The sequence below is a fragment of the Rhinoraja longicauda genome, chromosome 1 (assembly GCF_053455715.1).
Source record: "Rhinoraja longicauda isolate Sanriku21f chromosome 1, sRhiLon1.1, whole genome shotgun sequence".
Classification (NCBI taxonomy): Eukaryota; Metazoa; Chordata; class Chondrichthyes; order Rajiformes; family Arhynchobatidae; genus Rhinoraja; species Rhinoraja longicauda.
In genome coordinates this window covers 52,101,840-52,390,197 of record NC_135953.1, presented here as the reverse complement: position 1 = coordinate 52,390,197, position 288,358 = coordinate 52,101,840, and the positions used below count along the sequence as shown (strand labels likewise).

At 41.5% G+C, this 288,358-nt stretch overlaps 1 protein-coding gene across 1 annotated transcript; it reads right to left on the bottom strand.

Annotated features, from left to right (window-relative positions):
* Positions 1–62,942: 62,942 nt before the first annotated feature.
* Positions 62,943–240,597, bottom strand: LOC144592619 (zinc finger SWIM domain-containing protein 6). The gene is made up of 14 exons (XM_078397303.1): positions 240,214–240,597; positions 123,022–123,378; positions 119,702–119,850; positions 115,269–115,419; positions 101,368–101,547; positions 97,354–97,530; positions 96,131–96,277; positions 93,842–93,970; positions 85,402–85,662; positions 83,270–83,405; positions 71,910–72,067; positions 70,291–70,454; positions 69,065–69,146; positions 62,943–65,301 (listed from the first exon to the last, which is right to left on the bottom strand). The coding sequence occupies exons 1-14, from the start codon at positions 240,581–240,583 to the stop codon at positions 64,439–64,441; spliced, it is 3,324 nt and encodes a 1,107-aa protein (XP_078253429.1). The 5' UTR covers positions 240,584–240,597; the 3' UTR covers positions 62,943–64,438.
* Positions 240,598–288,358: the final 47,761 nt, after the last annotated feature.

The following is a 288,358-nucleotide window of genomic DNA, read 5'->3' as shown; positions in this document are numbered from 1 at the left end:
CTGGGCAGAGAGCCGTAGGGCATATCGTCCTGCAAACCTTGACTGCAAATCTGTAGAAGACAGCCTACGGTTCCTAAGTGCTGACAGGGTGAGGAAACGGTCTTCTTCGGGTGTCGTCTTCTTGGGACGCCCACTTCGCGGCCTGTCTCTGACATTCCCCCATAATATGGAATTTGGCCTTCACTTTGGAGATGGTACTAGGGCTCACTCCAAATAATGCCGCAACTTGGTTTTGCGGAACACCAGCTTGAAGTTGTCCTATCGCACGGGCCCTATCCAGATCAGTCAAACGCGGCATGCCGATTCTTGGAGCAGACACCTACTGACCACTGTAGCAGGGCCCATGCTCACAGATGCTGCCAATCAGGTGCCAATCAGGCACCTGATTGTCAGCACCTGGGGGTACCAGAAGCTCAAAACAAGAGTCAATAGCAACAGCAGAATAAGCTGTTTGGCATTGGCAGAGATTTGGCAAATTTTTCATGGGCGCAACCCATATACTCAGCTCTGCTGCTCATCCCACAAATGCATGTTCCTTACAAATGTGGCACCATTTAAAAGGGAAATAAACAGGCTTTCCAACGGTATAAGATTTATTGCCAAGAAGCATCGTTACAACAAAGAAATAATCTACCAAACACAAATTTCCTTACTTTTTGTGCTATGTTTATATTCTGCAAATATAAGAGTGAATTATCCCCTTTCAGATTTTACCAACATGATTATTCTATTCTTGCAGAAGTAGTCTCAGTCACTGAATGCTTAGTAGACATGCTACTCAGACTTACTTAAGATAAAATAACCACAATGTAATTCCTCGCAAAGAAGAACAATCTTTTATTCAGTACTTTAATTGAACCTAGAAATTAGTATTCTTACAGTGCAAAGGCTACTTTGCCACGATTTAGACAAATTCCAGGATTTATTTGCACCATCTTTTTCACTTTGTGCCACAACATTATTCCTTCATCATAATATATTTTAAAAGATCAAAGTGACTAATTAATAACGTCTGAATGGTTTTCTTGGAGGAAGGAACTGCAGATGCTGGTTTAAAGCGAAGATAGGCACAAAATGCTGGAGTAACTCAGTGCGACAAGCAGCATCACTGGATAGGAATGGGTGACGTTTTGGGTCAAGACCCTTCTTAAGACTGGGTCAGGGGAGAGGGAGATACAGAGATAAGGAAGTGTATGGTGTGAAAATGAGACTAAGGGGATGGAGATCAAGGAAAATGTAGAATAGATCATTGTTAACTAGGAGGATGTAACAACAAAGCAAATAGAGATAAAATGTAAGTGAGGACAGTCAGATTTATCGGAGAACTGGGAAGTGGGGAGGGATGGAGAGAGAGGGAAAGCAAGGATTACTTGAAGTTAGGGAAGTCAATATTCATACCACTGGGGTATAAGCTGCCCAAACGAAATATGAGGTGTTGTTTCTCTGATTTGTTTTCTTTGTATCCTCCATGCAAACCAATAGCTTCTGCCATGTTGGATGTTTTCAACATTTTATGATTATAGGCAGCAACACACAGAATGTAGGGCGAGGAACAACATCTAAATCTAAGTACAATTTACTTGCAGCTGTTTTTTTTTACAATGTCCCATTATAGAGAGAAACACTGCAGTATCAAGATTTCTCTGGGTATTGGAGAATATTGATGCATTTATAATCTCTCTAGACAGTAACCGTTTACATAATACGCTCCAGAGAAAGATCCATGGCCACAAATGTACTGTTGTGACATTAAAACATACACTATACAAACATAAACCATTTTTGGAGTAATGCATCTCTCCCCCAAACGGAAACTATAATTGCAAGAATCAAACTGCAAGTTTGTCTGTCTAATTATGTCATTTGGAACTGCCTTTCAATTAGAAACAAAGGGGATAACGTAGTAGCATTTGCCGCTTCAAGTTGACAGCCTTTCCTATTGTTAATTCCTTTCCTATCCATATCTGCAAACTCATACAGGGGTTAAAAAAAAATCACTGACTATTTTCAAAGAGGAACTAGTGGATATTAGGGGTAATGGCAGTCCAACCTGGACTGGTCCTTATGTCATGTTCTGATAAATATCCTCATTGATGCCAAATCATTTACTTGTTTGCAGCTTCGAGTACCAGAAGCAATGCATGAGAACACCGGAAGCAATGGATGAGAGCACCGGAAGCAATGCATGAGAGCACCAGAAGCAATGCATGAGAGCACCGGAGGCAATGCATTAGAGCACCAGAAGCAATGCATGAGAGCACCGGAGGCAATGCATTAGAGCACCAGAAGCAATGCATTAGAGTATGGCGAGTCTGGAGGCTCGTTCTTTGTTGAAGAAGTTTATTGCAACAGCAAGATTCGATCACAAAGTTTACTTAACGAGATTACAGACGACCATTAAAACTAACTGTTCACTTCGAAGAACTGACTCTTTTGGGCGCCAACACGGCACGTGACAACGCTGTCCAAACAGCGGTCTCACTCCCTGAACCAATCCCTACGGTCGCACCCACACGTGACCTTGCTGGCCAATCTGTGGGTTCGACACCCAGGACCACTCTCTATGGTCGCTACAAGAGCACCAGAAGCAATGCTCAGCAACCACAACATCTCGACCACTCCAGGCCTTTATCTTCAGGGAAGACTGCAGGGCAATTCTTGACAACCTCCTGTGAATCCTGCTGACTGACCCTAATTCCTCACCAGCAATGCAAATTTATAAACTTCACTGCTATCGCAATGTGAATTCACAAAATCAGCCCAATTTTTGTTGTTGTTATAGCCAGTTCTGCTTTATGCGATAATTGCCTTTCTAAGAGGTCGTGTTATCGAAAATTGTGTCATCAAAACAATTGTATTGATGGAAAGAGAGGGTTTCTGGCTTGCAATAACAAAGTAATTTTTCCTGCAGGATTTTGAAAAATAAAAACGTTTTTATTAGTAGTAGTATATTTTGTTACTGCAAGCTCAAAATGCTAAAGGCCATATGTTACATTTTATCAGATTATTGTTGCACAAGTATCAATAGAAATTATTTCTCTTGTCCATTTCCAAATGGAATTCTTTTCAATGACCACCTGCGTTAAAACTGGCAGCCTGTGTTCTTAAGAGACAATGGTGTCTGCAGGGAGGTTACATGGAAGCAGAACAACAAACAGTCTGCTGAAAGAACTCAGCAGGTCCAGCAGCATCTGTTGGGGGAATGGAATTGTCAATGTGTTTGGTTAAAATACTGCATCAGGACAGCTTTTTTTGTCAAGTTTTTTTTTCTCCAAAACCACATTTTTTCAGCTAGTCAATTTTCAAAAGCCTCCCGCAATGAAAGTGGTAGACAGTGTTCTTAAGAGATAATGGTGCCTGATTAATCTGGAACTAGATCCCCATCCAAATCACGTCACAGTTAACCTTCACTATCAGCACTTCAACTCCCCCTCACACTCCCAGTCTGACCTTTCTGTCATGGGCCTCCTCCATTATCATAGTGAGGCCCAGCACAAATTGGAGGAACAGCATCTCATATTTCGCTTGGGCAGTTTACACCCCAGCGGTATGAACATTGACTTCTCTAACTTCAGATAGTTCCTCTGTCCCTCTCTTTTCCCTCCCCCTTCCCAATTCTCCCACTGTCTTCCTGTCTCCTACTATATCCTATCTTTGTCCCGCCTCCTCCCCTGACATCAGTCTGAAGAAGGGTCTTGACCCGAAACGCCACCCATTCCTTCTCTCCTGAGATGCTGCCTGACCCGCTGAGTTACTCAGCATTTTTTGTCTACCAAGTAATAGAATATCATTGCAGAAATTAGTAGAAACAAAGAATTACAGCATCTCTGGAGAACATAGATAGGTGATGTTTTGGGTCGAGACCCTTCTTCAGACTTTCGATCAGGAACTGGGGCTGAAATCCAGGTGTGTTGATGGCCCTGACCTGCTGGCGGTCGGGGAGAGCTTGGATCAGTAGAGCCCTTGGTCGTGGTCAGTGGGTAGCCAGAGTGCAGTTAAGGGTGGATGGTGGTGGCAGCAGGCGCAGCCTTGAAGTTCATGAGGAAGTAGCGTGGACTGGTGGTGGTGGCAGTAGGTCCGGCCTGGAAGCAGCTGGGGAGGCAGCGCAGGCTGGCATCAGCAGCCTGGCCTGGCAGTGAAGGTTGGTCACACTGGTCTGGATGTGACCGGGGTGTGGTGCAGGCCAAGGGTGACATCAACAGCCCAGCCTGCAAACAACCAGGCATGCTGGGTGGGCCGGGGGTGGTGTTGGCAGTCTGGTCTGGTGGTGAAGGTCGGTAGGTCCGTCCACTATAACCAAAATCCATTATAAAGTGGTCCGTAATAATGAGGGTTTACTGTATTAACCAATTCAATCTACGTAATACAAACAGTGTTCCCTATTCATCAATCGCGTTATATCCGATTTGCATTATGGAAAAACACATTATAGCAAAATACATAATATTAGGCCTTCAGCTCAATTTATATTAATCAGATCTCCCTTGTCTATAGGCCCCAAATGTTAATTTTGGAAGGCGCTTTTGATGTGACAGTGGGGAAGGCGTGTTGCAGTGCTGGCTGGTGAGATGAAATGGAGGTTGGAGGCCTTTTCTCTTCCTGCATACAGCTTGAAAGAACTTACCATTTAGAGTTCACTATGGACATAAAGCATGGAAACAGGCACTTCAGCCCACCGAATCCACCCCGGACTATTGATCACCCATTGATTCTTGTTCTATGTATAGGAAAGAACTGCAGGTGCTGGTTTAAACAGAAGAGAGATAAGTGGATGGGTGACTGGTGGTCGGCGCAGACTTGGCGGGCCGCAGCGCCTCTTTCCGCTCAGTAACTCTAAACTAAACAACTCCAGCTAATGGAATTGATAAGATTTGGTGCTTGAGAGGTTCCATGGTTTGGGAAGTTCAGAATCCATGCCTGACGCAGACAGTGAGTGAAGCAGGAGGGGCAGCGTACATCCTTGCCCTGGACACATCCTCAAAGTTGCCTGCATCTCCTATCTTGCCCAGCTTCCTCCACTCCCTCACCATGCAGTTTTTCCGGGTTAAAGTAAATGGGCATGCCTTAGGCATATACACCCTCTCATAAAATATCATCATTGGAAGTCATGGGAAAATCCAAATTACACCCAGGAGATTCGCTACTGCATGTTTAGTTTAGTTTAGAGATACAGCGCGGAAACAGGACCTTCAGCTCACCGAGTCCGCACCGACAATTTTACCAAGCCAATTAACCAACAAGCCTGTACGTCTTTGGAGTGCGGGAGGAAACCGGAGCACCCAGAGAAAACCCACGCGGTCACATGGCGAGTGTACAAACTCCGTACAAACAGCACCCGTAGTCAGGATCGAACCTGGGTCTCTGGTGCGGGTAAGGCAGCAACTCTACAGCTGCACCACTGGGCTACCCCTGTATTCTTACCATCATAATGCACAGCTTTTGTTGTATCTCCTGATTCTCCTCCCTTGCAGCTCATCGATGACTACAACTCTCCTCCACTCCGTTCTACCTTCAGGTTAGACCACACTAGATTGCACAAATTTATGAATGAAGATACATCCCCTGGGCACAATATCAGAACATAGATTTGTGATGCAGCGGGTTCCAGACCTTGATAATGCAGCAATGGAACAGAGGCAGCAAGTGCAGAGCTACTTCCTCTGACCCACACATGGAAAAGTCAGACCAAAGAGCTGGTCTGGGATATTTTATACTGTATAATAATAATAATAATAATAATGCATTACATTTATATAGCGCTTTTCTAAACACTCAAAGACGCTGTACAGGGTTTACTAAAACATAGAGAAGAAAATAAATAGATAAATAAGTAAACGAACAGAAAAGGAAAAAGAAGGTGAGGTGACGGTCAGTGGTTGAAGGCAGTGCTGAACAGGTGAGACTTCAGTGATGTTTTGAATGTGGTGAGTGAGGAGGAGTCTCTGATGGTTTGGGGTAGTGAGTTCCAGAGGGTGGGAGCAGCGATGGAGAAAGCCCTGTCTCCCCAGGATCTGAGTTTGGTCCGGATGGGGGGGGGACAGGAGGTTAGCAGCAGCAGAGCGGAGGGTGCAGGTGGGAGTGTGTCTGTGGAGGAGGTCAGTCAGGTATCATATCATATATCATATATATACAGCCGGAAACAGGCCTTTTCGGCCCACCAAGTCCGTGCCGCCCAGCGATCCACTATCCTACACACACTAGGGGCAATTTTTACATTTACCCAGCCAATTAACCTACATACTTGTACGTCTTTGGAGTGTGGGAGGAAACCGAAGATCTTGGAGAAAACCCACGCAGGTCACGGGGAGAACGTACAAACTCCATACAGTGCAGCACCCGTAGTCAGGATCGAACCTGAGTCTCCGGCGCTGCATTTGCTGTAAAGCAGCAACTCTACCGCTGCGCTACCGTGCTGCCCTTAGGTAGGATGGGGCCAGGTTATGGAGGGCTTTGTAGGTCATGAGGAGGATTTTGTACTGGATTCTCTGGGGGATGGGGAGCCAGTGGAGCTTGTAAAGGACGGGGGTGATATGGTCACGGATCGGGGAGTGGGTGAGTAGACGGGCAGCGGAGTTTTGGATGTGTTGGAGTTTATTGATGATTTTTGAGGGTGAACCATAGAGGAGGCTGTTGCAGTAGTCCAGACGGGAGGTGATGAAGGCGTGGATGAGGGTTTCTGCAGCTGTGGAGGAGAGGGATGGACGGAGACGGGCGATGTTTTTGAGGTGGAAGAAGGCTGTCTTGGTGATGTGTTTGATGTGTTTGTCGAAGGAGAGGGTTTGATCAAAGATGATTCCAAGATTCCGGATGTGAGGGGAGGTGGATACTGGGAGACCATCAATATTGAGGGTGAAGTTGTGGGTGGATTTGGTGAGGGTTTTTGGACCAATGATGATGATTTCAGATTTGTCGCAGTTGAGTTTGAGGAAATTGGATTGAAGCCAAGATTTTATTTCAGTGATGCAGTTTGTCAGGGTAGAGTGTGTGGTGGTGGAGATTGACTTGGTGGAGATGAGGAGCTGGATATCATCGGCGAAGCAGTGGAAGTTGAGACCATGACGGCGGATTAATTGACCAAGGGGGAACAGGTACAGGATGAAGAGGAGGGGGCCGAGAACTGAACCTTGGGGGACACCTTGGGGGAGGGGAGCGGTGGGGGATTTGCAGTTATTAATGGAGATGAACTGGTGCCTGTCGGAGGGGTATGATTTGATCCAGGATAGGGCTGTGCCGGTGATGTTAAAGGAGGTTTCAAGTCGGGTGAGGAGGATGGAGTAATTTATGGTGTCAAAGGCGGCACTGAGGTCGAGTAGGATGAGAATGTTGAGGTTGCCAGCGTCAGAGGAGAGGAAAAGGTCGTTGGTGATTTTGAGGAGTGCAGTTTCAGTACTGTGGTTGGAGCGGAATCTGGATTGGATTGTTTCATACAGGTTATTGGTAGAGAGGTGGTATTTGAGTTGGGAAGCTACAGCGCGTTCCAAAACTTTGGACAGAAAGGGTAGATTGGAGATTGGTCTGAAGTTGTTTGGGGTGTCAGGGTTGAGTCCAGGTTTTTTCAGAATAGGGGTGACAGCAGCGATTTTGAGGGATGGCGGGACGATGCCAGTGGACAGGGAGGAGTTTATTGTTGCAGTGATAAGTGGAGAGAGAGCAGGAAGGCAGGCCTTGACAAAGCTGGAGGGGATGGGGTCCAGAGCAGGTGGCAGTTTTCATTCCTGTGAAGAGGTCAGAGAGGTCGGTGGTGGAGACTGGGGAGAACTGAGGCAGGGGTTGACAGGATAAGGGGGAGCAGGTGGTTTGAGGGGGAGCAGGTGCGTTGGTGGTTAAGGTGCTGTAGATGCTGTCTATTTTGCTTTGGAAGAATGAAAGGAAAGAGGTGCATTTGTCGACTGTGAATGACTGGGAGATGGTGTCCAGGGGGCTGAGGAGTTTGTTTATTGTAGAGAAGAGTGCTTTTGGGTTTCCGGAGCCAGAGTGAATTATTTGAGATTAGTAGGTGGAGTGGGCGCGGGAGAGGGCATCTTTGTAGTGCTACAGGTGGTCTTTGTAGGCTTGGGAGTGAATTGCGAGACCTGTTTTGTTGCGGAGTCTTTCAAGTTGGCGGGCATGGGTTTTCATCATGCGGAGTTCGGCTGTAAGAAAGCCCTGCAGGTAAAAGAGCTTAAAAATAATTAGCTGCCATATCATTGAAAAATGGGGGAAATTCAAATCAATGAAATTTGTAAAACGAAACACCAAGTCACAAAACAAAATAGAAGGTCTCAAAATTTCTTGTGACAATCACATCTTTTTAGCGAGCGCAGTTGCATTTTTCCAGGAACGGGGCGATCTGGTTACCCATGAAGCATGATCCTACAGAGTATGACCCCAGAGTTGAAGAAATGAGAGAGGGAGCTCAAATAAGCTTTTATTTTAAAAGCAATCATGTTGCTTTTAGAATATTCACATATTAACACAATATCCTAGACACTAGGGATAATTTAAACATACACCAAGCCAATTAACCTGCAAACCTATAAGTCTTGGAGTGTTGGAGGAAACCGAAGATCTTGGAGAAAACTCATGCGGTCACGGGGAGAACGTACAAATTCTGTACAGACAGCACCTGTGGTCGGGATCGAACCCGGGTCTCTGGCGCTGCAACCTCTGTAAGGCAGCAACTCTACTGCCAGACCAAATGTCCTTTGGTCTGGCAGGCATCTATTTTCTAATAAAACACTAAAAGAAATACACAGTCTGCCATGATATCTTCTAAATATCAGAGAACGCTCTATAATTGAGACTGTTTCAGAAATAATGCACTTTTGACACCAACATCAGTAGCCGGATGAATTGTTCCCATTCACCGTGGGTATTCTGTGCTAATATTGCTAATTGAATGATAGAAACTCATTAATCATTTACAGTATAACAGTTCTGCCCTTTCTCTTGGTGAAGTGTTGATGTTCAACAGTCTTAAAGCTATCTAGAAAAGGATGCTTGCAGTAAAATTGGAAACCTCATGAAACAATGGATTAGTTTAGCTTAGAGATACAGCGCAGGAACAGGCCGTCCGGCCCACCGAGTCCACGCCAACCAGCATTCCCTGTGCACTGGCACTATCCTACACACTAGGGACAATTAACAAACTCCGTACAGACAGCACCGATCGTCAGTGTTATGTATGCAATGTTTGTATTTGTCAACAACATGTAAATGCGAGTGCCCTCTGGAGGCCAGGCTTTTCATTAAATAGACGGGCTACTCGCCGATCTCATCGGTGTCGAACGACTTTTTATTGTGCTAGTCACAACTGAGTTACACACGGACATTACAGTCAGGATCGAACCCGGGTCTCTGGCACTGTAAGGCAGCAACCTTGCCGCTGCCCCACCATGCTGCCGGATATTTGAGTTCAGGACAGAGTTATATTGTGAGCATTATGTCCCCCTGGAATTCACCACCAAAGAATATTTCACTTTTGCAGCATTCTGGTGGTTCCTGCAGTAAGCAATGAGGTGGGTAGCGACTTGCCAGAGAGCTGATTAGGCACTTGCAAGTGGGTTCAACACTCATGTTCCTCTCAACTCAATATTCATAATTGTGTTTGTCTTTTGGTTTGAAGCTGAAGTGGATGTCCATTGGTGCAATTGGATCTTCATGCTGGTATAAGCAACCACCACCAACTCATCAAGTCCACACATGCAATGGGACAAAAAAACCTGAAGTGAGGACACTGACATTCGTGAAACAAATCATTTTTTAAGGACAATCTGACACGGGTGATGAGGATTCAATAGGGAACGGGTCATTCCTGTTAGCAAAGAAGATTTGACTTACCTTACATTGGCAGGCATTAGAATTACCACAGCATGCACTCTTCTTCATAAAGCATCATGGTCGCAAAATCAGAACAGGGAGATGTATGATCCATCTAAGAAAGGTTTCCAATGCAAAACTTGTCTGTCCATTCCCTCAACAGATGGTACCTGACCCGCTGAGTTCCTCCAGCATTTTCTGTTTTACTCGAGATTCTGGCATCTGGAGTTTCTTGCATCTCCGTGTTGCTTGGCAAACTTGGTGTGCATTTTGTTTACGTCTTAGTTGGACAAAATGCACAGCGCAAACCAATTTACGCCCTTATGCCTTCTATTGTGTTGTGGTTACTTCTCTTGACCTATTTCAGATTTGCTGTGGGCACTGCCTGTGGTACAAGCTGGAATTGTTTACCAGGTTCAAATATTACTTGGTCGCTAGATTACATTTTAGCTGTTGTCCTCTAGCCTCCAGTTATTGGTATAATATGTTCTAAGGCTTAGTAGGGCGACTGATAGTATCCTACATGCCTACATTTGGTTCTTGTATCACAATAACTAGCCTCAAGTCAGCTGCACCCTAATGGGAAAAGGTCACAATCAAGACAAAAATCTGATTGTTTTCGACTATTTTTCGAGACACCAGCCCACAGCTGTGAAATTCAGTGTGTGGATCTCTTGTATAACTGCCCCTAAGAATATTGCCCCTAAAACAGTAGTTTGACTGGTTTTTGACCCTTCTATTTCTTCCATGCACAAAAGTCTAATTCACAGTGCAGAGCCCTGTTGAAACTCACTATTGATTGGTGTTTATTTAGGATAACAGAAGGAGCCTTATTCAGTGTTCTTCATGCCTAGCAGTGGTAAACTGAACTGTGCGTCAGTAACAGCTACAAATAAACTCTTTGAGTAATGGTAAAATACTAATAATGCTAAGCTGCAGTTTTCACCTACTTTTTTTTGTAGTTACAATTGAAAACTCCAAAGAGAAAAAGTCAAAATTTCAGGATGGTGCAGAGCTGTGCAAATGAGAAGGGAAACAAAATGGTGTAAACCTTGGAACTTTGGAATGTGCAGGATCTAAAAGGGTCATCATGATCTAATCCCAATAGAAAGTAAACATGACATTATCTGGAATTCCGACACTGCCAAATTTTTCCATGATTATTCTATTTACTCCTGCATTTTTGAACTGTATGATTCCAAATGTCTCCATTTCAGTCTCGTCCACATATGCCTCAAAAGCACATAATTTTAAATTATTTTCCATCCCTTGTGGAATTTGTAATTATGTTATAAAAATATTTCTTTATCTTGTCAGTTCCCTTTGGGATATTAAACCTTTTTCCATTTCACTGATGGGATAGCCATTCCTTAACATGATGACCAGAGCTATATACTGCACAATGCTCAAGTACTCTTTTCCAAGATTACTAAGTCCAGCTTTATATTTGTTCACTTTACTACAGTTAAACACTGTGCTGATATCTGGCAATACCTTCAAATCTCTGTACCATATTGCTTCCTTTAGAATAATATCCGGTTTATTGCTCCCTTTCCCCAATTTCAGACTTTTACATTTGTTTACATAAAAGGACGATGGCCTGCTAACTTAATCTAAACAATTGCTTTGTATTTGATCAGGCTTTTCCAGTTGCATGCAGTTACATTTGAGTTTATTTGTAATTTCCAGAAGTATGCTGCCATTATAAACAATTTGCATTCATACAGCATCATTCATATTTAGTTTAGTTTAGTTTTGTTTTGTTTAGAGACGCAGCGTGTAAACAAGCCCTTCAGTCCCCCGAGTCCATGCCGACCAACGATCACTCGTACACTAGCTCTATGTTACTCCAGTTTCACATCCTACACACTCGGGGCAATTTACAGAAGCTGATTAACCTGCATGTCTTTGGAATGTGAGAAAAAGCCAGGTGGTCACAGGGAGAATACGCAAGCTCCATTCAGACAGCACTTGTAGTCAGGATCGAACCAGGGTCTCTAGCGATGTGCCACTGTGCCGCCAAATATAGCCAAGCACTTGCCAAAATTGCTGAGCTGAGCTAAAGGACGACATCTTGGTGGTATCTTGGTCAAATTGGAGTTTTGGATTTAGAGGAGAAAGAGCAAGTTTGAAAAACTGGGGCAGGATTAGGAAGGGAATTCAAAAACATTGAGCCTAGGTGCCTGAAGTGCTATTATAATTGTATTGCAAATGAAGAGACATGCAAAACTAACTTTTATAAGGTCATAAGGAATTAGGCCATTTGGCCCATCGTCTACTCTGCCATTCAATCATGGCTGATCTATCTCTCCCTCCTATCCCCATTCTCCTGCCTTCTCCCCATAACCTTTGACACACTTACTAATCAATAATCTATCTATCTCCACAGAAACATTTATACAGGAACATGGATGGGATAGGTTGAGAGGGATATGGGCCAAACACAGGTAGGTGGGCTAGTGTAAATGGGGCATGTTGTTCGGTGTGGACTATTTGAGCTGAAGGGCCTGTTTTCACGCTCTGTGACTCTATGAGCAGGTCAGTAATGAGGATAGGTGTAAAATGCTGACACCTAAACAATATAATTAACATCTACTGTAGGTATTCGCCATTCTAAGTCTCGGATATCTTGCTGTTGTAACGCCGTTTGTGTGGGGGCGAAATACGGACCCGTTTTTTAGCACACTCCATAACAGTGGTATTTATTTCCCCAGTGGAAAACAACATTTGTGAATGCCAGGGATTCTCTCACTGAGTGCACCGGCACAGATTTCCTTATGAAGCCGATGTGAGCTGTAATCAAGAGAGAATTCAACGAGGAGAAAAGGAAATCGAGTGGAGGATTAAATTGCATTGGAGCAAATAATGGTTCTTTCCAAACTTCAGTCTCCAGCTTGCTTTTAAACGATCAACATTCCTTGCATTTAGCAACCAAGCAATGGTTAAATTGAAATATCAGTGTGTAGGTATCTTGTTTCTTTAAATAACGGCCTCCCCTTTAAATGCATGATAACGATGGTTTGGGATCGTTGTGATCCTCGTCAATTTTATTTGACATCTGCCGTGTATTCTTTGGAGTAATCTGCTTTGAGATAGATTTGAGAGAAGTAAAAGGTACATGTTGTTCACAACTCCACACAGTATATTGTCTGAGGAGCATTCCAGCTGGATGCCTGACTGATAAATGGAAACTTATTGACCCCAGTTAGTCGGGTTAAGACAGTGCAGGAACGTGACCTGTTAACCTATGCACTCAAACGCCTGAGGCAAAATTCATTCATCCTAACCAACCTTCCCTCCCTGCGCCCATCCCCCCCCCCCCCACTCATTCCCCTCTTGACAGCAACCAAAAGCACAGCATACATAAGTGGTGAAGAAATTGCCATAAAACAAAAAGACGTCAGATGTTGGAAATCTGAACGAGAAGCATAAAGTGCGAGAAGCACTCAGCAACTCGACCAAAATATTTGTGGAAGACGATACGATATTGATGGAGGTGCATTCCATCAACTGTTCTCCTATGGTTAAAACTTCAGCAAAACGGATTAAAATGTTCAATTACCTACCCCGTGATAGTCTGTAAGGTTGTTTTTCCATCACGCATAGATTGTGCTGTTATTAGTTAGGCCAACCTGGTAATTGCCCATTTCTAAACACGTTTGAGAAGGTGTCAGTGAGTCATGGCAGCCGTTGCAGTGAAGGTATCGCCATGGTGCTGATAACCAAGGATAGGTCAAATGTTACCGACTCCGTAGGTCCTGTGACTTGAAGGGAAGTTACAACTGGTGATATTCCAATGCATCTGCTGATCTTGTTGTTTTCATTGGTAGTGATTATGGGGTTTGGAGGCACCTTGGTGTACAGATCCAGGGGTTCTTGAAGTTTAGTTTAGTTTGGAGATACAGCGTGGGAAAAGGCCCTTCGGCCCACCGAGTCCATACCGACCAGTAATCCCCGCACACTAACACTATCCTGCACACAGAAAGGACAATTTACAATCAAACCAAGCTATTCACCTACAAATTTGTACGTCTTTGGAGTGTGGAAGGAAACCAAAGACCTCGGCGAAAACCCACGTGGTCATGGGGTGAACATACAAACTCTGTGGAGACAGCACCCATTCACGGGATCGAACCTGGGACTCTGGAGCTGTAAGCGCTGTAAGGAAGCAACTCTACCGCTGCACCACTGTGAAGGTGGCAGCATAGATAGATAAGACAGTGAAGAAAGCATAAGGTACATTTGCCTTTAGCAAGATGTTTCTGAAACATTTGGTAAGCCGCAGCTGGTGTATTGTATGTGGATCATGTGCCACACTTTAGGAAGATGATGATCTGGAAAAGGTGCATGAGATTTTCTCCAGGATGTTGCCTGGGGTGGAGCTTAGTTTAGAGATACAGCAGGAAACAGGCCCATCATACAAACACACGTCAGCCTGTTGTTTATAGACTACAGCTCAGTGTTCAATACCATCATCCCCTCTAAGCTGGTTACAATCCGTCTGGGCCCAGAGCTGGCCCAAGTAATCAACCCTGACCAGTCTTACACGGTCCCGGGCCGGTCTATCCAGGACAATATCCATCTGGTCCAGGACCTGGCCTACTTGGCTCAGGAGACCGGTGTACCCACTGCCTTTCTCTCCATTGACCAGGAGAAGGCTTTCGACAGGGTGGATCACGAGTATCTGCTCACCACTGCTGACCAGGAGCACTCCACAAGCCTTGCCATTTCAGAGAGGCTCTGACTCAGTCGTCTGGCCATAATAATTTGGCCCTTGTCAAAGTAACTCAGGTCTTTACACCTGCATCCAACACATCAACTTCAAGAACTGACTGTTCACTTGCTGCCGAATATATCTCACCCCTTGACAGGTGCTCACCATTCTTCTCCTCGAATGCCTGCCCACTTCACCCGCTAATTACTCCAGCATTCATGCTGTTTAATCCTTCGCTCATTTAAACCACATCTGCATTTTTGTTTTCCTAAATAGAAACATCACCCATTCCTTCTCTCTCGAGATGCTGCCTGACCCGCTAATTACTCCAGCATTTTGTGTTTACCTTCGATTTAAACCAGCATCTGCAGTTTTTTTTCCTACACATCAATGTTATTCACTTTGCCTGTCAGTGGCCATAATGTTTTGGCTGATCGATGTGTATATATATATATGTGTGTGTGTGTGTGTGTGTGTGTGTGTGTGTGTGTGTGTGTGTGTGTGTGTGTGTGTGTGTGTGTGTGTGTGTGTGTGTGTGTGTGTGTGTGTGTGTGTGTGTGTGTGTGTGTGTGTGTGTGTGTGTGTGTGTGTGTGTGTGTGTGTGTGTGTGTGTGTGTGTGTGTGTGTGTGTGTGTGTGTGTGTGTGTGTGTGTGTGTGTGTGTGCGCGCGTGCGTGTACGTACTTGGAGTATATATAATTACACCGAACTTTTCTCTCGTTTATCATATTGTTTACAGTGTACTATGTTTACATATTGTGTTGTGCTGCAGCAAATATGGATTTCATTATTCTTTCTGGGACACATGACAATAAAACACGTTTGACTCTTGACTAAGTTCACGCGGACCATAAATCACCCATTCACGCTAGTTCTATGTTATCACACTTTCCCATCCACTTCCTACACACTAGGGAAAATTTACAGAGGCCAATTATCCTATAAATCTGCACATCATTGGAATCTGGGAAGAAACCAGAGAGCTCGAAGGAAGTGAAAATGTGAAAGTGCTAACTCCACACAGACAGCAGCCAACGTGAGGATTGAAACCGGGCCTCTGGTGCCATGAGGCAGCTGCTCTACCAACTGCACCACTTTGCTTTCAGTTATGAGGAGTCTGGATAGGCTAGGTTCTTTTTACCCGGACAGTGGATGGAATCTGGAATTCAATACCTGCATGGGTGCTGGAGGCAAGTTCCCCACAGCACTTAAGGAGCCTCGAGGAGATTAGTTGAAATGCCAAGGCAGAGCAGGCTATGAACTAAATACTAGTAAATGGATACGCAGGGAACACATGGATATGCAGAGAATCGAGGCAAACAGAGCACATGCAGGGAAAGGAGATAAGTTGAACTTGACGTCATGTTCAATATGGACATTGTGGGCCAAAGGGCCTGTACCAGTGTTGTGCTGGTCTATGTTCTATGTGATAGATGGAAATGGTACATAAGATTGTTAGAAAAGAGGAGCAGGAGCAGGAGCAGGCAACCTGGCCTCTCCAGCTTGCACCAGCATTCAATCTGATTGTGGATAATCTGTCTCAGGCCTCATTGTTTCTTCAATGATGAAGTTGCCTATACTTCTCAATTATTTGCTTCCTCGTTAAATATCACCAATGATCCGGCCTCCACGATCTTCCAGAGTAGAGAATTCCAGACACTCACCATTCTCTGCAAGAAGACATTCCTATGCCCCTCAGTTTTAAATGACAGCCCATAGTTGTAACTATGGCCCTTTGTATGAGATTTCCCCTCCACTCAGGTCTACTTTACTTTGGCAGCTCAGCCTGGAATAGACTAATTTATTCAATGGGTACATGGATAGAGATGGTTACTTGCCGGTTGATCAATGCATGACAGTCGAAGAGGCGGTTTTTGTGTTTTATGATTCTATGACTCAATGATTGTGAATATTCATTCCCTCTATCACCCGTGCAAAATGTCTACAGTGTGTACCATCTGCAAAATATGCATATTTACTTCCTCGTCTACTGTGACAGCACCTCCCAAACTTTGATCTAGAAGTGAAAGCACATAGGCTGCCTGGAAACACCCCCTCTCTCATGCTGCCCTCCAAGTCACACACCATCTCGACGAATTCATCGCTGGGGCCCAAATCCTGGAAGAACTGAGGGAGTTTAAGAAAGCAGCTCACTGCCATCATCTCAAACACAACTAGGGTCTTGGCCACGTTGGTTTCTTAGCAACTGGAGTAAATTAAGAAATGGAATTAGTAGAACTGACAGAATGACCGATGCTCCATGGTGTATCATAAACTTCAATATAACTGAATTCTATTTTCATGATCATGTTGGTGAAGAGCTACAGCACTCTGCAGTAAATAGTATTGATTTCTAAACTTAAACCCCAAGATTTGTAAATAAAGTTCTAAAATGCTTCCTCTGATATCATAGTACCATTAATTTAATTGTAATTTTTTTGTAAACTTATAAAAAAATGTGATTTCTTACCTTGTAAGAGAAAGCCTTCAATATATGTAATGAGAGCCTCAGAGCGATTCAGATCACTTTATGTTCAATGCAGTGTGGTGACTGCCAGAGTACACGACAGCAGGTTTCTCAAAGGCAAGACTAAAACGTTGCTCACTTGTGCGGTCTGCCATTTCAAGTGTAAGTTTGTGTAACAGTCTGATCTGGGTCATGGAGAAGAGGTCTGTGGTAGGTATAGGGAGGGGTAAGGTGAACTATTGGGACCTCATGGGTTAGTTTAGGTCATCTGAGATTGAATGAGTGGGTTTCTGTTCTTCAAAATACAGCCACAAGATTTCTCACGTACATAGAGTCATACAGCGTGGAAACAGGCTCTTCTTGCCCATGCTGACCAACAAGCCCCATTTACACTAGTCCCACATGCCCATGCTGGGCCCTTAACCCCTCTAAACCTAACCTATCCATGTACCTGTCCAAATGTCTCTTAAATGATGCTTATTCTATTTTATTAGAATAAATAAGAAGTTAAATTTGCAAATTAATTGCTATTAATTAAACTACATTCATATATGTTTTACTATTTTAATTTGCCGATGGAGATAGCTGTATAGCTTTTCCCTAATTTAACTCCCTCCTCCGGCAGCTCGTTGCTGATACTCACCACCCTTTGTGTAAAAATGGTACCCCTCAGGTGCCTATTAAATCTTTCCCCCCTCACCTTAATCTAAGAGAACAGATGGCTTAATATTTCACATCCACATTCAACAGAGCAACACTCTCGGTAATTTATGAGTGGGATACTCAAATCTGTGGTCAATTTTGGACTGGAATCCACAATTTTCTGATTTACAAGAACCCCATAGCCAGATATAACATTGGATGATGACATGAAGAGTGAATGGCACCAGCAGAGTTCAGATAGTGTGAACAATTTGTACCTTGCAAAGATTCCCCAACAATCCTTCATCGGTCATTGCTAAACCTCAGTTGCCATACAGCAAAAACATGCAGGACCTTCAGATCACGAACAAAAGAAAACATGTTTATTTTTTCACCCAATTTACCTAATTTTGATAGCAATGATTTAAATGTTGCTTGTATCCTGCTGGTGTTTAATTCAATGATTCCTAGCAGATAGTTAAATTAGGGAAAAGCTATACAGCTATCTCCATCGGCAAATTAAAATAGTAAAGCATATAAGAATGTAGTTTAATTAATAGCAATTAATTTGCAAATTTAACTTCTTATTTATTCTAATAAAATAGAATAAGCATCATTTATTGACAACAGCAATTAGATAAATAGAAATGGAATATAAGATACATTGCTTATGGAATTTAAACAGCACCAAATTTAAAATGTATCGTAACAAAGACGTTGAAAGTCAGTAATTAGGATCCCCCGATGAACTGATGATTGAGACAGAGAGCAGCTGAGCCCAGGGAAGTTAGCAGGATTTCCATCTGCTCTTTGCTGAGTTGCTGTTTTCATCCTGAGTGACTGAAAAGATAAGTCACAATAATCATGGATCGGGAGCATCAGCTGGTTCGACATTTAAATGAATCACTAGTGATGAAGTGGGAGACTCGGAGAAATGTCCTTCTACCGAGCTTCGATGGAGGTAAAACAAAAGCATCTATCTATCTATCTATCTATCTATCTATCTATCTATCTATCTATCTATCTATCTATCTATCTATCTATCTATCTATCTGTCTGTCTGTCTGTCTGTCTGTCTGTCTGTCTGTCTGTCTGTCTGTCTGTCTGTCTGTCTGTCTGTCTGTCTGTCTGTCTGTCTGTCTGTCTGTCTGTCTGTCTGTCAAAGCTCAGATCTTGTACATATATATATATATGTATGTATGTATGTACATATTTCACAAAATGCTGGAGTAACAGCAGGTCAGGCAGCATCTCAGGAGAGAAGGAATGGGTAATGTTTCGGGTCGAGACCCTTCTTCAGACTGATGTCAGGGGGGCCGGACAAAGGAAGGATATAGGTGGAGACAGGAAGATAGAGGGAGAACTGGGAAGGGGGAGGGGAAGAGAGGAATAGAGGAACTATCTAAAGTTGGAGGTCAATGTTCATACTGCTGGGCTACAAGCTGCCCAAGCGAAATATGAGGTGCTGTTCCTCCAATTTCTGGTGGGCCTCACTATGGCACTGGAGGAGGCCCATGACAGAAAGGTCAGACTGGGAGTGGGAGGGGGAGTTGAAGTGCTCAGCCACTGGGAGATCAGGTTGGTTAAGGCGGACTGAGAGAAGGTGTTGAGCGAAACGATCGCCGAGCCTGCGTTTGGTTTCGCCGATGTAAAGAAGTTCTTTACATCGGCGAAACCAAACGCAGGCTCGGCGATCGTTTCATTCAATACCTTTGCTCAGTCCGCCTTAACCAAGAATCATCCCAGGAATGAGTGGGTTAACATTTGATGAGTGATAGAAGGTACTGGGCATGTACTCACTGGTGTTTAGAAGGATGAGGGAGGACAGCATTGAACCTTACCGAATAGTGAAAGGCCTGGGTAGAGTGAATGTGGAGAGGATGTTTCTACTAGTGGGAGAGTCTAGGACCAGAGGACATAGCCTCAGAATAAAGGACATACCTTTAGAAAGGAGTTGAGGAGGAATTTCTTTAGTCAGAGGGTGTTGAATCTGTAGAATTCATTACCACAGAAGGCTGTGGAGGCCATCAATCGATATTTTTCAGGTAGATATTGACAGATTCTTGATTAGTAGGTGTCAGGGGTTATGCGGAGGAGGCAGGAGAATTGAGTTGAGAGGGAAAGATAGACCAGCCATGATTGAATGGCGGGGTAGACTTGATGGGCTGAATGGCCTAATTCTGCTTCTAGAACTTATTAACATGAACTCATGAACAGGCCCTTTGACCAAAATGTCTGTGCCAAACATAATGCCAAGACCAACACATAATCCATACTGCACCATTCCCTGCATATCCTTATGCCTACCCAAGCTCTCTGAAACCCCACTGTCGTTTCTGCAAATGCCACTGTCGTATAATTTTTCCATTGGTCTAAACTTACCAAGACGTATCTTGTAAGGTCATGGCATTTCTTTTCGCATTGCCCGACGGTGCAGAAAGACTACTGTTGTCACCTCCTGCAACGCGCTTCAAATGTTAGTCTTTTGGGTCTCCTGGTCTTCTGGCTCACAGATCTGCCCTTCAACCTTTATCTCACTCTCTGTACAAATGTTTCTAACAAATTCCTGGCCGGTGTCTCTATTTCTTTGCAGAGATCCTGATTGGGTATTAGTTCTAAATACTGCGGATGTTTAGCGCACCAGATTTCTCACCAAAACCTCCTCACAATAAATGTGAAGTTATCCACTTTGGCAGCAAATACAACGAGGCAGATTATTATCTCAATGGTGTTGGATTAGGTAAAGGGGAAGTGCAATGAGACCTTGGTGTCCTTGTATACCAGTCACTGAAAGTAAGCATGCAGGTACAGCAGGCAGTGAAGAAAGCTAATGGCATGTTGGCCTTCATAACGAGAGGATTTGAGTACAGGAGCAAAGAGGACCTTCTGCAGTTGTAAAGGCCCCTGGTTTGACCACATCTGGAGTATTGTGTACAGTTTTGGTCTCCTAATTTGAGGAAGGATGTCCTTGCTATTGAGGCAATGCAGTGTAGGTTCACAAGGTTAATCCCTGGGATGGAGGGACTCGTATGAGGAATGATTGGAAAGTCTGGGCTTGTATTCACTGGAGTTTAGAAGGGTGAGACGGGATATTATAAAGACATATAAAATTATAAACGGACTGGACAAGCTAGATGCAGAAAATATGGTCCCAATGTTGGGGGAGTCCAGAACCAGGGGCCTCAGTCTAAGAATAAAGGGGAGGCCATTTAAAACTGAGGTGAGAAGAAACTCTTTCACCCAGAGAGTTGGAAATTGGTGGAATTCTCTGCCACAGAAGGCAGTGGAGGCCAATTCACTGGATGAATTTAAAAGAGAATTAGATAAAGCTCTAAGGGTTAGTGGAATCAAGGGATCTGGGGAGAAGGCAGGCACCGGTTACTGATAGTGGATGATCAGCCATGACCACAATGAAAGGCAGTGCTTGACCGAAGGGCCAAATAGCCTCCTCCTGCAACTATTTTCTATGTTTCTATGTAATCTCTGTAGCAACACGTCTTAGCATGTCATGGATTCATGTAAAGCAGTCTGTTGATAAAAATAATGCAGAGGAAGCTTTAAAATGCAATTATAGGCTCTCAGCAACTGTTCTTCTTTCTACTGGTTCCAGTAATGAACATCCCAGCAAGTTTACACTCCCTAAGGTATGCTTCAGCTATTTAAAGTACTCACTTATATTGCGTCAGCCCTCTAACCAGCATAGCACAAACTGAAGTATTTATTACTGTTAGTCAATTGGTGGACATGTTAGATCGAAATCGAAAGTTCCAGCTCAGCACTATCATCCATGCACTTGAACTCCGATGTCGCAGTTAACAGAAACTTTCAAATGTATTTCCAGCAATAACATCAACCCATTAAAGTAAATGCTTGATCTGACTTCAATGACATTCACACAACGTATTAAATATAAAGCAGTAGAAATCACCAGGCATTTAAAAATACATCTAATTTTCCCTATTAGTTAATGGGTAGAAGGAAGTAAACTTTTATTGAGAAAAACAACCTTACTTAACTATCTTGCTCAAGATTATTTTGCCATTCAAAAGGAGTGTTGGCAGAATGCAATAATTCTGCCAGTGATTTCTTGGTGAGATATATTGCCTTTGCAATCACTGAAGTTAGGTGATATTAATATGTCCATCCTTTATCTTTGGTAGGACTCCTCTCACACCTGCTTTTTGCTATGATTTCAGCTAAATATAAAAAGTGAACTTATCTACTTTGGTGGTAGAAAGATGGAAATAGAAGAGCATTTGAATGGTGTATGATTAGGAAAGGGCAAGACTAGGTATTCTTATCTGCCAGTCAATGATAATAGCCACACGGAGGTGTATAGGCTAAGTCAGTAAGTGTAGATAGCACCCGTAGTCAGGATTGAACCTGGGTCTCTGGCACTGGATCCACTCCAGAGCCAGTACATCCTTCCTCAGATACGGTGCCAAATATTGTTCCCAATATTCCAAATGCGGCCTGACCTGCGCCTTATAGAGCCTCAGCATTACATCCCTGTTTTTGTATTCTAGCCCTCTTGAAATAAATAAAGTTGTTGAAATTATATTTTAATTGTTTTTTTAATGTAATATGTCACCTCTTGTTGGCTGGGATAACATGCATGGGACATATATCAAAGGGAAAAACCTGTGAGAAGTTACAGAAATCTGGGATAATTCGAGGCTGGGCAAAATGTCTTCAGGTCCTAACAGCTCAATGCAAATCTGAAAAAAAACATTATGCTGCAAATCAAATCATGACCAGTTAGCCTTGGGTGAGTTCACAAAATACTTTCTAATTTTGCATTCATGGGGAAAATATTTTACGTGGAAACATCGAACAGACCGTTTTCAGAGATCGCAGTGGAGGGGTCAAGTACATTGTCTATAAGGTAGGAGTCTGAGAGGACAGTTGTCTGCAGTACAGTTTGCCCAAAAGTAGACCAGTCTACAGATATTTGTCTGTTTTGAAATCTATTTGCCAAAGCTTACCCGTTTTGCTTAATATGTAAATATCAATTTGCAATTTAAAACTTCTTTCTATATCGGTTGCCATGACAACTAAATTTGTATCATGGGAAATCTTCCACATGTGGTTTATTATTCCATCATCTTATTTGTTTATAAATGTAGTGAATATTTGATGATCCTGGCTGGGCACCACTGGTCCCATTCTGCCACTTTAGGGACTGGGGGGAGGAGGGGGGGGGGGGGGGGAGGAGGGGGGGGGGGGGGGGGGGTTGTTTTTGTCCTGGTGCTGTATTGTTTGATTTTATATACCAAACTTTCTTTTGTGGTTTACTACGGTCTACCGAGTACTACCGAGTACTATGTTTACATATCTGTTGTGCTGCAGCAAGTAAGAAATCCATTGTTCTGTTTTGGGGCATATGATAATAAAACACTTTTGACTCTGGATTCGACTCTTGCCTATTTTCCCATTTCTCCGTCTCCTGCCAATCAGGCAGTTTCCTGACCAGATCAATAATTGGTTTTCAAATCTGTGAGCTTTCACCTTTAACTAATAATCTCGTATGAATAACATAATTTCATATTCAATGATATTCTCACCTCTTCCAAACAGTTCAATCTATTCTGTTAAGCATGACCTCTCCTTTACAAATCTATGCAGTTTCTCTGTTTAGTTGAATATTTTCATCATGTTCCATCATGAAATGTTTTATGTTGGGCTGGCCGATTGATAATTTCTTTATTACTCTCTCTTAACTTTATTATATAGGCTTTGTGTAATTATCCAGTCCAAAAGGCTGCCTTTGAATCTGGAAAATGTAGAGTTTTGTGCATCTGCAATATTCTCACCCACATTTGGGCTTGGAGATTTATTACGTTTACTTTCTTCATTACTGACAGACGGATCAAGCAGTTTGCACCTGTTAATTTTGGTGAGTCAACAACTCTGTTACAATAATAGTTTCCCATATGCTCCCCACCTCCTTGATTGTTAACATTGCAGTAAATGTCTGTTAATTCCTTAAGTTATCAATTTGCAAAGTGCCCACTTTAATCCTTAATATCTACTGGCCATACCAGCACCTCCCACATTTTGTAAACAATTAGAAAAAGTTGAGTCTTTTCCTTCACTCCTTTTCAAAACATATTTTTCCAGTGTTCACATACGAGTCTTCTCTACAATTTTGTGCTTTAAAATCCTTAGATCAGTAACTGAGCATAATCTGGAATTAATGGTGAAAGCACAGAGCTTGTGGCTGGTGGTCTTGATCCAATCAATGTTTAACTGGATAAGACTTTACCTCATGTTAGCCTCATGAGCAACAAACAGGCAGGGTGGCATTGAAGCGATGATAGAGAGAACCGTGCAATGAAGAGTTTGTGGAATTTTTCAAATAGATTCAAGAGAACTGTTTAACTGCAAAGGGATTTGGAAGTGCTGGTGCAGGACTCCCAAAAAGATAATTTGCAAGTCGAATTGGTAGTAAGGAAGGCAAATTCAATGCTAGCATTTATATCAAGATGACTGAAATACAAAAAAAAAGATGTGTAATGCTGAGGTTCTATAAAGTGCTGGTCTGGCAGCATTTGGAGTATTGTGAGCAAATTTGGGCCCCATATCCGAGGAAGGATGTGCTGGCTCTGGAGAGGGTCCAGAGGAGGTTTACAAGAATGATTCCAGGAATGAATGAGTTAGCAGATGATGAGTGTTTGACAGCACTGGGCTGTGTAAGTCATGGATCTCATTGAAACTTACAGAATAATGAAAGGCATAGAGTGGATGTGGAAAGGTTGTTTCCACTGGTGGGAGAGTCTATGACCAGAGGTCATAACCTCAGAATTAAAGGGCGCTCTTTTAGAAAGGCGAGGAGGAACTTATTTTGTCAGAGGGTAGTTAATCTGTGGAACTCATTGCCACAGAGGGCTGTGGAGGCCAAACCAGTGGCTATTTTTAAGGCCGAGTTAAACAAATCCTTGATTAGAACAGGTGTCAAGGGTTATGGGGAGAAGGCAGGAAAATGGGATTAGGAGTCAGAGATCAGCCATGATTGAATGGCAGACTAGATGGGCCGAATAGCCTAATTCTACTCCCATAACTTGTGAATTAGTGTAACACAAGACAGAAAGAAGGGTAGAAAGGAACTGCAGATACTGGTTTATATCAAAGATACACACAAAGTGCTGGAGTAACTCAGCAGGTCAGCAGCATCCCTGGAGAAAAAATATGGGTGATGTTTCATAGAAACATGGAAACATAAAAAACAGGTGCAGGAGGAGGCCATTTGGCCCTTCAAGCCAGCACCTCCATTCATTGTGATCATGGCTGATCATCCACAATCAGAAACCTGTGCCTGCCTTCTCCCCATATCCCTTGATTCCATTAGCCCCTAGAGCTCTATCTAACTCTCTATTAAATTCATCCAGTGAATTTGACCTCTATTGCCTTCTGTGGCAGAGAATTCCATAAATTCACAACTCTCTTGGTGAAAAAGTTCTTTCTCATCTCAGTTTTAAATGATCCTCCCTTTATTCTTAGACTGTGACCCCTGGTTCTGGACTCCCCCCAACATTGGGAAACTTTTTCCTGCATTTAGCTTGTTCAGTCCTTTTATAATTTTATACGTCTCTATAAGATCCCCTCTCATCCTAAATTCCAGTGATTACAAGGCCAGTCTTTCCAATCTTTCCTCATATGACAGTCCTGCCATCCTGGGGATTAACCTCGTGAACCTACGCTGCACTGCCTCAATAGCAAGGATGTCCTTCCTCAAATTAGGAGATCAAAACTGCACACAATACTCTAGATGTGGTCTCACCAAGGCCCTGTACAACTGCAGAAGGACCTCTTTACTCCTATATTCAAATCCTCTCGTTATGAAGGCCAATATGCCATTAGCTTTCTTCACTGCACGCTGTACCTACATGTTTAATTTCAGTGACTGGTATACAAGGTCACCCAGGTCTCGTTGCACTTCCCTTTTTCCTAATCTGACACCATTGCGATAATAATCTGCCTCCTTGTTCTTGCCACCAAAGTGGATAACCTCACCTTTATCTTCATTATACTGGATTTGCCATGCATCTGCCCATTCACTCAACCTGTCCAAGTCACCCTGCAACCTCCTAGTATCCTCTTCGCAGTTCACACTGCCACCCAGCTTTGTGTCATCTTCATTTATGTATTGTCATTCAGACATCAAATGAGGCACAATCTGAAATAGTGTCACAATTGTAAACATAAGAGTCAACATGCAAATAGCAATCAGTGTGAATCAGTTAATCGCTGTTACAAACAATTACTAAAGTGAGAAACAACCATCACCACCTCCTTACCCAACCCTCCCCCCTCCAAAACACCCCCCCTCCTAACCACCACCCCTCCCAACCCACCCCCCTCCCAACTGCCCCCCACCAGGGCTAATTCAAATCAACGCCATGGAGGATTCCATGTTCTCTTGAGCAAAAGTGAATGGTATCTCAGCTTGATGTCTCACCCAAACTCGTGCAAAGCAGCACTTCGCCAGAGCTGAACGGAATGTAGGCCTGGATGTCAAATGAGGTCCTAAACATACAACTTAAGAGATAAATCTGCTATAAAGGAGCACAGCTATGAAGATCCAGAATGTAACAGAAAATGTACTTGATTTTCTGAAGATCCGGAGGTAAGCCTAGGTCACAGTAGAGGGCACGTGTGCAATAAGCCAATCTGCAGTTTGCTCTAATATAAAACAGAGAAGAATTGCTGATTGAATGTCTCCTTTCCTTCTCTCCCAGCAGAAAAGAGAGAGATGCACGACGTTTGCAATTGTTGTCTTTCCAAGAGTCCTCTGGGCCAACAGTGCTGGCTTGAAGGGCCAACAGTGCTGGCTTGAAGGGCCAACAGTGCTGGCTTGAAGGGCCAAATGGCCTCCTCCTGCACCTATTTTCTATGTTTCTAACAAGACTCCTTGTATCAATCCCAGTTGTTGGAAGAGCAGGAAGATATGCCATGACATTGATTTGTAGGCCTTTTCAGTCCACATTAATGTGATTCTGTACTTTAATGCGCATTGTTGGAAGCCAGAATTCATTTATCATGCTGTAGTTCAATATTTCAATGGTCCCGAGTGGAAAAAAGCAGATGGTTTGGTTGGAGATGAGTCCTACCTTCTTCAGCCAAAGCAGACGACCTTAATTAAACCCCCCACAGGTGCACTCACCACAGAAACAACAACACCCAACCACCGCCAAGTTACTAAACACACCAGAGGGATACTGCAGTAAAACCTTTGTTGCTTAGGCTGTGTAGTTGAGATGAACTGATCATCTATCCAGCTATTTTGCGTAATTATCACTCACTGCTGCATGATGTTGCCATCCAAAGCAGAGTATGTGTGGTGTGTGCTGAGGAGCAGGATTGTTTGTTTCAGTCTAGTTGACTGTGGAAATATTGGACTTGTACTGAGACAGCTGCTGTAAATTACAGCTATTAGTTTGATAAGACATCTTTCAGTTGACCTCCTAAAATTGACGCTCTGCACATTGCCAAGCGCCATTACAGAATCATAGCACTATTATATAGCATGGAAACAGGCTCTTCAGCACACATTGTCCATGTTGACCAAGTTGACATACTGGGCTAGTCCCATTTACTGGCATTTGGCCCGTAAACCCTCTAAGCCATTACTATCCATATATCTGTCCGCAAGTCTTTCAAAAGTCATATTTGTTATTCTGTAGCTTCTTCTAGTAGCTCGTTCCAGATACAGGCTTCCCTCTGAGTGCAAATGTTCCCCTGTGGTCCTTTTTAACTATCTTTCTACACCCAAAGGCAATGCCCACTAGTTTTAAAATCCTATATCCAGGGAAATAAACTATGAGTGTTCGCTTTATCCATGCCCCTCGTGATCTTGTTCATCTCAATAAAGTCATCACTCGGCATCCTAGCCACCAGAGGAAAAACATTACAGCCTCTTACCTACAAACAGAGCCTCGCATTTGATCTCCGCAAGTTCCTACATAATGCCTCCAAAATTTGACCTTGTCCCAATTTAGGATATTAATAATAATAATAATAATAATATATTTATTTTATATAGCGCCTTAACACATGCACAAAGCGCTTTACAAATACAATTAACATAGAAACAAACAGACAAACAGACAAACTATCCTGACGGAAAAGCGGCGAATAATCAACGCCAGCGTCCTCTCACGTCAGGGTCCGGCAGTAGACATTAAAGAACACAAGACACACAGATACAATTTTTTACACAAAACAGCCATCACAGTGATTGCTCTAGGCATACCCTCACTGTGATGGAAGGCAAAGTCTTATCTCCTCCTCGTTCTTCTCCCGTGGCGCCATGAGGTGATCGAGGCTCCCAACCCCTTGAAGCCCCCACCGGGCGATGGAAAGTGTGAGATAATGTGTGAGATAATCCTATCCTTCTCCGTGATTGCTTTAAAACATAGGATTAGGGTCACTGGTCCCAAAGTCTTCCCCCACTTACTTTATTCTCCCCATCACCTCTGCAGGCTCCCTGACCACTTTCCACAAGCCTTTAGTCTTTAGACTTGATTATGTCGGTTTTTCTGCTGTCCAATGCAACATTGTCCATTAGCACTTGTCTTGAGCTTCACTGCGCACATCTCAACTCGAGCAGTCCTATTTTCCACTTGTGTCCATTCCCTGTACATAAAGTCCAAGTCCTGGTCTTTACTTGTAAATCCCTCTGTGGTCTCATCCATTCCAATTACTGTTACCTCCAGGAATTACATTGAGATTACAAGAATGGAAACAGGCTGTTTGGCCTGATCGTCTGCTTTGGGTAATTATCCACCACATTTACAGCAATCCTGCTCTCAAGTGACTTTCTCTAAACCCATCTGTTTGACTAAAGTCACAGAGAGTCTCTTAAATTCTCTATTTCTTACATGTATCATGAGATCTTTTTGTGTTGGATTCATCACATAATTACAGATTAATATTGTTGCTCCTTTGGCACTTGTACAGGTCTGAGGAAATCTCTTGCATATTTGTCCCGTTATGAAGGACATAGGCGAATTCAGTCCAAAAAGTATTTTTGTGACTTTTCCAATCTATTAAACCACTTTGGTGTCCAATCTACTTTCTTGATCCGGGACAACTTCTGGCAGTGATTCGGTCTAGTATAGTCAGCACAGCTGTCGTTTGGTGAACTGACCTTGCAGACTCAAAGTTACTTGTCTGATTCTTCTTCTTGACTCCAAGAATTCCCAGCCTGACATGATGTTGAGTTCTTCCACCGCTGAATTCACCTCTGCATCCCTTTCTTTGTCCATGAGTCTTCACCTCAAACTGTAGATTCTTTACTCCGTCTCACCTCCCCACCATTGAAGGGATCTACAAGAAGCACTGCCTCAATGTCATTTTAATGTCACCAAAGACCCACCCTACCCTGGTCACGTACCCATCTCGCTGCTACCATTGGGGAGACGGTAGAGGACCCTGAGAACCGTCACCTCTAGCTTCTTCCCATCAACGATTCTGCTCTTGAAACCACACTGCACAACCCAACTTAAGCAATGAACTACTGTGCATTTTGTGCTACTACGTTTGCTCTCTGTACTTTGGCTTGCAGTTTCATGGTCTCGTTTACTAAAACACTAATAACCTATTGTATATTTATCTGTTGTATTGTTGTGTTTTATGCACCTGCAAAGCTGCAGCAGGTAGAATTCTGATCCTGGTGCATACATCAATTAAACACTCTTGATGACTCCTACTCTTCCACATTCTCTCTCTCCCCCCCCCCCCCCCCCTTCAACCTTTGGTATCATATCTCCCTTGTATCTATTTTTCGTTACCCGATAGTGTGGTCTTGACCATATCAATTGTTCAACTATTCTTATTCACCTTAACCTATTCACCTCTGAACCCACAACACTCTGTTCACCATGGACTGTGGATGCAGAGGAACTGAGCATTAGATTTACATGAGGCATTTGATAAGGTACCATTAGATACGAAACAGAGGGTAGACATAAATCTTTTTTTTTGTAGTTGCCAAGATGTAATGAATGGCTGCTGCAGGGTTAGGTGCTGGATCCTCAACTTTAAAATATATATATATCTAAGTGACATGATTAGAAGCACTAAATGTATTTTCATTAAATTTAATGACAAAATGATAAGTAGGAGAGTAACTTTCAAAGACACTTGGAGGTTACAAAGGGATATTGATAGGTTGCATGAGTGGGCAAAGATCTGACAAATGGGGTCTAGATTAAAAAAAGTAAAGTTGTCCATTTTGTCAAAAAAATAATTTCAAAGACATGTATGAGGGATATGCGGCAAGCGCAGGAAAGAAGGATCAGAGTAGATGGGGCAATGTGGTCTGTATGGGCAAGTTGGGCCGAAGGCACCTGTTTCCTGTATGGCTCAATTTAATAAGAAAGCATTTACTCTGGATGGTGACATGTTGCAGAGCTCTGCGATGCAAAGGGATCTCGGGGAGCTAGTGCAAGAGGTTATGCATGATACACAGGTAATTTGGAAAGCTGAACTGGGCGGCACGGTGGCACAATAGTAGAGTTGCTGTCATACAGCGCCAGAGACCAGGGTTCGATCCTAACTACGGGGAGTGCTGTCTCTATGGACTTTGCACATTCTCCCTGTTACCTGCATGGGTTTTCTCTGGGAATCTCCGGTTTCCTCCACACTCCAAAGACGTACAGGTTTGTAGGCTAATTATAATATAATAATAATAATAATAAGCATTTATTTTATATAGCGCTTTACCAGGTGCTCAAAGCGCTTTACAAAAACAGTCATAACATAAAAACAAACAGACAAACTATCCTGACGGAGAAGCGGCGAACAAACAGCGCCAGCGTCCTCTCACGTCAGGGTCCGGCAGTAGACAACAAAAAGCACAGGACACACAGATACAATTTTAACAAACAGCCATCACAGTGATTGCTCCAGGCACACCCTCACTGTGATGGAAGGCAAAGAAAAGTCATTATCTCCTCCTCATTCTTCTCCCGTGGCGCCACGAGGCGATCGAGGCAATAATTGACAGTTATAAATTGTCGAATAGTGTTAGTGTGCAGGCATCGCTGGTCAGCCCAGACTCGATGGGCTGAAGGGCTAGTTGCCCACTGTATCTCTAAACTAAACAAAAAAACGCTATTGTTTATTGAAATAGAAAATAGAGAGGACTCATAGGGAGATTATACTTCAGTTATTCAGAACATAGATGAGACCACACCTACAGATCTGTATAAAATAGTGTTTGTCTTTCAATTTAAGGAAGGATATCAATGTGTTGGAAACAGGGATGGGTAGTTGTTCTATAATGGAAGGATTACAGAACCTACTTGTATTATACAACCTAGGCTTGTATTTACACAAGTTTCGAGGAGTGAAAGAATGGACAAACTGGGTCCTTGGAGCAGATGAAGCAGAGGTAGCTGAGGGGCATCTGAATGAGGTACAGAACATTATGTGGCCATAGATAGGGTGAAATCGTTTCCCATGTCAATGAGAACTATTTCCCCATAAAGGGAAGTCCACAGGACATCAATTTTTCCATAATAAGAAAGTCCAGAGGACATTGATTTAAGGAGAAATACTGCAGATGCTTTGTTGTTGTTTTTCCCCTGTTCCCACCCTCCTTTTTTCACGCTCTCTGGAAGGTATGCCAAGCCTGACCAGCTGGGCTAGTCTTCCTGCTCTGCATTTCACAACTCCCACACACACATTTTTCCTACGTTCTCACTCTCTGACTCCCCCCATTCATTCATTGAACAGATAAGCTTGTTTGCAGCTTATTGCCGTGATCACCCTGGTTTTACCCCATCAGAGACACACCCCCTCGCCCGCCCTCCCTGCATCTGTACAAGCTTCTTCTGCCTCCTTCCCACATCTGACAAACAGTCTTTGACCTGAAATGTTGACTCTGTTTTTTTTCCCAGAGACATTGCCTGACCTGCCGAATATTTCCAGCATTTTGTGTTTATTTAGCTTTGTTTTAAGATAAAGCAATGAAAGGTTCAAACACCATCTGAGGAAAGATTGGTTTCCCAAAGGTAGTTGGAATCTGGAGTGAACTGTTGGAGAGGGCAGTGGAGCCAAAAACTCTCCTAACATCCCGTTCGCATTTTAACCACAAACTCCAGCCTCTTACACAGTTTCAAGAAAGCTTGACGTAAGCTCGAAGAACAACATTGCTTCTTTCATCTTGGCACAAAACACCCATCAGGTTTCAATATTGATTTCAACAGTTTCAGATAACCCTACTGGTATCTATTGGAACTGATCAGTTTCAGGGAAAAGTCAGCAACCTGCAATTTTAACAGTGTTTCTCTCTCCAAAGATGTTGCCTGATTTGTTGAGATTCCAACCCCCCCAAGTATTTTCTTTTATTTCAAATTTCCAGCATTTGTGGTGCTCTCCATTTTAATCCCCTCCCCTCCTTGCCCTCGTTTATCTAGTTAATGTCCTAAAGACAGAATAGCTGCCCTCTCTCACCCAACATCAACATCGTCTACATCATTCAGTATTCACCACAGAGGCACTGCATTGTCTATCATATCCACTCATCCTCTCCTCTGCAACTTAAAAAATGTATTTTATTTCTATTTCTTCATTGTTCTGATGACAGATCAACCACTTTAAAAAACAACTCTTGTTCTCTGCCTGTGCAGCTGAGTATTTTCAGAAGTTTCTGTCTTTATTCTTCCCAGATCTAGAAATCTGCAATTTGTTTTACTGTTTTACCTTGCATTGAGTCCAATTGAGAAGATAGAATCGGGAGCTTTAAAAAAAATCAGATCCGCAACACCCTACTGGTTCACCAATGTGTTTGGAGATTATTTTTTCCACTGGACTGAATACACAGATGGTGCTATTGAATGGTCTTGAATGTTTTGTTTTCTATCATCTCCCGTCCATCTTTCTTGCTTAAATCACTGTATCGGCTTTTTCACAGAACAATACATTCTTAAAGCATCAAACAACAACTCCTGAGATTGAGGGCATTATTGCTGACTACCCTCTTTGACCCTTTCACAATTTTCAACATTCACTTCATCTTCCAGCACTCTAATATGTCCTCAAGTTCCATACAATTCTTGCATGTCCACTTCTGAATGGACGATTCATTTCCAGCAATATTCACTGTTCCCTTTGTTGTGGATTGTCACCTTGGGAGTTGCTCAAATATTCAACCCTTTGTAGTCACCATTACTTCTTTTGTCTGTTGCTACCTGACAACATAAAGTCCAAATACTTCAACAGGCACGCAGTTCAACCGTTATAATTTCTTGCAACCATTCAACGTATCCATTATAGGACATGACATTGTTATGCCTGCACAATCATTCCTTGGAATCAATCTTAGCGTGGAAAAATTAATGTACAAAACACCAGTTTGAAATTTAAAAGCTCAAGAGACTACAGATGCTGAAATCTTGAGCAATAAACAGACTACTGGAGGAACTCAGCGGGTCAGGCAGCATCTGTGGAAGGAAATGAATAGATGATGTTTTTGATCAGAATGTGGCCTGTCCGTTTTTCTGCACAGATGCTGCCTGACCCACTGAGTTCCTCCAGCCTTCTGCTTTTGCCACACTCTCTGATGACGGGACTTTTGGGAGTCACATGTTATTTTTGTATAGTAGTTCAGAGGGAGATGTGTATTGTTTGTTTGTTTTTTCGCTGTGTATCGTTTTGCACAGTTGTTTTGATTTATAGGAGGAACCGAGTTTATGGCCTACATCTTAAAATGTCATGAATAAGTTGAACCTTGTTTCTTATAATGTGCACGGTCTAAATCACCCTATTAAGAGAAAGAAAATATTGAGTCAGTTGAAGAAACTACAATGTGCCATTGCACTAATCCAAGAAACTCACTTGAGTGAAAATGAACATAAAAAACTGAAAAGGGAATGGGTAAACCAAGTATTCCATGCTTCATATGGCAAGAAAAGGGGGGTGGCCATACTAATTAATAAATCCCTACCATTTTCTGTAGAGAAAGTGATTAAAGGTGATATGGGAAGATATATCATGGTGGTTGGCACAATAGGAGATATGAGTATTTCAATATTAAACATCTATGCCCCAAATGAAGAAAATGAAACATTCTTTAAAAACATAGCCAATATACTTACCAGTAACGGACGAGGGATGATAATTTTGGGAGGGGATTTTAATACCATACAGAATGGTAACTTAGACAGGTTGCCATCTGAGAGGGGACCAAAAACAAAAAAATCCAGAGTCCTAAATAATGTTATAAAAGAATTAGGTCTGGTTGATCCATGGAGACATAATAATCCTAAAGGAAGAGATTTTACCTTTTATTCTAACCCACATGGGAGTTATTCGAGAATAGACTTTTTTTGTGTGTCAAAACAACAGATACATACAGTCAGGGACTGCAGTATAGAATCCATAACTATAAGTGACCACGCCCCTGTCATACTATCCATTGAGCTGGGCAGGGAATCCTTCTTTAAGTACTGGAGACTTAATGTGTCAATCCTATCAGATGAAAAGGTTGTCAAAGAACTAAAACTAAACTTAAAGGAATATTTTCAAATAAATGACAATGGCGAGGTCTCACCATCGACATTATGGGAGGGAGGAAAAGCAGTCATGAGAGGGAAAATAATAGAGATAACTTCCAGATTGAAAAAAACCCGAATGGAAAGGCAAGGAAAGCTAGAAAGTAAAATCAGAGAGTTGGAGTTAGAACATAAAAGAACAAGAAACAACTCTATTCTCGTCGAATTAAAAAAAATGAGACAAGAGTTAGACGAACTTTTAACATATAAAGCAGAAGGAGCTCTTCGTTTTATAAATCAAAGATATTATGAGATGGGTAACAGAGCAAGCCGGTTACTGGCATTCCAACTGCGAAAAGCTCAAACAAATAGAATAGTTACAAAAATAAGACATCCCACTTCCAATTTTACTATAGCTAAGCCAAAAGAGATAGCAAAGGCCTTTGCAGAATATTATAAAAACTTATACAGTGACTCAGAATCTAATCTCACTGAGACCAAAACACAAGAATTTTTCAAAAAACTACATTTACCAGCATTAAAGGTAGAAGAAGCATCTGAAATGATAAAACCAATTTCGTCACAAGAAATAGCCGATACTATAAAACCCTTAAAAGTAACAAATCCCCAGGTACAGATGGCTTCTCAGGGGAGTATTATAAATGTTTTGCAGAAGACATAACACCAGAATTATGTAAAGTTTTTAATTATGCGCTATCAACAGGAAACCGCCCAGATACTTGGTCAGAAGCCATAATTTCCGTATTACATAAGGAGGGCAAAGATCCGACTTCATGTGAGGGATATAGACCGGTCAGCTTGCTCTGTAATGATTTAAAAATATTAACAAGCATACTAGCACAGAGAATGCAACAACATATAACTAAATTAATCAAGCCAGATCAAACGGGGTTTATCCCGGGGAGACAGGGGGCTAACAATATCAGGAGAACACTAAATCTTATATCATGTGCTAAAAATAATCCCAGACCTACCATGCTGCTTAGCCTAGATGCACAAAAAGCGTTTGACCGTGTGAAATGGAACTTTTTATATCAAACATTGAAGGTTTTTGGGTTTCACTCAACGTTTATAGACTGGGTAAGAATTGTTTATAAAAATCCCAAATCACGGATCAGAATTAATGGCTGCTGCTCAGACTTCTTCTACCTCAAAAGAGGAGTCAGGCAAGGAGATTGCCTGAGCCCGCTACTGTTTGCTGCAAGTATTGAACCGTTAGCAGAGTCAATAAGACAAAATAAAAACATTAAAGGAATAAAAGATGAAGGGGGCATAGAACACAAGACGTCATTATTTGCGGACGATTTATTAACATACATAGTGGAGCCCTCCACGTCTATACCAGCTCTACTAGATAACCTAAAAGAATATGGTGAAATATCAGGATATTTGACAAATGAAGCCAAATCAATAGCAATGATGCTCTCAGGAGATTGTCCAGTGGAACTTAAAGAAAAAGTCCATTTTAAATGGACCAAAAAAGGGTTTAGATACCTTGGTATAATTATCACTTCGAATACAGCACAGCTATTTGAAGCTAATTATGGGAAACTGATATCTGAGATAAAGGATGATTTGGCTGGATGGGAGATTTTACCGTTGACTCTGGTGGGAAGAGTAGAAACAGTCAGAATGAATATATTGCCAAGACTGTTGTTTTTGTTCCAATCGTTGCCTATTATGATCTCGGGAGCTTTTCTAAAAAAACTGGATAAAATTATATCGAAATTCTTATGGCAAAGTAAAAAAGCAAGAATTAAATACAAGACGCTTCTTAGCAAAAAAGAAAAGGGAGGGTTGAACTTGCCTAATTTAAGAAATTATTATTGGGCAACGCAACTCAGAGCCTTAATCATGTGGACCACTAAAGAGAAAGATTCAATGTGGGTGGAGATGGAGCAAAACGCTTGTAAAAATTTGCCTTTAGAATCACTCCCATTTTTAAACGAGAAGGCCCTGAAGAGGCTCAGGATGGGCAACGAGTGGATTAGGGTAACAATGAAAATCTGGTCAGCAGTAAGAAAGAAGCTGAAGCTGTCAAATTCTGTAAGCAGGGCTACTAGAATAGCAAAAAACCCAGACTTTGTACCATCTACCATGGACTCAGGATTTGACAGATGGGCTGACAAAGGGCTAATATACATAGATCAAATGTTTCAGGGACAAACAATGAAAATATTCACACAACTTCAAAAAGAATTCAATTTATCTGCTCATGACTTTTACAAATTCTTACAGCTAAGAGATTACCTACAGAAACATCAGGAATGGGAGAACATCTGCAAGACTCCATCTAAATTAGAGGAAGTGTTGTGGGGGTTCTCGGAAGACAAGTCAAAAAAAGGGATTATATCAAAAATTTATGAAGCACTACAACATGAATTCAAAGAGAACAACTTACATATCAAAGAAAAATGGGAACTGGAAGCGAATATCATAATATCAGAAGAAGGGTGGGAGGAATCATTTAAAGAGGGACATAAACTAACTAAGAGCCCAACATGGAGGGAATTTGACTGGAAAGTTAAAATGCGTTACTTTTATACTCCATTCATTACATCGAAATATAGTAATATAACTGATTTATGTTGGAGGGAGTGTGGAGAAGTTGGGGACTCCACTCATATATTCTGGGATTGCCCAAAAATACAGGATTTCTGGAAGAATATTCAAAAGGAAATTAAACAGATTATGGGCATTAACTTCCCTCTGGAACCAGCACTTTACATTTTGGGTATAATTCCTGACAGTATGACAGATAAGAGTTCGAAACATTTACTGACAATCCTGCTGCTGATAGCAAAGAAGACGATAACAACTTCGTGGTTGAAACCACAGCCTCCAAGCATAATGCAATGGAGAGATAGGGTAAAAAATGTGTATATAATGGAAAAAATCACAGCAAGGTTACAGTTGACAACAGACATGTTTGATAAAAGATGGTCATTATTAATACAGGCAATGCCGGGACTCGAGTCTCTTCCGTTCTTGGGAACTTAAAGTAAGGGTATTTACATTCAATATGCATCTCCTATGTTTGTTTAGTTTGTGTTTGTATGTATGTAAAAAAAAAAAAATAATAAAAATAAAGTAAAAAAAAAAAAAAAAAAAAAAATCAGATCCGCAACACCCTACTGGTTCACCAATGTGTTTGGAGATTATTTTTTCCACTGGACTGAATACACAGATGGTGCTATTGAATGGTCTTGATTGTTTTGTTTTCTATCATCTCCCGTCCATCTTTCTTGCTTAAATCACTGTATCGGCTTTTTCACAGAACAATACATTCTTAAAGCATCAAACAACAACTCCTGAGATTGAGGGCATTATTGCTGACTACCCTCTTTGACCCTTTCACAATTTTCAACATTCACTTCATCTTCCAGCACTCTAATATGTCCTCAAGTTCCATACAATTCTTGCATGTCCACTTCTGAATGGACGATTCATTTCCAGCAATATTCACTGTTCCCTTTGTTGTGGATTGTCACCTTGGGAGTTGCTCAAATATTCAACCCTTTGTAGTCACCATTACTTCTTTTGTCTGTTGCTACCTGACAACATAAAGTCCAAATACTTCAACAGGCACGCAGTTCAACCGTTATAATTTCTTGCAACCATTCAACGTATCCATTATAGGACATGACATTGTTATGCCTGCACAATCATTCCTTGGAATCAATCTTAGCGTGGAAAAATTAATGTACAAAACACCAGTTTGAAATTTAAAAGCTCAAGAGACTACAGATGCTGAAATCTTGAGCAATAAACAGACTACTGGAGGAACTCAGCGGGTCAGGCAGCATCTGTGGAAGGAAATGAATAGATGATGTTTTTGATCAGAATGTGGCCTGTCCGTTTTTCTGCACAGATGCTGCCTGACCCACTGAGTTCCTCCAGCCTTCTGCTTTTGTTCTGACATTTTTAAGTTAGATTTAATAATGATCATGGAACTACCAGTTTGTTATTAAGACTTTTCTCTGCAACCGTACAAGATGAAACACCTGTCCCCTATACCTCCTCCCTCGCCTCCGCACAGGGATCCCGACAGTCCTTCCGGATAAGACAGAGGTTCACATGCACCCCATCTGCAGCATCTGGTGTTGCCGATGTGACATCCTGTACATTGGCGAGAGCAAGTGTAGAGTGTAGACTCGGTGACCATTCCACTGAACGCTTGTGCTCGGTCCGCTAAGGACTGCTAGATCACCTGGTTGCTAACAATTTTAACTCCCGTTCCCATTCCCACACTGGCTTTTCTGTCCTGGGCCTCCTCCATTGCCAGAATGAGGCCACACACAAACTAGAGGAACAGCACCTCATTCCATTTGGGTAGCTTACAACCCAACGGTAGGAACATTGAGTTATCCAACTTTAGATAAACTGTACACCCTTTCTCCACCATAAACCACCCCCCCCCCTTATGTTCCCCCCTTCACCTCAAAAAATCCAGGCTGACCTTACGCCTATCTGCCCCTCCCACCTACATTCCTCCCCCAATTTACACAATTCTGACATCGTCAAACCTCTAGCTTCACAATTCGCAACTCTCTAATCATTTTGTCTCACACCTTGTGGGTTCACGGCTGGCCTTTGTCCAATCATCTGCCCATCAACCCCCCCACCCACCCCTGCCTGTGTTCACCTATGACCTGCCATGCTTTGTCCTGCCCCCCCACTCTTCCAGCTTTATTTCCCCCCACCCCTGCAATCAGCCTGAAGAAGGGTCCTGTCGTGAAACGTCACCTATCCACATTCTCTAGAGATGCTGCCTGACCTGCTGAGTTACTCCAGCGTTTTGTGTCTATCCTGGCTATTAATTTGGTTAATCCATGTCCTTCAGAGATGGAAAGCTGCATCCTTGGCATGTGCATATGGGAACCTTAACTATTCTCTGAAATGTCTCAGCAATTAATCAGTTTAAGGGATTGGGCAATAAAATGCCAGTCTAGTCAGAAACATCCATATCCTGTGAACAATTATAATGTCCCTTCCATTAACTTGCTACTCTATTGCTGAATCACTAATAACTTGCTCAACTACAAAAGAAACCACTCAGACTTCCTCTTTAATATTCTTCAGTGTTGAAATATATACCTGCAAGTATTTTAATTCCTTTCAACTTGACCAGGACTTTTCTCTCATTTGAATCACATTCTCAATTCTCGCTCTGCTGTTCACATTTTAAAGAGATCTCTTTTGTCAGGATTACTTTGAGGGAGAATTCATTCAGCATATTTGCAATGCAGTGCTTACCTCTTTTCTGTCAGTCCTCATGATTATACAGAAATAATTATTATGCCCTTCTACCACACTTCAGCTAGGTTTTATTCACCATCTTTCTTTGTACTTGTAACTAATATTTTGACATGATTCTGATCACCCTGGATTGTATCATGAAATGTCTTTTCTTTTTCTTTGCTGACCTTGTCCTGATTGCTCAGTTATTATTCTAAAGGAATTCCACTGTTCTACTGAACCGTCGACAAACATTTTCTTCCAACCATTGGTTTCAGTTTTTCCATCAGTTATCTGACTTTAGTCTTTTGGAATTATGAAACAGTATCTTTTCTGTGTAGAGTTTGCATGGTTGCCATGTGACCATGTGGGGTTGGCACAGTTCAAGAGCTGGGGAAGGGCAGAGGCCAGAGGATCATGTTTTGTTTAGTTTAGTTTAATGTAGTGATATAAAGCGCAGAAACAGGCTCTTCGGCTCACCTAGTCTGCGCCGACCAGCGATCCCCATACACTATCATGAGAGGTATCAAATCATGAGAGGAATAGATCGGGTAGATGCATAGAGTCTCTTGCCCAGAGTAGGTGAATCGGGGTCTAGAGGACATAGGTTTAAGGTGTAGGGGAAAAGATTTAATAGGAATCTGAGGGATAACCTTTTCACACAAAGGGCGGTGGGTGTATGGAGCAAGCTGCCAGAGGAGGCTGGGACCATCCTAATGTTTAAGAAGCAGTTAGATAGGTACATGGATAGGACAGGTTTGGAGGGATATGGACCAAACGCAGGCAGGTGGGACTAGTGTAGCTGGGACATGTTGGCCGGTGTGGGCAAGTTGGGCTGAAGGACCTGTTTCCACACTGTGTCACTCTATGACTCTACGACTAACACCATCCTACACACTAGGGGCAATTTACAATTCATACTGAAGCCAATTAACCTACAAACCTGTACGTCTTCCGAATGTGGGAGGAAAGCGAACACATTCCTCCCACCATGAGAAAACCCATGCGCTCAAAGGGTGAACGTACAAACTCCGTACAGACAGCACCCATAGTCAGGATCAAACCCGGGTCTCTGGCACTGTAAGGCTGCAACTCTACTGCTGCGCCACTGTGCAGCAGTAATCAGGATTCAACTTTCCTCTAATCCTTTTCTCCACGCTTCACCACCTCTGTGCATCCAAGTTCTTTCCACACATACTTCTTACTGTTTATATCCTCACATTTTCTCTAATATCGGTCAAGGTAAATTTCAGTGCAATTCAGTAAATTTCAGCAGCTGCACCACAGAGCTGCCATGTCTTCAACAAATTTCACTGCACAGCATTCAAGTGGGAGTAATTCAATGCATACCTTATGTCAAAATACCTGCAGCGAAAATAATAAAATTGCATTTAGTGTTTCTTTGAAAGAGATTACACATCATACCCCATTTTAATAGCTTTATTAGTTCGGAAGCAAAATTGAAATTAAGATTTTGTAACAAAACATTTCAATTGGGGACTAATCTAGAAATCACTTGAAACGCTTGGGCAATGGGCCCTTCTTCAGGAAAATGGTGAAGAAATGTAACAGATAAGAAAAAAGGTTCGTTTCGTTTCGAGATACAGAGTGGAAACCGGCCCTTCAGCCCACGCCGACCAGTGATCCCCACACACCAATACAATCCTACACACTAGAGACAATTTACAATTTAACCAAGCCAAATTAACCTACCAACCTCTATGTCTTTGGAGTGTGGGAGCTCCAGGAGAAAACCCATGGAGGTCACAGTGAGAATGTACAAACTCCATACAGATAGCAGCCGGAGTCAGGATTGAACCCGTGTCTCCGGCGCTGTAAGCCAGCAACTCTACCAATGTGCTCTTTGCAATTGCAGATGAATTAATCCCAGTTGAAAAACTACAGCCATAGGCACAAGTTGAATGATCTCCTTCTGTAGTGGAATTTCTATGAACTCTTAAGTTTTAGAATTATCAGACATTTTGTTTTCTGTTTTGGTTACAAAGATGATGATGAATCCAATGTACCCTTTTTGAATTTTAAGTTTAAGGAATTAATGAAGATGATGACAGAAATCGTCTGGTAAGAAAGAATTAAAATAATTTGTTAAATATCAGAGTGGTTGAGGAAGTGGAATTTAATACAAAACCCAGAGTTATAGAGTCCTTCGGCCCAACTGGTCCATGCTGACCAAGATGCTAGTCCCATTTGCCCACGTTTGGCCCATTTCCATCTAAACCTCTCCTATTCATGTAGCTGTACAATTTATTGCAAAAGTCCAGTAATAAACAGGATTTAAATGGGATGCAAGGAAAATTCAATTGGTCTATGGAGACACTGGGGATTGAGGAGCATCAGAGACGATGTTAGCATGGGATTGGAAATACAAACAGAAAGCGTTGGAAATGCTCGGTAGGGGCGACGGCATCTGTAATTTTCATAAAAGCCAAAAATCAGGGGGATTTCAGGGGAATCTCACACAATTGACGCTGAGAAGAGCAACATAAACCATGTTCAAAATGTTGAATCCATCCAAGGCAGAGCAACCTCCTTGACTGGCAGATCCTTCATTTACTCCACCAATAGTAGACAGTGGCTGAAATGTATACCATCACAGTCTGACAAGACTTCCTCGACAGAGTTTTTCATCTCAGTCTACCATTGAAAGGACAGAGCCATTGTGTGTGGAGGAATGCCACCTGCAGGTTTCTCCCTGAGTCAGGCACCATCCTGACTTGGATTCCCAGGGACATATTTGGAGACAGTCATCAAGTGCTGCTGGGAGATCAACTTGGTGAAAGGAGTTCTTTGGTCAGCCCAAAACGTATTGACCTCCCAGTGGAGTCACATGTCTGACAGGGAATGTTGCCAACTGGCCCATTTCAGACTGCAGGAGTACGTGCTGAGGGACTCACTGAAGCTTGGTGCAGCCAACACCAAGGCTCTGTGGGAGAGGACCACAGTCCAAGGTCCTCCCACTGCGGGACATTGAGGGGCAGAGTCCGCTGGAGACAACCCTTAAACAAGGGAAGGGATATCACTTCAGGGGGGCCACAGGAGTGGCAAAAGTGGATGGTTTAAGGATAGTTGCGAACACTTCCAAATATGTTAATGAATGCATAGACACGGTGAATGTCGGAAGAGTATTTGCATTGTTCTTGTTTTGTAAATGTTTTGTATATATTTTTTATTCTGAATAATATTGGTGATCCTCCATCACTGAATGGTTCCCATCAACATCGTCATCAGATGGGTGGCTGCATTAAGGCAGTGGCTCACCACTACAAGGGAAAACAAATAGTTCTGGTCTTGTCAGCATTGCCCACTTTCTGTTTGGAAGGTGACGGGGAATTTGCTTTGATAGTAAATATACTCGAATATATAATGGCTATTTCAATCAATGGCAGAGTCAGAACAAGAGCAGGCCAGATCTGCTTTCAAGTTTAAAGCGTATATTTGATAACACAGATCTACTGGGTCACTGAATCATTCTCAGTTTTCACTGCCTTTCGATACACAAAGATTAAAGCTTGTGTAATATGACACTAATGTTTATTCCTGAAATAAGATCAGAGATGAAAGGGTTTTTTAAATGTATGCTCATTTAAGTTTACTGCTACACATTTTTAAAGAAAAACAAAAATATATATATTTTTTGCCCTGTTGCTCCCGCTAAATAAATTAGTCGAAACTTGAAAAAGAAATTACTCAGTCTGTATTATGTAGTCCTCTTGTGCAAACAGCCAGAATACAATGAGGACATTGCCTGGTTAGTTTAGTAGCTGCCCTCAAGCTGATAAGTAGATTGTTTGAAAGAAGACAATGTTGTAAACAATCTAAGAAATAATGGATGACAATAATGGAGGGAAATTGTGTTGATTTTATAATCGAAGAAAGCAAATTTTTAAAAGTTTCCCAAATATTCAAAACAGTGTTTACGTGGAATCTTTTAATTTAAATCATTTAGAGCAAATTCAGTTTTTTTTCCCTTCTATGCTGCAGTAATTGTGTAGAGTCACTTAACTGGAATGGAATCTTAATTTATAAATCAGCTTTCAGGCCACTGCTTTCAAACTGGTTTCAAATCTGTTACTGAAGGCATTTGGGAGGTGTCTCCATCTTTAACTAATTTCCATAGCATAGTTCCCTTCACCTATGGCTTGTAACATCAGCTCCATGATGGCTTCTGTAGCATTTGTCTGCAGGTTATACAGGAATTAATATTTAGCGCCTCTTTCAACCTCAGTTTTTTTCCCCCTGTTATTGTCTTGCAATCAGGTTTCTTACATATCTTGGGCCTTTTGAAAATCCACGTTCATGTGAAAGAATCCCTCTTTTTGATTTAGTGAAAGCTCTCTTTTCAACCCTGAAGGTATCCTGGCTCCATAGCTGGACACGCATCTCATTTTCTAGATAATAAAACACAATACGTATCCAGAGCAGACAACACCAACCTGCTACAAGAACAATGCATGTGGAAAGAAACATATGAAACAGAATTAAAGCACAGCAGCAGCAGTTACTTACAAAATGCCATCAGTGGCAAATTATTCACAAATTCTATAGAGTTTCCTATGATAGGTGCAAACATTGCAGCAGTGAAGAAGCCCTTTAGTAATGAAACCTGATATTGACGATTGTCAAACAACATGCCCATATCAGGTAATGGCAGATTCAACACTGCTGAATTACAAGCTTGGCTTCAGTAAACACTTCTAACATCACAATTAAATGATCGATGTGACAGGGATTAGAACACTCTAAGTTAAAGGCAGACTATAGGACTGTGCTTTCATTTTGAAACAGTTCAGCTTATGGTTTAATTACCTAAGGCATCACAAAATCAGAAAATTCTGGATATACTTCGCAGGATCAGGCAGCATCTATGGAGAGAGAAACGACATTAATGCTTTGGGTTAATGATCTAGGAAAATGTTGGAAACCTGAGGGGGATGGGGAAGGGATGGGGATTAAAAAAAACTGATAAGATGAAGAGCAAGTGAATGAATGACAGAAATTGTAGTTTTCCCAAATGAGACAGGGAGAGAAGGCTTTTAATTGCACCTGATCTATCTGGAGGAGATATCAATGGGAAATTAATGAAAATGTAGGAGAGGAGAAAATTGTACATGAACTGCTAACTATGGAGCACAGCAGTTGCTGGAAAACTGAAATAAAGAGAATGCTGCAAAAAAAATCAGGTTAGACATTAATATTCCATCTGGCCTCTTAGTTTAGTTTAGAGATATGGCATGGAAACAGGCCCTTTGTCCCACCGAGTCTGCACCGACCAGCAATCTCCGCACACTTACACTATCCTGAACATTGGGTAAATGTAAAATAATTCATTGTGTATGGCAAGGAGTGACAAAGTATTATAACATAATGCTTTAATAAGGCTAAATGCACTTCATTAATGTTGAAAGCAAGAAGTAAATACTAGTTGTTGATGTCCAATTGAGTGAAGCGTCTACATCAAGTCTGCACAAACATTTTTCATATTGGCCTTTATTGGCGCAAAGGAAGGAATGGATTATTTGAATAGAAAATGTACAATGTACAATATATATCATAGAGCTTGCTTTAAATCTCTTCATATATTGTCTCTTATTTAGTTGCCTTCTTGTGTTACAGCATAACCAGCACCCAGAGGATGACCCAGTAACAGGCTTCTACTAAGATGTTCTGAGTTTGTGGTTTACTTAGCACGAGGTTTAGTTGGTGCCATGTACACTGTATGGCGTATGTCATTGTTGTCTGCAGAGTAAATAATGGAGATTAATACTCATTTGCTAGCAAGGAAATAACTTTATTCTTACTGAAGCATATAAACTGATGTGACATTTACATTTTGTTTAGCACATATGGAAAGTTTTCCCTGTTGTGTTCATTATAAATGGACAGTGAATGCTTGGATCAGGTTTCTTCCATTGAACTGGGATACATTTGTTCACAACATAGTGTATTTTGAGCAAACAAACAGAATCTATTGCTGCCACTGTAAGGATGGATGCATCTGGTATAATTCTCTTCCAGATGTTAAGCTTCAATCAGAGACTTTCAGATTTCTTCGAAGGACCATATCATGCAGGGAACTGATCAGCCTGCATCGTCTCTTTGAAACAGTTATCTATTCCACTCCTTTGCATACAATATTATTGATAATTAATGATTTCCAAACACCATCTTCTAATGCTACATTTCCTGCTTTAGCTAGCAGAGCTCAAAGTGTTCTCAAGCACTTGGTCAACCGGATCAAAATGATTTTGCAGGATATGTCGGTTGTTTAGGCTGGAAACCCTACAATCCGCAATAATTGCACAGGGGCATTCATTATTCAAGTTAAGAGAGTTTTATTATCATATACTAGACCAAGTGGACCCGTTGGGCCCAAACCTCTCCTGCATTGGTGCAGCACTCTCTCCTCCCCTCTTCCTCCCCCTCCCCCTCTGGCCAGTGGTCGCCAATTTTTGCAACCTTCTTCATTCCTGAGAGTTCAAGTTGCTGAACCAGACTTTCCTTTTGGCACTATAATGTTTACATTTGTATTAATAAGTTAGTATTTAACTAATACAATATCATTTTCAAAGTACTTTACTACACCAATTCTAATATACACTAAATGCATTAATGTACTGAAGGGCACTAAGAAATAGACTCTCACTTCTGTATCACCTTTCTTTGCCTCAAGTCATCCCAAAGTACAGTATTTTCAAAACATCATGTTCATGAAGAACCCAATTTATCAGCAACAGCTCTGGTGTAATGAAGGGAAGTAATTCCCTGCAGTAGGAATCAGTTAATTGGGGATTACCCGTATACTAACTAATATAGCAAAAGGAGGAAAATGCATTCAGAAGACTACAGTTAAAGATGTATTCTTAAAACTGAGCCGAGGATTAAAGCAGCAGCTGAATTGTTTACTACCTCAGGTAGTAACATCAACATGTGTAGAAAGGAACAGCAGATGCTAGTTTAAACCAAAGATAGACATAAAGAGTAATTCAGTGGGTCAGTCAGCATCTCTAGAGAAAAATGATGGGTGACATTTTGGGTTGAGACTCTTCTTCAGACTCTCAGTCCAAAGAAAGGTCCCGACCCGAAACATCATCCATCCTTTTTCTCCAGAGATGTTGCCTGACAGTTGAGTTACTCCAGCACTTTGTCTATCTTCAGTAACATGAACTTTGCAACTTCCAAACCTTCTGCAATCTGATGACTACTTCTTTGATCAGTGCAATAAGTTAATTTAATCACAGGTCAGATATGATGTTTTGCAAATCCATTAACAAATGAGAGTAATCTTCAGCTTTTATTCTAATATCAGTTTTAAAAAGTCATTGAGATAAGTCAGGATAAATTTGAAACGAACATAAAAATCTAGCTGCTTTACTTCAGTTTTATGGTGATTGTATCAACTTATTGGACCACAATGTTCCATTATGATCGTGCGGACTCCAACTTAACACCAGCAGCTCAGTTAGCAGCACCTTTACCTTGTGGCAAAAGTTCATAGATTCACGTCTCAGATGCAAACATCAGGACTGCACTTCCAACAGAACATTTTACCCTTTATTAAACATCCAAAACAAATCCCATTGCTATCCGAAAGACCTTTTGAGTAAAGCGACTGTCACATTCACTGTTATAACAATGGTGGTACACCACCTGTATGTCATTGGCTGCAAGGTGTTTTGGAAAACGTTGATATCATGAAAGGCACTGTACAAATGCAAATCTTTAAGCTCCTGTAATCGGGTGCACTAAACAATGGTGACCACACTTTGAATGTCCTTGATTAGCTGCAAGGCAATTTAATGTTTCCTTGGATCATGAAAGCTGCTCTGTAAATGCAAATCTAGATGAAAAAGTTAGCCCAGTTTAATTTAATTAGTAAATTACTATTCAGCAGTGCAATGTGGAATGCAGAGATCACTAATGCAAGACCAAGACTTACCTATTCACAAACATATGTAATTGTTTTACAGCAAGTGATTAATTTCAGACGCATTTCGTTTTTTAAATATTCTCTTTCCTTATCCATTGTTTTGACCTTGCTTTCTGCATCCCTAATTTCCATTCCTCCCCTGTAAATCAGTATAATATTTTCATATAGATTTGCATTTGCACAGCACTTTTTATGTTCCAAGGTGATAATAAATTGCCTTGCGTCTCACGAAGAACATTCAAAGTTTGAAACAAGCATATTTCTCGCGTGAACCGATGATAATGACTGTCAATGGCAGCAGAACCTAATTTAGGTTTCATAAAGGGATGCAAAATATCAAGCTGTTTATAAGGTTGCAGGTTCGATGATAGCAACCGGTACAAGCATAATCTCTGTCTTAACCAGAACCCCAATTCTCAGGTTTGAGGAACAGGTTCCTCTTCTCACCTCTCCATGGTTATTCAAATGTGCATCCTAATAATGCAGTGGAGCAGGTTATCACACACATTGCTGAGCAATCTGAGCTTGACATGGCAGACTGTACTGACAAGTGCAAAGGAACGGCAAGCCGAGATCCTGGCTGGGATCAGTGCCTGGAGCTGCAAGGTGCAAAGGTATAAGGCATATACCACTATCAGCACTTTCTTGCTACACATGGCCTTTAGGACCCTCCTCACTACACTTTTCAGTCCCACAGGCATGACTAAGTTTTAGGCTCTGACAGGCAGGGACAGAGATGCACACATTCCTACTAACTGCTCCAACTCCACACCCACCATTGTCACTGTTGTCCCACCACGAGAGCATTAAAGAGGTTGGCTGGGTTACTAACATGGACAATATACAAGAATACTATGTATGCTGGAAGAACTCAGTTCAAGCAGCATCTGTGGAGGGAAAGGAATCGTCAACATTTTTATAGATCAAGCCCCTGCATCAGAACTGGGTCAAGCCCATGCATCAGACCCTGCAAGAATAGTCTGACACTTCCTTCACTCAGCCCCACAGGTTTGGCTAGCCGAGATATCCAGCAGCGGCCAATAAGAAAGATTAGGTTCAGGGAGCCTGCTTGGCATTCCTCAGACCAATAATAGATCCCACTGCTGCCTTGTCTAAACTCAAAATATAACCAGAATATATTGTAAGTATTGAGCAAGTCAGCCTATATTTGTAGTAAGAGAAATAGAGCTATTGTTTCGGGTTGATCTGAAATGTTATCTGTTTCTCTTCCCAAACTGGGAACTTCCAAACTGGACCTACTGAGTATTTCCAACATATTCTATTTGTATTTCAAGTTTCCATCATCTCCAGTTCGTTTTGATTTTCACTTAGTTTAGTTTAGAGATACAGCACTGAAACAGGTCCTTCGGCCTACCAAACCGCACCGACCAGCAATCCCCGCACACTAACGCTATCCTTGTCCTTCACACACTAGGGACAATTTACACTTATACCGAGCCAATTAACCTACAAACCTGTACGTCTTTGGGAGGAAACCGAAGATCTCGGAGAAAACCCACCCGAGAACGGGGAGAATATACTAACTCCGTAGACAGCACCCGCAGTCGGGATCGAACCTGGGTCTCCAGCTTAGTAAGGCAGCAACTCTACCGCTGCACCACCGTGCCGCCGTGCCGCCACTTCTGTTTAAATTTAAATTAGCTCAGATCATGGGATTCAGATACAGTCGATCTTTGATCACAGTTGATGTGAATCACCATCACCACAGGCAAAGATATATCATCATTCATGGTCACTCAATTTTTGACTGAAGCAGAATTTTTTATATAGGGAGTTACCCAAGAATTGATGAATCTGATATCTGCTCAGTGGGAGTGAAGTCAAATTTCACAGGTTTTATTTATTCGTGTCATCACACAGCTGTTTGGCAATAACGAGCAAATTTTAGTGCCACGTCGTTGGCCTCTGCAAGATCCTTTACAGTGCATGTGCCATGCAGCATGTCACAGCTCAGGAGATGTTCCATAGTCTGGGGGCCCCGTCCGCACTCGCAGTCTGCCACATCTTCAGTATATCCCCACTTCAGCATGTTCGATTTGCTCCTCCCCAAGTCTGTCCGCAGACTGTTGAGACTGCGCCAGGTTATCCACGGTTGGTCAGAACCTGGTGTGAGTTTCTCAGAGGGATCGATTGCCATGTGTCTTCCAGAGATTTCTCTAGTCTCTCTTCCCAGAGTTTGAGCCTTCTGCGCGATGCACTGCAGTCCAGGGGATGGACAGAAGAGAGGAAACTTCTGCGTGATTTCAAACGCTGAGGTAGCAAAGGGATGTCATGTAGGGGGTGTCTTTCATCCTCTGATTGCCTGAGGCATTCTTTTTGACTGGCTACAGCTCTTCTGATTCCAGGAGGTGCAATGCCAGAGAGCAGGTAGATGTTGTCAGTCTTGGTAGGTTTCATGCATCCACTGATGCAGCGACAGCTTGTGTTTAGCACAGGATCAATCTTCCTTGTATGAGCTGGGCCCTCCCACACTGCGCAGGCATACTCAGCAGTGGAGAAGCAGAGAGCCAGAGCTGTTGATCGAATGGTTTTAGAATTTGCTCCCCATTTTGAGGTACACAGCTTGCTAAGAGCAGCATTTCTGGAACTGACTTTTCCTTTAAGCTTGGTGATATGTGCTTTGTAGGTCAGAGATCGATCAAGAGTCACACTAAGATAGACTGGACTGTCACAGTGCTCCAAGCTGACTCCATTCCGTATGATCTTCAACTTTCAATTTGCACACTTGTTCTTCAAGTGGAAGGTGCAGACTTGGGTTTTAGATGGATTGGCTCTCAGGTGATTCTCTTTGCAGTATGAGGACAGGTTGACTAAAGCCTCACACAGAGTAGCTTCTGCCTCAAGGAAGTCAGCACTTTGGGTAGTAATACACAGGTCATCTAGATAACCTGGCAGCGGGGTGCTATTTGACCCATAGTTGGGACCTGGTTGATGGACGTTAGGACGTGTCCACACGTCACATCTCTGGGGGCCAGAGTTCCTCTGAGATCCCCGTGCAGTTTAGCCTGGGACTGTAGGTGGCCCCAGTTACCATGTGTTGCCACGAGGAGGCACTGCGAGAGTCTTGATGATGCAGGGGTTATGTACTGGCAGGGGAGGCTTATGCACTCGGCATGATTCACTGTGATGAATACTTGTTTTCACCTTGCCTTTTGAATGTTCAAAATTCTCCAATACATCTTTCCAGAGATTCAATACTCAGACTGATTCTAGCGGGGTTCTGACCAAAGCATACAACTAACTAATCTCTTTTTTTCCTTTGTATTCCAGATTCCATGCAACAAAGGCCTAAAGGCAAGGACTAAGTCTGTAGTCTTTTTTGTACCCACCTATTAGTTTTTAATGATACATGTACATGAACTGTGAAATCTCTTTGCTTTTCTTTACTGGCAAAGCCTGAAAGCACCTACTAAAAGACTAAGCCATTTATCTACTTTCCTCATGCTTGCTTGTGGTATAATATAAAAAATGTATTATGCCGTGGCAGCAGGTGGAAAAAAAAAGTTTGCCTTTTACCCACATTAAAAACTTAATAGTTTTGGAGTTACCAGATTATTTGGGGAAAACTATATTCCATCAGCATTGTCTGCAGTTCACTATTATCACAATTCTTTAAAGAGTTGTTATTTGTTATAACTTACCAGCAGCCACTTTAATTTTCTTAAATGCGGCAATTCCCAAAATGTAATAGATTGCAATCACTTCTGCGCAGCAAAGTTGAAGTTGCATTAAAGGATTTAGATTACATTTGAGCCAGATCAAAAGATATTTGATCTAAACTTTATCACCAAAAACAGATCAATGTCTTAATTTGCTTCCATGGATCAGCTAGTTTTACCATTACATTGAAGGGCTGCTTATTTTCTGGAAAGCTAATATTGAAGATTTCAATTGTGCATAATTCAATCAAGAGACGTCTGCCAATTGACAATAAACAACATATGAAATAGATAAATAGTTTGTACAAAACGTTCATTCGTAATTTGATTGCATGCATTCAGTGGTTCAGTTTTATTGTCACATGTACATAGGTAGGTGCAATGCTTTGTTTTGCATACAACCATGTAAAATCATGTAGCGGACCTCACCTAGGCAGTACACAAGTGTCACTACGTTTTGGCGCCGACAAAGCTACACTAGAGTTCACCTAACAGTCCCATCTACCGCCTGCCGCTGCACTTGGTTGCCAGGTTCCCAGTCATGCCAGGTTCCCAGGTTCCCAGTCATTCTTGCATGCATACACAAGAGCCAAATTGTCAGTGCCTTACTTTACAACCAAGACCCAACGTTCTCCATGCCAGGTAATACACGAACAATCCTTGATACCAATCTGGAGAATTTTGAACTGTCAGTCCCTTTATCTCTCGCTGACAATCACACCTACCATGATATTTGAAATGTGGCTGAGAGTAGCAATTTCCCCTGCCACAATTTTGTTTGCAACATAAATTTTCAGATTCACTGGAGACAGGGTTCCAGCTTTCTGGTTTGGCTTTCGGCTCTGCAAAAGGTCAGCCAGAACACTGTATATATTTCTAAAGGGCAAAAATGATGCTGCACACATTTCAGGAGATTTTTATTTGTGAGAACATTATTTTCAATTCATCCACTGCTGAAGTCAGGAGCAAAGTTACACATCTTGCAAAATGCATTTCAAAATTAATGCAAGAGACCATTAAATTTAGACTCAAGTTTGAACAAGTCTATTTCATAATTTAAGCTTTGTGGCGGCTCCCAAGGGTCAAGCCACTCCTACATTGAACCCTCAGCAGGGTGATGGACAGGTCTGGGGACAGCCCCCAGCTACGGGGTTAAGTAGCAGGGGTTTTGGCACGAGAGGAGTCTTCAGTCTCTCACTGAAGCAGAGAGTAGTGTGTTCGTAAGCAATAAAAAGCTTTCACAGAATTTACCGGTCCACATTCCCAAAACGGCGATAATTACACCATTCGGCCTGTTTGATTTTCTGTGGATGCCATTCGGCCTCAAAAACACCATGCAGGCCTTTCAACGCCAAATGGACTGGGTGTGCCGCGGGCTCGGGTTTGTCTTTGTTTACCTCGACGACAACCTCGTGGTGAGCCGCTCTCGACAGGAGCACTCCTCGACAGGCAGGTCTGTCAGCGGCTCGATGAACACGGCCTGGCAATTAACCTGGGGATGTGCCGGGTCGGCCTCACCACCATCGACATCCTCGGGCATCGCATGACCCCACAGGGTGCGTTTCCGCTCCCGGAGAAGGTCGAGGCCATCCGCCATTTACAGCGTCCTCAACGGTGCGTGGCCTGCAGGCGTTCGTGGGGATGGTCGCCTTCTATCACCGGTTCGTGCCCGCTGTGGCCTGAATCATGCGACCATTGTTCCAGCTCCTGGCGGGTAGGCGGAAGGATGTGCAGTGGCACGAAGAGGCCGTGTCTGCTTTCGACGATGCGAAGGAAGCCCTCGCACAGGCGATGATGTTGGTCCACCCGCAAGAGAGGGCCCCGGTGGCCTGACGGTGGATGCTTCAGAGACGGCAGTTGGTGCGGTACTGGGACAGTTCACGGCCGGTGCTGACACCCTCTGGGCAGTTAAACAACGCCCAGAGAAACTACAGTGCGTTCGACCATGAACTGCTTGTCCTGTACCTAGCAGTTCGTCACGTCCGCTATTTCCTGGAAGGGCGTCCATTCACTGCCTACACTGACCATAAACCCCTCACTTTTGCCTTCGCGAAGGTGTCAGACCCATGGTCCGCCCGGCAGCAGCGCCAGTTGGCTTTTGCGTCGGAATTTACCGCCTCCATCCGTGATATGGATGGGAAGGAGAACCGGGTCACCGATGCACTGTCCCGTCCTGGACGTGGCCCCGGGTATTGATTGATTACACCGCCCTGGCAGCGGCTCAGCGGGAGGACAGTGAAATGTCCGCCTACAGGACTGCCATCTCCGGCCTACAACTGGAGGACGTGGCGTTTGGTGCAGCGGGGACAACGTTGCTGTGCGACGTCTCCTCTGGCCAGCCGAGGCCCATCGTCCCTGCTGCCTCGAACACATTCGACGTCATCCACAGCCTGGCCCACCCTTCCATGCAGGCGACGACAGCGTTGGTGGCCACCCGTTTCATGTGGCACGGCCTGCGCAAGCAGGTAGGCCACTGGGCCCGGTCCTGCATCCCATGCCAGACAGCAAAAATCCAACGCCATGTCTGAGCGCCTCTCCAGGGATTCTGCGTACCAGGACAGCAGTTCGACCACGTACACATGGACATCGTGGGCCCTCTTCCACCGACCCGCGGTGTCACCTACCTCCTCGCGGTAGTGGACCATTTCACGCGGTGGCTGGAAGACATTCCGCTGGCCGATACCTCGACGGCGACGTGCGCTCGTGCACTGTCCGCGCACTGGATTGCCCGTTGCGGGGTGCCGGTGGACCGTAGGCCACAGTTCACCTCTGAGCTCTGGTCGGCGATGGCCCACCTTGGCCTATCACCCGCAGGCAAATGGCCTGGTGGAGAGATTCCACCGGCAACTCAAGGTCGCACTGAAGGCGCGACTCAACAGCCTGGACTGGCTAGACGCACTACCGTGGGTGTTGTTGGGCATTCGGACTGCCCCTAAGGAGGACTTGGGCTCATCCTCGCCGGAGCTCATTTACGGATCGCCGCTCACGGTGCCGGGGGAGTTTGTGCAATCGGCGTCAGGGCAACAGGAACCTCCCTCGTCCATCTTACAGCGCCTTTGCGAGCGAGTTGGCAGGCTCGCACCCGTGCCGCCGTCTCGCCATGGGGCTTTCCGCCCGCACGTGCCATTGGCCCTCCGTGACTGCCCCTACATCTTCCTGCGCTGTGATGCCCACCGGACGCCACTCCAGAGGTCGTATGAGGGCCCGTTCCGGGTATTAAAGCACGGACCAACCACTTTTGTGCTGAACATGGGGGGCCGGCGTTAGACTGTGTCGGTCGATCGTTTGAAGTCGGCACATCTGGACATCAGCCAGCCGGTGCAGGTTGCCCAGCCTCGGCCATGAAACCGTCCTCCTTCTTGCTCCCCTCCACCTGTGCCTTCGCCGGCCTCTGCGTCGGCTGACTCGTGTACGTGATCCGGTCGGCTTGTGCGTCCGCCGGTCCGTTTCGTGCCTCCGGTTCTGGGGGGGGGGGGGGGGGGTGGGCTCCTGTGGCGGCTCCCAAGGGTCAGGCCACTCCTACATCGAACCCCTTGGCACGGTGTTGGACAGGTCCGGGGACGGCCCCCAGCTTCGGGGTTAAGTAGCAAGGGTTTTGGCGCAAGGAGTCTTCAGTCTCTCACTGAAGCGGAGAGTAGTATGTTCGTGAGCAATAAAAAGTTTTCACGGAATTTACCTGGCTCCTCGCTTTCATTCTGGGCCCTTTTCCCTCACCCACTACAGCTTCCTCATTTTGCCACATTCTTTTGTCCCATGGTCAATTTCTATTATCGTTCTGTTTTCCCCTAGTATCCATTTCCTTTTGAAAACATGCATGGAATAGGCAAAGCCAGACTATGGCTGTGTTATTGGAGTATTAGAAAATATTCATGAAGGCTAAATCAAAAATATCAAAGTGTTTATAATTAAGACTTTCATAGAAAATACAAAATAGATGCAGGAGGAGGCCATTTGGCCCTTCGAGCCAAAGGACTTACTGAGATAATTCAGTGAATAGCTGATCCATAAAAGGACAAAATCACAAACCATTGGTAATACTTAGCAGTAGAGAACTACAGATGCTGGTTTGCAAATAAACATATACAAAGCGCTGGATTAGGCAGTGGAGCAGCGTCTGGTGAAACAGATTCTCATCAACATGAAATGCCAACTGAATTTGTTATACAGTTATACAGTTGTATTTGTTAAAATTGGAGCTCTTTGGAGCATTCCCATAGGAGCAGAAAGAACTAAAGGGAAACTGAAGGTTTTAGAAGTTAAGGAGAGATAGAAAGAGAGTTTCAACTGGTTGGTGGAGTCAGTGTTAATCACCATGACAGGTTAGAAGATAAATTCTTCACATGGAACATGGAATTAATTCTCCAGAAGCAAAGGGAGATATCAATGCAAAAACAACATGCTTGAGGAAATCAACGGGTCAGGCAGCATCTGTGGAAGGAAAGGGATGGACCCGACCAGTCCATTTCCTTCCAAAAAGGTGCCTGACCTGCTGAGTTTCTCCAGCAGTTGTGTTTTACAGCCTCATGGCTCCAGATATCACCGCACCTTTAAAAATAAAATTCCTGAAGCAAATAATCCTTAGCATCATTGGAAGAAAAAGGCAACAAAATATGCCTTGGACATTCCCAAATATAGTTGAGAGCGATTTTCGGTGCAAATACATATGGTTTCATAGAGTGCCAATTATTGTCTCAAGGACTAAAGATTGCAACATTTTTCATGCTTAAAATATTAAAAAAATAATTTATCAGCTCTAGCTCATGAGTAATTTAATTTACATTTTTCAAAATATTGGATAGTTCAGATCACAAAAGTCCTGTCAATTAACATCATAATTTTGTAGATTTCTTCACAGGATTCAGAAAAGAAAATGAAAGTAGCCATCATTCATAGAAAGAACATAGAACAGTAATAAGAACAGGACCTTTGGACCACAATGTCTGTGCCGAAAACGATGCCAAGACCATCCCTTATCTACCTCCACATAGTCCATATCCCTATATTCACTGCCTATCCATGTGCTTATCGAAAAGTGTCTTAAATGCCACTACTGTATCTTGGCCACCCCTGGCACTCACCACCCTCATTGTTAGTCCTGTTTCCTTTATCATCGTTACTTTCTTGCAAATCTTTCATTCATTTGTTCTAAATCTCTACATCACCGTACATATCTTTCATTTCCCTTTCCCCCGGCTCTAGTCTGAAGAAGGGTCTCGACCCAAAACATCACTCATTCCTTCTTCCTAGAATCTGCCTGTCCTGCTGAGTTACTCCAACATTTTGTCTCTATCTTCAAGTCTGTCTAATCTCTGCTGGGGTAGCTAATTGCCTCTAATCCAAGCATCATTCTGGTAAACCTCCTCTGTAGCCTTTCCAAAGCCTCCACACTCTTCATGTAAGAGAGCGACCAGAACTGCACACGGTACTCCAAATGTGGCCTAACCAAAGTCTATAAAGATGCATCATGAGTTCTGACTCTTATATTCAATATGCTATATTCTTATACCCTCTACAATGAAAGCACGCATACCATATGCATTCATTACCACTCTATCTACTTGTATTGCCACTTTCAGGGAGTTGTAGACATGAACGCCAAGATCCCTTTTTACATTAAGAAAATAACTGCAGATGCTGGTACAAATCGATTTATTCACAAAATGCTGGAGTAACTCAGCAGGTCAGGCAGCATCTCGGGAGAGAAGGAATGGGTGACGTTTCGAGTCGGGACCCTTCTTCAAGACCCGTCTGAAGAAGGGTCTCGACCCGAAACGTCACCCATTCCTTCTCTCCCGAGATGCTGCCTGACCTGCTGAGTTACTCCAGCATTTTGTGAATAAATCCCTTTGTACATTAATGCTATTAAAGCATACGCCATTAATTGTATATTTACCTCTCGCATTCCACCTCCCAAAGTGCAATACCTCACACTTGATCAGATTAAAAACTTCATCTGCCATTTCTCCACCCATTTCTGTGGCTGATCTATTTCCTGCCATATACTTCGGCAACGTTCCTCACAACTTGCGACCTCAGCAATCTTGGTGTCATCTGCAAACTTACTAACCAACACCTCCACATTTACATCTAGGTCATTGATATATATCAAACACAACAATTAAATCCATGATCTTCCCAACAATTGAATTCCAAAAGGTTGATGTAAAAAATATTATTTTTCATGAATCAACACTAAAGCACATGTTTATCTTGAACATGATAAAATAATTTCAAAGTCTGGACAGGAGTGTCACGTGCGACTAGCTGGGCTAGGCATTTAGTTGACATGGATAAATTGGGGTGTCGGGTCTGTTTTTATGCCATATAGCTCTCTGGTTAAATCAATTTGCTCAAGGAACTCTGTCATAGATGTAGTCATGAAAAGTTATTTATAAAAGGTTGCAGTTGGGCAAGAACTTCCAAACATAGGGCTCAGATTGCAGGGACACTTCCAATCATGGAAACATTCAATTTGATCATATGAAGGGAATGCCCTTGGAATCACCTTCAACATAGCTCACCTCCCACCTTAAACTAGTAACCTCTGGCTCTAGACTTCTCACCCGGAAAAAATAAATCTATCCTCTTTAAGCCTCTCATCATTTTCTACAACGTCTACAAGACTATCCAATCCCTCCTTATAATTACAGACCTCCATTCCAGGCAACAATCTCATGGGGAAAAAAAGAACATAAAGTGCTGGAGTAACTCGACGGGACAGGCAGTATCTCTGGAGAACATGGGTAGGTGATGTTTCAGGTCAGGACCCTTCAGACTGCCACTGTGTTGTAGCAGTCTGAAGAAGGGCCCCCGACTCAAAACGTCATCAACCCATGTTCTCCAGACACTGCCTGGCCTGCTGTGTTACTTCAGCACTTTGTGTAAGAAAATAACTGCAGATGCTGGTACAAATCGAAGGTATTTATTTCATAAAATGCTGGAGTAACTCAGCAGGTCAGGCAGCATCTCAGGAGAGAAGGAATGGGTGACGTTTCGGGTCGAGACCCTTCTTCAGACTGATGTCAGGGGGGCGGGACAAAGGAAGGATATAGGTGGAGACAGGAAGATAGAGGGAGAACTGGGAAGGGGAGGGGAAGAGAAGGACAGAGGAACTATCTAAAGTTGGAGAAGTCAATGTTCATACCACTGGGCTGCAAGCTGCTCCAGCGAAATATGAGGTGCTATTCCTCCAATTTCCAGTGGGCCTCACTATGGCACTGGAGGAGGCCCATGACAGAAAGGTCAGACTGGGAGTGGGAGGGGGAGCAAGAGCGGAGCTGCGGGATGTAGAAGCCCTAGTGAGAGCCTCATCTATAATGGAAGAGGGGAAGCCGTTTCCTGAAGAACGAGGACATCTCTGATGCCCTAGTGTGAAACACCTCATTCCGGGCGTAGATGGAGGAATTGGGAGTAGGGGATAGACTTTTTGCAGGAGACAGGGTGGGAAAAAGTGTAGTCCAGATAGCTGTGCAAGTCAGTGGGTTTATAGTAGATGTTACTCACTATTCTGTCTCCTGTGATGGAGATGGTGAGGTCCAGAAACGGGAGGGAGATGTCAGAGATAGTCCAAGTATATTTAAGAGCAGGATGGAAATTGGAAGTGAAGTGTATGAAGTCAGTGAGTTCTGCATGGGTACAAGAGGTAGCACCAATGCAGTCGTTGATGTAGCGGAGGTAGAGTTCGGGGATGGGGCCAGTGTACGTCCGGAACAGGGATTGTTCGACGTACCCGACAAAGAGGCAGGCATAGCAAGGGCCCATGCGAGTGCCCATAGCTACGCCTCTGGTTTGGAGGAAGTGGGAGGAGTCAAAGGAGAAGTTGTTAAGGGTAAGAACCAGCTCTACTAGGCGGAGGAGAGTGTTAATAGATGGGGTTTGGCTGGTTCTACGGTCGAGGAAGAAACAGAGGGCTTCAAGACCATCCTTGTGAGGGATGGAAGTGTAGAGTGACTGGACATCCATGGTAAAGATGAGGGAGTGGGGGCCTGGAAACCAGAAGCACTTTGTGTCCTTTTTTGTAAACCAGTACTTGCAGTTCTTTGTTTCACCAATCTAGTGAATCTCTCCTGCACTCAATAGGGGAAAAGGTCATACCTTTGGGGGATTGAGTTGGGTTACCCCATGAAGTAAAGTCGGAGTAAGTGTGGGCTCCAAATGATCAAAAACAAGAATGGCACATTTGAGTGTGGAATTACCAGCCCAGTGCCAGATATCCCAGAGATGACCAATCTCTTGGAACAACATAATCTAACTTTCTATGTTGGGAAATGTTGTGCCATGCATCCCTGTTTCTAAAAAAATGCATCAGGTAGATAAGAACAAATCACAACAGGATCTTGGTTGGATCTTCAGAATGGTGGGAAACAATCTAGAACTGGTCTTTACTATATCTCCAAGTAAAGTAAAAGTTCAGCTTTAAAAAATGATTTTCTAAGCCTACTTTTGACATGGAAGCCAAGAACTTAACTGTGAATTAAAAGGGAAGCAGGATTTTTTCAGATTAAATTGCCTGGTGCTATAAATTAAGCCAAACTTTGATTGTTTAACAATGGAAACCTATGCCCTAGTTTTTATTTTCATGAAGATAGATTAAAGCTGGCACTCAGCTTTATCATGCTTTAGGAATAGTTGTCACTAGTGGTCTTACACTGCCTTATTTCCTGAGGATGGGGAAGCAGATATACTCCTCGTGGGAATGGCTAGTAATTTAAAAATAACTCCATAGCTCTTCCTTTACTTGTCCTATTCCTCGAGATAACAACTGCACCACCCACGGTGGTTGCCTTTTACCTAAAAAGCACAGGAGACGTGTTTTTATTTGCATAGAGAGGCAAAACCCTTCATATCTACACCCAATCATACAAACATTTACAATAAACCAGAAGCATTTGCTGAGAAACATTCTTGGCTTAAAAGAAAATGGTTTATTTTCTGTATGACCCCCAAATGATTCTGAAAAATAAAAAATTGTCTTTTAAACTGGTTTTGAAAATTGAAGCAATTTTGACTGTTTTAGTTGAAGGATGTGTGTGGTACAAGGAAAGGGTGGTCAGTCAGTCTACACAGTAACAAGGAGAAGACTGAACCTCAGTTTGAGCCAAGGAGCAGGCCCAGGCTGATGCTGCATCCTTTACCATAAAAGTCTGCAACAAATGACTCAGCACCTGAGATCCCAAAAAAGACACAAAATGCTGGAGTAACCCAGCAGGGCAGGCAGCATCTCTGGAGAGAAGGAATGGGTGTCGTTTCGGGTCGAGACCCTTCCTCAGACCTCTCTTCGGGTCTCGACCCGAAACATCACCTATTCCTTCTCTCCAGAGATGTTGCCTGTCTCGCTAAGTTACTCCAGCATTTTGTGTCTGTCTTCAGTTTAAACCAGCATCTGCAGTTCCTCCCTGCACCCGATATCCCAAAGCAGTTCCACCAAACCTCAAGTCATTAAGTCAGGAATGTGATGGAACACCTTGCAATAACATTGGTGAGTGCAGCCCAACAAAACTTGGAAAGCCCATGACACCCAAGACAACACATTCCATGTACTATGCTAAACCCTCACTCAATCCTCCACAGGCTGTGGTATCTTCCACAAAGGGCACATTAGTTACAGTTTGGATAACGTTACCGAAAATCCCCAACCAGGAATTTCCACCAACAAAACATTCGGCCTTGTCAGCACCACCAACAGCAGGATCCCCTCTAGGCAGCGCACCAATCAGATCACTGATCTTCATTGCTGGGACTAGGTCTTAGAAGTCCCTCCTCAGCAACACTGTGCAAGTATCTTCACCAAAAGAACAAACAGAGATCAAGAAAGCAGCTTCTCATCATTTGCTCAAGGGCAATTGTTGATCAGCAATGCTGAGGCTCTATAGGGCGTGGTGAGGGTGCATTTGGAATATTGTGAGCAGTTTTGGGCACCATATCTACTGAAGGATATGCTTGCATTGGAGAGGGTCCAGCGGAGGTTTACAAGAATGATCCCAGGAATGAGTAGGTTAACCTATGATGAGCATTTGACGGCGCTGGGCCTGTACTCGCTGGAGTTGAGAAGAATGAGGGGGGACCTCATTGAAACGGAAACAATAGTGAAAGCTTGGATAGAGTGGATGTGGAGAGGATGTTTCCACTAGTGGGAGAGTCCAGGACTAGAGGTCATAGCCTCTGAATTAAAGGACGTTCTTTTAGGGAGATGAGAAGGAATTTATTTAGTCAGAAAGTGGTGAATTTGTGGAATTCTTTGCCACAGAAGGTTGTGGAGGCTAAGTCAGTGGATATATTTAAGGCAGAGATAGATAGATTCTTGATTAGTACAGGTGTCAGAGGTTATGGGGAGAAGGCAGGAGAATGGGGTTCGGAGGGAGAGATAAATCAGCCATGATTGAATGGCGGAGTAGACTTGGGCCGAATGGCCTAATTCTACTCCTATCACTTATGATCTGAGCAATAACTTTGCCAGCAGTGTCCATATCAAAATAATTTAAACAAACATCTTGTTCTCCATCGATTCCTATTGTGAAGATATTTGAAGGACTTTCAATAATTCTGAGAAGCAGTGTTTTTTTTACAGATGTGCAATAATGAGGAGCCAACTGTAGACAAGAGACCAAAATATCCATGCATCTGTCATGGTTCTAACGGGAAAGAAAATGGTCCGGGTACTAATATTTTGGATCTCAGCTTCCTCCCAAAAATAAAAGTCAAGTGTCACAAGTAGACTGGAGATTTTCCAAGACAACTATTCTCACTGGAAGCACTCAATGACTGTTCCCTGGAACCATTGAGATGAACAATCTGCCCCCCTTTCCAGAGCAGATGTTCTGAAACAATCACACTATATCCTACAAGAATTACCATAATCAGCATGCCAGAATATCATTACAGGGCAACTGAAGTATCAGAGGTTATGGCTCAGTGACTGACTGGGCATGGACAGGAGTGGGGGTCAGGGGGAATGATGTTATGAATTGAAAGCTTTAAAAGCAGCACTTCCCGACTTGTATTCAAGCTACCATATACTCATTGGTTTTGTACTAATCAAGGTAAGAGATACTATTGCTGAATAATTAAGGAGGTATTTGAACCTTCTAAAGACACAGTCAAAATGAAGCCGTTTACTGCTAATAAAGACCCTGGATACAACCTATAAGAATCATATCATGTCTGTAACATGCGTAACAGAATTGTCAGTTCTTATTTTATTACCAATCAAAACTTCTAATAAAATGTGTTGCAACAAATTCTATGTCACTGCCATATCACCGGTGTTGCAGAGCATTAAAGAGCTCAAATGTTGCTGCCAAGGCCCGGGGCATAGATGATGGAAGTCCTCTGAATAATGGCACAGCAGGAATGCCTGTAGAGTTGCTGGTTTCTGCACAATCAGTTCCTTGCACTTTTGATCAAGCTGAAGAGGTTGCGATTCAACACACCATCTTACAGCAATAGCTTTTGATGCCCTTGCTGCTTTTTGGGGAATCAGAATTATGGATGGAAAAGGTAATTAGTGCCAAACCGTTTACCACCTTGCGATTCATTGATCACTTTGTCTTCAAACAGTTCTCAAATAAAAGGTAACATTTAGAAACAGCAATTTTAACGATGAGGCAAAAATCAATTAGGTAAATGACATCTTAATTTTGACATAACCTTATGATATTTCCTTGCAGTTTGCATTTACAAGCCTAATTAGCTGCATTCTGGAAGACCAATCAGCACAAGTTCAAGAGAAGCCCTTTCAATTCCATAAACAAGATTGGAACACATGTCAAAAACAAAACATTTTCACATAGCTGATCACAAATTATTTGATAATCAGAAGCTCACATAAATATATATTTATATATGGTACACAGAGCCATATTTAACTTTCAAAAAACTAATTTTAATCAAAACAAAAAAAATTGTTGAATCATTAACAAGTTTATAAAACAGTGATTTAGTTACATAAATAAATTGATATCAGTGTATCAAATCTTAATTACTTTTAAACTTCAAGAGCATGTTTACACGGGCGATGAAGTACAATCTTTTACCTAATATAATAAATAAAATGGTGAGCAAGAAATTATAATTTTATTTTCCTAAACAGCAAAAAAGGCTACAGAACATACCTCTAGCATTTTCCCTAGTGGAAGGAACAAGTGACAATAGTAACATTTTGCACCCAACGTAAAAACTCTTTCATAAAGCACAAGATACAGAACAGTTCTGCTAAATTAAAGACTCAAAATAGAAACCAAAGTCATTTTTAATGAACAGTTTGGTAGTTAGATGTCCAGTTTGGTTATTTTTTTTAAAGCATTAAGACAAGGCAAGATAGAAGGCTGTTCTCTCTTGAGGAATTCTATAGAAGGAAAAAAAAGTAGAACAGTCTTACTACACAGCAACTTCCTGTCCTGCACAAAGTCAGTTCCCAATGCAGATTAATATATGTTATTGAGCACATAAGTAGCATTTCACTATACCACTGCAAAGGCCTACATTAACATCTTTTCTGTTTTGTAAAACACATAATTCAACCTTTTCAAGGATATCTTAAATTGTTTAATTCAGTTCTAGACTAGGAGGCACAAAGCCCGATTCTGGCAAATACTTTTAATGCTAAGGCTTACTGCTCTGGCTGTAATGTGTTTTTTTGTCCCTCTTTACTATGGTGTCTGTTACAAGCAGATTTATCATCTCTCTTTATTTAAATTTGTTTTCTCAGACTAGATATCAAGTCCAATCATGCAACAGAGGTGGTGGCTCTGCATAGATGCCCAGCACACAATTCTCCACCTGAGCCAACCTGAAGCAAGGCGCACTTTAATCCTTCTGATATGTTTTTATACCAAGCTACTGCAGCTTCAAGTATTTTGCATTACATAGAATATTTTATAAATTAAAATGTTATGTATATTTTTTCATAATTCAGACATATACTATAATATATACAGTACAATAAATGCTCTCATTCTTTCTTTGATAAATCCCTGAGAATGTATGTTGACAGTCGCTAATTACACATGCATGAGCAATGTGTGCCATGCTTCTGGATGAACAGCATTGCAAAGCCACGTATTCAGCCTTGTATTTTTAATACACTGATATGTAGGGATGAGTGATGAAGGAGTAAAGCTGAATCCATACGAGGTACTTATCACTTAGGATGGAGGTGTCTGTTTGGTTTAAAGCCATACTCTTAGGCTGTGAATGTACATACCAAGGACAGGCGCGACGTGGGCTATTGCCACTTGACAACAGGTACTCAGTGTAAACTGATTCTTTTTTCCTCTTTTCTCTCATACAAAAGACACACACAAATCTCACAATCAACAGGGTTAAAGTCCGTGAACTGTTTGTTACTATGCACATATAATACCGGTGTGGCTCTGGGTTTAAGTTAAAAAGGATACAAAGGCAGGCTCAATAAAAAGATACCACAGCGTGCTGATCAACCAAATCGCTCACGCACCAACATCATGAGTTTCTTTTTGCCTTTGTAAATTTGTTTCAGGTTGTCAATAAACTGTGTAAACTGGATGTGTCCATCATGAGCCATCAAGAAGGTCTCTCGGGCTTTGCTTAGAAACTCTATAAACTCACTATAATGCCGTGGACTAATGTGCGTAAGCCGTGAATGGGTTGTATTTATATAGGCCCCAATAGTGGCATCCAGGAGCTGTCTGAGTGGTGCTTTGTCCAGTGACATTAATTTCCCAGAGTTCCTTCGTCCATGGAGTCCCACCATTCCTGGTGTGGTCAAAGTGCACCGGCGCAGAATGTCTGAAAGTACTGTAGCACACTGAACACTTTTAACCACAAGAGGTATTATAGCTGCTAGCTCATTCTTCCCAAGGGAGTGGCTAAGTGCACATGCCCATAGAACGTCATTAATGGCAGGGTGTGTATCCTGATTGTAACCCAGGTTGAGATGCGTCATTGCTAGAGTGGCGAGCTTGTAAGCCCGCATGGGATAACCACGGTGCTCCATGTACCGAGCAATTGTAAAGAGTTGCGTATAACTCATACCAGTCGTGGCAGCATCTAGAACTATTTGGTAAGCAGTCTCAAAAGCTATATGGTCCTTTTCACACAGAGTTAGTGCTGAGAGTGCACAGTTTTGAGGATCCTTCATAGCACATTGCAATGCAAGTGTCCTTGCACTACTAGCTAGTTTCTCCCGTTGGTTGTAGTCCAGGTTCAGTCTAACTACTGTGCTGTGGGACATTACTGTAGTGGCAACAATACTGGTAGCTTCAGTTGGGGTGAATAGTGTAAACCAGCTCTGCATAATGCTATCCAATGCATAAACTCCTATAAAAGAAAAAAAAGAAAAAAGTGTTAAATATATGTAATTAAATCAGTAGAAAATCATCCTGGCAGTTGGATCAAATTTTGAAAATTACAGTGCATTTTGCAGGGACAAAGTACACAATTACATCAAGACTGCAAGAATTTTCTGCATATTTCAAATGATTGCAAACAATTTTGGTCGGGTGTGAGCAAAAGGAATGGAGCGAAGAAAGAAAATAAAGCAAGAATCCTTGGAAATAAGTCTCACTTTCATTCAAATATGTTTTGCAAATGTTTTTGTCTGCCCAATCCAAAAGGCAGAGCCAAGGTTCATCTCTGAAGGAAAATCATTTCCACCCATTTTCTAATGTAACTGTCTGCATCTTGGTTCCCATCCACAATCTAAATCTCTAACCAAGTTGGCACTCGTTCTTCAATGCCATTATTCTACATTTTTGATCAAAATGCAAGTGAAACGCCTTCACATACTTTCCAGAAATCACAACATTCAAGGTCTATTGAAGTAGTTATAAGTAAATGGACATTAAAAATAATTGTTTCAAACAGGACTTGCCTTGTAAATATATTCTTTATATAATTCATGAATTTTTAAATATTTACCAATATTAGTTCACTTAATAGACTCTAACTATTTGACTTTGCTAGTTCCATCTGCTTTTTTAAGCAACCATTTTTTCAGCACGACCAGCTGCTTTATATTCTCATCTACGTTCTCAACTGTTCAGTTACAAAAATCAATATATATTTACTTCTGTTATACAATTTAAACTGACTCTTGGGCTTAGGAGGGAGAGATAGATCAGATATGATTGAATGGCAGAGTAGACTTGATGGGCCGAATGATTTTCAAAGTAACATTTATATAATTAGATGTTGATTGTACCAAAAATGGCCTCATTCTGCTCCTATCATTTATGAATTTTCACTCCCAACGATTTGCTGTTTAATAACCTTGAAAGCAAAGCTTTGCTATTTTTGTTCTATAATTTCCTTTCAATGTTCTTCCATTTAGCCTTCTGTTTTGCAACTTCCTTAACTTTCCTTTTTTTCTACCATCTATATTGAATTTTCAACACAATAACCCCAACTTATCTACTCATAGAACATTATTCCTTAATGCAATAGTTTCCTGAAAGGGGGATATATAATTTGTGGTGCTTAGATAATTTCTCACTGAAGTTTTAAATTGTCTGTAAAGTAGGTGATAGGTTTGTCTTCTACACACAAGTGATGTTCCTCTTTGTCTCAGATTCCTACTGCCAAATGCAATTATCACTTGGGCTTCAGCAGTAGAGTCGGTGAGGATATTCTTCTTTTTCAGCCAAAATGGAAGAGCGATCAACAGAGGCCAAGAAAGAGGAAGGGAAGAATGTTTATTTCTATTGTCGGACATAAAGCAGTTGCAGTTGCAGTGCCACTTTCTGCAGCCGCAATTAATCTCATGGCTCAATTTGCCACTCATCATACAAGTCCACATGGAGCACAAATCAGGCCATCAGTGTTGGAAGTTGTGCTTTTAACTTTTCAACCTTCCTCACCTCAACATGTATAAAAAGTGAGATAACGACAGTGTCTTGTAATCAAAAACCCTCAGGATGCATTTCAAGGCAAGAGAGGATACTTTTGATGTAAAAATGATATTCATAACGCATGATCTGTCAAACATTTATACATAACTCTTGCTCAATGTGCCTACACAAATTATTTAGCAGTTTCCATTTTAAACCCATTAACCACTCTTTCCCCTTTTCACAAATTCTCCAGATTTATAATTTTCTATCTTCTCTAGTGTAAATTTTTTATGATAACATGGTGTAATCAGTAGAATCTATATCATTATGAACATGCTTGTCATCCATATCATTTGTAAGTAAGGCAAATGAATGTGTGCCCATCAATTTTCAGAGGCATTAGCAAATTAAACCAGGTGCACAGTCGCAATATGTTCCAAAAATATAATCAATGAGGAATTGGCTTTAACGTGAAATATTGACATGTGAGAAGGAATTCAACTTGAATAGGGTGCAGGTGAGGGGGAAGATGTACATTGGGCATTTCAAACTAACCTGATTCAACCATGTATCGATTGGTTGCAATATAACCGATAGAACAGAACTGTGGGAGGCAGTTCAGGGAAAGATGTTCCATGAAATAGTTGAAGTTGGGGTGGCACGGTGACGCTGCGGTAGAGCTGCTGCCTTACAGCACTCGAGATCCAGGTTCGATCCTGACTACAGGTGGTGTCTGCACAGAGTTTGTACATTCCCCTGTGCCTGTGTGGGTTTTCTCCGGGTGGTCCGGTTTCCTCCCACATTCTAAAGACGTACAGGTTTGTAGGTTAATTGGCTTTGGTAAAGATTGCAAATGTCCCTAGTGTGTAGGGTAGTGCTAGTGTACGGGGTGATCGCTAGTCGGCGTGGACTCAGTGGGCCGAAGGGCCTGTTTTCACACTGTATCTCTAAACTAAGTTTCAGGAGGCTAGTCAATACACAACCCAACACGCAAAACCAAAAAAGTAACAGAGCAAATTTTAATACAGTAAACTGTTAAAGGCGACACATGATATGTACTTGTAATAAACAAAGCCAGAGGTCGATTTGGGGGAAGGCTTTTGAAGCAGGAAGAGGACAATTAAGCAAATATTAAAAGGGAAAGTTCTGTAGAGTTCAGACGGACCTGTTTGATAATGGATTAGACAGTGGAGTGCAAATAAAGGATTAGTTTGGAAGGGCAAGGACATTGGAGAAAGAATGATTTTAAAAACAGGAGGGTATGCAAGTTAGAAGAGAAGAGGTTAGTTAAGTGGCCATATGTTCCCAAGTTAAGTTTCCACATTGCTGAAATGTGAATAATGAATTTGATCTAAGACCTCAGCATGGACATTGCCAATTGCCACTTCAAATAATTTGCTGTCTCCAATAGAATTTGTTTAATTCAGCATTTGGAAATGTGTGTAGATTTTCCAGTCATTTAACAAAGCACCCCTCATCAACAGTGGCAACTTTTTACTCTACCTCTGAAGGGTGTCAGATTTGAAAGCCTGTCCACTTAATCCACTTGTCAAAAGACAATAGAAATGTACACAATTTCACAGATTATCACTTTATATGGAAATTCAATTTAGCAAAGATTTTCACAGATCTTATATTTTATGAAGCACATAACACTGTTCAGGTAAAAAGGTAATTACATAAAATATTTATCTAAATCTCCTTCCTAAAGCCTAGCCAAGTACCACCAACAGTGTGCTTTGAACAATTAAAATGGATCCAAGTTCAATTATTAGAGTCAAATTCCTAGCAAGAGCATTTCAGATTTTAACAGGCACTCTCACTAAAACAAATTAGCTCTATATAGCAGTATGCAGTTTGGCAGAGAATATGAGTAATTGGTTTCCAAACTATAATTTATATATACTTGGGATGCCAATAACAAGGAGCAGAGCATCTCCCTATCCCTTCTCTTGGGTTTCTGTAGATCTTCTACTGAAATTACAGCGCTTGATTGGGATAATCCCAGGGGAAATTAATGGCTTTCATATCCATGAGAAATAGCAAACACTAGGGCTCGTTAAACACTTCAGCCTCAACCCATTTCTCCTCACTTGTTGACAGAACTGTACTGCATGTTGTGTTTTAATTTCAGATTTCCAACACTGCTTTGCTCATGCTCTTCAAATTAGCCGAAGTGAAGGTTTCCCATTTTTGTAGATGTTACCTTTGACCACAGATGCTCACAAGGTGAACCACGGCTTTTGACTCACCTACTTCTGTAGCACACGTTACCAACCATCGCACCATCTCACGACGGCGCCAGTTTAATGTTGATAATGTCATTCGCATAACCTGCAAAACAATGAAAGTCAGACTTTTTTCCCCAAAAGTCCAGGAAAGAAATGAAACTAGAAAAAAATGCTGATCTTTCCCTTTAAAACCTAAAAAATTCTACATTTCATGGCAAGGCTGAAGGATAGACTACTTAAAACAAAACCCCAGGGATCTTTTGCTCATTGACAAGCAGTGCTAGGTTAATATGCCTTCTAATTGAGGCACCCAAGTGCTTCATATTTGGCACAGTCTCAAACGAGGAAAAAGCAATTTTTATACTGCACTAAAAAAGTACCAGCCGTATCCCCAATGACTATTTATAATGGAGAGTAGCAGTGGATTTGGATAGGTAGAACAGGACGCATTGAAAAGTAACCTTCTGAAAGTATGTTTGGAAGGAAGTCTGGGCTACATTTTCAAAGGACAGGAATCCCTGCCAAAGGACAATGTGCTTCAACAAGTGCCAAAAAGGTAATAATTTATTGCATTTTATGAACAAACTAAACATCCATAAATTAAAATCAAAGTTAGTCGGCGAGGAGATCCCAGAGCAGGGAAAATGTTCAGCACTTCTGTTAACTTCGGGAGGGTTAGCAGAAAGATGAAGCTACTGGTGAAGACAATTATACTTGAACTGCAAAGAAGAAACAGCAAACGCTGACCAGAACTCCAGTAAACTGGAGTGATTAAGTGGTTTGTTTGAGAAATGAGTGCCTGCCCTCCCACTACTCTCCAAACTCATATATCAGTGGCAAAAGGCCAGCATAAAATTCTAGATGCTACTGATGATCAAGTAACAGCAGATAAGCAAAATATGGTACCTGAACAAACCTCCTTCCTACAAATCTTATTAAATAGGATCACTCATAGCTGACAGTGTATTTTTCAAAAGATGTGGCATTTTCTGATGGAATCTACATGATTAATGATTACCACAATAGTAAGTATCCAGGGGATATATTCGTCTGGCACAAGATACACTACTTTGATCATTCAGAGTGCAAGGAGATTTGAAGAGATTTGCATGATGTCTCATTTTACTGCATTGTAGTCAAGAAGGTAAGCACAGGGAGATTACAAATATCCATCTTAGCCCCCTCCACATTACCGAATTGGTACGGATAGAACGAACACCACTAATCTCTCAGCATGCATGACTTACCTGAAGACCCAGTTCCAGGGACACTTTGAGAAGAGTAATATCGGGCAAACTGTCCATAGGAGTTGCTATTTTAAATGCATCCTGGGCGAGCTTGAAGATGTGCGATGAGGAATGAATGTTCTTCTGAATAGATTCTAACACTGTTTCTAGCCTCATAACATCCCCTGCAATTATTCCAAAAGACGCAGTTTTGCTTCATTGTTCAGGTTAAAATAACAAGACTAAATATAAATTTGATTTAAAAAAATTAGAACTTTGCAACAAACTGGTGTTCCAGGAAAATTTACATGTCATTTCATTAAAGGTTTCCACACCCAAATTTTGATCCTTTGAATAAAAGCCATGGCAGTTTCACTCACTGCCACCTCTCTAACCATTAATTTAAACTTTCCTGAGAGTGGCTTTGGCTCAATCAGCAGCCGTTAAAACAGAAGAGCAAGGGGCAATCAAACCCAGAAAAATATTCTTGTCTCATACAGGTGTATTAAATCAAGAGATGAATAGATTGGGTAGACACACAGAGTCTCTTGCCCAGAGTAGTAGAATCGAGGACCTGAGGACATAGGTTTAAGGTGAAGGGGAAAAGATTTAATAGGAATCTGAGGAGTAATTTTTTCAAACACAGTGTGGTGGGATATGGACTAAGCTGCTAGAGGAGGTAGTTGAGGCAGTGACTATCACAACCTTTAAAAACATTTAGACAGGTACATGGATAGGAAAGGTTTAGAGGGATATGGTCCCAACGTAGGTAGGTGGGACTAGTGTAGCTGGGACACGTTGGCCAGTGTGGGCAAGTTCGGCCGTAGAACCTGTTTCCACACTCTGTGACTCTAATGTGAGAGTGTAGGAGTGACTATAACTAAGATATTTGATAGAAGACCACTCCGTGGCCATTGGTGGCAGTGAAGAAGATTGTGGGCATGCAAGAGGTAGAGGAGGAGCATAGTGATCTGAGGGTTGTTGAATCAGAGGAGGTTTGTGAGACGGGTGGCCCATTGAGAATTTTAAATCACATCATTAGAGATTAAGAAAATAATGTTCCATTGGTATTCTATTTTTGATTAAAATAGATGACTTTCTTGAAGCCAGCAAATGACCGTGGTTAATTATTTTGGATTTTTCAAAGGACCAAAAAAAATTTAAAATCCAAAGCTTCTAATATATTCTCTCCACCTGTAATGGACTTTCATGTGCTATCTTGGAACCAAGGATATATTCTGAGCCGGACAATGTTACTCACAAGCTGGTAGGAAATTTCAGAGTACTACAGCACTTGATGTATTTGTTTTTAAAGAGACAAATGTCTGACTATGTATAGATGCTCATATAAAGTAGAATTTTATGTGGGGGGAAAAATGTAAAAAATATCACCATTTTGCCAATGAATGCAAAGATCTCCAACTGATTACAATATCCATTTGAAGGAATATTGCAGAACTATTTATTGCATGTCACAAACTACATTTGCCTAATGTTAGAATGGAGCCTAATCAACTTAATGAATTTCACAACATTGAGTTGAGAGTTCAAACTACAAATGAAATAGTACTTTATAAGTATTTGAAAGAGGCACATTTTCCTACTTGACTTTAACAGTAATTTAAAATTAGACTAGATACCTTTAGCAGCTGTTAACATTGTGGAAGCTAGCTCACACTGCTGAGACTCGATGTGACTTAAGGTGAACCATCGTGGATAGCGGTTGGGAACAACAGATGCTATGTGGTGTGGACGTGACACATCTCCTGTTGGCACGGTAGATTCCAGTACGGGCAGCCTGTAAAGTGTCAACAAAGGAATCTTTGAACTGTATTTAAATTTAGAGCATGCTTTCATCTATTGTGAACAACTGAAAGTTTCAACAGTTATTGCTTCAAAGACTTAAAAGATATGAGACTTAAATAGAAAAAAAGTTAAATGGAGAACCATTAACCTTCAGAATTCTTTCTGTGGATTTTTTTTGTCACTTTTCACCATTAAAAGAAATATTTCACATTTATCTCTAATCAAGCTATAATTAGTGAAAATCATGAGTTAGTGTTTGTCTCTATATTTTCCCATTGAGTCACTTGGTACACACCATGTCTTCAAAGGAACTGTACAAATGCAAGTTGTTATTACTATTGGGTTATTATTGACCTGTGTACCGAAATAGAGAAAAGCTTTTGTGGGCTATCCAGGCAAAGCATGGCATACGAGGACAATCAAACCAAACAAGTACAACAGGTAGTGCAAAAATAGAAAGGAAGCAGAGTACATAATATGGTGTTTCAGCTTCAGAAATGTGCAGATATTAAAAAACAAGGGCTGCAACTAGTTTGATTGGGAGATCTGATCTACATGCTGAACTGATTACAAATAGATTGCACTGCTGTTCATCTCTTCAATTTATACAGTGCAAATCCAGGATGATTTGCACATATGCTGGTATAAAAAGTTTCTGCTGCTCGAAGTTAATATATCATGAAAATATTTAGAAATATTGTTGTAGGCATTTAAAAACTTACTGGTAAGATTCAATTTATTCCTTAAGGATCCAAAATGAGCTTAGCAATAAGGATCTCGACCCGAAATGTCACCTTCCTTCTCCCCTGAGATGCTACCTGACCAGCTGAGTTACTCCAGCTTTTTGTGATACCGTAGCAACAAGAGACTGAGGGTAATGGTAGAGGGCAGTTTTTAGATGCTTGTGATGAGTGGTGTTACACAGGGAGCAGTGCCAGGATCCTTGCCGTTTGTAATTTTCGTGAATGATTGGAATGTGGATGTAGGAGTACGTTTGCAGATGATACGTATATTGCTGAAGTTGCTGGTGTAGAGAGTAGTCCGAGGCTGCACAGTGTGTTGGCGGAACTGAAAAATGGTACATGTAAATTTAATCCAGATAAATATGAGGTGTAGCTTTTAGGAAATACATTTCCCTAGTATCCCTAATATCTGTTTGGGATCTACACCATGAAAAGTAAGATTCTAAGAAATATTGAGGAACAGAGGGACTCGAGTACAGTGCATAGATCCCTGAAAGTGGTAACACATGGATAATGTGGTTAACAATGCCTATGGGATCCTTCTCTTTAATTACAGTATTGAATACATAACCAGGGAGGTTGTACTGCAACTTCAAGAAATATTTGAAAGCAGATATTAGACTGTATAACAAACGATGAGATAGAAAACTCTAGATGCTCTCATTAATAGCAATGTCCACATCAGTGAAAAAACATCTAGTTTCTCTGCATCAGAGTTTACGTTTCATGTATTCCCTCTAACACCCCAAAATTTAGTTCAAAAATGTGATGTCAACGGCACAAACATTTTTAGTTAAAAGTTAGAAATGTGAATCATTTTTAATAGCATATTCTTGTATAGTTCTTATTAGTTCTTTCTTTAGAATGCATTTTAATTGAACATACTGTTTCCAAATATCCAGAAGGTACTGGATCACAAATGTCTTTGCGCTTGCTAATAATATGAGACACACAGACTTATCTGGGAGCTATGATTCAATGAAGGGAGCCAACTCTGTCAAAATTCAACCTAACTGATGACCATCTGCTCAAGGCTGGGTTTTTTTTAAACTGCCTTTCTTTCTAAATACTTTGCTTCAAGGTTGCTTTCTTTACCTTGTCCATTGTCGGTGTATAAAACTTGATGTTTGCAGGCTTTATTTACAGTAAAATTATTGACAGCAATTTTAAAACTACTGGTCTGAAATGATAATATTTTTTGGCACAAAAGAATTCCTGCTTCCTTGTCGAATTGACCTCCATCAAGTGGGGTCCTCATGCTTCACTTTCAATGAAAACAGAACTTGCAACTCGACTTTCCCTGGCATTAACAACACCCGTGTGACTGCTACATTTCTGCCCCTCAATGTCTAATCTCAGGATCTCAGGGGAAATGAATTAACACGCAAGATAGCAGAAAATGATATAGTCAAATATGCCGTTTAAATCACTGGAGCACTGATCTTGTAAGAGTTAGAGGTCAGAAAATGTATTCCATTCCAGAGTCAGTCTTGCATGGTGTAGAGTAAAATTAATATTCAATTCCTCTGTGGTTGATGGGTCTTCAGGCAACCATTAAACCCAATAATTAGCTCAAGTTGAAAATCACATTACAGGGTCAGCATTTCCCACAAAGTGACTTGCCCTTAGGGTCAAGGATCATGAATTTGTGGTCATTACTGAAACTTGGCTTATTTTGGTCAGGAACTGGCACAGCTCAATATTCCGGCTTATTCGGGACTTAGATGAATTAGACGGAATTTAACAAAAGAAGGCATTCAGCAATAATGGTTAAAGAAGCAATTACAGCTGTGAGGAGGAATGATATGCTAGAAAGATAAAATAAAGCCGAATGAGTAAAATGAAGATCAAAAAAATGGACAATTACATTGTTAAACTATAGAATCCCAAATAGCCACCAGTAGCAATTATCTGGACAATCCAAGAAGTGCAAGAACTCGACAGTAAGGTTGTGTATATTAATAATCCTAATATTTATGGTGGCAGAAGCAGAGCAAATGTTTAGAAAATGCATTACTCTTAAAATACTTTTAAAAGTAACTTCGTTAATAGAAAAGCAATATTTTGCAAGCCCAACAAAAGGGAAGAGTACGAGCCACGGTCTCATAAAATAGGCAAGTGAAGAGAATAGAAGTGGGATACAATTTGGAGGGAGTAATCATAATTCAGTTGTATTTAGTAGTTAATGGAAAGGCCAAGCATAAACCAGGCATCAATGTTTTAGAACAGGATTACGTCATTACTAAGCAGAGTGGATTGGAAACAACTATTTGAAGGTGAATCGTTCAATGCCGGGGCTGACATTTAAGGAGAGAATTGAGAGATTCAGACATTCAGACAAAAGAAAGAGCAAATGCTTAAATCTAGATTTCCATGGATTTCAACATACAGAGTAGATTTGATACAAGGCAGAAAGTGAAGCTTAAGACAAAACCCAACAGCTTAATGCAGAAAACCAAGGAGTATAAAAAATGCTGATGTGACATTTAAATAAGGCTGAGGTGCATGAAAAATTAACAAGGGAAATCTTAGAATTTATAAATACAGAAACGAAATGAGGAGGTAGGAAAATATGTGCGTGCAGAAGCAGACAATGTGTTTTGCAGTTTCAGTGAATATTCCTGGTCTGCTTGAGAGCTGGTGGGATAATATGGATATTATAGTCATGGAAGAAGAATGCAAAATGTCAGAAGTGAGGAAGTGTGAGGGCAAGACAGTGAGAGCAGGCATTTTAAAAGGACGTAGCTGCTATTGAACTGGGTAAATCTTTCCCTCTCACCTTAAACCTATGTCCTCTGGTTATTGCTTCTCTTACTCTGGGCAAGAGACTCTTTGCGTTTACTCGATCTGTTCCTCTCATGATTTTGGGTACCTCATCCTCCTGCGCTCTACAGAATAGAGTCCTCGCCTGCTCAACCTCTCTCTATAGCTCAGGCCCTGGAGTCCTGGCAACATCATCATAAATCTACTCTGCACACTTTCCAGCTTGACAACGTTAATAGCAAATTGTGCAGGTTTCTGAATGTCGAATGCTTTTTGATAGGCATAACTGATGGAAGTCTGAAAATGGAGGTATGTAATCTTAATAATGATGATAAAAGGCAACCTTGAGGAAAGGGCAGCATGGTGGCACGGCAGTAGAGTTACTACCTCATAGCGCCAGGGACCTGGGTTCGATCCCGACTACAGTTGCTGTCTGTATGGAGTTTGTATGTTCTCCCCGTGACCCGTGTGGGTTTTCTCCGGAATCTTTCCGACACTCCAAAGACGAACAAGTTTATAGGTTAATTGGCTTGGTATAATTGTAAATTGTCCCCAGTGTGTGTAGAATAGCGTTACAGTGCGGGGATCATAAGATCATAAGTGATAGGAGCAGAATTAGGTAATTCGGCATATCGTTTACTCCGCCATTCAATCATGGCTGATCTATCTCTCCTTCCTAACCCCATTCTCCTGCCTTCTCGCTATAATCTCTGACACCTGGTCAGGCTCATCTCCCAATACAAGGTAATGGCGATTCCCAAGGCATCTCCCAAAACATGGTCATAAGATCGCTGGTCGGCGCGGACCTGGTGGGCCAAAGGGCCTGTTTCCGTGCTATATCTCTAAACTAAAGTCAGGGTAGAGTGGGCAGTCTAACAGCCAAGTATTGGAAAAAAAACACTGAATGATAGCATGAGCCAATACAGACATTTTTTAATCGACAATTAGCATGGATTTGCTCAAGGAAATCACATCTGAATACCGATTGTTTTTTGTTCTTGTGGGGAAAAAACACAGTTCAATGTGGGTAACACATTTGGATGTTAGCACCACGTGACAGCTTGATCAGGAAAACAAGGATCCGTCAAAGCCAAGGGAAAGAGACGAATTGGATTACAAACTGACTCAGCAGAGGTTCAGTGATAATTGAGCTGTGTGCAGTAGGGACCCAAATCTTTGTACTAGGTCCCTCGGTTTCATGATAGCTGAATTTTAGCCAGCGATACTAAAATGGACTGTGTGGTTGGTAGTAAACAAGGAAATTCCAAGCTGTAGAAATAGATCCAGTTAGTTGGACAAGTGGTCAGATATAAATAATCCAAAGTATATATGCGTTCAAGGAAAACTAACAAAGTAGTTTCAGGGACAGTTTCTTCCCAGCTGTTATCAGACAACTGAACCACCCTACCACAACTAGAGAGCAGTCCTTAACTACTATCTACCTCATTGGGGACCCTCGGACTATCTTTGATCGGACTTTATTGGCTTTACTTTACACTGAACGTTATTCCCTTATCATGTATCTGTAGACTGCGAATGGCTCGATTGTAATCATGTATTGTTTTTCCGCTGGCTGGATAGCACGCAACAAAAGCTTTTCACTGTACCTCGGTACACGTGACCATAAACTAAACTGTACTGAACTGTATATGAATTTATGAGAAATGGTCAAATACAAATATATTTAGAGGAAAAAATGGATTTGGAGTGTATCCCTGAGGGTGCAGGGACATGTGAAAATGCTAGTTAAGGAGGTATACAGAATTCAATGCCATTTTCAGCCAACGCCTGGAACACAAGCCAGGCTAGAATTATATTAAACCCAGACAAGATGGACGTAGAAGATTTACTTCTCCAGCTAGAGTTGAAAGCTAGGGGATGTTAATTGATAGAAGCTATGAAAGAGAGGTGAGGAAATCAGTGAAGTAAAGGGCACTGAAACCCATTGCCTGAAAGGATTGTTGAGGCAGAAATGTTCATTATCTTGAATGGCTACCTGAATAAGTACCTGAAGAGCCATAATCTACAAAGGGAAAGACTAGAAATGGGTGCAACCGAAATAACTCCATTTATGGAAGGCATAAACACAAATAGCTGAATTAACCTCCTTGTGCCAAAACCCTATGTACTGATTCGCTGACCTATTTATTCACATGTGCTATTAAGGATTATTGCCAAACATGACTATCACACCCGTTCATTATATTATAAAAAACTGTCCCATCTATGTTAAATACTCTGTTGAAAAGGAATTCTTCTGCAATGGGAAAATGTCAACATGCTTAATTGGGGATATAGTCATTTTTATTTCCTTTCCTTCAAATAGTAGATCAAGACTCAGCCTACAAAATAATTCTTTCACCATGGCTTGTGTATTTCAGACACACATTCAGAAAAGATACAGAATGTAATCTCAGGATTAGGCCCACTGTTTAGTTTAGGGATACAGAGCGGAAACAGGCCCTTTGGCCCATCGAGTCCACACCGACCAGCAATCATTGCACACTAACACTATCCTGCACACTGGGGACAATTTACAATTTTACCGAAGCCAATTAACTTACAAACCTGTACGTCTTTGGAGTGTGGGAGGAAATCAGAGAAAACCCATGTAGGTCATGGAGAGAACATGCAAACTCCGTATAGACAGCACTCGTAGTCAGGATTGAACCCGGGTCTCTGGCACAGCAAAGCAGTAGCTCTACCGCTGCGACACCATGCCACCCAGTATACTGTTGATACAGCCAAAGGTGGCATGTGGAGCAAGATCTGGTCAGAGATCAGCAAAGTCCGAGACCAGGATAGTCCGAGGGTCACCAAAGGGGTAGATCGTGCTGAACTAATATTTACCCCTTTGGTGACCCTTGGACAAACCTTGATGGGACTTTGCTGGGTTTACCTTGCACTAAATGTTATTCCCTTATCATGTAAATAGATTGATTGTAATCATGTATTGTCTTTCTGCTGACCGGATTAGCAAGGGACAAAGCTTTTCACTGTACACGTGACAATAAACTAAACTAAAAAATACTAATCAAGTCTCCATTGCTGTGTATACATAAACCCAAGAACAATAAACTGGCTTTACAACAAGGAACAACACTTTTCAAAGAAAGTGAAAGAATCACCATCAAAAATTCATGTTTGAACACTAGGTTTCACACCCAACACAGACTGAAAATATGCAGCACAGTTTTGATTCTGGTCGGCACCATATCATCATCAACCACTGCTCCTCCTTGGATTCGAATAATTGTTTTCCTAACCAAACCCATCATGAAAAGATCCCTTGTTGCCATCAGAGTTTAGATGGGCAGCTCACTTTTTCTTTGCCCAAGTCAGGATTTGTAATCTGCACTCAAATAAATGCAGAGGTTTCTGCACCTTAATTTCAACGTGCATATAAAGGATGACGTAGTCCTTCCACCCTTTAAAATAATTTTCAGCAAGCTTATTATGGAAACACTTCTCTCCTCTAATTTGTAAACAAAACCGCGGAGGGAAGCAATGTTGACAATGTTGATGTTTTTCTGAACCATCAATTTCAGAAAAAAAGTGAAAACACAAAATATACAAACACGAGAGAAAAGTCCAATTAAATGTAAAATCTAGAATATACAAATTAATGATTACAAATCACAAATGATGTTTTTCTAGAACAAAATCAATCTGTACAAGAATATACAGCCAAACACATAATATGCTCCACACCAATTATTGTTTAAAAAAAATTCTGACAAACAACTGGTATGAAAATTTGCTGAGCACAAAGTAGTTTATTGTCATATACACCAGGGTGCAATGATAAAGGTCGAGATAAGCATTAAAAAAAGACCCACCAGAATGTGCAGTCAATAGTTTCCAAGCATTTAATTTTAACACGGCAATTTGACAACAGAAATAAACTTGACATTTGATGCATCTTTGATGGATTGATTCCACTACTCATACTCTTCCCTAAACACGTTTCAATCTTTTTTTTGTTTTTAATATTTTCTTTCCAAACAAAAAATGTAAAGGAACCAACACTACTGACCAATTTAGTTTGACTAAAATTCAAAAAATGTTTAGTTTCTGTTCTAAAATTCTGTTTGAATACCTTCCAAGTCCTCCCGCTAAAGACTGCTGCCATTTAATTTGAAGTTAAACTATTTTCACAAGTGACATCAATATTCTGCAGAAAAATGCTCTGAACTTTAAAATACACATCTGGATCCTTTCAAATAAAGGCCATTTAAAAAAAAATAGTAAAAGCAGCTATTTCCACCAGCACAGTCCAATGATATTTTGGCTTCTGATTTAAATAAAATACGATGTAGCTCTAGTTTAAATCTAACCAGATGTTGCAAAAACACTATCAATTTGGATTCCGGAATGGTTTAGTTTACAATTACTTAGATACAGGCATTATTAGTAAATATTTAAACTCATTTCCTTTCTTTCCAACCCTAATGCATTGGATTAAAGAGTGTTGGCTGAAATTAAATCACTGATGCAAGATATTATGGTAATAGTCATGGTACCTAGCCTTCATTCTAAAGCAAAAAGTATTGAATTAAAATGACTCCTTTTCAAATTAACGAGTATTGAAGAAAACATGTATACAAGCAACATACACATTGGCATTATGGGGAAATGTTATAAACTTTTGATGTATGGGTGCTTCTACTGTAATGTCCATGTGTATGGGAGCAAGAAAACTCTGCGCACATGAATTGCCACAACAGGCCGAATGGCTTCCTCCTGTGCCGTAAAAATGTTATTAATCAGCAAGACTGTGAATTTGACAGATGTATGCATGACCTTTCATTATTTTAAAACTCCAGAACAACCCTTATATTTCTCATAAACCCTCTCGCAAACCCCCAATCAGTTAATCCAAGTTTCACGTGTGTCGGTGAGGTACCAGAAACTAAACAGAACCCAGCTGACACATGACTAGTTAATTGTCCCATCCTCCTCCACATTCACATTCTGCACTACTTATGATGAGTCCGCAGAATTTTTGTCTGTCTTTTATAGACAATAGACAATAGGTGCAGGAGTAGGCCATTCAGCCCTTCGAGCCAGCACCGCCATTCAATGCGATCATGGCTGATCACTCTCAATCAGTACCCCGTTCCTGCCTTCTCCCCATACCCCCTCACTCCGCTATCCTTAAGAGCTCTATCCAGCTCTCTCTTGAAAGCATCCAACGAACTGGCCTCCACTGCCTTCTGAGGCAGAGAATTCCACACCTTCACCACTCTATGACTGAAAAAGTTCTTCCTCATCTCCGTGCTAAATGGCCTACCCCTTATTCTTAAACTGTGGCCCCTTGTTCTGGACTCTAATGTGTCCAATCCCCTAATTATCTTATATGTTTCAATAAGATCCCCCCTCATCCCCCCTCATCCTTCTAAATTCCAGTGTATACAAGCCCAATCGCTCCAGCCTTTCAACATACGACAGTCACGCCATTCCGGGAATTAACCTAGTGAATCTACACTGCACGCCCTCCATTACCAAAAGAAAGCTATGAATAGGAGCAATTCTCTGCAGAGAACTATGGAGACCTAATGCCATTCATGCCCATACGCGACCATTCCTGTCGCTACATATCCCTGTGCACTTTGGACCTATAATAATAATAATAATAATAATAATATATTCCTTTATTTGTCCCACACCGGGGAAATTTACACCTTTCACCTATACTTTTCACACTTAGCGAGCCCAAGGATAGAGGCTCATCATTCTGTCAGTACCCTAGTCACCTGCTGGGAGATGCTTTGCACTCTGCCGGGAAACACAAATAAGCTGGGAGCTGGTGTCCCAGTCGACTGCTGTGCTGAAACAGATGATGTGGTCTGGAGTATGGCTGATAAGCAACCTCAAGGTAGCAAAATAGTGCTGGTCTCCAAGATCCCCCTTTTCCTTAATTAATGGGGAACATTGTTCTACCAGACATTTGAAAATAAACTTCACTGCGTAATTAGGAAGACTAATAGAATCGTGGCTAAGATTGCTAAAAGTATGGATTATAAAATTAGGCAAGTTTTGACGCAACTTTACAAATGTACCAATGAGACAGAATTTGGAATAGTATATACAGGCAGGTGGGACTAGTGTAGATTTGACATGTTGGTGGGTGTGGTCAAGTTAGGCCAAAGGGCCTGATCCCACGCTGTATGATTCTATGACTCTATACAGTTTTGGTCTCCATACTTACAGAATGATAGAATTGTATTGGGGCAATGGAGGAAAGGGTCACTAGGTTGATCCCTGAGATGAAGGAGTTGACAATAAGCAGCATGTGGGGTATATAGTCATTAGAGTTCAGAAGAATGTGTGGTGATCTCACTGAAACATTGCAGATTCTGAAAGGGATTGAAAATGGCAGGTGCTGAGAGGAAGTATTAAAACTGGAAGCAAAATTCCAGAATAAATGGTTGCCCCACAATTCAGAGCTGAGGAGGAGTTTCTTCTTCGTGGATCATGAATCGTTTAATTTCTCTACCCAGGAGAGCTGCGGAGACAAAGTCATGGAATATTTTCAAAGCAGAGACTGATAGTTAGTTGACCTATAAGGGATCAAGGGGGGTGTAGAGAGGCCATTTGACAATAAGAGGTTGGTGCATTTCAATGCTCAAATGGAGATCCTATAATTTACATTGTTTTACTGACTTGCTGTGTTTGTTTCTTATTTTATCTTAAGTGACAGGTCATACATTTTTAGCAATTGCTGTTGGTGAATGCGGAAATGGCTGCTACACATTAGACAAAGTCATTGGATATACATCTGACATTAGAGAAACGTCCAGTGTGGTAAAGGGATTCAGGTCTGAAAGTGCTCAAACAATTTTTCCTTGGCCACAAATGATGACTGGCATAATCTAATGTGCATAAAACAGCTTATCTCTGCAAACTGTATGCGAAAACTATGCATGTGCATCCAGTAACAAAGCAAATGATTCTATGAAGCAAATTTGGTAATTAAAAGATGTCCACACCCTGAATTGATTTAACTCCATATCTAATTGCAAAGGAGTATGTTTCCTTGGTTGGTGTTTTACTACAGTTTCCATTGGAAGGAAGGAATGGTCTGGGACCCAAACTTCTCATTTACCTGCTCCAATGCAGCAGGTGAAGATTTCAATTACATGCACCATAACAATTTTCCAGCGCATAGTGAATGCACCAATAAAACAATCATTTCACCACCATTTACCTGCACAATTGACAGTAAATGACAGCTTGTCAATGCCATTAAATAACCTATGCCTGAATGATGGTTATTGGAGAGGGGCGGTGGTCGTGGAAACTAAGGCAATTACAAACCAAAGCCATCCTGAGGTGTAGATCAAATCCATTGCAGCATATTTATTATTCACACATTCACTAAAATCTCATTTTCAGCAGTCATGAATAATTTAAAATGGTTTCGGTTAAAGCCAGTTTGTCATTAAATACTCTAAATCTGCCGACAATCTAACTTCAATGTAACCAGATTCTGTAAGGCTGCAACAACGCACCATACCTGACAGATAGATTGGATTTCTGAGATGCAAGAACAGCATTCTCTTTTTTTTTTTACTGCAGCCATTCATTGGACTGAGATGTGGACACACAGGATGTTCTACAAGATTGACTAATTAAGCAAATATGCCAGCATTGCAAACAGGTCTGCCGTGATGACCAATACTCACCGCATTGCTCTCAGTGCAATCTTGTATGCTAGCTCAGCATCATGAGGTAGGAGAGACGTAAAGAGATACTTCGCAAAGGTGTGCATTGGAACACTCTCTCGGTAGATTATTTCACCCAGACCACTGTAAGGTCCACCTACAGAAGAAAACAAATGTTAGCTCTGATATCTGGCCAAACGGATTAAAAATAATGTTCAAAGCACATTCATCCACATATACTAGTTCGCACCATTTCACGACTCTTGACTCACACTATTTCCAGAGCTGAATTAAAATCTTTGCTCACCCTTGGGAAGCGTTTCTGAAACATTTGGGAACTATTTCAGTTAGTGACGGTCAATAGAACTAGAGTTTATTCTTCCAAGTGTATGACTGGAAAATATGGTTGTACAGTAGTTGAGTAGGCATGAGGGAAAGAACAAGGTATTGCTCTTCTGCTAAATAAATCAGATCCCTATTTCAAAAGTATAATATTCATAGTCTTAAAAGGGAAATTATGTACTCTCCCCCCTCCCTCGGGTCATAGCCTCTATCGGATACAAAGCAGCCATCCAGTTATTCCATTGAGCTAACTCCAGAAATCAGATCCAACGACAGTTAAAACGACACTGAGGGAATGCAGATTAGAGACGCCATCTTTCAGGCAAGACGTAACCCATCATTTTTGAGAAGATTAGATTTTCAGATGAACATAAAAAGATCCAAAGTCACTCATTTAAGTGAAACAGAAGATTTCTCCCCGACACCTGTCAATATTTATCCCTAATTTAAAATTACTGAAATAACTTACCCCGGTCATGATCTCAATGCAATTTGTAGGACCTCAATCTGAACAAATTGGCCACCACATTTCTCATATAACTTCAAAAAAAGTGCTTAACTGAAAAGTGCTTTAAGATTTCATCAGATTGTGTGAACTATAATAATGGTGATTTCTTTTGTTATTGGCATTCACTGCTAATTTCCAAAATGCTGCATGATCGGACATTCTGTTTCAGACCATACCATGTCTGAGGATTTATGTGGGCTGTTTCATAACATCTACCAAGTATGTGGGAGAATGACAGTTGCCGGGAGGTGGTCTAGGAGTTAGTGGAGATGCTGCATACCGCTACCATTCTCCATTGTTGACTGAGGCACAGCAGGTTAAAATCCTTACATGGGCAATAGTGTTTGATGCATCAAATATATGCATCTAACATCACTGCTTATCGAAATGTGTAGGAAGAAACTGCAAATGCTGGTTTACATCGAAGATAGACACAAATGCTGGAGTAATTTAGCGGGTCAGGCAGCATCTCTGGAGAAAAGGAATAGGTGATGTTTCAGGTCGAGACCCTTCTTCAGACCGACCCTTCTGAAGAATGGGTCGGTCAAACCAAAACAGCACATATTCCTTTTCTCCAGACCCGCTGAGTTACTCCAGCATTTGCGTCTACCATCACTGGAGATCAAGTACATTTTAACAAAGGTAACTGCATTACAAACATCCATTTCTGGAAAACAGTAACTCAAAGTTTTAGATCAAGTTTAGACTATACCTTAGCTTACTGGCACAAATATCAGTTAAATGACCTAAAAATAGATTTAGGTTTATTATTGTCACATGTACCAAGGTACAGTGAAAAGCTTTGTTATGCATGCTATCCAAACAGATCAGGGTTACCATACATAGATACATTCAAGCCAGGCTCAAGTACAATAGAGAGTGATTGTATCGGATGGTAGTCAATCCTGCTCTGGGAAGAGCATGCAAAGGGTCACCACGCTCCGGCGCCATCTTTAAGGCTTTGTTGAGAATTCGGGAAACATTTCTCCAGATCTGAAAATTGCTCATAAGTTAATTCCTAACCAAAAGAGAATGTATAATAAGTTAAAATTAAAATGTCGTACTCCCTTTCTCACTTGTTAGAGAAATATTCAATAGATATAATTTGTTTACATTTCAGAATGTGCATGATTAGGATATCTCAACGCAGTATAAAGTGATGATATGTGCTTGTTTCCATAATTTGCCCAACAACCTTCCCAATTGGCACCGAGGTGCAGTGCTAACGTAGTCTGTCAGGCAGTTTAAAGTAAAACATAAAATACACAAAAAGTAAAGGCAAGTTCAGCCTGTTTAACAATACCTTCTAATAGGAAGACAGCTTGCTTTCGAAAAATTTTCACCAACATGTCATCTAATTCAATCTCCTGCAGCTTTGCAATCAGTTGCTCCTCATTGCGACACACTTTCTCCTGTGCATACAGGCCATCAGGCATTATTCGCTGCTGGCCTAATCCAATCAGGGCTATTTCAACAGCTAATGTTAAATACGATTCCCCATCTTCCAGGAATTTGTGTGCTGGCACATGTTGATACTCAAGCAACTTCAATTGGCCCAATGTTTCTGCGAGAAATAAAGCATAGGCACACATAATTGCATGATTATTTTTTCTGTATGAAGCAAAATCCATTTAAAATATAGCCACAATATATTCTTGTAATGTGGAACTAAGCCATAATTGTAGCGAGTAAACCTTTCTCAGTCACAGTTGGTGTAACTATTGGTCTCAATGCCCGTGGGTTTATACCTCTGCATCATTAAGCAACTCCAGCAGCAGAGGGAGCAGATGCAGCTCAGTTTAAAATGTTGGATGATCCAAACAACATGCATATCGAGTCAAGAGCATCAAGGGTGTTTAGTGTCTTATGCACCAGTGATTCAAGTTCCAACAATAAACATGGAGAACAGTCCGAGGGTCACCCTACAAGATGGACAATAGTTGCACTGGAGAGGGTAAAGAGGAGCTTCACTAAGATGTTGCCTGGGATAGAATGTTTCAATTGTGAGCAGAGTTTGCATAAGCTGGCTTGTTTTTCTTGAAGACGAGGCAGAGGAGAAAAACCTCAGAAGTATAGAAATTATGAGACACATGACAGGATAGATAATAAGAATGTTCTTCCTTGGCAGAGGTGTCTAAGCTCAGATGACGAGAAGGTGGTTTACATGGGGACTAAGGGTAGGGTAGGAGTCTAGAATGCATTGCCTGGCAAGGAGTGTAGGCTGGTACACAACATTTAAGCAGCATTTGAATCTCTGAGGCATAGTGGACTACAGGGGGAGTGCTGGTAAATAGGACTAATATAGATAGGTACGATGGCTGGCATGAACATTATGGGGTCAAGGGCCTATATCTGAACGCTATGATGGCATAACTCTCTCATTCATCCAAACCCTCGTTCTCCTACTAGTTCACTGTCCTCCAGATTAATTTTGCTGTTTGTATGCCTCATTGTCACCTTCCCCTCAGCCAACAATGAACCATTCTACATTTCCTTGATCATTGTCTGCTTTGATCTGTCCTTTTCACACCTTATATGCTCTTTGTACCCTACCATATCTCTAGACCTGGGTGTCCTTGAACATCAGTCACTGAAAATAAGCATGCAGGTACAGCAGGCCATGAAGAAAGCTAATGGCATGTTGGGCTTCATTTTGAGAGAATTTGAGTTTAGGAGCAAGGAGGTCCTACTTCAGTTGTACAGGGCATTGGTGAGACCACACCAGGAGTATTGTGTGCAGTTTTGATCTCCTAATTTGAGGAAGGACATTCTTGCTATTGCAAGAGTGCAGCGTAGGGTTAACCAGGTTAATTCCTGGGATGGCGGGACTGACAAATTATGAAAGAATGGGTCGACTGGGCTTGTATTCACTGGAATTTAGAAGAATGAGAGGGGATCTGATAGAAACATATAAAATTCTTAAGGGATTGGACAGGCTAGATGCAGGAAAAATGTTCCCCATGTTGTGGAAGTCCAGAACCAGGGGTCACAGTTTAAGAATAAGGTGTAGGCCATTTAGGACTGAGATGAGGAAATACTTTTTCACCCAGAGAGTTGTGAACATGTGGAATTCTCTGCCACAGAAGGCAGTGGAGGCCAATTCACTGGATGTTTTCAAGAGAGAGTTAGATTTAGCTCTTAGGGCTAACGGAATCAAGGGATATGGGGAAAAAGCAGGAACGGGGTACTGATTTTGGATGATCAGCCATAATCATATTGAATGGCTTGAAGGGCCGAATGGCCTACTCCTGCTATTGTCTATGCCTCTGTTTCAAGTTTCTCTCTCACGACTCTCTTTCTGAAGAGTATCAACCCGAAACATTACCATTCCTTCTCTCCAGGAATGCTGCCTGTCTTGCTGAGTTACTCCAGCATTTTGTGTCTATCTTCAGTGTAAACCCAGCATCTGCAGGTCCTTCCAACACAAGTGTGAGTATTACCATTTAGCTATGTTACAGCCTTCAAGCAGGTTGTTTGAGCCAGAAAAATTATGACAGCTGTAGTGGAATGGGGCAGAGGAGATTGTCAAAGCGTCCAAAGAGTAAAAATGCACCCAGTTGTCATAATGAACATCTCCAACTGCAGTAACCTGCAAATTTTATTACTCTTACACAATGGTGGGCCAAGCTTAAACTGAAAACTAATAATTTTGAACAGTTGTTAGTAATCCAGTTTACCCCGACATAGAATTGTGATGGAGAACCAACACAAAACACAAAAGGATTGTGTGATCTGGAAGCACAGGTGGCAGGAGGAAATTAAAAGTACAGAAACAGCTCAGCCATCCAAATGCAAGAGCAACTGTTCAGTCATTCCTTGGTCAGACCACTAGAGGGATAAGACAAAGTGAGTGCATTTGCTCCTATCCCAGCAACAGTACAAGCTGATGGTGAAACATTTTAGAGAGCAATCTGCAGATGTGATTGTTCAATGAATTCTCCAACTTTAGGTAACCTCTACACACACCTTTCTACCCCATAAACACCACCGTTTTCTTCCCACCCCTCAAAAGCCCTGGCTTTACCTTGCACCTATCTCTCCCCTCCCTTCCCCCAACATTCCTAAACAATTCGCACCTTGTCAATCCTCTAGCTTCACAATTTACAGCTCTCTAATCCTTTTGTCTCACACCTTGTGTGTGTTTATCTCTGAACTTTGTCCAATCATTTGCCCATCAACCCCTTTGCATTTGTTCACCTACGACCTGCTATGCTTTGTCCTGCCCCTCCACCCTTCCAGTTTTCATCCTATTCTCTACAATCAGTCTGAAGCATCCCAACCCAAAACTCATCCATCCATATTCTCCAGGGATGTAGCCTGACCCGCTGAGTTACTTCAGCATTTTGGGGCTTTCCTTGGTAAACCAACATCTGCAGTTCCTGGTTTCTACAGATGAAATTTGTTCCCTATACCCAACCACATTCTTTCCTGCTTTTATCACCGTCACTGACCCGAGACCAACCTCTACCCACCACCTGACCCCAGAAGGCCAGTATAAATATATCACCAGCCAGGTGTTTTTCTAACAGTGCTGCCCTTTCAGACAACAGTGATGACAATTCAAATGTCCTTGGTTGGTTGTGAAGCACTTTTGAGCATTATGAGGTGCTGTAAGCTGCTATATATCCAAGGACCATGGCACTGTAAATTTTGCACATTGTAATCAGGGGTACAAAGCTGGAGGTCCAACAAGAATGGGATGTCAATACAACAAGGCAAGAGGAGATTATACTTCATTTACAATCATGTTCAACATGGACATTGTGGGTTGAACAGCATAAGATTTATTTGGGATTGAAGCAATTAGCTTCTGGTATTCGTACTGCCTTAGCAAGCGTACTAAGATACAGTAAAAAAACTTTCTTTTGCGTTCTATCCAGGCAAATCACACCTGAAATCAGAAACCTAGAACTAATCATGCTTGACTAATTGGGGGAAATCATGCTTGACTAATCTTCTGGAATTTTTTGAGGATGTAACTAGGAAAATGGACAGGGGAGAGCCAGTGGATATAGCATACCTTGACTTTCAGAAAGCCTTAGACAAGGTCCCATGTAGGAGATTAGTGGGCAAAATTAGAGCACATGATATTGGGGGTAGGGTACTGACATGGATAGAAAATTGGTTGGCAGACAGAAAGCAAAGAGTGGGGATAAATGGGTCCCTTTCAGAATGGCAGGCAGTGACTAGTGGGGTACCGCAAGGCTAGGTGCTGGGACCGCAGCTATTTACAATATATATTAATGACTTGGATGAAGGGATTAAAAGTAACATGAACAAATTTGCAGATGACACAAAGCTGGGTGGCAGTGTGAACTGTGAGGAAGATGCTATGAGATTGCAGGGTGACTTGGACAGGTTGTGTGAGTGGGCGGATGCAGTTTAATGTGGATAAGTGTGAGGTTATCCACTTTGGTGGTAAGAATAGGAAGGCAGATTATTATCTGAATGGTGTCAAGTTAGGAAAAGGGGATGTACAACGGGATCTGGGTGACCTGGTGCATCAGTCACTGAAAGGAAGCATGCAGGTACAGCAGGCAGTGAAGAAAGCCAATGGAATGTTGGCCTTCATAACAAGAGGAGTTGAGTATTGGAACAAAGAGGTCCTTCTGCAGTTGTACAGGGCCCTAGTGAGACCGCACCTGAAGTACTGTGTGCAGTTTTGGTCTCCAAATTTGAGGAAGGATATTCTTGTTATTGAGGGCGTGCACCATAGGTTTACTAAGTTAATTCCCGGAATGGCGGGACTGTCGTATGTTGAAAGACTGGAGCGGCTAGGCTTGTATACACTGGAATTTAGAAGGATGGGAGGGGATCTTATTGAAACATACAAGTTTATTAAGAGGATGGACACGTTAGAGGCAGGAAACATGTTCCCAATGTTGGGGGAGTCCAGAACCAGGGGCCACAGTTTAAAAATAAGGGGTAGGCCATTTAGAACGGAGATGAGGAAAAACTTTTTCAGTCAGAGAGTTGTAAATCTGTGGAATTCTCTGCCTCAGAAGGCAGTGGAGGCCAATTCTCTGAATGCTTTCAAGAGAGAGCTAGATAGAGCACTTAAGGATAGTGGAGTCAGGGGGTATGGGGAGAAGGCAGGAACGGGGTACTGATTGAGAATGATCAGCCATGATCACATTGAATGGTGGTGCTGGCTCGAAGGGCCGAATGGCCCACTCCTGCACCTATTATAATTTTTGTTATTAATTTTAACCAGATAAACAAATTAATTTCACCAACAGACATTTAATGAATAATACAATTTGATGGGAGTACAGGAGGTTCAGAAGACCAGGGTCAGAGCGGGAGACCTTCAGCTTGTGGTTACCAATCCAGAATCAGAGGAAAGATGGAAAGATCATTCTGACACCTAACATGTGAAAGTTTCAAAATATTCTTCAGTAATAAGGTATTTTAACTCAGAAGCCAGATGTTATCCATGGTTTGGATAGTGGTTTAGATATAGTTCATGGTCAGGTGCAAGAGGATGATACTCAGCCAGGTATGGGGATTACAGTTACTGTGATGGAGGTCAAGTCTTCCAGCACATCCAATGGACTTGAGGCACTTCAGCTCAGTGTGGATGAGAATAAATAATGTTGGAAAGGACAGGCAAAGGGGCCTGGGGTTGGGATGTTCTATAGAAATCAATAATGGGGACACTTGGGGATCTATAGTCTAGAAACATAAACATAGAAAAATAGGTGCAGGAGTAGGCCATTTGGCCCATTGAGCCAGCACAGCCATTCAATATGATCATGGCTGATCATCTAAAATTCGTACCCGGTTCCTGCTTTTTCCTCATATCCCTTAATTCTTTAGCTCTAAGGGCTAAACCTAACTCTCTCTTGAAAACATCCAGTGAATTGGCCTCCACTGCCTTCTGTGGCAGAGAATTCCACATGTTCACAACTCTGGGTGAAATAATTTGTCATCTCAGTCCTATATGGCCAACTGTTTATTCTTAAACTGTGACCACTGGTTCTGGACTCCCCCAACATCGGGAACATTTTTCCTGCATCTAGCCTGTCCAATCCCTTAAGAAATTATATGTTTCTCTTAGATCCCCTCTCATCCTTCTAAATTCCCATGAATACAAGCCCAGTCGACCCATTCTTTCATCATATGTTAGCCCGCCATCCCGGGAATTAACCTGGTGAACCTACGCTGCACTCCTTCAATAGCAATAATGTCCTTCCTCAAATTAGGAGAGCAATTCTCCAGGTGTGGTCTCACAAGGGCCCTGTACAACTGCAGTCGGACCTCCTTGCTCCTAAACTCAAATCCTCTTGCAATGAAGGCCAAAATGCCATTAGCTTTCTTCACTGCCTGTTGTACCTGCATGCATACTTTCAGTGACTGATGTACAAGCACACCCAGGTCTCGTTGCACCTCCCCTTTTCCTAATATACCATTCAGATAATAATCTGCCTTCCTGTTCTTGCCACCAAAGTGGATAACCTCACATTTAGCCACATTATACTGCATCTGCCATGCATCTGCCCACTCACCCAACCTATCCAAGTCACCCTACCGCCTCATAGCATCCTCATCGCAGCTCACACTGCCACCCAGCTTTGTGTCATCCGCAAACTTGGAGATGTCACATTTAATTCCCTCGTCTAAATCGTTAATATGTATTGTAAATAACTGGAGCCCCAGCACTGAGCCTTGCCGCACCCCACTAGCCTAAGCATATGATGTCTTTGATACTGGCCACTAGATGCAGGTCCAGACTCTTCCTTGCTCCATGCCAAAGTTAAAGACCTCTTTATAACCAGAAAAGATCTTGACAGTGTCAAAGATCCAATTGCTGTGATCTAAATAAAACACACAAAAAAAGCTAAAACTAGCTATAACCTACAGGGTGAATCCGATCACGTGGGCTACCAAAGATAGAAATACAAAATGACAATAATCTCTAGATAACCACGCAAATCACACACAAAGATTTACCGGAACAGACAGATTAGAGATTTGAAAAGAAATTAGAAGAGTGGTGAAGGAGAATGGGAATTCCACAAGACCTATTGGGACATTTACAAAAATTACAACTTAAAATACAGTTTTAAATAGATTGCTACTCAGTAATATGACAATGATGTACATTGTACATTGATTCAAGTTAATAGTGTTGAGTTAAATGTTTTACCCGCATGTATCTTTAATATGTTTAAAAATGAATGAAGCTGCTAAATGTTTAAGTATACTTATTTTTAAAAGTGCTGTTTTTAAACAGGTTTGACAGGTCTCCAAGTCACTGGCAAAGCTGAGAGAATGGCTTAAACACCTGCCAGAGATGTTTTTCAGCAGTTCACTGGGTGTCCTATTCTGTCCCATCCCCCCAGCCCATTTAATGGCTTGTCAACAGGTGGACCTTGAGAATCCTCATATGCATAGGAAACATAAGTCAGTAGCAAGAATTCAAACTGATTTCTCTGGAAATCCATGCCATGGTTTTGTTTTTGTCAAACACAAGTTACACATTTATTGTTAATCTGTCTTTCCAGTAAGCAAATGTTTTAACTGCAAATAATTGACAGGCCTAATTCAAATTCTTGGGGCACAAATACCAGTTCTCCACTTCTTGTGAGGACCAGCGTCTTGGTGAATCCAATGATTAGAATGGTAATCAGGGGCTTTTAAGATGCAAGGCTTGGGTAAGAATGATATAAAGAGCAGAAGGAAAATTCAAAACAGCAAAGCCCAATAACCAACTGCGTACAATCTAGAACTGTGTGTCAGGAACACTGCATTGCAACAGTCCTGTGAATGAACAGTGCACTCCACTGTACTACACTGCATTGCATAGTATTAGGATTGGAATCAAATAGGAGGAAAATATCCAAGTCATTCCATCCACGTGCACAAACTAGACTAATTAATCGCATAAATTCAGGCATTGGGCCTGGTAATTCTTACTGAGACATGGTGGTCATGTTTAGGAACTAAAAATTCCAGGGTCAATGACTTTAATTAAAAAATAAAATAAAATCTAAAGGACCAAGAGCAGCCCTGACAATAAGAGGTAAATTGATGTCTGTATTCTAAATTAGTTATGCAGAACCAGTACAAGTGATAATAGTTTTCTCAGCCTCCCAACAGTAATTTGTTGCTTTATCCTGTGTTCAATGTTATTACAGGAGCATTAATCAACATGCACTTTAATCTCAATTAGAATAGGCAAATCAAGTTATCAAAAGTAGAGGGTGAATATGTGGACTACAGTTAAAATCAATTTGTTGGGAAAATGTCTTAGAACTAACTATTTGAGATCTAGTATTGTGCGCGGAGTCACAGCTAAGCAGTAATCCGAGAGTAATAAAACCCTCTGGAAAAACTGAATGTAAACTGAGGATTCTTTAATAGGTTTTATGGTGAATTGGTCAAACCCAAAACAGGCTCTTAAGTTTAAAAAAGCTGATTAAATGATCTAATTTCCGGTCTATTCAAATAAATAATTACTAATTCTCAGAAGAATAAGATTCTGCTTGCAAAGGTTAACTAGAATTTAATTTGGGCTTCTATTTCCACCATGCTGAAACCTGAATGTCAAAGTAAATGAACCCAACAGCTGATACAATTTTGTTTGTGTGACGTGCAATCGGTTATACACATTTTATTTCACGCAGAATATTGCATTACATGTACTTCATATCTATTATCTTGCAGGCAACTCTGGCTACTCATCCCAAAATAGTTGAATTGTGTCTGGGAAGAGGCTATCAAATGGTAATTCCACATACCTGTGAATTCAGAATACCCAGAATTGTCATCATCCACTCTGCAGGTGTCCATCAGTGTGCTGAAGAGGCAGCCAATAGGGTCCAATGGGTGACCTACCCATCCTTCCAGATTGGTTATCGTCGTAATACCTTTGTGAAACAGCTCAGTGTTTAGGGGGAAATAATCACTTGATACTCTAAATTGGTTTAACTACTAATTCATCAAAATTATGATATTGTCAATGCAAACTTTAGTTGAGTTTAGTTTAGTGATAAAGTGCGGAAACAGGCCCTTCGGCCCACCGAGTCCACGCCGACCAGCGATGCCCACATACTAACTCTTTCCTTTACACACTCGGGACAATTTACAAATTTTCAAGCCAATTAGCCTACAAACCTGTATGTCTTTGGAGTGTGGGAGAAAACCGGAGCAGCCGTAGAAAATCCACCACACAGGTTAAAGTGAGAACGTTCCAACTCCATACAGATAGCACCTGTCATCAGGATCGAACCAGGGTCTCTGGCACTGTAAGGAGGTAACTCTACTGCTACGCCATCGTGCCGCCCTTAACTTAATTTTATTTTCCTGTGCATGATCAAAGTTATGACCTAAACTGGTTGCTTATGTACCATTTACCAAAATACATGATACACTGAAAGATTTTCATTGGACTTCTTTCGTATCTATATTCATATTGTATTCGTATTGATGTAAAAGACCAGCTTATCCATATTTACTTAACTTGAGCATTGAGAGGAAAATTCAATAAAATTTTAAAGAAACACTGGTATTTACACAGTGCCCCTAATGTGATAAAATATTCTATGATCATGTCACAGACCAATACCAAAAAAAAGATTGTTGGTGAGCATTAGAGGGATATGGAGGCAGATGACCACATGCTTGGTTTAAAAAAAAATCTTGAGTCCCTAGAATACTAGAGGAGTGGAGGGTGGAGAGAGAAAGGCCGTTAGTGGCCTCAACAACGAAATGTTTAGATGAATGAATGAATGAAGATGAATGAATAAGTTTATTGGCCAAGTATGTACACATACAAGGAATTTGCCTTGGTGCTCTGCTCGCAAGTAACAACACGAACATACAGTAAACAATTAAGAATAAAGCATAAAACATTAAAACATTAAGAATACAACATTACTGTTTAAACATGTGAGTGAAATAAATCAGAGCAAAAAGAGACAACAGAGTAGAGCTACTACTCGCGGAAAAAAAGCTGTTTTTATGTCTGGCTGTGGCTGCTTTGACAGTCCGCAGTCGCCTTCCAGAAGGAAGTGCTTCAAAGAGTTTGTGGCCAGGGTGAGAGGGGTCAGAGATGATCTTGCCCGCACACTTCCTGGCCCTTGCAGTGTACAGTTCGTCAACAAAATGAGCAAAAGCCCAGAATGTAGAACAGAATGATTTCAGAGTTCTGTAGGACTGGAAAAGCCAATGGAACTCAAGATTAAGTAGAAGCACTTTAAGGCTCAGAACTCACTAGTCCACAAACCAAAAAAGAGCAGAAGGACTATGGGGAAACAGTCTTATTTTGAGTGGGTTATGTACCAGATTAACTTCAGTTTTCATTGTCTGGAAGGGGATTGAGCAACTAGATCTCCTCAACTTGGTCAAAAAGGCCCACTTCAAAATTTAATCACTACTCTACTCTCTCCGACCTACGCGAGATATTCACTTATGAGGTGTTTGCACAGTAATCAACCAGAACCAGAATCAGAGTTCATTTTAGTGAGAGAGAGGACATCAAGGCTACAAATGAATTAGCTTAACCTCATGTGATTGACAGATTAAAGATAAATCAATGGTCAAGGCATCAGCTCTGTGGTGTAGTTCAAAATGAACCGTTAGTCTTCCCAAATTTTGTCACAGGAAACCTCTCAAATATTTGACGGCAGACATGTTTGAGATGGAGAAAGGTCATGAAAGGTGGTAGAAAGGTAAAGCTGGATATTCTCAACCTAAAAGGTGGAAAACGGCATTGTGTTTTTGGGTGGGATTGCTGAATGCAGCACGACGATGAGAAAGGAACGCACTTCTCACAACCCCAAAGGATCTCAAGGGATAACAGCCGGGGGGTAGAAGACACTGCATTGGTTCGGGTAGATAGATAAGAACCAGCTTGGCAAAAAAAGTGGGGAGGGATTGGAGGAAGATAAGCTGATGTGGTCAGCTATAATTTTAAAAAAAGTCTGGAGAGATTGTAGTACGGCAAGTAATTTGCAAGTCAGATATTCTAGTTGGACAACTAATGAAACAAACTACAATGTGCCATTTTTCAGCTTTTGGCAACTTACCTTTCCTCTGTGCCTGGAATATTTCGAGCTGCTTTTGTTGCTGTCGCCTCAGTGTATTGACAATCGCAATTGCGAGTCTCAGAGCTTCTCGCGGGTATCCATGAGATCGCAGGGCATCCACTCGGGCACAGGCTGTGGGGACGTGCTCTAAAGTCCCAAAGAAATGCAGAGAAAATACATTTTCAAAAAGGAAAAAAAGTACACTAATTTGTGCAACGACGAATCAAAGTGAAATGTGTGATAGGAATTAGAAACTGCACATTTATAAACCAGCAGTTCCCAACAGAATCAGAATCTCCTTTATTGTCTTTTGAACGAAATTCTGTTACCCACAGTCCAACAATAAGAGCAATAAAAATAAGCAATAACACACACAATCACAAAACCAACACAAACCAAAAAAAAGAAACATCCATCACAGTGAGTCTCCTCCAGTCACCTCCTCACTGTGATGGAAGGCCAGAATGTCCTTTCTCTTCCCTGGCCCTGCTGTCTTCTCCCGTGGTCAGGCTGTGGAACTTGCCACGTCGGGGCGGTCGGGGCTCCCGACACTGAAGCCCCGCAGGGCGGTGGAAAATCCCGCGGCCTATACCAGGCCGCGCCGGACGGTGAAAGGTCCGCAGCGGGCCGACCCAAGCCCCGCGATTCGGCGCGGGCGAAGACGCTGCCACTGCCGGAGCTCCCGAGGTCGGCCCCCACCCAGGGGTCTGCGAGCTTCCGATATCCACGCGGCCCGTGGCGGAAGCCTCCGAAGGCAAGTCGCAGCCGCACTCGCAGCGCCACCACAGCCTCCGAAGGCTGCCAGCTCCACAGGTGGCGAGTACAGTCCGCGGGCTCTGTGAACCAGAGCCCCAGGTGGTCCCAGCTGGAGGCCGCCAGGTCCGGGTGTTTGGCCGATGGTAGGCCGCAGCGTGAACGGAGACACCACCCAGAGAAAAGGTTGCATCTCCGTTCGGAAGAGACAATTTTACAGTTTCCCCCACACATAGCACACAACCACAAAAACAACCACATCACATCTAAACACTACAATTAAGACAAAAAACAACAAAAACACAAAAGTCAAACGGACTGCAGGTGAGCCACAGCTGCTGCGCAGCGCCGTAGCGCAGTGTCTGCACAGACACTGTATTCATGGTCAGGCCTCTTAATTTTTCCCCAATACCATTGAAACTGGACAAAGGGACAAGTCATGCAAATATCTTTCCGGTTTAGCCACTTACCGTGCCATAGGGGCCACCCGTGAGAGTCAAACAGTGAATTTTCACTGTCGCCGTGGTAACAGTAGTTTGTGTAGAGGTCACTGCTAATAATGTGCTGTAAATGGCTGTCCTGCCAGTGGAGATCACATGCCTCAATGGCTCGTGTGAACACAGTCCGATGAGGCCTGCTTGCAGTATCTGCCAGTGAATCAAAAAGGTCCATCAATTGTGTGCAAGTTTACTTTAAAATATATATAAACAGCGACAAAGCTGCTCCAATGTCCAGCAAATCACCTGGTGGATTAGTCAGCAATACACAAAAAGTGTAAAGGACACCCAGTAAAAACTGGATCGCAGCTAATTCCACCAACTTTTCATTCATTAAAGTAACATGAAGCTGTGGACATTGAGAAAAAAAACGACATCAATGTAAGCTCTTTCCCACTGCAGTTAGCTCTATTAGTGTTTGACAAACATGAAAGATTGAGGGCTAGATTATCGACTTCAGTTCACAAAAAGACCAAGTTGTGCAGATGGAAGATGGGAAAAGGCAAATCAAATGCTCATAAAGGACAGAGATTAGAAGCAGCAAAGGAATAAAGGGAGTGGGTTCAGGTACACAAATCAGCAAAATCTGGTGTTAAGATACAAAGTGTAATTGGTAAAGCTGGGTTCTTCAACTGCACAGAGTTCACCCAACCAATCTCCTTACACCATCAGGAATTCAACGCAATAAACCAATTCTATTGAAGCTGGAATCAACAACTTGAATTTTAAAATAGAGATTGGCAATTAGGACTGGCATTAAAAGCATAGTACTAAACTAGATCAGCCCACAAGGCTTTGGATGCAAGATCAGAATAGGTTTAAAATAATGCTAAGTGTCAGGGAAAGTGAACAAATGCAAGTAAATTGAGCTGAAATAAACATTAGTTATAATTCAACAGAACGGTAGAGCAAACAGGCTTGAGGGCTGAATAGCTGTGCCATTACTATTTTTCTTATGCCCACCTATTTTCTTATGTCCATACACTTCCATTCCATCAACAATGTTGTACAGCAGAAAACGAAAGCCGGAAATGAAGACTTTCAATATGTACGCATTTCTCCATTGCTGCTAATTATGTGGTGCCTGCACTGCAAATTTACCAGATTGCACAATACCAGGTGGTCCAACATACAACAGACCTGTCTCCACGAGATGCAAAATTCTTCACGACTTGTGAAAGATAATGGCGTGAAGGTCATTTTACATGACATGATAAAAATCAAATAGTTGAACATATGCAGGGCCATTCACGCATTAAATCCCAGTAATAACAAAATCAAACTCATCAACAATCACACAATCATTTTACTTCTAGATTTTATAACTACATAATGAGAAAGGTCTTCATTTGTGATGTAGTTGATTTTAAATGATTCTTGGAACTGTAACTCAATGCACAACATTTATAATATTGTCTTTATCTACATTGTCTGCACAGATGTGGTCCTTGGTGAAGCAGATGCACTGCAAAAACTCCCCCCCCCCCCCCCCCCCCCACACCCCAAGAAATATTATCCTTATATAGGCCTTGATAGGTTCTTTGGATTGATGGGGCACTATTAGAATATTTTTTTAAATGACTTGACTCACTTCCACAGATTGGCAAGTACCAGGCATAAGTCCCATATTTAAGGAAAGAGAATGCAAGAAAACAAGAAAAAAGTGTGTTCTTGCTTCCTCCGTCAAGTTGTTAGAAAGACAGTCACCAGGCCTTTACTGCAAGCGCTCTGCAATAATACAAGTCGAATTGCCTTGTTCCAATTGCCTTGTGCCAGCCTCTAATTGCCCCGGCAAGACTAACATCTAGAATATTGTGTAATGGTCTTATCTCACGACTGAAGGAAAGATATATTGGAAACAAAGGAAATGCTGCAGATGTTCAGTGGATTGCTTCCTGAAATGGTGGCTTATGACAATAGACAATAGGTGCAGGAGTAGGCCATTCGGCCCTTCGAGCCGGCACCGCCATTCAATGTGATCATGGCTGATCATTCTCAATCAGTACCCCGTTCCTGCTTTCTCCCCATACCCCATGACTCCGCTATCCTTAAGAGCTCTATCTAGCTCTATCTTGAAAGCATTCAGAGAATTGGCCTCCACTGCCCTCTGAGGCAGAGAATTCATTGTAGATGGTAAAGCAGATTGGCTTTGAATTTTTGAGTGTAGGAAAATATGTTGTGATCTCATTGAAACATACTAAATTCTTAAATGTGCTGACTGGGAAGTTGCAGGGCTGATGTTCCTCCTTGTGGGACTGCCTAAAAACAAGTAAACTGTTCAGGGGAAACTTCTTCGAGTCAGCTTCTGTGAGGAAAAAGTTGCCTCTAAAGTTCTTAATAAATCTTTTCTATCTCACCTTAAATCTAAGCCCTCCAATTCTTGATTCTTCCATCATGGAAAAATGACTCTCTTTATTCCCCTTATACATTTCTATATGATCATTCCTCAGCCTCCTGTGCTTCAAGGAGGAAAGTTTTAGCCTGTCTAATCTCTCCCTGTAGCGCAGGCCCTTGAGTCCTGGCAACATCCTTGTAAATAGCTGTACTCTCTCCAGCTTAATTGCATCTTTCCTGTAGCAGAGTGACCAAAACAGAACATAATACTCCAAATGCAGCCTCATCAGCATCTTCTACAACTGTAACATAATGTCCCAACTTCTATACTCAGTTTCCATAACTGATGAAGGCCAATATGCCACAACCCTTCTTCACCACCTTATCTACTTGTGATGCCACTTTCATCAAAATATGTACTTGGACCTCTAGATCCCGCTGCTCAACAGCACTTCCCAGGGCCCTACCATTCGCTGTGAAGGTCCTGCCCTGGCTTGACTTTCCAAGATGCAATATTTTACACATTTGAATTAAACTCCATTTGCCGTTTCTCGGCCCACTTGATCAAGATCCCACTATAATTCTTGATAGCTATCTCTGTTGTCTATGATACCACCTACTTTAGTGTAATCTGCAAACTTATGAATCATGCCGTCTACATTCTCATCCAAATATTTGATAAAGATTATAAATAATGTGCCCAGCACCGATCCCCGAGGCTCACCACTAACCACAGTGGTCACAATCAAAACCTTTGCTACAGTCCATATAGATTCCTGTCAATTGCATGTCCTTGCCAACCATCTTGGTTACTTTCTTAAAAAAAACTCAAATCAAATTCGTGAGACACAATCTCCCGTGCTGACCAAGATGCCCCATCTACACTAGTTCCATATGTCTGCATTTGAACATCTAAACCTTTCCTATCCATGTGCTTGTGCAAATGTCTTTTAAATGTTGTGATGGTACTTGCCTCAACTACCTCCTCTGGCAGCTTGTTCCATATACCCACCGCCTTGTGTGTGAAAATGTTGCCCCTTAGGTTACTATTAAATTGTTCCTCTCTCACCTCTCTATAAACCTTAAACTTCTGTCCTCTTGTCCTTGATTCCCCAACTCTGGGTAAAAGACTGTGCATTCACCCTTTTTATTGCAGGGATATTAAGGGAAAGTCAGGGATTTGGGGCCATGCAGGACTGTGCCATTGTGGAAAAAGATCAGCTCTGATCCATCTGACTGGTGGAGCAGGCATACGTGGTTGGATGGCCTTAGCTTGCTGCTACTTCTTTTGTTCTAAGGTCCCTCTGCCTGGAGTTGTTCTCTCATCTTTTATATGTATTTAATGATTTCCAAGTCCTTATTCACGGCATTTAAACATTTATGGGGATTCTGCTTCCACCCGTTACTAAGAGTGCATTCCTGGCTGAACAATCTACTGTGCAAATAAATTATTCCATCTGTTCCATTTTGAAAACCTTGAACTAATCACTTGTGCACTGGCCAGTGAAAACAGTGCATTCCCATTTGATCAAAGGCTTTCATAAATATTGTTCACTTCTGTTGGATCATCATGTAACCTTGCTTTAGGGTTAGAGTTAGGTGGCCATGTCCGTCTCCTCCAAGTGAAGAAGAAATTCTTAATTTTATCCTCACCTTGGTTAGCATTTGCACCCTGAGGCAGAGCATTGGTTAAATTGGGCAGCTCGTTTCCATGGTTTCCATCCTCCCAGGGACAAACATCAACACAGTTCCATTTCTTGAGCTGTTTCAGCCAGCCTGTTTTCTGTTCAGGCTTGCAATGGGGATTTAAGACTATACACATCCACAGAGCACCTAGGGATCCAAAAGCAGACAGGCAAATTAAAATGATGCCAGCAAAGATATCTGTATACTTTTTAAATGTAATCCATGAAGATTCAGGAAAAAAAAATCAGAAACCATAAACTTGAACATTCAACATTAATGAAACAAATATCCCCGAGAAGAAGACTTCAGTCACCCCTGCCAAGTTGCATCAAAACCAAACAGGTCTATATTCTAAGATATTGCCATTTTCTATTTTAATGAATAAAGTCCGAGATATCCAGGTTTAAAAATCATACTGCATAGAAACTAGCTATTGAAATAATGATTTTGTACAAAATAAACAAAAACAGACCGAAGACAACCATAAAAATAATCTATATGTTTAGCATAACAGCAAAACGATGGAAAGAAACCATCACGACTGACAGATCACAATAGATTTGATATTCATGCTGTGCGGTTCTGAGCCAAGCAGAATTAGGATTTGAAAGTCAGATGGGAAGAGTACCAGAGAATGGAGTTAAGCCTGAATGATCATCTGAAACTTCCTGCCAGGTATTGGTAGGGAACTAGCAATCTACAAGCTGGCAACTCTCAGCTTGAATGCTGACAATTGTAATATCTATTTAAGATGGAGGACTGCAACTTAAAAAAAATAGGGTTTCTTTGTAAAAATATCAAATTTCTGGGAGTTTTTCTGTAGCATTGTGAACAAAATATACATGTCCCTAGAATAATTTAATATTCTGTCATTAGCACATCTGCAAAATAATGCAATTAACATTTTTGTGTCATCCTCCTTTCTCATTAGAATCGTGGCTTTAAATTAACATTTAAAAATGTTTTTCATTAGCTTTTGCCTGGTTATAAACGTGTGATTTGACAGGATTGAACACATATGGGCAATAGCAAGCCAAATTTTATTAATTGAAGCTTTGCACCCATCGACTGTGGGGAGATTTGGTAGTCTATGGCTTCTTGTCTTTGATTTGGACTTGCAATTAAAACCATGTTGAATGAGTAACATTTCAATCCTGTGAGACATGGAAATAGACTGCAAGATGTTCAACTCTACCCCCACACACGACCCCTCCCATTTCCACACCACAAAATACATGCACCTAATAATTAATTGGTGATTGAGAAAGTACAAGTCACATATTGCTGATGTACAAAAAAAAGTTACAGCTACCACAAATTCAGGAAGTACTGATGTAGTCATGTGCCAATTACAAATGCAGCTTGTATGTCACTGAAATGCACTTAATTTACCCTAAAATAACAAAATGAGTTGGAATAAACAACTTCCTCAGAAAATCTCCAGTAATGATCCAAACATATTTTAATGATTTAATACAAAGTCCAGTTGCAGACGAATAAAAAGTGTTGTTTAATTTTACCTTAATTATAATGTTTGAGCATCCAATTATGTAGCCCTGGGTAGGCCAAGTATAATCATAGTCATTTACCTTTGCATGCACATTCATTCTAAAATAACCTGCATATGACTGAATGCTCTTTATATACCAACTAATATCACCATTGTCATGCAACCGTACATGTGCAGGGCAACTGAATATTATTACAACTGGGGAAACAATAGGAATAACTTACAACTGATGTGTTGTGGAGAATTGTCGGTCCGATTTTGTTACTTCGTGGAACACAACACGAACCAGAAAATCCTGGAAACACTCAGCTGGTCAAGCTACACCATGTAAAGTGAAACACTTAATGTTTCAACGTCTACCTTTGTCAGAATAGGTATTTGTGCAGGCCCAGGAACAGGCAGCGAGCAAATGGAGGGATGTAGACCATGTGTGAGCAGATGCGATTAGTTTAGATTGGCATCATGGTCGGCATAGATATCCTGGTCCAAAGAGTCTGATCCTGTGCAGTACTGTTATTTGTCCCATTATATTACATTTATTCCAAACGTTTCGGACTCGAAACATTAACTACCTTTCTCTTTCCACATATTTTGCCTGATCTGATTGTTTACAGCATTTTCTGTTTTTGATTCAAATTTCCAGGATCTGCAATCTTTCTGATTTCCATGAAACAAATGAGTAGTAATCAAGTGCAAAGAGATAAGGTAGAGTATTTACTACTTAAAACTACTATATACTTTTGCAACAGTTACTTGCGTATTATGTCCTCTGTTTTTATTCACAGGTAATACCTTGAATTATCAAGCCTTAAATTAAACTTATTCACATTAAAAACCACCTTAATTGGTTGAGTATTCATCACGTACAAAGAGACCAAATATAGCTTTTATAGAAATCTTAAAGGTTGAGAGTACCAAGAGGCATTCTGGACCACATAATCAGTCCTCAATTGGTTCGAACAGGTCATGACATTTCTTCCACCCTGACCCTCAATGTTGGTCCCCCTCAGAGTTGTGCGCTCAGTTCCTTGCTTTACTCCCTGTCCACCCACGACTGCTTAGCCAAGTATAATTTCAATCTAATTTTTCAAGTTGACCAATAATATCATTGTGGGCAGATCGATAAACAATGAGAAAGTACAGGAAAGAGATCAAAAGTCTTGTTATTGTGGTGTCAGGACAAAATAACAAATGAGCTGGTTGTTTACCTAAGAAAACAAGGGGGTGAACACAACTCCATTCTCAAGAACAGAGCTGCAATAGAGATAGTCAACAGCTTTAAGTCCCTAGGCATGCATATCATCAGTAATTTAACTTCCCTGGTATCCAAGAAGATTCATCCAAGGCTCCAAGAAGAAAGGATCCCACATGGCTTCCCACAAACTTCTACTATAGAAAGCCTTCTGTTGGGATTCATCTCAGCCTGCTAAGGCAACTACTCTGTTCTCGGCTGTCTGGCCCTGCAGAGAGAGTGGTGAACACTGCTCAATCCATCACAGGCTTATTACTTCCTTCCATCCAGTCCATCTTCATGGTGGATTGCATCAAGAAGACTGGAAGTGTCCTCGAGGATGCTTGCCACCCAGGTCATTCCCCTTTCTCTCTTCTTCCTTCTCAGACAAGCTGCAGGAGCTTGAACGTATGGATGTCCAAACTCAAGAACAAATTCTTCACCACCTCCAACGGACTCCAGAACCAATTACCTTTTTCACACCCCATTCTGAGGTGCTATCATTTATTCTTAATTTTAACTCTACCTCATTTGGTTATTCCAGTATTGTACTTAAATATTTTCTTTGCACTACTATCTTGGATCATTCTGCTCTTTTGGACTCATCATCATATTTATTGCTGTATTTATTGCTAATGTATGTGCAATGTTTACTGTGAACGTCATGTGAACAAGGAATTTCATTGCACCATGGTGTATATGAAGATAAACTAATCTGAAATGGGCACAGAGTGTCAAAGACCTGAAGGGATTCATACACATGAATGAATTGTTTTTAATTGAGTTGCTGCAGAGCTGTGCGCCATTGAGACTCAGCAAGGACAGGCATGTAATAGGCTTGGATGGAGGACAAGAGACAGGCAACTTACTTAGATGGGCTAAAATTTATGGAGATTAAAAAAGAAAAACAAATAGACAGCAGTGTCAGAGTTGTACAGCACAGAAACAGGCACATCAGCCCATCTTGTCCATGCTAACTGAGTTAGTTTAGTTTATTTAGATTAGAGATACAATACGGAAACAGGCCCTTCGGCCCACCGAGTCCACGCCGACCAACGATCCCGCACATTAACGCTACCCTACACACACGGGACAATTTGCGCTTATCCAAGCCAATTAACCTACAAACCTGTACATCTTTGGAGTGTGGGAGGAAACCAAAGATCTCAGAGAAAACTCCGTACAGACAAATACCTGTTGTTAGGATCAAACCTGGGTCTCTGGCGCTGTAAGGCAGCAACTCTACTGCTGTGCCATCGTGCCATACTGGGCTAGCCCCATTTGCCTGCTCTTGCTCCAGACTCAAAACCCTTTCCAACCATATATCTTTCCAAATATCTTTTAAAAATCGTAATTTTAACTGGTGCTATAGCTTCCTCTGGCAGCTAATCTAGATACAGACTAGCCACTGACTGAAAAAGTTGCTTGAGATCCCTCTTAAATCTCTCCCCTCTCACCTGTGCCCTCCAGTGAGTATTCACTTTATCCATGCCCCTCATGATCCTGAACACCTCAATAAGGTCACCTCTCAACTTCCTATGCTCAAAAGGACAAAAGTCTCCAGCCTATCCAACTTCTCCCCATAACTCAACCTCAACCAGGTAACATCCTGGTGAATCCATCTGCACCCTTTCCAATTTTATAGCATCCTTTAATGACAATTTGTACAGCTGTATCATGATGTACCAGCTTTTGTACTCTATACCCTTCCCAATAAAGGCAAGCATGCCATACATCTTTTCCACCAGATGTCCATTTGACTTGCCACTTTTGGGGAACCATACACTTGTACTCCCAGAACACTCTGTTCCACAGCACTTTCCAGGGCTCTTTCATTGAAGACCCTCGGACTACCTTTGATCGGACTTTACTGACTTTAGCATGCACTGAACGTCATTCACGCTATTCCCTTAATCATGTATCTGTACACTGTGGATGGCTCAATTGTAATCATGTGTATTCTTTCCGCTGACTGGTTAGCACGCAACAAAGGTTTTTCACTGTACCTCGGTACACGCCTCAACAAACTAAACTCAAACTCATTTAATGTGCAGGTCCTGGCCTAGTTTGATCTACCAAAATGTAACACCTCAACTGCAGCAGCAACCAGAAATGACAAAGACAAGCATGAAGGTTTGTATGGCAAATCAGTCTGCGATGAGTGGCAGAAGGCAATCTAATTTAGACGGATGAGAGGGGATCTTATAGAAATGTATAAAATGATAAAAGGCTGGGCAAGCTAGATGCAGGAAAAATGTTACCAATGTTGGGGAGTCCAGAACCAGAGGCCACAGTCTAAGAATAAAGGGGAGGCCAATTAAAACTGAGATGAGAAAAAACATTTTCATCCAGAGAGTTGTGAATTTGTGGAATTCTCTGCCACAGAAGGCAGTGGAGGCCAATTCACTGGATGAATTTACAAGAGTTAGTTAGAGCCCTAGGGGCTAGCAGAATCAAGGGATATGGGGGGAAGGCAGGCACGGGTTACTGATTGTGGATGATCAGCCATGATCACAATGAATGGCGGTGCTGGCTCGAAGGGCCAAATGGCCTACTCCTGCACCTATTTTCTATGTTTCTAATAAATATTCAAAATGTCAAGGATTTGGGAGAAGTGCAGCTTAATATCAAACTTCTTTCAAGTTAAGAGGCTAGTATTTAGTTGTGAGCTTTACTGTTTTCTTTAGATCCAGCATGGAAACAGGCCCTTCCTCCCCACCGAGTCTATGCCGACCATCAATCACCTTTTTGCACTCGTTCTGTCATCCCACTTTCGCATCCACTCCTCTACAGACTAGGGGCAATTTACAGAGGCCAGTTAACCGACAAACCCACACATCATTGGGATGTGGGAGGAAATCCACATGGTCACAGGGAGAACATGCAAGCTCCACACAGACAGCACCCGAGGACAGGAACAAATCCAGGTCTCTGGCATCATGAGGCAGCAGTTCTACCAGCTGCAACACTGTGAATAGAGAGGGAGTAATAAGCACGCTGGTGTTGCAAACATTTGTGCCACTTGAGTTATGAATTTTCAGCTAAACATTTCATGCTTGTCTTTTAATAATAATTTTACAAGAATTTCAGTGCAACGCACCCCATTTCAGAAAATCATATGAAGGGTACAGTTGAAATGGTGTAAGTACATAGATATTAATTTGGGTACTTTGAGCGACTATACATTTACTTTTTCCTCACAGGGAGACCTTGATAATGTACAGCAGACAACTGGAGAGTCTGCAGGCTCAGCAATGAAAGGCCAGGCATGAAGCAAGCTGCAATGGAGGCCGGATTCTCCGACAACAGAATGTTTTCTTTTTGTCCTAATTCACTCCATTATTGAATTAAACTTTGATGTATTGGTCCTGACATCTGCTTCAAGCTGATTGTATTGTGTATGATAGTTTAATCACTTTAATGCATTTTACAGTGACTGCCTGATTAATGCAATAGCTTACCTGTGCTATCTATGGCAAGTAGGAATCACTACCCTCTTCCAAACTACAACCCTTTCATTTGCTGGAAACAGACTACAAGCTGTATAAAAACTACCAAGGTTGAAGTAAATTAACAGTCCACGACCTGTTCTTATCCAGCCATATGTGTGCATGAATGTGCACCAAACAATTTCTGCTAGTCTCGTGTTTTATTCACAGAGATTTGTTGAGTGGGATGGGGATGGAGAAAAGAACCTTCAGCCAATTAAATTAAAATAAAATACAATGCCAATTAAACCAAAAAGACCGTGTTTGGTAAAAAGAATTTGACAGAACTAGATTAATAACTGTTCGAATCTAATCAAAAGTTATCAACAGAATCAAATTGCCATTTGCCTTTCATCGTAAATTATATTCCTCAAATAATTTTACAAAATAGAAGGAACCGAAGACTTGACACCAAACAAAGACCTTTTACAGTTAGTACAAGTAGCGAGTTATCTTGGCTGAAGCTTCCAACATTTGTAAGGACAGAGCTAGTCTGCCGTTAAATCTGTTATTGCAATCTTAGTGTGTTGACAAGCTGTTTGGGGGTCCATCACTCTGAAGAATACCAGACACTCATCTAATATTCTTCTGCCTCAGTAGTTTCATCAGATTAAGCATCAGGGATTTAATTTAACAGTTTCAGCTTTATTAGGCTGTCATGAGAACAGCTCAGCTTTGATAACAGTAGCAGCTCCAATTATGGTTGGCTTTAGGAATGACAAGCATAATGTTTCATTCGTGGTACACTATAGCAATAAATGCTTGTTTTGCAGTACCATTTTGAATTAATTTTCCTTTTAACTCTTTCACCAGCAGTCCATTCAGGATAGGTCTGTATTTAGCCACAAAATAAGAGGTTTGTGTCTGTGGAAAAAAGGCTTAAAGATTCCCTTGTTTGTATTGTCAAAAAGAAATCACAACTGCAGTATGTATGATCCTGTGAGTGGCAAACCTCACATTATACCTCAAATGTAATCCTCATACTCTAATCATCTGCAATAGTCTAGCAACAAAGTGGGAATGTGAACGTCTTGCAGTTGGCTTCTGACAGTGACTTGTGACATTTGTATTCAGGTCTTGCTTCTCCATGTGGCTAAAGGGCTTCCAATTTCATTTCACAGCCAGAAGCCTGCAGAAACACAAATTAACTTGCAGATCCCATTTGCTGACAAAAAAAAAATTGCTGCAATGCCTGGTATCTAGCAGTGCTCAGCATTTAATTCCAAAGCAGAGCCTTGAAGCAATGTGATCCTGTCACCAGTGCACGGAGTTAAGCTAGCCATTCTACTCACATGAAAAGGCTCCTCACTTCTGCAGTCTGTGTGTCACCTTCTGTTATTGCACAGAATAATAATACCAGTCATGGAGCAGGAACCTTATCTACCCTCAAGTCATTGAGCTGGCACTGAAAAGATAGACATGATTTCCAAGCTATGAACCCCCTTCACATAGATCAGAAAGCACGAAGCTTTAAGGAATCGACAGTTAGTCACCCCATGCAATAACCTATTCAATTCAGACCAGATTTCACTACCTTTTGCACCATGATTAGAGTCAATAGCCATTTTAACCTTTCAAGCATTGTAGAGCATTTACTCTGAACATTTTACTTGGTGAAAAGTTAAGCTCCTGCACACAACTGCCAGGTGCAGCAATGTTTGCTCTTCTTTATTCCTACCTGCTTGAAGTTATATTCTCTTCCATTTCATTTTCTCCTGCACCAATTACCACAGCTCAGCCTAATCTCTTTAAGTGAAACTGGACATTTGGTTAAAAGAAAAGTTGGCTTTGCCTGTTACACCTATTTTCCATGAATCAGGCAGCAGCAGCAAAATCTCAACATAGAACAGTACAGCACAGGAACAGGCCTTTCACGATTCCAAGACCAACTCTCACCTGCCTGCACATAATACATTTACCTCAATTTCTTGAACCTCCAAGCTCAGATGTTGAGAATGTTGTGGAGAATGAGCATTCCCGATGAGCATTCTCTTTCCCCAATTAATACCCACTAATTATTTTAATAAAGTATATCATTGTCGAAAGATAAATTCTCTTTCAACCTCCTCTTGCATCATCCTCAAGTTTGTAAGGGCTTGGAAGATCGGAATATCCACAAATATTGTCCAGTGTTAAACAGAGCAGGGATCTAGACTTAGTTTAACTGCATTCAAAGAGTACAATGCGATCTTTGTTCAATTTATAAATCTGTATTGTTAATTTAACATTTATAAATAGTCTCTGGCTGTGTTTAAAAAGAAAACAATATTCAAGGAGGAAACAAACATTACCGAGTTAACATCCAGACACTTTACTGAACAAGGCATTGATTTGGAACTTGAACCTTCCTGGCCTCAACTGCTAATAAAGGTACATGACGAAAGAAAGAATGTGGCCCAAACTTGACATGGTATCAATGTTTAACAATTACCACGTGGTCAGGTGCTTCAGTCGCTTGGAATTGAAACATCAAAGACTTTTTGTTGAGACATAAAAGGTCTCATTGTACTATGAGGAAGAGCAGGCACTCTCAGTATTATGCAGAGAATGGACATGTGTCTAACTGTTAAATATCTATCTTCCTTATTGCTACTTAATGGACACAAATCAAAAAGCAAGTAACTTTACGCACTCAAAACCTTTTTACAGTTTTACAGCAGAAAAGGCGACAACCTTTTCTTCAGAGGTGTGATTCCCCTCCTCTGCTAAATCTAAACTGCAACATGCAATTTGAAATGGAACTGCAACCCTCTTCCCACGCAGCCATTGTTCTTTCTATTGCATTAAACACCATCACTTTTTTGACAATATTAGAGATAATAAAATGTAAGCTTTTGAATTACCATTTTCTTGGTAGGAATATTCACGATCCTGCAAACAAAATTGATAAGGAGACCTTGAAATATTGGGAAACAATGCACTGACAACTCAGCATCCATTAAAACAATTTTGTTGCGAACTATATGTGTCACACATATGCATATATTAGATATCCTCTCTAGCCATCTGTTTTTATATTAGAGTATTCATATTATCACCCAAATTAATTCCCATAAATGTCTCTTTAAAAAATGCTTCATAAAGCATAATGCAATTCCTACCTAAGCCCTCAGATAAATACAAAGTCACGAATGCAAGAGTATAAATGCTTGATAAAGCATTCATAAAATATAACGCTTTGCAAAACTTTTTCAGTTGCTGAATTCTGCAATTTTGACATTTGGGAATTCAGGAAGATTCAGGAATTCAGGAAGATGACTTTTGTTATTAGATGAGCATTATCCACTGCAGCTCTGAAGCGATATACCACACAATGGAGCAAGAAAATCAAACCAACAAACATCCATCCAATATGGCAAGGAGCAAAAGTGAAAATGTCCAGAAGTACTGTCACACTAAGTTGCTCCCATACTCAACCTAGCAACGAATCACAGGGCAATTAACAAATGGCTGGGAGTAAATTGGCAGCATATACTATGCCACTGCATGTTACAAAGCATGACAATCCCGAGAACGAGTAACTGGAAATATGAAAGAGAAACACCATGGTAAGGAGAGGTTCACTTTTTGATAAAGACATAAATACTATTAGGAATTATTTTGGCACAGATACTGCAGCAGTGTTACATATGGAACTTAGAAGATTGAGGGGGGATCTTATAGAAACTTACAAAATTCTTTAGGGGTTGGACAGGCTAGATGCAGGAAGATTGTTCCCGATGTTGGGGAAGTCCAGAACAAGGGGTCACAGTTTAAGGATAAGGGGGAAGTCTTTTAGGACCGAGACGAGAAAGTTTTTTTTCACACAGAGAGTGGTGAGTCTGTGGAATTCTCTGCCACAGAAGGTAGTTGAGACCAGTTCATTGGCTATATTTAAGAGGGAGTTAGATGTGGCCCTTGTGGCTAAAAGGATCAGGGGGTATGGAGAGAAGGCAGGTACGGGATACTGAGTTGGATGATCAGCCATGATCATATTGAATGGCGGTGCAGGCTCGAAGGGCCGAATGGCCTACTCCTGCACCTATTTTCTATGTTTCTATGTTTCTATATCACCAAGAATCAGTAGCAACGAATTTCAACTTTTCAAATGTGAAGCTTGAAAGAAAAGTGCCAGCGAACTCATATTTAAGTCTTTATTTCTGGCAATATAATCACCTCTTTTTCCTGAAAAGGGTTCCTTAAATAATTTCCAAACACTGACTCCATCTTTCAGATGAAAATTAGTCGATCTACCTGTCGATCTACCTGCTCAAAATCATACTAAAAATCCAAACAGCGAAGAGTAGGCAGCTCTCTCGTGGCCCAATATTCCCCTTTTAAAATTAAAACATCCCAAAAGATCGCCTCATATGGAAAATCTGGAAATCACAGGAAAAATTAGGGAAATTGCAGCACTTCAACTAACCATGTTAAGGCTAGGGAAACTTCACTATAAATACTGCAGATAGAAACATAGGAAATAGGTGCAGGAGGAGGCCATTTGGCCCTTCGAGCCAGCACCACCATTCATTGTGATCATAACTGATCATCTACAATCAGTAACCTGTGCCTGCCTTCTCCCCATATCCCTTGATTCCACTAGCCTCTAGAGCTCTCTCTAACTCTCTTTTAAATTCATCCAGTGAATTGGCCTCCACTGCCTTCTGTGGCAGAGAATTCCCAATTCACAACTCTGGGTGAAAAAGTTTCTTCTCACCTCACTTTTAAAAGGCCTCCCCTTTATTCTTAGACTGTGTCCCCTGGTTCTGGACTCCCCCAACATTGGGAACATTTTTCCTGCATCTAGCTTGTCTAGTCCTTTTATGATTTTATACTTCTCTATAAGATCCCCTCTCATCCTTATAAACTCCAGTGAATACAAGCCTAGTCTTTCCAATCTTTCCTCATATGACAGTCCCTCCATCCCAGGGATTAACCCCGTGAACCTACGCTGCACTGCCTCAATAGCAAGGATGTCCTTCCTCAAATTAGAAGACCAAAACTGCACACAATACGCCAGATGTGGACTCATCAGGGCCCTATGCAACTGCAGAAGGACCTCTTTGCTCCTATACTCAAATCCTCTTGTAATGAAGGCCAACATGCCATTAGCTTTCTTCACTACCTGCTGTACCTGCACACTTACTTTCAGTGACTGGTATTCAAGGACACCAAGGTCTTGTTGCACTTCCCCTTTACCTGATCTGACACCATTGAGATAATAATCTGCCTCCTTATTTTTGCCACCAAAATGGATAACCTCACATTTATTTATGAATGCAAAAATGATGTAAATTAACTTCCCTGCTCCTTGACCCCTTAATTAAAAGGAAGAACAAATTTAGGACCTTGTCTTCGAAATATTCTGTGATGCATCAATGTTAATCAGTCTTGGAAATAGTCTATTAAGTATCTGACCATATTATAACATTAACAATAGCACCTACTTGTAATCTGTGCCTTTTACAACTTTATTTCTTGGATCTCAGTTCGCACTTGTTACATCAGTGCTAAAAAATAATCTTAAACTGCTTTATGTCAATGATTGAACATTATGTTCTCAATTCTAGTATGTACCTGCACATATGATGCCATAACACAAAATAACAGTGGGATTACATTCCCATGTCAAAAGTAGGCATGATTTGACAAACAGCAATTTCTAACTAATCTTCTACCCTCAAAACATGACTGATGCTTCCTCTGGCTACCAAAATTGCAGATTTAATCATCTACAACTTTCCTGCCTGTTAAATTAACATCTGTCCATAGCCAGAAAAATGGCGCATAGGTTTTCTAGGGATTTTTTATTAGTATTGGGACAATTCCATTGCCGTTGGATCGTTATATTCATTGATTTTACAAAATCTTTTCTTCAAATGTCACAATGTAGAATTGTTTGAAAATAAAATTTTCAAAACTGCATTGTGGACAAGATGGTACAAATCAATAGAAGAACATTAATTTGCTGCACTAAGCTGCATTGAGTAAAAATACAAGCTGCAAATATTGTGAAATTGGCAATTGATCATGATTACTATATTTGATCATTCAAAATAAATTACGGACCGATTAAGGAATTAAGGCTCATTACCTCAGTCACTTTTGCAATAAAATCCTTTTAATGACAATATCCAATGGAGGGCGACTACCTTAATCTGTCACTGGTAGAGGTGCTGCCTCATAGCACCAGTGACCCGGCTTCAATCCTGACCTCGGGTGCTGCCTGAGTGGTGTTTTCACGTTCTACCTGTGACTGAGTGGGTTTCCTCCGGTTGCTCTGGTTTCCTCCCACACCCCCTAAACGTGCAGGTTTGTAGGTTAATTGGCTTCTGTAAATCGCCCCTCATGTGTGGGGAGTCGATGAGAATATGGGATAACACAGAACAAGTGTGATCAGGTGATCGATGGTCAGTGTGGACTCAGTGGCCTAAAGGGTCTATTTCCATGCTGCATCTCTAAACTAAACAGGAAAAGGCCTTTCAGCTGCTGAAATTAGTTCCACAACTCAATTAGACCCTGGCAGATCTGACTATCAATTCCATTTATCCACCTTTGTTCCATTTTCATTTTGTATTCTGATAATGACAGAAATCTCAGATGTAATCTTGAAAATTTCATTTGACCTAGCATTCACATCCTTTTAGGGAACACCATTTCAGAGATCCAGTGTATTCATGTGTAAGAGTTTTAGTCCTTAATTGCTTTAAGACTTTGATCATGCCCTCAATTGTTTTTAATTCCCCAGCAGATATACACAATATTTATCCTTGCATGATTTAATTACAAGAATTCTTCTTTCAAATTCAAGACAGTTTAAGCCAATATAACTAACGCAACCTCAATTTAAATCCATATATTATTTTTTTTATTCTGTGCTCAAACACCAGCTGATTTCTGTACATCTACACAAGTAAACTTCTTTTGTTCTCATTTACCATTAAAAACCCTGTGCTTTTTTTTGTGATGGTAGATACCAGCATACCAGCATCTCTAACAATGTAAAAACTAGATTGATGTACAGCAGCCAAGTGTCGCACGAACTGTTATATACAAACCAACACCACCTTGTGTACAAGTAAAGCATTGTAAAAATCCATTGTTTATTCCCAGCTCTCACTCTTACCAACATTCATAGCAAACTCTGTGCAATGCTATCTGACAAACTGATTGTTGAAGTGATAAGGAAAAGATTGGATGTGAGGAACTTGGGATTTATTGAAAGTAAAGCACAAGTGCAAAAACATGCAACTGTGCAGCAATACTACCACTCAGAGAACAAGTCAGGATGATCAGAGGCTTAACACAAAGCTTAAAGCTAGCTTAGATTTTTGGGATAGAGAAAAGATTTTTACTTTAGTCTCTAACAAGGCCTAAATATCGAGGAGTAACTCTGCAGGTCAGACAGCGTCCATGGAGATCATGGATTGGCGACGTTTTGGGTCGGGACTCTTCTCCAGAGATGCTGCCTCACCCGTCGAGTTACTCCAGCACTTTGTGTCTTCTTTTGTAAACCAGCATCTGCAGTTCCTACAAGAACTGAATATTACTAGGAAAGTCATATTTCCTTGCAAACATGATGATTTAAAAAAATAATTCTGCCCAAGTTCAGTTTTCCAAGTTAAACAAGAAAGTTAATTCCGCAGAACTCTTTATTTACCCAGTTCATCCCAGAGCTGCCTATATTTGTCAGTCATTGCTGTTCCTTGTTGCCGCCATAGAGATAGACGGGGGTCAGCCATAAATTGCTCTGTGATTAACGTCAACATTCGAGCACCATTTAAATCCCTCATCTTCAACATCTCCCGCACCTGTTAAATAGACAATTTATTAGAATAGCAGATGTCATTCAGTTGCTCATTAAGTATTCAGAGACCCATCAATAACCAGAGTTGAGGGACTTCCCTGCTTGAATCAACTGTGCAGTAAAGCAAAAACTACAATTCTTTCCTTCTCCTGATATAACCCTGGCTAAATTGTTTTCAAACATACAACATCATAATTGTAAGGGATATAGAACATGTGCAGGCAGGCCAGATTAGTTTAAATTGGTATCATGGTTGACAGACATTGTGTGCCAAAGGGCCTGTTCTTACGCTGTACTGTTCTATGTTCGCTGTAAACAGAATTCTCTGACCTGTGTTATTGGGAAAATAAGACAATCTTATTGGAATAGTTTCTCCATCATTTCTGACATACTAACAACCAGACCTCAATGTACAACTCCACCCATGTTATTTTTCCTAGTTGGTCTGACTGTTTAATGTGGTAAAATATCAAGGACAGTCTCTCACAAATGCAGTTTAATATAGAAAATGCAAAAAAAAGTGTTGCATTCAGAATTGATGCTTTTAATTGATCAGGAAAATCAATCACAATTTACAACCACACTTAAACCATCATAAAGAGATGGTGATTCAAAGACTGCAGTTACATAGCTTTGCTGCAGTCTCAGCAGAGAATTGCACTCAAATGGGTCAGAGTTGCACTGAATCACTGATTTTAATAAAATTACTCCCTTGGAATTGGAATCCTAAATTAAGACGAACAAACATAAAGTACGATCATGAAGAAGTGGGAATCATAGAATCATTACATCACAGAAAACCACAGGCAATTGAGCCAATGTATCAAGTTCTCTCTCATTAGTCCAAAGTTAATGATGACAATACTTTGGAGTTCAGGGTCAATAACAGTGTTCTATTAATAGTATCTACCTTCAAGAAAATGGAAATGCAATAGAGACAGACAGCACAGAAACAACCCTTTGGCCCAACTTGACCAAGATGCCCCATCTACGCTAGCCCACCTGCCCGTGTTTAGCTTGTATATCTCTCTAAACCTTTCTTATCCATGTTCCTGTCAAATGTCCTTTAAATGTTGTTATGGTACCTGCCTCAACTACCTCCTCTGGCAGTTCATTGCCGAATACCCCCCCCCCCCCCCCCCCTCGGGAAGCAGTTGCCTCTCAGCTCCCTATTAAATCTTTCCCCTCGCACCTTAAACCTTTGTCCTCTGGTTCTTGATTCCCCTCCTCTGGATAAAAGGTTCTGTGCATTCACCCTATCTATTCTCCCTCATGATTTTATACACCTCGAAAAGATCACCCCTCAACCTTTGGCATTCCAAGGAATAGTCCAAGCCTGCACAACATCTCCCTATAGTTCAGGTCCTCAAGTCCTGGCAACATCCTCGTAAATTTTCTTTGCACTCTATCCTGCTTAATGACATCCTTCCTATAGCAGAGTGACCAAAATGGAATACAATAATCCAAACAGGACCCCACCAACATCTTGTACAAATGTAATATAACATCCTAACTTCTATATTTAATACCCTGACTAATGAAGGCCAATGTACCGAAAGATTTCACCACCCTATCTATCGGTGATGCAACTTTTAGGGAACGATATACCTGCACTTATTGATCCCTCTGCTCTACAACACTCCCCAGGGCCCTGCCATTCTCCATGAAAGTGAATAGCTTGGATTGACATCCCAAAATGCAACACATCCCACTTATAAGCATCTTTTTTTAAAGGGAGAATCAAAGAAGCTGGATCATTGAAAGGCAGTTAACACTGAAGTCTGATTAAGAATGAAATGACTACGTTTAGACAGAGAAAAATAACGACAATAAAAAAAGTTAAAACTAACAAAAGTCTGAAAAAACGTGGAGACACAAGGGTCTGCAGACGTTGGAATCTGGAGTAAAAAAAGCAAAGTGCTGGATGAATTCAGCAGGCCAGGCGGCATCTGAGGGGTGGAATGGATGACATTTCAGGTCAGGGATCCTTGGTTCCTCCAGTACTTCATTTTTTTAACTGAAAAAGTGTGCTTGTGCTTACAAAATTACATAGTTCTTTGAGGATATAACAAATATGGTAAATAGAAAAAATGCAGTTTAAATAGGCTGCAGAAAAGCCCATGTCAAGGCACCAAACATGATATTCCAACAGAAGATTAAGTGGAATTGGAGTAGGGACAAGGATAGAAAACGGTTCTGAAGCCAAGTCTGACCAATGAAAATTTACCAAACCTGAAACACTGTGCCAGAATCAGGTCATCTGCGAATATTTTAGCACCAAGTTCCCCACAAACATATGGTGTGCTCAACAGGTGAGAAAATTACAAAATAGATCTTGATAGAATGGTCTAAAAAGGTATTGGGAATACTAAGTGGATTGTGTAGGAAACAACAAACAGATATTGATCAGAAGGGGAAGGCGAAATAGATCAAAAAAAGTATTATTTGTAATTTAAATGTGGGGTGATATACTTTTAGTTTAAAGTAACAATTCAATGAAAATTAAGGTAGACTGGATTATGGAAGAGTAAAATTGAGGTTAAAATAGAATATTAAAGCCGGGAAGATAAGATCAAGCAGAAGTCAATAGGAATTATAAACTTCATATAACAAGGTACAAGATGTTTAAAAAAGGTAATGATGAGCCCTTATCGATTTATGCATTTAAGGCCATCATGCATGGCGTTGAGTTTGGCATATGGGAACGGTATTATGATTTGAGATTCAAATTCACCAGGATGTTCAAGAGGCATCCTGGTGAATTTGATTGTGATTGCAGCACAGGAAGCTGAGGAGTGATCTTATTGAGGTGTACACGATCATGAGGGGCATGGATAAAATGAACACTCAACCTTCTTTCTAGAGTTGGGAAATCTAAAACGAGGGGATAGGCTTAAGGTGAGAGAGAAGAAATTCAAGACAGACCTCGAGGGCAACCTTTTCCACACATATGACTGTAAATTGATCAGAGTGTATGTAAGATTTAATCTTTAAAACAAACAAGTTAATAAAGGACAACTTTTCCCCACATCTTACTTTCACAGGCTTCTATTACAACCTCTCAAGGTGGTCCAAAAACCAATGTGAACCAGTATCTCTACTAGGGGAAGGAAACATAGAAAAAGTTACCCCTTTTACTTTTATTGAACCCTTACTTGGTAATTTTCTAATTGAGCACAGCCTAAAGAGAGGCCAGCACATGGGCAGGCTCAGGGGACAATTGCATTGCTAATTCAAATTCTACCATCCCACTGTGCTGCTTCAACACACTAGCTGAGCATTTTCCAACGCGAGAATCTGAAAGAATTCTCTCTGTACCTAATAGCGTACAATGCTAACAAGGAGGCAAAGAATAGAGACCAATTGTTTTTAAATTTGTAACACAGCACCTTGGATTTTGTGTTAGATTTAAAGAACATTTATTTTCAAAGGAAAACAAATGTTAAAATACAATGGACAATCCACTATTAAGAGCAATGTTGGTGGGCAATCAGGCTCAAAGGAAACAGGGGACATATTAAAAAAGTGATTCAGTGCAACTTTTACCTATTTTTTTAATGCAGTTCTCTACTGAGACTGCAGCACAGTTTTGTTACTCTGCAGCCTTCAAATACACTTGTTAAAAAGCAGGAAAGGATGTAATTGCATTGTTGTATGGAAGAAATTTGATAAAAGTTGGCATTCTTGCATTTTGGTCATGGCAACAATAGCTCTTTAACAAGATTCTCCAGTAATAATTAACACTCCCCCATTCTTGTGCAATTGTGTTAAAAATGTGAAATCCATTCTGCATGTATAGAAATTGAGAATTGTACATCAGCAACAAGAGATTTATACATCCAAGATCACCAAAACATTTTCCATGAAAATATTGATCCGAATTTTTTTTAAAGTGTGCAATTGAATTTTTTAAATGGCTTGTCTTTAGAAACCAAATCGAAAGATCTTCTTTATTGATGTACTTCAAAGTAGTAAAATTTGTTATTAATACTCCATATTTCTAAGCAGTTACATTTTGAGATACATTTTGAAACCTATCGTGCCAAGCAAATATATTAAAATTGATACACAGATGACCCGAAACCAGCAAATTTAGAATAGGAATGATGAATCCATCAGCACGAGTACAACAGAGCAGATGATAATATTTAGACTTCAGTTAATTTTGATTCCTCACTAGCCATTTGATTTGCTTTCTGTGAATATTGTCAATTATTGTATTGATTTGAGGCTTGCAACCCATACGTGCACATCAGCTATAAGGAGAGAAGTGTAAAAATCCATACCTTTGCAAACAACAAGTTTAGCTGTTTTCCAGATCCATGATAACCACCCTGGGAGAGGAAGAGTTTAACTTGTTCCTGGACCTGTTCCTCATCCAGGTGCCAACAGTTTTCATCATCTATGCTTGCTCCTGCTGTCGGGTCTGGGGCACCTTCATCCATTAAAGAATAATTTTAGTTTAATTTCAAATTAAGTTAAATTCTTATGTTAAAAGAAAAATAAATTATAATGACATGCAAAGACAGAATTAACCATTCCGATTCTATCAGTTAAACCTCAGAATGCTTTTTAACCCCAATTTCATAATGAAGACCAGAGCAAAATGATCTTGACTGCCTAGTTGGAAAACAAAAACCAATAATGGAAGAGAAAACATTACTTTTCTCTCTAAAGATTTTTTATTCCTGCACAAAAAGGACTGCCAACCAAAAAGGGAAGAAAGTAACAATCAGAACGAGGATATTGGAAAGTTGCCATAGAATCTGATACAAAATAATCGGTTTCAACATAAGTGTATTTATCACTGAACAATAACATAGGAAAAAGGCCTAAAATCAGGATCTGTTTTGGTATATTTTGAAAAGACTAATTATTATGATTAGATTCAGAGACAGTGCAGAAATAACCATACAGATGTGACAAAAAAAAAAATCAAGAATAAAAAGAGTTTAACCAAAAATGGATCCATGGGACATGGATTGGGCAGGTTTGGAAGGACATGGACCAAACGCAGGCAAGTGGGACTAGTGTAGCTGGAACATGTTGGCTGGTGTGGGCAAGTTGGGCCCAAGGGCCTGCTTCCACACTGTATCCTTCTATGACTCTAAAAATATAAAATATAATGGTTTAAGTATAACTGGCCAAAGAAAGGAAACACTGAAAGGAAGAAAAACTGAAAGGCAAAAAATAATTAGGAAGATGCAAGCGGAAGTGACATAAAACCTACATCTACAAGTCCATTAATTCAGCAGACTTGGTCGCAGAATCAGAGATTGAGCAGAGAAACAGGGCCTTCAGCGAACCAAGTCAGCACCAACAATTAACACTAATCACACATTTTTATTTTCCTCCCCATTCTCTTCATTTCCCCCCCGATTCTTCCTCTTAGGCACAATTTGCATTGGCCAATTAACCGCATTGGCTGTACAAACCATTTTATCAGAATAATGAAATAAAAGGCTATTGAAATGTTCCTCAGAGTGGTACGTCAATTCAAGAAAAATGTTAGCCAAGTGCTCAGTAAAAAAACAACAAAGACCTTCATTCATCAAGAACTTGCAGCTTGCTGAAACTTCCTGGAGAAATACTCCATCGGTTTCACTTGGGGGAAAGGGGAAATTGAGGAAAAGTAGCAGAGGTGAGGTGCATGGAGGGAGTATAGGTGAAGGGCCCCAAATGGAATGTGGGTGGAGATTGGGCAGTAGCTTGCAAGGTCAGAGGTGAGAGGGGTCGCTTTTCTGCACAGGTGATGCAAGTGAGGAGGCAGGGGGGAAAAATATATTTGGAAACATGCGTTAACATTATCAGCTAACATATAATATTAGGGGATTGGACACGTTGGAGACAGGAAACATGTTCCCAATGTTGGGGAAGTCCAGACCAGGGGCCACAGCTTAAGAATAAGGGGTAGGCCATTTAGAACGGAGACGAGGAAAAACTTTTTCAGTCAGAGAATTATAAATCTGTGGAATTCGCTGCCTCAGAAGGCAGTGGAGGCCAATTCTCTGGATGCTTTCAAGAGAGAGCTAGATAGAGCTCTTAAAGATTGCGGAGTCAGGGGTTATGGGGAGAAGGCAGAAACGGGGCACTGATTGTGAATGATCAGCCATGATCATATTGAATGACGGTGCTGGCTCGAAGGGCCGAATGGCCTACTCCTGCACCTATTGTCTATTCAGTAACCCTAAAAGCAGCAGGATAGGTCATAAATGGTTTTTTTTAAATCACATACTGTAAGCCATTCCATATTAGCAGAGGCATAGAATACAAGAGTAAGGAGATTATGCTGATAGTGTAACAAAAGTTAAATTTACAGCTCAACTAACATGTATAGCTCTGAACGTCGCATTATAGGAAAGATGTGATTGCACAAAAGGAAGTGATTTATGAGAGAATGCTGGGACTAGAATATTGCAGCTATGGGAAAGGATTTAATAAACTGGTGTCGTTTTCTTTGGAACAGAGATGGCGGAGGAAAGAATTAACTAAGGTACAAAAAAAATTAAGGGTCTAAAAAGAGTAAATAGGAAGGATCAATTTTCCTCAGTGAAAATGTTGTTTTTCTCAAAACAATATGGGGTATAAGTTTGAGGTCAGGGATGGGAATTAAATGTGTGAAAGGTTGGTGGAGTCAGAAATCCTCCTTACATTTAATAAGTGCCTGGACATGTACCTTAAGATCCAAAAACTACAGAGCTACAGCTGAGTCAGAGTCATATAGTAAGGAAAACGAGCGTTTTGACCCAAATCACCCATACCGACCTCGATGCCCCACCCAAGCTAGTCCCATGTGGCCCATAACTTTATCAACGCAATAATGAATGGCCTTGTGCGTTGTGCACTCTTTACGATCCATTCTATGAACATTAGACTCAGGAAGGGAGCACGTATAGTCAACTATTTATTTGTGGTAGGATCATCATGGATACTAGAAATGGTTTCACCCGTTCAAGCACAGACAGAATATGGCAGGAAATTGGATTTTAAAAAACTTAAACCACGGGACCAAGGCACTGGAAACTGGTGGACTAGGGAATAGGAAGAAAACAGGCAGTTCAATTGAACTGTCTTTATTTTAGCCACAAATGAGTGAAGGGCCTCTAACTGGGATGTTGCTGAGGAGAAGTTTTAAGAGGATAGATCTTCACAAAAGAACAGGGAGTTTTCCTGCATTCCTGGTAATATTTGAGTAGTTATTAATTCCTGTGAGGACCAGCAGGATAGGAAAACCGTTTAAATTTAATCAAACCAAATCTGGTAATGTACGGTTATGACAATTTTCAACTTCATTCAAGTCCTTATCCGTTTGTTAAAGGGAGCAGAGAATGTAGGACCCACTGGAGTAAGGGAGCAATGGTTTCAATCCAAACTACAGGAGGTTTTAGAGATATTTTCAGCCATTCTTCACATTTCATTGAGAATCATGAATAGTTTTGAACCACACAGAATCTATTGAACTAAAGGTATTTGTTTATGACTTTGCGACATTCCTTCTAGTTTTAAAATCCCACATGGATAATAACTATATATAGGTTTAAATCAATAGTATAGAAACATTTTTTATACAGTACAAATCTATGCCAAGTAAACTTGCAAAACTTACCATGTACTTGATTTATTTCTGAGTTCAGGGAAAGGATTTCATCTGCTAGTTTTTGTGCAGTAGGTAAAACTTCTGTATGATGCACGGTTATTAAATACTGAACAAATTTCTGCAATTGGTCTCTGTTCATCTGAAAAAGTGTCTCTGAAATGGGAAGATGCAATTTGACCTTATCTGGCTTGCGAATCCGGTACAGCGAGAGTGCTACAACATGCGCACAATAAAAGATGTCTTTGTTTCCGCAGCCACAGGTTACTGAGGTAATTTTGCAACGATCAAAGCTGATAGCAACATTGCAAACAGTTTCTGGTTCCGATTGCGTGGCAGGTTCTGTTACAGTACCACTTAAGTGGAAACCTACAAAGGAAAGAGGAAAGCATTTAGCAGCAAAGAAATAAACAAACTTGTCATCTTGCCAAACATCTCATCTGCATGCCAGACAGTGCAATTACAAAACCACATGGAGATACTCGTTGCCCTTTTATATTACAAACGATGTTAACAACTGAAGAACAGTCATGAAAGTGAATGAAAAATTACTGCTTTGTGCAAGAGATGCAAAGAGAGCTAATTACACCTAACCACATTTTATCCAAGACCAAGGGAGGGAGGGAAACTATCCACATAATCGCAATACTCAATAATTCTCAGCCGTTGTTTCCAGTCATCAAATTGCTCAAGTTCCTCAATCACTTCAGCCCATGGGAGATAAAGCTCAACAGGAGTTTGGGCTTGGCAGAAGTTATGTTTCTTTTACCCCATCCTTGGAAAAGAGGAGGAAATGTTCTTGTTGTACTGCCTGGCCTAATTTTTTACAAACCATGGAAGCACAATGTTGTGCTACGTGGTTTGGAAGCAAAGATTTGTTAAAATGTAACTTGGATCTTGAGCCAAAAACACCAGTTAATTATAAAAGATCCCAAGCAGGAAATCAAAACCTTGTTAGAAGGTCTAACACAAATGTTTAATCCTTTTACTAAAACAAAAGAAGTACAATACATAAGCAAAGAAATTTAAGAATAAAATCAGAAAACAGCTGCATTTAGAGATAATCAACCTTTCCCACCATTTATAATGGGAAACAAGGAAATGGCAGAAGTTAAACTAGTACTTTGGTCCCGTCTTCACTAAGGAAGACACAAACATTCTCCCAGAAATACTAGGGGACCGAGGGAGGAGGGTGGGAGGGAGGAACTGAAGGGAATCCACATTAGTCAGGAAATGGTGTTAGGTAAACTGTTGGGACTGACGGCAGATAAATTCCCAGGGCCTGATGACCTGCATCCCAGAGAACTTGAGGAGGTGCCCCTAGAAATCTTGGATGCATTGGTGATCATTTTCCAATGTTCTCTCGACTCTGGATTAGTTGTTGTGGACTGGAGGGTAGCCAATGTAACCACACTTTTTAAGAAAGGAGGGAGAGAGAAAACAGGGAATTATGGACCAGTTAGCCCAGCGGTAGTGGGAAAGATGCATGAGTCAATTGTTCAAGATGTTATAGCAGCGCATTTGGAAAGCAGTGATAGAATCGGTCAAAGTCAGCTTGGATTTATGTAGGGGAAATCATGCTTGATTAATCTTCTGGAATTTTTTGAGGATGTAACAAGTAGAATGGATAAGGGAGAGCCAGTGGATGTGGTGTATCTGGACTTTCAAAAAGCCTTTGACAAGGTCCCACACAAGAGATAGTGTGCAAAATTAGAGCACATGGTATTGGGGGTAGGGTATTGACATGGATAGAGAACTGGTTGGCAGACAGGAAGCAATGAGTAGGAATTAACGGGTCCTTTTCAGAATGGGAGGCAATGACCAAACCGCAAGGCTCAGTGCTGGGACCACAGTTATTTACAATATATATTCCAAGTTTGCAGATGACACAAAGCTGCGTGGCAGTGCGAGCTGTGAGGAGAATGCTATGAGACTGCAGGGTGACTTGGATAGGTTGGGTGAGTGTGCAGATGCATGGCAGATGCAGTATGTGGATAAATGTGAGCTTATCCACTTTGGTGGCTAGAACAGGAAGGCAGATTATTATCTGAATAGTGTCAGATTAGGGCAGTTGTATAGGGCCATGGTGAGACCACACCTGGGAGTATTGTGTGCAATTTTGGTCTCCTAATTTGAGGAAGTACATTATTGCTATTGAGGGAGTTCAGCGTAGGTTCACCAGGTTAATTCCTGGGATGGCGGGACTGACATATGATGAAAGAATGGGTCGACTGGGCTTGTTTTCACTGGAATTTAGGATGAGAGGGGATCTTTTAAAAATATATCAAATTCTTAAGGGATTGGACAGGCTAGATTCAGGAAAAATGTTCCCCATGTTGGGGGAGTCCAGAACCAGGGGTCACAGTTTAAGAATAAGTGGTAGGCCATTTAGGACTGAGATGAGGAAAAACTTGTTCACCCAAGGAGTTATGAATCTGCAGAATTCTCTGCCACAGAAGGCAGCGGAGGCCAATTCACTGGATGTTTTCAAGATTGATTTTAGATGATCAGCCATGATCATATTGAATGGCGGTGCTGGCTCGAAGGGCTGAATGACCTACTGCTGCACCTATTTTTTCTATGTTTCTATGTTTCAGCATTTTAGATTACTTGGCAGAGTAACTGGAAAACTGAAGGCTGATAAACCCCAAAACAATTGAAGCAAGTACAACCAAATTTATTGAGTAGTTTTCCATCTATGAAACAGTCAAGGGTATGTTAGCAAAAATAAAGGTAAACTGTTGGCTGCATTACACCTAGTTTTCAAAGGATTAAAGCCACATCTAGTTGCAATAGCTTAAATCTACCCTGACATATTAATCTTCTTGGCAATTCTGTAATACAGTAGGGATAATTAAAGCAGATCTGTACCAGAGAGCTCTGTAGCAAACAGCTGCTGAGATTTAACAAATGCAACTGCTGGAGCTACACATTATAGTGAATCAGCACAAATAAATGGCGAAAACAAGCACAAAATTCAAAGCATACCATTTGAAATTAAGTCATTATATTTTCATTAGTCAAAGAATTTTCCAGTTACAGCAATTTTGACTGAATATTAGGTCATAATGGTAAACTTAGGAATTGGCAGCATGTGTTCTCATCCAGCAGAAAGTAAAATCACTTTGCAAAAATTAGTTAGCAGTGACAAGACCAGGATCTGGATGTTTTCACTCATACTTCAAGCAAAGAATGCGTTACTGTTTTTTTTGAGAGCCAGGAAAAGGCGATATCAATGCCACTGATTTCAAGATTACTACCTTCCAAATTGATCATCAGTCTTTTCAATGTCCAGATAAGTCAGAAAAACTACAAGAGAACTACATTTAAAGACAGTGAATGTTAAGTGTATTATACGGCATCATTTTGTCCATATTTCTATATTTCCTTACAGCACAGGAGTCTGCCATTTGACCCATTTATTCTATGCAAGCATACGGAGCAAACCCAATACTCACTAATTTTCCCCGTAATCTATTTTCCCCCCACACTGCCAACAATTGCACTGACTGCCGACATTAGGGGCACTTTCCAGTTGTCAGTTTACCTCATGGTCAACCCATGTAGTCACAGGGAAATCATCAAGCACAGAGAGCTCAGAGTCCGGATTGAACCCAGATTACTGGAGCTGCGAGACCGTAGCAATACCTATCTGTCCAATCTGCCTCAGCATAAACTTACAGCCTCTGTGTAGGTCCCATGAGATACAGGTTCATGGCCTAACAGTGAAGTAAGACCGATTATTACTTCAAGTTACCGTAGTATCAGGAACTCAATTCAACGGCAATTACAATGATTTCTATTCCAATTCCCAGTTTCTACCATCTTAGATCCTAATAGCCATTTCAAGGAGATAAAGGGGAATCTACAACACAATGCTTAGAACAGCAACAAAAGTTTGGAGAGAAGCCAGGATTCCCAATTCACATGTGCTATGCAAAGGGAACAATAGGTACACGAAGCTGAACCGAAGCCAGGCTCAGGTAAAGCACCACCTGCATAAGCCTCCTCTATCCTTGTGCATTTTATAAAGGATCTCAGGCCCAAAATATTAACGTTTTCCTCTTTTCACGGAGGTTGCTTGATCCGCTGAAGTGTTTCCAGCATTTTCTGATTTTAGTTCCTCCACTGAAGATCTGTCCTGGGTCTAACATATTGATACACTTAAAGAAAGCTCATCAAAATCTCTACTACTTTAGATGATTGAGGAGTTCAGTAGGTGGCCAAATTTCTATCCAATGTCGGTAGGTGTATGGTAGAGAGTATAATGACTGGTTGCCTCAAGGGCCTGGTTTGGTAATGCAACAAAAGCTTTTCACTGTACCTCGGTACACATAATAAACTAAACTGAACTGTAACTCAAATGGCCAAGATCAGTTGGCTGCAGAGGTGGTAGACATTGCCCGATCCATCACAGATACTGACCTCTCCACCAATAACCCTTCTCAACCCGAAACATCATCTCTGGGAAAATCATTTGGATGCTGGAGACCCCTCAAATGAGAATGCACATCAGATGTGGCCTGCTGCAGCACGCAGAATTGGTGGAGGACATCGACAGCTTCGTCTGGCAAGGATGACCCCGTAACTCCGACCCTGTGCCACTCCCAGGACAACGGCCCTTTAAGGCTAGGTTAAGACTCTACATTCAAGAACATTGAACGTGAAGGCTGCAAGACAGCGTTGGAAATGTGGCAATTCATGTGTGCTGCCTCAGTGTAATCTACTATGCTTACACACTAACATTTAAGTATGATTGTGCTCATTTACAAGAAGATTTGTACTGAATTGTATGCAAAAAAAGGAATTTCACCTAGGTACATGTGACGATAAAGCAACATTCAACCACCTGTGCTACATTGGCTCGAGGCCTTCAATTATGCTGGTTGGCATAACATCAACATACGTGTAAGCACATACTGAATTCCAAATTAAACGCAAATTGCCCCAACGGCAGGTGATATATAGCCAAACTTCGCAAACTGCAAGTTTGATATTAATGGACCAGTTAAATAAACAGTATGGAATGAAAACAAAAAATACTGGAAATACTACAAACTCCAGGCAGCTTGATCTGTTGAGTATTTCCAGCATTTTCTGCTTGTTTTAAATTTGCAAATTTTCTTTTCCGTTTAGAATTTATTTCTGTCAAAAATGAGGCAAACAATGAAGCAAAACTCTAATTTTTCAAGCAGCCACTGATAGAAAATTAGCAAACCCACAGAAAGAAACAAAGGTTTGATACTCTGTCGATAACAATAGGAAGTTCTCCATCAACTGGAACCCCAGGCAAAACAAAACACAACTCAAATAGCAAAAGAAAATGTCTAATTAGGCAAAATATGACACTATAATTCAATCTCAAATATAGAAACAAACTTTTCCTGAGCCCAGGCATTAAACTGTTTAATCCACAGACCACAAAATGTTTCTGACAACTCAGCTGTTCATCTGAAACAAGTTACTCAAAAATAATATTGTTCCATTTACAAACCGCTGTACATCCAGTACTTGGCCCCTTAATCAAGCCTGCTTTACCATTTAACAAGATCTTGGCTGCTTTGATTGTAACCACAACTCTGCATTCCCACCTATCTGTGGCATTCGTGTTCCTCCTTGCTTGTCAACAATTGTTCTACCAGTCTTAAAACTAGGTGAAGAATGTATCCACTGCCCTTTAAGGAAGAGAGTTTCAGAGATTCACAATCCTCAATAGGAACTGCCTATTCTGCCTTAAACAGACAACCCTGTTTATAAATGGAGCCCCTGTTCTAGATTCTTCCTTGAGGAACCATTCTAGCCACATCATCCTGCGAGGACTGCTCAGGATTTGATGTTTGTCAAGTCTCTTATCATTCTTATAAAATTAGCTGTTCGGCATATTTCCAAAGGTCTTTCCTGGACCCAGCACACTGATGCAATTAAAAATAAAGCACATCAACTTCCTGAGAAGATTAAGGAGATTCAGAATGTCAGAGAGGATTCTCTTGAACTTCTACAGGTGTACAGTAGAGAGCATATTAACTGGTTGCATCATGGCCTGGTTCGGCAACTTGATCGCCCAGGAGCGGAAAAGACTGCAAAAAATTGTGAACACTGCCCAGTCCATCACCGGCTCCGACCTCCCCACCATCGAAGGGATTTATTGGAGTCTGCCTCAAAAAGGCAGCCAGCATCATCAGAGACCCACAACATCCTGGCCACACACTCATATCACCACTGCCATCGGGAAGAAGATAGTGGAGCCCGAAAACTGTAACGTCCAGGAACAGCATCTTCCCTCCAGCATCAGGCTATTAAACACTACAACCTCAAATAAACTCTGAACTACAATAGACTATTATTATTATTAGTTTTACACTGCTATTGTTTGTTGAGTATGTGTGTGTGCGCGTGTGTACTGAACAATTTTTTTCTCTTGTTTATCATACTGTTTACAGTGTACTATGATTACATATTCTGCTGTGCTGCAGCAAGTAAGAATTTCATTGTTCTATCTGGGACATATATGATAATAAAACACTTGACTTGATGCAAGCCTAGCCAGCCCTAATTTTCCACATTGTTGTAGCAATTTAAGAGAAACCCCAACAGTAATCAACACTTTCCAGTTACACTGTTGCATGTAACACATGTCATTGTATAGCTTCAGAAATTAACATCTCAGCGAGGTTTGGAGGGATACAGGCCAAACACGGACAGGTAGGACTAGTGTAGCTGGGACAAGTTGGCCGGTGTTTGCAAGTTCGGCCAAAGGCCCCGTTTCCACGCTGTTTCACTCTATGAAAGGAGTCAAGAATCAAGTGTCAATTTTTAATTGCAATATGTACCAGTAATTGAACAATAAAATTCTTACTTGGTGCAGCTTAACGTCCATTAATGCAATAAAACAATGATCAATAATACAATATGTGAATAAAGTAACACTAGATACACATAAGTGAAAACCAAAGTCCATAGTACAATCAAAAACACATAACCATAGAAGATCATAGTTGCCAAGGTGTTAATATTCTGTAATATTCAACAGCTTGACGGTTGTTGGGAAGAAGCTACTTTTGATCCTGGTGGTCATGGTTTTCAGGCTCTTGAACCTTCTTCCCAAAGGTTGGAGCTAGAGGAGGAAGTCTTGCATCAAATTACATAAGCACGAGCAGACATCCAGTTCTGAGTTTGATTGTAAATTCAGAGAGGATGAAAGTATTGAACGCCGAGCCGTAGTTGATGAACAACAGCCTGACGTACATGTTATTATTGACCAAGTGATGCAGAGCTGAGTGGAGAGCCAGCGAGATCCCCTGTTGATCTGTCATAGGTGAGATGTGGAGTCCAGGTCCTTACTAAGGCAGAAGTTACATCATAACCAACCGCTGAAAGTACTTAATCACCACAGATATTAGAACCACTGGTCATTAGTCATCAAGGCATGCTACCTAACTCCATGCAGTTGACCATAGTTGACAATATACACATTTAGAAAGACAGTAGAAGCTGGAGTAACTCGGTTGATCAAACAGCATCCCTGGAAAACATGGATAGGTGAAGTTTCGGGCCAAGACCCTTCTTCAGACTGAAGTCTGAGTCTTTAGAGTCTGAAGAAGAATGCCGGCCCAAAATGTCACCTATCCATGTTCTTCGGGGATGGTGCCTGATCTGCTGAGTCACTCCAGCATTTTGTGTCTTTCCTTGGTAAATCAGCATCCGTAGTTTCTTGATTCTTATACAAATGTGGGTACATTTCTGACAAGAGTTGAAATGGCTCTCGAGTGAAAACTATTTTTAGAACTTTTCTAGCTGCAGTTAATTCAGCCAAAACCAGTCCTCTGATCTCCACTTTGATGGCCTAAATTTAAACAGCCTTAAATCAAGTAGTCATTTTACCAAGATGAAAGCTTTTGGTTGTGGACTCTGCTGAGGAAGGTCTGATACAGATGAAATAACCATTTTTCCTCATACCAGCTGTTTGCAAGCTCTCTTCTGGTGTTGATTTTTCATGCCAGATTTACATTTCTTGCAAACCACATTGCAATATTCCATTACCTTCATCATACTGAAAGTCTCATCTCAGTTCATACAGTTTTAGTATTAAATGCTCCAATGGTTGCCTCCTGTCTCTCGTCCTTGCTGCAGTTACAAATCGAATCACAAGATTCAAGATGGCCGCGCCGTTGTGTTTGGCTGCCTGCCACTGTATGTTTCTTTTTTTTCCTAGTCAGATGTGCAGCACTTTGGTCAACGTGGGTTGTTTTTAAATGTGCTATACAAATAAATTGACTTGACTTGACTTGACTTGACAAGTATGAAGACAATATTTTATTTTTCAGGCACTTCAGTAAAGAGAGGAGGAGGAAATGTTATGTCCAATTCTAACTGACTGAGGTCTGATAGTCAAGAAGTTCAGAAGCCAGTTGCAGATAGAAGCCCCAAGGACAGTGTCTGGAAGTTTAAGAATAAGTTTATTATGTATTTGGGTGTTGAAGGTTGAGCTGTACACAATGAATAGCATCCTGATGGTGGTGTTCTGTTGTGGAGGTCACCCAGAGCTGAATGTAGTGCAAGAGCGATGACAATCTCCATAAACCTATTTTTTCTATTCATGAATTGTGGAGTGTTGATTGTCCAGGAAACTGTTGGCAAATGTGTGCCACATTTCAATGCACTAACCTTTCAATGCACTTCAGTATCACTGATGTTAGAGCTATTGAGCAGTAGTCATAGAAATATCAATCTATTTTCCTTGGGAAGTGGAACGAAGGTCTCTTTAAAGCAGATAGGGACAATTTAGGCTAAAGGTGTCAGCACAAAGTTATGATTAATTGTACAAGCAATGGGCCTCCTCCGGTGCCATAGTGAGGCCCACCGGAAATTGGAGGAACAACACCTCATATTTCACTTGGGCAGCCTACAGCCCAGCGGTATGATCATTGACTTCTCCAACTTTAGATAGTTCCTCTGTCCCTCTCTTCCCCTCCCCCTTCCCAGTTCTCCCACTGTCTTCCTGTCTCCACCTATATCCTTTCTTTGTCCCGCCCCCGTCATCAGTCTGAAGAAGGGTCTCGACCCAAAACATCACCCATTTCCTCTCTCCTAGATGCTGCCTGACCTGCTGAGTTACTCCAGCATTTTGTGATACCTAATGATAACACATATAGGGCATACTAAAAATTGATTATTTTTTCTCCAATCTCACATCTATTAAAAGTTTCCCGGTTAGACACGAGAATATCCTGTTGGATGTTTGCACTCATGCCATTGTCGGGTGGCTAAGCAGGACGTGCGTAAAGGTGGTTGCGGGGCAGCTTCAAGTTTATTTTCCTTTCTCAACTCTTTCTACTTCTCAGCTCAGATAAAGGATGGAGCAGGAGCTGCCTGTTCAACGCTCAAACAACTGAAGGGGAGATTGTAAGGTATTTAAAAGATCCTGAACCACAATAATATATTATAATATATTCCTTTATTCGTCCCACACTGGGGAAATTTACAGTTACAGCAGCAAAGTGGATAGCAAGAGATCATTCATTATAAATAAAAGTAAAGACAAGGATAAATTGTCATCAGTTTTCTGTGTATTCTTATATGTTACCGTTGACCTGTCTGCTGGGAGCAGTGCTGGTTGTGCAGTCTCACAGCAACGGGAAGAATGGACCTCCTATATCTCTCCTTCACGCACTTGGGGTGAAGGAGTCTGTCACTGAAGGAGCTACTCAGTGCAGTGACAGTGTCCTGCATGGGGTGGGAGTCGTTGTCCAGCAGCGATGTTAACTTTGCCATCACCCCCCTCTCTCCCACCACCTGCACTGAGTCGAGGGGGCAACCCAGGACAGCGCTGGCCTTCCTGACCAGCTTGTCGAGTCTCTTCCCTTCCGCCGCTGAGATGCTGCTGCTCTAGCAGACCACGCCATAGAAAATGGCTGATGCAACCACCGTGTTGTAGAAGGTCCTTAGGCGTGCCCCCTGCACTCCAAAGGACCCGAGTCTCCTTAGCAGATAAAGTCTGCTCTGGCCCTTTCTGTATATTGGGGATGCCCAAAAGACAGAATCAAAATTAAGGACATTTAACATGTGCAATCATTGTGATTGACCAGTCATGACCATATGTGATAGTTGCCCTCCTGTCAGCAACCACAAGTAGTTAGTGTGGATACTTGAATTAAACAACTTTGCATACGAATCACAAGATCATTGAATGACTCCATGTAAACAGCTACTGCGTTATGATATCTTATGATGCACCAAACATCTCAAAGCTCCAACCATTGAGAAACCATAACACACAATTTGAAGAGACTGACATTCACAGTACAGCGAATGCCAAGTTATAATCATGGACGCAGGAGGAGTTGGCATTCTATTTTATTACATAGCATTGCAGTGAAGTCCACGACTGTGCGTACATGCAAGCATTTAGCAGAAGTCAAAGACAAAGAAATCAAGGAGGACTTTGCTATTACTAGCTCAGCTTGGGTTTATTAGCCCATGCTAAAGTTCAACTGACAGTGCATTTATTAATTTAGCAACCAAATCAAAACAAAGTTTACATTTTTGAGAAACAGAAATTGCAACAGTGCTGGAACATCATTTGACCCAGTTCTTAATGTGTATTGTATCCACCTTCCCAATGCTCCTCAATTGTATGTACGTCATACAGGATCTGGGTCAAATATTCAGAAAAGCACTACTTGTGCTCAAAGTAACCTATCAGGTTGAGGTAAAATTCCAGTGAATAAGAAATAAAAATATTCAACTATGATATAGAAACATACTACATAGTGTTGATGTATCAGCACTGTTGATGGTATTAAGTTGTATTGTCACCTTTAATTTAAAGTCCAGCAGGCAAATATCTAAATCAGTGACAAGTAACGATTTATCCAGCTCAGTTCCAGGTGTATAGACAACCAAAAAAACATAAACAACGTCATGTAAATAACCTCCCCACTAAAAAGAGACAGAATGTCAAGTCTGAGGGACTGCAACATCCTGGGGAGTCATCTCTGGCCAAAAACCTAATTTGACCATCTATGTAAACTCTGAAGTTACAAGAACCTTGCAGTTAGTGATTCATCTCCCCAAAGCCTTTCAACAATTTACAAGTCACAAGATGGAATACTCTCCATCTGCTTGGATGAGTGCAGCCCTGATATCATTCAAGCAGGAGCCACATGGCAACATCAACAGGTCCCCCTCCAAGTCCTGTACCATCCTGACCTAGAACGACAGTGTCCTTAGACTACAGCATTAGTCTTCATCTCTGGAACTGAATCTGGGATCCCACCAGGTGCTGTGGGATTTATCTCATGCAAGCAGAGATTAGTTTAATCTGGCATCATGTTCAACACAGACATTGTGGGCCAAAAGGCCAGCTCCTGTGCTGTTCTATCTTCTAAGTTCTATCTTCATCAGAAGGTCTGCAAAGGTGATGCATTAGTGTTTAGTTTAGTTTATTATTGTCACATGTACTGAAATACAGTGAAATGAAAAGACTGCACACAATTATAACCAAGCTGTCCACAGTGTACAGACACAGGATAAAGAATATATCATTCAGTGCAAGATAAAGTCTGATTAAAGATATTTCAAAGGCCTCCCATGAAGGGACGTCAGGACCACATTCTAGTTGGAGAGAGGACGGTTCAGTTGCCTGATAACAGCTGGGAAGAAACTGTCCCTGATACTAACTCCTTTTCCAAACAGAAGGACAATAAATGCTGGCCTTGCTCTCATCCCATAAAAGAAATTAAGACTTCCTATAAATTTAAAATATACTATAAGATGGGATTGAATGGAATATTAAGCACTTTTGTGGGAGGTTTGAAGCAGAACCATTTCACTTATCATGATTACAACCAGTATTAAGTTACTTGCCATTATAAGTCAATAATATAATACCTGATGTCTTGACACTCACATTTTACAGAACCATGTGTTCACTTAATAGTTTATGCATAGGATGAAACTAGATTTAACCAAAAATCATTCACAAAACCACAATTATATCACTTCAAATGAGAAATTTAAAAACGTGCTTAGAGATTTTATTACAGAAGTTTTATTCCCATTCATGAATTACCAGTCCTTCTTCGTGTCCATCTTATATACAACAATTTTTTTTCAGTAAAGATGTACTTATTTTAAATGCAAGAGATGAGTTCTTAAACAAAATGTTTTTCAAATTAAATTCACAAAATTCTAAACAGAGGGGCAAAATTATTTCACATTGATTTTTCTCCTTCACTGAAGGGCAATTTGTGAAAACAGAAATCAGTTTAATCACTCGTAGAACCAATCCCTGTAAAATTGAGGAATAGGCATGGGAGAGTATGTCAAATCCATTTACTGCTAAAAAGCAATGACCTCTTTTACATAATAATTTAATCTGTTGAATTATAGCCAGAATAACTTCCTGTACCAGTAAATTAACCTTTCATATGTCCATTCAACGCCATCAAGTAATTTGAACAATAGTAGAACTGGCGTCCTTGTGAAAAGCAACCTACAATGAGACATCACCAAATCTATAACTTAAGGTTTGGTACGTGGGCTGACAACACCTATACCTGCTTATTGATACAATCACCTTGGATTTAAAAATATTGAAATCCTAGTATCAAAAGCATTATTTTTATGTTAAGCCTTTTATTCAGATTAAGAACAAAATTGAATAACTGGATGCATACTATTCTGATTCAGACCACTTGGCTAAAGAACTGAAGCAATGCATTCACGGTGGGTCTCAGTTATTGCAGCGAAATAATGTTTAATAACCATCTCCTGGGATTCCTGGGATGGCAGGACTTTCATATGAAGAAAGACTGGATAGACTCGGCTTGTACTCGCTAGAATTTAGAAGATTAAGGGGGGATCTTATAGAAACTTACAAAACTCTTAAGGGGTTGGACAGGCTAGATGCAGGAAGATTGTTCCCGATGTTGGGGAAGTCCAGAACAAGGGGTCACAGTTTAAGGATAAGGGGGAAGTCTTTTAGGACCGAGATGAGAACGTTTTTTTTCACAGAGAGTGGTGAATCTGTGGAAATCTCTGCCACAGAAGGTAGTTGAGGCCAGTTCATTGGCTATATTTAAGAGGGAGTTAGATGTGGCCCTTGTGGCTAAAGGGGGTATGGAGAGAAGGCAGGTACAGGATACTGAGTTGGATGATCAGCCATGCTCATATTGAATGGCGGTGCAGGCTCGAAGGGCCGAATGGCCTACTCCTGCACCTATTTTCTATGTTTCTATCTCCAGAGCAGGTTGTGGCTTAAAGAGAGTAAAAACGTTTGACTCACAAAGAGAAAAGGAAATATTAAAGCAGATGACCAAAAGCTTAATCAAAGAAATAGGTTTAAGTCAAAATATATTTAATTGTCATATGTACCAAAACAGAACAATGAAATTCGTTATTGCAGCAGCATAACAGGTCTGTAAACACAGTACTCAATAGGTAACAACATTTTTTTCAAATCAATAAATACAAAAATAATAGTGCAAAGCAAAACACAAACCCAACCCGTATAATTGGTATTTGTAGCGTTCAGTAGTCCGATGGTTGTTAGGAAGAAGTTGTTCCTGAACCTGGAAATCTTGGTATTCAGGCCCCTGTACCTTCTTCCAGATGGCAGGAGTGGGTCCTTGATGATGGTGGTGTGGATCCTTGATGATGTTGGCTACTTTTTTGAGGAAGCACCTCCTATAGATCCCTTCTATCAGCTTTCTGATGGAAGGTCATTGACCCAAGACATGAATACTGGTTCCTTATCTGTAGAAATTTAAACTGACCTATGTAGTATATCCAGCATTTAATATTTATTTCAGATATACAGTGATTTAAAAAAAAATTAAATAGGTTTAAAGAAAATTCGTAAGAGGAACAAGAGTCAGACACAAGGTTTAAAAGGGGATTTTCAGAACTAGGGGCCTTGTAACTTGAAGGCACGACTGCCCATTCATTGCATAGCATTTAAATTTGGAAGTAATCAAGAGGTCAGAATTGGAGGAGTGCAGCGAACCCAGGAAGGTTCTAGAGCAGGGAAAAGGTGAACAGACTAGGAGAAAGGCATGGAGAGTGGTGGCAATGCATAGAAGTTAAAAACTTTTTTCAAAAGATCGAGGTGTTACTTAAATGTCACCAATACAAATCTGCAAGCACAATGAGACTTTGTACGAATAAGACAAAATAAGCAGTTCTGACCCCAAAGAGCTGTAGATGTTAGCTTTTCACTGTACCTCGGTACATGTGACAATAAACTAAACTGAAGTCTGAACCGAACTTATAGGCAGCGGTGGACGATATATGATATAAAGCTCATCTCAGATCAAATTTGATAACTTGTTGTAGAAACCAAAACCTGAAACCAAAACCTGTCATTAGCAAATTCAATTTAGGATTGGAAATAAATTTCTTCATTCAGAAAAGTAGTTTGAAAACAGAAGTGGTACCACATTGAATGACTGGGACCTGATAAGACACCATTACAATAATGAATATATTCTGGACTGTGCTCCAGACCTATCTGCCTTCCAGAATACATTCACTATTCCAACGTTGTTTCATTAGGTCCATGTGAGAAGGATCAAGCCTAGGATTCAGAGGTGAAAATACTGGGCATTTTCAAGACCATCAAAGTCTACATCTAAAGAAAAAACAGAACATTGATAGATTTTTAAACTTTGAAACGGCTTAAGTAAAACAGTGCTAGGACCACACAGTTGTTAATCATGGTATACATTCATACTCACTTTAAGATAAATTATTGATTTTCTTCCCCAGATGAGGAAGGCAAAGCAAAGGTAGTGCCATCCTCATCTGCACAATTTGCCTATGCCTCGGTAATATTCCTTAATTGTTTGCTCAAGAATGATTACTAAAGATGTGAGGAATGACAGAATATGTTTGGGTAGTAACTAGATAAAAATATCCTTCGGTGGCTGGCAATAGACAATAGGTGCAGGAATAGGCCATTCAGCCCTTCGAGCCAGCACCGCCATTCATTGCGATCATGGCTGATCACTCTCAATCAGTACCCCGTTCCTGCCTTCTCCCCATACCCCCTAACTCCGCTATCCTTAAGAGCTCTATCCAGCTCTCTCTTGAAAGCATCCAACGAACTGGCCTCCACTGCCTTCTGAGGCAGAGAATTCCACACCTTCACCACCCTCTGACTGAAAAAGTTCTTCCTCATCTCCGTTCTAAATGGCCTACCCCTTATTCTTAAACTGTGGCCCCTTGTTCTGGACTCCCCCAACATTGGGAACATGTTATCTGCCTCTAATGTGTCCAATCCCCTAATTATCTTATATGTTTCAATAAGATCCCCCCTCATCCTTCTAAATTCCAGTGTATACAAGCCCAATCGCTCCAGCCTTTCAACATACGACAGTCCCGCCATTCCGGGAATTAACCTAGTGAACCTACGCTGCACGCCCTCCATAGCAAGAATATCCTTCCTCAAATTTGGAGACCAAAACTGCACACAGTACTCCAGGTGCGGTCTCACCAGGGCCCGGTACAACTGTAGAAGGACCTCTTTGCTCCCATTCTCAACTCCTCTTGTTACGAAGGCCAACATTCCATTGGCTTTCTTCACTGCCTGCTGTACCTGCATGCTTCCTTTCATTGACTGATGCACTAGGACACCCAGATCTCGTTGAACTCCCCCTCCTCCTAACTTGACACCATTCAGATAATAATCTGCCTTTCTATTCTTGCTTCCAAAGTGAATAACCTCACACTTATCTACATTAAACTGCATCTGCCATGTATCCGCCCACTCACACAACCTGTCCAAGTCACCCTGCAGCCTTATTGCATCTTCCTCACAATTCACACTACCCCCCAACTTAGTATCATCTGCAAATTTGCTAATGGTACTTTTAATCCCTTCGTCTAAGTCATTAATGTATATCGTAAATAGCTGGGGTCCCAGCACCGAACCTTGCGGTACCCCACTGGTCACTGCCTGCCATTCCGAAAGGGACCCATTTATCCCCACTCTTTGCTTTCTGTCTGTCAACCAATTTTCTATCCATGTCAGTACCCTACCCCCAATACCATGTGCCCTAATTTTGCCCACTAATCTCCTATGTGGGACCTTGTCGAAGTACAAGTCCCAAATCAATCTATTAGTGTGATTATACAACATTCATTCTTTAAAAATCATGATTCAGTGATGACAAATACAACATTCAAGTCTTTATTGCCAGCCAGAACTGAACTTAATGAATTGTTCAACAAACTGTGCATATAATCATGGCTGGGTACTGATAAATAACTTTTTTCCATCTATTGGAGCATGTACTGAATATTAAACCTTGCAGATTCAGCAGGATGTTGAGTCATCATTTAGTGAAACCCAACAAGTCAAACACTGACAAATTCATATGGTGGAGATTACCACTAAAGGGATCAATATAATAACACTATGATTTGTTTTGCTCCTTTTATTGTTATTATTGAACACCGAATAATGGCCAGGGCAAGATAAAACTTTAACATTCTTCTGATTAACATTAACTCAAAACAAAAAATGACCAGGAATTACTGGATTAATTGCCTAATTGTAATAAATAAAATGTATTGCCAAAAAGTTAAAAATTGTAATTAGAGCGATTAATACAGGAACTCCAAAGAAATTGTAAATCTATGGTGGTGTTTTCCATCTACAACTGTTTCAATGGGACCAATTAAGCTAAATTTACCCAATGAAAATATATGGACGTAATTTATTACCAAATTTAAAGTAATCTATTCAGGATTATATTTAGAAATTCAGAAAAAAAATAATGTAAAGTTGTGTACAATACAGCTCTGAATTTAAAGAGGAAATGCATTGGAATATTTTGGGTGTTCCCTTTGAATATCACAAATTCTAAATGAAAAATTGTTATTCAAAAATACAAACAGAAAATACTGGAACAATATTTAGCCAGCCAGACAACATCAGTGGAGAGAGAAAGCAAAATAGTTAAAATTTTAAGTGTGATGATTTTACATTCTGATGCTGCTTGCATTCCCTGTCCCCACTAACCTACTTGTTTCAGCTGCATCTGACTATGACAACGTTGGCAGATTATTGACCGTACAACACAGCTGGAAAGAAGATGGTGGCTTCATATCAAGGACACCTTCCACTTTGTTTGCTGGTAGTAAAAACGAGAAATACAGAGAAGATTTATGCCAATACTACCACTGAAGATTTATAACAGTTCCAGCACCTCAGTATAGACTTCCACTAGGTACTGCGACCCATAAGTATGAGCAGATTTTTATTCTACCATAATCTGATGTAGCCCAGCATATTCCTCATTCTACCGTTACCATCTCAGAAGTGGACCAAAACTGGACATCAAGTAAATCAGGAAAACCTACCAGTAGCAGAGGGTGGTGAAAACTAGCAATTCTTTACACTGAAGATAGACACAAAAAGCTGGGGTAACTCAGCGGGACAGGCAGCATCTCTGGAGAGAAGGAATGGGTGACGTTTCAGGTCGAGACCCTTCTTCAGACTGGTTAAGGATAAGGGAAACAAGAGATATAGACGGTGATGTGGGGGTGATAAAGGCCATTGTTAGCTGTCTGTTGGGTGAAAACGGGAAGCTAGTGCAACTTGGGAGCGGTAGGGATAGAGAGAGAAGGAATACCAGGGTACCTGAAGTGAGAGAAATCAATATTCATACCACTGGGCAGTAAGCTCCCCAAGCGAAATATGAGATGCTGTTCCTCCAATTTGCGTTTAGCCTCACTCTGACAATGGGGAAGATCTGGGACAGAAAGGTCTGCGTGGAAATGGGAAGGTGAATTCAAGTGTTTAGCAACCGGGAGATCAGGTAGGTTCAGGCAGACTGAGCAAAGGTGTTCAGCGAAACGATCGCCCAGTCTACGTTTGGTCTTGCCGATGTACAAGAGTCCACACTCACCAAGGACTGTGAAAAGAGGAAACACGAGATTAAATCAATGAACCCACTCATTGATATTATACTCTTTTCCCTTGCACAGCCAAATGTCCAGTGGGTCTGATATGCAGGTTTATTTTTCACACTTAACACACACAGTACAGATGGGCCTCCAGAATGGACATTTTGCTCAGACGCTGAAAAAACAGTTTAAAATTGTCATTTAAAGGAATTCACAAACTTTATTTAGCAAGTCCAGTACTTGCTAGATGTGGTGGATCCTTCTGGATATTGTACAGTAACATGGCCCCAGTCCCCCAACACACCCAAAACTTCAATCAGATGTGGAATTCCATTCTTCCGACTGTGACATGACACTTTTCCACCTCTAGGGTCCTCTCAGATGCACCCCACCCAAGCCCTGTGAAACAAGAGTAAAGGCGTTTGGGCACATTACACATTCATGTTAAATGTGCAAGGTGTGGTCTTCTGTGCCTTGGGCCTCATGCAATAGTATTATACAAAGTAAGTTCTCAGTCTAAACTTGTACCAGCCCGCCATGCAAAACATTCACTGAGCCTTTCCTCATGCAACAGAATTTCTCAGCTAAAGTACAACAAGAATCTTCAGTAAAGCAGCCAGGAAGCACTGGTCAATCCTTTGGGCTTTTAAATCACTATCCAGCAACTTCAGTTATCTCAAGAGTCGGAAGTGTTCAATTTCATAGGTACCAGCAAGGGACAATGAAATTCTTACTTGCTGCAGCAGGTAAGAATCAGGTGTTACCGCAATAACACATAGATAAATATAAAATAATCAATAATACAATGTTAACAACTGTATTAATAGGTACCCATAATAGTGCAAAACTGAAGTTCCCAGTGAAACCAATAGCACAGTCCATGCAAGATCATAGTTGTTGAGATAGCGTTTACTGTTGCGTGGTGTGCAGGAGCCTGATGGCTGTTGGGAAGAAGCCGTTCTTAATTTGGTCACCGTTTTGAGGCTCCTTTCTCTTCTTCCCCATGGTAGTAAAATGAGCACCTGACTAGGGTGGTGAGAGTCTTTGATGATATTGGTTGCACTTTTGAGGCAACACCTCATATAGGTCCCTTTGATGGTGGGAGGTCAGTACCTATGATGCACCGGGTGGTATCTGCTATCTGTAATCTCCTTCATTCCTGGGTGCCCGAGTTGGTGAACCAGACCATGGTGTAATCAGTCTGTATGGTCTCTACTGTACACTTACAGAAGTTTGATTGACATACCTCGATCTTTCTTTGTGATTGCATTAATGTGCTGGACCCAGGACAGATATGCATAACCAGGAACAAAGCTGTTTGACTCTCTCCATGGCCTTCTCATTGATCAAGGCAGGTTCAAGGAATCCTAAAGTCGACAATCAGCTACTTAGTCTTGCTAACATTGAAAGCAAAATGACACCATTCAGTCAGATTATCAATTTCCCTCCTATACTCAGATTTATCACTACCTGTTATTCATCCAACAATGTTGGCATCAACAGCAATTTTAAAGAAAGTGTTAAGAGGTGTGTTTGGATACAGCCATAGGTATTCAGAGAAATGAGCAGGGGTCTGAGCATACTGCCTCGAGTATTGGTGTTACTGAGGAGATTGTGTTGTTACCAATTCGCACTGATTGTGGTCTGCCGACGAGGAAGTTGAGGATCCAATTGCATAAAGATGAGCAGAGGTATTGTAGTCAGATGAAATAGCGCCGATGAAGAGTCTCAACCTGAAATGTCACCTATTTCTTTTCTCCAGAGATGCTGCCTGACCCGCTGAGTTACTTCAGCTTTGTGTCTCTGCACAATAGTAAGAGATTAATGATAAGTTTGGAGGGGAGATGAGGAAAAACCTTTTTCAGTCAGAGTTGTAAATCTGTGGAATTCACTGCCTCAGATGGCAGTGGAGGCCAATTCTCTGAATACATTCAAGAGAGAGCTAGATAGAGTTCTTAAGGATAGCGGAGTCAGGGGGTATGGGGAGAAGGCAGGGATGGGGTACTGATTGAGAATGATCAGCCATGATCACATTGAATGGTGGTGCTGGCTCGAAGGGCCAAATGGCCTACTCCTGCACCTATTGTCTATTGGGATGACTCATTGAACTGTAGTCTTGAACATCTTCCTGGTGTATGTGTTCTCATTGTCCAATTAATCAGTGCAGAGTGGAGACCCATGGATATCACATTCCCTTGTGATCTCTTGTGGTCATGGGTGAATTGTAATGTTCTTGGTCCTTGTGCCTACTCTCAAAGCACTTTTTTTTTCATCACCAAGGATGTTTGTACTACCGGTCGATAGTCATTGAGGCACTTCATTTTATTCTTCTTGGACACCAGTATCCTTAATTCCTTTTTAAAGTAGGTGGGAACCTCAGACGTTGGTAATAAGAGATTGAAGACATCTGCAAAAACTCCAACCAGTTGGTCAGTGCATGTTTTAAGAATAAGGCCAGGTACACCATCAGAGCCAGACGTTTTCCAAGGGTTCACACTTGACATCAGCCTCAGTGATGGAGATTACAATATCGTGTAAAGCTAGGGGTTCCGAATAGGCACATCGATGCAATTCTCGAAGGCTAGTCCGGGAGGGAAGCCTTGTTGTCTCTTGAGCTGCTGCTTGATTTCACCTTGTAGAGTGATGCCATGCAAGCCCTGCCACAGTGATGAATGTCCATCTCATCCTCCAGCTTAGATATTTGACAATACCAGCTTTTTAATTCCAAGTCGTGTACCTCGGGCACATGGATATGCAGGACATGAAGGGATATAGATCACATGCAGGCAGGTGAGATTAGTTTATCTTGGCATTATGTTTGGCACAAACTTTGTGTGTCAAAGGGGCTGTTCCAGTGCTGTACATTTCTATGTTCTAAGTAACTAATTGAATATAAATTCCCCCACTTCTATGGTGGTTTTAAAGTTGTGGCTGCTCATTAGACCAGGCGTCCGAACTACTAGTACAGTAGTTACCATTCTCTTCAGAGGCAATATCCAAAAATACAGGCCTTGCCTACCTCAGAAATAAAGATTTTTTTTTTCAAAGGAAAAATATATGCTCCTGAGACTTGGGGACAGCTGCCACGTTTTTGAAATTCTGAGGCCTCATACCAACAATTTTACAGATTCTTGCTTCTTTCTTTAATAAAAAAATGTTTGCTTGAACTAGCTAGCGACATTTGAAGAATCTAGACATTCCTGTCAAACATTTTAGCTTTTAGTTGAACAACATTTCTGCATCATCAGTAATGCACCTCCATTTTCTGATCACATTAATTTCTATTAAAATACTGTGAACATTTGTCAAACACAACAAGCACAGAGCAATTTATGTTTGAGGGGCTTTGTGCTGAAAGAAACAAAAGATGTTAGAAATGTAAACAAGAGAAAAAGCAGGAAAATTGCCTGCCCATGTCACAATGCTGAAGACACACTTTTTTGGAACAATTGCCGCATTGTATTCAAGCCATTCTCAGGTAATGAATGTTGCCCATTTTTTTATGATTCAATATACAAATACAGCAATACACCAAATCACAGAAAGATAACAGTGTCAAACAAGATTTTCTTTTCACAAACCCACATTAGCTCTTTCGAGAACATCGAACAAAGAACATAAAACAGTACCGCACAGGAACAGGCCTTTCAGCCATCATGTCCTTGCCAAGATAATGCTAAATTAAACTAAACTAATCTTCTCTGCCCGCACACGATCTATTTCTTTCCATTCTCTGCATATTCATGTGGCCATCTAAAAGTCTCTCAAATGTCACTATCGTATCTACTTCCACCAGCACCCCTGACAATGTGTTCCTGGCACCTATCACTCTCTGGATTTAAAAAAAAGCAGTCTTGCATATCTCCATTAATCTTTGCCTCTTTCACCTTAAAGCAATGCCCTCTCACCTTTGATATTCCAAACCTGGGAAAGTAGGTTCTTACTGTCTACCATATCTATGTCTATCGTGGTTTTATACACTTCCTTCTGGGCTCCTCTCAACCTCCGACACTCCAGGGAAAACCACAGGTTTATCCAACTTTTCATTATAGCTAATACCTTCAAATCCAGGCAGCATTCTGGTAACCCTGCAGCCTCTCCAAAGCCTCCACTTCCTTCCTGTAATGGGGTGACCAAAACTGCACACGATACAATAAATGCAGCCAAACCAAAGTCCACAAAGCTACAAAATAACTTCCCAACTCTTGCACTCAATTCCCTGATTGATGACAGCAAGCATATCGTAGACCTTCTTTACCACTCTATCTACTTGTATTGCCAATTTCAGGAAGCTGTGGACTTGGAATCCAAAATTCCTGTACATATCAATGCTATTAAGGGTCCTGCCATTAACTGTATACTTACACCTTTCATTTGCAATACCTCAACATTAATTAGCTATTGCAAATTGCCCGTGTTGGGTAGGTGAGTGTGGTAGAATATGGAGCGAGTTAATAGAAACATTAATGGAAGAGTAGAATGGGATAGGTATAGGGTTGGCATGAATGGGTCATTGACAGGTGGTTCCCCAATTTCTCTACAGCGTGGAATGTCATCTGACAGTTCTGAACATATTCCAGAAAACAGTTTATGACTTGATTGACGAGAGCCCTGAAGCAAGAATGGAAGGCCAGGCTGCAGATGCAGGAATTTCATACCTTCGTGAGGCCATTTTAGTCAATGAAACTTATATTATTGTTTATTGCATATTTATTTGTTGTGTGGTTGAGTTAATGAGCCTGCAAAGCTGCAGCAAGGAAGAATGTCATTGCTCTGTTCCTGATGCATTGGACAATTACACATGTCTGCACTCTATATCATGTTATCAAATTCATAAAATGTCTGAATTACAAAATAATTCCTGTTCTAGAGAAATCAATCACCCTGAATATTGGAACCACCTCATGACCTGACATTAAAATCATTCTGGACTATTAATAGGGGTGGAGGAGCAAAAGTTAACTAATCCTTCTAGTTTTATACTGAGCACTTTGGAGGATTTGGATACTAGTCCATTTTTGGGGCGAGAGGTGATTGATGGGGTTAGAACAACTGGCCTAATTCAGTACCATCCATGTAACTTTGGCTGCCTCGAATGACCTGTCGTGGAGTTGTGAACCCAAAAATACAACATAAATGAGAAACTGTTCAGAATCTGGCAATCCCTCTGAAGAGCTCAGTAATAAGCAGATAAAAAAGGAACCCATGATTCAGGCACTCCTTACGGACAAGGAGTGAATCCCTTAGACCAATATTCAACCGCACTTGTCTGACCCATTTGCTTGATGCTGCTCCTTTGACCTCTACCATCACCCCAACCAAACTCCTGCTGCCCCCTACTGTTTGTAGCTTCAACAAAAATGCATTTCCTAGTTAAATTCCAATTAAATTTGTTCAGTGAGTTTTAACAAATTAATTTTCCAAAACCAGGTCAAAATTTGTACAAAACAGCTGTGCTAATGGATTCAATAACAACTTTTTTGTTAGATTTGCAAATTATGAGAAAGACAAGCAGCCTGCAAGATAAAGGTTAAACGAGCAAGCAAGAAATTGTCAGATAGATTCCAAATGGACAACGTGAGGTTATTCAAATTGGAAGGATGAAAAGGAAATTTTAAAAGAGTGAAAGTTTGCTAATAGAAAAAGGGATATTGGACAAATGTTTAGCAAACAGGTTGAGCAAGGAAGGTAAATTAAGTAGAAAACCATGATTTTAAGCTGTTTTGCAGGCCTCTAGTAACTTGGGATGTGGAGCAATGCATGCACTTTGGATTTCCACATTTACAAAAAGGATATGCTTGCAATGGAAGCAGTGCAGACGATGCTCACTTGGTGGATTCCTGGGATGGTGGGCTTGATGTATGAGCCTGTACACAATGCAGTTTAGAAGAATAAGAGTTGGCGGTATTGAAATACACAAGATTAGAAACATCGAAACATATGTGAGGGGGAGATGTGAGATTGTGAGGGGAATTAACAGGGTTGATGCTCTGAGGATGATTCATTAGTCGGAGTAGGTACAGCTATTCAGAAAATAGTCACCCATTTTAAATGGCAATAAGAGGAATTTCTGCTCAAAAGGGTTGCAAATCACTGGAATTCACTACTGGAGAATTCACTACAGAGATATGGAGGAGTCAATGCATACATTCAATGCAACGATGAACAGGCATTTGAGCTACAAGGGAATGAAGGGGAAATACATAGAGGGCAGGAAAATGACGTCAAGGTCAGGGTTCTCTGGGCAGAGGATCAGCCATGATCACATTGAACGGCAGAGAAAGTGCAAGGGGCAACTTCTGCTTTTGTTTATATTCTTGGCTATCTTTCTCTAATTCAAGGTTTAACTGGGCAGCACAGTGGCGCATCTAGGAGAGCTGCTGCCTCACAGCGCCAGCAACCCAGGTTCGATCCCGACCTCGGGTGTTGTCTGTGAGGAGTTTTGTACACTCACCGTGACAATGTGGATTTCCTCCGGGCGCTCCATCTTCCTCCCACATCCCAAAGATGTGCGGAATTATAGGTATCACAAAATGCTGGAGTAACTCAGCTGGTCAGGCAGCAACTAGGAGAGAGGGAATGGGTGACGTTTCGGGTCGAGACCCTTCCTCAGACTGATGTCAGGGGGGCGGGACAAAGAGAGGATAAAGGTGGAGACAGGAAGACAGTGGGAGAACTGGGAAGGGGAGAGGGGAAGAGAGACAGAGAAACTATCTAAAGTGTCTCTCTCTTTCCCCCCTTCCCAGTTCTCCCACTGTCTTCCTGTCTCCACCTATATCCTCTCTTTGTCCCGCCGCCTGACATCAGTCTGAAGAAGGGTCTCGACCCGAAACGTCACCCATTCCCTCTCTCCTAGATGCTGCCTGACCTGCTGAGTTACTCCAGCATTTTGTGATACCTTCGATTTGTACCTGCATCTGCAGTTATTTTCCTACACTGTGGAATTATAGGTTAATTGTCCTCTGTAAATTGCCCCTGGTGTGTAGGGAGTGAATGCAAAAGTGGGATAACATAGAACTAGTGTGAATGAGTGACCGATAGTCAGCATGGACACAATGGGCTGAAGTCACCTGTTTCCATGCTGTATCTTTCAAATGAAGATCAAACACGACAGAATACCACTTTAAAATTATAAATGCTGGTGCTAGATTTTGGATGGAATCCAAAAAACTCTCAAATTCCTCAACCAACACTGAAGATTAGATATTAGATATACAGTATGGAAAAAGGCCTTTGGCCCACCAAGTCCACACCAACCATTGGTCATCCAATTAGACTACAGGAGGAAGATAGAGGAGCACCTGGACAGTAACAACAGCAGGCGGGTGTGGCAGGGGATCCAGTATCTAACCAACTATAAGACCAACCTTGGAGCTGCTGAAGGTGACGCCTCGTTGGCAGAGGAGCTGAACCTCTTCTTTGCTCGCTTTGAAGTGGAGCCACCCGAGACAGCCATATCACACCACATGGTCCACAGCAGCCTAACCCTCAAGATAGAGGAGCATGAGGTGAGGCGCACGCTGCGGGCCATCAATCCAAGGAAGGCTACTGGACCCGACGGCGTCTCTGGACGCGTGCTGAAGGACTGCGCTGACCAGCTGGCTGGAGTCTGTACGAGGATTTTCAACCAGTCTCTGGCCCAGTCCACTGTTCCATCCTGTCTGAAGTCCGCAATCATAGTCCCCTTGCCCAAAAAACCCCACATTTCCAGTCTCAACGACTACCGGCCAGTCGCACTCACACCAGTGGTGATGAAGTGTTTTGAAAAACTGGTCCGGGGTCATATCACATCACTCCTGCCCCGAAGCTTTGACCCCCACCAGTTTGCGTACAGAGCGAATAGATCCACAGAGGACGCTATAGCCACAGCCCTCCATGCTGCACTGTTCCACCTGGAGCAGCCGGGGAGCTACGTGCGGATGCTCTTTGTGGACTACAGCTCTGCCTTTAATACAATCCTTCCCCATAAACTGGTGGACAAACTGGGGGACTTGGGACTTCCACACTCCACCTGCATGTGGATAAATAGCTTCCTGTCAGCTCGCAGCCAGAGAGTCAGAGTGGGCCATCACACATCCACGGCCCTCAGCCTCAGTACCGGCTCTCCACAGGGCTGCGTGCTGAGCCCCCTGCTCTACACCATCTATACACATGACTGCACCCCCGCCCACCACAGCAACACCATTGTCAAATTTGCGGATGACACTACGGTGGTGGGACTCATCACCGGGGGGGACGAGTACGCCTACCGGGATGAGGCGGAGCAGCTGACAGTGTGGTGTGGAGAAAATAACCTGCTCCTCAACACCTTAAAGACAAAGGAAATAATAATAGACTTCAGAAAGAATAAAACGGACATGGTACCATTAACTATCAGAGGGGACTGTGTGGAGAGGGTGGCGGATTTCCGCTTCCTGGGAATCCATATTGAGGAGGACCTGACGTGGAGCGTGAACACCTCTGCGCTGCTGAAAAAGGTCCAGCAGAGACTGCACTTCCTGAGGGTGCTCAGGAAGAATAACATCACTCAGAGACTGCTGTTGTCCTTTTATCGGTGCTACATTGAGAGCATCCTAACATACTGTGTATGCGTATGGTACACCAGCTGCACAGCGGCTCAGAGGAAAGCGCTCCAGAGGGCCATTGACAACGCCCAGAGGATTGTCGGCTGCCCTCTACTTACCTTGGAGGACTTACACAGTTCCCGCTGCATCAAAAAATCCCAGAGTATTATAAAGGACATTTCCCACCCCGGACACTCCCTGTTTGAACTGTTACCGTCAGGCAGACGGTACAGATCTACAAGGACAAGGACAAACAGACTTAAAAATAGTTTTTACCCCACTGCTATAAAGGCACTAAATGTAGCCGCCAAGGAACGCAGGGGCGATACATAATAAGAGACTGTGAAATCGACAGAAGGATGTAGGGTTGGGTGTTTATGCGTGCTATTTTCATGATATTTATTTTAGTTGTTTATCTTTTTTTAAATATTTTACCTTGTATGTATCGTTAGTTTTTAGAAATGTTTGAATGGTGCACTGACTGGCTGACATTTTACAATTTCGTTGTACATGGCTCATGTTACAATGACAATAAAGGAACTATTCTATTCTATTCTATCCAATCCTACACACTTAGGGCAATTTACAGAAACCAATCAACCGACAAATCTGCACGTCTTTTGAATGTGGGAGGAAACTGGAACACCTGGAGAAAATCCAGGGAGAACATGTAAACTCCACACAGACAGCACCAGTTTTACCGCTGCACCACTATGCCGCCTGTCATAATGCTATTCTCCTCAATGTCAACTATAAAACCTTCCTGTGGATCCCATACTTTGCAACAGGCACCACATGCAAAAATACTTCACTCTGAATTAATTTAGGACAAGATAGAAAAAACTAGCAATTATTTAAGTTCGTATTTAATGAAACCTGGTTAAAAAATATCTTTTGGCAGCTATACAAATAGTAATTTCAAAAACATATGTCATTTTTTATATTAATAAGTAACTGTTGTTTCACAGTAGTGTTAAGGACAAGAAAAAGATCATGTCGCTAAAATTAATTTCACTACAAATTCAAACTGTTTTTCAATAATCCCAATACTTTCAGCTCCATTACATCACTTGTTACATTAGTCTAATATAAATGCATCATTTTCTAATTATCCAAAATTAGTCAGCTGCTGCACATCCCCTGACCAATAATAATTCAAAAACTACAATGCCAAGTTATGAATCCATATGATTTTACAGAGGAATGTGTTACCTCAAAAACAAAATCACCAAATCCACACACAATGGCTTTAATGTCTTCAAACAACTTGTCCAAGTATGCAGAGCCTATTGCCTACACTCTCTATATGTACCCCAGTATTTTAATAATTGTAGCCCATCGTAAAATTTTCCCTTAATTACTGAAAATGGGCAAATGGTCGTTGTGCCAATTTTAACCACACAAAAAACTAATTAGCAAAAACAGGTTTTATTTTTTAAACTGGATCCACTGTTTATAAACTAAAAAGTTACATCAAAAGAAAACTGACTTGCTAATCATAAAATGTTGTGTGTGGGATTCCAACACGAGGTATCGTCTCACTTTGTGCGATTACTGCTTAGCAGTTTATCCATCCGAGTATTTTCAACCATGTAGTTTACTTAAATAAAATTCAATGACCAAATCTATATTCTCACCACATAAAGGCATCCAGCACTCACCTTTAGAAAACAAATAATACTTGAAAGGTGGTAATAACTTAAAAAGAGCTGACGGTAAGTTAATAAGCACAAAATAAATAAGAACAGGGGTAGGCCTTGAGTGTGTCCCATCATTCAATTTCATGGTTAATTTATTATCTCAAACCCTTGAGACTTGCTGATCCAATCCCCATATTCCTCAATTCTGTTAAACCCAAGAATACAGTTCAGCTTTCAACATAATCAATGATAATGCAGAGAGCTATGATGCTGAATATTCCAAACATTAACACCGAGTATAAAACAAAATCACAATCTTATGAGTAACAATATGCTGAGAGAGTAAACCGAGAGATCCCCAAAATGCTCACATAACATTCTAGTGAGTCACGTTATAGCGAACAGTAAACTTCATCTGGTTATCCAAAAAACCCAGAAGTGATTATGCACTTATAATCTTACATACAGTTTGTGCTGAGTTCAATGCATTTTAGTACTGCAGTACACAGAATACCAGTCATTGTTCTCATTCAACCCTACACAATACTTCAAACCGAACATAGAACAGTACAGCACTAGAACAGGCCCTACAGCCCACAATGTCAATGCCGAACATGATGTCAACACCATCTCTTATCTACCCTCCATATCCATGTGCCTATCCAAAAGCCTCTTAAATGCACTATTGTATCTTCCTCAACCACCAAGCCCAGCAGCATTTTCCAGGCAGTCAACACTATTTGCACATTTCCTTTAAATGTTTCCCCTCTCACCTTAAAGCTATGCCCTTTAATATTTGACTTTGCCATCCAGGGGAAATGGTTCTTACTGTCGACCCTATCTATGCCTTGCATAATTTTATATGCTTCTATCAGGCCTCCCCGCAACCTCTGGCCTTCCAGAGAAACCAAAGTCTGTCCCAACCTCTCCTCGGTAACTAATATCTCCTAATCCAGGCATCATTCTGGTAAACCTCCTCTGCACTTTCTCTAAAGTCTTTCTTGTAATGGGGTAACCAGAATTGTTCGCAATACTCCAAATGTGGTCTAACCAAAATCCTATAAAGCTTAATTGTGACTTCCTGACTGTTATATTCCATGCCCCTATCATGCACCTTCTTTACCATTTTATCTACTTGTGTTGCCACTTTAATGGAGTTATAGATTTGGGGGCCCCAAATCCCTCTGCACAAATCAAATATTACAATTTATTTGGTTTGTAAAGACTTCTGGTTACCGGATTGTCTTTTCACAACCAGCAGTGATGCACACACATTTCTGCAAGAGATGTGGTTAAGGGTTTAATTAGTCATGTGGTTAACATTGAACTCCTTTAACAGGGTAACATTTTCCATTTTTAAAGAGAGATGGAAAATCTGTCCACATGTGGCCAGAATTTACTGTCAAAATAATACCAAGGCCAATAATGCTGAATACTAGTTCTGTGCATAATCACATGGCACTTTAAGCACGACACAAAGTTAAATGCAAATATCTGAAAATTTCTGCCAATAGCTTCTGGAAAGTTGCATTTCACCGACTGACTGATTTTACATGAATAGGACAGGTTTGGAGGGATATGGAACAAACGCGGGCAGGTGAGACTATTGTTGCTGGGACATTGTTGGCCGGTGTGGGCAAGTTGGGCCGAAGGGCCTGTTTCGACGGCACAGCGGCACGGTGGCGCAGTGGTAGAGTTGCTGCCTTACAGCGAATGCAGCGCCGGAGACTCGGGTTCGATCCTGACTACGGGTGCTGTCTGTACGGAGTTTGTACGTTCTCCCCGTGACCTGCGTGGGTTTTCTCCAAGATCTTCGGTTTCCTCCCACACTCCAGAGGTACAGGTATGTAGGTTAATTGGCCGGGCAAATGTAAAAATTGTCCCTAGTGGGTGTAGGATAGTGTTAATGTGCGGGGATCGCTGGGCAGCACGGACCCGGTGGGCCGAAAGGCCTGTTTCTGCGCTGTATCTCTAAATCTTAAAAAATCCACGCTGTATCACTCTATGACTTTATGACATCCGTTATCAAAATTCAATACACTGCACATAGTTCTTCTAAATGCACAATAGATACAAATCAAATTATCAACAAATTAGTCTAGGCATACGGTTTGAATTTACATGTAGAAACAAGGAACTGCAGATCCCAGTTATACAAAAAAGGGCTCAAAGTGCTGGAGTAACTCAACAGGTCAGGCAGCATCTCCGGAGAACATGGATAGGTGAAGTTTCAGGTTGAGACTTCTTCAGACCCTTTTAATTTCACCTTTTTGTATGTCAAGCCGCTGTAACTTGGGAGAACAAAGCAGCAAGATGCCCTCCGCAAGGCATCGGAGGTCTAAATGAACATGGAAAACATTTACAGATCTCCTTAACCAACCAGATTAAAGGGTTGTGAAATAAAATGGAAATTGGAATGACCAATTCAATGTTAAAAATTATAGAGAAAGTGAAATATGGAGAGAAAGAAATGATCAGTTCAATGTTAAAAGTCTGAAGCAGGGTCTTGACCCAAAAAGTCACCCATCCATGTCCTCCAGAGATGCTGCCTGACCTGCTGAGTTACTCCAGCACTTTGTGTCCTTTCAAATTTATATGATCAGCCTTTATTGCTAAACAATTTGTCCGAGGGAGAGAACTAACTTTTGAAAATGTGGTCTCAGACTTTCAGCTTTTAATTATTTAAGATTCTAACTGAAAACTCAATTTTTAAACACTGCTGTTTCCCGTAATATAATTTCTCTATCAATTTTAACATTGAATTGATCATTCCAATTTCCATTTTCTTTCCCTTCTTTTGTAATTTATTTCACAATCTTTTAATCTGGTTGGTTAAGGAGATCTGTAATTGTTTGCCCTCTTCATTTGGATACCAGGTGCCTGGCAGAGGACATCTTGCTGCTTTGATCCCACAAGTTAAAGCAACTTGCCATGCAAAAAGCGTTAGGAAATTATATAAACAGGGCCAAACAGCAGGTGCCATTAGTTCACTGTCTACAGTAAATTCTGTCCCACAAACTCACTGGTGCATTACATATACATCTCATACAAAACTCCCATTCCAATTCAAAAACATTTGCTTTCTTTGGTCTCAGTTGATTTGAAACATACTGACATAGAAACGCTTGTAAAAGAAAAGTCACACTAAGCCCTCAACAGCTGCACCTGCATTTGCGAATCCTAATTACTAATTGCTCACTAAATGCATTTTGCACAGACGTTTTAAGAGTGCCTTACTTTTATGCAAGATACAGCATCCATCATGCAATTATACTGTAATTAAAAATGCTACCCCTGTTAATTAGTGGAAATAAGCTTAATGTCAGATCAACAATTTTATTTTTAAACTCAAGCCAAGTTCTCATTCTTTGCAGACAAAATCGAAACTAAAAAAAGTTTTAACTATTTGGATCGATTCCACATCAAGTTTCCACATTTTATTCCATTGTATTGGTTTATTATTACTGTGAAAGCTTTTGTTCGTGTGTTATCCTTTTAAATGAAATCATACTGTGCACGAGTACAATCAAGCCGGACACAATTATAACAGGTCGTGCAAAGAGAAAAATACCAGAGTGTTGAGTGTACCTTTATAGCATTGTAGCATTATAGTCCAGCATCTGCAATGGTTAGGTTTGAAAAATCAGGACCACCCCCTAACATATGGGAGGATCTTTCAGTAATTTGATAACAGACGGGGAAGAAGCTATTCCCAAGTCTGGTGGTGCAGGCTTTTGTATCTTCTGCCCGACGGGAGATAGAAGAGGAAATGACCTGGGTAGAAAAGGTCCTTGATTATGGTGGCTACTTTCAGGTGCAGATGGAGGTAAAGGTGAGAAATTTAGTCTGTGTGATGGACTGAGCTAAATCCATAACTCTCTACAACTTCTTCCAGTCTTGGGCAGAGCTGTTCCCAAATCAAGCTGTGACACAATCTGATACGATGCATCTGTGAGACGTTTGTGAGATTCATTGTTAACATGACGAGCTTCTTTGGTCTGTTGAGAAAATAGAGACGTTAGTGCACTATTTTGCCCGTCGCTTCAAAGTGGTTGGGTCAGGACAAATTGAGGGTGATATTTATTACGTTTTGGAATCTGAAGCTCTCGACCACCTCCACGACGGAACCATTGATGCCGAGTACTCCACCAGGCTTCCTGAAGTCAGTAACTAGCTCCTCTGTCTTGCTGACATTGAGGAAGAGATTGTCGTGTGGACACCATGTTTCTATTCTGAATCTCCTTACTGTACTCCATCGTGTCATTGTTTGAGATTCAGTCATCTGCAAACATGTCGATGAAGTTGGAGCAGAATTTGCACAAACACGAGTGTATAGGGAGTACAGGGAGTAGGGAACTGAGAACGCATCCTTGCGGGGCACCAGTGTTGAGAATTATTGTAGAGAGTTGGGGATTCAGTGACAGAGGTGGCATGTTGACTTCTTGGTCCAGGAGTTTGGATGGATTATGTTGTTGAAAGCATAACCATTATCAATAGGAGCCTGAAGTAGATGTTCCAGAGACGAGTGCAAGACCAGAGAGATGGTGTCTGCCACGGATCTGTTGCAACTGTAGGCAAACCACTAGTTTATTTATTGTTATGTGTACAGAGAGAGTACACACCTCTCTGTACACACCTCTCTTTCAGATTGTTCTGCATGCTATCCATCAAATCACGCTGTACATGCGTGCAATAGATCCTCTTCTGGAACAGCACGCAGGGAATCATCATGCTCCGGCACCATCTTGCAACTTCCAAGTCTCTGAAAAGTCCGATCTTGGCACAAGGAGATCTGCATTTTTTTTTTAAACTCTCACTTTAAGGCCTGGTGTACTAGCCGCACTAGATTGATGAAGTAGGGTTCGACCTTTAGAGTGCAGTGCAGTGGATCAAGGCTGGCTGGGAGGCTGCAGAGTCTCCCATGACCAGTTTCTCAAAGCACCACAGAGAACATAGAAATTTACAGCACAGAAACAGACCCTTCGGCCCACAATGTCTGTGTTGAACATGGTGCCAAGATAAACTAACCTTATCTTCCTGCACATGATCAACACCCTCCATTCCCTGCACATCCCATGCCCAACTAAAGGCTTCTTAAATGCCGGTATATCTGCCTCCACCACCATCCTAGTCAGCACATTCCAGGCACCCACCACCCATCATGTAAGAAAACCTGTAAGATGGATGAACTGTTGCCTCGGCTTCTTTTTGTTGGGATCCAAGATGCAGAAAAAAGTTTAGAGTTCTCAAAAGCTTTAAAAATAACAAAAACACCTATCTATTGACACAACTGTCAGCAGGCAAGATCTGATCTGTCCAGAAACCTTCTCGGAATATGATTTAATACGAAAGAGAATGGGTATGCCACATTGCAACGTGCAGGTTAAAAATCCTCCATATGAAGAGTCAATGCAAAAATATATTCAGTTTCATAATTCAGCAAATAAGCTCTTAACATATTAAAAGCAGAGACCTTAAGAGTAGACCATTAAAAAGAAAAACAATCTTACCACAATTGCAATTTTCTCTTAAACTGGATATTTTAAACAAATTAAAAACATCACCATCCCACGACTCTACCACACCCCACAAATAAAAGACATTATATATTACATTGCATGTGTGTGGTCGTCTTCCAAGGCTCCCACAGCCCTTGAAACCTGGTAGCATTATAGCAATTGGTTTGCTGTAACTGGCCACATGGTTGTAAAGCGCAGCTGCACCCAAATCTCCCTGTTTGTACAGCTTCAGTTCAGAGAGATCTCTCCAGTTCCACAAGGCACCTGGTGAAGGAATGAGCCAACCAGAAGTTGAAGTCAGATGGAGATACCATTACGGTTCTTGTTGCAAACGTCGTTTCCTTTAATTCTGTTTATGACACCTGTTTTGTAATAGCCTTTGAAGTCATACAATACGACTCGCCGGCAATAGACACCGTATTATGAATATGCTTGCATTACACACCCAGTAGTTCACATTCCACTTCCTGAGTAGCAACGCAGACTTTACTAACAGCTGATTGAAATTCAGTACCTCTCGTTGTTTAAGAGGTTTATAAACAAAGAGCACTTGGAAAAATGAACTAAAGCATAAAGCTAGAATGTGAATATGGTTTCTAATTTTACAGTAACAATATTAAGATTATTTTTCATTCCATCTACAGACCAACTCTCAGAAGGGAAATTAGATCAACTGCCATTAGAAAACATTATTCCTCCACGTAACTAGAAACTCAAGCTTAGGTTTATTCCTCACCCCACTGGTGCTACTGACTGACACGATATTATTAAAGGATATTTTCCTTAGTACTTTGAGTTCAGGGTTTATTATACTGAAATAAAAGAACACAGATCTATGCCTCAAATTCTTAGGCAATAACAACTTTTACTGTGCAGCACTTGCAATCTTCAGTCCCTTTCCCAGTTGATACCTTTGTATAGTTATAGCTGTAAATTATTTCTAGAGCTGCAACAAAATATGTAGTAGACAAAATTCCATGGGTCTTTGATTACTTTTGCAGTCAGTTACAGGGAGTAGCTGATATACGCCAATTTCTAGAGACCAGGCACATAGGAGTAATTGAATACTCCATCAGAATTCAGTGGGAGCGGTCTCTGTAGAAAGCGGAAAAGGGTGGGGATAGGAAGATGTGACTGGTGGGGGGATCACATAGGTGGTGACGGAAATGTCAGAGAATTATGTGTTGGCAAGCCGCACTTGGGGTATTGTGCTCAGTTTTGTTCATCCTGCTATAGGAAAGATGCCACAAGGCTGAAAAGGGTGCCAAGAAGATTTCTCCAAGTATAGGGGAATCAAGAACTAGAGGACATGGGACAAGATTTAATAGGGATCGAGAGGCGACATTTCCACTCAGAGGGTGGTGGGTATATGAAATGAGTTGCCAAGAGATGTAGTTGAGGCAGGTACAATAACATTTAAGATATTTGGACCGGTACATGGATAGGAAAGGTTCAGGGAGATATGGGCTAAACACGGGTAACCTTGGTTGACATGGACAAGTTGGGTCAAAGAGCCTGTTTCCATGCTGCATGACTTTCCAATTTCTACTCTTAACTAAAACATCGCATCCAAGACAACATCCTAAGGAATCTCGTTTGCACCCGCTCCAGCATACATCACATCCTTCATACTGAGTGGTGACCAGAATTGCATGCAGTACTCCAACTGCGATCCGTCCAAATTTTTATAAACTTGGAATAATTCTCCATGCTCTTGTTTTCGATGCACTGACTAATTAAGGCTAGTATGCCACGTGTATTTTAAATTATGTTATCTACCTGTACAGCCACCTTCAAGGATATTTTAAACTTGAACATCAAGGCTCCTCTGTTCCAATGTTCATTAGGACCTTAACATTCATGATGTATGCCCTAGCCGCATGCAATACCTTACACTTATCTGGATTAAAATTCATTTGCCATTTTCCAGCCCATTTCACCATCACCTCGATATCACCCTCCACATTACATGACATGAACCTATTGTTCGTGCCACCTACATCCACATCAAAATCATTCATGTATATTACAAACAGCGAGAATCCCAGCACCAATCTTTGTGGAACATCACTAGTCACAGACATCAAACTCACAAGACAGCCTTTGATCATCATCCTCTGCCTCCTTTGGCCAAGCCAATTTTCAATCTAATTTACCAACTTGCCCTGGATCTCACAGGTCCTAACCTTTTCAACTAGTCTCCCATATGGGACCATATCAAACGCTTGACTGAAGTTCATGTAAACCACATCTATTGCATTGCCTTCACCACATTTTGCCTTGAATATGTTTTGTAAAAAAACACAAATTCTACGTTTTGCAAAAAATTCTGTGGATGCTGGAAATCTGAAATACAAATAGAATTCTGGATTAAATCACCAAAAAATTCAAAATAGATCGGTCAAAGGAACTACCCTTGACAAAGTCATGCTGCCTGTTGCTGATTTTGGTTTCTTATCAGTCTCCGCCTTCCCAAGTGATCATTAATCTTGTCCGAGAACTTCTTCCAATAACTTCCCATTACTTCGCTTCAGATTCCTGCATCTCCTGTCTTTTGTGTCTCCTTACTGCTGTTGTTATAGGTCCATAATTACCAGGGTTTTCCCTGCTGCCCCTCTCGATAAAGGGGATATCACATTGGCTGCCTTCCAACCGTGTTTGTGGCTCCAACTTGCTGAATATTTCCAGAATTCCATTTGCATTTCAGATTTCCAGTGTCCACAGAAATAGTTTTATTTTACAAAATGTGGTCACTAGCACTTGATCATTTGGCAGCTTTCAGACCTACTATCACATTCACTGCCTCTGTCAGCTGCCACACTTCATGGCTTGAATTCCCTTCCCAAATCTCTCCATTTCTCCACCTCTTGGTTTTTTTTTTTTAAGCCTATAAAACCCAGATGAAAAGGTCATCAACGGAAAAAGTTAAATTTTAGTCTCCCTTAATAGATGCAGCATGACCTGCTGAGTACTTCCAGAATTCCATTTATATTTCAGATTTCTAGCTTCCACGGATTAAAAAAAACAAAACAGGGTCACGAGCAATTGCTCACATGATTTTGCTCCTCTGAAATACGTCTACCAAACATGTGAATAGGTTACACCTTTGAAAACAGACTTCTCTCAAGCTCCGAGATCAGATTCAAACATTTGAGCAACATCACATAAAAGGTATCAAAACAATTCCCCAAACAGGTACATCCGTACATCAGCTCTGAAACTCTGTGATGAAGTTTACTAGCATCTCCATAACTTGGCTGAAAAGTCAATGATCATCATTTCAAGGTATGAACAGGTACAGGGTCATTAACGTCTCTGCAGAGAAAAAACTAACAGGTATCAGACTTCAAATGTAACAATTATGTCATCAATCAGGCTGGTACAAATGATGCACGAAAGGTCAGGGGTAAATGGAGACCAGGGAAGCATTGAGCACCGCTTCATCAACACTATTGTCAAAGAGGAAGTTCGCAAGGTCAGTCAACCTTCAGCCCAAAGGAACATTAACAAAATTCAATCAGCAGGAAGTTTGTGACTGTACTGCCTGATCATTCTCACCAGTAATAGGCAGAAAGGGGACGACTGTTGGATGATTAACCACTGGCGTCACTGCCTCCGTTACCAGCCCTTCATCTCCTCAAGATTCCTGAATCAGCTGTTCTCAGAACCTTCCTAAAAATTACTAAAATATTGCTTGCATAAAAGCCTAGTTAGCTGACAGGCACCGGCAGGACGCAGTGAAGCAGGGGGCATGAAACCAGCTGTTGGTCAATCTTTTGCAGTCAACCTTGGTCTCATAATGGCACCTTTGTCATTGAATTAGGTCAATGTTTCAATCCAACGCTACAGACTCGAGAACAACACACAAGTCAATACTCTGGTGTGGGATTGAGTGAGTGAGTGAGTGAGTGAGTGAGTGAGTGAGTGAGTGAGTGAGTGAGTGAGTGAGTGAGTGAGTGAGTGAGTGAGTGAGTGAGTGAGTGAGTGAGTGAGTGAGTGAGTGAGTGAGTGAGTGGGGGGATGGAGTGGGTGAGGAAGGAGGGAGGAGGGGGATGGAGTGGGTGAGAGGGGAGGAGGGAGGGGGAGGAGGAAGGATGGAGTGGGTGAGTGGGGGAGGGAAGGGGGATGGAATTGGCGAGTGGGGGAGGGGGATATTCATTGAGATTAATTTTATTCTTAAAAAAAGCCTGACCCTTACCCTAACCTGCGATTTTCATTTAGATTAATTTTATTCTGAAAAAAAATTTGATCTAATACTTACGTTTTCATTAATAACTGAAATTGTGCCTAGGTTATTTTAAAGAACAAACATGATTTTTCCATGTCACAATGGGAACCCAACGAGGAATGGGCCCAACGGGTCCACTTGGTCTAGTTTACAATAAAAATATTCAAGTGATATTCATATAAACACTAATTTTCGAAAAACAATGCACAATTTTGGCAAATGTTGCAGGCTTAAATATGGGTGTATTGACTTACATAAACTGGCATCCCAAGGAAAATTTATTTTCTCCACTCAGCACTTATTTAATGTTATGATGAAAACAGAACTCAGTGACAAAAGAATTAACCAATTATCAGAACAATCTCAGCTGTCCATTAAAACATTGTAACAACAGACTTCTTTTACATGTCGCTATAACAACAACGTTCATTAATAAACTAGGAAATGAAGATACACACCAGCTGGCAAGCTTCATTTATCTCTGTTATTTGTTTGTCCTCAACTGTTGTACCATTATTCAGACTTTACCTGGACAGCTACACACCTGTTTCGTTGAGCAAATTGGAAGAGATTGCATTTTAGGCCTGTTTATATGATGGATCGTACAATACAAACATTATCTGACCAGTTAACAACTGTGGTTTTTATGGAAACCAAAGAGAGTATATGCTCTAAATCACCTCAATTGCATGTTTATACAAATCAATATTTATTGACATTTTTCAAATAAATTTCAAACAGTAATAGGTAGCAACATTCAAAAACACTTTCGCTTTTAGCTTTGATCAAATATTCAACAAAACTATTAAAACCATTCTGTCCTTCCAAATATTTACCATTAATCTGGGTAAATAGAAAACTGCCCTGTAGCCACTTTACTTTTCCAGCTATAACCTACGGTAAACTGGATCCCGAAAGGGAACGCAAGCAATCTGATTTTCAACGATGAATGAACCCATTCCCCTTTCTCCTTTTAAGTCCAAACAATTGAAAACCAAAAGGTGGATGCAAACATTAATATAAATTGAAAATGATACACTGGTCCAAAACTTTGTGCTTCATGATCGCCAAAATACTTGACCCACCATTTCTTGGACTCCCTCCATATTTAAAAAGTGAGTCAAGAATCCCAATATAAATGCACACATCAGTGGAAATTAAAATCAAATAATATTTTATTTAATAGTTAAACAAATTGTGATTCACATCCTTATAAATCACCCCACAGATTATCTTCAATATTTTTACTTCCTCAGCATGGAGCACAGTTCCCATATCATCTCACACTGCTCGATTATATCCCATACACTGGAGAAAAGCAAATTCCAGCTCTCCAGGCCCTTGAACTCTGATCGACCTGTCTGGCACCCTCAATGAGAGGGGGCAAAGCACAAAACTACACCAACTGCACCACACAGAATAAAACAAGCAAATCAGAGGAAATCTACAAAATTTAATTTGCCTTGTGATTTACTCATAAGAGATTGTGAAAAGAGACAATACACACTGTAGACATTTGATGATCAAGAGAGATTTATTTTTGTGCAGAGTAGCTTCAGGGAAAGCTTTTTAACTTTTCAACTTGCAGCGCTAAAATGCATAGGGAATACTCCCACTGTAGATCCAGAAAAGCTAAAAAACATTAGCAGCCACATTACACTTTGGAAAATCTCCAATCAAGCCAAAATGCCAGTTTAACAAGATTGAAATGTTACCGAACGCACCGCATCAAATGAGATTAAACAGAAATTGGAGACAATTGAACAACATGCCCCACACTAAACATGAAGTTTAAGGCCCGGCTTTCCTCAAATGTCTCACATTCAAATGCAATTCATCCAGTTTAAATGGTCAGACCTTTCCAAATGCATAACGAAACATTGAATCACTTACAGTCAACATTAATCCACAATACGTCTATCCAAATATGGGATTTAAATATCTGCATTGTTTGCTATGAAGTGCACATTCACAAAGAAATCCTGCTGGAAACCGCTGGCAATGTAGTAAACATTTTCTATGCACAAACAGGAGAAACAATGGCTTCAAGCGTCAATAGATTTGATGATTGGGACCTCAATCATTTTCACTCAGCTAACTGGAGCCACGGTGAGCGGTTTAATTGCCTCAGATTACAACTTGGTGATGGGAAATATCATGCAAGTTGTGCTCCTTCATTAAAGCCGCAACGTCTGACAAAACCATAACAGAAAACCATTAAGCCTCACATGTGTCTGTCTTAGTTATCAACAGGCACAGGCAGGCGCGCACACAGGCAGGCAGGCGCGCACACACAGGCCCGCGCGCACACACACAGGCATGCACACAGGCAGACGTGCACACACAGGCAAGCAGGCAGACGTGCACACACAGGCAAGCAAGCACACACACACACACACAGGCAAGCAAGCAAGCACACACAGGCAAGCAAGCACACACACAGGCAGGCAAGCACACACACAGGCAGGCAAGCACACACACAGGCAAGCAAGCACACACACATGCAAGCAAGCACACACAGGCAAGCAAGCACACACACAGGCAAGCAAGCACACACACACAGGCAAGCAAGCAAGCACACATAGGCAAGCAAGCACACACACACACAGGCAAGCAAGCACACACACACAGGCAAGCAAGCACACACGCAGGCAAGCAAGCACACACGCAGGCAAGCAAGCACACACGCAGGCAAGCTAGCACACACACAGGCAAGCAAGCAAGCACACATAGGCAAGCAAGCACACACACACACACACAGGCAAGCAAGCACACACACACAGGCAAGCAAGCACACACACAGGCAAGCAAGCACACACGCAGGCAAGCAAGCACACACGCAGGCAAGCTAGCACACACACAGGCAAGCAAGCAAGCACACATAGGCAAGCAAGCACACACACACACACAGGCAAGCAAGCACACACACACAGGCAAGCAAGCACACACAGGCAAGCAAGCACACACGCAGGCAAGCAAGCACACACGCAGGCAAGCTAGCACACACACAGGCAAGCAAGCAAGCACACATAGGCAAGCAAGCACACACACACACACAGGCAAGCAAGCACACACACACAGGCAAGCAAGCACACACAGGCAAGCAAGCACACACGCAGGCAAGCAAGCACACACGCAGGCAAGCTAGCACACACACAGGCAAGCAAGCACACACACAGGCAAGCAAGCACACACACAGGCAAGCAAGCACACACACAGGCAAGCACAAACACAGCTGCACTGCTGATCTGGCCTGGCCCTCAGCTGAACTGCCTGTGGTGACGTCAGCTGACAACTCAACCAGCATTCCTAAACATTTCAGACAAATCCACTGGTGGGAAGCTTAGAAAGCCCTCAGCTGTAGTGAAGAAAGCAAATCCTTGGCTAGGAGCCAGACTACTGAGCTAAGCATTTTGTAACGCACTTCCCTTTTACTTTAACAGCTTGCATAATACTTCTGCCAAATATAAATTTAACCCCTTGTACAGCTGCCTTTGCCCAACATCAGGCAAACGCAACTCAGCTCTGAATCTCCAGGAGGAGATGACGTTTTAAATTTAACGCACAAGGTATTTTGGTGAACAAGGCTGTTATAACTCACTGTTCACAAACATCACAACAACATTTTACTGTATATTTAAGAGTAGATTGTAAAAGCATTGGGTATTTTAAGTTTTAATCTATACTACAGACAGGTTTCATCCACACCAGAGACAGATTTATGATTTAGGACACAAAATATTTCAAAATCTTTGTACAGCACAGAAACAGGCCCTTCGGCCCACCAAGTGCATAATGACCAAATTCCAATTTACACTAATCTTGTACTCATCACTTTTTATTCTGCCCATTTGCTTTTAATCAATTTTTCCCCGAAGTTTACCACTTGTCTACACACCAGGGCTAATTTACAGTGGACAGTTAACCTAACACCCACATATTTTTGGGATGCAAGAGGAAACCAGAATATCTATGGAAAACCCAGATGGTTACAGGAAAAATGTACAAACTCTACAGGCGGTGGTGAGGATCAAACCTGGATTCCTGTAGCTGGGAGGCAGCAGCTCCACTAGCTGTGGCTTGAAATCTGAAACGTCAAGCTTCAAGCTCCATTTTAGATACTTAAACATCATCTTGACATACTTCAGAGCTGTGCTGAAGGAGCACAGTTTTAAAATGACATGCTGAAGACACAAGGACAAGGAATTTCACTCAGTGATCCAGATAATATTCTGCCTCAACACACCATCTACAAAGAAACTAATTGGGGATCATTTATTCCATTGGTGTCAATGGAACCTTTTTGTGAATGGATGTCTGCAAATCACCAAAGTATTTAGAGACTTCCTGTTTGTTTCAATGGCTATATAAATAAAAAATATTTTCTCCTAAATCTGGTCAGTTTGATATAAATTGGGGGGGGAGCGGTTTAATTGTAATGCTTTTGGGGAAGATTAAACAACCCTCAAGACCGACTCAGAGCTTCATTAACTAGACTGAATATTGTACTGCTCCCAAATGATAATTAGAGCTGAGAGATTACATTTCAAAATTAGCATACTGGTTGCATCAAACCAAATCTTTCCATTACAGCCTTGACCAAACAGTCAGACCACGCTGCCTCTGCTAATTATGCAAACGTTCCATTCAAAGACATTCGTTGGCAGCATAATGACACACTGTGGTCAGAGAAAGACTATCATTATAAGCTTTCATTACCAACAACTGACATCATGCAAAATCCTAAGATTTACAAAATAAATATATTTTATTCCCACTCAAACACTCATTTGCAATCTGATGCTTTTACCATCCTCAACTTTCTCACTTGATCACTGCAAATGCCAAACAGATTCTGGTTTTAAGATGTACACTTCAAACCCAGAATATCTATTTAGTCTTCTCTTTAGACTAGGGAAAGAGTGAAGACAAGGAAATGCAAACACAATCATTTTTCCAACAAAATCTGTTAATTTATGAAAAGTAATGAAAAACGCAGATGCTGAAAATCTGAAATAAAACAGAAAAACATTGCAAAATCCCAGCGCATCTGGCAGCACCTGTGGCAATGCTGCCTTATGCCAGTCTCTTGCTGCAACATGAGATTGAAAATTCAGACATTCCAAAGCACGGTAGCGCAGCGGTAGAGTTGCTGCTTTACAGCGAATGCAGCGCCGGAGACTCAGGTTCGATCCTGACTACGGGTGCTGCACTGTAAGGAGTTTGTACGTTCTCCCCGTGACCTGCGTGGGTTTTCTCCGAGATCTTCGGTTTCCTCCCACACTCCAAAGACGTACAGGTATGTAGGTTAATTGGCTGGGTAAATGTAAAAATTGTCCCTAGTGGGTGTAGGATAGTGTTAATGTACGGGGATCGCTGGGCGGCACGGACTTGGAGGGCCGAAAAGGCCTGTTTCCGGCTGTATATATATGATATGATGATATGATATTCAGTACTTTAACATTAATGTGAAATTGAAATATGTGGGACAGATGCGTTGGCTGATAGAATACTTTGATAACATAAGGAGACATCAAGTGTTCATGTCTTTTTCATTTTTCTGGTATCCAAGTGCTGCCGTCAAGGGCACCTTTTATTACCAGAATACAATTACTCGAGTAGATGATGGTAACGATACACTTTCCTGAATAGCCTCAATCCTTTTGATCAAGATACTCCCACAATGCCACTGAGCAGGGAATTACAGAATTTAGATCCAGCAAGGACGAAGCAACATATTTCCAGGTCAGGATGGTGCACCACTTGGAGGCGATCCTCCAGTGATGTTCCTTTGCATCTTTGCTCTTCCAGATGGTAGAGGTTACGGGGTTGGGAGTTGATGTTCTCTTGGAGTAGTTTTAGTTTCAAAGATACAGTGCGGAAACAGGCCCTTAAGCCCACCGAATCTGACCAGCGATCCCCGTACACGAGCACTAGGGACAATTTACAATCTTTACCAAAGCCAATTAACCTACAAACCTGTACGTCTTTAGAGTGTGGGAGGAAACCGCAGCACCCGGAGAAAACCCACGCAGTCACGAGGAGAATGTACAAACTCCATAAAGACAGCACCAGTAGTCAGGTTCGAACCCGGGTCTCTGGCATTGTAATGGCAGTAACTCTACCACTGCGCTACCGTGCTGCCCCCAAGTAGTCTTGTCGAATAATGGCAGTGCATTGAGAAGGTCCTACACACATTGACCTTTGTCACACTGAAGCTGCAGTGGGTGCCATCAAGGTGCCACTGTATCCTGGAAGATGCCAAGCTGCTAGAGCATTATGAGAGCTACACTCGTGCAGACTGATAAAGAGTATTCCATCACATACCTGAACTGGGTGATAAGGAAGAGATTAGAGTGTCAGGTGGCAAGTCACTTGCCACAAGGTAACCAGTTTCTCATCTGTTCTGGTGGGCACAGCACGTGTGTGGCTCGTTGAGATTTGTTTCAGTAGCGAGCCGGTGGATAATAATGAAGGGAGATTTGCCAATGGTCATGCCAAGTGGCTAGATTTTCTAGTTGGAGATAGCCCTTGTCTGATACTGGTGGCGCAAAATGTTACTTGCCCTATATCTGCCCATGCCTCAATGTTATCCATAACTTCCTGTACTTACCACAGATGACTAACATTCTTCAATCACCACTGACTTTGTGATAGAACAGTCATTTCTGAAGCAGCAGAAAATGGTTGGGCTTAGATACTGCCCTGAGGAACTTCTGAAACAATGTCCCAAGGTTGTGACGATCGACTAATATTTTGCACTCCTTATGTTCCCCTTTGGTCTATCTATTGTAATCAAGTTTGACTTGATTGTATTTATGTATGGTTCTATCTGATCTCATTGGATAGCATGCAAAACAAACCCTTTCACTGTATCACAGTACACATGACAATAATAAACCTAAATAACTTTCTTTGTGCAAGGTATGACTCCAACCATCAGACTAAAATGTTCTTCCTTTGTTATTCATTGACATTAATGATCACTGGTCAAAATGAAGTTACACTTGGTCAAACACCTCATTGATGTCAAGGACAGTCAATCTCTCCTTACATCTAGAATCCTGCTCTCAGACCACATTGATGACAAAGCCATGATGAGACCTGAAATAAATAGTCCTGACAAAACCCAAACTGGACAACAGTGAGCCAGTTATCGTTGAATAACTGCCACTTGAAACCACTGTGGACAACATGTTCCATCACTTTGTTTGAAAACAGACCCATTAGGCAGTAATTAGATAGACTGGATTTCTCATTATTAGTGAATGCATCAGACCCAAGCCATTTTCCACACTCTGGGGAAGATGTCAGTCTTGCATCCATGCCAGAACAGCTTGGCTGAAGGCACGGCGAGTTTGATAGTGCAAGTGTTTTAGTATCACTGCCAGAATATTTTTTAATCTCACAGCCTTTACTGTATCCAGCATTTTCTGAAGTTTCCTGATTTTACATGAACCATAAGACAATAGTAGACTTATTCCCTTCAGCCCATGGAGTCTGCTCTGCCATTCGATCATTGCTGATCTATTTTTCACCCTTAACCCCATTCTTCTGCCTTCTCCCCTTAACTTTTGATGCCCTTACTAATCAAGAATCTGTCAATCTCAACTTTAAAAATACCTAATGACTTGGCCTCCACAGCAGTCCGTGGCAATAAACTCCACAGATTCACTATCCTCCAACTAAAGAAAGTCCCCATCATTTTCATTCAAAAAGACACATCCTATAATTCGGTGTCTTCGTCCTCTGGTCCTAGACTCTCCCACTACTGGAAACATCTTCTCCACTTCCACGCTGTCTATGCCTATCAATATTTGATAGATTTCAAAGAGATCCTTCCAAACTCCAGCGAGTGTCAGCCTAGTTTAATTGTCTACCACGATTCACACAGCTGAATGTGGCAGGACTTCAGCTTAGATCTGCTCTATTGGTAGTGGGATTGCCGAGCTCCATTTCATGCTAGTATTGCTATTTAGCAAACATGTGGTTCTGTATTGTGTCATTCACAAATCTGATGGTATGATAATAACAGTCCAATACTGTCATGGCCTTTACTAAAACAATCTGCTTTTTATTTCTATTAATCCACGTTATAAATTCTGCAGTGGCCAAGGTGGTATTTGAACCGACTTCTGAATAAGCCTCTTTCCATTACAAAATTGGACTGGATATTTCCAGCACAAGGCAGTCAATTGCATAATGACATTATTCATCCAACAACCATTTCCAGCTCTCCCAATTTAAAATTTGAGCTCATAAAAGGTGCCATGGAACAGTGCAAGTATCACAAGGAACACAGAGTGCTACTGTGTCATCGCTCCTTGCATTTATAGGCACATTCTGCCAACATCTGGAGTCCTTATTGATCAGCTTCAGGGCAACTGCAGTGTGCTAAAACTGGCAGAGGATTTTTCTAGCATTTGGCTGCTGCCAGACATGTGCAATGATGCCTCACCAGTGACACACCATAACTGGAGGCAACATGACAACCATGACATTATTCAGGGTGCATCCATGACCTCGGTGCAAGAGTCAAAGACATGCTCATCTCATTAGAAGAGACTACTCCCAAGGACTTCAAAGGACTAAAAGGACTTCTCCGATAGACAATTTACAAGCTCAGGATTTCTCATTTCTCATTTGTCACTCAAACAGGTTAAAAGCTGAGGTATGGTGAACCTTAAGTCACACTGGTGAGGCTGAACTGCTCAAAGTCATGGTCACAATGTCCGTCAATCTCCTTGCCACAGTTTCTTTCCCAATGAACTCGGGTGTAATCCACCCCAAAGTCACTATTGAATCAAGAAAGTTAGAGCCCTTATGAATAAATTACTTCAGCAACTTTGATTTCAGCGAGGACCAGATGCACCTTGAGAGCTACTGGCATTCCACAAGTACAGGTATTCCCTGACATAATCCAAGGTCTTTATCAATTGGAAATGCACCACTCTTTCACTCTGCAGGTGTCTGCAAATCAACAGAATTCCCTCATGTGAATGAATGTCTTCTTTCCAAAACCACGCAGGATACCTTCATTCTGAGATAGACTAAACATCCAGACATTTTGAGTAACCAGCAATGCCCAGAGGGATGGATCCTGTGGGAATAGGGCTGCCTGTTATTTCGCTGGCGCTTTACACCAGTGTGCTCTCCAATTATAGCAGCTGAATCTACATAGCACAAAAAGTAAGGAAATTTGTGTTTGGTAGATTATTTCTTTGTTGTAACAATGCTTCTTGGCAATAAATCTTATACCGTTGGAAAGCCTGTTTATTTCCCTTTTAAATGGTGCCACATTTGTAAGGAACATGCATTTGTGGGATGAGCAGCAGAGCTGAGTATATGGGTTGCGCCCATGAAAAATTTGCCAAATCTCTGCCAATGCCAAACAGCTTATTCTGCCATTGACTCTTGTTCGGTGTTGTTTGGTGGATTGGATGATTGAAGTCTGAAGAAACAAGACATATTGGCAATTTAACAATTTATTCATTTAATAAACAGGAGCCACAGTAGCGTGTGGAAGAACCATACACAGCCATAACAGCCTGGCACCTCCTCCTCATGCTGGTCAACAGCCTGGTCACACACTGTTGTGGGATGGCATCCCATTCTTGTCAGCACCTGCAGGTACCAGAAGCTCAAAACAAGAGTCAATAGCAACAGCAGAATAAGCTGTTTGGCATTGGCAGAGAAGATTTGGCAAATTTTTCTTGGGCGCAACCCATATACTCAGCTCTGCTGCTCATCCCACAAATGCATGTTCCTTACAAATGTGGCACCATTTAAAAGGGAAATAAACAGGCTTTCCAACGGTATAAGATTTATTGCCAAGAAGCATTGTTACAACAAAGAAATAATCTACCAAACACAAATTTCCTTACTTTTTGTGCTATGTTTAGATACAACAAGCACCAGAAGTTCTCGGACAGTAGTCAACAACTGCATTCATTTTTCAAAATGGGATTGTTGCCACTGTTAATCTGACTCACATTGCAGAAGAAGAATTTGGACAGCACAGTGGTACAGCTGGTAGAGTTGGTGCCTCACAGCACCAGAGATCCCGGTTAAATCCTGACCTCCAGTGCTGTCTGCAAGGAGTTGCACTCTCCCAGTGTGGGTTTCCTCAGGTTTTCTCCTAATCCCCAAAACGTGCCAGGTGATGGGCTAATTATTCAATGTAAATTGCCAGCTAGTGTGTAGGTGAGTGATATAATCTGGAAGGACTTGATGGAAATGTAGAAGGGAAAAAAAAGGTTAGTATATCACTGGTACAAAATTGGACAATGTGGGCCAAAGGGTAAATTTCAGTACTCTGTGACTCTTATTCATTGTGGATCACCAAGTCATGTACAATTCAGCAAGCAATGCTTGACAAAGAACAGATAGATGACCAGAGCCACTGGACCATGTGATAGAGTAGGGGAGCAGGAAAGAGAAAGAGGAGATCACCACAAGAACGTTCATGCTCAGAGATCATGGCTTCATCTACCAACTGAATAGAAGAGGCAGGCAAGCTCTTGAACAAAATGCAAGGGACTTTTTGTAAAGGTACTTTTAAGCAGCCCTTGAAATCAGTCGCCAAATCAAACCAAATGAAGCTAATCCCTGGTCCAATTACTAAAACGGTTTGCAACCTATTCTGAAGTTTAAACAAAATAAGAATTTATGAATTTGGAAGAGAATATGGTTCGAAAGAATGGGGATTCTCTCATCTGGAAAAGGAAACTGCAGACACCTCCTGCCACTCTTCCAGTGTTGGCCACAGCTGATTTCCTGAGCTTCCTGGCATTTATCTCACTTAAGATGTTAGATCTCTTTCACCAAATCTAGGGGCTCACATCATATACCCCGCAGCCGGCTCCGCTACGGTAGCCACAGGGTGGCTCGGTGAGTATGCTATGACAGGCGGCCATTCTTCTCCGGATGCTGTCGACATTCAAATGAACTTGGCCTCCAACGGGAACAGCACATGTTCTATCTTAGTGTGTGTTTCTAGATGCACACCACCTGAACACCATTCCAAATGGCTTTTTGGACAAATACACATTTTTGTTTTGCAGGCGATCCATAGGATTTTGGCACATAGTGCAACAAGAAAACCAAAAATAGTTGAAACCTATTTCTAGGCAGGCACATTCAAAGCTGCATTCTTGCAGAAAGTCAATTTCTGAAATCTTCAGTCCACTGTTTTACTGGTCGCTATAGTTATAGTCACTATCAAAAGGTAGTTGTGTAAGAAAATAACTGCAGATGCTGGTACAAATCAAAGGTATCACAAAATGCTGGAGTAACTCAGCAGGTCAGGCAGCATCTCTGGAGAGAAGGAATGGGTGACGTTTCGGGTCAAGACCTTTCTTCAAAATGATGTCGGGGGAGTCACACTCCCAGTCTGACCTTTCTGTCATGGGCCTCCTCCAGTGTCATAGTGAGGCCCACCGCAAATTGGAGGAACATCACCTCATATTTCACTTGGGCAGCTTACAGCCCAGCGGTATGAACATTGACTTCTCTAACTTTAGATAGTTCCTCTGTCCCTCTCTTCCCCTTATCCTTCCCAGTTCTCCCACTGTCTTCCTGTCTCCACCTATATCCTTTCTTCGTCCCGCCCCCCTTGAAATCAGTCTGAAGAAGGGTCTCGACCCGAAACGTCACCCATTCCTTCTCTCCAGAGATGCTGCCTGACCTGCTGAGTTACTCCAGCATTTTGTGATACCATCAAAAGGTAGTTGATAGCTCATAGCTAATGTAGATTGCTTCGGTCTCAGAATTCCTTTTCCTCCACTTTCCACAAATGTGGTCAATGGAATCAAATGCTAAGGTAGTAGAACAGCTATTGCAATACATTGTTTTATTAACAACAAACAAATCTAAAGCAATTCACACATCAATTACTGATGTTCTTGCAGCCCAACAGTTACACTCATGGAGTATTCAATTTCCTGATTAGGAGTCACAGAGGCTGTTGTTCAGACTTGTATTTCCTCAGGGGAATTAGTTTTGCCAGAACTGTTTAGGTTTGAAGTAGGAAGAACAATACAATCAAGCACACCTCCCAAATGATTGACTCAGTTTGGTTTGTAGATCTTAAAATTTGTCTGGCATTTTCCTTGTAACATCCAAAAAAAATAAACTGCAGTAGATTCTTGGTACTCTCTACTAAAATCCAAGATAGTGGAAAGCTAGAGTAGCTATCAAATGGAGTAACGGTAACTTACAGTCCTTTAACACGGGAAAATGATCCTCAAAAGCTTTTATACTATTAGCTTTTTTACAAAGTTGGTTGGCATTGATGAAGATGTATTAAACAATTGCTGTGTGACAGACCAATGAACTGACCTCAAACGAAGAAATTCAGTAGCACACAAAGCCATAAGCTGCATGCATACAATACTGAAGCAACCTGGCACAGTGAAACTTCAACAATCTGCTACCGATGAATCAGAAATCCTGAGGGCTCAGCTCTGGCTCTCCAGGTAAAGTTTCCCTTGCTCCCTTCCCACCCGCAGTGGCCCCCCGTTCCTGCATTCGCTTTATATTAACTAGTGACACTTCACAGACTCCTGTTAAACTTAGCATGTTCACTGGGAAATTACAATATTGCGCAACATCCAAAAAAAGAAGCAAATTTAGAACGTGTCAGTACATCAATAGGAACATCATTCAATATTCCAAGAACCCTGCTATTCTGGAACCAAAGTTCTGAGCATGCCAGATTATTGGAATTCTGCTGTACCAGGCACACAGTCTTTCAATAAGCACGCCACCAGTGCCGAACATGCAAAAGGAAATTTGGGGAAGTTCATAAGTGATAGGAGCAGAATTCGGCCATTCAGCCGATCAAGTCTACTCAGTCATTCAATCATGGCTGATCTATCTTCTCTCAACCCCATTCTCCTGCTTTCTCCCTATAAACCCCCGACACCCATACCAATCAAGAATCTATCAATTTCTGTCTTTAAAAATCCATTGACTGCCTCCACAGCTTCCTGTGGCAATGAATTCCATTTATTCACCACATCTAAGACTTCGGTCCAGAAGGATTGTGGTGCAGAGCCGCTGTATTTGAAGTGGGTGGGATGCGGAAAGAGTTGATGATTGATCAGTAAGCAGACGTGATGCGTGAAGCATCAATGGGAATGGGGCCAGTGGTTACGTTGGAGGCAAGCCCAATCAACAGCTGTAAGGGGTTTGCTGCTCATCAGGAGGTTTGGCAGGTGGATTAAGTCTGGTTGGATGGTAATTGTCCACAGAAGGAGGTCCCAATATTTAGGACACTGACTTAAAGTTCACTGGGACATGCTCGGGGAAACCACCTTTTAAGCGTGTGCCATGCATAGGTATTTGAAGTTTAATGAACTGTTCTTCAAGCGTTCCTTGTCCATTACTTGGGTCTTCCGTGTGCATTGACATCTCACACTTATAGAAGATCTGGAGCAAAAATGACAGGTAGTCCAGACCCAGCTCCTCAATTTATATTTTGTGATACATTTTCTTGGCAAAGAAATGTAATTCATCAAACTCTCACACTCAACTGCTGAGGCGGTTCTGGATTACATTCAATTACTGAAGTGAGCAGAGTTGTTTGAGTTCACTCAGGTCAATAGAAAAAGGCGCAACAATTGTTGACTTCCATGTTAAAGGACGACAACCTTCCCAGAGAGCAAGGCATGGATGCCCAAGAAAAAGGTTAAGGTATTGCAGCAATAAAATTGCTCTCCTTGTTGGAATCTACGCTAAGTGTGAGTAAGCAATGGTCAAATGCAAAATTGCTCTTAGCAAATGCTTTCAATACAACAAGAAAATAAAACAAGAAAATAGTCACCATTATATTAACATGCATTAATAAAGTTATGAATGAAATGCCAAAGGTCAAAATCTGGAAGTATGCAAAATAATAAAAATTCTAGCTGTGCATTCTATTCATTGGAGGAATTTAAAAAAATTCAGCCCTGACAATGGAGCACTAAATTACCAGTACATTTAGTGGTAATTTAAAACCTACACATGCTTCATACAATCTGCAATTGCACCCTAACATGCACTGCTGCATGCCATGCATTGCCAGTGTACACTCTTCAGCAACTCCATGTGTAAGTACATCAAATGCAAGAAGCGATTGTCAGAGAGTGAGAAAGTAAATAGGATTAGTCAGTCCTATAATTATCAGTCAAACAGCCACCCCTGCCACTATCAAGGGATCAAGGGAAAAGGGATATGGAATCAAGGGATACGAGGAGAAGGCAGGCACGGGTTATTGATTGTGGACAATCAGCCATGATCACATTGAATGGCGGTGCTGGCTCAAAGGGCCGAATGGCCTCCTCCTGCACCTATTTTCTATATCATATCATATCATATATATATATACAGCCGGAAACAGGCCTTTTCGGCCCTCCAAGTCCGTGCCGCCCAGCGATCCCCGTGCATTAACACTATCCTACACCCACTAGGGACAATTTTTACATTTACCCAGCCAATTAACCTACATACCTGTACGTCTTTGGAGTGTGGGAGGAAACCGAAGATCTCGGAGAAAACCCACGCAGGTGTCGGGGAGAACGTACAAACTCCTTACAGTGCAGCACCCGTAGTCAGGTTTCTATCAACAATATTTTAATAATTACGACGCAAAAACAAAGAAAAGTTTTCAAACAATTTTCTCCTGGTTTGCTGGCAGCAATGTGTAAATGATTAGACATGCGGTGGACATGATTCTTGGCAGTCTCTGTGACAATTGGAGAGGAGTAACACCAAAAGTCTAGATCATTTTATTTATATCAACAACAAAACTGCTACCATTTATATACATCAAATGTATTTTATCCATGGTCATTTCAGCAAAATAATTGTCTGCCTTCATTAATTGGTTCAGTGTTAAGAAACTCCATTTAATTTTACCTACTCATTTACCGATCAGAGGAAGGTCAGTCTTTGAAATTTACAAATTCCAAATAACAGACACAGTAATGGCATGTAGTGAACTACAATTAGTAAACTAAACAGGTTAATTTTAAGGATTTTTTTGTTGACTTTTTGGGGAAAAATGATAAAGGATGCATTAATTCACTGTTCCTTTTCAGTGAAATTGGCATCTGAAATTAGTAACGCAGAGATTCATAGACACTGTACCCTTGCTATAAAAGGGTATAAAATCACTCAGAATAACATCAAGATATTCTAAATATTAAATAGCTCAGGCTGTAATTGTGCAGGGTGAATAATAATAATTTGTTTTCAAGCTTAATGCCCTTTAACATTTCCAACACTTTGTTTTTTATCACAGACTATGACAACTGCAGTATTTTGCAGCTGGTCCAAATGGCAGACAGTGTGAACACGTGTTCCACACACGGTGCTTTCAAAACTGCTTCACTAACATACTGCCATATGAGATACAGCACAACATTATTGCAAGAATGAGGAGGAAACCAAATTCGTATAAACACAGTTCATACTCTTTGTTCATGCTGTACTACATTCTTCACTAGAAAACACATTTCTTCCCACTGCAGTACCCACCTTGCAGACTGAAAATAAATAAACCACAAATTTGAGACCCAAGATATAATTAAGAAACAGAGCTATGGGGACAGAAATAAAACATTTTGGCAGCAGTCTTGCAAGCAAAATTATGTATCAACTGAATAAAATAAATGCTGATAATAAGTTTCTTTAATTTAAAAATACCCCATTAAATGGGTCATCCAAGTATATGAATGGTAATTACAATGATATACGACTCCAGCCCACAAAATGTACGAGAGGGCAGCACAATTGCGCAGCGGTATAGTTGGTGCCTTACAGCGCCAAAGACCTGTGTTCGATCCAGAGTACAGGTGCTGTCTCCACGGAGTTTGTATGTTCTCCCTGTGACTTGTGTGGGTTTTCCCCAGGAGCTCTGGTTTCCTCCCACACTCCAAACACATACAGGTTTGTAGGTTAATTGGCTTGGTAAAATTGTAAATTGTCCCTAGTGTATGTAGGATAGTGTAGGATAATGTTAAAGTGCAGGGATCACTGGTTGGTGTGGACTTGGTGGGCCGAAGGGCCTGTTTCTGTGCTGTATCTCTAAACTAAACTAAAATAGAAGAGAAAGGGGATCTTTTTATTCGCTGGCTCACACGGTAGAAAGAGAATGGAGGCCCTGACAAACTGAAATATTCAGCAGAAAAAACAAGCTAGAATTAAATAATTGGATCCGCAGATACCAGTTCTAAAGTGAGGCAGGATCCACGTGAGCCTACTGATGATTTCCTTCCAAGGCTGAGAAATTGGATGAAGGTTTAGTGGAATAGTCCAACAGTGTTCAGCAGTTTAAATAAGTGAAAAGCCTTGCCAGGAAAGGAAGAGCTCACAATTATAGAGATGTAGATACAGCTGCTGTGGAGAAGCCACAATACACACATAATCCTCCTGGCCGATCCTGTGAAAGGAAACATGGTCACCAGTTAAACAACAGAGAGAATGAAAACCGGGCCAAAGGGCAACCATGCAGAGCACTGGGAAGCTACAAGACATCCAAGTTACTGAAATGTTTGAAGCCACTCTAATTTAGAACCATACATCTGGGTGGTGTGTCTGAATGCGGCAGCTCACAGTGAAACAGAATCCATGTACAAATAGAGACCAGAAATAGGTGGTGTAACAAATGCAAAATCATCAATCTCATGCTAAAATTGGCTTTCGGCACATAAAATGATTTACACTGAAAACCTGAAAAAAACTTTCAAAAGGAAAATGCTATGAAACAATGCAATGACATGCTGATGGAGTACAGAGATGGAAAAGTTCACCCAAGTGGGAAGAACCAGGTCAGAGGACACACAAAAGGAAGGGAGATTATCTGCAATGACCACGTGAGTAGAAGAACTGACAATTTTGAGTTTGAGAAGTCCGAGTAACAAATTTTATTTCAATAAATCCACAAGATGGTAGAGACAACTATGAATTGAAACCAACATGCATATATAATATGCATCATTCATAGAAATAGAACAGATCTTTGATTTAAGATCAGACTTGAAGTGGTTTAATGAAACACCAGCATGCTTTGAGGATTTTGAATATTACTTCATCATTGAACCCCAAGTAAAAACCTATAATCCACATGCCCTTCTCTACTAATGGAAAGTACCAATTGAGTTAGCAACAAAGGATAAAAAATTGAACCCCCAAATTATGGAGCAGTAGGGGTATTACCTGCTGGACCCTCTGCAGTTTGCAGATAGGGCCAATAGATCAGTGGACGACACAGTCAATCTAGGCCTGCACTTCATCCTCCAGCACCTAGACCGCAAGGGGACCTATGCCAGGATTCTGTTTGTGGACTTTAGCTCTGCTTTTAACACCATTGTGCCAGAGCTACTACACTACAAACTCTTCCAGCTGACTGTGCCTGAACCCCTCTGTCAGTGGATCATCAACTTCCTGACGGACAGGAAGCAGCGTGTGGGACTGGGAAAGCACTTCTCGGACTAACAGACCCTCAGCATAGGAGCTCCGCAAGGCTGCGTACTCTCCCCTCTCTTTTATTCTCTCTACACCAACGACTGCACCTCCACAGACTCCTCTGTCAAGCTCCTCAAGTTTGCGGATGACACTACCCTGATTGGACTGATCCAGGATGGGGAGGAATCTGCCCACAGAGGGGAAGTGACACAGCTGGCGTCCTGGTGCCATCACAACAACCTGGAGCTCAATGCTCTCAAGACAGTGGAACTAATTGTAGACTTTCGAAGAGATCCCCCTCCTCTCCCCCCACTCACCATCAACAACACCATAGTCACATCTGTGGAGTCATTTAAGTTCCTTGGAACCATCATCTCCAGGGACCTTAAATGGGGGGCCACCATCGACTCCACCGTCAAAAAGGCCCAACAGAGGATGTACTTCCTGCGGCAACTGAAGAAACACAATCTGCCACAGGCAATGATGGTCCAATTCTATACTGCTACTATTGAGTCCGTCCTCACCTTCTCCATCATGGTCTGGTTTGGCTCAGCCACCAAGCACGATATCCGGAGGCTGCAACGGATCGTTCGCACAGCTGAGAAGCTTGTTGTCTGCAACCTTCCCCCCATTGACGAACTGTACACTGCAAGGGCCAGGAAGCGAGCGGGCAAGATCATCTCTGACCCCTCTCACCCTGGCCACAAACTCTTCGAAGCACTTCCCTCTGGAAGGCGACTCCAGACTGTCAAAGCAGCCACAGCCAGACATAAAAACAGCTTTTTTCCCACGAGTGATAGTTCTACTCAATAATCAATGTCTGTAGTCTCTGTTTTTCTCTGGTTTATTTTCACCCACATGTTTAGACCGTAATGTTGTATCCTTATTGTTTTGATGTGGTTATGCTTTATTCTTAATTGTTAACTGTATGTTTGTGTTGTCATTTATGAGCGGAGTACCAAGGCACATTCCTTGTATATGCATACTTGGCCAATAAACTTATTCATTCATTCATTCATTCATTCATTCATTCATTCATTCATTCATTCATTCATCTATCTAAAGTCACAAAAGCTATTAACTATGAGAAAAGTCAAACAGAGAGCAAAGAACACAGTGGTTTGACCCAAAGGACAAGAGGCACAACTACCCAATATCAACTCTGGAAGAAATCATGTCAGGTGCAATGCCAGAAATGTGTGCGGAATGTGAAGTTTGATGATAAATCCTGTGATGACAACATTCAACACATCATTTTGGATAACAACGGGTTCCTTTTGGCCTTGGAGTAAGCCAGGCCAAGTTTCAGGTAAAAGGTACGTAATTGGGAGGGTACAAGAGAGAAATTGCATAACATCTGATATCTAGATCAATGGACAAAGAACAAGGTGATGGAACGACCAGAAAGGCTAAACATGTGCTGAATACATCATAAAGGAAAAGGACTGCCAGTTCTTCAGAGAAGTATACACACCAGACAGAATTAAGCCAAGCCCAGAAAAAGTCAATTGCGAGGATTAAAGTACAAGAAATAACTGATAAGCTTTCTGGGGCTTATCCAATAATGAGTTCCTTCTTTCCTTATGTTCGTGCATATGGTGAACCAGTGAGAAATAATGAAGGAAAATGCCAGGTATCAAATGTCTCAATTCTTTGAAATGAGTTTTAATCATTTGTGGCAGTGCTCACCAAGATAAGACTGTTAGTCCAAAAGACACAACATTTTGTCGTGAGAGCCCTCAATTATAGTTTATGGCCTAACAAGTGTGAAGTATTGCACTTTGGTCTGTCAAACCCAGGCAGAACTTACACAGAAACTGGCAAAACCCTGGAGAGAGTGTTTCAGAACAGAGTACAAGTGCACGGTTGCCTTAAATGTTACGAGTCGGGTGGAAGGTGTGGTGAAGACAGCATTTGTCAGGGTATGGAGTACAAAAGTTGGCACATCAGATTGCAGCTGCACAAATCATGGGTGAGACCACACTTGGTGTATTGTGTGCAGTTCTGGTAGCCCAGCTAGAGGTAGGATGTCAGTAAGTTAGAAAGGGTTCATAAGAGATTTACCAGAATGTTATGCTGGCTTGAGCTTATAGGGAACGGATGGATAGGTTGGGACTCTTACTTTGGAGTATGGGAGGGTGACCTTATTGAGGTGTATAAGATCATGAGGGGCATGGATAAAGTTAACATTCAGTCTTTAAATCAGGGTAGAGGATTAAAAAACTGGAGACTCTAGGCTCGATTGAGAGGGGAGAGATTTAAGAAGGACCTCAAGAGGTAACTTATTCACTCAATGGCATTCCATATTTGGAATAAGCTGCCAGAGGAACTGGATACAATTATGACTTTGAGAAGACATTTGAACAGTGTGGGTTTAGAGATCCATGCGCCAAATGCATGCAAATGGGATGCCCAGTATGCCAACTTGGCTGGCATAGAGGTGGGCTGAAGGGCCTGTTTCTGTGCCCTATGAATTGAAGGTCTGAGAGCAGTCTGATTACAAGATGGCAGGTTGAAGCACTCACATCAGCAGGAACAAGATACGCCAACATTGAAAGAAAGCTTGCAGCAATCAGATATGACAAAACGTTCCAGACCAACAGCTGAACCAAAAACCACAAAAAGAATCTGAAGAGGCTACGGCCAAGGCAATTGGCACTTCGACCTGTGATCTATACAAGGAAGACAAAATAAAAACAAACTGTACAGAAAGATGCACTCTCTCATCCATATACCATAGGAGAAGCAATATCTAGGTATAAAGATAAATCTCCTAGTAAATGAAATGCCAACATGCAGAATAAGATCAATGTGAGCAAGTAGTTCAGGAATGGCCTGAATATATGACACAATTACAGCCAGAAAAGATGCAATTGCTTAGAGATGACAAGATGTTAGACTGGCTAGATCCAGAATCATCATACTAAAACAATACAAGATGAGGCACTCTATAAGATGCAAGAAAGCCCATGGATGTAAGGAAACACAAGCTGAGGGTTATATCAGTCATAGAAGAATCTAGAGAGAGAGTAGCATTAACAGTATGTATAATGTAAGAAAATAACTGCAGATGCAGGTTCAAATCAACGGTATTTATTCACAAAATGCTGGAGTAACTCAGCAGGTCAGGCAGCATCTAGGAGAGAAGGAATGGGTGATGTTTCGGGTCGAGACCCTTCTTCAGACTGACACCAGAGGTACAGCAATACACAGAAAGACAGCAACACAGACACCACCTAGCCTCTGAGCAGATTTGTACATTTACCAACAAGAACAGTAGCTTCAGTCTACTACACAGAGTTCTCATTCACCAGCAGAATGAACGACTCGAGAACCACAACCAATACTACAGCAGATCAAACCCAATTTGCAAAACAAAGGATTACTGACGTTCAACAATGGAAACCAGTCACTGCTAGGAAATGTAGAGAGTTTTGCAGAGTAGTACGAGTTACTGTTGTGACCTCGTACTCAATGAGCTGGCATTGAAAGGATGAGGTAGAGGTGGGTAGAATTATCTATATATATATATATACATTATATTATACTACTAAAACTCTCGGTTTGTTTGTGTTTATGTGTGTACCATGCCCTCTACACAGCCAAAATGGTACACGATAGTGCCACCATTTTAGGCTCACCCTACTCACCATTCCCCTGTGGTGTGAATAAACCCACTTTTGTTACTTTTTAAAAACAATTTATCTTATAAACCTTAATAAATGCGCTCCTGTCCCTCCCAGAGGACCAGCGGGAGGACCGGCGCCCGTCCCGGGTGCCCCGCGCCTGGCTTTCCTCCCATGCTGCAGCGCGCCGCAGGGGCTGTGGCAGAGGGTCCAACAAGATGGCCGTCCCCGCTGCTCCCCGCCGATCGCAGCAGGAGAAATGGGGCCGAGGTCAGTGCCTTCTCCCTGTCCACTCTCGCCGACCCACGGCCCCGGAAGACGCTCCCCACTCGGCAATGGGTCCATGCCGTCGCCGCCATTCCCCGCCGCAGATTGCAGCCGAGCTGCAGGAATCGCTTTGACTCTGCAGGAGAAACGGGGCCGATGTCACTGCTTTTTCCCTCTCCCCCCTTGCTAGCACACGGCCACGGGGGCACTCCCCACCTGGCAACGGCTCCATGGTTGGGCCGAGGGGGACGGGAGGGGAGGGGTGGAGCATGGGTGGAGGGGGGAGGGGAGGGGGTGAAGAGGAGGAGGGGGTGCTGCACCAATGCAGGAGAGGTTTGGACCCAACAGGTCCACTTGATCTAGTGACATTTAGAAACACTCGGTAGACACAAAATGCTGGTGTAACTCAGCGGGACAGGCAGCATCTCTGGAGAGAAGGAATGGGTGACGTTTCGGGTCGAGACCCTGCTTCAGACTGGTGTCAGGGGAGTGGGCGGGACAGAGATAGAATGTAGTCGGAGACAGTAAGACTGGTGGGAGAACTGGGAAGGGGGAGGGGATGGAGAGAGGGGGAATGCAAGGGCTACTTGAAGTTAGAGAAGTCAATGTCCATACTGTTGGGGTGTAAGCTACCCAAGCGAAATATGAGGTGCTGTTCCTCCAATTTGCACTGGGCCTCACTCTGACAATGGAGGAGGCCCAGGACAGAAAGGTCAGATTGGGAATGGGAGGGGGAGTTAAAGTGCTGAGCAACTGGGAGATCAGGTAGGTTAAGGCGGACTGAGCGGAGGTGTTCAGTGAAACGATCGCCGAGCCTGCTCTTGGACTTGCTGATGTACAGGAGTTGACACCTGGAACAGCGGATAGAGTAGACGAGATTGGAGGAGGTGCAAGTGAACCTCTGCCTCACCTGAAAAGACTGTCAGGGTCCTTGGATTGAGTTGAGGGGGGAAGTAATGAGCATGAAAGAGAGCTTTAGGAACTTTAAAACATTCTACAAGGGCCCTCATCGTAGCCTGATCCAGAAGAAAAAGACGCATGGAGATTTGGCAGAATGGATTCAAATTGGTTTGGCCAAAAGTAGAAGAAAGTAATGGCGACAGGGTGTTGTTCTGCCTGGAACTCTGTGCCCAGTGGTGTTCCAAAGGGTGCAATGCTGGGACCTCATTTGTGATATATATATATATATATGTGACCTGGATAAAAAAAGGTTGCCCAAATCATATATATTAAATCATATATATATATATGAGCAAGCCTGCAGAGAACACAAAATTGGAGGAGTTGTAGATAATGAAGAACATTATCAAAGGGTACAGCAGAATATAGATCAGTTGTAAATATGGTCAAAGAAATAGCACCTGGGATTTAATCCAATCAAATGTGAGCTGTCAAATAGAAGAGAAAAGTATACAGTGAAAGGCAGTGACCTTTGGAGCATTGGTGAACAAAAGGGTCTTGGGGTCCCCATCCACAACTCTCCAAAGTGGCAACATAAGTAGTTACGGCGATAGAAACATGTATGGCAGCGTTGAATATGTGTGACCAACATCAGAGTTTTGGTCAGGAAGTCATGGAGCAGTAGAATAAAACATGTTGCCTGGATTGTAGAGCATTGGCACCAAGGAGAGGTTTGACAAGCTGGGATTGTATTTTGTGGAGAGTCAGAGCCAAAGGGCAACCTGATAGAAGTACACAATAAAAGACATAGATGGGTTTGACAAGAATCATTTTCCCAGGGTGGAAATGTCAAATACTAGAGTGGCATAGGCTTAAGGCTTAAGGCGAAAGTGAGAGAGTGAAAAGGCAAGTTATTTTAAAAATCAAAGAAATAGATACCTGGAACACAGAGAAGGTGGTAGAAGCAGGTATGATAGTAACATTTAAGAAGAATTTAGATTGGCACATGAACTGACAGGGAATGGAGGGATGTGGGCCATGTGCCAACAACAAAATAATGCAACAAGATTGCAAAACGCCGTTCAAATTTAAATATGAATTTGGCTTGGGCCTACCAATCAAAAATTATCTATTCTTTTCACAGAAGGTGAAACAGCAAATGTGATAATCACAAAACACCATAAGACATGGAGCAGAATTAGATCATTCAGCCCTTTGAGTCTATTCTGCCATTCAATAATGGCTGATCCCATGATCCCTCAATTCCATTCGCCTGCCATCTCTCAATAACCTTCACCTCTTGTCTATTGCATTCAAAAGAATCCTCAGTGAAGCTTTGGATTATTCAATGTCTTTTAGATTCTCGAAATGCCCCAAAGCATATGTGTGCCAGAACAGCACATTGGTAGAGTTGCTGCCTTACAGCGCCAGAGACCAGAGTTCGATTCTGACTATGGGTATTGTGTGTACAGAGTTTGTATTTTCTCCATGATTGTAAGGTTTTCTCAGGGTGCTCCAGTTTCCTCCCAAATCCAAAGACGTACAGGTATGCAGGCTAATTGGTTCTTGCTGTGTGTGATAATGTTAGTGTACAGGGTGATTACTGGTCCGTGTGGACTCGGTGGGCCAAAAGGCCCATTTCCACGATGCATCTCTGAAGTAAAAGTCTAAAGTATTTAGAAGTGTAAACACTTTCCTTGTAAGGAAATGGAAATTTTGCAAAGCAAGGACTTGCCATCAGGAATGCAATATATGATCATCAGGTTTAGCTGAATGATAAATGTCAGACAGGAGAATGGGAAATCTACTCAGCTCTGTTTCCAAGAGTCGTGAACGTTTAGCATCCGTCAAAAAAAGGTCAATACAACACTCCATCAGGATTGTGCTGAAGTACAAGATTAAATTATGCATTTGAGTCTCAAGAGCGAAAAGGCTGCAGCCATACGAGTGGCCAGGGTCTACTGTCCACAAAAAAAAGGTACAATTTAAGATAGCTTTATATTTTCATTATTTTGAAATGATTAAATTGAAATTCAAAGGCTGCTATTTAACATAATTTCCTAGTTATCTTCACTTTTGATCTGTGACCATTCAGAATGTTTATCCATTTCTTTTAGTTTGATGGCTCCATTTAAATGTTTTAAAATTACTGTTCTAATATTTTCAAGTTGTATGTGCAGTAATAAGGTTTGGAAGAGTGGCAAAGCAGTCAGATATGACCTTTCCGGCTCGGAGACTAAACGTTCTAGAGGGAGGTATCTAGAGGGAGTGTCACTCAAGAGACTGAAGGGACCTATTTATTGCCTCACAAAACTGACATTGGATGGAAAGTAGTTGTAAAATAAAATCATTCAGTTATTGCCTCAACACTTGCAGGGCGAATTGCAACAAAGGAAAGCTGCGGCATTAAATCAGCATTTAATGCTTTACATTAATAATTTACATAGAAAACATAGAAAATAGGTGCAGGAGGAGGCCATTTGGCCCTTTGAGCCAGCACTGCCATTCATTGTGATCATGGCTGATCATCCACAATCAGTAACCTGTGCCTGCCTTCGCCCCATATCCCTTGATTCTGCTCGCCCCTAGAGCTCTATCTCTCTCTTGAAGGTGTGGAATTCTCTGCCTCAGAAGGCAGTGGAGGCCAGTTCGTTGGATGCTTTCAAGAGAGAGCTGGATAGAGCTCTTAAGGATAGCGGAGTGAGGGGGTATGGGGAGAAGGCAGGAACGGGGTACTGATTGAGAGTGATCAGCCATGATCGCATTGAATGGCGGTGCTGGCTCGAAGGGCTGAATGGCCTACTCCTGCACCTATTGTCTATTGTCTATTGTCTCTTTTAAATTCATCCAGAGAATTGGCCTCTACTGCCTTCTGTGGCAGAGAATTCCACAATTCACAACTCTCTGGGTGAAAAAGTTTTTTTTGCATCTCAGTTTTAAATGGCCTCCCCTTTATTCTTAGACTGGGGCCCCTGGTTCTGGACTCCCCCAACATTGGGAACATTTTTCCTGCATCTGGCATGTCCTGACCTTTTATAATTTTTTCTGTTTCTCCAAGATCCCCTCTCATCCTTCTAAATTCCAGTGAATATAAGCCCAGTCTTTCCAATTTTCCTCATTGTTTTTTATAAAAATTAAATTCATCCAACAGGGCCTTCCCAGACATCATAGGACCTTCAGATGTAGTACCAAATTGAATGTGGTGCAAGGGATAACATCTTTCTGCCCCGAGTGTCCTAGAGATCACATGAAATTCTCCAGAGTTAACGAAACTTAAAAAAAATTACAGGTTTTTCTCAATCAAATCCTTGAATTTCCCAGGCATGGTCAGAATTGAATGGCAATTAGAGGATCGATTGGTTGAAGGATGCATAAAGTCCCACTCAATAATTTTCAGTGGTTGATCATTACATATCAATGTTCTTTTATTCATATTAAAGAAAACTCAAAACCTGAGTCTGCATAAACTCAAGACCTCAAAGTCTGCATAACTCTCAGTTTTCAAGAGAGAGTTAGATTTAGCTCTTCGAGCTAAGGGAATCAAGGGATATGGGAAAAAAAGTCAGAACAGGGTACTGATTTCGGATGATCAGCCATGATCATACTGAATGCAGAGCTGGCTCAAAGGACCTAATGGCCGACTCCTGCACCTATTTTCTATTTTTCTAGGTCTCTATATGTTAAAAACAATTGGGTAGTTTGCATCATTTCCAGCTAATAATGTTTGTAATTTCATGAGTCGAAAGAAGATGGGGTTAGGCACGTAATGGCACAAGTTCCAGACACAACTAATCTGTCCAAATGTCTGCATCCAGAACACAAGCACATGATAAAATATTAAATCCCTTTCATTTCTGCTATGCTCATCTTTCAGCCACAAAAACAGTTGAAGCATAAATATACTCAAGTGAAAAGAACAACTTTAAAAACAAATCTTACAGCAAATTTAGCATGAAACTAGACCGAGTGGACCCATTGGACCCAAACCTCTCCTGCATTGGTGCAGCACTCTCTCCTCCCCCCCCTCCCATTCCATCCCCCTCAACCCCCCTTATCCTCCTTGCTCCCCCCTCCCCCTCTAGGAGATAGATTTAAACTTGAAAATGTGAATAACTTAAAAAATATAACACCGATTTCAATGAAACTTGTTCCATTATCACCAAAGGGACAACGGTGAGTAAAGTGGGCCAAACATTGTTGCGCTATTGTGTACCGTTTTGGCTGTACTTCAGGAACAAACAAACAAGAGTTTTAGTATATAGATTGATGTTGATGAATAATTTCAAACAGAGAATTATTCCAATATGTTTCAAATAAAATTAAATGAAACATAATAAAAATCTAAAGGATTCTCTACTCAGATACTCTACTATCACGGCACTATTGAAAAACCCCATTGTGCCAATATATTGTGCTATAAAGTACTAAAATCCAAGTTCTTCTTTGCAATTCTCCTCACACCAAGTTTCAAAAGTTGGCATTTCTATTTGGAGTAGCAAGTTTTTTAAAAAAGCAAGTATCAGTTTAATACAAGAAACTGTTCAAATGTGAGGTTCTCTCAAAGTCTGCGGAACCAAAAATCAGACTCAGTCTACCTTCTCAGTTAGGAAAATGGATGCATTAACGGGACTAAGATTTCTTTTTAAATCAGAAGATTCCACATTTCCCTCAAATGATTTGTTTCAAGGGACTTGTAAGGTAGCCCAGAGGTTAAATTACATTTTATCACATTTGCCTAAAATCATTGCACAAAAGCTTGTGTTTCTAAAAAATGCATGACACAAATCAGATACCTTGCATTAATAATTCAACTCTGAATAACCAGTTTCTTTAAAAAAAATAGCACTACTCTACACTGAAGATATTTTGTTCTATTCACATTACAAGTATTTGCTAACGTTAGTTTTTTGCAGCAATATTCAGGTCATTCTCAACTTTTTGCAAAGATGCACTGTTCAAAAGCCATTGAGATGTTGTTATCCTGGAGATTTAGTCACCACCACGAATATGGAATAATTTCAAATGCTGGCAAAAGAATGCATTAGCAATTTACAACCTTATTAACTTAAAGAACATCACTCAAAGCAATTAAAAATCTTTATATAAAAAGTGTCTTTGATCATCGTTGTGGCATTTGCAAATAGTACTATTTTCATGACTAATGTTTTTATTCCAAATCCTTCAGCAATGATGGAGTGGGGCAACTGACATTAACTTGGAGACAGCAGTGCTGAACATTAACTTCCTATTTTCTGCATTCAGCTGCGCAACAAAAGTTGTTACAGTAACTCAGCAGGACAGAGCATCTCTGGAGAAAAGGAATAGGTGACATTTTGGGTCGAGACCCTTCTTCAGGCAGAGTCAGGGGAAAGGGAAATGAGAGATATAGATGGTGATATTGAGATATATAGTACAAATGAATGAAAGATATGCAAAAAAAGTAACACCGATAAATTGTTAGCTCTGGGCTAGGTGAAAACAAGTTACAGACAATGAGACTCAACAAGACAACTTTGAAGCTAGTAGACTTGGGTGGGAGAGGGATGGAGAGAGGAGGGATGCAGGGGTTACTTGAATTTAGAGAAATCAATATATATTCTGCTGGGGTGCAAGCTGCCCAAGAGAAATACGAGGTGCTGTTCCTCCAATTTGCACTTGGCCTCACTCCGACAATGGAGGAGACCCAGGACAGAAAGGTCAGTGTTGGAATGTGAAGGGGAATTAAAATGTTTTGCGACCGGGAGATCAGGTAGGTCCAGGCAGACTGACTGATGGTGTTCAGCGAAACAATCGCTCAGTTTTAGTCTGGTCTCACCAATTCCACACCTGAACAACGGATACAGTAGATGAGGTTGAAGGAGATGCAAGTGAACCTCTGCCTAACCTGAAAGGACTGTCGGGGTCCCTGGACAGAGTAGAGGGAGGAGGTTTTTGGGGCATGTGTTGCATTTCCTGCGTTTATAGGGGAAGGTACCTGGGGAGGGGGTGGATTGGGAGGGAAGGAACGAGTTAACCGGTAGTTGCAGAGGGAACGGTCCATGCAGAAGGCGGGAAAGGGGTGGAGATGGGAAAATGAGGCTAGTGGTGGGATCCCATTGGAGGTGGTGAAAATGCCGGTGGATTATAAGTTGTATGCGACGGCTGATGGGGTGAAAGGCAAAGACTAGGGGGACTCTGTCCTTGTTGTGACTAGGGGGAGGGGGAGCAAAAACGGAGCTGTGGGGGTACCAATGACACCCATGTGAGGGCCTCTTCTATGATACCAAGAAGACAATACCACCCACTTTAGTGTCATTTGCAAACGCACTGATCATGCCATGTACATTCTCATCCAAATCAACGATATAAACCACAAACAGCTATGGGTCCAGCACCAATCCTTGATGCACACTAGTCACAGGCATCCAGTCCAAAAAACATCCTTCCACCATCACCGGTAGACACAAAATGCTGGAGTAACTCAGCGGGACAGACTGAAGAAGGGTCTCGACCTGAAAAGCCACCCATTCCTTCTCTCCAGAGATGCTGCCTGTCCCGCTGAGTTACTCCAGCATTGTGTCTACCTTTGATTTAAACCAGCGTCTGCAGTTCTTTCCTACACATTCCACCATCACCGCTTCCTTCCACGAACCCAATTTTCTATCTAGTCAGCCAGCTCACCTTGGATCCCATGCAATCTAACCTTCCAGAGCAACCTACCATGTGGAACTTTTTCAAATGCCTTGCTGAAATCCATATATACACAATGTCTACAGCATGTAAGATTTGAGAAGTTTTCCCTCATTCTGCAATCAACACCAAACCAAAGAGCTGCAGTTTGGACATTTTACACGGGAGACTGGGGCTGGTAGCGGAGAAAGGCTGCGGTCAGTTTAACAAGGGATGTCACAATCCGTGGGTCCTAAGATGGCCGCGGGACCTCGTGACCAGCCACAAAAGCAAAAACCTTACAGCCCAGTCTCTAGGTTTCTGCAAAGCCACGGCCAGAACAATGGATGGATATTGGCCATGCAGAAACCTGTGAAACCAGGTCGAAGTCCAGACACTGGGGCGCTGACATCAGCATACTCACAATGCCCCAAGCCGACCTACACAGTTAATCCCATTAAGGGGGCACAATAGCCCATAGAAACATACCTGGCAGGTGATGGGAAACCATTTACACCCATCACCTCTTAAGGGAAAATAGCTTAACAGACCGTCTGACCATCACCGCCGGTACCCCCGGACATAACGCAGATCAGAGAAATCTTAAATACCCATCTTTGAAACAAAGAGATCCCGAGATCTGGCGGGAGATAGGACGAGTCAGAATAATATAACTGGCCACGATTTTTGGGTTTTAAACACGCAACTGATGCAAGACAGAAGTCAGAGGAGGCAACAAACGGGACGGAGAACGGAGACTCACCGAGAAGAACGGAAGGAAGAAACTCACGGAACAAGCACGACCCTCACGGAGAACAGCGGAGAAGCAGCACGAACAGCCAGTAACCCCAGTAATAGCCCCATGGTGAGCATGTACCCCGATCCTGCACATCCTGGACATAGTTTAGTGTAGAGGGGAGGGTGGTTTAATTAACGTGGGTGTATAAGTAAACATGTGTTGGCCAATTTTGCGATGTGTCATACGTTCCCCATCTTACAGTCGTGTATATGTCTTGTAGAACTGTATGTTTTAGAATTCAGTCAAAAGTATTCATGTATATGTCTTGTAGAACTGTACTTTTTATGATTCATAGTCAAAAGTATTCATGTATATGTCTTGTAGAACTGTACGTTTTATGATTCATAGTCAAAAGTATTCATGTAATTCGGTACGTGTTTTATAGATATGTCTTATAGAACTGTGAAGAGCATTCATGGACAATAGTCCCAAGCGCTCAATAAAAGCCTTTTCCATTTAAACCCTGGTCTTCAAATCTGGTCTGGTTGAGTTTTTCTGCACTATCAACGCTCCTGCATCTAAGTCCAGTGTCTAGAACCGTAAGGGGCGAGTGGGTCGAACCAAACACGGGGAACCAGTGTGCGCGGCCTGGTCAAGGGATCAGAGCAAGGCACGGGGACCTTAGGTCGGGGGAAAGCTCGGCGCAGAAACCCCTTACAAGCATTGCCCTCAACCACCTTTTTGGTTACATTTTCAAAATATTCTCAGATCCGTGAGACATGTGCAAACCCATACTGACTAACCCTAATCAGCCCTTGTCTATCTAAACACATTAGAATTCTCCCAGAATACTCTCTTGAAATTTTCTAACCACAGATGTTAGGTTCAGTGGCCTGTAGTTCCCAGGCTTTCCCTAGAGCGAGGTGCAACATTTTCCACCCTCCATTCTTCCAGCACCTCACACCTATTTAATGAAGGCTTGGATAGCTCAGCAAGGATGCCTGTAATTTCTTCATGAACTTCCCACCGTGTCCTCTGATATATATCAGGCCCAGGAGATTTGTCTACCTACATATGCATTAGGATGTTCAGCACCTCCTCAACCTTAACACTGATTGCCCAAAAAATATTTCCATTGGCTGCCCCAAGTCCCCTGGTCCTCATGTCTTCTTTCACAGTAAAAACAAAGGAGAATTTCTCATGGGATATCTGTAGAATGCAGACTTTTACCCAGAGTAGGGGAATCAAGAACCAGGGGACATAGGTTTAAGGTAAGGGGTGGAGTTAATTAGAACCCAAGGGACAATTTTCATAGAGGGTGGCGGGTATACGGAATGAGCTGCCAGACAAGGTAGTTGAGGCAGGTACTATAACAACATTTAAAATATATATTCTACAGGGACATGTTTAGGGAAGGTTTGGAGGGCTTTGTGCCAAACACAGGCAGGTGGGATTAGCAGAGATGGGGCATCATGGTCACCATGGACAAGTTGGGACAAAAGGCCTGTTTCTGTGCTCCATGACTGACTTCAAGTTGGTCACTGGAGATATTCCAAACTTGGGAGGCAGAAGAAAATATTCCAGAGGCTCTGGCAGAGATTTACACATCTTCACTGGCCACAAGCGAGGTACCAGATGACTGGAGGATGGCAAATGTGGCCCCTCATTTCAAGACCAGCATCAGAAAAAAGCCAAGCAATTACAGACCAATGAGGCAAACATCAAGGAAGTTATCAAAAATCATTCACAGACAATTAACGTTTTCAGATAGTTCTACTGTACAACACAACAGTAGCATTCTTAAGAAACTGGGCATTACAGTAAATCATATTGTTGAAAAAATTGAGTCAACAAGGGAAAACAGGTGAGGAACTATATAAGTATGTGCTGGAAGGAACTGCAGATTTATACTGAACAAAGAAAATGCTGGAGTAACTCAGCAGGACAGGCAACATCTCTGAACAGAAGAAACGGGTGACGTTTTGGGTCAAGACCCTTCTTCAGACCCTCCAGGCTATATAGTTTCAGGCTCACAATAAAAAAGTTATGTTTCCTACAGAATTTGTAAAACTAATGTGCTTTTTAATAGCAGGTTTATTCTTTACTGCAAGCTAAACATACTAAAGGTTGTGTGTTACATTGTTTAACAGAATATCTTTGTGCAAGTGCGGGTGCTTGTCAATTTCAATGATCACTATTCCAATGAAGTATCAACTGCATTCTTGAAGAGATAATGGTGTGATTACAGCAGGGAGGTTACAGAGAAATGGTCTTCCCCTCTTCCCTACATCTTCAACCAACCCCCCCCCCCCCCTCCCTCTCCCACCCCTAAACATCTTTTATCAATGCTTATCAATTTCTAAAGTAATTTTAAGTGGCTCTCTAGGCTCCGAATGAAATAGTGTTCCCCCTTTCATCACTCGCGTAACATCCAGTGCACATTATGGATGCACACGTTTTACCAGAACTACTTATACCGGCACTCCCCGACTGGCGTAATAGGCAACTTGTGTAAATTCGTACTTACCTAAACATAGAAAATAGGTGCAGGAGTAGGCCATTCGGCCCTTCGAGCCAGCACTGCCATTCAATATGATCATGGCCAATCATCCAAAATCAGTACCCCTTCCTGCTTTTTCCCCATATCCCTTGATCCTGTTAGCCCCAAGAGCTAAATCTAACTCTCTCTTGAAAACGTCCAGTGAATTGGCCTCCATTGCCTTCTGTGGCAGAGAATTCCACAGAATTTCAACTCTCTGGGTGAAAAAGTTTCTCATCACAGTCCTAAATGGCCTACCCCTTATTCTTGAACTGTGACCCCCTGGTTCTGGACTCCCCAAACATGGGGAACATTTTTCCTGCATCTAGCCTGTCCAATCCCTTAAGAATTTTATATATTTGTATAAGATCCCCTCTCAACCTTCTAAATTCCAGTGAATACAAGCCCAGTCGACCCATTCTTTCATCATATGTCAGTCCCACCATCCCGGGAATTAACCTGGTGAACCTACGCTACACCCCCTTCAAGAGCAAAATGTCCTTCCTCAAATTAGACCAAAACTACACACAATACTCCAGGTGCGGTCTCACCAGGGCCCTGTACAACTGCAGTAGGACCTCCTTGCTCCTAAACTCAAATCCTCTCGCAATGAAGCCCAACATGCCATTAGTTTTCTTCACTGCCTGCTGTACCTGCATGCTTACTTTCAGTGACTGATGTACAAGGACACCAAGGTCTCGTTGCACCTCCCCTTTTCCTAATCTGACACCATTCAGATAATAATCTGCCTTCCTGTTCTTGCCACCAAAGTGGATAACCTCACATTTATCCACATTTCCTGCATCTGCCATGCATCTGCCCACTCACCCAACCTATCCAAGTTACCCTGCAGCCTCATAGCATCCTCCTCGCAGCTCACACTGCCACCCAGCTTTGTGTCATCTGTAAACAATTCTTTAAGTCCACTGACGCTCGCATGGACTCCGTGCCCAATAGTGTGCAGTAGCACGTCCGGTTCAGACCTGCATCACATCCGACTTACACAAGGGACCTTGCCCAAGTCATGGAGCGTCTGTACTTGGAAAGGCAGAAACTAATCTGACATGGGCGGCACGGTAGCGCAGCGGTAGAGTTGCTGCTTTACAGCGAATGCAGCACCGCCAGAGACTCAGGTTCGATCCTGACTACGGGTGCTGCACTGTAAGGAGTTTGTACGTTCTCCCCGTGACCTGCGTGGGTTTTCTCCGAGATCTTCGGTTTCCTCCCACACTCCAAAGACGTACAGGTATGTAGGTTAATTGGCTGGGCAAATGTAAAAATTGTCCCTAGTGGGTGTAGGATAGTGTTAATGTACGGGGATCGCTGGGCGGCACGGACTTGGAGGGCCGAAAAGGCCTGTTTCCGGCTGTATATATATGATATGATGATATGATAGCTTTGTCAAGGTCAGAACTTGTCTGATCAATCTGATGGTTTTCTTTTTGAGGAGGTAACAAAGTGCAGTTACAAAGGCAATACAGTAGACGTTGTTTACATGGACTTTAACAAAGTCTTCGAGAAATTCCCACATAGGAGCCTGGTCAAAAAGGTTAGGTTGCATGTGACTCAGAGCAAGTTGACAAATTGGATCGGAAATTGGTTTAACAATAGGAGAGGGAAATTGATGGCAGTGGGCTTTCCTTTTGTGACTTGTGATGCTTCAGAGGGATCAATGTTGGGACCCTGGACATTTGTAAACGGACCTGAACATTATGGACATGGATGCATGTACATGATCAGCAAGTCCCTGGTGGAATGAGGATTATTGAAGTAGTTGACAGCGTGAACAGTCTCAGGCTACAGAATGATATTAATATGGGCTGAGAAATGACAGGGATATTTGAGGTGGTGTATTTTGAGTGTAACGAGGCTTGACAATAGATGCAGGAGTAGGCCATTTGGCCCTTCGAGCCAGCACCACCATTCAATGTGATCATGGATGATCATTCACAATCAGTACCCCGTTCCTGCCTTCCCCCCCATACCCCCTGACTCCGCTATCCTTAAGAGCTCTATCTAGTTCTCTCTTGGATATACATCATGAATGTTGAGGCACTAGGGAGCATTGAGGAAGAGGGACCTTGCTGTACGTCCAAAGATCCTTGAAGATGACATTGTTAAAAAGATATATATTGGACACTAGCCTTCATTAGTCAGGGCAATAAGTACAAGAGCAAGGAGTTTTGCTCCAATTTTATTAAAACATTGGTCAGATCTCTGCTGGAATACACCATGCAGTTCTGGTTACCACATAACAGGAATGATGTGATAGCACAAAGGAGATTCATCAGGATTTTGCCTGTCTTTTAGTTACAAGGAGAGACTAGGTCAGTTTTCCCTAGAGCAGATGAAGTTAAGAGAGGACATTATTGAGGTATATAAAATAATGAGGGGTATCACTGTAATACTCGAGTTTGATTTGATTTAATTTATGTATAGTATTATCTGAATTAATTGGATCGATGCAAAACTAAGCTTTTCACTATACCTCAGTACATGTGACAATGACAAAACTAAATCCAGATACTGTAGCTGGCAGGAAACATTTTCTCCTAGGTAGTGAATAAAACTGGAGGATTTAGGTTCAGGGTTAAGAGATCTAGAGGGGAACAGAAGGGGACCTTTTTCACCCACAGTAACAAGTACCTAGAATATAATGCCAGAGTGTGTGTTGGAAGCAGACTTGCTGATGGCATTTAAGTAGTGTCCAGCTAAGCACTTGAATTGCCTAGGTACTAAACACAACGGGACAAATACCAGAAGATGGGATTAATATGCAAGGGTATCCACAGGCCAACGTGGACCGAATGGCCCATTTCCCCACTCTAATGAACCTCTGACTCTAAGAGACCCTCGATCAGAACTGTGGACCCCACATGATTTTTTCTTACTTTAACATGTCTGTCTAATCTAATGGGTCTTTACTTCTGTTTTTTGTAAAGATGGCATAATTTAATGCATATTCCTTCCCCTTGCATCATGTGTTTCTCCTTGCACATAATACCTTAATATCCTCAGACATCTATCCAATTTATAAACCAACCCCTATATCCTAGTCCCTTATAGCCTTCCTCAATCCTATTCCCCATCTTATAAATGGGTTGAATTATTAATGTAGAAAATGCTGATTGTCTTTTCCCACTGAAACCAACTAAAAGCTCTCCCCTGATTAGAAACTTTATTAATTTATTAAGTTGGATGGTGGCGTTTTAGGAGATTGAGGAAAAAGTTGGTGTTAATCTGATTCCAAGAGAACATAGCTTAAAAGGTAAGAATGTCCAGGTAATCACGAATTTATCCATGTACTTCTATGACTAAATCATAATTAAGTTTGTTGAATAGATGTCCATATCAACTGTACATTTTATGACCAAGGATTAGGCTTGACAGGCAGAGAGATGCAACAGTAAGTGGAAGAACTCATAATAAAATAAAATCATGACATTGTATGAAAAAAAATTAAATGGCTCCTGGGAAGTTTCTGCGTCATTTAATTTTAGACCAAAGTAAGCCTCATCTTGCATTAACTTTATTGTTAGCTTACGTAAGCCCCATAATGCATTACTCTTTGGTGCCAATCGGGGACCAAAAGAAAAGGTCAGTCTTGGCAATCGCTTGTATTCTTGCCCAAATTTTCTATTAAATACTGAAAATGAATCATTTATATAACACACAAGATCAAACACTGTTATCATTAGAACTCAGGGTATGAAGATCGCAACTCATTGTCCAGTATAACCTGTATATAAAAGTACAAATACTCATATTTTAAACCTTTAACTTGTTCAGTGCTGTTGGATCATTAGCAAAGTCAATGGCTGGACAAATGTTTTTGTGGTATTACACTTCAAACTGCTAGTCATTGTACAATGAGAAACTTACTTTGCACTATATCAGTTAGGTCCTTGAAGTATAAAATAATATTCATGAGTTTAAGATTGAGATAATCGTACAGGTTTGTTTTATAAAGTAATTGGCCATGGACTTGCATCCACATGTTGCAGCTAGAAGTTCCAGGATTTTTGCCAGCAACCATGAAGGATTGCAACAAGAGTGTCCTTGACTCCATACGAGAACTTGGAGATGAGGATCCCTTGCACCTGCAGATCTTGACTTTCCAGATTATGGGTGAATGAAGGGGGGGGGGGGGGGAAGAGGTAACATTGCTTTGAGTGGCGTTTTGGAGCCTAATCGGTCAATAAATCATCAAGCTTACTAGATCACAGCCAAGGCCAAAGCAAAGTCAAATTACACCTAGCCCCAGCACCAGTTAGTTGCTGCTGGTGTCCGCACAGGCAAAGTAAAACACAGTATCTGGAACAAAACGGTGTTCAACCATCTGTTTACATAGCCACTATAAAAACTTGGTGAAGATTGGACATTACCATGTTCCGCCATGCTGGTTTTGGTAGATAGAGTAGAAAGCATTTTTTTTCTTTGGGTCAGCACCAGAGATCATTAGTTTTATTTTTAAATTGAAAGAAAAATGGAGAAGAAAATGTCACTGAAGGATATTATACCAGAAATAGGAGTTGAACAACCACAGGACATACACTTAACGTATGACATATACTTGAAGTTAATATCCCCTTAGCTCACTGAAACAAATTACAGAACATGTAACAGCTATCCCCCCCCCTCCCCCTCCCTCAAAGCTGAACAAAATAAAAATTCTCATGCTTGATGCAGTATCTATTAAGAGTGTTCACCCTACAAACTTTGACATTATTTTTACAATGGCGACTCCACCCACAACATCTGATGTTTATTGTCCCATATAATGATTGATCAGAAATCTGGCAAGCAGACAGAGATCACTGGCATATAATGAAACACAAAAAAACTCCACAACGTTTCCATTTCCCTCCCAAAGTCTCGATCAAAGCGAGCACTCTCCGCCAAGAAAATAACTTGTCAAGTCATTTTGATCCAAACCCAAATTATCCTCTTCTTAAATCCAAGAGCATGTAGTCCCGGTCTTGACTTCGGAAGTTGGCTTAAACAAGAGAGGCAGCAAGTTGACAAGGGTTAACAGAAGCACAATTTAACAGAAGCACAATAAAAGATTAAAGGATTTGCTGTTTTTTAATGGCCTGGTTTAGAATGTTAAAGCAGCATTCTTGATGAATATGGATTGAGAAATCTGGAAACACATGCTTGCATTGTATCTTGTGGAATCAATGACCAAGCAAACAACTTGGAGATGACAAAACAAAAACAGGAACTAACTGTAAAGTACCCACTGAGACTGGCTGCTGGACCTCATTTAATAGTTGGAGATAACACAGGAACCAATACATTCACAGCTGTTCCTGTAACAAAGAACAGTAGGATAAGAGTTCAAAAACTTCCCACAGCTGGCTTTCAGCTCCTTCATTGCCCCCACCTCCCCTTTGAGAGCCTACCTGTGTCATTAATATGCTAACTTAGCATACTGACACCACATGCAACTGTTTGAACAGAGAGAACAAACATTTCACACATGTACAATTACCCATTTATGAAACCATCCAGGGACTAATGGTGGGGAATGCAATTTTCACAAATGTTTCACCTGATCACAATTACATAATGCTGAAATCCCAAACAAACCGACAAAAGTGCTCAAAAATGTGACGTGGAGTTCGCAGTCTCCAAATAACACAGAATTTCACAATCAGAGCCAGGCTTTTGAAGGAAAATTAGTTAAATAAAACTGGTATCCATAAACAACGTGTCACACAAGCCTTTCAGGTGAGAAAATTCCTTCCAGCCAAAGATTGTTTTCCTCATCTCAGTCCTCAATGGCTTATCCCCTATTGTGAGTGTGAGACCCACAGTTCTAGACTCCTTAGCCTGGGGAAACATTCCACTGATGTCTGCCCTTGCAAATCTTCAACAATTCTCTGAATTTATCTCAAATTTCCAGCATTTGCAGTTTTCTTTGATGTTAGAACAAAGCAGAACAGTACATTATAGCACAAGAATGGGCCCTTCAGCCCACAACGTCTATGCAGACATGATGCAAAGACTAACTTTTATATGCCTGCACATAATCCATATCCCTCCATTTCCATATGCCTACCCAAAGTCTCTTAAATGCCACTATCGTATTTGCCTCAACTACCACCCCCAGCCACTCCGTGCAAAAAAATAAATGCCCCCACACATTTCCACTACTGCTTTCACCCTAAAGCTATGCACTTTCATATTTGATTTTTCCATCCAGGAAAAAAGATTGACTGTTTACCATATCTCATAATGTTTTATACTTTTATCCGGTCTCCCCACAACCTCCAGAGTTCCAGAGAAAACAATCCAAGTCTCCCCAACTTCTCACGGTAGCCAATACCCCCGGATCCAGGCATCATTCTGGTAAACCATCTTTGTCCCCTTTCCAAAGCCTCCACTTTCTTCCTGTGGGTGACCAGAACGAGTTTAGTTTATTGTCACATGTAGAGGTACAGTGAAAGGCTTTTTTTGCTGCCCGAAAAGACTCTACATGATTACAATCAAGCCTTCCACAGGGTACACATGTAGGATAAGGAGATAACGTTTAGTACAAGATAAAAGTAAAATAAAGTTTAATAAAAGACCAATCAATATCTGTGGATGGACACAAATTGTTGGAGTAACTCAGCAGAACAGGCAGCATCTCTGGAGAGAAGGAATGGGTGACGTTTCGGGTCGAATCCCTTCATCAATTTCTGTGTACAGACAGTTCTGCTATAACACCAGACAGTTCTGCTATAACACACATTTCCATAAACACTAATTTGATACAAAGCTCTCAAGTAGTTAACACTATTTGCATGGCAAGGGCCAAATTATCCATAACAGGATTTTGAGCAGGAACTAGAAAAGCAATTAATGTTACTTTGGAAATTGACAAGCCGAAAAAGTTGTCTTGGGGGGAAAAAAACTGTTCCCATATAACCCCGCAGTAACTAGACACCATTGTCTCTCAAGAACACTGCTGCTGGTTTAATTGTGAGTGGCCATTGAAATCAACAAACAATTGCTTCTATTGACATTTGCCCAAGGATATTCTGTTGAACAAAGTAACACATAGTCTGTAGTACCTTTAGCTTGCAGTAACAGGTATAAACTTATACTCTTCTAAAAAGCCCTTTGACTTTGAAAATCCTGCAGGAAAAAATAGCTGTGTCATTGAGAGTCTGAAACTCTAACCCTAAACCCTGTTTTCCTCATTGACAACAGTTTTACCGGCACATTTTTCTACAAGACATCTTAGGCACGCAATGATCATGTTAAAGTAGCACAAAAGCTGCCATCTCAAGAACCAGTACAATGACTTCACCACACTCCTTTCAAGGTAATGTTAACACAATTATATTCCAGGTGCAATTTCGAAGGCCATTAAAATTTCAGCAAAATATTGACGTCAAATCCTCTCATAATAAAACACAACATTCCATTTGCCTTCTGAACGCTCACTGCATCTTCACGTTAGTTTACAGTGCCTTGTGCACAGAGACACCCCAGGTCCGTGAATGATTCCCCATTTGTCACCATTTAAAAATACTCTGCTTTTCTGTTTTATGAAGTGAAGTGAATGACCTCACATTTTTTCTACATTATATTCCATCTGCCTCGCTCTCACCCACTCACTTAACTTGTTTATATCCTCTTGATGTTCTCCTTCCTACTCACAATCCCACCTGGTTTAGTTTCATTAGAAATTAGCTAAATCATCAATATGATTGTGCATGGTGTAGCCCAAGCACCAATTCCAGAGAATCATCTCAAAACCTCATGAAAGTTTATTAAGATAACCGTTGTATCTATTAATTCTCTCGCCACCACATTCTGATCTCTGGGATAGAGATCATTGTTTTCCAGTCTCCCTAATTACTCAAATACATTTTTTTTAAACTAATACCAATTTCTTTCTATCTTCATTCTCAAGCATTTCTGGCAGGTTTTTAAGTCTTGTGTGAAATATTAGGCAAGTGAAGACGTGGAATTGGGAATCATATTTCAAAATCTAACTGCATAAGTGAAACAGTTCATAAAAGAATACCACATGGTTAAATTTATAAACAAAAAGGAGAAACGATACAACAAAAAAGTCATTAAATGGGAAAAGGCTCAAATGGTTTTCCCCATTGTACTCTTCCACTTCAAGTTAGTCTGTATTTTAATCCTTTAGTTTTCATATGGCCATGGAAAGTGAGATTTCATGCCCAAAAATCTTCCTGTTAATAAATTCCAATCTTTCAAGTTAATGCCTAATACACAGTCAATTCTCCAATGAAGAATGACTAATGGCTCCCTTATTGTCTTGTGTTAAAGTAAAACTTGGAACATTTTCCACAATCATTCCAAGCTACAATCCAATATAATGAAAACCATTAAAATCCATGGCAAAACACTGTTCTAATTTTAAATGAAGTTGTTCTTCAACAGAAAAGGAAAGATACTGCTTTCCTTATTCTATCTTCAACTAATCTACTAATAATGAATTTTTCCACAGATGATCAAAGGGTGTGCAGATGTTGATGGTTAACTTCAGACATCCAACTTTGCTAAGGGGTAGTTCTCAAGAAATGGAAAATGTTCCAAGTTTAAAGGGCTCTTCATGGACCTCATTATCAAGGGAGAGTGCTGAGTTGCAAGGTAGTTTGATAGAGGACATTTCTTTTGTGCACCTTCATGCAATAAATGTCATCCCCATATTGGAGCTGGAAAACAGACCAGGCATAGATTGAAGTGTTCCCCATTTGACCAGTTGATGGCAACACTCAAACAGAAACTTTCTCAGAAGGCACAATACTGTATTAAGAAACAGTGAGAAAACTGTTGAGCAACAATACCAACTCCGATCTACAATGCCCAAAGGCTGATTGGTAAGAATTTGTTTGCCTGCCTACTATTGTGAAGCAGATGTAAATTGGAGACAAATAAGTGAGGGCAGCTAAATTTGGGAAAGATTTGAGAGTCTCCCTCACCAACAGTTTAAAAAAAAAGTGGAAACCCTCATGGTCCATTGGCAAAAGGTAATCACTGACCTCCTATACATTGAGACACAGGATACAGTAGGCACCTGAATACAGGTGCTCCTCAATTTACAATGGTAAACCCATCGGAAACCGAAAATGTCGTAAGTCAAAATGCATTGAATACACGTGATCACGTGGCCGGAAGCAAGCTACGGCTCGCTGCCATTTATATCATCGCAAAGTCGAAATATCGTGAGTCGAAGCATCGTAAGGCAGGGAGTACCTGTACATTGGAGATGCTCCAAGTCTAAAGAACATTAACACATTGTTGCAATCAACATTTTAACGTTTTGAGATCCAAATAACACCGTTTGCTCTGATGGGTAGACAGTTTAGACGATACTAAAGAACACTGTCAAAACAAATTACTTCAAGCTTTGTCACAGCAACAGATCATCTGGTGGACTGAATTACTCAAAACCTCCTTGAAAGAATGTAACATTTTTGCCGGCTCACTGCAACTCCCGGCACATGACCAATCAAAATGGAGTGGGAACATTGGCCTTTAGAGATAGGTGTGGAAACAGGCCCTTCAACCCACCGAGTCCGTGCCAATCAGCAATCACCCCTTACACTAGCACTATCCTACACACTAGGTAGGGACAATTTACAGAAACCAATTAACCTTCAAACCTGTAGGTGTTTGGAGTGTGGGAGGAAACTGGAGCACCAGGAGAAAACCCACGCAGTCACATGAAGAACATAAATTTCATACAAACAGCACCCGTAGTCAGGATTAACCCGGGACTCAGGCGCTGCAAGGCAGCAACTCTACGGCTGTGCCACTGTTTCGCCAGGAGGACAACAAGAACTTGAAATTTGTAGTCTCTTTGTTGGGAATATGTGGAATCACAGTGAAAAATGGTGAAAGGAGTGGACTATCCCATTTACATTTATCCCCACATGAAAATAGGGTCCTACAGTGGACTCAACCACTCCGGATATTGTGGAACTGGACTGGAAGTAAGTTATCTTCAATTCTCAAAGGATTTCCGAAGAAATGCAGTACGAGGCACTATCCTAAACTAATTCTCTAAACAAAGGAGATTTAATGTAGACCTTGTTTAAAAATATCCTGTTTGTAAATATCTAAAAATAATTGCCCAATTATTTTGGTACTAAAATGAATTCACAAATGGACCATTGGAGGAAACAGGAAAAATACAAAAACAACAGTCTAAATCACTTTGATTATGCTTTTAAAATTGACCACTATTCAAACTAAATGCATTTGTTAAACAGCACTTTGAGCCTCAATAATATTGGCTTTATGATGGTAAACTTTCCAATCACATGTCATTGCCAGCTGAGCTATACCAACACAATGTGCCAAACAGCATTGTGGTGGAAGTTTCCATCCATCGTGTTGCAGGTTCTTGAGGTTCGTCAGAATGTCCAAAGTAAAACCACTTTGGAGTCTAATGCAATACACAAATCCTGAAAACCAGAAGCATGTTATTGGTAAAGGTTTAGAAGCAAGTTATACTCCTATAAATGCACAGATGATCCCCATGTTATTAAAAGGGGGGGGGGGGTGGAGGGCTGTGTCCCTAGAAAGCACACAGTCAGTCACCAATCAAGTAGCGAGTTATTTACTTTTCCTTCCCTCCTCACATACACAAATAAATTCGACAGCAATGAATTTTAGGGTCACAATTTGGATTCTGCATGGGTGAATAAATTTCTGTTGCCTAAAAGTCCAGAGAGCTCAGGGGTTGGGGCCCCTGTACTGGAGCGAGAGTGTTAATATAAAATCTGTTAGTAAATACAATGCACTCCCTGATTCCATCAAAAACTATTGCATTTTACAAGTAAATAAGCAAATTCCAAAGCATCATTTGCTTCCAAGAAAGCTGAATGTTTATGGTAACTATGGGAATAACAACCAAATATATGGCCTTGGTAAATTTTGAACACTGAATTAGTTAGGTTAGTATTTGAATAGTCAATAAGTTCTGGCTGACAACAAAATATCCTGCATTCACTATTGTTGGAGGAAGAATTTCCAAGAAAAAATAATGTATTCTCCAGAATGTGTTGGCTTTATTTATTAAATGAAATGTGTTAACAGTCTCTAGGTGATGATATTTAACTCGGTCACAAATTGAATAAAGTAAAAGAAACTGAACCAGACCACTCAGGTACCTGGTGCCAAGTTCATTTATATGTATTGAGCAACGGCATGTCTACTACTATTGATCTCCATGTTCCTCCAAGAGAGGGAATCTGTTTTTTCCCCATGCGCAGTTCCTGTAGATTAATCCCCCACTACAAGTACTTCAACCAAGTCATCATTCTTTGAGCCATGATTATGTACAGCAGAGGAAATAGCAATTCAATGATCAGATCTGCTACAGTCCTTGGCCAACTTTAGGTTTGGCTGTGAATATCTTAACTCTTATCTAAGCTTCTACATGTAAATATCTGCTGGGAGAGACAATGCTGAGTTGATGGATTCCTTCCTAGTGTAATCTAAGAAAGATTAAGTGTGGAGTGGGAGGAGTGTATGAAATTAACAAATAAGGCAAATTTCAAATTACTGGAGAAGTAGAAGAAAGCATTTAACCATCCTTAATAGTAAGGATTACTATTATTATCATTGGAGGTCATCCTTAGAAATTACCAGCTAAATATTATAAAATTCAAAATATAAAAGCCCATATATATAACTGCAAAACATGATTATCCAGAAGATGCTTGCAATTTGGTAGCCAAATTAAACAATCAACCAATACTGCTGTATAAAGGTGACTATATTTTCTACAGTTTCCAGATTAGGCCTCTGATCATGCTTACTGAATGGTGTTTAAAACAATTATGTTGTCAAAGTCCTTTTTTTTGTTTTATTTGATTTTGCTTCTTCCATTTTTCTATGCAACATTTCCCAAAATCAGGTAAGATAACAAGATATAGAGCGATATATTTAACAAAATCTTAATACTAATTCTACAATTACTGCTGCACCATACAATTTGTAAAACCTAATTTTCTAGGTGACCCAGTTGATAACTCGCACCTTGTAGTTAGAATAGTTATTTCAAAGTCTGTATGGGACTCTTAGAAGTGGATATTCTGTTAAAGCAATGTGCTCTCTCAAGTCAACACAAAATATCTTACTGCAAAGAGAAGAACATCCCGTCGTGTTCTGGGAAATAATGATGCCGCAAACAACATTATTACATTTTGGTATTTTTAGCTTTCAGCAAAATTGGCTGTTGTGTTTCCACCTACCAACCAACGGTGACTTTCAGAAGTATCTCATTAAGCAAAATAAAATTTGGAACATCCCACAATGGAAAGTGCATGTTGTTATACAAATGCAAACCAATGCTTTCTTATGATCTTCCATCAACTTTTTTTTTTGCCACTGCTTCATGACCTGATTTAAAACATCTGTGACAACACGCTCTATGACCAGCTGCATTTCAATATAATAATTACCATGCTGTAATTCACCCTTAACCTTGTTCCACCCCAAGGAGCAGTTCACTTTCACAAAACACATCCAATATAAAGCTGTGGAATATTCAGTCATCATTCCTCCACTGACATGGTAATAAGACACTGACAAGAGAGTGATGAAAGGCCAGCCAGCCTCCTGAAACTTCAGATTTATAAAATGACTAGTCGTTACAGGAGAAGGGTCTCGACCCGAAACGTCGCCCATTCCTTCTCTCCTGAGATGCTGCCTGACCTGCTGAGTTACTCCAGCATTTTGTGAACAAATACCTTCGATTTGTACCAGCATCTGCAGTTATTTTCTTACACAGATGTTCCAGTAGACATTACTCGCAATCACGGTGCTTTCATTTATTGCCACACAAGACGGGTTTTATAACACTCCTTGTAAATGAATTAAAATCTAACTTAAATATATAATTATTCCACAAACAATACAATTGCGGGTTAAAATTGAGAGAGCAGGCATATCCACTCAGGGGAAATTATATGTTTGAAAAAAAGAGGGTAAGGACAAATGTGAAAAATAGATGTGTGACTGTTAAAGGGGTAAATTTATGGAATAGTTGCAACAATTAATTAAAAGAGTGTAGTAATATGTGTAAATTCAAAAAGATGTTCAAAAATATTATATTTGAAAGATACAAAATATGTGATCAGCACTGAGAGATGATTAACATGACAGAAATGATGGTTCTTGACTATGTTTGTGTTTCTTTCTATGTTTTGTTTATCTGCTTCTGACTTATGATGTTGTGTTTTTTTAATTATATTTTGTTAAGTATTAAGGGTTGGCACAATAAACTTTGGCTTCTGCCTACACCTTTTTTTTCGGTCGGAAAATATGTGTGATTATATTGTTTTATTTTTGATGCAATGATTTCGTACTATTTAACTTTCACAACTGTATGGTCAATCTGTTGTATTTTATTGACCGGAAAATTATTTTTTTTTAAAATTATGTAGATAAACTAAAGTTCAGTTCAGTTAAGTTTATGGTCACGTATACCACAGTGCAGTGAAAAGCCTTTGTTGCATACTAACCAGTCCGTGGAAAGACAAAGTTTCCAATTTCAACTTACTTGCTGAAAAAACATGTACAAATGACATTTGATATAGTTTTCTTTAAGTAGATACCTACAAATGCACTGTGTCAATTTACTTGATTTAAACATGGAAGTGCTTCAGAATGCCCTTTATTTTTCTCTCTGGATTTTTATCTCCAACTCTGGAGCTACCAAGATATCACTGCCAAGGTAAAATCATTGAGTTGAGACCAAGGGCAACAAATCTTAGTGATTGCCTCGTGCCTTGTTACAGAGCATAGTAAACTAAGTCGAACATGGAATTAAATCACTTGATTTTGCATAGGTAGATCAGAAAGAATAACTAGTATCCAAAGGAGGGACATTTTACCCAACATTTTACTGGTCATTATTGTAATGTCGCTTAGATGTGGTGGTAATTTTTGAACTCAGTCTTGCATCGTTCCATAGTATTTACTGGTGATTCCAAATTCCTGAGTAGCAAGACTGGAGCACCTTTTAGCTTAAAATTATGTGACGGCACACAAAGCAGTTAAAAAGATTACGAATTCAACGGAAAGAAAATAAGTCTCAATGTCTGTGTCAATAGGTTGTACAGGTTGGCCAGGAGGCTTCAGAAAGGTCTAGAAACATAGAAAAATAGGTGCAGGGAGGCCATTCGGCCCTTCGAGCCAGCACCACCATTCAATAGGATCATGGCTGATCATCTCAAATCAGTACCCCGTTCCTGCTTTTCCCCCATATCCATTGATTCCTTTAGCCCCAAGAGCTAAATCTAACTCTCTCTTGAAAACATCAAGTGAATTGGCCTCCACTGGCTTCTGTGGCAGAGAATTCCACAGATTCACAACTCTCCGGGTGGAAAAGTTTTTCATCTACATTCATGGTCTGCGCTGTGACAACCTTTTGTGCTGAATTGCTTCTTCATGTGTTTCAAATTGTGTCAAGTGATATTTGGAAAAACAGTTTGCATCAGACCATAAAATGTAACAATTCAATCCACTGTTTCATCAAAATCCTTCTATCAAGTTTAATTACATTGATGTACAGAGGACACGGCACTGATATGCCGAGAGATTTGGAGGTCCAAGTTCATAACTCCCTGAAAGTGGCCACACAAGAGTCAGGAAGTCATGATGCAGCTTTATAAGACTTCAGTTCGGCCTCATTTGGAGTATTGAGTGCAGTTACATTACAGGAAGGATATGGAGGCTTTGGAGAGGATGCAGAAGAGGTTTACCAGAATGATGTCTGGATTAGACGGGTATTAGAGACAGGGAGAGAATGTACGCACTTGGATTGTTTTCTCTGGAACATTGGAGGTTGTGGGGAGATCTGATAAAAGCATATTAAATTATGAGAGGCTTTGAAAAGGTTCTGCCTCTTCAGAGTGCCTGGAACGTGCTAGCACGGGTGGTGGTTGAGGCAGATGCAATATGCAGGAAATGGTGGGATATGGATTATGTGCAGGCGGATAAGAGTTGGTCTTGGCATCATGTTCAGCACAGACACTGCGGGATGAAAGGCTTATTTGTCCGTTTCTATATTCCATGCTTTCAATTCATTTGCTTTATTACCTCGTGAATCAAATGTTCGATCTAATGCTTCAGTGCTGCTTTGAGGCATTGTACATTCATACCACATAACAAGTTTACAAATGTTTCAGAATTTATTTCCTTTGCAGTGCTGACCACTGCAACATGTTTGAATCTTTGAATTTGTTAAATTTAAAGGGATTTTGAAAGCTGAGTGTGCAGTTTTCTCCTGACAGAAGTGTTGAAGCAATGTTTGATGATATTAAGCCTAAAAAAAATCTTGATTTTCAATGGGGAAAAAATAAAATTAGGCCACCTGCGATGATGTACATTGTCCAAATGACGTACAGAGAGTGTGGTGTACATCATTATGCTAAACCTAACATACATGAAAAGTGTTGAGTTGTCCAGTTGTTTTGTTATCAAGCTATGTGCGAGACACAGATATGTTATGCACCTGTGTTGATACTGTCAAGGATTGACCTAGTTAGCCACAGCAGGAAATGCAGCACAGAAGAAACATTCCTCACTCCAAGCAGGACAACGTCTAAGCTGCGCCATCATGTCGCACAGATGGACGGATGCCAACAGATGCTTTGTTCACATTTTTTAAAAAGAATTAAAATTCTTAATACAACTTAGAGCAAATTATGAAACTATATTACAAGGATTAATCAAAACTTTACAGAAAAGATGCCTTAGTAGTTGAGCGATACCTAGGATTTGAATAAACCTTATTGCTGCTAAGAAATATTTAACATATTTCTGTTAGATTTTAATAATCCAACAAATGCTTGCCTCATGAGCATTTTCAGTTTAGTACTGGATATTCTTAACTGCACAGTTCGGGCTGAGATACAGCCTCAATCTGTAACTATTTATCTCAAAATTGATTAGTTTGTCCCCATTACCACTTATACCCATTTTGTAAGACACACTTCAGTTAAAAATACAAATGAAGCTTGTAATACACAATACTTCATATTCTGAAAACAAAATGCTGGGAGAAACCTGTGGGTCAGACAGCATCTGTGGATGGAATTGGCAGATGACATTTTGGATTGGGACCCTTCTTCGGACTGATGGAGTTGGGGGAGAAAACTAAAGATGCGAGTTTGGCAAAGCCAGGCAAATAATAGCTTGATGCAGATGGGGGGGGGGGGGGGGGAGAAGGGGTCCAATGAGTGAAGTAAGCGACAAAGGCAAGAGGTGAAAGTGAAACAGAAGTGTTTCAGATAAGGAAAGGGGAGGAGTGAAATTTAAAGTTGGACCGAAGGATACAAGTGGAAGGAGAAGGCGGCTGGGAAAAGGTAAAGCTGATCTGCTGGAGCTCCTTTTCCCACTCAGACCTTTGTCCTGGACATTGTGCACTGGAAGAACAGCACCTCGTATTCACAAATTAGAAATAATACTCTCCCACAACTCCGTTCTTTCCACTGCCCTACCGCAGGGTGCACTCATCTCTTCCACCACCCCAGTCACCCTGCTCTGTCCCCATACCCTCCTCTCCGATCCCCTTGCCCCATATTTTGTTGTATCCCCTATTCCATAGGTCATGAGTACTGAGCAGAATTAGCATATTTGGCCCATCAAGTCTACTCCGCCATTCAATCATGGCTAATCTATCTTTCCCTCAACCGCATTCTCCTGCCTTCGCTCCAAAACCCCCGACACCCTTACTAACAAATGAGTCACAGGGGAAAATGATCTGTCAATGATCTTGAATAAAGAAAAATATGGGGAAAGTAAGTAATTCAACAAGCAAAGAAAAAAATGGGCTACATTACCAGAGACTAAAGAGCTGATTGGCGTCATAAAAGTTCATAAATAAGCTACATTGTGAAAAAACAGACTGAAATACTGGTGCAAGATGCAAAATTTTGCACCAGGCAATATCTACCCAATTTAAACATTGCACTACCACAGCCAATTTACTGAAATATTTAGCAAATCATCACCACTTAAAGTGCAGGCACATTAATAGTGATGTCAAGTGATTAAAAATTCTAAATCATATCAACCCACATCTGTTGTATTTATTCGTCATTTATCTACTTAAGGTTAAACAGTCACTTTCAGTAGAAAGTAACCCGTGTCATATTTATTTCAGGAATTTAACAAACCTACAAGGGCAGGACATTGCAAAATTTCTCATGGGAAGAATCATAGAATCAAATGTTAAAACTACTTTCTTCAATGAGCAGCATATTTCAAATATAGAGGTAGCGCAAGGAAAAAAAATGAAATCCAAACACTATGTTATCTACTGGATAATGAACATTGTAAACATAAATCCCCAAATTGAACTAGCCTTCCTCTGCGTGGCTCTATTGACCATATTACAAGAAAGATAAAGGGGGTGGTGGGGGGAAAGAGTAGAGATTGCTTCATGACCGTAAAAAAACAAATCTATTTTCTGAATCTGTGCCGCTGGCAAATCCAGCAATTATTTCCCAACTTCAATTGTCCTCAAGCAGGTAAATCACCTTCTTGAATTGCTGCAGCCTGTCCCATGAAGGCTCTCCTACAATGCTGTTGGTAATGTTCCAGTATTTAAGACTTCATGGCAATGAAGAGACCAATATATTTCCCAATCAAAATGTCATGCAAATTGGAGGTACACTTGGGGGTTTAAGGGTTGGATATTTAATGTTCAAGGTTGCAATTTCAAGATGTGTTGCAGAATAAGCCCAAGCCAGTGGCTATAATGCAGTTTACATGCAGTGAAAATTGAGTGAATGATTAGGGCAGTGGATGGAATGCCAATCACAAGGACTGCATTGGCCTGGATAATATCAAGCTTCTTGCAGGGTTTGTTATTCAACTAACAACACTCTCAACCTCTGACGCCAATACCATCTTTGTATGGGCACAGCAGCACTGAAAATTATGCAAATAGTCAGTGACAATGAGGGAGAAAACATGGTTCTGAAAGGGTTGAGAGCTTTCCTCAGATAGCAGCTTCCTGCATGTGGGAATTTAAATTAGAGCAAGACTTAAAGAGATTGCAAAACTCCCATTTCAAATGAATTGTGTCGATAGCTAAACAACTCTTGTAAAGCTTACCTAGCTCTGCTCCATACTGTGAAGTAAAAGAGGAAAGGAATTTTAATTCCAAAAATATCTTGCATTAAATGATTACAGTTACACGGCAATCTTGTTAGGCTCAGGCCAGGAAAGAGTTTGTTTTAATAGCACAAAACAAACAGAAATGTTTACATTCCAAAAACAGGAAAGAAAACACTGAAAGGCAACTAATTGTAGAAAAAGCAGGGTCATGGGGGAAAACATACTGCCAAAAAGCAGGGGGAAAATACGTAGTTAAATTCTATGCAGGAGCAAGAATACCACTCTTGAAAGTGACTGAAGATGAAGAGGAAGGCTGAACAGATAGCCAGGGAATGGATAGAATTTACATTTACTCCCCACAGGATTCCACAAGCAGGAATACCACACAATACAGAAGCACAATGCTAAACATGATATGTTATTAAAAGACAAAATGTTCACCATTAGTAAAATATTTTTCATTAAAGATTGTAGAAAAACACAAGTATGGTATTGAAATGCTTGTTGCACATGATCCCTGTTTTATATCCTTGCATTACTGTGTACATTTCTACTTTACATGTAAATTTGTTTTTATAATCTCAAGTAACATTAGGTACTTTTCAGCATTATGCAACTGAAACCCAAGCATTCCTTCAAAGCATGATTTTTTAAAAAGTCAAATAAATGTTTAGAGAAAACTACTTTAAATACAAAAAGTACAGAAATACAAGTAGAAGCCCAACGAGAATGTTCCCTCAATACGCATAATCTTACTGCAAATACAAAAAACGGATTTGGGGACCACTCCTACTAATATCTATATTTACAATTCCTTTGAAGATGCAGAGGACAAAGGGCAAAACTTTAATTGCAAATGATTGTTTTATAACTGGTTAGTCTGCAAATCAACTGGGGAGAGCATCCAGAGTCAACTAAAGTGCAGAAGTGGGTTCACATGAAGTTTCAACGGCAGAAACATTCCACATTTTAATCTGAACGACACAAGGTCCTACCTCCTTATGGAGTTAAATTAATGAGTTATTTAAATGTTTTAAATGGTGGTCAACCAAATTTCGTTACATCTTCTGATGCACAAATTATCAGATTCATTCGTTTAATTCCATGATCATATTTGAAATTGTAATATCCAGTATGCTTCTCCAAAACACTGAAAACTACAAAATATATATATTTTTTAAGAGTAGAAGCCTTCAAAATCAATATCAAACAAGTTAGAAGTATGACAGCCTAATAAAGTCAGTTAGTAAAGCTAGCCTGGGCTATTTGAGTCAGTAAGATTCAGGCAACAATCATAGCTGCTTGCTTCATCAACATCCCTTCCCATGAGGGTCAGGTATGGATTCAGTGGGTTAACTGCCTCTCGACTCCAGGTGCAAAACCAGACAAACTACTCTTAAGCCATGGAAGAATAGATGCTAGATATTTCCTCCTCGGATTCTCACGACCCAAATAGGGAGCAGGAAGAAATAACTAATCAGTTACCTGGATGAGTGCAACAGCCATAATGCTCAAAGACATCCAGGCAAAACAATCTGTCTTGTTTATGGCCACACAATGATCCTACCACTCATCGTGCAGAGCAGAGCAGCATATCTTCCACTTCAAGTATTTACTGCAGTAATTCACCAACGTAGCATTTGTATCACCTTCCAGCCCTAATGTATCTAAACGCAAATAGGACAAGAGCAATATATGCACGCACACCACTACCTCCTAGAACTTGTTCAAAATCTGTAATTCTTTGTTTCATGCACTGCAGGAGCTCCATCATTAAAAACACTACGAGTTCAAGAAGGTGATATTGCCATCTCTATCTCAGGGTAAAATTAACCAATAAATTTATTTTTGAAGGCATTGCCTTCTCCTTAGTGAAAATGGTCCCCAAGTGAAAAGTAGTAAGAGTGTGTATTCCAGAAGTGAATAAATGTACACTACTTATCACTAATTGAATGCTATAGCAATGCTGAGATGATGGCATAAGAACACAAAAGATTCAACAATAATCGACCAATTTTTCATGACAATAAGGAGAGATTAAATTAACATAATCAGCTCTCCTTCCATAATATTGTAATTACTTCTACTCAGAGATCACAAGATACAACAATACAAAAAAATCAGAACAAGCAGAGCCAATTCCAAGAACAGCAAATACCTCTGTAGTCAAGAAAATTGCAGAATATTTGGAGATATCCAAAAACTACAATCAGTGCCTACCCTCTTCACCAACTCTGATGTAGCCATTTTTCTAACTACACGAAATAACCAACTCTTAGTTCACTTAGAGAAACAGCATTAATACTGGTCACATCCTAATGAGAATACTAATGTGCAAGGGCAGTCTGAGATTAAGGAGATGTTGAGGCTCTTGAAGAACATTAAGGTGGCTAAGTCCCTCGGACCTGATGGGATCTACACCAAGTTATTGGATTTTAGTAAGGCATTTGATAATGGCCCCCATGGGAGGCTGATCCAGAGGATTACGATGCACAGGATTAACAGTGAATTGGTTGAAAGTATTTAGACTGATTACTGATAAAAGACAGAGAGTTGCGTGGAAGAATAATATTCAGACTAGAGGTCTGTGACAATTGGAGTACACAGGGATCTGTGTTGAGACCTCTGCGATTTGTGATGTACATCAATAATTTAAACAGACAGGTTGGTTATTCAATTGTGAATGATACCAAGATTGCTGGAGTTGTGGACTGTGAGGAAGGTTGTCAAAGGGATACAGCGGGATATAGATCAGCTACAGAAATGGGTGGAGAAATGGCAGACGGAGTGCAATCCAAGCAAGTGTGAAGTCAGAGTTAGATTGTAATATAGTATAGAAACAGGCCCTTCTTTTCATTTCCCCATGCCAACCAAGATCCCCCTCTACACCAGTCCCACCTGCCTGTGTTTGGCCCATATTCCTCAAAATCTTTCCTATACATGCACCTGTGGTATTGTAGTTTGGGAGGTCAAATGCAAGGGGAAAATTTACAATTAATAGCATGACCTTAACAGCACTGATGTACAGAGGGATCTTGGGGTCCAAGTTCATAACTCCCTGAAAGTAGTAGATAGAGTGGTAAAGACGGCATATGGTATGCCTGCTTTCATAAGTCGGGGCATTGGTACAAGAGTCAGGAAGTCACGATACAGCTTTATAGGACTTTGGTTAGGCCGCATTTGGAGCTTTGCGCACAGATCTGATTGCCCCATTACAGCAAGGATGTGGGGGCTTTGGAATGGGAGTAGAGGTGGTTTACCAGAATGATGCCTCGATTAGAGGACATTAGTTGGATAGACATGGAACATTTTCTCTGGAGCGCCAGAGATTACGGGGAAACCTGATTATATAAAATAATGAGAGGCATAGATAGGGTACAGTCAGGATCTTTTTCCCCAAGGAAGGTAAAATCAAATACTAAATGGGGTTAGAAGAGAGAGATAGATCAGCCATGACTGAATGGTGTAGACTTGATGGGTCGAATGGCCTAATTCTACTCCTATTCCTAGCTTTACGGTGAGAGGGGCAAAGTTTAAAGGAGATGTAAAGGGTGAGTTTTTTTTATGATTTATAAAATGCAGAGAGTGACTGATGCCCGGAATGCAGTGCTGTGTGTAGCGGCTGAGGGAAGTAGATAGTGGCATTTAAGAGACTTTGGATAAGTATATGGATATGCATGGAATGGAGGGACATGGATCATGTGCAGGCAGATAAGGGATGGCTTTATGTTCGTCCCAGGGTCTGGACCAAAGGGCCTGCTTGTGCTGTATTGCTCTATGTTCTATATATTCTAAGAGATCACGTATGCATGAACATCCAAACTGAAAAGCTGCTTATTACTTCTTTGAACATTATCCCAAGCAATGTTTATCCACTCATCAATGCCATCAGAAATGATTAATTGGAAATTCACAGCCATTCTCAATTTATAGGGATATGTTCCTGGAAAAACATTAGGAAGCAAAATTAGTAAATCAAGAGGCTGGGGAAAATGCATTCTGGGCTTTTTTGCTGCAGTGTATTCCTGTGCATAGATAGTTACAACAGAAAATAGCTTTGCATATTGAAGACACATACTCCAAAGTGTCAATGGCATCAATGAAAATTCATAAATTAAAATGGTAATTCCACAATTTAGGAATGTTCATGACATCCTCCCATGAGCATATTTGCTTTCAGATTATATCTCCCTTTGTGATTACACACCACAAGTAACTCATTTACTTTGAAGTGCTTTGGGACAGAAAGAAACCACAAGGTGACTAAGTTTCTCCTCATATTCAGTCTTATATTAATAAAACTCAATAAAATTGCACTGTACGGAATAGCTAATCCCAACCCATCTCATTTGCATTTACTTTAATTTAATATGTAATCATATGGAAAGAATGGAGATTAATTCAGTTCACATAAAACCATCTTGTAAGCTTTGTCTAGAAATGCCAACATCTCAAGTAAACAAAATTCCCCATTTGGCAGCAGGTCAAGACACATTTACAGACCAGTAAAGCAGTACCTCTGCAACCTACTTTGAATTCCTACACAGCACAAACCAGTTGCATAAGAAAAGTAATTAGCGCAGTGAATGTGGAAAAAAAGTTGAATTTACAATTGAGTATATCGTGGGAAAGTAAAATAAAATATTTACCTCTTTAATACAAATGTGCAATAGTTTTGAAAGCAACCTCTTTTCCCCAACAATTTTAATAGGCCAATTTCCACTCTAGTCAATTTAAATTAACATTTTCAAAACAGGCCTTATCAACAATGTGACAATGCAGAAATTAAGTAACAGGGAAGGATGCTGGCAGGAACACAGTTTAATATACTCAACATAAAGCAGCATGTTTGTGACAGAGACGACATTTACACATTTGTGTTCTCGCTAAGGAGTTTCATTCAGGAAAATCACTCCAGGCACACACATCTTGTGATGGAAGATAGACACCAAATGTTGGAGTAACTCAGTGGGACAGGCAGCATCTTTGGACAGAAAGAATGGGTGACGTTTCGGGTCGAGAGCCTCCCTCAGACTGAGAGTCAGGGTAGTGGGCGACTAGAGGTATGGAAGGGTAATGTGTGAAAATGACAGATCAAAGCAGACAATGCTCAAGGAAATGTAGATTGGTTCATTGTTAGCTGTGGGGAAGGAGCCAATAAGGCATACAATCAGTAAAATTAATCAAGAGGACAGTGAAACTAGTTGGAGAACCAGGGTGGGGGAGGGACAGAGAGAGAGAGAGGGAAAGTAAGGGTTACTTGAAGTTATTGAATCAATATTCATACCGCTGGGTTGTAAGTTGCCCAAGCAAAATACGAGGTGCTGTTCCACCAATTTGCGTTTGGCCTTTGAGATGGCGACCCAGGACAGAAAGATCAGTGTGGGAATGGGTGGAGATGCATTTAGCAACTGGGAGATTGCATAGGCCCATACTGACCCTTGTGTTCAGTCCTGGGCCTCTTCCACTGCCAGAGTAAAGCCAAACGCAAATTGGAGAAACAGCACCTCGTATTTCATCATCCAGGTGCCAAAGGAAAACAAGGTAGTGTGTTTTAGTGACCACTGTCTGGTGGCTCTGACATTCACCATTGTGAAGTGCTAAGAGAAGCTATTTATGGCACACATCAACTCCAGCCTCCCAAACAGCCTTGATCCACTGCAAATCACCTCTAGCAGTCATTCTCACATCTCCCCTCTTCCATCACGCAGCTACAAAAGCTTGAAAGCATGTTACCCCCCTCCAGGGGGCGCCGCACGATGGTTGCCTCGCCTACAGTCTGTCTGTCCTTTTCAAACTCTTTTTGTTATTTTTGGTAAGTTTTAAAAGTTTGTGTAAATGCTCTCTGGTTTGTTTTATGTGGAGGGTGGGAGAAGGGGTCGGGGGAAACTTTTTTTCAATCTCTTACCTTGCCGGAGATGCGATTGTTTTCCAGATCGTACCTCTGGTCGCTCTGCGGCCTAACATCACGGAGCTGGAGGTCTTGCCTGGGACTGACCTTGAGCCCCCGCGGGGGCAGGGGCGTGGACTTATCATCTGAGCCTGCGATCCCTTGCCTGGGATCAACGCTCCAATGCAGCCTGCGGACTTTAACGTCAGGAGCTCGCAGTCTCGGGTTGAGACCGGTCGGGAGCTCCAAAAGGTGCACGAGGTGCGACTGGTCCCGACCCGGGATAGATCGCCGGCACGGGGGAGCTGAGATTTCCCCCCCCCCGATGAAGGAGCTTGATCGCCCCGACGAGGAAGGCTCGCCACTGGCTACGGGAGTCAAGATCATCCCATCAATGGACGGTTAGAGCCCCCCGACCCCTGGAGGACAAAAAAGGGAGAGATTGAACTTTTTTTCACCTTCTATCACAGTGAGGAATGTGGAGGAGTCACTGTGGTGGATGTTCATGTTAAAATGTATTTTGTGTGTCCTGTTGCTTTTTATTGTCATGACTGGTAAATGTAAAAAAATTGTCCCTAGTGGGTGTAGGATAGTGTTAATGTGCGGGGATCACTGGGCGGCACGGACTTGGTGGGCCGAAAAGGCCTGTTTCCGGCTGTATATATATGATATGATATGATATGATATGTATGGCAAATGAAGTTCCTCGTATGTTGCAAAACATACTTGGCTAATAAAGCTTTATTGCGATTGTGATTAGATTTAAGAACAGTTTTTTCCCCGTTGTTATCAGACTAATGAATGGTTCTCCCGCAAGCCAAGGAAATAATCCTCGATCGCCAATCTATTTCCCTTACACTTGTTTTAATCTGCACTTGCTCTGCAACAGTAAAAGTATATTCAGCACTCTGATTATTTTCTCTTTTGTACTCCCTGTTGTATGCATAGCACTCAAAACAAAGTTTTCAGTTTCAGTACATGTGACAATAATAAACCAATACAGCCACAAACCCAGTATTTTGCATATTATACTCTGCTGAACAACACCTTGTTCAAACAAGGCATAAAATGAAATTATTAAAAGTTTCTGTGTTTCACAAGGTGAAACGTGGCTACAGTAACAAGCTAGATTACTAAATGATCTGACCCAACAGAAAATAATAAATAGCACTGCCACTTTGCTTTTGTAGTGAATACTTCATTATTCAAATTTATTATGCAGTCAGTTACATGACTGCATTAAACTTGAATTGGTAAGAATAATGAGACATCAGGCCCACAGGAGCTACTAACATTGCTGTTTTACAGTCTACAGGTAAGAAATAAGGATGTGCATTTCAAACTAATGGCCATATTTGAAGATATTCTAGCTTTCTTTTTAAATTTAAAGTTATGTGTGTTTCAATATGCTTATTCAGCTGCAATGCTGCATAAAACATAGATGCAAATGATACTGGGGCAACTGCCATATATACATGGCTATTTCTACTTCTATACATACCAATTATACAATATGGAACAAATCATACAATTACAGACGTCAGACCAAAACTGGTGAAAATAAAAATTAAAGACAGCTTTTCTAAGTAAGCAGACAGGCAAACACACTAAGACAAAAGGAAAATTACCAGATTTTCAGCACGTTTTTGCCAGCAAATAAGCTTGCACTTTATCTGATCAACTGGTTATTGTGAAGGTTTAACATGTGACAGGCTTTACTGCATACTTCCAATTAATGTCAGAACCAGTCAAGCATTCCCCATGCATTTCGAATAGCAAAAAAAAGTTTCAGCTATTTCAAAGCTTGTCAAAGTCAGTCACTTTCAGCACAAGACTACTTTCTTCAGTCTGAGATTTCAAATCTGGTCCTGGCAAACCCATTCCGTAAACAAGCTGAATGAGGAAAAATGTTTATTCAATTAAATAATCTCTTCTCTACAGAAGGAAAAAAAGTTTTAACCTTTTGCACCTGAAAACAAAACATGCTGCAGCCAAGTCGACACTTTCAGCATCAATCATTGCATATACCCGATTGGCCGAAGTATTTATAAAAAGCAGCAGTTGGCTGCGTGAATCTAACCAACATTCACTTTTTATCTCTGCCTAGCACAATTTCTGATACATGGAGGCTTCTGGAGTACATTCTTGGCTATTCACAATGTAGATCATTGCATCAAAAGATGTTTGGTCAGTTTAATTAGCATATTTTAAATTTCTTCATGGAATTAATCAGCACAAGGTTGATGTTGGACTGTGCTGGCACATGCCCAGGCAGAAGAATGCCTACACATTGCAACAGAATTATAATCAGACTCGGAGTAAAAATAAAAGGCAACTGGCAATGTGCCAAAGGAATATTTGACTTAGACACACCTTCCACAGGACTACTTATCCAAGCAACCATAAATGTATAACTAATGTGCCAAAAAAGAGATTCAGCTGCAGAATAATGCAGTTGAAAATATTTGTTAAAACTGAGGCTTCTAACGTTGAAGCCTTTCTCCAAGGAAAGGACAGGAATGTTGCAGAAGTCAATTGTCTTTTTCTGTGACAAGTTTACAAGTAATGAAGTACTTTAAATCACCATTGGTTCCTCAACTTCAGAAACCCACAAACACGTTTGTTCCCAATGTTTTTCTTTGGCTCCTAAAGCTATAATTTAGTTGCAGTCAAATGCTTCCAGAGTAAATCCAATAAATACAAATTCCTAGAAAAAAAGGACATAAACACCAAGACTGAAATGAGAAAGCTCATTCCAATTTAACTCTTGCTTCGCTTGGCGTGCCATTTTTACATGAACTGTAAAGAACTAAAATACTTGAGCTTACTAGTGCCTCCTTTGTAAAGAAATCAAACACAACATTCCTGTCACAAATGCACTGCAAAATGTTTTCTTTTAAATGATTGTGCTCGCGATGGCAAGGATAAAAAAGCAATTTTCAAATTGGTCCGTAAAGTGGCCATGGAGAAAGGACAGGAATTCCACAGATCGTGAAAAATGAAAAAATAAACCTTAAATGTAGAAGTTAAACAGCCATTCCGAACCTTCCCTCCCCCTCCACCATTGGTACATCAAATTAAGAAACAATTAAATGGCAACATAATTTCTTATTGAGCAGGTAATCTCAGAATTTAGCTGTTATTTGCAAAGATGGCACAATCACAAAATTTATGTGCCCTACAGGATTTTGAAAGAGTATCACAACAAAATGAATAAAAAATTGCTATAATGTGCTTAAGGTTTAAGGGGCAAGATTTAAGAAGGAGTTCGGAGGCAATTATTTCAATGCCGCCGTCAGAAATGAGCTGCCAGAGGAAACTATAGAAACAGAAGCAATTTGACTTTTACCCGACATTTGAACAGATATGAATAAGAAGGTTTTAGAGGGCGATGGGCCCAATGCAGGCAAATGGGACTAGCCCAGTATGCCAACAAGGCCAGCATGGACAAGGTTAGCCAAAGGATCAATTTCTGTGCGTAACAGCTCTATGACAGGATTCACCTGGACAATAATAGAAAACAATACATCATTCCTAGAGGTTTGGCCCAACACACACGACACAGCAATATACTTGGGATCAAAAGGAAGATAAAAGAGAATGGGTAATAAACTGTTCTTGGGCTGGGAGACAACCTATGCCAGAAAAAATGGTTATGTTCTGGTGAGGATGACTTACTTTCATACCAGTTTGTGGAGTATTTAGGGTCAGAGAGATACAGAATGAGAACAGGCTCTTTGGTCCAGCAGGTTTGTGCTGATGAACAGCTGACAAGAAAGCCAGTGTGGGAACCTGTTGGAGGTCCCCAAAATGAGCCTGCGGACTCTGACAGTGCAGGCAGGTAGTTCGAAATAGTCCACTCCTTCCAATGCTAATACAAGGGGTGTAACTAGGTGAACTATTGCAATGCAAATAATATACATTTGATTGGGAACAGTGGCGAGAAGACGCTGGCACGGACCTATTGGGTGTCGTGGCAAGAAAACAATCGCGCAATCTGCATAAATGGGATAAATCACCACGTTAACAGTTCTGCATAAATGGGATAAATCACCACGTTAACAACTATAACGGCAAGACATTTATGTTGCTTTCACCCCTACCTTGGAAGCTCATTGGGACTTCTGCCAGATTAACTGTATTTTGTTATTCGTATCATCCTATTTGGGAGCGTCACAGATGGCTCAGAGAGATTGGCATTCACACCATTCAAAATTTATTACTATAAATCCATTACCATTTGCTTCAATAAAGTAAACGAACAAGATAAACAATGTTTGTTAAATATAGTTTGCAACCTACTTTCATTAAATTTGGTTGACGGACAGTGGGAAGAATGAGTCATATAATAGTTGATTGCGTGCAGATCCTGAATCAAATCATTCATGCGATGCTGATGAATAAAAGTCTTCCTATTTAAGACACCCAGAGTCATCACCATCTTCATCCATCAGCTTTTATGTCTTCAGAAGCAAATGATGTGAAAAAAAGTGTTGCTTTAGCTTCAACTTCAATATGGTATCCAAACCACCCCCTCCCCAGGTACTTTCCCCTGTAACCACAGGAGATGCAACACCTGTCCCTTTACCTCTCCCCTCCACTCAAGGACCCTAACAGTCTTTCCAAGTGAGGCAGAGGTTCATCTGCACCTCCTCCAACCTCATCTATTGTATCTGCTGTTCCAGATGTGAACTTCTCTACATCGGCAAGACCAGGCACGGGCTCAGTGATCATTTCGCTGAACACCTCCGCTGAGTCCGACTCAACCAACCTGATCTCCCGGTTGTTCAGCGCTTCAACTCCCCCTCCCATTCCCAATCTGACCTTTCTGTCCTGGGCCTCCTCCATTGTCAGAGTGAGGCCCAGCGCAAATTGGGGGAACAGCACCTCATATTTTGCTTGGGCAGTTTACACCCCAGCGGTATGAACATTGACTTCTCTAACTTCAGATAGTGCCTGCTTCCCCTCTCTATCCCCTCCCCTTCCCATTTCTCCCACTAGTCATCCTGTCACCGACTATATCCTATCTTTGTCCAGCCGTTTCCCCTGACATCAGTCTGAAGAAGGGTCTCGACCCGAAAAGTCACCCATTCCTTCTCTCCCGAGATGCTGCCTGACCCGGAGTTACTCCAGCATTTTGTGTCTACCTTCAATATGCTATCATTTGTTTGTGTGGTTTTTAACTCCCCTTTCTCCGTTGGCTACTTCAATGAGGTTGTCAATTAAACTGAAATTTGATTATGATGGTCCGGTTTCATTTTTTTAAGAATCCTACAAATATGATCGGTCTGGAGTAGATTTGAATCCAGGTCACGGGTGGATTACAGACTCGAAGATTTACAGCAAAGGTAAATCTTTCCAAGGATATTTTTAAGGCAGAGATAGATAGATTCTTGATTAGTCATATGCCAATAATGCTCACACCAGGCCAAAAAAACATTGGATTTTTAAGCTGCTCCATTTTTCAGTCAACAATCCTTGCAATGTCTAACTCTTCAAGTGATCAAGGTACCTTTTAAATTGTGAAGGGGGTTTTCACCTCAACCATCACTTCTGAAAGCAAATGCCAGAGAGCTCCTCTGCTATTTTGCCAAAAAAACTGTTACCTTTTCTAATATAAATTTATGCCCTCCAGTTAACGAACTTTCTACCAAGGAAAATAAATCCTCCATGTTTACCCTTTCAAGGCCTCCCAATTATATCTTTCCATAATCTCCTTGGTTCTAAAAAAAACAAGCCAAGTCAGTCTCTTCTCATAATAATAACTCTCCAACCATGGCACCATCCTTGTAAATCTCTTCTGCTCCCACTCCAACACACTCATATTTAGATGATAATTTATCTTGTACCAGCATCATTCACCATTACCCTAATGTTTGCTTACAATGGTTTGGCCAATATAGATAGGCAAGTGTTTCCAATTTCTTTTTGGCCATTTTGTCTATTTTTCTTGCTACCTTTAAGGATCTACGGACAGTCATTCCAAGAGCCCAATGGATATTTTTAAGGCAGATTCTTGATTAGTACGGGTGTCAGGGGCTATGGGGAGAAGGCAGGAGAATGGGATTAAGAGGTAGAGATAGATCAGCCATGATTGAATGGCAGAGTAGACTTGATGGGCCCAATGGCCTAATTCTGTTCCTATCACTTATGAACTTAGGATCCCTCTACAACTCTCACAATCCTATTTATAGTGCAATCTGTATCCCAACTTGCCCTATGAAAATGTACAATTCACACACCCCAGAATGCATTTCATTTGTCATGTATGCCCCATCTAACTGGACCACTGATGGCTTACTCCAGACTCAAACTTTTAACTGCAATACCAACTTTCATGTAATTGATAATCTTCCTAATCATGGCCTCTGAAGGGATTCGACCAAAACGTCACCTATTTCTATTCTCCAGAGATGCTGCCTGACTACCCCCACCCCCCTCCCCTTAGTTACTCCAGCATTTTGTATCAGTCTTCAGTATAAACTTGCATATGCAATTCCTTCCTGCACGCCCTGTATTTAAATCCAAGTCAATAAAAAGGCAGTAATACTAAATCTCGAGGAGCCATACAGGTCACAAACACACTGTCAAAGTCATTTGGACTGAGCATCATCCCATGCTTTCTCTCAGAGAGAAATTTTAATTTGCCACTTGCCAGTTTCACTTGGATCTCATGGGTTTCTCTTTTCTTGTTCAATCATTTCTGTCAAACACATCACTAAAGTCCATACAGATGACATAAAACACACCACACTTGTCACTTTAAAATTCTCATTCAGACACAAACATCACTTAATAAGTCCATGCTAGAAGGCTTTCTCGATGTTTCCAAAAGCTGATTTATGTTCTTGTTCAGTGTATTTCCCAATAATTGCACCACTGCTCTAATGCAATGACGGCCTTGTAGTTAGTTCATACCAAATTAGCCCTCCACATAATACCACCAGCCAAAATGAAATTGAAAGTCATTTTCTGTCTTGCTTCTTTAAGAGTCAGGGATACATTCATGTCAGCCTGATGATTAACCCACTTTTGGAGATGCTATATTCTTTAAATGCAACCTCACCATTCTTCACATTATTTATTTCCAATGTCATTGTCTGCATCAATCCCCTAACACAAGGACAGATGCAATAATTTAGAACCATAGCCCGAATATTAACCTCTGAGGTCTAATAACCTAATTTCCAAGAGAACTGTATCCTAGCATTTATTGTTTGCCCAAAATTTAAAAGTCAACCCCATCAGCCAAAAATGAAACTCTGGATGCTGGGGAAAAAAAAAAAGAACAGACACTAAATACTTAAGAGGCCAGGAGAGACAAAAGAGTTAACATTTCCGATCATGATCTTTCATTGCACAAAGATTGCACATCTCCATTCTTTTTCCACAGATGCTGTCCAAACTGCTAAATATTTCCAACATTTTCTATGTTTATAATCAATCACACCAGCAAATTTGGAGACATCTATGGGCCCAAAATGGGTAGGAGTGTTCTTTCCCTCGTGGGAGTTTTTGAACAAGATAGGACTTTACAACAATCAAGTAGCTTACTGATATTGAAACTTGTTTTTCTTTTAAATTGCAAGCATACTGAATGTGTCAAGTTTGAATTCCACAACTGCCACGATGAGATTTGAATTAATCTCAGGATCAATGATCCAGAGCCCAGGCTACCAGTCTAATAACTCAACAGCATGTTACCTTTTCCATTTCTTACCCTCTACTCTACCCCTTCATAAACATGAAATTATTGTCAAGTAGACTCAAGGAATCCTTCCCAAGATAGGGTAGGTGTTTTCCAGTTTACCTGCCAATTATTTCCACACACAATCTCTTTGCCATCCCCTTTCCCTGTTTAAATGTCAGCCTGTGCCTTCTGTACCCAATATTTATTCTACTTTTCCAGATATTTTGCTTTATCTCCGACTTGCATTCCTTGCCATCCATGGGAGTCTGATTGTGGGAACATTTGGTCTTAATGCTTGACCACTCCTCAATGTCTCAGTCTGTTCTGACAACAACGATGGAAAGTAACCGTCCATTCAATAAAACCAAGTCCAGTACTGTTTGCTCTTTTGTTGAAAGTATGAGATATGAAAAAATTCTCCAACACATTTTTAGAAAATCTGCAGTTTCATACCCTTTATTCTAGTTTATGTTCAGTGACTTAAATCTCCTGTTACGCCTTAATTATTTTTGCATTTCTCAAACTTACCTGTACAGTTATTTTACCCATCAGACTGTTTGGTGGGTATCTCTTATTTTCAAGAGAGAGTTAGATTTAGCTCTTGGGGCTAAAGGAATTAAGGAATAGGGGGAAAAAGCCAGAACGGGGTACTGATTTTGGATGATCAGCCATGATCATATTGGATGGTGGTCGGTGCTTGCTCAAAGGGCTGAGTGACCTATTCCTGCACCTATTTTCTATGTTTCTATAGTCTCCAGTAATGTTCTGCCTTTTGATGATCTTTCTTACAAATCACCCTTCTTCAGAGTTGTCATTGTTTTTTTGAATCAATATTGCCACACTTTAAAAATTGTAATTTCCTCTGATGAACTTTGCAAATAGGAATGTTGATGTGCCATTCCTACCCATCTTTAAACCATGACCACGTACACCACAAGCGTTTCCTTGCCTTTAGTGCATCGTCTTTATCGTCTAGACTCCTTGCATTAAAGTATAAACAATTAAACTAATAAACATCTGTGTCCCCCTGCACCCTTCATTTCCTGTCATGCCACCTTCTCTAAACCTTACCTTCTGCATTCCAATTTTTCCACTTGAAATGCTGTCAAGTTTCTATCCTCAACCAGACTAATTTAAACATCACAAAAACAATATCAAACCTCCCTAGAAGAGATATTGATTCAAACTGTGTTTAGATTCAATATTCAACATGTATAGCTCCACAGAATCTGTCTCAACATCCCAAGAATCAAAAGCCTCATTGCTGTAACATTCCTTTTACCACAGTCATTTGTGCTATTCACCCATCTCTGTACACCATGGCGCACATTCCCAGCAATAATTCACGGATTACATTTTATATTTAAATTTCCTAGCAATACGAGGCTATGCCTATTTTCGGAGTGATCCTATCAAACCTATTCCCCCAAATCTCCACATTACCCATTCTCTTTGGCATATCCATCAACACCATCCCGATTCTCCTACCACCTACTTACACTAGAGGTAATTTATGGTAGCCTATTAACTTAATAATCAGCAAATCTTTGGGATGCAGAAGGATGCATATGGAGTTACGGGTAGAACGTGAGATTTTCCACACAGGCAACACCAGAGATCAGTATCAAACCAAGAACTGCTGAAACTGTGAAGCTCCAAAGGTAGTGCAAACTCTGCCCAAACAGCACCGGACAGGAGAATCCAACCTGGGTTCCTGGAGCAGCCAGCTCTCCTGCTTTTTAATCTCATTCCTTGTTCCTTATATATTATCTGCCTGCTGGACCTCATTCAGTCTTCAATACAATGGTATCAGGATCATCTAGCTGTTCATTCTCCATGCTTAAAATTTCTCAGTAGTCATTCAGCAAAGCAGCACGCCATCCTGGTATCACAAGGTTGGCCATAGAAACACTATCTACCTATTCTCTATCACTGCAGCTCTGCAGTTCCATCTACCTAGAGCCAATGCTACTGAGTCACCTGTGTGTGTTTTTGGTTTTAGATGCAGTCCAGATCTCTCCATTATTCAGAGGTTAAGTGAAAAAACAATATTTTTATCCTAGCATCATCCAGATAATAGACAATAGAGAATAGGTGGAGTAGGCCATTCAGCCCTTCGAGCCAGCATCACCATTCAATGTGATCATGGCTGATTATTCTCAATCGGTACCCCATTCCTGCCTTCTCCCCATACCCCCTGACTCTGCTATCCTTAAGAGCTCTATCTAGCTCTCTCTTGAATGCATTCAGAGAATTGGCCTCCACTGCCTTCTAAGGCAGTGAATTCCACAGATTTACAACTCTCTGACTGAAAACGTTTTTCCTCATCTCCGTTCTAAATTACCTACCCCTTATTCTTAAACTGTGGCCCCTGTTTCTGGACTCCCCCAACATTGGGAACATGTTTCCTGCCTCTAACGTGTCCAACCCCTTAATAATCTTATATGTTTCGATAAGATCCCCTCTCATCCTTCTAAATTCCAGTGTATACAAGCCTAGCCACTCCAGTCTTTCAACATATGACAGTCCTGCCATTCCGGGAATTAACCTAGTAAACCTATGCTGCATGCCCTCAATAGCAAGAATATCCTTCCTCAAATTTGGAGACCAAAACTGCACACAGTACTCCAGATGCAGTCTCACTAGGGCCCTATACAACTGCAGAAGGACCTCTCTGCTCCTATACTCAACTCCACTTGTTATGAAGGCCAACATTCCATTGGCTTTCTTCACTGCCTGCTGTACCTGCATGCTTCCTTTCAGTGACTGATGCACTAAGACACCCAGATCTCGTTGTACGAAGTTTCATTTGCAACTAATAGTCAAAACAGATTACATACCATGGTTCAGATAGACCTGCTCAACTGGATGCCACAATCTACATCTGCCAGCTACTGCTGGCAATAATCTCATTGCAGAGCTTCTGGGTTCAAGTCCACAAACCAACATGAAACCCAGGCTGCATTGCTGGTGGAATCATTTTCAGATCATTTATTCAACAAAAAAATGGTCCTTACCACAACCTTGATCGGTATGAAGAGAGTCCTATGAATGATAATTAAGAGAGAGTAGACTGCTTATGATCCAAATAACTGATATAACCAGATTATCTAATCACTGTCACATGCCATTTGTGGAACCTAACTATATGCAAAGTGGTTGCTTTTTTCTACAACTCGTCAAAGCTACTTTGTAAATCATTAAGCACTTTGGGATGTCCCATGGCGATGAAAGATCCCATAGTTTTTATACCGGCAGGTCTCTCTGCCCGCTTAGGGCAGGCTTCAACTGTTACGACATTAGATTACCGTGTCACCATGCATCCTGGAAAGGGAAAAGCCAACATGTAATAAGCGGATGGGAAGAAATGTTTACTTACAGACTTTTAAGTCAAGAAATGTATTCGATCAGGGTGAAGGTTGAAACTTTAAACTTTGTTTAAAGAAAGATGGCTAAATTTAAGCCTACTTTAAGCTGCAGTCTAAAGTTTGTGTTTCCAAGGGCATCGTTCTATGGCACAAAAATTAGTTGTTAACTTTAGCTTTGAGAGATTCTGTTCTGCATGTTAAAGTTTTTTTTAAGTGATCGGTCTAAACCTCCCAATATACTTAAAATATATTTCCTTCAATATTTGCTACAAAGTTAATATTAAAAATCTAAATACATGGCAATATCAGGGCAAGTCATATTAATAAACTTATGATGGTTCCCAATTTAAGGGCAAATTCAACTCATTTTAATTCAGGACCCTAAAGGAGCAGCAATTCTTCAATTGTTACGATTGTAAAATTCAGACTCATTCCTTCTCTCCTGAGATGCTGCCTGACCTGCTGAGTTACTCCAGCATTTTGTGCATAAAATTCAGGCTTGTACTTTGTTCGAATCTATATTAGAATTTGAAAGAAAATACATTAAAGGTAAGTGAATATTGTTGCTTATATGAAAAATGATTTAATTTCATCTGCATTCATGTTGAATTTTTGTTTACTGCACTCAAGCAGTGCTTTCAATCACCTCAAATTGCCCCTGCTGTTATTGCAATCAGCATCTACCAATACTTTGTTCTGGTATTAATGCCATTCAAGATATTCTACCTAGATAGAACAAGTTTGACAAGACAGAATCTATAACTGCATCACTGGGACCTCCTCCACTCCTTGAACAAAAAAAAGTTGACATGATTCATAGAAAAATAAACAGCAGAATGGGATTCCAGAAATACTGGTGGAAGCTCGATAATCCAATATAATAATAATGTGTTTTGTTCAGTAACTTTAATGCTGTGGCTCAATCTATAACATGAAAATCTGCAATCCAATGAAGAAACCTTATTCCAATGATTGCTTTTGCCTTTGAAACAGAACTGGAGAAACCAAGCCCCTGGAGCCCAAATTCTAACTGACAAACTTCTATAACAGCTACATTTATCCTGAGGAATGAATTTTATGTTTAAACTTGTTCCTGGCATATACAGGTCCATGGTGCAAATCTGTAGTAAAACGGATAATATATAGCAGTCTTTCAGAGGTTTTAGATAGCAGTCTTTCAGATATTATGCTAAGCGATTATCTGTTTGGTCCAATTAATCTGTGGGTCACCGAAGAGGACTGCAAGTGGCAATTCTAACATATAACCAATTCAATAGGTGATGTCAGGACAAACTGCACAATGAAAGCAGTTCATAGCAGTGTGGTTTGATCCTAGGTGAACAAATATAAACAATAATCACATTGATCAAAACTACACTGCATTAACAAGGCCTTCCGCCTTTACTATAAGAAAAATTAAAGAAAAAATCTGACCAAAGTCACTAAAAAGAACAGACCTTCAAGAACTTTAGGAAGTTCCATAGTATTTTCCAGTCACTTAAATATTTTAACTATTGTCACTGGTGAATCATAATGAAATGCAGCATCCAATTTCCACACCACATAATCCTATTAACAGCAACCATACAAGTGACCAAACAATCTGTTTCAGTGACTGAACGATAAATATTAACCAACCAATCAAGAAAAATCATACTGCTTGCTTTATTTTTTTTAAAGTTGTGCTATGGGATCTTTTATGTCCATTTTGATGGTCAGAGCAGACCTCTGTTTTATGTTTTATCCAAGACACATCACCTCCTACATCCTAAGTAACAGTCTTAATTATTTGTTCAAGTTTCTGGAGTCGGACTTGATCCCCCAACCTTTTGATTCAAGAGGCATAAGGATGACAACTAATCCAGGCCTAGTCAAGACGTCTTTGAGTATATGAAAAGCGCTATATAAATAAAATGTATTATTATTATTATTATTATTATGTTCATCAGTAAAATTTTAAAGAAAGAAATTTGTAATTAAATTATTTGCTTTCTTTAAGTAATATCATTGGACAGGCAACATCCATTTTTATTGCTTGTTGTTGGTTACAGGGAAGTACATGGAGAAGGGTGATACAGTTAAGGCAAGGAGGTAGGTCTCATATGCCTTGAATTAACCAGAAATACTCGAAAATGACCTTCATCTTTGTAAAATGATTGGTTCAGTATTACATGTGATTGACACTCAATCACATCCAACTCCGAGTCTGATCTTGGTTGACCTCAGCCTGCAGACTATGAAGACTGAAGAGATAGAAATTGATTTTTGAGAGTGCACACTAAAGCATATTAAAAAAAAGATTTTTAAAAAGTCTTTTCATCACAGATCTTTGAAGTAAAAGGAAGGCATGTCTATTATTGCCAAAAGAATTGTTAATTTCAAGATTCATGTTAAGTAATGCTGTTACCAAAATATCCCACTGAAAGAGTTATATGTACTTGTATCAACCGCGGAACCTTGCATTGTAATATTTTTTTTAACAACATTGACTACAATATTGTGTTACCAAATCCTCACTCACTAATAACAGCCAGTTAAACTGAAATGATGTATAGTTGTGTAAAACAACACATTGTAGGTATTTAGAAAATACCAGAAGTGGAAAGAAAATAGCTCATACGAGTAAGAAACTATGCCTTATTGTACTGCTAATGCTGTGCAGAGGACAATATATTCACAACATCGAGATAGTCTCATCTTCAGTTGAAAATCTAATGGCAAATGCTGGAATATTCTGCAAATACTACAGAATTTCTTCCTCCAGTTCCTTTAAGAGAATTATAAAGATCGGTGGACAAGTTCCTGTGGGTGGTTGGGACTGAAAGCAACTTAAATTTCACACTGCTATGTTCCTATGGCTCACATTGGCATTTGTACTGCTTCATCAGGCATTTTCTTGCTGGTACCCTACATTGGCCTGCATTGACCAATTTTCACCTGTGGGCAGTTGAGGCAGTGTTTGTAGAGAAAGATTCACAAGCAGTTACATGAGCAAAACCAAAAAACCTCAGCACTTATTCCCCTATCAAAAGGGATGGGGAGGGGGGGGGGGGGGGTAAGAATTTGATTAGTTCCTTAGATACAGCATCAATAGTGTTATTATCATCTATATATCCATATATATAATATATAATATATTACTAAAACGCTCATCTTGTTTGGTCCAGTTGTTTGTTCCCCCGTATGTTTGTGCCTTATTTTTGTGCCCTGTCACATGATAGCACGACGATTTTAGGCCCACCTTACTCACCATTGTCCTGGAGTCTGTAGTACCCAAGTTTCATTCAACTTGGTAAAGTTATAGACAATTTAAAGTTAAAAAATTACCTTTTCCATTTCCCATGGCCGTTCGCCGCTTTCGGCGTCACAATGGGACCCGCCCGAGTGGCGGCCAATGAGGGGGGGTGAGGGGGGGAGGCCACGATGGCCGCCGGGAGCGGGACCCACCTGAGTGATGGGAGTGGAGGCCAATGAGGGGAAGGGGGCTTGCTGAGCCGACAAGCAGCCGCTAACTTTAATAAATGCGCTCCCCCCCACCCCGCCGGGAGGACGACCCGACGTGCCCCATGCCCGACCTTCCTCCCGTGGTGCAGCGCGGCGGCAGAGGGGCCAACAAGATGGCCGTCGCCGCCGTTCTCCACCAGGCTGCAGGAGAGGCTTCGGGTCCACGGCTCACTCTAGCTGCAGCGCTGGCCGCACGGGGCCAAGGTGAGTGGCTCCTTCACCCCTTCCCTGTCCGCCCGTCGCCCGCCCATGGGGGACACTCCCCACCCAGCAACGGGTCCACGGATCGTCAGTTGGGGGAGGGTTGCAGAGCCCGCAATGTCAGCTGCATCTTAAGGCTATGACTCACCCACATTCCTGGCCTCCCCAAGCCATGGGACAGATTGAAATACTATTTTCAGTTCCCCTTTATATCTTGAAAACTTGGATCAAATCATAATCTTCTAAATTGTAGGCAAAACAACATTGTGCAATTTTACCTGGCATTTTAACCCTTAGGTGTTCAGGTTATTTTCTGGTAAATCTATTCTGCAGTCCCTTCTGGGGCAATACATTCTATAAAGGTGTGGTGCCTTGCGTCATTTCAAGGCAAACACACATGTTTTCATTAGAACTTTATACAGCTGTTGAAAAACATCTACCCATTGTATTTCAGGTGCAAATGTCAACATTCCATTCATGAATATTTTCTACACCTATGATATTTTGTACATGAACCCAGCATCTCTTTGAACCTCTCTTGCTAGCTTTTCCACCTTTTAGAAAGTACTCGGTCCCATCTTTTCTGAAAATCTGGTGGATGACCTTGCGTATGACTACACCAAAATTCATAGGCCATAGTACTGGCCATTTGCTCAGAAATGTGCAAGTGTGCAACAGACTTAGGAATGGCTTTTTCACCCATTATCAGGCTTCTAAACGGTCCTTCTTTAAGCTAGGTGATGTCCAATTCACCTCTGCCCCAGTGCGGACATTGGAACTGGTGTGCTACAAAGCCAAGAACCATATTCTGCACTCTATCTTTTGATTTGCTCTATCTATTGTACACAAGTTCGTCTAGAATGTTTCTATGTACGCGTTATCAGATTTGATTGGATGGCCTACAAATGAAAGTGTTTCACTGTACCTCAGTACAGGCAATAATAATAGACAATAGACAATAGGTGCCGGAGTAGGCCATTCAGCCCTTTGAGCCAGCACCACCATTCAATGTGATCATGGCTGATCATTCACAATAATAATAATCAACCTGAAGTCTCAAGATATCAACACCTAAAACACAAAGCTTCCATTTACACTGCTTACAATGAATCTCTCATTGTGTCACTGGCTATTAGATGTACGGTTTTCCATCCTATCATTCAAGTCATTTACAAGTACAATTAATATTTCTGGATCAGACACAGATCCTTGCAGGATACCACGAGTCACATTGTGGCAATCTGAGAATCTACCTCACTGCAAATTTCCTTATTGGATCAATTTTGTGATGGTTATCTTCAGTTGGAGTTTATGAGATACTGTAAAATGCCTCAGGAAGTACATTTAAATAATTCAGATATTCACCCATACACAACTCTAGTCAATCAGGCTCATCGAGGAAGATTTAACCTGCACAAAGTCGCACTGGCTCTCCTCGATCAGATGGAAATTTAAAGTGTTCAATGAATGCATCATTAATTACAACCTGTACAAATTGCCTGACGACAGACATTAAGGCAACAGGACACATTTTCTTTGGTTTGCTTTTTAATGTAATGTCCTGTTTAATTTGAATCTAACAGAGCAGCCCGTGAATGAGAAGAGTGGAACTTTTTAGCAGTAGCATTTTGTCATCACCCCAAAACACATACAGGAAACCATCAGGTCATTCTTCAGACCCATTATCTCTTCATCACTGGTACTTTGCTGATGTTGATACTGGCAAGTCTCCAACACCCATTCAATATAAGGTTCACTGGCAATCCTCAACATCTACCACAAAAAGGACAATGTATTGTTCCAAAAAAAAAAGAGCTTTCATTGGTCGATCATCTCGTTATTCTCTTAACTTTTGACATCATAGCTCTGATTGTCTTACCATCTTTTGCTACCTTTATATCTCCCCTAGTCACTAGAATTCATGCTGGTGTTTCCCCTTTTCCATGCTCTGTTTATATTTCGCCTGATATCTTAAGTGAACCATGACATTTAGTTAACAAACAGGATTGCCTCTAGAGGCATACTAGTTCTTCAGAAACGCCAATGTTCTTTTTGTATGCCTTTTACTGATGTACTCTTATTTTGCCCATTTGCACTATTCCAATTTACCATGATCAATATCTCATTGTATTTGCCTTATGCCAATCTAGAATCCTAGTAACTATAATGCCTTTAATCCTTGCAAAGAGAAAACAGCAAATCAAATTATGACTTTTGGATAAATTCTCATGCACTATTTAGGTCATCAAATTTGGCTCATTACTAAGTCGCATATAGCTTGTGACTTTGCTCCAGAAAATTATCCCATACATTAAAATTCATTATTGTTCAGACCAGTTGTTCTTGCTGTAATCTATGCTACAAGTGAAAATTGTTCATTAAAAGTATATTGCCTTTTCAACATAGTTTTTTAATCTCCTATTTTATGTGTTCCATCACGTCCTATTTTTCTTTAGTTTAGAGATACAGGCCCTTTGGCCCACCGAGTCCGCGCCGACCAGCGATCCCCGCACATTAACAATATCCCACACACACACTAGGGACAATTTACACTTATACCAAGCCAATTAACTTACAAACCTGCACGTCTTTGGCGTGTGGGAGGAAACCGAAGATCTCGGCGAAAATCCACGCAGGGCATGGGGAGAACGTACAAACTCCGTACAGACAGCACCCGTAGTCAGGACTGAACCCGGGTCTCTGGCGCTGCAAGCGCTGTAAGGCAGCAACTCTACCGCTGCGCCACTGTGCTGGGGGTTTGTACACAAACTCAACTATACACTTAAATTCTCACAGAAATGACAAAATTCAAACTTCATATCTCATAACATGTTATCTTTACAGATTAGAAAATACACATGAGCCAGTCCCATGCTCTGTCCTGGTGTTGTACCATAAATACTTCCGAAGAGAAAGAGAAAAAGTATTTATGCTGTGAAGCCTGCTCTAACTTGAGCAAATTTTCATAAACACCACCCTCCCCAACAGATGGTATCAAATCGGCAGGCAGTGAATCCGCTTTTATTTTGTATTCGGGTAAACACAAAATGATTTCCAAAACATTCATATTCAGTTCTTGTAAAAACTGAAATCCTAATCTGTCATTCCAGCTCCATTACAGAATACTGGCATTGTTTGTCATAGCATTTATTTTCTAAGAGATTTTTTTTTCTTCCTGCCCCAATGTCCTTATGTCTATTTTTCAATATCAAGACAAAGCATTTTACTTACATAATTGCCATTCCTCCCAAAGAAAAATGGCAGACCTCTTGTTTCTGGCTTGCCAAGATTAGATAAAATTCCTCACTTGAAATCGTCAGATCGTTTCTAACAAATAGTCGAAGTCTATGCAATCTCAAAGTCTCCAGCACATTAGATCTATAAAGGCAATTACCAATGAAAATGCATTGATAGTCCCACATTTGAAGAAAATAATCTGTGGAATTCTCTGCCTCAGAAGGCAGTGGAGGCCAATTCTCTGAATGCATTCAAGAGAGAGCTGGATAGAGCTCTTAAGGATAGCGGAGTCAGGGGGTATGGGGAGAAGGCAGGAACGGGGTACTGATTGAGAATGATCAGCCATGATCACATTGAATGGTGGTGCTGGCTCGAATTGAATTTTTGACGGACACCTTTTGTTTTATTTATATCTAGAAGATTGAAACAACTTTCTCAATTACAATTTAATATTATGCACAATATCCATGTCAGCCAAGCACTTGAAAAACAGATCACAAAGTACAAGGATCAAATGGGTAATTTGATATAAAAGTTGGAGAGATATTAAACCAAGTGCTAATCCTTTTCTACTTTTGAAACAATGTTGAAAAGAGGTTATTTGCCTAAAATATTAAATAAGTTAATAATATTAAACAGCCCCTGTAAGCACCAGAGCTATCAAATTGGTTTATGTCTGACTCGAATGACTTCAGCATTAATATCCAAGTTGGCACTCTCATGCAATACCAGAGTGCTGCTTTATCAGGGCTGTCATATTTCAAAACTCTTAAGCCAAGGTTCTGTCTTCCCTCTTGGTGGATACAAAAGATCCCATGGCACCACACTGAAGAACAGGGGAGTTATCCTTGATGACCTTGCCAATATTTATCCCACAATCATCAGCACTCAAATAAATTATCTGCTATTAGCTCAACATTGTGTATGGGTGTTACCACAACACACTGGCCACTGCATTTCCCATAACAATAGTCGCACTTAAAAGACTTCATTGGCTACAAGTCGTTTTGAGGTTGTGAATGGTGCTCCAATTCCATCTGTCTTGTCCCAGTATAAATAGGAATATTTACAATTTATAGCTTGTGTACACATGAAAATAAATTCTGGAAATTAATTTAGCATAATGCAAGTTTAATTGATGTAACTAATGAATTATGTGCTAATTAGATGGTAGAAGATATCTATTGCAACAATAGGATTTTTGTCTGCTGAGCATCCTTTGTAAGTTTAAAACATGAAAGGATAATAATCATCATGATAAGCATTACTAAATTAAGGGCGCAACTAATTTGCCAAGTTAAAATTGGCAATGCTTTATTATAGTATCTCAAAAAACATCCCCACTTTCGTGCCAGAGATTATCACCAAGAAAAGATGAAAATTAGAAAGGCAGTATTTAACTTAAATGGACACAGGGTGAAAATTTCAAAAGAGATTTAGAATTTTATGGCAGTCATAGAAAGAGTTTTCAATGCTTATGAGAAATATGTGTAAAACAACTTTTGATTAACAGCAGATTCAAGACGTACACTTATGGAGTTTGTCAAAACTCTGGCTTCAGCACATCTGAAATAAGCAGCACTCTCCAAGCTTTGTTTACATTAGAGTTGTAACAATAACTAGACCAAGTGGACCCGTTGGGCCCAAACCTCTCCTGCATTGGTGCAGCACCCTCTCCTCCCCCACCTCTCTACCCCCACTACCCCCCTCTCCCGCTCAACCCCCCCTTATCCCCCTTCCCCCCCCCCCCACTCCAACCCCCCTCCCCCCCAGGAGATAGATTTAAACTTAAAAATGTGAATAACTTATGGAGTTATATAACACCAATTTCAATGAAACTTCTTCCATTAGCACCAAAGAGACGACGGTGAGTAAGGTGGGCCTAAAATTGTTGCGCTATCATGTACTGTTTTGTCTGTAGTTCAGAAACAAACAAACGAGAGTTTTAGTATATAGATGATTCAGACGAACAGCTAACCATCAGCTACCCAGCAGCAAATCTAGTGTCCATAAGCAGACATAGGTCCTGAGCCTCCAGCTGCAAACAGCAGCATAGTAAATGAACAACTCATGACTGCAGATGCTGAAATCTCAAGGAAAACAATTGCACTGGAGGAACTCAGCAGGTCAGGGAGCATCCATGGAGGGAATGAACAGGTAATGATCTGGTTCAGGACCCTTCTTCCTATTCATTTTAGGACAAACAAATACCAAAAGTTGCACCACGAGTAGTTTATTATTTAGATTAGTTTAGTTTATTGTCACATGTACCGAGGTACAGTGAAAAGCTTTTTGGTTGCGTGCTATTCAGTCAGCGGAAAGACAATGCATGATTACAATCAAGCCTTCCAGAGATACAGGATAAAGGGAATAACATTTAGTGCAAGATAAAGTCCAGTAAGGTCCAATTGAAGATAGTCTAAGGGTCTCCACTGAGGTAGGTGAAAGGTCGAACTGCTCTCTAGTTGGTTATAGGATGGCTCAGTTGCCTGTAACAGCTGTGAAGAAACTGTCCCCGAATCTGGAGGTATATACCTGTACTTCTTGCCTGATGGGAGAGGGAAGAAGAGGGAGTGTCCGGGGTGAGACTCATCCATGATTATGCCGGTGGCCTTGCCGAGGCGGCGTGTAATGTAGATGAAGTCAATGGAAGGGAGGTTGGTTTGCATGATCCATCGAATACAATGACTGATGGACCCATTAAAACCTGTTTCTCAAAGTTATGCTATGTCAGGAACAGGAGACAGCTATAGAGCTGGTGAGTGACATTAAACTCAGAAGGCTTTGATAAAGAAATCGATTTTTTTAAACTTTTGTTTGTAATTAGTTGATATTTTTCCAATTCACTAAAATAGATTGCCAGAAATGAACCGAGGAGTGTTTTTTAAAAATCACTTGATGACCTTGTAAACAATTATGCATTTTACGAGCATTGCATAAACTACCAAGTTGTCGCAGGTTTACAGCAAAACTGCCCTGTGACCAGTCACACCCAAAATCAATGTCAAATATTCCATTAAAATGACTACTGCTAAATGTTCTTTTCCTGTGGGCTTAAAAAATGAAAACACTCCGGATACTTCTTTGTTAATTCACAGGATATTTCTGAGATTTGTTTCTACGCAGTTCCTTATTCTACCTGATCAAATCAATGTGACCATTCCACATTGTCATGCCAAACTTTTTTTCTTGACAACGGGACAAACTTGAATCCCCCCCTTTAGTTCATTCCCCTGCTTCCGGTTAAAGCTGTGCCACTTTGTGCATCTCTTGCCCAAGTACACATTTGAATGCAACGCCAGCCTAGGCTTTCATCAATTATGACCTCTTCAACCAAAATGAGGCTGACCCAGTCGAAATTGGATCATATTTAATTGTGTACTTAGGAGGGGGAGGGAGGCCGAAATAAAAAGCCAGTCTTAACACTTCACCATCATACGGGAGATCATAGGCCGAGGCATATGAATTAGGAGTCAGCATGATGCTTAAAAATTTCCAGGCAGGCATCAATGTTGAAATAAAAAGGCTACGTGTGCATTCACTAATAATCTTTCGCTCCAAACTACGTCCCTCTTCAAACACATACTTCAGCTGGAGCCGAGCAGTCCCTATGGCAGAGCCACTGAAACCAAAAGCTTCTCTGATCCTGCAGGAATTCTTCTCTCTGAAAATTCTTTAAAACCCTTGACATCGCTCTTGTTGAAAGCTACTAAAGCTTGCCTGTGTCTCCTGGAAGATTGCATCTTTTATTTATCGCCCCTTGGCTTATTTTCACAGTGAATTCCTGACTAAATGCAATCAGCCAAGAACCCTCCCTGTACGCACTCCTGTCATTCTTGATCGGTTGCATGCGGAGAATCAAGCGCAAAATAAAGCTCAAAGCCAACTGAACCGGCCACCACTTAATTTTTAATTTATTTTTTAAGAAACCGATTCACTTTCAAAAAGGAAAACGTCAGGTCCAAAGAAAAGTCGACATACATGCTGGTATGTATGCAACAAAAAAATTAAAACAGAGATAGAGGGGAGAACACAGCAGACACAGATTGGGCGAAAACCCCTTTAGGCGGAAGGGCACTGCACCCAAAGAGCCACTGGAAAACAAATGATCCTGCAGAAAAATCACGTTTGCAGGCTGCTTTAAAATTCAAATTAACCGCAGACTAAGGTGGAACGATTAAAAACAGCCAGCCACTGAAACCGAGGAAAGTAAGTGATCGTATGTGGAGGAAGGAAGACATGTTTCGGGTGGAAACTCAAATCTGTTGAGACGCTTGGTCACCCGATCTCCTTTTCCCGAGGATGGATCCACTCTCAGTTCTTGGCGGTATGAAAGGATCGCCCCAGCCAGTCTGTCACTGCCCTCCACATATATCTATCTCCAATGTCTCTAACAGGCATTGAAGAAAGCTCCATTGTCCGACGGTTGAGGGTGACAGAAACAGAAGGGAACAAATAATAAACATGAAAATGGGAACAAAGTAACGAGGCGGTGGGAAGGGAATGCCTGTCGGCTATTTGATCTGCGCAATTGGCAAATATAAACCACGGTCGCTCCCAACAAAAGTAACTCGCCCACACCTTATCATGCATTTCAGAGAGAGAAAAAAAACATGAAATAAAAACCTCTCTTTGTCGGCATGATTACCAATCATTTAGAAAGAATACACTGGACCCTGCTCCTGCTATAGATTAATGTGCAAGGTTACCGGGGCCGCCGTCTTTTTTTTAGGGGAGGAATTTGGAGTTCAAAGCCCTTCTCTTTGCCTATAAAACACCCGCACACACGCAACATGACACATGCACTGCACATTTCAAAACAATATATTTAACAAATATAAAAAACAGTGCTGCAAAACAGGACGCCATCTTTTTTGAAACAGATCGGAGGGAAAAAAAATTCTTTGTAGCCACAGAACATTTCAAACAATCTTCCACCAACTCGTGGAAAGGGGTGTTAAAGGGGCGTGACGCGCTGAATGACAGGGTTAAAACCCAACGCTGTCCCGAGCCATCCTTTCCAAATAAAGGGTGTATTGTGTACACTTCTTCACCTGGCTTGCTCTTTAAATTCCTGACGTGGGCACATAATGCATTCTCCTCTTCACTTTGAGGTCTGATTAAAGAGAGGAGGAGGAGGAGGAGGAGGAGGGAGGGAGGGGGAACACTTACCGACTTGAAGGACATTGTCCACACAGCCGCTTTCAAGGAGTGCGATGCCCCGTTTAAAAGGCAGTCGGCTCTCGTCGTCCCCGCCGTCTTCGGCCGAATAATTGAATGAGGAATACATGCAAATCTCCCGTTCATTCCTCGGGAAGGACCAGTACACGATCCGCCGCTGCACGGGCTCCGGGATGCGGGTGAACCGCTCTTCCACTTGCTGGAAAGGCCACTTCTCCGCCACCTTCCTGGCGCTAATGTCCAGCAGCGACTCCGGCTTGTAGGTCTTGCCGGCCGGGGCCGCCCTGAGCGGCGTCTTGGAAGCGTTGAAGCCGGGCCTGCAGCAGAGCCGCTTTGCGGGTGGCTGACCGCGCTCCGCCATACTGCCTGCCTCCCTCGCTTCGCTACTGTTACATTGAAACGGAAGTTATGTACATTATAAGAGAAGCCTCTATCTGTTTACAATGAGGGCGCGCCTCGGCGCGGCGAGAAAGGGCAGGCGCTCCTTACATGGACATACCGGGCGGGAGGGCAGCTCCTGAACGACGGCTGATCCGCCCCCCGACCCGCCCGTAAAAGGAGCGTCTGCCCGTGTTGAGCGGGAGAGGCCGGACTGGGCCGGCACACGACACACCGGTCAGCGCCCATGATCACTGCCTTCGCCAATGGGCGGCCTGGCCGTGCCCTGCCAGGGGAGGTGGGCCGGGCCTGGCCCTGCAAGGAGAGGTGGGCCGGGCCGGGCCCTGCAAGGAGAGGTGGGCCGGGCCTGGCCCTGCAAGGAGAGATGGGCAGGGCTGCGGCCTGGCCTGGCCCTGCAAGGAGAGGTGGGCCGAGCCGGGCCCTGCAAGGAGAGGTGGGCAGGGCCGGGCCCTGCAAGGAGAGGTGGGCAGGGCAAGGGCGGGCCGGGCCGCACCGCTCCCCAGCGTCAGCTCTGACTCTGGGTCCCATGGCACGCCCCTGCTTCCAGGCCAGGGGGAGGGAGGGAGGACGGACAGTAATAACTGGAGAGACAATGAACAGCTGGAGAAAGGCGGCGGGCCGGGCCGGGCAGCGTCTGGGGAGGGAGGGAACGTCTATGGTGGGAGGAGACATCTGTGCAAGGGAGGAGCGAGGTGGGCAGCATTTGAGAAGGAAGGAAGATGAGCAGCACTTTCTGGGGAAGGAGGGAGGTGGGACAGCACCGAGGGGGGAGGTGGGCAGCATTTGGATAAGGAGGGATGTGTAGGAAGGACCTACAGATGATCGTTTACACCGATGATAGACACAAAATGATGGAGGGAGGTGGGCAACGGCTAGACAAGGAGGGAGGTGTGCAGGAACTGGAGAGGGAGGGAGTTGGGCAGCAACTGGGGAGGGAGGGAGGGGGGGTGGGCAGCAACTGGGGAGGGAGGGAGGGAGGGGTGGGCAGCAACTGGGGAGGGAGGGAGGGTTGGGCAGCAACTGGGGAGGGAGGGAGGGAGGGAGGGAGGGGTGGGCAGCAACTGGGGAGGGAGGGGTGGGCAGCAACTGGGGAGGGAGGGGTGGGCAGCAACTGGGGAGGGAGGGGTGGGCAGCAACTGGGGGGTGGGCTGCAACTGGGGAGGGAGGGGGTGGGCAGCAACTGGGGAGGGAGGGGGTGGGCAGCAACTGGGGAGGGAGGGGTGGGCAGCAACTGGAGAGGGACGGATGGAGGGGGGTGGGCAGCAACTGGAGAGGGAGGGAGGGATGGAGGGGGGGTGGGCAGCAACTGGAGAGGGAGGGATGGAGGGGGGTGGGCAGCAACTAGGGAGGGAGGTAGGTGGGTGGGCAGCAACTGGAGATGGAGGGGGGGGGAGGGGGGCAGCAACTGGGGAGGGAGTGAGCATCCTTGCAGGGGGAGGGAGATGAGCGGCAGACGCCTCGCGTCGGGGACCTTTGTGACGCGAGAGGGGACGGGCGGACGTGTAGGGAGGAGGAATGCCGAGGGGGGCGTTTCCCGGGCAGGGTTCGGCCGGTTCCTTTGTGACGCCATATAAAGGCCGGCGCTCCTTTTATGAAAGGACATGGAATGCGGGGTGTTCCCGGCGGCGCGCGGTTGCGGCCTTTGTGATGCCATACAGGGAGCCGGGAATTGACGTGGGGAGAGCTGTCCAACAACAAAGGGCGCCGGGCCGGAGCAGAGCGGAGCCACTGCGCCGCACTCCAGCACCCCGCTTCCCTGGTTGATTGAAGTCTGGGGCTTTAAAGGGAAATTTGTCTTGCAAAACAGCCCAGGATGCAGAAGGCGGGTTTGCTGCTTGCTTTTTTTTTTTTTGCTGCTGCTTGGAATTTTTTTTCCGCTTTGACCTCGCCAGCTTTTCATTTGGAGGGGCGGCGGGGGTTAATCGCAGCAGATGGGGGGTTTTTTGTGTGCGTGTGTGTATTTAGATTGGGTAGTCAGAGATCTCCCTCAACATGCCCTCTCGCAGTCTTTCTCTGCAGATCTTTGAAGCTTTTTGTTTTGATGAACTGTTCACATTTAATGATTGCTCTTCAAAAGCTTTCGGCGACATTTGTACGTGGCTCGCTTTGCCTTTGGCACGTCTCACAGACGGAAATCTCTTATCAACGTTACCGTTGCTGGCAATTGCCCATTTCTGTCCGAATCCAATTTCCGTTCCGTTTCTATTATAGAGGGGGCCGTATCTCCAAGTGCCTCTGCCAACTTTTATTTGGTCCGAGTTTACGATAAGAATAGATTACAGGGAAAATGACCCAACTCAATTCTTTCCTTCACAATGGTGATATTTTTATCGCCTCCTCTTGAATCCTTCAGAGATACAAATACGACTGGAATTAATGACATTTTCCATGACGAAGGCCCGGATTTTTGTTGTGCTATTCACCGTTCCAATAGCACTCAGTTTTTTCCCCATTTTGAAACTGCACAGCATTTCAAGAAATCTGGCAGCAGGGCATTTAATTTTAAAAAACCTATTGGCAGCTCTCGGCACAAGTTTTGGAGTACGAGAGTTTCCATAGTGTCCAAATGTTTGAACCGAGTTACTGTGTTACATGCAGATTTCGGAGCAAGAGGGATGGGCAAGGTTGGCTCGCAATTGATTGCACAGACGTTTTTCAATAATTCCACAGGGAAAACAACACTGGAGAAAAGGGGACTGCATGCTTCACACCGGGCAGAAATGCCACTGGATTATAAAACAAGTACTGGTTCGGTGGAATTCGACAATATAAGCCAGGATTTGTCTCAAATTCCTGAAAAACCTGAGGGAACAGAATCATAAAGGCCTTGCATACCAGAGGACAACACTGAATGTCCCGTGGCATGCGACTGTAATTGCATTGTTAAAACAGCAAATTAAGCCGCAAGCTATGTTTACTATCTCCCGTATAGGTGGTAAGCAAGCCCACGGAGAACTGTGGACAGTTAACTACAACTGTCACATAGAAACATAGAAATTAGTTGCAGGAGGCCATTTGGCCCTTCGAGCCCTTCATGGCTGATCATCCAGAATCGGTAATCTGTGCCTGCCTTCTTCCCAGGTCCCTTGATTCCACTAGCCCCTAGAGCTCTCTTTTAAATTCATCCAGTGAATTGGCCTCCACTGCCTTCCGTGGCAGAGAATTCCACAAATTTACAACGCTCTGGGTGAAAAAGATTCTTCTCACCTCAGTTTTTAATGGTCTTTCCTTTATTCTTAGACTGTGGCCCCTGGTTCTGGACTCCCCCAACATTCGGAACATTTTTCCTGCATCTAGCTTGTCCAGTCCTTTTATAATTTTATACGTCTCTTTAAGATCCCCTCTCATCCTTCCAAACTCCAGTGAATATAAACCCAGTCTTTCCAATCTTTCCTCGTATGACAGTCCCTCCATCCCAGGGGTTTACCTCGTGAACCTACACTGCACTGCCTCAATAGCAAGGACGTCCTTCCTCAAATTAGGAGACCAAAACAGCACACAATACTCCAGATGTGGTCTCACCAGGGCCCTATATAACTCCAGAAGGACCTCTTTGCTCTTATATACTCAAATCCTCTCGTTATGAAGGCCAACATGCCATTAGCTTTCTTCACTGCCTGCTGTAGCTGCACGCTTACTTTTAGTTTTATTCCATCCCTAACTTCCCTTGTCAGCCACGGTTGCCTCTTACTCCCCTTAGAATCTTTCTTCCTCTTTGGAATGAAATGATCCTGCATCTTCTGGATTATACCCAGAAATTCCTGCCATTGCTGTTCCGCCGTCATTCCTGTTAGGATCCTTTTCCATTCGACCCTGGCCAGCTCCTCTCTCATGCCTTTATAGTCCCCTTTGTTCAACTACAACACTGACATTCCTGGTTTAACCTTCTCCCTCTCAAATTGCAGATTAAAACTAATCATATTATGGTCACTACCTCCAAGCAGTTCCTTTATCTTGAGTTCCCTTATTAAATCTGGTTCATTGGACAACACTAAATCCAGAATTGCCTTCTCTCTGATCGGCTCCAGTACAAGCTGCTCTAAGAATCCATCTCAGAGGCACGCTACACACTCCCTTTCCTGGGGTTCAGAACCAACCTGACTGCAAATTGAAATCCCCCATAACCACAGTGACATTACCTTTGTTACATGCCAATTTTAATTCCTGCTGCAACTTGCACCCTATATCCAGATCCCTTTTACATCTCCTCCCTCTCATCTTAAATCTAGTTCTAGACCCCCCCCCCCTGCTAAAAGAAGAAAAAAAAAGTAGGCTATGACGATCTACTAATGCATTTCTTACTGAAAAGCACAGCCTATCCTGGTCTTCTGCCCAAAAAATAGAACATCTCAAGGCATTCCGTTGGGAGGTTATCAAACAAAATTTGGCATTGAGCAACAAAATGTCTTAAAAGCCTTGTTTTCATAAAGGCCTCTCTCATCGTCAAACTTTATAACAGATTACTCATCAATTCTGGTTAAACTAGAGGCTAGGAAAAAAAAAATGCAGATGCTGGTTTAAATCGAAGGTAGACACAAAATGCTGGAGTAACTCAGCGGGTCAGGCAGTATCTCGGGAGGGAATGGGTGACGTTTTGGGTCGAGCCCCTTCTTCAGACTGAAACTCGAGGCTGCCAGTCTCAATAAAATAGTTAACTGGACAACCTACTTGGAGGCAGATTGGTCATATATCCCTTGATTGCCTTTCCTTCATAAGGATTATATTTTAGTTTTCTGTAAAAATGGCAAAAGTACAGAAATGCAAGCCCAAACAGAAGATCATTGAAGGTGATGGTGAGCATCACGGTACATTAGGTCCAGAGACAATATCTGCACCGAGGTAGAAGGGAGTTGGACTGTGCCCGAGCTTATGGAAAGAACATTCAGAAGCTTTCTCCTCTGTTATCAGGCTTCTGAACGGTCCTTCCATCAGCTAGGGTACTGTCTGATTCACCTCTACCCTGTTGCGGACATTGGACTTTGTCTATGGAACTGATGTGCTACAATGCTGAGAACTATATTCTGCACTTTATATCTTCCACTTTGCTCTACCTGTCACATGAGGAAAGATTGGAAAGACTGGGCTTGTATTCACTGGAGTTTAGAAGGATGTGAGGGGATCTTATAGAGACGTATAAAATTATGAAAAGGCTTAAACAAGCTAGATGCAGGAAAAATGTTCCCAAAGTTGGGGGAGTCCAGAACCAGGGGCCACAGTCTAAGAATAAAGGGGGAGCCATTTAAAACTGGAGAGAATAAACTTTTTCAGCCAGAGAGTTGTGAATTTGTGGATTCTCTGCCACAGAAGGCAGTGGAGGCCAATTTTCTGGATGAATTAAAAAGAGAGTTAGAGCTCTAGGGGCTAGTGGAATCATGGGATTATGGGGAGAAGGCAGGCAAGGGTTACTGATTGTGGATGATCACAATGAATGGCAGTCGGTGCTAGCTGAAAGGGCCTAATGGCCTCCTCCTGCACCTAGTTTCTATGTTTCTATTTCAAATGGCAGGTTAGTAAACTTTAAACAATGTAGAAACAAAGAACTAGATCCTGGTTTATACCAAAGATAGACACAAAGTGCTGGAGTAACTCAACGGGTCAGGCAGCATCTGTGGAGAAAAAGGATGGGTGACATTTTGAGTCGGACCCTTCAGAATAAATGTAGGGTATGGGGGAGGGGGGGAGCGGGTGGAGAGATGAAGAGCTGAAGACGAGAAAAGACCAGGACCCATCAGGGCCAGCCACAAATTACTTCAGGCAGGATGGTGTGTGGTAGGGTCATTTAAACAGCGGCCTGTCACATGGAGTCTGTTTTTCACACTGTCCCAATTCAACATTTTCTGCAATGACCCTAATGATCAATTCGACCGACAAATTATTTTATATGGACTGTATGCCCAAAGCATCAAACAGGATGGAATTCAACAATATTGGAGCCTTCCAATCAATTCAACTTTCCATGTTGGATGAATTTAAACTGCAGTCAAACCCTTGAAAACCATGGTCGGTGCATTATACCTTGTTAAGACGTCTGCCAAATGAGATGTGGAAGTCACCTTCTGTGGAAACAAAGTAGAACATAATTTCCTGCCCATTTGGATTTAGCTCTTGATTGCTGCCAAATATTCAAGCAGCTTCTCAAACATCTAGACATCAAACTGGCTTTTGCTTTCCCTTGGTGAACAAACTCCCCACACAGTCTGTGATTGCCAAAGCCCTGTGTGCTTTGGCAATGACCATCAAATATACTCCAGCGGACTGCTGTGTTCCTGTCCGTCCCACTACAAATATTCTTGATCTGCAATTATAAATAATGAGCAATATCAATACAACATTTCAAACAAACTATTAAATGACTGCCTAATGACCTAAAATTAGAGATGTTCACAATTGAAAATACATCTTATTGCAATAATAAAAGGGTTCCGATGAGATGGTACAAGAAATATTGTATCTCTTCCTAAGGAAGGATATTCTTGCATGAATGGAGTGTGCGAAAGGTTCATCAGATTAATTCCTGGTGAGAGCCGGTACTCAATAGAGTTTAGGAGATTGATATCAATGAAGCATAAAAGATTCTGAAGACAAATTATAGTACTGATGCAGAATGATGTTTTCCCTGGCTGGCTATCCAGATCAAGGGGCCATAATGTCAATCTAAGTGGTGGGCCATTGAGAACAGAGATAAAAAAATTAAAAATAACCTTGAAGATGGTGAATATTTGAAATTCTTTTCACAAAAAGACTCAGTCACTGAGTGCTTTTAAAACAGTGATAGATAGGTTTTTGCAGTTTCTAGGAATCAAGGAATCAGGGTAAGTACAGAAAGAAAATGACATTGAGGTAATCACAACCAGGGTCTTACTGAAGGGTGGAATGGATGCAAGTTGTCTAATGGCTTACTCCTGCTTCCAATCCTGATCTTACGTTCAAACTGGGCAAGTCTTACTCAAAGCCTTGGCCAAGCCTGACCTGCTGCTCAAATAGTAGAACATTTCAAGGCATTTCACTGGAAGGTTATCAACAAAAAAAAATGGCACTTAACAACAAGATAAAGGACAAGTGATTAAAGGCCCACTTGAAGAGGTAGGTTTGAAAGATATTTAAAGGAGGGGAAAATAACTTGGAATGTTTATTATCTCAATATAGACTGGAAATTTCTTCACATATGATTTCAAGCTAAAAAGAAGTGTGAGACCAGAACTAAGAACCACGGAAAGATTTCAGATGCAGTTGGAGCATTTAAAAGGCATTTAGTCAGGTACATGTACAGAAAAGGATCAGAAGGATGTGGGCAAATGGGGTTGGAAAAGATAGATGGTCAGCATGGACAAGATGGGCTGAAGGACCCATTTCTGTGCTGTATAATCTATGATTCTATAGCTCTGAGGTGCAGCCCATTCAGACCTTCATTGTCTCTGCATTATTCAGTTGGTTTGTGGCTTATTTGTATCTTCTTTCTCTATCTGATCTATATTCCTACCAAATAAGAATCCGTCTTCAAAATTTCATTGAGCTAGTGACCGAGAGTTATTTATTTTGAGAAAAAGCAAATCTCTTGAATGGTTTTGTCTTCTCCTGAATGGTTTTGGACCAATTATATGATACCCTGGATTCACTCTCCACAAGAAATAGCTTTTTGTACCTATTTCAGCAGATCCTTTCACCATTTAAACTCCTCAATTATCTTACCTCACAAGCTTGAACTGAAAATAATATAAAATCAGTTTATGCAAACATTCCACTCAATTTAAACCTTTGAAACCTTGCTATAATTGTAATAAACAACTGATCTTTCCTGACATCCTGTGCCCAAAACTGACTGCATTTTTGTGAATGAAATCTGATTGACACTCTATGTAAACGGTATACTGTTTCCACAACTTTTCGAGTGTTTTGAGGAGAATGAATATCAATTAAACCTTTGCCCAAATCATCCTGTAATAATGATAAACCTATGGGATCTAGCAAGAGTTAGCTAACTGGTTACAGAATTGATTGAAAAGCAGGAAACAGAGGATGGTAATGGAAGTAATATTTCAGACTGATGCCCTGTGACTGGTGTTGTGCCTCAGTGCTGGCCCATTGCTGTTTTGTCATCTACATCAACATTTTGGATAAAAATGTACAAGGCATGAGTAATAAGTTTACACTGAGTACTAACACTGAAATAAGTAGTATTGTAGACAGTGAAGATAGTTATCACAAGTTAGAGCAGGATCGTGATCAGCTGGGCAAGTGGGCCGAGGAATGGCTAATTTGGATAAGTGTGAGGTGTTGCATTTTGGGAAGGCAAACCAGGGCAGGACCTTCACACTGAACATTGGACAGGGGAATGCGATAAAGCAGAGAATCTAGGTGGACAAGTAAATAGTTCCATGAAAGTAGCTTCAGTCGATAGGTGGTGAAGAAAGCACATTGGCTTCATCAGTCAGGAAATTGAGAATAGAAGTTGGGATGTTATATTACAGTTGTACAAGACATAGCTGAAGAGAGCATTTGGAGTATTGTGTTCAGTTTTATTCATCCTGCTATAGGAAATATGCCATCCGGCTGATAATGCAAAGAAGATTTGCAGGGATTTTGTCAGGGCACGAAGGCCTGAGCTACAAGGAGAAGTTTGGCAGGTTAAGACTTTATTCCTTGGAACGCAGGAGAAGAATGATCTTATGGAGGAGCTTAAAACCATGACGGGAACATTGAGGGTGAATGCACCGAGTCATTTCCCCAGGGTTGGGGAATCAAGAATTAAAGGGCACTAATTTAAGGTGAGAGGGGAAAAAATTGATGGAAACATAAGGGGAAACTTTTTCACACAGAGAATGGTGGATACACGGTGTGAGCTGCCTGATGAAATAGTTGAAGCAGGTACAATAGCAATATTTAAAGACAGGTGCATGAATAGAAAAGGAATAAAGAAATTTGGACGAAAAATCATAAGGTCTCTGCCAAAGATTCAGTGCAACACTGTAGGCTGCTCTGCAATGCTGAAATCAATGCTGGGTTCAGCAAGGGGGCAGGAACCACCCCAGGTAACTCACCTGCAGATTCTGCACTGTATCTGAGAAAATGCAGGAAGTGATTTTTTTCTGTCGCAGGAGAAGATTTTAAATGGAAGAGAACAGTTTGAGAAACTAGGGTAACAGATCTCCAGATGAAAGGTCAATGATCTGAACTATTACTTCTGTTTTTCGCTCCACATGCACTGGCTGATTTGCTGAGTATTTTAGCTCCTTTGTTTTATTTCAAATTTACAGCATTTTTAGCATTTTGCTTTTAGATTATTGGTCCAATTTTAAAATGCTTGTTAATTTAAAGACTTTGCCATTACTTATTAAGTTACTTCTTCAGACAGTCTGAAGAAGGGTCTCGACCTGAAACGTCACCCATTCCTTCTCTCCTGAGATGCTGCCTGACCTGCTGAGTTACTCCAGTATTTGTGTCTACCTTCGATTTAAACCAGCATCTGCAGTTTTTTTTCCAACACAGTTACTCCAGCACTTTGTGTGCTTTTGGCTACACCACATGTTATTTTTGGGCAAAGTGACTCACTGACATCAATCTCTTTTGCAGGTAAAGACTGAGTATCTGCAGTTCTCAAACATTCTCAAACATTCTCCTGATTCTGGTACCAACTGGCCCAGATCCTGTCAGTTTTGTTTTTGAGTTCAGGATCAGATAATTCCAGATGGGATCTTGGAATCTACTCACTACTGATTAAATGCATGAGATATGCCTTAACAAGGCAAGAAATAAATGCATCTTCCTCATATACCTCCTCAAATCCCTCAGTTCCTCTTCTGGATATGGCAGGTATAGTAATAGCCCCGATATCACACCCACAAACAACAATATAACAATTTTGCATTTATTAGCATTGGAAAAACACAGATGATAGCACAGATGGTTTAACAAAGGAAGAAACATCAACAGGACAAGAATAAAATAAATATGTGAACATATAAGAATAGTTTACTCCGATATTTATGAAGCGATCTAACTCCAGGTGCCTTTGGTTGAGATTAAAGCAGAAGGAATCTAAGTTTGCAGTGACACTAAAGTGGGTGGTATTCAAGATAGCAAAGACGATTGTCAAAAATTACAGCAGGATCTTGATCGGTTGGGCAAATGGGCTGTGGAATATTAAATGGAGTTTAATACAGAGAAGTTCGAGGTGTTGCATTTTGGGAAGTCAAACCAGGGCAGGACCTACACAGTGAATGGCAGTGGTCTGGGGAGTGTTGTAGGGCAGAGGGGTCTAGGAGTCCAGGTACATAATTTCTTGAAAGTGGCTTCTCAAATAGATAGGGTGGTCAAGATGGCTTTCGGCACATTGACCTTCATCAGTCAAAGTATTGAGTATAGAAGTTGGGAGGTCATGTTTCAGATGTGCAAGACATTGGTGAGGGCACATTTAGAGTATCGTGTTCAGTTTTGATCACCCTGTTTTAGGAAAGATGTTGTTAAACTGGAAAGGGTGCAGAAAAGATTTACGAGATTGTTGCCAAGACTAGAGGGCCTGAGCTATAAGGAGAGGTTGAGCAGGCTAAGTCTTGATTCCTTGGTGTGCAGGAGGATGATGAGTGATCTAATAGAGTTGTACAAGATCATGAGAGGAATAAATAGGATAAATGTGCAGAGCCTTTTGCCCACATTAGGAGAATAGGGAATTTAAGAGGAACCTGAGGGGCAACCTTTTTACACAAATGGGTGGAGGTGTGTGGAAAGAGCTGCCGGAGGAACTAGTTGAGGCAGGTACTATCACAATGTTTAAAAAACATTCACCAAGGTAAATGGATAGGATAGGTTTAGAGGGCCATGGGCCAAATGCAGGCAGGTGGGACTAGTGTAGATGGTCGGCATGGACAAGGTGGGCCAAAGGGCCTGTTTTCACACCGAATTACTCTGTTATTCCCCCAAAGATTCCAAATAAAAGCCCAAAACCCTCCGAAATAAGGTACATGGATAAAGAAACATTTCTGCAGTAAAGTTAAAAATTTAATTTCAGAGTAGAATCCCAAAACGTTTGTATGGGGCTTGCAATGCCTGCTCCAAATGCATGCTAGAAAACATGGAATATATGTGGAAAGGTAATGATAATCACAAAAAATTAGCATTCTTTATGATAAAACCATATGTCATGTGTGTTTACCAACTGCAAATCCACAAATTGTAATCTACTTTGAGTAGACCTAAGGTCTGTTCACCAAAAATCTGTACCTTATTTTCTCAATTTGCAGGCATTTCCTGTACAAATTATTACATCAGAACCTATATCCATCAATAGACCTATAAAAACTTAGAAACTTACTGCAAACAAGGATTTTCCTATTCCAAAAATACATGATAGGTGTAATAGTACTCTAGTTATTCTGTGTACTGCCTTAATAATACATTGAAGAGATTCCTCTGGAAAATTAATGAATTACGTGCTTTGATAATTCAGTAATATGTTTTCCAGGAATCCACAGATTTATTAGCTTACTTGGTAAATGGCCAGAATTTTTATAATGCAAGAATTTATGCAGGAATTTATAAAGACATTCATGTTTAAATGAAATGTACATTAATTTTACAAAAAAATCCTAACATAATAATTTTGATTGAACATTCTCCACCTGATTTCTGGAAACTTAATTAAATTAGTTTATAAATTATAGGTTTCTCTCCCTTTTAATACAGTTCTTAAGAGTTTAAAATAAAATCTCAGTTATTCCCCCAAACACATTTTAATTGATAAAATGGGTGATAACAATAGACAATAGGTGCAGGAGTAGGCCATTCGGCCCTTTGAGCCAGCACCACCATTCAATGTGATCACCATGTGATCATGGCTGATCATTCTCAATCAGTACCCCGTTCCTGCCTTCTCTCCATACCCCCTGACTCCGCTAACCTTAAGAGCTCTATCTAGCTCTATTTTGAATGCATTCAGGGACTTGGCCTCCACTGCCTTCTGAGGCAGAGAATTCACAGATTTACAACTCTCTGACTGAAAAAGTTTTTCCTCATCTCCATTCTAAATGGCCTACTCCTTATTCTTAAACTGTGACCCCTGGTTCTTGACTCCACCAACATTGGGAACGTGTTTTCTGCCTCTAACGTGTCCAACCCCTTAATAATCTTATATGTTTCAATATGATCCCCTCTTATCCTTCTAAATTCCAGTGTATACAAACGTAGCCGCTCCAGTCTTTCAACAAGATCATATAGATATTCATTGTCACTCTAGAAAGCCGAAGATGAGCATAAGTAGGGCAAATATTAGGGAAATGCAATTTACAATTAGTCACAGAATAAAATTTATGTGAATTGAATTCATGCCTATTAAGGCTGAATTGATAGGCAGTCTCTTGGATTAAGTAAATCTTTCAATCATACATTTGCCAGAGTTTATATAATAATTTGAGAAGAGCATTAATCTGGCCTCAGGAGTTAGTTTAGTGCTATTTTACCTCCCCATTTTGATCTACTTTAATCCATTTTGATTTTGAAATTTTTGTCAGAAGAATGAGAAGAATATTCAGGAAATTAGTGAAATGATTGTATAATTTATAGGAACCAGGAAATGTTATGATGTTTATAGAAGACAGAATTGCCTACCATTTCCTGGAAAACAAATTTCTGAATAAGTCAATAGGAGTACAAAACCTATTAATGTTAACTACAGGTATATCTCGAATATTGCCGCTTCCCCCCTTATCTGCCATTGGGCAATGACAAGGGGTCGGTGTGGGTAGACTGGGACTCTTCCTTCCCCTTCATTTATCCCTTGAGGGGTGGATTACAGCCAAATATCAACATACCAAAAAAGAAAATCTGTACTTAAAGTTGGGGCATTTATTTCAATGGACACTTGGATATTTAGGGAGTAGAGGAATATAGATCGTATGTGGGCAGATAAGATCATATGTGGGCAGTTTGGCTCATCATATTCGGCACAGGCATTGTGGACTGAAGGGCTTGTTCCTGTGTTCTATGTTCTATAATTAAAATGAAAGATTTGTTTCAAATGTGGCACCATTCACATTGAACAAAAATGCTCTCCAACATTTATCATAACTTTATACAGCAATCCAGTTACCTCTGCTCTGACTTCGTGATTTTCTTAAGTATCAGTCAACCTGCAACTCAGGAAATATATATTTTATTATTGATTTAGGAATTGTAAATATTGGCTTAATTATTTGGAATTGAGGCGCAGTACTCTTTTCTCAATTGACCATTTACCTGAATTTCATCAACTTCAAGTATAATCTCCAGAGTTTAGATGTACATTTAATTTACACTCACACCACATATTAACCTGCCAGTCTTCTTCCCAAGGTGCTACTTTTGAACTGGAAATCAAATCTGATGTTAGGCCAAATTATATATAGTGGATTTCATATCCACAGAACATCTCAAAGCACTTTACAATCAAGGAGGTTTCATGATTCAGTATAGGAATGGGAAAAATGAATTACCTCTTCCTACTTACTTTATTTATCATGCACACTTTCTTGAAGATGATAAGTCATGCTGGATATGTAATTTAGAGACTTTTAGGAAGAGAGTCTTGCAGCCTTTCTTAACACGTATTGATCATTTGTTTCCATGTTTGGGGCAACCATCAATGCAATTGAATGGTAACCTTGAACTGGAACCTCATTGACCTTATTCTTCTCCAGCCAATGCTAGGCAAACAAATTTGTTCATCACTACTCCACCAGGCATTTTCTTATCCCATCCAATCTGCTCATTCAGGAGATATGCCAGTGGGGAAGTGTAAAGGATAGGTAAAGGATCAAGAATGTTGAGACTGAATTGAAACTTCTTGGTGTCAATCTGAAACCATAACATAGACACGTAGTCTGAAGAGGGGTCTTGACCTCAAACATCACCCATTCCTTCTATCCAGAGATGCTGCCTGTCCCGCTGAGTTACTCCAGCATTTTGTGTCTGTCTTCGGTTCTTGCCAGCGTCTGTAGTTTCTTCCTACTCACGTGGATTAATCTCCTGTGCTGAGAAATGCAGGCTCGTTTGTGTGATCAATGAGTGTATTGTAGGTGATTGCAGCTGCATTTTTGGGTGGAGACCTGTCTAATGGTTTCCCAATCACCTAAACGAAGCCTGCACATGGAAATAGCTTGGTGTGTCCCTCTCCTTTGATCTTTTAAGAAATGGAAATAAGACGAAGGCTTCTGTGCCTCAGAGCTGATCTTCCTGTCCAAATGCACATAAATGAAGGGATAGGATGAACAAAAGGTTTAGCCTTTCACTCCCAACTCGGCTGGTGAACTGACAAGTGCTGCTCTTGTCTGCAAATAATAGTCCCTACTTAAGGATCATCATGAAGTTCAAACATAAACCTGGTTTCTATTGTTCTTAAACTTCCCAACCCCATCTCCATCACACTCATCCCCAACAGTGAGTGGTCAGATGCAATGTATTCAAAAGCTAAACTAGTCGACCATCATATCCACTCAGTTCTGTGCTTCCTGGACAAGATCAGAAACTGTGACCTATTTGAACGACAGATCAGGCTGGGAGCTCACAAACCTTTTCAAAGGTTTCAAAGGTCTTTTATTGTCACGTGTACCAATTAAGTCAAGTCAAGTCAATTTTATTTGTATAGCACATTTAAAAACAACCCACGTTGACCAAAGTGCTGTACATCTGATTAGGTTCCAATGGAAAAAAAATGAAACATACAGTAGCACGCAAACAGTTCACGCGCCTCCTCAATGAGCCTCAAACGCTAGGGAGTAGAAATAGGTTTTGAGCCTGGACTTAAAGGAGTCGATGGAGGGGACAGTTCTGATGGGGAGAGGGATGCTGTTCCACAGTCTAGGAGCTGCAACCGCAAAAATGCGGTCAGTGATATGCGGTCAGTGATTAAGGTACAGTGATATGCGGATTACCATACAGCCAAACTAAAAACTACACTAAGAGTGGACCACCTGATCTATTGTCCCTCTGCAAAGATCCTTGGTGTGTTTTGCTACATTAAACCTGTTCCAGTTGCACCAATACAAGTTGTTGCTGTGGATTCTTTGTAGAATTTGTACCTCAAGCTTTCCTATAAATTAAACTGTGACATGACCATTAATTTTAATTGCAGTTGTGTAAGCAACCTTTACAACATGATGGGAATCACACTTCCAATGTTAGACACGATCCACCAGCCTTGCTGGATGCATGACACAAAATGGCTAAGGCTATGGAGTAGCAGCTGGAACTGCAGTCCCAGATAGATATTAAAACCTTGGAATTTAATAGAAAGGCAGAAGTTCTTGTATGAAGCAAATGTTCTCAGCAATGTCCTGCTATTTAACAAGGTGATTTGCTTGTTTTGCCAGCTTATTAAACCAACAATTTCCCTGTAACTGTCAGAGCTGTCTGAATTAGCGCCTGTTTGTTCTTTGGGCTGATCGAAATTGTCCTGTTCTCTGAGTACAGGGGGAATGGAAATGTACATTCCCCTCAGATGTAAGAGAAAAATACACAAATCCTTGTGCATGAAATAGGAGGCTTAATATTAATCAGATGATCCCATTTCTGTAAAACATTTTCAGCAAGAGTCTAGAAAATTGGTCTTTGTCTTTTGGAGCTATGTTGGTGTAATATTATTAGTTTACATACATTTTGTTGGTTCAGTGTCAGGTTGGCTCAGGCATTCACTCTGCAAGTTGATCTCAAATTCTTAGCACTAAATGGGTCTATCAAATTTCCCCTGAACTGGAAAGTGGATATTGGTTCTCTGGTGTGCCAATAACCACTATACAAATGGTAAAACATTTCAGTGGCCTCAAAACTTGTTTGCACCACACCCAAAAACCAGCTTTACAGATGAAAATTGCATGAACGAAGTTGTTCTGCAGGGCTCCCAAAGGTACAGACATTTATAGAGCGAACTTGTGCATTTGCACTAATTTCTCTGGTAACCTCCTGTCATAGGAACTAATGCAAAGAAAATGCCTCTTCTCTGCAGTTTTCTTCAGAAGATTGTGCAGGTTCTTCTGCTTCCTGAGAAGACTCTAACATCCACGCAATCCATTCTTATTGCACACTCTCATTCCTTGCCAGCACTAACCAGTAGCTAAAAGAATGTTAGTGAGATTGTGGTGTGAACTTTCCAAGCCTGTCAGAACTGCGAGGAAAGGCACTAGTAACAGAGGAACATTGATCCCAAAATCTTGCTGTCCTGATACAAAATAGGTAGTGAAACTGCTGTGGCACAGGCCCCACTTGAAGAGTGTTTCAAAATAGTGTTAGGCAAGCGGCAAATGCCAATTTCGTGGTGGAAAACAGATGAATTTCCAAACATTGGTCATTAGATCTGTTACACATAATAATTTGAATTGCAGCATCACTTCTTATTTGGCAATTTCATCAAAATGTCTTAACCTTCAAGTATTTATCAGGAATCCCGCTTGAGGCAAATATTAGGTATTAGGTATTGGAGGTCAGCTCAGAAAATCAAAATAATTTTGCATCCAGCTTTTAATTTCAAATTTTGGGTTGATTTATTAATGAAATAAAACAACAATGACAAGAGCTCTGAAATTATTGTATTTAAATTTTATTAGTTATCAAGTGGTTGGCATTGGCTTAAACACATAGTCCAATATGCCACTTATTGGTACTGTGTTTTGGATAGGGTGTGACAATACTGTAAATTCTCAGGGTCAGGCAGCATCTGTGGGAAGAGAACCAGTGTTAATAGTGACTTTGCCAAACATGGAAATTTGACATTTACCAAGAGAATCAGAAGACGGCGGCATTCGGGAGGCACGATGACACAGCGATAGAGTTGCGCCTTGCGGCGCCAGAGATCTGGGTTTGATGCTGACTAGGGGTGCTGTCGGTATGGAGTTTGTACATTGTCCCCGTGACCTGTGTGGGTTTCCTCCGGATGCTCTGGTTTCCTCCAGGTTTGAAGGCTAATTGGCTTGGTAAAGTTGCAAATTGTCCCTGGTGTGTGTAGGATAATGTTAGTGTACGGGGATCGCAGGTTGACGAGGGCTTGGTGGGCCGAAGGGCCTGTTTCCACGCTGTGCCTTGGAACTAAACTAAACTAAAAGACTGGAACTGCTGGTTTGATCAGATCCCAGTTTGGTTGCGATTACCCGCATAACACTGGAAAATTGCTACTTGAATAGTATGTCAGGTTTGAGCTGGCACAGGTTCTGATACCCCATAGATTTCAATACAAACTGTAGAGCAAAGTTATTGGAGGATAAGGGGAAAGTGAGTTGCTTTTTTTGATATTCTTTTGTCCCATGTTAATGATGTAGGCCCATTATAGTCATAGAGTAATATTGCACGGACACAGGCTCTTTGGCCTATCAAGTCTATGCCAACCATCAACTAATATCTGGTATCACAAAATGCTGGAGTAACTCAGCAGGTCAGGCAGCATCTAGGAGAGAAGGAATGGGTGACGTTTCGTGTGGAGACCCGAAACGTCTCCCATTCCTTCTCTCCTAGATGCTGCCTGACCTACTGAGTTACTCCAGCATTTTGTGATACCTTCGATTTCTACCAGCATCTGCAGTTATTTTCCTACATCAGTTATTATCTGATCAGTTGTTTCAATATGATTTGCAGAATTCTGCTTCAGACAAATTGGCTCCTGTGTTTCTTATGTTTCAGGAGTTACCACAGTTCAGATGCACTTGCTTGGCTGAAATGACTTTGGGACACTTTGTGTTTATGAAAGGCACTATATTGTTCAAGTATTTCCTTACTATTTAAAAACTTCATTGTTTTAAAATATATTTAGTGGAATGTTTTTATTTGGATGTGGGGGCGGGATTTCAAACACCAAAAATGGGCCCAGGACATTGGAGGGGAAGTAGGAACAGCGAGGCAAAACTGAAGAGGTGCGTAGTGAAGGAACAAAGGAAGTTCGTGGAGAGTGAAGTAATGGACTGCTCAGTTCTCAGAGCAAAGTAATCAAAGAGAAAGGAAGGATACATTTCTCTAGCAGACAATACAAGAACATAAGAACTAGAAGCAGCTGCAAAGATGGCAGATTTCATTGGAACAGAGAACGGTAAAAGGAAAGCCCAAAGCAAATGATGAATAAGACATTGCAAATGTAGGCATTATGAAATTTCAGAACCGGAATGGAAACACATTTTTCCCTATCTAGTTTCAGGTGAATAGAAAATGTTCACACCAATGTCTTTAAAATCAATCATATGAACATCTAATTGTTATCTACCCACTTGATAGAGTCATAGACTCATAGAGGGATACAGGTTGAAAACAGGCCCTTTTGGCCCAAAATGTTTCATGCAGACCATCAAACATCCATTTTTACACTAATCCTGTCCTAACCCATTTTATTCTTCTTCTATTTCCATCAACGCTCTCTAGACTTTATTACTAAGGGTGATTTACAGTGGCAAATTAACCTACCAACCTAAATGTTACTGGAATCTATGAGGAAACTGTAGCACCTGAAGAAAATCCACAAGGTCACAGAGAATGTCCATACTCCACATTGGCAGCACCAGAGGACAGGATTGAACTGGGGTCACTGGAGCTGCCTGGCAGCAGCTTTATTAGCTTTATTCATCCAGAGATGATCAGTATATCTAATAATGAATATCAGGAAATGCGGGAAATAATCTGCAGCATCCTATGGAAATGGTTTGAAAATCAACTTTAAAGAAACGTTAGGTCCTTTATCTGTACAAACAGACATACATCTGTAAGCTCATATCAAAATGCTGCAGGGCATGCAATGGGGGCTTTCAGTGAGGACATGGTTTTCATGAGAGCGGTTGAAAAAATGGGTGCATCACTTTCTGAACTTAATACAGAAAGAACTTTGCTTGACGAGTTACTAATATTTGAGCTGAACCTTTTGTATTTCTTATTCTGAGACTGAACCTATTAATATTGTGCTCACTGTTTACTAAATATTTGCCTAAAGGGCCAGATATGCAACCCAGAAACCAGATATGCATCTCCTGTACATTTTCAAAGAATGCCCACACACTTTTCACAAAAATCCACTTAACCACTTTTAAAATATATTTTTTTAAATACAGCTATTATCATCATATCATATCATATCATATCATATATATACAGCCGGAAACAGGCCTTTTTGGCCCTCCAAGTCCGTGCCGCCCAGTGATCCCCGTACATTAACACTATCCTACACCCACTAGGGACAATTTTTACATTTTACCCGCCAATTAACCTACATACCTGTACGTCTTTGGAGTAAACTGGAAGTAAATCCAGTTTATGCCTTGTTACATTGATGCTTGGTTTTTAAGTAACCCATACAAGATATTATAGTTCAAAACTCTCAAGTACTTGCCTCATGCTATGAGGTTGCAGGGTGACTTGGACAGGTTGTGTGAGTAGGCGGATGCATGGCAGATGCAGTTTAATGTGGATAAGTGTGAGGTTATCCACTTTGGTGGTAAGAATAGGAAGGCAGATTATTATCTGAGTGGTGTCAAGTTAGGAAAAGGGGATGTACAACGAGATCTGGGTGTCCTAGTGCATCAGTCACTGAAAGGAAGCATGCAGGTACAGCAGGCAGTGAAGAAAGCCAATGGAATGTTGACCTTCATAACAAGAGGAGTTGAGTATAGGAGCAAAGAGGTCCTTCTGCAGTTGTACAGAGCCCTAGTGAGACCGCACCTGGAGTACTGGGTGCAGTTTTGGTCTCCAAATTTGAGGAAGGATATTCTTGCTATTGAGGGCGTACAGCATAGGTTTACTTGGTTAATGCCCGGAATGGCGGGACTGTCATATGTTGAAAGACTGGAGCGACTAGGCTTGTATACACTGGGATTTAGAAGGATGAGAGGGGATCTTCTCGAAACACATAAGATTATTAAGGGGTTGGACACGTTAGAGGCAGGAAACATGTTCCCAATGTTGGGGTAGTCCAGAACCAGGGGCCACAGTTTAAGAATAAGGGGTAGGCCATTTAGAATGGAGATGAGGAAAAACTTTTTCAGTCAGAGAGTTTTAAATCTGTGGAATTCTCTGCCTCAGAAGGCAGTGGAGGCCAATTCTCTGAATGCATTCAAGAGAGAGCTAGATAGAGCTCTTAAGGATAGCGAAGTCAGGGGGTATGGGGAGAAGGCAGGAACGGGGTACTGATTGAGAATGATCAGCCATGATCACATTGAATGGTGGTGCTAGCTCATAGGGCCGAATGGCCTACTCCTGCACCTATTGTCTATTGATTATTGACTTGTCAGTGATTTCAGCGAAAATTAGGACTCCGGAGAAGCATTGACAGCGTGGGAATTTCGCAATGTTTCCGATGACGCTGTAATCTTGACCTGACTCGGCACTGTCGTGGTCATTGTCGTCAGGTAAAATAAAAGTTTGGTGATCTGCTACGACTTTGACAGTCGCCGGCAGTCGCCTTAAAATTGCCAAAAGTGGGACATGCCCTTTACTTTAAGTGATCTAACAGCCAGAAAGGAAGAAGGGTCACTTTTCATGAGGGGTAATACGTGGACTGAGACACTCTCTACTAATTCATTTTCATTACCTCAGCCGATAATATATTCCTACTTTCTTGCAAATTCAATTTTGACGTTTTATTTAGATTCCATCATTATTAGTCCATCTGTCTTATTCTAATATTAATTCCAATCTTAAGATATTTTCTCTTCTACTTCTACCTCTGCCTGCTTTTCCCTGTTATTCAAGCAGTCGTAGGTGGTGACAAATGGTTGGCTTGGCAACTTTTATCTTTTAAGCATTTAATATCTCTGATGAGCTGCTTTACTAAGTGTAATATGATTGGATAGATCACCCATATGTCATGCAATTGTCCGTACAGCTCCCAAGGCTTACATGGACGGGGGATGTGGCTTATAAAGTATGATCTGAAGAGGCATGATTCTCTGATGTCCCGAATGGATCATCTGAATGGAATAAATGGGGACTTAGAGGCAGCAGATGGCCAAATGACATTCCTAGTTTATAATGGAACAGGCCTGAAATTAAAAACTATGTCAAAAGTAACTATTCTGAACCAGAAGAGATTACCAGACAGACGGAGGAAGAGATATAAAGATGTGCTCAAAGCCTCCTTGAAGAAATGCAACACCTGGATCTCTGACTCATTATCTTCTCATACTGCAAAAATGATGTGCCCCATCTACAGAAAAGTCTTCTGTTCGCTCGTGGACCTCAATAGCCACCTCAGAACCCACAAAGATGGAGGAGAAATAAGCTATTCTCAATACTGAGGGACTCCCCAAGAGGAAGTCAAACCCATATTGTTGAAAGTAATATTTGAACCACTGCATCAACAAAATGACAAGAGGCAGCACAGATCTGAAAGTTGGTAAACAATAGTTGATACAGATAATATATTGGAAATGGAAGTTGTGCCACCCTTCTGAGATTAACCATGAATAGCATTAAAAATGATTTTAAAGCATAAAAACCAAAAGGCAGCAAGTCATTTTAAAGGTATTAACTCTAGGAAAGTAGTTAAAGAACTATATAACGCAGGAGAAGCAGAATACCATTATACATGTATGACCAAAAATCAAGTGTTAGTAACTGCAGACTAAAAGTTTTTGCTAGTAAACTCCTCATGAAAGAGGTGAGGTGGTTTCCAATGATTTACACATAAAGGAAGCATAACCAACATTTTGCAGAATCGTCTGTTACTTTGCATATGGTGGTAGATAACACGTATTCAAAGTGTTCAACTATAACAAGGCGGTGACTCCAGCAATGTGTTTAACTATAACTGTGTTGGTTGGTGCTGTGTTGTGCTGTCACAGAAGCCATCTGTTAAACCAGGAACCCAACTGCGCTCTGGTGAAAAAATCCCATGGAACTAATTTGGAGTAGAACAGAGAATGTCCTCTATGTGCTGAGCAGTAATTGCATTTCAATCAACATCTTCAAAATGAATTATTTGGATATTATCTCACATGATTGTTAAACCCTGCCACATTACAGTAAGTGATTATACTACAAAAAAAAGTATTTTATTAAGTGCTTTAGGACTTTCTCCAAGAGAAACTAAAAGCACTGTTTTAATGCAAGGCTTCTGTTCCTTCCTCAAAAAGGGAATTAGGAAACTAATTTAAAGCTGACTCGCTGTCTGGATTTTCCAGACAAGTGGATTTCAGTAGTGAAAGAGGGGTAGAAGACGTTGGCTTCATAAGGCACACCCAGGAAAGCTGCCTTGAACATTTATGAAACTTTGGGCCTCACCCCCTGCCAGCTCAGGGAAAGATTTGGCAAAGCTGCCATTCATTCTGGGTTTTGCCTCCCCACTGACAAGGAGACCTCACTGCAAGCACAGAACACAAAATTAGAAAAAATACAGTAAAGAATGATGGAGGCCCAGCTTGTATATAGGAATATTGGATTGAGAAAGGTTTCATCCAATTCTAGATGCTTCCTCTGGATTAGCATCTAGAATTAAGGGACTAGCCTCAGGATAAAGGGTTAGTTCAGGTTAGTTTACTTTAGTTTAGTTTAGTTAGTTTAGACCTACAGTGTGGAAACAGACACTTCGCGCCGACCAACACTAGTTCTATCCTACATACTAGGGACAATTCACAGAAGCCAATTAACTTACAAACCTGCTCGTCTTTAGAATGTGGGAGAAATCCCATGTGGTCACTGTAAGAACATACTAACTCCATACAGACGGCAAACGTAGTCAGGATCGAACCTAGGTTTCCGTCGCTGTAAGGCAGCAATTCTACCGCTGCGCCACTGTGCCGCACCCAAGGTTTGGTTATTTGGTATTAAATTAATAACAATTTATAAATAATTTCTTTATACCCTGCATAACTTTGAGATTTTCTATCTCAAAGGCCTGGGTATGTTCAATCCATGAGGTTATTTGAAGTAAAGATCTACACATCTTTGGAATCTCAGAAAATCTGAGTGCATAAGGACGTGAGGCATAGGATCAGCCGTAATCGTACTGACTGGTGCAGCAAGTCTGAGGAACTTTGTGGCCTATGTCTGTTACTATATTAATTTACTTTAATTTAATTTATTGTTGTCTGCAAAAGAGATATAGTAAACCGTTTGTTCTATATGCTATCCAGTCAAATCATGAGTAGAATAGTTCCTCTTCCAGGAGGGCACGCAGGGTCGCCATGTTCTGGTGCCATCTTCCAAGTCTCTGACAAATCCGATCTTAGGCCAGGGAGATATGCAATTTTGTATATTCTCGCTTTGAGCCCCAGTGTCCTGGTGGCATTGCATTGATGAAGTATCGGGTCACCATCAGCACCTACCACCCTGCTCCATATACTGCCGCAGGCCACGCTTGATCCACTCCCTCAACCACTTCCTCCAACACCACAACCCACGTCCACTGCAATCGTGCTGTCTGTCCCCTCCAGCAGCCACTTCTGAATGCCGAGGTCGGCATGTCCCACTTCCCGAGCTGAGCACGGAACTTTACGGTGCTTTCCAAAGTCACATGAAGTGAGTTCATGGACTTGTTCATAGCCATTGACTTTCCCCCATCTTCATTACCGTCATCTTACTATCTTATATTTTGTGTTCTTATGAATACATGATTGTCTTTAGAAACATCGCACTCTGGCTTATCTATAAGTACATACTACATGGTGCGGGGGGTGGCAGGGCCACTCCAGAAGTAGGAGAGGAGTGACCAAGGACAACACAAATTTCAGGGTCACATCTTAAGTGAGAGAACAATAATGTTGGATTACAACTCTGAGTCCACTTTAAAACACAGCTCAAATTACAAAATATGCTATGACCTCAGTTTATTGTGTATACACCAATGAAGAAAACTACCAACATATTGGAAAATTGAGGGCTTGTTTGCCTGAGAGTTTGTTTTATGCTGATTTATCTTCACATTCCGATGTGCCGTGTGTGTGAATCTGGCTGCTCAGATGTGACCACAACTTGTCACAGATATCTGCAACTGATCTGGACCGACCATCAACTTTTGAAGCCATTGGTATTTGATAAAGATTCACTCTCGGGTTTACAAACAGAACTTAGAATATATAACATTAAATCTGAAACATTGAACTGAATTTTGCTGGCAAATGCCAACAGTTTTATGGTGAGCTGTAGTAATTGTACCCCTGGCCTTGTGAGCAAATTCAGGAGTTTGCACATCTGCTTCCAAACGCTAGCTCTGAACTGGCTGGCTGATTCCAGCCAACAAATCTGTCAGTGCACTTCAATGTTGGAATCCGCACAGAGCTTAATGGTGGAGACAGCAAACTTGTTGAGATTCCCCAGCGCTTACGAGGGGCCATCCACACACAGATCCTCCATCAAGTTACGCCAAGGCATGCGGCGGTAGTGTTGCTGCCTTAAAGCGCCAGGGCCCCAGGTTCGATCCTGACTACAGTTGCTGTCTGTACTGAGTTTGTATGTTCTCCCCGTGATCTGCGTGGGTTTTCACCGGGAGCTCCGGTTTCCTCCCACACTCTAAAGACGTACAGGTTTGTAGGCTAATTGACTTGGTAAAATTGTAAATTGTCCCTAGTTTGTGTAGGATAGTGTTTGTGGATAGACACAAAAAGCTGGAGTAACTCAGCGGGACAGGCAGCATCTCTGGAGAGAAGGAACGGGTGACATTTCAGGTTGAGACCCTTCACATCACCCATTCCTTCTCTCCAGAAATGCTGCCTGTCCTGTTGAGTTACTCCAGCTTTTTGTGTCTATCTTCGGTTTAAACCAGCATCTGCAGTTCCTTCTTACACATGGAGTTAGTGGACATGGACTCGGTGGGCCGAAGGACCTGTTTCCATGCTGTATCTCTAAACTAAACTAAACTAAACTATAAGTGAAGCCAATCACAGGAACTGCATAACAGTGCATCCCAATACAGACCTTTTACCTGTGTGGAGGGAAATGCAAATTATCTACCTGTATTTTAAATTATTTCCATTGTTTTAATAATAATAATAATAATACATTTATTTTATATAGCGCTTTTCAAGATACTCAAAGACGCTTTACAAAGCAAACAAGACATAAAAACAAACAAACAAACAAAAGATTTGTCCTGACGTACATTAAGTACATTTCCAATAAGTACAGGGCAAAGGGTAATCCAATCAGAGAGTGCAGTGGTGGCCCCCACTAAACACAGTTCACTCCATTAATTCTGATACTCCATTCAAGATTGCAATAACTTACCGTGTAATTATTTCCCCACATTATTCCCCCTGGTTCTTTTGAAAACCATTTTAAGTCTGTGTCCTTCTTGTGGAAACCATCTTCAACTTTCATTTTAGATTTTCATGATTTATTGTATTTTTCCAATCCGTTTAAAAAGTGGCAAGGCTTTATTTTTACTCATGAGGCCACGGACTGAAATTTGGCATTGGAACTGGCTGTATAAAAGATTAACTGGCCTCCACACTTGCAATTATAGAATCTTAAACTACCCGAGAATGTGGTTGTACTGACTGGCTTTGGCACTAAATTTAAAGATACTACCAATGCATTCAAGATCACAATAACTCACTACATTATTATTTTCCCTCGTTTATTCTCTTTGTTCTTCTGAAAAACATTGGTAAGTCTGGGTGGTTCTTGTGGATACCATTTTCATTAGCTAAACTGTCACCCCATACAGTGCTCGGGAACAAAAGAAATATCAGAATAGGCTTTTGGATAGGCAGCATGTGTAGGAAGGAACTGCAGATGCTGGTTTAAACCGAAGATAGACACAGAGTGACGTCACCCATTCCTTCTATCCAGTGATGCAGCCTGTCCTGCTGAGTTACTCCAGCATTTTGTGTCTATTTTTGGAAAGGCACATGGATATGCAGGGAATGGAGGGATATGGATTGTGTGCAGCCAGAGAAGAGTGGGTCTTGTCATCATGTTTGGCACAGATGATGGGCCGAAGGGCCTGTTCCTGTGCTGCATTGTTCTATGTTCTGTGTCCCAGAAGCAAAAGTGGTCATTATAGCATTATATACAGAGAAATGCATTATTGATAGTCCCTGATGTGCTGGTAACCTGGAACCATTCCAAGCCCTCTCCATGGCTGTGAACTGTTTTGCCAGGAACTTGGTGCGAATCCATCAAGGAATAATCTTTTGGCTCAGTGTGGAGGATCTGTCTGAGCAGGGCCAGTGTTGGGTGGGATGAACAAGTGGTGCAGTCACTCAGTGCTGCACCCTGGCTGGCATGATGAGTGCAGTCATTTGCTGGAACTGGCTCTACCTGCTCCAACGACAGATCAAAGCCAGCAACGATGATCAATTGCTGGCTGTGGGGAAGGTGATAATGAGTAATGCAAACAGTGAAACTCAGCAGGACAACATTGAAACTAGTACAGCAACTAAGGTGGGGGAGGAATGAAGAGAGAAGGGATGCAAGGGTTACTTGACTTTGGAGAAATCAATATTCATAGCACTGGGTTGTAAGCTGCTCAAATTAACCTTCCCCACAGCCAAAAATGGACCATTGTGGGCTCCACATTTCCTTGATCATCGTTGCTGGCTTTGATCTGTCTATTTGCATATCTTTCATTCATTTGTTCTATGTACCTTTTCATATCTCTCAGTTTCCTCTCCCCTGACTCTGTTTGAAGAATGGTCTTGACCCGAAATGTCACCTATTCCAACCAGAAATGCTGCCTGAATCGCTGAGTTCCTCCCGCTTTTTGAGTCTATCTTTGGTGTAAACCAGCATCTGCAGTTCCTGCCTACATATTTTGTACCTGCTCCACATGTTGATGGATCGTACAGATCCGTTTTCTATGATGGAAGTTGTTCTACTCACTGGGCTAAGAAGGTCTGTACTGTTAAACTGTTGAATACATCAGAGGACATACCTCCCTTACAATGTATATACAGTGCATTCAGAAAGTAGTCAGACCCCTTCACGTTTTCCACATTTTGTTACGTTACAGCCTTATTTTAAAATGGATTAAAAAAAAAAGTTTTCATCAAAGTACACATAATACCCCATAACAAAAAAGTGAGAACAGGTGTTTAGAAATGTTTGCAAAGTAATTTAAAAGAAATAACTGAAATATCACATTTACATAAGTATTCAGACCCTTTACTCATTACTTTGTTGAGGCACCTTTGGCAATTACAGCCTCGGGTGTTCTTGGGTATGATGCTACAAGCTTGGCACACCTGTATTTGGATAATTTCTCCCATTCTTCTCTACAGATCCTCTCAAGCTCCGTCAGGTTGGATGGGGAGCGTCGATGCACAGCTATTTTCAGGTCCTTCCAGAGATGTTCGATTTGGTTCAAGTCCGGGCTCTGGCTGCGCCACTCAAGGACATTCACAGACTTGTCATGAAGCCACTCCTGTGTTGCCTTGGCTGTGTGCTTAGGGTCATTGTCCTGTTAGAAGGGCCAGAGCAGTCTGAGGGCCAGAACGCTCTGGAGCAGGTTTTCATCAAGGATCTCTCTGTACTTTGCTCCTTTCATCTTTCCCTCGATCCTGACTAGTCTCCCAGTTCCTGCCGCTGAAAAACATCCCCACAGCATGATGCTGTCACCACCATGCTTCACCGTAGGTATGGTATTGGCCAGGTGATGAGACGTGACGCTTGGCATTCAGGCCAAAGAGTTCAATCTTGGTTTCAGCAGACCAGAGAATCTTGTTTCTCATGATCTGAGAGTCCTTTAGGTGCCTTTTGGCAAACTCCAAGCGGGCTGTCATGTGCCTTTCGTCTGGCCACTCTACCATAAAGGCCTGATTGGTGGAGTGTTGCAGATATAGTTATCCTTCTCCCATCTTCACAGAGGAACTCTGGAGCTCTGACAGAGTGACCATCAGGTTCTTGGTCACCTCCCTGACTAAGGCCCTTCGCCCCCGATTGCTCAGTTTGACTGGGCGGCCAACCCTATGAAGAGTCCTGGTGGTTCCAAAGTTCTTCCATTAAAGAATGACAGAGGCCACTGTGCTCTTCGGGACCTGCAATGCTGCAGAAATTGTTTTATACTCTTCCCCAGATCTGTGTCTCGACACAATCCTGTCTCGGAGGTCTACGGACAATTCCTTCGTCTTCATGGCTTAGCTTTTGCTCTGACATGCACTGTCAACTGTGGGACCTTATATAGACAGGTGTGTACCTTTCCAAATTACATCCAATCAATTTAATTTTCCACTGGTGGACTCCAATCAAGTTGTAGAAACATCTCAAGGATAATCAATGAAAACAAGATGAACATAAGCACAATTTTTAGTGTTATAGCAAAGGGTCTGAATATTTATGTAAATGTGATATTTCAGTTATTTCATTTTAATTACTTTGCAAAAATAGCAAAAATGTCCTTCCTCAAATTCGGAGACCAAAACTGCACACTATACTCCATGTGGTCTCACCAGGGCCCTGAACAACTGAAGAAGGACTGCTTTGCTCTTATACTCAACTCCTCTCTTTATGAAGGCCAACATGCCATTAGCTTTCTTCACTGCCTGTTGTACCTGTTTGCTTACTTTCAGATTGATCTGATTTACCTCACATTTATCCACATTCTACTGCATCTGCCATGCATCTGCCCACTCGCCCAACCTGTCCAAGTCACTCTGCATCCTCAGAGCATTCTCTTCACAGTTCACACTGCCACCCAGCTTTGTGTCATCTGCAAATTTGCTAATGTTACTTTTAATTCCTTCATCTAAATCATTAATGTATATTGTAAATAGCTGCGCTCCCAGCGCCGAGCCTTGCAGCACCCCACTGGTCACTGCCTGCCATTCTGAAAGGGACCCGTTAATCCCTACTCTTTGTTTCCTGTCTGCCAACCGATTTTCTATCCATGTCAATACCCTACCCCCAATACCATGGGCTCTAATTTTGCCCACTCATCTCCTGTGTGGGACCTTATCAAAGGCTTTCTGAAAGTCCACTGGCTCTCCCTTGTCCATTTTACTTGGATTATTGGAAAATCACCAATGTGTCCACAATTTCTAGAGCCACCTGCTTGAATACCCTGGGATGCAGACCATCAGGCCCTGGGGATTTATCAGCCTTCAGTCCCATCAGTCTACCGAACAACATTTCCTGACTAATGTGAATTTCCATCAGTTCCTCCATCAAGAAGAGTCTCGACCCGAAACGTCACCCATTCCTTCTCTCCCGAGATGCTGCCTGACCTGCTGAGTTACTCTTCATTTGTCTTAACTAATTTCTTTCTCTTCACATACACGAAGAAGCATTTACTATCCTCCTTTATATTATTGGCTAGCTTACCTTCATACTTCATCTTTTCTCCCCGTATTGCCTTTCTAGTTACCTTCTGTTGAGCTTTAAAAGTTACCCAATCCTCTGGCTTCCCGCTCATCTTTGCTATGTTATATGTCTTCTCTTTTATTTTTATACTGTCCTTGACTTCCCTTGTCAGTCACGGTCCTCTCTTACTCCTCTTAGAATCTTTTTTCCTCTTTGGAATGAAATGATCCTTCATCTTCTGGAATATTCCCAGAAACACCTGCCACTGCTGTTCCACCGTTATCCCTGCTCGGGTCCCTTTCCAATCAACTTTGGCCAGCTCCTCCCTCATGCCAACATAGTCCCCTTTGTTCAACTGCAATACTGACACTTCCGATTTAACCTTCTCCCTCTCAAATTGCATTAACAAGTGTTAAAATTGATTAACACTTACTATCACTTATATTTGGAACTTTAACACATGCACACTTTCTCATTGTTAAAAGATAACAATTATTTAGCAGGAAACATTACACCAAGGCCTTATGTACATTTAAACAATTTTGCATGCAATAATATCAGGTCCACTTTTCCCTAAATGTATTTTATTGTAATCATATTTAATTTGCCAGGTAATTTCATCTACATAATAATAATGTTATAAAAGTATAGTCTGTCTTTAAGAAGTTATTGACCTTAATTGCTTTTAGTCAAACACAATATCAAGCCCATGAAAATTAAACCATGAGAAGTGGTCCATTTAAGCAGAGAACGAAACCAGGAGATATGAGTAGACAATAGACAATAGACAATAGGTGCAGGAATAGGCCACCCGGCCCTTCGAGCCAGCACCACCATTCAAAGTGATCATGGCTGATCATTCTCAATCAGTACCCCGTTCCTAGTGGTACTATTATCATTGGATTGTTTACCTTTGTAAATAATGATGCAATGTGGGTGAATAAACCTCAGTTCTCGACCCGAAACATTACCCATTCCTTCTCTCCAGCCTGTCCCGCTGAGTTACATTTTGTGTCTACCTTATGTATAATTAAACCATGCCTATTTATCACATTGACACAGATCAGAATTCTCTTTTCAAGGTGACTGCTATTGGAATATTTTAATTTAGTTTTAGTTTAGTGTAGTTTAGTTTAATTTAGTTTAGAGATACAATGTGGAAACAGGCCCTTTGGCCCACTGAGTCTGCGCTGAAAAGTAATCAACCGTACACTAGTTCTATGCTACTCACATAAATAAGAACAACAGTGGATCCAGCACTAATCCCTGTGATACCCCACCTGTTGCAGGCCTCCAGTCTGAAAACCAACTCCCTACTACCGCCCTCTGTTACCTTCTTTCAAGCTAATTTTGTATTCAATTGATTAGGTTGCTGTGGATCTAACCTTCCAGAACAGCCTACCATTTGGTTCCTTGTCAAAGGCCTTGCTAATGTCCATGAAGACAACCTCTACCGCATTGCCCATATCAATATTCTTGGTCACCTCTTAAAAAGCTCAATAATTTTGTTGATTTCCCATGCACAAAGCCATGCCAACCATCTGTAATCAGTCCTTGCCTTTCCCAATGCATGTAGATTCTACCTCCGAATCCCTTTCCAATAATTTACCCACTCACTGTTCTGTAGTTCCCTTGTTTCCCCATGCAGCCTTTCTTTTAAAAAAAAGACACATCAGCCACCCTCCAGTCTTCAGGGACCTTACCCATGGCAATAAATGAAACAAATATCTCTGCTTGTGGCCCTGAAAGTTCTTTCCTAACTCCCCACAATGTCCAAGGATACACCTGATTGAGCCTCTGTGATTTATCTACCTTCAAGTCCCTTCTGTAACATGAACTCTCTTCAAGCCATCTCTATTAAGTTCCCCAGGTCCACTGGCATCCATGTCTTTCTGCTTTCTACTAGCACTGCCACTATTGGGGGCTCCCATTTTAAGTTTTCGGCACCTTGTCCAACAATGTGGATCTCCTCAGGCTTCAAAAATAAAAGAGGCATAAAAATAAAACTGGGAAGGCGCTTCAACCGTGGCTGACGTGGGAAGTTAAGGGTAGTGTTAAAGCCAAGGAAGAGGCATATATATTGGCCAGAAGAAGCGGCAGACCAGAGGACTGGGGGAAATTTAGAACTCAACAGAGGAGGACAAAGGGGTTAATTAAGAGCATGAAAGAAAGCTTGCGGGAAATATAAAACCTGTCTGTAAAAGTTTCTGTAGGTATGTAAAAAGGAAAAGATTAGTGGAGCCGAATGTAGGTAGGTCCCGTATAGTCAGAGATAGGTGAATTTATAATGGGAAACAAGGAAGTAGCAGAACAGTTAAACGAGTACTTTGGTTCTGTCTTCACTAAGGAAGGCACAAACAATCTCCCGGAAGTACTAGGGGACCGAGGATCTAGTGGGAGGGAGGAACTGAAGGGAATCCACATTAGTCAGAAAATGGTGTTAGGTAAACAGTTGGGACACGGGAGATCAGTGTGCAAAATCAGAGCACATGGTATTGGGGTTAGGGTATTGACATGGATAGAGAACTGGTTGGCAGACAGGAAGCAAAGAGTAGGAATTAGCGGGTACTTTTCAGAATGACAGGCAGTGACTAGTACGGTGCTGCATAGGCTCAGTGCTGGGACCGCAGTTCTTTACAATATATATTGACGATTTAAGGGCCTGTCCCACTTAGCCGATTTTTTAGGCGACTGCCGGCGACTGTCAAAGTCGTAGCAGATCGCCGAAATTTTCTTTTACCCGATGACATTGACCACGACAATGCCGAGTCAGGTCGAGATTGCACCGTCTTCGGAAACATCGTGAAATTCCCACGCTGTCAATGCTTCTCCGGTGTCCTAATTTTCGCTGAAATCACTGACAAGTCGGTAAGTACTTGAGAGTTTTGAACTATAACATCTTGTATGGGTTACTTAAAAACCAAGCTTCACGGTAACAAGGCATAAAATGGATTGACTTCCAGTTTACTAATGGCAGTATTAAGAAATTTAAAATAGCGGGGGACCGGGGGTCTAAAGAGATGGAGGAACTGAGGGAAATCCAGGTTAGTCGGGAAGTGGTGTTAGGTAAATTAAATGGATTAAAGGCAGATAAATCCCCAGGGCCAGATAGGCTGCATCCCAGAGTGCTTAAGAAAGTAGCCTCAGAAATAGTGGATGCATTAGTGATAATTTTTCAAAACTCTTTAGATTCTGGAGTAGTTCCTGAGGACTGGAGGGTAGCTAATGTAATCCCACTTTTTAAAAAGGGAGGGAGAGAGAAAACGGGGAATTATAGACCAGTTAGCCTAACATCGGTAGTGGGGAAAATGCTAGAGTCAGTTATTAAAGATGTGATAGCATTACATTTGGAAAGTGGTGAAATCATTGGACAAAGTCAGCATGGATTTACCAAAGGCAAATCATGTCTGACGAATCTTATAGAATTTTTCGAGGATGTAATTAGTAGAGTGGATAAGGGAGAACCAGTCGATGTGTTATATCTGGACTTTCAGAAGGCCTTCGACAAGGTCCCACATAGGAGATTGGTGTACAAACTTAAAGCACACGGTATTGAGGGTTCAGTGTTGAGGTGGATGGAAAATTGGTTGGCAGACAGGAAACAAAGAGTAGGAATAAACGGGTCCTTTTCGGAATGGCAGGCAGTGACTAGTGGGGTACCGCAAGGCTCAGTGCTGGGACCCCAGTTATTTACAGTGTATATTAATGATTTGGACGAGGGAATTGAATGCAACATCTCTAAGTTTGCGGATGACACGAAGCTGGGTGGCAGTGTTAGCTGCGAGGAGGATGCTAGGAGGCTGCAGAGTGACTTGGATAGATTAGGCGAGTGGGCAAATGCATGGCAGATGCAATATAATGTGGATAAATGTGAGGTTATCCACTTTGGCAGCAAGAACAGGAAAGCAGAGTATTACCTGAATGGTGACCGATTGGGAGAAGGGGAGATGCAACGTGACCTGGGTGTCATGGTGCACCAGTCATTGAAAGCAAGCATGCAGGTGCAGCAGGCAGTGAAGAAAGCGAATGGTATGCTGGCATTCATAGCAAGAGGATTTGAGTTTAGGAGCAGGGAGGTTCTGCTGCAGTTGTACAGGGCCTTGGTGAGACCGCACCTGGAGTATTGTGTGCAGTTTTGGTCTCCTAACCTGAGGAAAGACGTTCTTGCCTTAGAGGGAATACAGAGAAGGTTTACCAGATTGATCCCTGGGATGGCGGGACTTACATATGAGGAAAGACTAGATAGACTGGGCTTGTACTCGCTGGAATTTAGAAGACTGAGGGGGGATCTTATAGAAACATATAAAATTCTTAAGGGGTTGGAGAGGCTAGATGCGGGAAGATTGTTCCCGATGTTGGGGGATTCCAGAACCAGGGGTCACAGCTTAAGGATAAGGGGGAAGTCTTTTAGGACCGAGATGAGAAAACATTTCTTCACACAGAGAATGGTGAGTCTGTTGAATTCTCTGCCACAGAAGGTAGTTGAGGCCAGTTCATTGGCTATATTTAAGAGGGAGTTAGATGTGGCCCTTTTTGCTAAAGGAATCAGGGGGTATGGAGAGAAGGCAGGTACAGGCTACTGAGCTGAAAGATCAGCCATGATCATATTGAATGGCGGTGCAGGCTCGAAGGGCCGAATGGCCTACTCCTGCACCTATTTTCTATGTTTCTATGTTTCTATGTTAAATGGATTTTTGTGAAAAGTGTGTGGGCATTCTTTGCAAATGTATGGGAGATGCATATCTGGTTTCTGGGTTGCATATCTGGGTTGGGAGCCTACTTTAAATGTGATCGCTGATGGCCATAAACATCGCGAAAATTCCCACGCTTACCTGACCGTCAAACTGTCGCCTCCAATCTACCTGTCAAATGTCCTGATGGTAAACAAATTGGTTAAACACAAGTATTTTATGGTATCTTGAAATTACTTTACTTATTTTAATATTACATGCTTCTAAATGCATCGAAGAGAAACTAGCAAACCTGGGGACAGCATGCGACAGCGCCCGCTATAAGCAACGATACCTGGCGACAAGCCAGCTGCACCGAGAAATTTCACTCCGGATGATTTCTCAGCGACGCGCTGAGATCCACTAGGATTCTTGGAAGACTCCTCATGATCATGCCTGCGACACCCTGGTGAACTGTCGGCGACAGCCTAGTCGCCGGCAGTCACCTTAAAATCGCCTAAGTGGGACAGGCCCTGTAGATGAGGGAATTAAATGTAACATCTCTACGTTTGCAGATGACACAAAGCTGGGTGGCAGTGTGAGCTGTGAGGAGGATGGTATGAGGCTGCAGGGTGACTTGGATAGGTTGGGTGAGTGGGCAGAAGCATGGTAGATGCAGTATAATGTGGATAAATGTGAGGTTATCCACTTTGGAGGCAAGAACGGGAAGGAAGATTATTATCTGAATGGTGTCAGGTTAGGAAAAGGGGCAGTGCAATGAGACCTGGATGACCTAGTACATCAGTCACTGAAAGTAAGCATGCAGGTACAGCAGGCAATGAAGAAAGCCAATGGCATGATGGCCTTCATTGCGAGAGGATTTGAGTTTATTAGCAAGGAGGTCCTACTGCATTTGTAGAGGGCCCTGGTGAGACCACACCTGGAGTAATGTGTGCAATTTTGGTCTCCTAATTTGAGGAAGGACATTATTGCCATTGCAGGAGTGCAGTGTAGGTTCACCAGGTTAATTCACGGGACTGACGTATGATGAAAGAATGGGTCGACTGGGCTTATATTAGCTGGAATTTAGAAGGATGAGAGGGGATCTTATAGAAACATAAAATTCTTAGAGGATTGGACAGAGTAGATGGAGGAAAAATGTTCCCGGTGTTGGGGGAGTCCAGAACCAGGGGTCACAGTTTAAGAATAAGTGGTAGGCCATTTAGGACTGAGATGAGGGAAACCTTTTTCACCCAGAGAGTTGTGAATCTGTGGAATTCTCTGGCACAGAAGGCAGTGGAGGCCAATTCACTGGATGTTTTCAAGAGAGAGTTAGATTTAGCTCTTAGGCCTAAGGGAATCAAGGGATATGGGGAAAAAGCCAGAACAGGGTACTGATTTTGGATGATCAGCCATGATCATATTGAATGGCAGTACTGGCTCTCGGGGTCGAATGGCCTACTCCTGCATGTATTTTCTATGTTTCTATGTATCTCGTTACTGCTGAGAGTCAAAACCCTTCTTCAGACTGGTCTCCTTCCGAAATGTCACCTATCCATGTTCTCCTGAGATGCTACCTGACCTGCTGCGTTACTCCAGCTTTGTCCTTTTTGTGGGTTCACCAGCATGTGCAGCTCCCTGTTTCTACATTCTCACCATTGGATCCTTACGTGTTCAAATCCCTGATTATCCTTCTAATCTACATCTCCAAGTTAATCACAAGAGCCTCAGTTTAATCCAACTTTTGAGCAACTGATCAATGTTTAGCCTCTTACATTTACATAACACATCATCATGGTAGAAACATAGAAAGTAGGTGCAGGAGGAGGCCATTCGGCCCTTCGAGCCAGCACCGCCATTCATTGTGATCATGGCTGACCATCCACAATCAGTAACCTGTGCCCAACCTCTCCTCATATCCCTTGATTCCACTAGCCCCCAGAGCTCTATCTAACTCTCTCTTAAATTCATCAGTGATTTGTCCTCCACTGCCCTCTGTGGCAGTGAATTCCACAAATGATGTACTAGTGCCCTTGGCAGTGCAGTCATTAAATAATTTAGACAATAAGCAATGAGAAATATCATTGCCTCTCCCCAGTGACAATATATTCTCATCATTTCTACCATACCTTTCTCATCACTTCATGTGCTAGTTGAACCAGGCTACCAGCTGTATATGAGGTGTCAACTGTTGCAAGAATACCTCACCAAGGAGCTCAGAGAGTTCGTCACCTGAAGCATAAGGGTCTCCTTGGAAGTCGCCAGCCAATGAAAGTTGCTCCAGACACTGTACAATAAGAAGGGGATGCATTCAAATTTCAATAAGCAGATTGAGAGTCATCCATATTTGTGGGATAGATAGTAGCAGCAATATATGCAGTTTTCTTGATGTTTGTAGAAAACATGGGGTGGTCAATGGTGATCCAGCAGATAAAAGGCTGATTGCAAATGTTTTGAGAACACACTAAGAGAAAGCCTTTTGTATTAAAAAGATATCCTCCAGTTCTTGTGATAACCAGAAGGTGCTTGTGCTGCCTCTGCTGATTAAAGCCCTCAGCAATGTCCTCCAGTCACACATTAAGGTAATGTTCCATCATTTGTTGCTCCATTTTTTTTCAGGTTGTCTCCTTCATTAGGTTTTTGGTTGTGTGAGCTTATTCGTGGATCCAGCAAGGCCTGTGTATCATTGCACCTTACCTGCATGGGTGATTTGTGTAGTTGGTAGTAAGTTGGCAATCAAGACTTCATTAAGTCTCACTATGATCTGTGTCCAGTCCTTAGTTTGCTGATTTTCAGCAAATAAACCATCAACAGTGCAGCTGGCAGAGAATCAGTCATTATCTACATTAGGATAGACACAAAATGCTGAAATAACTCAGCGGGTCAGGCAGCAACTCTGGAGAAATCTACATTAATGTGTGTAAATGGACACACTCAAACTGAACACTGGTAGATTGTGTTGAAAATATCCATGCGGCAGGATATTCCCACTACAGGTAAAACAGGGTGAGAGCATTTATGGCTGGATGTTTCCATTGGAAGCACACTGGACCATCAAACATTATGGAAATATCCCAGACATTACATAACATCAATTAATGGCAACAGCAAAAGAATACAGGAGGAGAAAAGGGGCTTGATTATTGACATCTTAGTCACTGCCATCACGTTTCCTGTAGTCTCAGCTGAAGGAAAATGCCAGATCATGACTGCAAGCTGCCTCGCATTTGTTCTGAATTGCTCCACCAGAGGATATAGTTTCTTAGTAAATTAGATCACCCCTCATTCCTGTAAACTCAAGGGGAAATGACCTAAGTTTATGCAATATGTTTTCACAATTTAATTCTAAGTCGTAGAATAACTTTGGTGAATATTGCATTAAATCTCAAGGAGGGCAGGGGTAGGCAACGATCAACATTGCACATGCATTGGATTTAGAGCTAGAACTCTTGCCTATTAATTTCATCCTGTGGTTGCAAGTAGATGCAATGCTCATGCCAATGTGTCGAAACTTGAATTTCAGAAGAAATTGAACAAGCGTAACAATTTCATTTTCCATGTCAATCATTGTTCTGGCCAGCTTGGAATAACACTTCTTGCTTTGCAACAGCTCTGTGCTAAGCCTCAGTGCTGAAATCCACACATTCATTGCACATTAAAATTCTCAAAACTCACAGGGAAACAAGTCTCTCATCTCATCCCATTGATATCGGTTAGATTTCAACCCTGCTGAAATGAAAAAGCATTACAACATATCCCCGCAGAACGCCAAAATTAGTTTTACTTTGAACTCCACAAGGAGTCAAATTTCCTCAATTATTCGCTATTAAAATATAGATTAGTAATGTTCAACAAAATTTTAAGGGATTACAAATGTAAGCAGATTAATAACACATGAGATCATCTCTCATTTTTGGAAGACACCATGGAAATACAAGTGCAAAGCAACAGCATAGGATCCTGTCTATTAGCCAAGGTAGGATACCTGTGCTAGGTTTAGTTATGGCCTTGACAAGTATAGATCTGCAGTCTCACTTTGGCAAAGGCAGCCCGAGAAGAAAAATAATCCTCCTTCTTCTTGTCAGAATCCCAATTTCTTTTTAATTAACATGACTTGACTTGAAATTGAGAAATAGTCGTTTATATTCCACATAGACTAAAAGAATGACGATGACCCTCTAGGTATGGATCAATGGGGGATGGGCAAGAGCGGAACTAGCAAAGCTAACTTTGCCACAAAGATGAGTTTTAGCCCAACCTTACGGGAGTGTTTCATCATTTAAGATCTTCATAGCTTTTTGCCTCCAGGGAAAATATGCGGGTGTTATTTTATCTTTGAAACTAGCCATGAATCTAATGGGTTGGTAAAGTCTATATCTGTCTCACATTGAATGAACAATCTACAGAAAATGCAAAATACTAAATGACTTTTGAAATCTGTGAAACTTTTAGATGTTAAATTAAATTCCAGTCTACTGCTACTTGGTTTTATTCAGAAGTTCAATATTTCATTCCAAAACTTAATATTGAAATATTTTTTATTATGATAACTTCAGAATAAAAATGTCGATGAACAACAATATCCATTTCTTTTCATTGTTTTTTTTTCTCTGATGACAAGCTGGCCTTTACAGTCACCTAAAAGACAGCTCCTTCTGGAACATAGTTTTCATTTTTTGAATCACTTGCATGAAAGGTGAAATGCTTTGGTTCAGATTAGGTGGCATAACAGGTTGACAGAATTCCTTTTATGCTTGGATTTAAGCTTGAATCTATTCCACAGTGATGTGCCAACATTCATCTGCTTACAGATTGTATAAGGACCAAGTTAAACGGGTTTATAGAGTCATAGTCCAGTGTCTTATTAGCATCTTATTAACAGAACTATTCACAATTTGAAAGTAAATTATTGTCTCGATAATGGAAAAATCTTAAAATCCTTTAGATGTTTTAAGATCACAAGAAGTAGGAATAGGAGTGGGCCATTCAGCCCCTCAAGCCTGCTTTGCCATTTGATAGGATTACGACAAATTCAACATTCCTCAAAATGACGTTTTTGCTCTTGCCTTCGCCATATCTCCTGATTCATGTGACTGAGCAGAAATCTATCTACCTCAACCATAAATATACGCAAATACTGTTTACCCATAGGTCTCTTGGATAAGGACGTCCCACCCCGGCCACTCCCTCTTCTCACCTCTCCCATCAGACAAAAGGTATAGAAGTGTTGAAAATGCACACCACCAGATTCAGGGACAGTTTCTTCCCAGCTGTTATCAGACAACTGAATTATTCTACCACAACCGGAGAGAGGTCCTGAACTACTATCAACCTCATTGGTGACCCTCGGACTGCCTTGGGTTGGACTTTACTGGCTTTACCTTGAAACTATTCCCTTATCATGTATCTCTCCACTGTAAATGGTTTGATTGTAATCATGTATTATCTTTCTGCTGACTGGTTAGCAGGCAACAAAAGTTTTTCACTGTACCTTGGTACACGTGACAATAAACTAAACTAAACTAAACTGAGGAGTTCCACATATTCACAACCATCTGAGAAAATAAATTCTTCCTCATCTCAGTCTATTGCGGGCCCTCCCTCATTCTGAGCCCTTTGGTTTTGGACCATAGCTGGAAAGCCACTGACAGGGTAGATGGAATAAAACATATCCCCACAGCAGAGATATCGACTGCACAGAGTAAAGAGTAAGAAATTTAGAGAGTATCCGAGGAAGAATGTTTTCACCAAGAAATTCTGTGGCTGCAATCTGGAATGCACTGCTGATATGGCCATAGAGTCCATTGGAAATCTGAAATAACAACATAAAGTTTATTATAAAGTATATTAGTTTAGTTTATTGGGCGGCACGGTAGCGCAGCGGTAGAGTTGCTGTTTTACAGCGAATGCAGCGCCGGAGACTCAGGTTCGATCCTGACTACGGGTGCTGCACTGTAAGGAGTTTGTACGTTCTCCCCGTGACCTGCGTGGGTTTACTCCGAGATCTTCGGTTTCCTCCCACACTCCAAAGACGTACAGGTATGTAGGTTAATTGGCTGGGTAAAATGTAAAAAAAATTGTCCCTAGTGGGTGTAGGATAGTGTTAATGTACGGGGATCACTGGGCGGCACGGACTTGGAGGGCCGAAAAGGCCTGTTTCCGGCTGTATATATATGATATGATATGATATGATAAAATGCAGAAAAAGCAACGCATGTCATCTGCAGAGAGAGAGAAACGCAGTTAATATATCAGGACAATGAATGATCTTTCATCAAATACTCACAGTTATTGGTAGAAAAATGAAATAAAGCACAAAGAAAAAGGTAAGGCAGCATCTGTGAAATGAAAATGGAGTTAATGTTTCAGGTCAATAAAATAGGACTCTAAGACACAGGAGTGGGATTAGGCCATTCCTCTCAACCCCTCTCAACCCCTTTCTCCTGCCTTCTCTCCGTAATCTTTTACACCCTTACTAATCAAGAACCTAATAATCTCCACTTTAATAATACCCAATGATTTGGCATCCACAGTTGTATGTGGCAATCAATTCTGCAGTTTCACTACATTCTGGCTAAAGAAATTCCTTCTCATCTCCATTCTGGTTCTAGACTCCCCCATTAATGGAAACATCCTAGAAACATAGAAACATAGAAAATAGGTGCAGGAGGAGGCCATTTGGCCCTACGAGCCAGCACCACCATTCGCTGTGATCATGGCTGATCATCAACAATCAATAACCCGTGCCTGGCTTCTCCCCATATCCCTTGATTCCGCTAGTCGCTAGAGCCCCTAGAGCTCTATCTAACTCTCTTTTAAATCCATCTAGTGAATTGGCCTCCACTGCCTTATGTGGCAGAGAATTCCACAAATTCACAACGCTCTGGGTGAAAAGGTTTTTTCTCGTCTAAGTCTTAAATGGCCTCCCCTTTATTCTTAGACTGGCCCCTGGTTCTGGACTCCCCCAACATTGGGAACATTTTTCCTGCATCGAGCTTGTCCAGTCCTTTTATAATTATATCCTCTCCAAAACCAGCTCATCTTCCTCAGATATGGGACCCAAAACACCACACATTTAATTCTATTTCTCCCTCCACAGTTGCTGCCTGACGGGCTGAGCTTTTCCAGCATTTTCTGCTTTTATTCAGTTCAAGACCAGCTGCAGGTTTTTGCTTTTTAATTACGGAAGCATAGTGATTAAGTTATTGTGCCAGCTGTCAGAGGCCTGGACTTTTAGTCTGGAGATGTGAGTTCAAATCCAATGAGAAATTTAGTTCAAGTAATTTTATAAATGTGGATTTTTAAAAAAACTAATTAAATTAAAACCTTAGATATTTAAAATCTCAATCTAGAAATTGGATTTCGCCCATTATAATGAGCTGCATTTGGCATTAACATCAAATCATCGCACAGTTAAAAAAAATAAGAAGTTATTCTTTGAAGTGGTATTAGGATAGCTTATCTCCAGAAAGATGGACTGACACAGGACCTGTGTGATTCTGATAGATCTAAGCTCTAGCTTGCAATATTTTACTGCTTTGCAGCCACAGGAGGTTCCCAGTCCTTGAAAGGCATACTCACTGTGACAGGGAGTTATCTGTGATGTACATTGTGGCTGCACTGGAGGAGAGAGTGAGGGATAGAAGGATGAGGCTGTCACATTTACAAAGGGTGATTTGGAAATATTGGTGTATAAGGGAGGGATAGTGGTTACGATGCTGATGGTGGTGAGTGCCATCATGAGCAGAACATGGCGAGGAGGAGGTTAAAATTACCACCGCCAGGCTTGCAAACCCTGCGCCACAGAGAAACACTATAAGAAACTCCATCATCTTATGAGGATTGCTGAGGTGAGCTACAGATCAGTGAAAATACAGATCACTAAAATGCAACAACTTCATACAGACCCATACACTCACACAAATGGATTTTCGATCATGCACTCAGGCATATGCACGTACACACACTCAATCACTCACATCCTTATTTATGCCCACACAAGCTGTCAATCAGCTGGCATGCAGATTGAGAGCAGTGATCTCATCCCACCATGATCTTCCAGACATGCCCGTCAGCAAGCCATTCCAGACAGCTCCTTCAATTGACCCTTGGCAGCAGTGTAACGGCCCGTGGGCCTCATGTTGCAGCTGCTGTCTTTGATTAGCAAGGTTGTGCAGCATACACCAAATGGCAATGAAATCTGCAGCTTCAGAGAGACGCAGGCAACAAAACCTCATCTTCAGGATCCATGCAGAATCTTTCACAGCAATTCTAAGTCTTTTGTGGCTCTTACCTTTTCTGTGCCAGCTTTCACAGTTCAAAAGGGTGTCAGTATGAGGAGCAAGGAAAGGATTCATCCCTCCAGGCTGTGCCAGCTGCTAACCAGATTTGCCAGTGCTAACTCCCTCAGGATGGAGACCAGGAACTATGGCAAACACGGTGAGTAAATTCGTCTTATGATCCACAACAAGCTGCATTTGAGGGAATAGAAACTTTCATAAAAAGGTCCAGATTATTCACAAGAGCCATTATGGGCATGGGTGTGTCTGCACTCGTGGGAAGCCTAAAATGCTGGTAATTCCCAGTGCTTGAGATGCTAACTGTTCCCAACTGATGTCAAAGTGGATGAATCAGTTTTTCAGATGCTGGGTTATTTCCCTGTCGCAGTGGTAAACATAAAATTGGGTGGCATGGCAGAGATCGGATGTTGCTGCTGGGAAAGACCTTATGGTGTAGAAGTTGAGAGTCATGATGGTATGAGCTCCATGGATAGAGCAGTCCAGGCATGAGACCATGGCTGAAGATTGTTCCATGCAGTGATGACAACTTTGCAGAGCCTAAGCCTTCAAATATATTATTCATCAGAGCAGTCCAGGTAGGATGAGGCGTCTCCAGAGATTCAGTTTGATGCTGTGCATGTCTGTACTTCAGGCTCTAAGATTCCCAATCCAAGTGAGAGGCCAGTCATGGTCATAATAATGGCTTGAGGTGTGGAATGATGCCGGCAATGTCATCACTGAAGCACCCATTGAATGACAATCTCAGCTGCTGGGTGCTGGTGAAAAGAAAACATCACTGGTAATTGCATCGCACTTTGCTCACTTTGGAATCTGAGCGGAAACCAGTTGTGAACCTGCCCAGTTAGTTCTCCAAAAGAATGTTGCTTTAAATGTCAAAAAAACCAACAAAGAACCACATTGTGTTTCTGGTTTAAACAACATTATTCCAGACACATATTTCAGTAGAGGACATCTGCTATCCTTATCTGGTCTGGCCCATGGGTGAGTGATGTGGTTTACACCTAACTGCCTCTGAAAAGGCATAACAAGCATTCTGTTCGGGGGCAATTAGGAATGGATAATAAATGCAAGCCTTCCTTGTGCCATCATATCCCCAAATAAACACCATCAATTTCAAATTCTCTAGGTGGACAGACAAATAATAAATTATTGATGCCCACGTTTGTGCCTAAGATTGGAGGAATTTGGGGTTCACTATCATCAGGTGCCCTTCCGTTTGATTATGTACCAAGCAAAGACCCAGCAAATAATCCACTGTAAGGCAGCAACTTTGTCTTCATTCTAAATCAATTTGTACATTGAAGCACTCCATTCTTTTCAAAATCGTCAAAGGTCACCTAAAGGTCATCTAGCTCAAGAGAGAGCTAGATAGAGCTCTTAAGGATAGTGGAGTCAGGGGGTATGGGGAGAAGGCAGGAACGGGGTACTGATTGAGAATGATCATCCATGATCACATTGAATGGTGGTGCTGGCTCAAAGGGCCGAATGGCCTACTCCTGCACCTATTGTCTATTGTCTATTGTCTAAAAGCAATGGATGTCTATGGCTGTGTTTCAGAAGGGACAGCAACAGATAATGAGGACATACTGGAGTGATGAGCCCCCCACCCCAACCATATATAGATGATTAATATTTATTTCTCCCAGAAGAAGGCATGGCCATTCCTTTTAAGTTGTATAATTGTTTGTAGGTTAATTGGCTGGGTAAATGTAAAAAATTGTCCCTAGTGGGTGTAGGATAGTGTTAATGTACGGGGATCGCTGGGCGGCGCGGACTTGGTGGGCCGAAAAGGCCTGTTTCCGTGCTGTATATATATGATATGATATGATAACTGCCTTGTCAAGCCCCCAATGTTTCTTTGCCAGCAGAGAGCTTCTTTCTCGGGTCGGCTTGTAGCCACTTCTAATGTCTCCATGAAAGGAAGTTGACTTTGGACCTTGGATAATGGCCCAATGACCCGGAGGGCTTATAGTTTCTCCCAGGCGCAACTTATTGTGCTTGGGAGCCAGTATTCTGGAAATACTCCGCACTGAAAGATATCGTTCAGCGCACTTTACCAATACTGACTATTTTAATATACTATCCAATTAGTCCCATTTTTGTGCCACTTTCCCGTAGGGATGCAATTTTCACACGTTCCAAGTATTTTACGAAATCCTTTTTGAAAGTTACATTTGTAACTATTTTCATTGCTTTTTCAGAGATCATAAAAACTTGCCACATGAAATAGCTCCTTCCCATTGCTCACTTATCATTTTATAACAGCTATGTACTCTCATTATTGACCAAAGATACACACAAAAAGCTGGAGTAACAGGACAGGCAGCATCTCTGGATAGAAGGAATGGGTGATGTTTCGGGTCGAGTTCGTTTCTCCGACTCACTATTGACCATCCTGCTAATGGAAATAGTTTATTTCTATTTACTCCTCAAAATTCCGCTAAATTTTGAAAACTGCTATTAATATCTTTGGTCCATCGATAACATTCCTAGATTCTCCTCACATCTGAAGTCTTTCATCCAGTATATCACTATAGTAACTATCATGTGCATTCTCTGCAAGGTCTAAAATCACCAACTTTCAGTATATTTTGGCTCCTTGAGCTGCCTATCTAATTGTTTTGATGCTACAGTGATGATGCTGACAAAGTACAATTTGGAATGTGTGACCAAGCAATAGTGGGCTTCCCATGGGAATTAACATCCAGCCAGGAGCTCAGCAGGTGTCTGTGGAGAGCTCGATCACAAAATGTCTTTGGGGTTGCGGTAGAATTGGAATTACTTTACAAATATCATTCTTACATCATCTCCACGAGGAGAATCCTCGTCCTGTGACATTCTTTTATTTTGCACCTCATGAATTGAAGAACAAGTCAAAGTTTTGTTGTGTGCTAACCAGTCAGCGGAAAGACAATACATGATTACCATCGAGCCATTTACAGTGTATAGATACATGATATGGTAATAATATTTCGTGCAAGGTAAAGCCAGCAAAGTCCGATCAAAGATAGTCCGAGGGTAAAAACTGTTGTTGTAGGAGTAGAAATTTAAAAGTGTGGAGCGATTGAAATATGCGATTGTAGATCTGCTTCTGTGGCTAGAACGCAAATATCACCTGGGTTGGGCATCATCTTTTCATCGAGCTGCACAGTATGAAAATACTGTATTAAACTTGTAAATATGATAATGTTCTCCGCTGGATCAAGCTTGGCCCAAGCCTTGCCTCACTTTCATGCTGTGGGAACCCAGTAACCATATGAACCCTTTGCAACCACACAGGACAAATCAAGCTACAAGCCTCACTGCTTCTATCATCCTGTGAGTGGAATGGGCTGCAACTTGAAATCAGGTCTCAGGCAATGGTCCTTGAGGTCTCACAGGTCCTGATCGCCCTGATGGTCTGCACTGTCAAAAGACCTTTCAATAATTTCTAAATGTCTCTGACATTCAGAAATGTTTGAAACAGTTAAACTAGATTTAAATCACTTAAAAACTAAATAAAATATTAAACACATTGAAAAAATTTAAAAACTCGTAAATATACAATTAAATGATATAAATTAATTAAAAACATTAATATTAATTGAGGAAAAAAGCCTTCACTTACCTATTCCATCCACTGCAGCAATCCCATTCAAAATGAATTAGGCCATGCTACATGTATCAGTCAAGGTTGTTACGTGGCAAAATGGTCGGACCAGAACACTGCTCCTGGGCAGTGCTGAGTTCAGCAGCTGAGTGGGAGATCAGAGGTGGCATTGTCTGACCTCCAGTGTGTTTCCTTCTTCCGTGCTGCCATGATCAGGCACCGACATCTTATCTTCAAAAAGGATGGGGGACTCAAGAAACTGTAGATTCTGCTTTTACAAAAATAAACTCAAAGTGCTGGAGTAAGGTGGCGGCACAGTGGCGCAGCGGCAGAGTTGCTGCCACACAGCGAATGCAGCGCCGGAGACCCGGGTTCGATCCCGACTAAGGGTGCTGTCTGTACGGAGTTTGTACATTCTCCTCGTGACCTACGAGGGTTTTCTCCGAGATCTTCGGTTTCCTCCCACACTCCAAAGACGTATAGGTTTGTAGGTTAATTGGCTTGGTAAATGTAAAAATTGTTCCTAGTGGATATAGGATAGTGTTAATGTGCGGGAATCGCTGGTCATATCATATATCATATATATATATATATACAGCCGGAAACAGGCCTTTTCGGCCCTCCAAGTCCGTGCCGCCCAGTGATCCCCGTACATTAACACTATCCTACACCCACTAGGGACAATTTTTTTTAACATTTTCCCCGCCAATTAACCTACATACCTGTACGTCTTTGGAGTGTGGGAGGAAACCGAAGATCTCGGAGAAAACCCACGCAGGTCACGGGGAGAACGTACAAACTCCTTACAGTGCAGCACCCGTAGTCAGGATCGAACCTGAGTCTCCGGCGCTGCATTCGCTGTAAAGCAGCAACTCTACCGCTGCGCTACCATACCGTGCCAGGTCGGCGTGGACCTGGTGAAACATAGAAAATAGGTGCAGGATGAGGCCATTTGGCCCTTCAAGCCAGCACCGCCATTCATTGTGATCATGGCTGATCATCCACAATCAGTTACCCTTGCCTGCCTTCTCCCCATATCCCTTGTTTCTGCCAGCCCCTAGAGTGCTATCTAACTCTCTTTTAAATTCATCCAGTGAATTGGTCTCTACTGCCTACTGTGGCAGAGAATTCCACAAATTCACAACTCTCTGGGTGAAAAAGTTTTTTCTCATCTCATTTTTAAATGGCCTCCCCTTTATTCTTAGACTGTGGCCACTGGTTCTGGACTCCCCCATCATTGGGAACATTTTTCTTGCATATAGCTTGTCCAGTCCTTTTATAATTTTATACGTTTCTATAAGATCCCCTCTTATCCTAAATTCCAGTGAATACAAGCCTAGTCTTTCCAATCTTTCCTCATATGACAGTCCCACATCCGAGGATTAACCCCGTGAACCTACGCTGCATTGCCTCAATAGCAAGGATGTCCTTCCTCAAATTAGGAGACCAAACCTGCACACAATACTCCAGGTGTGGTCTCATCGGGGCCCTATACAACTGCAGAAGGACCTCTTTACTCCTATACTCAAATCCTCTCGTTATGAAGGCCAACATGCCATTAGCTTTTTTCACTGCCTGCTGTACCTGCATGTTTATTTTCAATGACTGGTGTACAAGGACACCCAGGTTTCGTTGCACTTCCCTTTTTCCTCATCTGACACCATCAAGATAATAATCTGCCTCCTTGTTCTTGCTGCCAAAGTGGATAACCTCACGTTTATCTACATTATACTGCATCTGCCCTCTCACTCTTCCTGTCCAAGTCACCCTGCCACCTCCTAGAATCCTCTTCGCAGTTCACACTGCCACCCAGTTTTGTGTCATCTGCAAATTTGCTCGTGTTACTTCTAACTCCATCATCCAAAACATTAATATATATTGTTAATAGTTGTGGCCCCAGCACTGAGCCTTGCGGCACTCCACTCTCCACTGCCTGCCATACTGACAGGGAGGGACCTGTTTATTCCTACTCTTTGTTTCCTGTCTGCCAACCAATTCTCTATCTATGTCAATAC

Excerpts from the sequence above, each read along its gene's own strand:
- LOC144592619 (XM_078397303.1), bottom strand. The coding sequence starts at position 240,583 with ATGGCGGAGCGCGGTCAGCCACCCGCAAAGCGGCTCTGCTGCAGGCCC. Across the intron at positions 96,278-97,353 it reads CGGGTGGCCCCTATGGCACG|AGCACGTCCCCACAGCCTGT; the intron begins GTAAGTGGCTAA and ends TTGGGACTTTAG. Across the intron at positions 85,663-93,841 it reads TGGGTATTCTGAATTCACAG|AAACATTGGGCCAATTGAAG; the intron begins GTATGTGGAATT and ends TATTTCTCGCAG.